The sequence below is a fragment of the Calonectris borealis genome, chromosome 1 (assembly GCF_964195595.1).
Source record: "Calonectris borealis chromosome 1, bCalBor7.hap1.2, whole genome shotgun sequence".
Lineage (NCBI taxonomy): Eukaryota > Metazoa > Chordata > Aves > Procellariiformes > Procellariidae > Calonectris > Calonectris borealis.
This window is the reverse complement of record NC_134312.1, coordinates 887,492-1,160,245: the sequence shown is the minus strand read 5'-3', so window position 1 is coordinate 1,160,245 and position 272,754 is coordinate 887,492. Positions and strand designations below refer to the sequence as shown.

General features: G+C 64.5%; 4 protein-coding genes across 8 annotated transcripts; 2 read left to right on the top strand and 2 right to left on the bottom strand.

Moving 5' to 3' along the window:
• The first annotated feature begins 76,427 nt into the window (after positions 1 to 76,427).
• Positions 76,428 to 84,099, top strand: RBM28 (RNA binding motif protein 28). Of its 5 annotated transcripts, none has more exons than XM_075141304.1 (19): positions 76,428 to 76,610; positions 77,615 to 77,797; positions 77,904 to 78,001; positions 78,141 to 78,216; positions 78,334 to 78,426; positions 78,567 to 78,638; positions 78,805 to 79,030; positions 79,246 to 79,370; positions 79,518 to 79,599; positions 79,750 to 79,859; positions 79,948 to 80,021; positions 80,270 to 80,405; positions 80,491 to 80,555; positions 80,657 to 80,815; positions 81,668 to 81,802; positions 82,558 to 82,663; positions 82,752 to 83,050; positions 83,262 to 83,358; positions 83,591 to 84,099. In XM_075141304.1, the coding sequence occupies exons 1-19, from the start codon at positions 76,463 to 76,465 to the stop codon at positions 84,031 to 84,033; spliced, it is 2,727 nt and encodes a 908-aa protein (XP_074997405.1). In that variant the 5' UTR covers positions 76,428 to 76,462; the 3' UTR covers positions 84,034 to 84,099. The 5 variants fall into 5 exon arrangements, with proteins under 5 accessions (XP_074997405.1, XP_074997396.1, XP_074997422.1 ...); XM_075141295.1 differs by having other exon boundaries at positions 79,512 to 79,599; XM_075141321.1 differs by having other exon boundaries at positions 82,589 to 82,663; positions 83,591 to 84,072.
• A 1,528-nt stretch (positions 84,100 to 85,627) lies between these two features.
• Positions 85,628 to 88,845, bottom strand: LEP (leptin). Its single transcript, XM_075147077.1, has 4 exons — positions 88,777 to 88,845; positions 87,509 to 87,534; positions 86,607 to 86,761; positions 85,628 to 85,993 (listed from the first exon to the last, which is right to left on the bottom strand). Exons 3-4 carry the CDS (start codon positions 86,748 to 86,750, stop codon positions 85,628 to 85,630), a joined length of 510 nt encoding a protein of 169 aa, XP_075003178.1. The 5' UTR covers positions 86,751 to 86,761; positions 87,509 to 87,534; positions 88,777 to 88,845.
• Positions 88,846 to 111,365: 22,520 nt separating this feature from the next.
• On the bottom strand, positions 111,366 to 249,382 carry SND1 (staphylococcal nuclease and tudor domain containing 1). The gene is made up of 24 exons (XM_075141220.1): positions 249,243 to 249,382; positions 244,574 to 244,723; positions 243,123 to 243,243; positions 239,853 to 239,931; positions 236,885 to 237,045; positions 236,571 to 236,662; positions 235,802 to 235,960; positions 235,252 to 235,358; positions 234,919 to 235,009; positions 228,801 to 228,914; positions 200,749 to 200,838; positions 185,247 to 185,347; positions 173,954 to 174,064; positions 168,389 to 168,461; positions 160,822 to 160,963; positions 145,645 to 145,754; positions 115,683 to 115,871; positions 115,173 to 115,314; positions 114,570 to 114,693; positions 114,386 to 114,455; positions 113,608 to 113,721; positions 113,319 to 113,522; positions 112,799 to 112,843; positions 111,366 to 111,715 (listed from the first exon to the last, which is right to left on the bottom strand). Exons 1-24 carry the CDS (start codon positions 249,315 to 249,317, stop codon positions 111,650 to 111,652), a joined length of 2,730 nt encoding a protein of 909 aa, XP_074997321.1. The 5' UTR covers positions 249,318 to 249,382; the 3' UTR covers positions 111,366 to 111,649.
• LRRC4 (leucine rich repeat containing 4) lies at positions 123,120 to 128,567 on the top strand. Its single transcript, XM_075141253.1, has one exon. It carries the CDS (start codon positions 125,559 to 125,561, stop codon positions 127,521 to 127,523), a length of 1,965 nt encoding a protein of 654 aa, XP_074997354.1. The 5' UTR covers positions 123,120 to 125,558; the 3' UTR covers positions 127,524 to 128,567.
• Positions 249,383 to 272,754: the final 23,372 nt, after the last annotated feature.

Here is a 272,754-nt window from a genome sequence, read left to right as displayed (position 1 = left end):
AGTGCGTGCAGTGTAGAGCAGTGCGTGCAGTGTGTAGTGTGAACAGTGTGTGCAGTGTGTATAATGTGCGCAGTGTGCGCAGCGTGAGCAGTGTGCAGTGTGTGCAGGGTAAGCAGTGCGTGCAGTGTTTGCAGTGTGTTCAGTGTAAGCAGTGCGTGCAGTGTGTTCAGTGCGTTGTGTGTACAGTGCGCGCAGTGTGAGCCCTGTTTAGTGTGCCCAGTGCGTGCAGTGTGAGCAGTGCGTGCAGTGTGTGCAGTGTGCATTGTGAGCAGTGTGTGCAGTGCGTACAGTGTGTGAAATGTGCGCAGTGTGCAGTGTGAGCAGTGTAAGCAGTGCGTGCAGTGTTTGCAGTGTGTTGGGTGTGAGCAGTGCATGCAGTGTGAGCAGTGCGTGCAGTGTGAGCAGTATGAGCAGTACCTGCTGTGCGTGCAGTGTGCGCAGTGTGCAGTGCGTACAGTGCGTGCAGTGCTTTCAATGTGTGCAGTGTGTGCAGTGATTGTACTGCATGCAGTGTCTGCAGTGCTTTCAGTCTGGGCAGTATTCTCAGTGTGCAGTGCGTGCAGTGTGAGCAGTGAGAGCAGTGTGAGCAGTGTCTGCTGTGTATGCAGTGTGCGCAGTGTGCAGTGCGTGCAGTGTGAGCAGTGTGAGCAGTGTCTGCTGTGTGTGCAGTGTGCGCAGTGTGCAGTGCGTGCACTGTGAGCAGTGTGAGCAGTGTCTGCTGTGGGTGCAGTGTGCGCGGTGTGAAGTGCGTGCAGTGTGACCAGTGCGTGCAGTTTGTGCAGTGCGAGCAGTGCGTGCAGTGTAGAGCAGTGCGTGCAGTGTGTAGTGTGAACAGTGTGTGCAGTGTGTATGTGCGCAGTGTGCGCAGCGTGAGCAGTGTGCAGTGTGTGCAGTGTAAGCAGTGCGTGCAGTGTTTGCAGTGTGTTGGGTGTGAGCAGTGCTTGCAGTGTGAGCAGTGCGTGCAGTGTGAGCAGTGTGAGCAGTGTCTGCTGTGGGTGCAGTGTGCGCAGTGTGCAGTGCGTGCAGTGCGAGCAATGCGTGCAGTGTGAGCAGTGTGCAGTGTGTGCAGTGAGAGGTGTGAGCAGTGTCTACTGTGTGTGCAGTGTTCGCAGTGTGCAGTCCGTGCAGTGCATGCAGTGCAAGCAGCGCGTGCAGAGTGTGCAGTGTGCAGTGCGTCCAGTGTGAGCAGTGTCTACTGTGTGTGCAGTGTGCGCAGTGTGCAGTGCATGCAGTGCATGCAGTGCGAGCAGCGCGTGCAGTGTGAGCAGTGTGCAGTGTGTGCAATGTGTGCACTACGCTCAGCGTGAGCAGCGTGAGCAGTGTGCAGTGCGCGCAGTGCGTGCAGTGCGTGCAGTGCTTTCAATGTGTGCAGTGTGTACAATGATTGTACTGCATGCAGTGTCTGCAGTGCTTTCAGTCTGGGCAGTGTTCGCAGTGTGCAGTGCGTGCAGTGTGAGCAGTGCATTCAGTGCAAGCAGCGCGTGCAGTGTGAGCAGTGTCAGCACTACACGCAGTGTTTGCAGTGTCTTGGGTGTGTGCAGTGCGTAGTGTGTGCAGTGCATGCAGTGCATGCAGTGTGAGCAGCGCGTGCAGTGTGCGCAGTGTGTTGAGTGCGTGCAGTGTGAGCAGTGTGAGCAGTGTCTGCTGTGGGTACAGTGTGGGCAGTGTGCACTGCGTGCACTGTGAGCAGTGTGAGCAGTGTCTGCTGTGGGTGCAGTGTGCGCGGTGTGCAGTGCATGCAGTGTGACCAGTGCGTGCAGTTTATGCAGTGCGAGCAGTGCGTGCAGTGTGAGCAGTGCGTGCAGTGTGTAGTGTGAACAGTGTGTGCAGTGTGTATAATGTGCGCAGTGTGCGCAGCGTGAGCAGTGTGCAGTGTGTGCAGTGTAAGCAGTGCGTGCAGTGTTTGCAGTGTGTTCAGTGTAAGCAGTGCATGCAGTGTGAGCAGTGCGTGCAGTGTGTTCAGTGCGTTGTGTGTACAGTTCGCGCAGTGTGAGCCCTGTTTAGTGTGCCCAGTGTGTGCAGTGTGAGCAGTGTGCAGTGTGACCAGCGTGCAGTGTAAGCAGTGCGGGCAGTGTTTGCAGTGTGTTGTGTGTGTGCAGTGCGCAGTGTGTGCAGTGCATGTAGTGCGTGCAGTGTGTGCAGTGCGTGCAGTGTGAGCAGTGCGCAGTGCGTGTAGTCTGTGCAGTGAGTGCAGTGCGTGCAGTGTGCTCAGTGCGCAGTGTGTGCAGTGTGTGCAGTGTGAGCAGCGTGTGCAGTGTGAGCAGTGTAAGCAGTGCGTTGGGTGTGAGCAGTGCCTGCAGTGTGAGCAGTGTGCAGTGTGCCCAGTGCGTGCAGTGTGTGCAGTGTAAGCAGTGCGTGCAGTGTGGTCCGTGTGCAGTGAGCCCAGTGAGTGCAGTGTGAGCAGTGCGTGCAGTGTGAGCAGTGCGTGGTGTGTGCAGTGTGCATTGTGAGCAGTGTGTGCAGTGCGTACAGTGTGTTAAATGTGCGCAGTGTGCAGTGTGAGCAGTGTAAGCAGTGCGTGCAGTGTTTGCAGTGTGTTGGGTGTGAGCAGTGCATGCAGTGTGAGCAGTGCGTGCAGTGTGAGCAGTGTGAGCAGTACCTGCTGTGCGTGCAGTGTGCGCAGTGTGCAGTGCGTACAGTGCGTGCAGTACTTTCAATGTGTGCAGTGTGTGTAGTGATTGTACTGCATGCAGTGTCTGCAGTGCTTTCAGTCTGGGCAGTGTTCTCAGTGTGCAGTGCGTGCAGTGTGAGCAGTGAGAGCAGTGTGAGCAGTGTCTGCTGTGTGTGCAGTGTGCGCAGTGTGCAGTGTGACCAGTGTGCAGTGTAAGCAGTGCGTGCAGTGTTTGCAGTGTGTTGGGTGTGAGCAGTGCATGCAGTGTGAGCAGTGCGTGCAGTGTGAGCAGTGTGAGCAGTGTCTGCTGTGGGTGCAGTGTGCGCAGTGTGCAGTGCGTGCAGTGCGAGCAATGCGTGCAGTGTGAGCAGTGTGCAGTGTGTGCAGTGAGAGGTGTGTGCAGTGTCTACTGTGTGTGCAGTGTTCGCAGTGTGCAGTCCGTGCAGTGCATGCAGTGCAAGCAGCGCGTGCAGAGTGTGCAGTGTGCAGTGCGTCCAGTGTGAGCAGTGTCTACTGTGTGTGCAGTGTGCGCAGTGTGCAGTGCATGCAGTGCATGCAGTGCGAGCAGCGCGTGCAGTGTGAGCAGTGTGCAGTGTGTGCAATGTGTGCACTACGCTCAGCGTGAGCAGCGTGAGCAGTGTGCAGTGCGCGCAGTGCGTGCAGTGCGTGCAGTGCTTTCAATGTGTGCAGTGTGTACAATGATTGTACTGCATGCAGTGTCTGCAGTGCTTTCAGTCTGGGCAGTGTTCGCAGTGTGCAGTGCGTGCAGTGTGAGCAGTGAGAGCAGTGCGTGCAGTGTGCAGTGTGAGCAGTGCATTCAGTGCAAGCAGCGCGTGCAGTGTGAGCAGTGTCAGCACTACACGCAGTGTTTGCAGTGTCTTGGGTGTGTGCAGTGCGTAGTGTGTGCAGTGCATGCAGTGCATGCAGTGTGAGCAGCGCGTGCAGTGTGCGCAGTGTGTTGAGTGCGTGCAGTGTGAGCAGTGTGAGCAGTGTCTGCTGTGGGTGCAGTGTGCGCAGTGTGCAGTGCGTGCAGTGCGAGCAATGCGTGCAGTGTGAGCAGTGTGAGCAGTGTCTGCTGTGGGTGCAGTGTGCGCAGTGTGCAGTGCGTGCAGTGTGAGCAGTGCGTGCAGTGTGAGCAGTGTGAGCAGTGTCTGCTGTGGGTGCAGTGTGCGCAGTGTGCAGTGCGTGCAGTGCGAGCAATGCGTGCAGTGTGAGCAGTGTGCAGTGTGTGCAGTGAGAGGTGTGTGCAGTGTCTACTGTGTGTGCAGTGTTCGCAGTGTGCAGTCCGTGCAGTGCATGCAGTGCAAGCAGCGCGTGCAGTGTGAGCAGTGCGTGCAGTGTGAGCAGTGTGCAGTCTGTGCAGTGAGAGGTGTGAGCAGTGTCTACTGTGTGTGCAGTGTTCGCAGTGTGCAGTGCATGCAGTGCATGCAGTGCGAGCAGCGCGTGCAGTGTGAGCAGTGTGCAGTCTGTGCAGTGAGAGGTGTGAGCAGTGTCTACTGTGTGTGCAGTGTTCGCAGTGTGCAGTCCGTGCAGTGCATGTAGTGCAAGCAGCGCGTGCAGAGTGTGCAGTGTGCAGTGCGTCCAGTGTGAGCAGTGTCTACTGTGTGTGCAGTGTGCGCAGTGTGCAGTGCATGCAGTGCATGCAGTGCGAGCAGCGCGTGCAGTGTGAGCAGTGTGCAGTGTGTGCAATGTGTGCACTACGCTCAGCGTGAGCAGCGTGAGCAGTGTGCAGTGCGCGCAGTGCGTGCAGTGCGTGCAGTGCTTTCAATGTGTGCAGTGTGTACAATGATTGTACTGCATGCAGTGTCTGCAGTGCTTTCAGTCTGGGCAGTGTTCACAGTGTGCAGTGCGTGCAGTGTGAGCAGTGAGAGCAGTGCGTGCAGTGTGAGCAGTGCATTCAGTGCAAGCAGCGCGTGCAGTGTGAGCAGTGTCAGCACTACACGCAGTGTTTGCAGTGTCTTGGGTGTGTGCAGTGCGTAGTGTGTGCAGTGCATGCAGTGCATGCAGTGTGAGCAGCGCGTGCAGTGTGCGCAGTGTGTTGAGTGCGTGCAGTGTGAGCAGTGTGAGCAGTGTCTGCTGTGGGTACAGTGTGGGCAGTGTGCACTGCGTGCACTGTGAGCAGTGTGAGCAGTGTCTGCTGTGGGTGCAGTGTGCGCGGTGTGAAGTGCGTGCAGTGTGACCAGTGCGTGCAGTTTGTGCAGTGCGAGCAGTGCGTGCAGTGTGAGCAGTGCGTGCAGTGTGTAGTGTGAACAGTGTGTGCAGTGTGTATACTGTGCGCAGTGTGCACAGCGTCAGCAGTGTGCAGTGTGTGCAGTGTAAGCAGTGCGTGCAGTGTTTGCAGTGTGTTCAGTGTAAGCAGTGCATGCAGTGTGAGCAGTGCGTGCAGTGTGTTCAGTGCGTTGTGTGTGCAGTGCGCGCAGTGAGAGCCCTGTTTAGTGTGCCCAGTGTGTGCAGTGTGAGCAGTGTGCAGTGTGACCAGCGTGCACTGTAAGCAGTGCGGGCAGTGTTTGCATTGTGTTGTGTGTGTGCAGTGCGCAGTGTGTGCAGTGCATGTAGTGCGTGCAGTGTGTGCAGTGCGTGCAGTGTGAGCAGTGCGCAGTGCGTGTAGTCTGTGCAGTGAGTGCAGTGCGTGCAGTGTGCTCAGTGCGCAGTGCGTGCAGTGTGTGCAGTGTGAGCAGCGTGTGCAGTGTGAGCAGTGTAAGCAGTGCGTGCAGTGTTTACAGTGTGTTGGGTGTGAGCAGTGCCTGCAGTGTGAGCAGTGTGCAGTGTGCCCAGTGCGTGCAGTGTGTGCAGTGTAAGCAGTGCGTGCAGTGTGGTTCCGTGTGCAGTGAGCCCAGTGAGTGCAGTGTGAGCAGTGCGTGCAGTGTGAGCAGTGAGAGCAGTGTGAGCAGTGTCTGCTGTGTGTGCAGTGTGCGCAGTGTGCAGTGTGACCAGTGTGCAGTGTAAGCAGTGTGGGCAGTGTTTGCAGTGTGGTGTGTGTGCTCAGTGCGCAGTGTGTGCAGTGTGTGCAGTGTGAGCAGCGTGTGCAGTGTGAGCAGTTTAAGCAGTGCGTGCAGTGTTTACAGTGTGTTGGGTGTGAGCAGTGCCTGCAGTGTGAGCAGTGTGCAGTGTGCCCAGTGCGTGCAGTGTGTGCAGTGTAAGCAGTGCGTGCAGTGTGGTCCGTGTGCAGTGAGCCCAGTGAGTGCAGTGTGAGCAGTGCGTGCAGTGTGAGCAGTGCGTGGTGTGTGCAGTGTGCATTGTGAGCAGTGTGTGCAGTGCGTACAGTGTGTTAAATGTGCGCAGTGTGCAGTGTGAGCAGTGTAAGCAGTGCGTGCAGTGTTTGCAGTGTGTTGGGTGTGAGCAGTGCATGCAGTGTGAGCAGTGCGTGCAGTGTGAGCAGTGTGAGCAGTACCTGCTGTGCGTGCAGTGTGCGCAGTGTGCAGTGCGTACAGTGCGTGCAGTACTTTCAATGTGTGCAGTGTGTGTAGTGATTGTACTGCATGCAGTGTCTGCAGTGCTTTCAGTCTGGGCAGTGTTCTCAGTGTGCAGTGCGTGCAGTGTGAGCAGTGAGAGCAGTGTGAGCAGTGTCTGCTGTGTGTGCAGTGTGCGCAGTGTGCAGTGTGACCAGTGTGCAGTGTAAGCAGTGCGTGCAGTGTTTGCAGTGTGTTGGGTGTGAGCAGTGCATGCAGTGTGAGCAGTGCGTGCAGTGTGAGCAGTGTGAGCAGTGTCTGCTGTGGGTGCAGTGTGCGCAGTGTGCAGTGCGTGCAGTGCGAGCAATGCGTGCAGTGTGAGCAGTGTGCAGTGTGTGCAGTGAGAGGTGTGTGCAGTGTCTACTGTGTGTGCAGTGTTCGCAGTGTGCAGTCCGTGCAGTGCATGCAGTGCAAGCAGCGCGTGCCGAGTGTGCAGTGTGCAGTGCGTCCAGTGTGAGCAGTGTCTACTGTGTGTGCAGTGTGCGCAGTGTGCAGTGCATGCAGTGCATGCAGTGCGAGCAGCGCGTGCAGTGTGAGCAGTGTGCAGTGTGTGCAATGTGTGCACTACGCTCAGCGTGAGCAGCGTGAGCAGTGTGCAGTGCGCGCAGTGCGTGCAGTGCGTGCAGTGCTTTCAATGTGTGCAGTGTGTACAATGATTGTACTGCATGCAGTGTCTGCAGTGCTTTCAGTCTGGGCAGTGTTCGCAGTGTGCAGTGCGTGCAGTGTGAGCAGTGAGAGCAGTGCGTGCAGTGTGCAGTGTGAGCAGTGCATTCAGTGCAAGCAGCGCGTGCAGTGTGAGCAGTGTCAGCACTACACGCAGTGTTTGCAGTGTCTTGGGTGTGTGCAGTGCGTAGTGTGTGCAGTGCATGCAGTGCATGCAGTGTGAGCAGCGCGTGCAGTGTGCGCAGTGTGTTGAGTGCGTGCAGTGTGAGCAGTGTGAGCAGTGTCTGCTGTGGGTGCAGTGTGCGCAGTGTGCAGTGCGTGCAGTGCGAGCAATGCGTGCAGTGTGAGCAGTGTGAGCAGTGTCTGCTGTGGGTGCAGTGTGCGCAGTGTGCAGTGCGTGCAGTGTGAGCAGTGCGTGCAGTGTGAGCAGTGTGAGCAGTGTCTGCTGTGGGTGCAGTGTGCGCAGTGTGCAGTGCGTGCAGTGCGAGCAATGCGTGCAGTGTGAGCAGTGTGCAGTGTGTGCAGTGAGAGGTGTGTGCAGTGTCTACTGTGTGTGCAGTGTTCGCAGTGTGCAGTCCGTGCAGTGCATGCAGTGCAAGCAGCGCGTGCAGAGTGTGCAGTGTGCAGTGCGTCCAGTGTGAGCAGTGTCTACTGTGTGTGCAGTGTGCGCAGTGTGCAGTGCATGCAGTGCATGCAGTGCGAGCAGCGCGTGCAGTGTGAGCAGTGTGCAGTGTGTGCAATGTGTGCACTACGCTCAGCGTGAGCAGCGTGAGCAGTGTGCAGTGCGCGCAGTGCGTGCAGTGCGTGCAGTGCTTTCAATGTGTGCAGTGTGTACAATGATTGTACTGCATGCAGTGTCTGCAGTGCTTTCAGTCTGGGCAGTGTTCGCAGTGTGCAGTGCGTGCAGTGTGAGCAGTGAGAGCAGTGCGTGCAGTGTGCAGTGTGAGCAGTGCATTCAGTGCAAGCAGCGCGTGCAGTGTGAGCAGTGTCAGCACTACACGCAGTGTTTGCAGTGTCTTGGGTGTGTGCAGTGCGTAGTGTGTGCAGTGCATGCAGTGCATGCAGTGTGAGCAGCGCGTGCAGTGTGCGCAGTGTGTTGAGTGCATGCAGTGTGAGCAGTGTGAGCAGTGTCTGCTGTGGGTACAGTGTGGGCAGTGTGCACTGCGTGCACTGTGAGCAGTGTGAGCAGTGTCTGCTGTGGGTGCAGTGTGCGCGGTGTGCAGTGCGTGCAGTGTGAGCAGTGCGTGCAGTTTGTGCAGTGTGAACAGTGTGTGCAGTGTGTATAATGTGCGCAGTGTGCGCAGCGTCAGCAGTGTGCAGTGTGTGCAGTGTAAGCAGTGCGTGCAGTGTTTGCAGTGTGTTCAGTGTAAGCAGTGCATGCAGTGTGAGCAGTGCGTGCAGTGTGAGCAGTGCGTGCAGTGTGTTCAGTGCGTTGTGTGTACAGTGCGCGCAGTGAGAGCCCTGTTTAGTGTGCCCAGTGTGTGCAGTGTGAGCAGTGTGCAGTGTGACCAGCGTACAGTGTAAGCAGTGCGGGCAGTGTTTGCAGTGTGTTGTGTGTGTGCAGTGCGCAGTGTGTGCAGTGCATGTAGTGCGTGCAGTGTGTGCAGTGCGTGCAGTGTGAGCAGTGCGCAGTGCGTGTAGTCTGTGCAGTGAGTGCAGTGCGTGCAGTGTGCTCAGTGCGCAGTGTGTGCAGTGTGTGCAGTGTGAGCAGCGTGTGCAGTGTGAGCAGTGTAAGCAGTGCGTGCAGTGTTTACAGTGTGTTGGGTGTGAGCAGTGCCTGCAGTGTGAGCAGTGTGCAGTGTGCCCAGTGCGTGCAGTGTGTGCAGTGTAAGCAGTGCGTGCAGTGTGGTCCGTGTGCAGTGCGCCCAGTGCGTGCAGTGTGAGCAGTACGTGCCGTGTGTGCAGTGTGCATTGTGAGCAGTGTGTGCAGTGCGTACAGTGTGTTAAATGTGCGCAGTGTGCAGTGTGTGCAGTGTAAGCAGTGCGTGCAGTGTTTGCAGTGTGTTGGGTGTGAGCAGTGCATGCAGTGTGAGCAGTGCGTGCAGTGTGAGCAGTGTGAGCAGTGTCTGCTGTGGGTGCAGTGTGCGCAGTGTGCAGTGCGTGCAGTGCGAGCAATGCGTGCAGTGTGAGCAGTGTGCAGTCTGTGCAGTGAGAGGTGTGAGCAGTGTCTACTGTGTGTGCAGTGTTCGCAGTGTGCAGTCCGTGCAGTGCATGCAGTGCAAGCAGCGCGTGCCGAGTGTGCAGTGTGCAGTGCGTCCAGTGTGAGCAGTGTCTACTGTGTGTGCAGTGTGCGCAGTGTGCAGTGCATGCAGTGCATGCAGTGCGAGCAGCGCGTGCAGTGTGAGCAGTGTGCAGTGTGTGCAATGTGTGCACTACGCTCAGCGTGAGCAGCGTGAGCAGTGTGCAGTGCGCGCAGTGCGTGCAGTGCGTGCAGTGCTTTCAATGTGTGCAGTGTGTGCAATGATTGTACTGCATTCAGTGTCTGCAGTGCTTTCAGTCTGGGCAGTGTTCGCAGTGTGCAGTGTGAGCAGTGAGAGCAGTGCGTGCAGTGTGAGCAGTGTGAGCAGTGAGAGCAGTGCGTGCAGTGTGAGCAGTGCATTCAGTGCAAGCAGCGCGTGCAGTGTTAGCAGTGTCAGCACTACACGCAGTGTTTGCAGTGTCTTGGGTGTGTGCAGTGCGTAGTGTGTGCAGTGCATGCAGTGCATGCAGTGTGAGCAGCGCGTGCAGTGTGCGCAGTGTGTTGAGTGCGTGCAGTGTGAGCAGTGTGAGCAGTGTGTGCTGTGGGTACAGTGTGGGCAGTGTGCACTGCGTGCACTGTGAGCAGTGTGAGCAGTGTCTGCTGTGGGTGCAGTGTGCGCAGTGTGCAGTGCGTGCAGTGCGAGCAATGCGTGCAGTGTGAGCAGTGTCTACTGTGTGTGCAGTGTTCGCAGTGTGCAGTCCGTGCAGTGCATGCAGTGCAAGCAGCGCGTGCAGAGTGTGCAGTGTGCAGTGCGTCCAGTGTGAGCAGTGTCTACTGTGTGTGCAGTGTGCGCGGTGTGAAGTGCGTGCAGTGTGACCAGTGCGTGCAGTTTGTGCAGAGCGAGCAGTGCGTGCAGTGTGAGCAGTGCGTGCAGTGTGTAGTGTGAACAGAGTGTGCAGTGTGTATAATGTGCGCAGTGTGCGCAGCGTGAGCAGTGTGCAGTGTGTGCAGGGTAAGCAGTGCGTGCAGTGTTTGCAGTGTGTTCAGTGTAAGCAGTGCGTGCAGTGTGTTCAGTGCGTTGTGTGTACAGTGCGCGCAGTGTGAGCCCTGTTTAGTGTGCCCAGTGTGTGCAGTGTGAGCAGTGTGCAGTGTGACCAGCGTGCAGTGTAAGCAGTGTGGGCAGTGTTTGCAGTGTGTTGTGTGTGTGCAGTGCGCAGTGTGTGCAGTGCATGTAGTGCGTGCAGTGTGTGCAGTGCGTGCAGTGTGAGCAGTGCGCAGTGCGTGTAGTCTGTGCAGTGAGTGCAGTGCGTGCAGTGTGCTCAGTGCGCAGTGTGTGCAGTGCGTGCAGTGTGAGCAGTGTGAGCATTACCTGCTGTGCGCGCAGTGTGCGCAGTGTGCAGTGCGTACAGTGCGTGCAGTACTTTCAATGTGTGCAATGTGTGCAGTGATTGTACTGCATGCAGTGTCTGCAGTGCTTTCAGTCTGGGCAGTGTTCTCAGTGTGCAGTGCGTGCAGTGTGAGCAGTGAGAGCAGTGTGAGCAGTGTCTGCTGTGTGTGCAGTGTGCGCAGTGTGCAGTGTGACCAGTGTGCAGTGTAAGCAGTGTGGGCAGTGTTTGCAGTGTGGTGTGTGTGCTCAGTGCGCAGTGTGTGCAGTGTGTGCAGCGTGTGCAGCGTGAGCAGTGTGAGCAGTGTAAGCAGTGCGTGCAGTGTTTACAGTGTGTTGGGTGTGAGCAGTGCCTGCAGTGTGAGCAGTGTGCAGTGTGCCCAGTGCGTGCAGTGTGTGCAGTGTAAGCAGTGCGTGCAGTGTGGTCCGTGTGCAGTGCGCCCAGTGCGTGCAGTGTGAGCAGTGCGTGCAGTGTGAGCAGTACGTGCCGTGTGTGCAGTGTGCATTGTGAGCAGTGTGTGCAGTGCGTACAGTGTGTTAAATGTGCGCAGTGTGCAGTGTGTGCAGTGTAAGCAGTGCGTGCAGTGTTTGCAGTGTGTTGGGTGTGAGCAGTGCATGCAGTGTGAGCAGTGCGTGCAGTGTGAGCAGTGTGAGCAGTGTCTGCTGTGGGTGCAGTGTGCGCAGTGTGCAGTGCGTGCAGTGCGAGCAATGCGTGCAGTGTGAGCAGTGTGCAGTGTGTGCAGTGAGAGGTGTGTGCAGTGTCTACTGTGTATGCAGTGTTCGCAGTGTGCAGTCCGTGCAGTGCATGCAGTGCAAGCAGCGCGTGCAGAGTGTGCAGTGTGCAGTGCGTCCAGTGTGAGCAGTGTCTACTGTGTGTGCAGTGTGCGCAGTGTGCAGTGCATGCAGTGCATGCAGTGCGAGCAGCGCGTGCAGTGTGAGCAGTGTGCAGTGTGTGCAATGTGTGCACTACGCTCAGCGTGAGCAGCGTGAGCAGTGTGCAGTGCGCGCAGTGTGAGCAGTGAGAGCAGTGCGTGCAGTGTGCAGTGTGAGCAGTGCATTCAGTGCAAGCAGCGCGTGCAGTGTGAGCAGTGTCAGCACTACACGCAGTGTTTGCAGTGTCTTGGGTGTGTGCAGTGCGTAGTGTGTGCAGTGCATGCAGTGCATGCAGTGTGAGCAGCGCGTGCAGTGTGCGCAGTGTGTTGAGTGCGTGCAGTGTGAGCAGTGTGAGCAGTGTCTGCTGTGGGTGCAGTGTGCGCAGTGTGCAGTGCGTGTACTGTGAGCAGTGTGAGCAGTGTCTGCTGTGGGTGCAGTGTGCGCGGTGTGCAGTGCGTGCAGTATGACCAGTGCGTGCAGTTTGTGCAGTGCGAGCAGTGCGTGCAGTGTGAGCAGTGCGTGCAGTGTGTAGTGTGAACAGTGTGTGCAGTGTGTATAATGTGCGCAGTGTGGCAGCGTCAGCAGTGTGCAGTGTGTGCAGTGTAAGCAGTGCGTGCAGTGTTTGCAGTGTGTTCAGTATGCGCAGTGCATGCAGTGTGAGCAGTGCGTGCAGTGTGCTCAGTGCGCAGTGTGTGCAGTGTGTGCACTGTGAGCAGCGTGTGCAGTGTGAGCAGTGTAAGCAGTGCGTGCAGTGTTTACAGTGTGTTGGGTGAGAGCAGTGCCTGCAGTGTGAGCAGTGTGCAGTGTGCCCAGTGCGTGCAGTGTGTGCAGTGTAAGCAGTGCGTGCAGTGTGGTCCGCGTGCAGTTAGCCCAGTGAGTGCAGTGTGAGCAGTGCGTGCAGAGTGAGCAGTACGTGCAGTGTGTGCAGTGTGCATTGTGAGCAGTGTGTGCAGTGCGTACAGTGTGTGAAATGTGCGCAGTGTGCAGTGTGAGCAGTGTAAGCAGTGCGTGCAGTGTTTGCAGTGTGTTGGGTGTGAGCAGTGCGTGCAGCGTGAGCAGTGCGTGCAGTGTGAGCAGTGTCTACTGTGTGTGCAGTGTTCGCAGTGTGCAGTCCGTGCAGTGCATGCAGTGCAAGCAGCGCGTGCAGAGTGTGCAGTGTGCAGTGCGTGCACTGTGAGCAGTGTCTACTGTGGGTGCAGTGTGCGCGGTGTGAAGTGCATGCAGTGTGACCAGTGCGTGCAGTTTGTGCAGTGCGAGCAGTGCGTGCAGTGTAGAGCAGTGCGTGCAGTGTGTAGTGTGAACAGTGTGTGCAGTGTGTATAATGTGCGCAGTGTGCGCAGCGTGAGCAGTGTGCAGTGTGTGCAGGGTAAGCAGTGCGTGCAGTGTTTGCAGTGTGTTCAGTGTAAGCAGTGCGTGCAGTGTGTTCAGTGCGTTGTGTGTACAGTGCGCGCAGTGTGAGCCCTGTTTAGTGTGCCCAGTGTGTGCAGTGTGAGCAGTGTGCAGTGTGACCAGCGTGCAGTGTAAGCAGTGCGGGCAGTGTTTGCAGTGTGTTGTGTGTGTGCAGTGCGCAGTGTGTGCAGTGCATGTAGTGCGTGCAGTGTGTGCAGTGCGTGCAGTGTGAGCAGTGCGCAGTGCGTGTAGTCTGTGCAGTGAGTGCAGTGCGTGCAGTGTGCTCAGTGCGCAGTGTGTGCAGTGTGAGCAGCGTGTGCAGTGTGAGCAGTGTAAGCAGTGCGTGCAGTGTTTACAGTGTGTTGGGTGTGAGCAGTGCCTGCAGTGTGAGCAGTGTGCAGTGTGCCCAGTGCGTGCAGTGTGTGCAGTGTAAGCAGTGCGTGCAGTGTGGTCCGTGTGCAGTGAGCCCAGTGAGTGCAGTGTGAGCAGTGCGTGCAGTGTGAGCAGTGCGTGCAGTGTGTGCAGTGTGCATTGTGAGCAGTGTGTGCAGTGCGTACAGTGTGTGAAATGTGCGCAGTGTGCAGTGTGAGCAGTGTAAGCAGTGCGTGCAGTGTTTGCAGTGTGTTGGGTGTGAGCAGTGCATGCAGTGTGAGCAGTGCGTGCAGTGTGAGCAGTATGAGCAGTACCTGCTGTGCGTGCAGTGTGCGCAGTGTGCAGTGCGTACAGTGCGTGCAGTGCTTTCAATGTGTGCAGTGTGTGCAGTGATTGTACTGCATGCAGTGTCTGCAGTGCTTTCAGTCTGGGCAGTATTCTCAGTGTGCAGTGCGTGCAGTGTGAGCAGTGAGAGCAGTGTGAGCAGTGTCTGCTGTGTATGCAGTGTGCGCAGTGTGCAGTGCGTGCAGTGTGAGCAGTGTGAGCAGTGTCTGCTGTGTGTGCAGTGTGCGCAGTGTGCAGTGCGTGCACTGTGAGCAGTGTGAGCAGTGTCTGCTGTGGGTGCAGTGTGCGCGGTGTGAAGTGCGTGCAGTGTGACCAGTGCGTGCAGTTTGTGCAGTGCGAGCAGTGCGTGCAGTGTAGAGCAGTGCGTGCAGTGTGTAGTGTGAACAGTGTGTGCAGTGTGTATGTGCGCAGTGTGCGCAGCGTGAGCAGTGTGCAGTGTGTGCAGTGTAAGCAGTGCGTGCAGTGTTTGCAGTGTGTTGGGTGTGAGCAGTGCATGCAGTGTGAGCAGTGCGTGCAGTGTGAGCAGTGTGAGCAGTGTCTGCTGTGGGTGCAGTGTGTGCAGTGTGCAGTGCGTGCAGTGCGAGCAATGCGTGCAGTGTGAGCAGTGTGCAGTGTGTGCAGTGAGAGGTGTGAGCAGTGTCTACTGTGTGTGCAGTGTTCGCAGTGTGCAGTCCGTGCAGTGCATGCAGTGCAAGCAGCGCGTGCAGAGTGTGCAGTGTGCAGTGCGTCCAGTGTGAGCAGTGTCTACTGTGTGTGCAGTGTGCGCAGTGTGCAGTGCATGCAGTGCATGCAGTGCGAGCAGCGCGTGCAGTGTGAGCAGTGTGCAGTGTGTGCAATGTGTGCACTACGCTCAGCGTGAGCAGCGTGAGCAGTGTGCAGTGCGCGCAGTGCGTGCAGTGCGTGCAGTGCTTTCAATGTGTGCAGTGTGTACAATGATTGTACTGCATGCAGTGTCTGCAGTGCTTTCAGTCTGGGCAGTGTTCGCAGTGTGCAGTGCGTGCAGTGTGAGCAGTGCATTCAGTGCAAGCAGCGCGTGCAGTGTGAGCAGTGTCAGCACTACACGCAGTGTTTGCAGTGTCTTGGGTGTGTGCAGTGCGTAGTGTGTGCAGTGCATGCAGTGCATGCAGTGTGAGCAGCGCGTGCAGTGTGCGCAGTGTGTTGAGTGCGTGCAGTGTGAGCAGTGTGAGCAGTGTCTGCTGTGGGTACAGTGTGGGCAGTGTGCACTGCGTGCACTGTGAGCAGTGTGAGCAGTGTCTGCTGTGGGTGCAGTGTGCGCGGTGTGCAGTGCATGCAGTGTGACCAGTGCGTGCAGTTTGTGCAGTGCGAGCAGTGCGTGCAGTGTGAGCAGTGCGTGCAGTGTGTAGTGTGAACAGTGTGTGCAGTGTGTATAATGTGCGCAGTGTGCGCAGCGTGAGCAGTGTGCAGTGTGTGCAGTGTAAGCAGTGCGTGCAGTGTTTGCAGTGTGTTCAGTGTAAGCAGTGCATGCAGTGTGAGCAGTGCGTGCAGTGTGTTCAGTGCGTTGTGTGTACAGTTCGCGCAGTGTGAGCCCTGTTTAGTGTGCCCAGTGTGTGCAGTGTGAGCAGTGTGCAGTGTGACCAGCGTGCAGTGTAAGCAGTGCGGGCAGTGTTTGCAGTGTGTTGTGTGTGTGCAGTGCGCAGTGTGTGCAGTGCATGTAGTGCGTGCAGTGTGTGCAGTGCGTGCAGTGTGAGCAGTGCGCAGTGCGTGTAGTCTGTGCAGTGAGTGCAGTGCGTGCAGTGTGCTCAGTGCGCAGTGTGTGCAGTGTGTGCAGTGTGAGCAGCGTGTGCAGTGTGAGCAGTGTAAGCAGTGCGTTGGGTGTGAGCAGTGCCTGCAGTGTGAGCAGTGTGCAGTGTGCCCAGTGCGTGCAGTGTGTGCAGTGTAAGCAGTGCGTGCAGTGTGGTCCGTGTGCAGTGAGCCCAGTGAGTGCAGTGTGAGCAGTGCGTGCAGTGTGAGCAGTGCGTGGTGTGTGCAGTGTGCATTGTGAGCAGTGTGTGCAGTGCGTACAGTGTGTTAAATGTGCGCAGTGTGCAGTGTGAGCAGTGTAAGCAGTGCGTGCAGTGTTTGCAGTGTGTTGGGTGTGAGCAGTGCATGCAGTGTGAGCAGTGCGTGCAGTGTGAGCAGTGTGAGCAGTACCTGCTGTGCGTGCAGTGTGCGCAGTGTGCAGTGCGTACAGTGCGTGCAGTACTTTCAATGTGTGCAGTGTGTGTAGTGATTGTACTGCATGCAGTGTCTGCAGTGCTTTCAGTCTGGGCAGTGTTCTCAGTGTGCAGTGCGTGCAGTGTGAGCAGTGAGAGCAGTGTGAGCAGTGTCTGCTGTGTGTGCAGTGTGCGCAGTGTGCAGTGTGACCAGTGTGCAGTGTAAGCAGTGCGTGCAGTGTTTGCAGTGTGTTGGGTGTGAGCAGTGCATGCAGTGTGAGCAGTGCGTGCAGTGTGAGCAGTGTGAGCAGTGTCTGCTGTGGGTGCAGTGTGCGCAGTGTGCAGTGCGTGCAGTGCGAGCAATGCGTGCAGTGTGAGCAGTGTGCAGTGTGTGCAGTGAGAGGTGTGTGCAGTGTCTACTGTGTGTGCAGTGTTCGCAGTGTGCAGTCCGTGCAGTGCATGCAGTGCAAGCAGCGCGTGCAGAGTGTGCAGTGTGCAGTGCGTCCAGTGTGAGCAGTGTCTACTGTGTGTGCAGTGTGCGCAGTGTGCAGTGCATGCAGTGCATGCAGTGCGAGCAGCGCGTGCAGTGTGAGCAGTGTGCAGTGTGTGCAATGTGTGCACTACGCTCAGCGTGAGCAGCGTGAGCAGTGTGCAGTGCGCGCAGTGCGTGCAGTGCGTGCAGTGCTTTCAATGTGTGCAGTGTGTACAATGATTGTACTGCATGCAGTGTCTGCAGTGCTTTCAGTCTGGGCAGTGTTCGCAGTGTGCAGTGCGTGCAGTGTGAGCAGTGAGAGCAGTGCGTGCAGTGTGCAGTGTGAGCAGTGCATTCAGTGCAAGCAGCGCGTGCAGTGTGAGCAGTGTCAGCACTACACGCAGTGTTTGCAGTGTCTTGGGTGTGTGCAGTGCGTAGTGTGTGCAGTGCATGCAGTGCATGCAGTGTGAGCAGCGCGTGCAGTGTGCGCAGTGTGTTGAGTGCGTGCAGTGTGAGCAGTGTGAGCAGTGTCTGCTGTGGGTGCAGTGTGCGCAGTGTGCAGTGCGTGCAGTGCGAGCAATGCGTGCAGTGTGAGCAGTGTGAGCAGTGTCTGCTGTGGGTGCAGTGTGCGCAGTGTGCAGTGCGTGCAGTGCGAGCAATGCGTGCAGTGTGAGCAGTGTGCAGTGTGTGCAGTGAGAGGTGTGAGCAGTGTCTACTGTGTGTGCAGTGTTCGCAGTGTGCAGTCCGTGCAGTGCATGCAGTGCAAGCAGCGCGTGCCGAGTGTGCAGTGTGCAGTGCGTCCAGTGTGAGCAGTGTCTACTGTGTGTGCAGTGTGCGCAGTGTGCAGTGCATGCAGTGCATGCAGTGCGAGCAGCGCGTGCAGTGTGAGCAGTGTGCAGTGTGTGCAATGTGTGCACTACGCTCAGCGTGAGCAGCGTGAGCAGTGTGCAGTGCGCGCAGTGCGTGCAGTGCGTGCAGTGCTTTCAATGTGTGCAGTGTGTGCAATGATTGTACTGCATTCAGTGTCTGCAGTGCTTTCAGTCTGGGCAGTGTTCGCAGTGTGCAGTGCGTGCAGTGTGAGCAGTGAGAGCAGTGCAAGCAGCGCGTGCAGTGTTAGCAGTGTCAGCACTACACGCAGTGTTTGCAGTGTCTTGGGTGTGTGCAGTGCGTAGTGTGTGCAGTGCATGCAGTGCATGCAGTGTGAGCAGCGCGTGCAGTGTGCGCAGTGTGTTGAGTGCGTGCAGTGTGAGCAGTGTGAGCAGTGTGTGCTGTGGGTACAGTGTGCGCAGTGTGCAGTGCGTGCACTGTGAGCAGTGTGAGCAGTGTCTGCTGTGGGTGCAGTGTGCGCGGTGTGCAGTGCGTGCAGTGTGACCAGTGCGTGCAGTTTGTGCAGTGCGAGCAGTGCGTGCAGTGTGAGCAGTGCGTGCAGTGTGTAGTGTGAACAGTGTGTGCAGTGTGTATACTGTGCGCAGTGTGCGCAGCGTCAGCAGTGTGCAGTGTGTGCAGTGTAAGCAGTGCGTGCAGTGTTTGCAGTGTGTTCAGTGTAAGCAGTGCATGCAGTGTGAGCAGTGCGTGCAGTGTGTTCAGTGCGTTGTGTGTGCAGTGCGCGCAGTGAGAGCCCTGTTTAGTGTGCCCAGTGTGTGCAGTGTGAGCAGTGTGCAGTGTGACCAGTGTGCAGTGTAAGCAGTGCGGGCAGTGTTTGCAGTGTGTTGTGTGTGTGCAGTGCGCAGTGTGTGCAGTGCATGTAGTGCGTGCAGTGTGTGCAGTGCGTGCAGTGTGAGCAGTGCGCAGTGCGTGTAGTCTGTGCAGTGAGTGCAGTGCGTGCAGTGTGCTCAGTGCGCAGTGCGTGCAGTGTGTGCAGTGTGAGCAGCGTGTGCAGTGTGAGCAGTGTAAGCAGTGCGTGCAGTGTTTACAGTGTGTTGGGTGTGAGCAGTGCCTGCAGTGTGAGCAGTGTGCAGTGTGCCCAGTGCGTGCAGTGTGTGCAGTGTAAGCAGTGCGTGCAGTGTGGTCCGTGTGCAGTGAGCCCAGTGAGTGCAGTGTGAGCAGTGCGTGCAGTGTGAGCAGTGAGAGCAGTGTGAGCAGTGTCTGCTGTGTGTGCAGTGTGCGCAGTGTGCAGTGTGACCAGTGTGCAGTGTAAGCAGTGTGGGCAGTGTTTGCAGTGTGGTGTGTGTGCTCAGTGCGCAGTGTGTGCAGTGTGAGCAGCGTGTGCAGTGTGAGCAGTGTAAGCAGTGCGTGCAGTGTTTACAGTGTGTTGGGTGTGAGCAGTGCCTGCAGTGTGAGCAGTGTGCAGTGTGCCCAGTGCGTGCAGTGTGTGCAGTGTAAGCAGTGCGTGCAGTGTGGTCCGTGTGCAGTGCGCCCAGTGCGTGCAGTGTGAGCAGTGCGTGCAGTGTGCGCAGTACGTGCCGTGTGTGCAGTGTGCATTGTGAGCACTGTGTGCAGTGCGTACAGTGTGTTAAATGTGCGCAGTGTGCTGTGTGTGCAGTGTAAGCAGTGCGTGCAGTGTTTGCAGCGTGTTGGGTGTGAGCAGTGCATGCAGTGTGAGCAGTGCGTGCAGTGTGAGCAGTGTGAGCAGTGTCTGCTGTGGGTGCAGTGTGCGCAGTGTGCAGTGCGTGCAGTGCGAGCAATGCGTGCAGTGTGAGCAGTGTGCAGTGTGTGCAGTGAGAGGTGTGTGCAGTGTCTACTGTGTGTGCAGTGTTCGCAGTGTGCAGTCCGTGCAGTGCATGCAGTGCAAGCAGCGCGTGCAGTGTGAGCAGTGCGTGCAGTGTGAGCAGTGTGCAGTCTGTGCAGTGAGAGGTGTGAGCAGTGTCTACTGTGTGTGCAGTGTTCGCAGTGTGCAGTGCATGCAGTGCATGCAGTGCGAGCAGCGCGTGCAGTGTGAGCAGTGTGCAGTCTGTGCAGTGAGAGGTGTGAGCAGTGTCTACTGTGTGTGCAGTGTTCGCAGTGTGCAGTCCGTGCAGTGCATGTAGTGCAAGCAGCGCGTGCAGAGTGTGCAGTGTGCAGTGCGTCCAGTGTGAGCAGTGTCTACTGTGTGTGCAGTGTGCGCAGTGTGCAGTGCATGCAGTGCATGCAGTGCGAGCAGCGCGTGCAGTGTGAGCAGTGTGCAGTGTGTGCAATGTGTGCACTACGCTCAGCGTGAGCAGCGTGAGCAGTGTGCAGTGCGCGCAGTGCGTGCAGTGCGTGCAGTGCTTTCAATGTGTGCAGTGTGTACAATGATTGTACTGCATGCAGTGTCTGCAGTGCTTTCAGTCTGGGCAGTGTTCGCAGTGTGCAGTGCGTGCAGTGTGAGCAGTGAGAGCAGTGCGTGCAGTGTGAGCAGTGCATTCAGTGCAAGCAGCGCGTGCAGTGTGAGCAGTGTCAGCACTACACGCAGTGTTTGCAGTGTCTTGGGTGTGTGCAGTGCGTAGTGTGTGCAGTGCATGCAGTGCATGCAGTGTGAGCAGCGCGTGCAGTGTGCGCAGTGTGTTGAGTGCGTGCAGTGTGAGCAGTGTGAGCAGTGTCTGCTGTGGGTACAGTGTGGGCAGTGTGCACTGCGTGCAGTGTGAGCAGTGTGAGCAGTGTCTGCTGTGGGTGCAGTGTGCGCGGTGTGCAGTGCGTGCAGTGTGACCAGTGCGTGCAGTTTGTGCAGTGCGAGCAGTGCGTGCAGTGTGAGCAGTGCGTGCAGTGTGTAGTGTGAACAGTGTGTGCAGTGTGTATACTGTGCGCAGTGTGCGCAGCGTCAGCAGTGTGCAGTGTGTGCAGTGTAAGCAGTGCGTGCAGTGTTTGCAGTGTGTTCAGTGTAAGCAGTGCATGCAGTGTGAGCAGTGCGTGCAGTGTGTTCAGTGCGTTGTGTGTGCAGTGCGCGCAGTGAGAGCCCTGTTTAGTGTGCCCAGTGTGTGCAGTGTGAGCAGTGTGCAGTGTGACCAGTGTGCACTGTAAGCAGTGCGGGCAGTGTTTGCAGTGTGTTGTGTGTGTGCAGTGCGCAGTGTGTGCAGTGCATGTAGTGCGTGCAGTGTGTGCAGTGCGTGCAGTGTGAGCAGTGCGCAGTGCGTGTAGTCTGTGCAGTGAGTGCAGTGCGTGCAGTGTGCTCAGTGCGCAGTGCGTGCAGTGTGTGCAGTGTGAGCAGCGTGTGCAGTGTGAGCAGTGTAAGCAGTGCGTGCAGTGTTTACAGTGTGTTGGGTGTGAGCAGTGCCTGCAGTGTGAGCAGTGTGCAGTGTGCCCAGTGCGTGCAGTGTGTGCAGTGTAAGCAGTGCGTGCAGTGTGGTTCCGTGTGCAGTGAGCCCAGTGAGTGCAGTGTGAGCAGTGCGTGCAGTGTGAGCAGTGAGAGCAGTGTGAGCAGTGTCTGCTGTGTGTGCAGTGTGCGCAGTGTGCAGTGTGACCAGTGTGCAGTGTAAGCAGTGTGGGCAGTGTTTGCAGTGTGGTGTGTGTGCTCAGTGCGCAGTGTGTGCAGTGTGTGCAGTGTGAGCAGCGTGTGCAGTGTGAGCAGTTTAAGCAGTGCGTGCAGTGTTTACAGTGTGTTGGGTGTGAGCAGTGCCTGCAGTGTGAGCAGTGTGCAGTGTGCCCAGTGCGTGCAGTGTGTGCAGTGTAAGCAGTGCGTGCAGTGTGGTCCGTGTGCAGTGCGCCCAGTGCGTGCAGTGTGAGCAGTGCGTGCAGTGTGCGCAGTACGTGCCGTGTGTGCAGTGTGCATTGTGAGCAGTGTGTGCAGTGCGTACAGTGTGTTAAATGTGCGCAGTGTGCTGTGTGTGCAGTGTAAGCAGTGCGTGCAGTGTTTGCAGTGTGTTGGGTGTGAGCAGTGCATGCAGTGTGAGCAGTGCGTGCAGTGTGAGCAGTGTGAGCAGTGTCTGCTGTGGGTGCAGTGTTCGCAGTGTGCAGTGCGTGCAGTGCGAGCAATGCGTGCAGTGTGAGCAGTGTGCAGTCTGTGCAGTGAGAGGTGTGAGCAGTGTCTACTGTGTGTGCAGTGTTCGCAGTGTGCAGTCCGTGCAGTGCATGCAGTGCAAGCAGCGCGTGCAGAGTGTGCAGTGTGCAGTGCGTCCAGTGTGAGCAGTGTCTACTGTGTGTGCAGTGTGCGCAGTGTGCAGTGCATGCAGTGCATGCAGTGCGAGCAGCGCGTGCAGTGTGAGCAGTGTGCAGTGTGTGCAATGTGTGCACTACGCTCAGCGTGAGCAGCGTGAGCAGTGTGCAGTGCGCGCAGTGCGTGCAGTGCGTGCAGTGCTTTCAATGTGTGCAGTGTGTACAATGATTGTACTGCATGCAGTGTCTGCAGTGCTTTCAGTCTGGGCAGTGTTCGCAGTGTGCAGTGCGTGCAGTGTGAGCAGTGAGAGCAGTGCGTGCAGTGTGCAGTGTGAGCAGTGCATTCAGTGCAAGCAGCGCGTGCAGTGTGAGCAGTGTCAGCACTACACGCAGTGTTTGCAGTGTCTTGGGTGTGTGCAGTGCGTAGTGTGTGCAGTGCATGCAGTGCATGCAGTGTGAGCAGCGCGTGCAGTGTGCGCAGTGTGTTGAGTGCGTGCAGTGTGAGCAGTGTGAGCAGTGTCTGCTGTGGGTACAGTGTGGGCAGTGTGCACTGCGTGCACTGTGAGCAGTGTGAGCAGTGTCTGCTGTGGGTGCAGTGTGCGCGGTGTGCAGTGCGTGCAGTGTGACCAGTGCGTGCAGTTTGTGCAGTGCGAGCAGTGCGTGCAGTGTGAGCAGTGCGTGCAGTGTGTAGTGTGAACAGTGTGTGCAGTGTATATAATGTGCGCAGTTTGCGCAGCGTCAGCAGTGTGCAGTGTGTGCAGTGTAAGCAGTGCGTGCAGTGTTTGCAGTGTGTTCAGTGTAAGCAGTGCATGCAGTGTGAGCAGTGCGTGCAGTGTGTTCAGTGCGTTGTGTGTGCAGTGCGCGCAGTGAGAGCCCTGTTTAGTGTGCCCAGTGTGTGCAGTGTGAGCAGTGTGCAGTGTGACCAGCGTGCAGTGTAAGCAGTGCGGGCAGTGTTTGCAGTGTGTTGTGTGTGTGCAGTGCGCAGTGTGTGCAGTGCATGTAGTGCGTGCAGTGTGTGCAGTGCATGCAGTGTGAGCAGTGCGCAGTGCGTGTAGTCTGTGCAGTGAGTGCAGTGCGTGCAGTGTGCTCAGTGCGCAGTGTGTGCAGTGTGTGCAGTGTGAGCAGCGTGTGCAGTGTGAGCAGTGTAAGCAGTGCGTGCAGTGTTTACAGTGTGTTGGGTGTGAGCAGTGCCTGCAGTGTGAGCAGTGTGCAGTGTGCCCAGTGCGTGCAGTGTGTGCAGTGTAAGCAGTGCGTGCAGTGTGGTCCGTGTGCAGTGAGCCCAGTGAGTGCAGTGTGAGCAGTGCGTGCAGTGTTTGCAGTGTGTTGGGTGTGAGCAGTGTCTGCTGTGTGTGCAGTGTGCGCAGTGTGCAGTGTGACCAGTGTGCAGTGTAAGCAGTGTGGGCAGTGTTTGCAGTGTGGTGTGTGTGCTCAGTGCGCAGTGTGTGCAGTGTGTGCAGTGTGAGCAGCGTGTGCAGTGTGAGCAGTGTAAGCAGTGCGTGCAGTGTTTACAGTGTGTTGGGTGTGAGCAGTGCCTGCAGTGTGAGCAGTGTGCAGTGTGCCCAGTGCGTGCAGTGTGTGCAGTGTAAGCAGTGCGTGCAGTGTGGTCCGTGTGCAGTGCGCCCAGTGCGTGCAGTGTGAGCAGTGCGTGCAGTGTGCGCAGTACGTGCCGTGTGTGCAGTGTGCATTGTGAGCAGTGTGTGCAGTGCGTACAGTGTGTTAAATGTGCGCAGTGTGCTGTGTGTGCAGTGTAAGCAGTGCGTGCAGTGTTTGCAGTGTGTTGGGTGTGAGCAGTGCATGCAGTGTGAGCAGTGCGTGCAGTGTGAGCAGTGTGCAGTGTGTGCAGTGAGAGGTGTGTGCAGTGTCTACTGTGTGTGCAGTGTTCGCAGTGTGCAGTCCGTGCAGTGCATGCAGTGCAAGCAGCGCGTGCAGAGTGTGCAGTGTGCAGTGCGTCCAGTGTGAGCAGTGTCTACTGTGTGTGCAGTGTGCGCAGTGTGCAGTGCATGCAGTGCATGCAGTGCGAGCAGCGCGTGCAGTGTGAGCAGTGTGCAGTGTGTGCAATGTGTGCACTACGCTCAGCGTGAGCAGCGTGAGCAGTGTGCAGTGCGCGCAGTGCGTGCAGTGCGTGCAGTGCTTTCAATGTGTGCAGTGTGTACAATGATTGTACTGCATGCAGTGTCTGCAGTGCTTTCAGTCTGGGCAGTGTTCGCAGTGTGCAGTGCGTGCAGTGTGAGCAGTGAGAGCAGTGCGTGCAGTGTGCAGTGTGAGCAGTGCATTCAGTGCAAGCAGCGCGTGCAGTGTGAGCAGTGTCAGCACTACACGCAGTGTTTGCAGTGTCTTGGGTGTGTGCAGTGCGTAGTGTGTGCAGTGCATGCAGTGCATGCAGTGTGAGCAGCGCGTGCAGTGTGCGCAGTGTGTTGAGTGCATGCAGTGTGAGCAGTGTGAGCAGTGTCTGCTGTGGGTACAGTGTGGGCAGTGTGCACTGCGTGCACTGTGAGCAGTGTGAGCAGTGTCTGCTGTGGGTGCAGTGTGCGCGGTGTGCAGTGCGTGCAGTGTGAGCAGTGCGTGCAGTTTGTGCAGTGTGAACAGTGTGTGCAGTGTGTATAATGTGCGCAGTGTGCGCAGCGTCAGCAGTGTGCAGTGTGTGCAGTGTAAGCAGTGCGTGCAGTGTTTGCAGTGTGTTCAGTGTAAGCAGTGCATGCAGTGTGAGCAGTGCGTGCAGTGTGAGCAGTGCTTGCAGTGTGTTCAGTGCGTTGTGTGTACAGTGCGCGCAGTGAGAGCCCTGTTTAGTGTGCCCAGTGTGTGCAGTGTGAGCAGTGTGCAGTGTGACCAGCGTGCAGTGTAAGCAGTGTGGGCAGTGTTTGCAGTGTGTTGGGTGTGAGCAGTGCCTGCAGTGTGAGCAGTGTGCAGTGTGCCCAGTGCGTGCAGTGTGTGCAGTGTAAGCAGTGCGTGCAGTGTGGTCCGTGTGCAGTGCGCCCAGTGCGTGCAGTGTGAGCAGTACGTGCCGTGTGTGCAGTGTGCATTGTGAGCAGTGTGTGCAGTGCGTACAGTGTGTTAAATGTGCGCAGTGTGCAGTGTGTGCAGTGTAAGCAGTGCGTGCAGTGTTTGCAGTGTGTTGGGTGTGAGCAGTGCATGCAGTGTGAGCAGTGCGTGCAGTGTGAGCAGTGTGAGCAGTGTCTGCTGTGGGTGCAGTGTGCGCAGTGTGCAGTGCGTGCAGTGCGAGCAATGCGTGCAGTGTGAGCAGTGTGCAGTGTGTGCAGTGAGAGGTGTGAGCAGTGTCTACTGTGTGTGCAGTGTTCGCAGTGTGCAGTCCGTGCAGTGCATGCAGTGCAAGCAGCGCGTGCCGAGTGTGCAGTGTGCAGTGCGTCCAGTGTGAGCAGTGTCTACTGTGTGTGCAGTGTGCGCAGTGTGCAGTGCATGCAGTGCATGCAGTGCGAGCAGCGCGTGCAGTGTGAGCAGTGTGCAGTGTGTGCAATGTGTGCACTACGCTCAGCGTGAGCAGCGTGAGCAGTGTGCAGTGCGCGCAGTGCGTGCAGTGCGTGCAGTGCTTTCAATGTGTGCAGTGTGTGCAATGATTGTACTGCATTCAGTGTCTGCAGTGCTTTCAGTCTGGGCAGTGTTCGCAGTGTGCAGTGCGTGCAGTGTGAGCAGTGAGAGCAGTGCGTGCAGTGTGAGCAGTGAGAGCAGTGCGTGCAGTGTGAGCAGTGCATTCAGTGCAAGCAGCGCGTGCAGTGTTAGCAGTGTCAGCACTACACGCAGTGTTTGCAGTGTCTTGGGTGTGTGCAGTGCGTAGTGTGTGCAGTGCATGCAGTGCATGCAGTGTGAGCAGCGCGTGCAGTGTGCGCAGTGTGTTGAGTGCGTGCAGTGTGAGCAGTGTGAGCAGTGTGTGCTGTGGGTACAGTGTGGGCAGTGTGCACTGCGTGCACTGTGAGCAGTGTGAGCAGTGTCTGCTGTGGGTGCAGTGTGCGCAGTGTGCAGTGCGTGCAGTGCGAGCAATGCGTGCAGTGTGAGCAGTGTCTACTGTGTGTGCAGTGTTCGCAGTGTGCAGTCCGTGCAGTGCATGCAGTGCAAGCAGCGCGTGCAGAGTGTGCAGTGTGCAGTGCGTCCAGTGTGAGCAGTGTCTACTGTGTGTGCAGTGTGCGCGGTGTGAAGTGCGTGCAGTGTGACCAGTGCGTGCAGTTTGTGCAGAGCGAGCAGTGCGTGCAGTGTGAGCAGTGCGTGCAGTGTGTAGTGTGAACAGAGTGTGCAGTGTGTATAATGTGCGCAGTGTGCGCAGCGTGAGCAGTGTGCAGTGTGTGCAGGGTAAGCAGTGCGTGCAGTGTTTGCAGTGTGTTCAGTGTGAGCAGTGCGTGCAGTGTGTTCAGTGCGTTGTGTGTACAGTGCGCGCAGTGAGAGCCCTGTTTAGTGTGCCCAGTGTGTGCAGTGTGAGCAGTGTGCAGTGTGACCAGCGTGCAGTGTAAGCAGTGTGGGCAGTGTTTGCAGTGTGTTGTGTGTGTGCAGTGCGCAGTGTGTGCAGTGCATGTAGTGCGTGCAGTGTGTGCAGTGCGTGCAGTGTGAGCAGTGCGCAGTGCGTGTAGTCTGTGCAGTGAGTGCAGTGCGTGCAGTGTGCTCAGTGCGCAGTGTGTGCAGTGCGTGCAGTGTGAGCAGTGTGAGCAGTACCTGCTGTGCGCGCAGTGTGCGCAGTGTGCAGTGCGTACAGTGCGTGCAGTACTTTCAATGTGTGCAATGTGTGCAGTGATTGTACTGCATGCAGTGTCTGCAGTGCTTTCAGTCTGGGCAGTGTTCTCAGTGTGCAGTGCGTGCAGTGTGAGCAGTGAGAGCAGTGTGAGCAGTGTCTGCTGTGTGTGCAGTGTGCGCAGTGTGCAGTGTGACCAGTGTGCAGTGTAAGCAGTGTGGGCAGTGTTTGCAGTGTGGTGTGTGTGCTCAGTGCGCAGTGTGTGCAGTGTGTGCAGCGTGTGCAGCGTGAGCAGTGTGAGCAGTGTAAGCAGTGCGTGCAGTGTTTACAGTGTGTTGGGTGTGAGCAGTGCCTGCAGTGTGAGCAGTGTGCAGTGTGCCCAGTGCGTGCAGTGTGTGCAGTGTAAGCAGTGCGTGCAGTGTGGTCCGTGTGCAGTGCGCCCAGTGCGTGCAGTGTGAGCAGTGCGTGCAGTGTGAGCAGTACGTGCCGTGTGTGCAGTGTGCATTGTGAGCAGTGTGTGCAGTGCGTACAGTGTGTTAAATGTGCGCAGTGTGCAGTGTGTGCAGTGTAAGCAGTGCGTGCAGTGTTTGCAGTGTGTTGGGTGTGAGCAGTGCATGCAGTGTGAGCAGTGCGTGCAGTGTGAGCAGTGTGAGCAGTGTCTGCTGTGGGTGCAGTGTGCGCAGTGTGCAGTCCGTGCAGTGCATGCAGTGCAAGCAGCGCGTGCCGAGTGTGCAGTGTGCAGTGCGTCCAGTGTGAGCAGTGTCTACTGTGTGTGCAGTGTGACCAGTGTGCAGTGTAAGCAGTGTGGGCAGTGTTTGCAGTGTGGTGTGTGTGCTCAGTGCGCAGTGCGTGCAGTGTGTGCACTGTGAGCAGCGTGTGCAGTGTGAGCAGTGTAAGCAGTGCGTGCAGTGTTTACAGTGTGTTGGGTGTGAGCAGTGCCTGCAGTGTGAGCAGTGTGCAGTGTGCCCAGTGCGTGCAGTGTGTGCAGTGTAAGCAGTGCGTGCAGTGTGGTCCGTGTGCAGTGCGCCCAGTGCGTGCAGTGTGAGCAGTACGTGCCGTGTGTGCAGTGTGCATTGTGAGCAGTGTGTGCAGTGCGTACAGTGTGTTAAATGTGCGCAGTGTGCAGTGTGTGCAGTGTAAGCAGTGCGTGCAGTGTTTGCAGTGTGTTGGGTGTGAGCAGTGCATGCAGTGTGAGCAGTGCGTGCAGTGTGAGCAGTGTGAGCAGTGTCTGCTGTGGGTGCAGTGTGCGCAGTGTGCAGTGCGTGCAGTGCGAGCAATGCGTGCAGTGTGAGCAGTGTGCAGTGTGTGCAGTGAGAGGTGTGAGCAGTGTCTACTGTGTGTGCAGTGTTCGCAGTGTGCAGTCCGTGCAGTGCATGCAGTGCAAGCAGCGCGTGCCGAGTGTGCAGTGTGCAGTGCGTCCAGTGTGAGCAGTGTCTACTGTGTGTGCAGTGTGCGCAGTGTGCAGTGCATGCAGTGCATGCAGTGCGAGCAGCGCGTGCAGTGTGAGCAGTGTGCAGTGTGTGCAATGTGTGCACTACGCTCAGCGTGAGCAGCGTGAGCAGTGTGCAGTGCGCGCAGTGCGTGCAGTGCGTGCAGTGCTTTCAATGTGTGCAGTGTGTGCAATGATTGTACTGCATTCAGTGTCTGCAGTGCTTTCAGTCTGGGCAGTGTTCGCAGTGTGCAGTGCGTGCAGTGTGAGCAGTGAGAGCAGTGCGTGCAGTGTGAGCAGTGAGAGCAGTGCGTGCAGTGTGAGCAGTGCATTCAGTGCAAGCAGCGCGTGCAGTGTTAGCAGTGTCAGCACTACACGCAGTGTTTGCAGTGTCTTGGGTGTGTGCAGTGCGTAGTGTGTGCAGTGCATGCAGTGCATGCAGTGTGAGCAGCGCGTGCAGTGTGCGCAGTGTGTTGAGTGCGTGCAGTGTGAGCAGTGTGAGCAGTGTGTGCTGTGGGTACAGTGTGGGCAGTGTGCACTGCGTGCACTGTGAGCAGTGTGAGCAGTGTCTGCTGTGGGTGCAGTGTGCGCAGTGTGCAGTGCGTGCAGTGCGAGCAATGCGTGCAGTGTGAGCAGTGTCTACTGTGTGTGCAGTGTTCGCAGTGTGCAGTCCGTGCAGTGCATGCAGTGCAAGCAGCGCGTGCAGAGTGTGCAGTGTGCAGTGCGTCCAGTGTGAGCAGTGTCTACTGTGTGTGCAGTGTGCGCGGTGTGAAGTGCGTGCAGTGTGACCAGTGCGTGCAGTTTGTGCAGAGCGAGCAGTGCGTGCAGTGTGAGCAGTGCGTGCAGTGTGTAGTGTGAACAGAGTGTGCAGTGTGTATAATGTGCGCAGTGTGCGCAGCGTGAGCAGTGTGCAGTGTGTGCAGGGTAAGCAGTGCGTGCAGTGTTTGCAGTGTGTTCAGTGTGAGCAGTGCGTGCAGTGTGTTCAGTGCGTTGTGTGTACAGTGCGCGCAGTGAGAGCCCTGTTTAGTGTGCCCAGTGTGTGCAGTGTGAGCAGTGTGCAGTGTGACCAGCGTGCAGTGTAAGCAGTGTGGGCAGTGTTTGCAGTGTGTTGTGTGTGTGCAGTGCGCAGTGTGTGCAGTGCATGTAGTGCGTGCAGTGTGTGCAGTGCGTGCAGTGTGAGCAGTGCGCAGTGCGTGTAGTCTGTGCAGTGAGTGCAGTGCGTGCAGTGTGCTCAGTGCGCAGTGTGTGCAGTGCGTGCAGTGTGAGCAGTGTGAGCAGTACCTGCTGTGCGCGCAGTGTGCGCAGTGTGCAGTGCGTACAGTGCGTGCAGTACTTTCAATGTGTGCAATGTGTGCAGTGATTGTACTGCATGCAGTGTCTGCAGTGCTTTCAGTCTGGGCAGTGTTCTCAGTGTGCAGTGCGTGCAGTGTGAGCAGTGAGAGCAGTGTGAGCAGTGTCTGCTGTGTGTGCAGTGTGCGCAGTGTGCAGTGTGACCAGTGTGCAGTGTAAGCAGTGTGGGCAGTGTTTGCAGTGTGGTGTGTGTGCTCAGTGCGCAGTGTGTGCAGTGTGTGCAGCGTGTGCAGCGTGAGCAGTGTGAGCAGTGTAAGCAGTGCGTGCAGTGTTTACAGTGTGTTGGGTGTGAGCAGTGCCTGCAGTGTGAGCAGTGTGCAGTGTGCCCAGTGCGTGCAGTGTGTGCAGTGTAAGCAGTGCGTGCAGTGTGGTCCGTGTGCAGTGCGCCCAGTGCGTGCAGTGTGAGCAGTGCGTGCAGTGTGAGCAGTACGTGCCGTGTGTGCAGTGTGCATTGTGAGCAGTGTGTGCAGTGCGTACAGTGTGTTAAATGTGCGCAGTGTGCAGTGTGTGCAGTGTAAGCAGTGCGTGCAGTGTTTGCAGTGTGTTGGGTGTGAGCAGTGCATGCAGTGTGAGCAGTGCGTGCAGTGTGAGCAGTGTGAGCAGTGTCTGCTGTGGGTGCAGTGTGCGCAGTGTGCAGTGCGTGCAGTGCGAGCAATGCGTGCAGTGTGAGCAGTGTGCAGTGTGTGCAGTGAGAGGTGTGTGCAGTGTCTACTGTGTGTGCAGTGTTCGCAGTGTGCAGTCCGTGCAGTGCATGCAGTGCAAGCAGCGCGTGCAGAGTGTGCAGTGTGCAGTGCGTCCAGTGTGAGCAGTGTCTACTGTGTGTGCAGTGTGCGCAGTGTGCAGTGCATGCAGTGCATGCAGTGCGAGCAGCGCGTGCAGTGTGAGCAGTGTGCAGTGTGTGCAATGTGTGCACTACGCTCAGCGTGAGCAGCGTGAGCAGTGTGCAGTGCGCGCAGTGTGAGCAGTGAGAGCAGTGCGTGCAGTGTGCAGTGTGAGCAGTGCATTCAGTGCAAGCAGCGCGTGCAGTGTGAGCAGTGTCAGCACTACACGCAGTGTTTGCAGTGTCTTGGGTGTGTGCAGTGCGTAGTGTGTGCAGTGCATGCAGTGCATGCAGTGTGAGCAGCGCGTGCAGTGTGCGCAGTGTGTTGAGTGCGTGCAGTGTGAGCAGTGTGAGCAGTGTCTGCTGTGGGTGCAGTGTGCGCAGTGTGCAGTGCGTGTACTGTGAGCAGTGTGAGCAGTGTCTGCTGTGGGTGCAGTGTGCGCGGTGTGCAGTGCGTGCAGTATGACCAGTGCGTGCAGTTTGTGCAGTGCGAGCAGTGCGTGCAGTGTGAGCAGTGCGTGCAGTGTGTAGTGTGAACAGTGTGTGCAGTGTGTATAATGTGCGCAGTGTGGCAGCGTCAGCAGTGTGCAGTGTGTGCAGTGTAAGCAGTGCGTGCAGTGTTTGCAGTGTGTTCAGTATGCGCAGTGCATGCAGTGTGAGCAGTGCGTGCAGTGTGCTCAGTGCGCAGTGTGTGCAGTGTGTGCACTGTGAGCAGCGTGTGCAGTGTGAGCAGTGTAAGCAGTGCGTGCAGTGTTTACAGTGTGTTGGGTGTGAGCAGTGCCTGCAGTGTGAGCAGTGTGCAGTGTGCCCAGTGCGTGCAGTGTGTGCAGTGTAAGCAGTGCGTGCAGTGTGGTCCGCGTGCAGTTAGCCCAGTGAGTGCAGTGTGAGCAGTGCGTGCAGAGTGAGCAGTACGTGCAGTGTGTGCAGTGTGCATTGTGAGCAGTGTGTGCAGTGCGTACAGTGTGTTAAATGTGCGCAGTGTGCAGTGTGAGCAGTGTAAGCAGTGCGTGCAGTGTTTGCAGTGTGTTGGGTGTGAGCAGTGCGTGCAGCGTGAGCAGTGCGTGCAGTGTGAGCAGTGTCTACTGTGTGTGCAGTGTTCGCAGTGTGCAGTCCGTGCAGTGCATGCAGTGCAAGCAGCGCGTGCAGAGTGTGCAGTGTGCAGTGCGTGCACTGTGAGCAGTGTCTACTGTGGGTGCAGTGTGCGCGGTGTGAAGTGCATGCAGTGTGACCAGTGCGTGCAGTTTGTGCAGTGCGAGCAGTGCGTGCAGTGTAGAGCAGTGCGTGCAGTGTGTAGTGTGAACAGTGTGTGCAGTGTGTATAATGTGCGCAGTGTGCGCAGCGTGAGCAGTGTGCAGTGTGTGCAGGGTAAGCAGTGCGTGCAGTGTTTGCAGTGTGTTCAGTGTAAGCAGTGCGTGCAGTGTGTTCAGTGCGTTGTGTGTACAGTGCGCGCAGTGTGAGCCCTGTTTAGTGTGCCCAGTGTGTGCAGTGTGAGCAGTGTGCAGTGTGACCAGCGTGCAGTGTAAGCAGTGCGGGCAGTGTTTGCAGTGTGTTGTGTGTGTGCAGTGCGCAGTGTGTGCAGTGCATGTAGTGCGTGCAGTGTGTGCAGTGCGTGCAGTGTGAGCAGTGCGCAGTGCGTGTAGTCTGTGCAGTGAGTGCAGTGCGTGCAGTGTGCTCAGTGCGCAGTGTGTGCAGTGTGAGCAGCGTGTGCAGTGTGAGCAGTGTAAGCAGTGCGTGCAGTGTTTACAGTGTGTTGGGTGTGAGCAGTGCCTGCAGTGTGAGCAGTGTGCAGTGTGCCCAGTGCGTGCAGTGTGTGCAGTGTAAGCAGTGCGTGCAGTGTGGTCCGTGTGCAGTGAGCCCAGTGAGTGCAGTGTGAGCAGTGCGTGCAGTGTGAGCAGTGCGTGCAGTGTGTGCAGTGTGCATTGTGAGCAGTGTGTGCAGTGCGTACAGTGTGTGAAATGTGCGCAGTGTGCAGTGTGAGCAGTGTAAGCAGTGCGTGCAGTGTTTGCAGTGTGTTGGGTGTGAGCAGTGCATGCAGTGTGAGCAGTGCGTGCAGTGTGAGCAGTATGAGCAGTACCTGCTGTGCGTGCAGTGTGCGCAGTGTGCAGTGCGTACAGTGCGTGCAGTGCTTTCAATGTGTGCAGTGTGTGCAGTGATTGTACTGCATGCAGTGTCTGCAGTGCTTTCAGTCTGGGCAGTATTCTCAGTGTGCAGTGCGTGCAGTGTGAGCAGTGAGAGCAGTGTGAGCAGTGTCTGCTGTGTATGCAGTGTGCGCAGTGTGCAGTGCGTGCAGTGTGAGCAGTGTGAGCAGTGTCTGCTGTGTGTGCAGTGTGCGCAGTGTGCAGTGCGTGCACTGTGAGCAGTGTGAGCAGTGTCTGCTGTGGGTGCAGTGTGCGCGGTGTGAAGTGCGTGCAGTGTGACCAGTGCGTGCAGTTTGTGCAGTGCGAGCAGTGCGTGCAGTGTAGAGCAGTGCGTGCAGTGTGTAGTGTGAACAGTGTGTGCAGTGTGTATGTGCGCAGTGTGCGCAGCGTGAGCAGTGTGCAGTGTGTGCAGTGTAAGCAGTGCGTGCAGTGTTTGCAGTGTGTTGGGTGTGAGCAGTGCATGCAGTGTGAGCAGTGCGTGCAGTGTGAGCAGTGTGAGCAGTGTCTGCTGTGGGTGCAGTGTGCGCAGTGTGCAGTGCGTGCAGTGCGAGCAATGCGTGCAGTGTGAGCAGTGTGCAGTGTGTGCAGTGAGAGGTGTGAGCAGTGTCTACTGTGTGTGCAGTGTTCGCAGTGTGCAGTCCGTGCAGTGCATGCAGTGCAAGCAGCGCGTGCAGAGTGTGCAGTGTGCAGTGCGTCCAGTGTGAGCAGTGTCTACTGTGTGTGCAGTGTGCGCAGTGTGCAGTGCATGCAGTGCATGCAGTGCGAGCAGCGCGTGCAGTGTGAGCAGTGTGCAGTGTGTGCAATGTGTGCACTACGCTCAGCGTGAGCAGCGTGAGCAGTGTGCAGTGCGCGCAGTGCGTGCAGTGCGTGCAGTGCTTTCAATGTGTGCAGTGTGTACAATGATTGTACTGCATGCAGTGTCTGCAGTGCTTTCAGTCTGGGCAGTGTTCGCAGTGTGCAGTGCGTGCAGTGTGAGCAGTGCATTCAGTGCAAGCAGCGCGTGCAGTGTGAGCAGTGTCAGCACTACACGCAGTGTTTGCAGTGTCTTGGGTGTGTGCAGTGCGTAGTGTGTGCAGTGCATGCAGTGCATGCAGTGTGAGCAGCGCGTGCAGTGTGCGCAGTGTGTTGAGTGCGTGCAGTGTGAGCAGTGTGAGCAGTGTCTGCTGTGGGTACAGTGTGGGCAGTGTGCACTGCGTGCACTGTGAGCAGTGTGAGCAGTGTCTGCTGTGGGTGCAGTGTGCGCGGTGTGCAGTGCATGCAGTGTGACCAGTGCGTGCAGTTTGTGCAGTGCGAGCAGTGCGTGCAGTGTGAGCAGTGCGTGCAGTGTGTAGTGTGAACAGTGTGTGCAGTGTGTATAATGTGCGCAGTGTGCGCAGCGTGAGCAGTGTGCAGTGTGTGCAGTGTAAGCAGTGCGTGCAGTGTTTGCAGTGTGTTCAGTGTAAGCAGTGCATGCAGTGTGAGCAGTGCGTGCAGTGTGTTCAGTGCGTTGTGTGTACAGTTCGCGCAGTGTGAGCCCTGTTTAGTGTGCCCAGTGTGTGCAGTGTGAGCAGTGTGCAGTGTGACCAGCGTGCAGTGTAAGCAGTGCGGGCAGTGTTTGCAGTGTGTTGTGTGTGTGCAGTGCGCAGTGTGTGCAGTGCATGTAGTGCGTGCAGTGTGTGCAGTGCGTGCAGTGTGAGCAGTGCGCAGTGCGTGTAGTCTGTGCAGTGAGTGCAGTGCGTGCAGTGTGCTCAGTGCGCAGTGTGTGCAGTGTGTGCAGTGTGAGCAGCGTGTGCAGTGTGAGCAGTGTAAGCAGTGCGTTGGGTGTGAGCAGTGCCTGCAGTGTGAGCAGTGTGCAGTGTGCCCAGTGCGTGCAGTGTGTGCAGTGTAAGCAGTGCGTGCAGTGTGGTCCGTGTGCAGTGAGCCCAGTGAGTGCAGTGTGAGCAGTGCGTGCAGTGTGAGCAGTGCGTGGTGTGTGCAGTGTGCATTGTGAGCAGTGTGTGCAGTGCGTACAGTGTGTTAAATGTGCGCAGTGTGCAGTGTGAGCAGTGTAAGCAGTGCGTGCAGTGTTTGCAGTGTGTTGGGTGTGAGCAGTGCATGCAGTGTGAGCAGTGCGTGCAGTGTGAGCAGTGTGAGCAGTACCTGCTGTGCGTGCAGTGTGCGCAGTGTGCAGTGCGTACAGTGCGTGCAGTACTTTCAATGTGTGCAGTGTGTGTAGTGATTGTACTGCATGCAGTGTCTGCAGTGCTTTCAGTCTGGGCAGTGTTCTCAGTGTGCAGTGCGTGCAGTGTGAGCAGTGAGAGCAGTGTGAGCAGTGTCTGCTGTGTGTGCAGTGTGCGCAGTGTGCAGTGTGACCAGTGTGCAGTGTAAGCAGTGCGTGCAGTGTTTGCAGTGTGTTGGGTGTGAGCAGTGCATGCAGTGTGAGCAGTGCGTGCAGTGTGAGCAGTGTGAGCAGTGTCTGCTGTGGGTGCAGTGTGCGCAGTGTGCAGTGCGTGCAGTGCGAGCAATGCGTGCAGTGTGAGCAGTGTGCAGTGTGTGCAGTGAGAGGTGTGTGCAGTGTCTACTGTGTGTGCAGTGTTCGCAGTGTGCAGTCCGTGCAGTGCATGCAGTGCAAGCAGCGCGTGCAGAGTGTGCAGTGTGCAGTGCGTCCAGTGTGAGCAGTGTCTACTGTGTGTGCAGTGTGCGCAGTGTGCAGTGCATGCAGTGCATGCAGTGCGAGCAGCGCGTGCAGTGTGAGCAGTGTGCAGTGTGTGCAATGTGTGCACTACGCTCAGCGTGAGCAGCGTGAGCAGTGTGCAGTGCGCGCAGTGCGTGCAGTGCGTGCAGTGCTTTCAATGTGTGCAGTGTGTACAATGATTGTACTGCATGCAGTGTCTGCAGTGCTTTCAGTCTGGGCAGTGTTCGCAGTGTGCAGTGCGTGCAGTGTGAGCAGTGAGAGCAGTGCGTGCAGTGTGCAGTGTGAGCAGTGCATTCAGTGCAAGCAGCGCGTGCAGTGTGAGCAGTGTCAGCACTACACGCAGTGTTTGCAGTGTCTTGGGTGTGTGCAGTGCGTAGTGTGTGCAGTGCATGCAGTGCATGCAGTGTGAGCAGCGCGTGCAGTGTGCGCAGTGTGTTGAGTGCGTGCAGTGTGAGCAGTGTGAGCAGTGTCTGCTGTGGGTGCAGTGTGCGCAGTGTGCAGTGCGTGCAGTGCGAGCAATGCGTGCAGTGTGAGCAGTGTGAGCAGTGTCTGCTGTGGGTGCAGTGTGCGCAGTGTGCAGTGCGTGCAGTGTGAGCAGTGCGTGCAGTGTGAGCAGTGTGAGCAGTGTCTGCTGTGGGTGCAGTGTGCGCAGTGTGCAGTGCGTGCAGTGCGAGCAATGCGTGCAGTGTGAGCAGTGTGCAGTGTGTGCAGTGAGAGGTGTGTGCAGTGTCTACTGTGTGTGCAGTGTTCGCAGTGTGCAGTCCGTGCAGTGCATGCAGTGCAAGCAGCGCGTGCAGTGTGAGCAGTGCGTGCAGTGTGAGCAGTGTGCAGTCTGTGCAGTGAGAGGTGTGAGCAGTGTCTACTGTGTGTGCAGTGTTCGCAGTGTGCAGTGCATGCAGTGCATGCAGTGCGAGCAGCGCGTGCAGTGTGAGCAGTGTGCAGTCTGTGCAGTGAGAGGTGTGAGCAGTGTCTACTGTGTGTGCAGTGTTCGCAGTGTGCAGTCCGTGCAGTGCATGCAGTGCAAGCAGCGCGTGCAGAGTGTGCAGTGTGCAGTGCGTCCAGTGTGAGCAGTGTCTACTGTGTGTGCAGTGTGCGCAGTGTGCAGTGCATGCAGTGCATGCAGTGCGAGCAGCGCGTGCAGTGTGAGCAGTGTGCAGTGTGTGCAATGTGTGCACTACGCTCAGCGTGAGCAGCGTGAGCAGTGTGCAGTGCGCGCAGTGCGTGCAGTGCGTGCAGTGCTTTCAATGTGTGCAGTGTGTACAATGATTGTACTGCATTCAGTGTCTGCAGTGCTTTCAGTCTGGGCAGTGTTCGCAGTGTGCAGTGCGTGCAGTGTGACCAGTGCGTGCAGTTTGTGCAGTGCGAGCAGTGCGTGCAGTGTGAGCAGTGCGTGCAGTGTGTAGTGTGAACAGTGTGTGCAGTGTGTATACTGTGCGCAGTGTGCGCAGCGTCAGCAGTGTGCAGTGTGTGCAGTGTAAGCAGTGCGTGCAGTGTTTGCAGTGTGTTCAGTGTAAGCAGTGCATGCAGTGTGAGCAGTGCGTGCAGTGTGTTCAGTGCGTTGTGTGTGCAGTGCGCGCAGTGAGAGCCCTGTTTAGTGTGCCCAGTGTGTGCAGTGTGAGCAGTGTGCAGTGTGACCAGTGTGCACTGTAAGCAGTGCGGGCAGTGTTTGCAGTGTGTTGTGTGTGTGCAGTGCGCAGTGTGTGCAGTGCATGTAGTGCGTGCAGTGTGTGCAGTGCGTGCAGTGTGAGCAGTGCGCAGTGCGTGTAGTCTGTGCAGTGAGTGCAGTGCGTGCAGTGTGCTCAGTGCGCAGTGCGTGCAGTGTGTGCAGTGTGAGCAGCGTGTGCAGTGTGAGCAGTGTAAGCAGTGCGTGCAGTGTTTACAGTGTGTTGGGTGTGAGCAGTGCCTGCAGTGTGAGCAGTGTGCAGTGTGCCCAGTGCGTGCAGTGTGTGCAGTGTAAGCAGTGCGTGCAGTGTGGTTCCGTGTGCAGTGAGCCCAGTGAGTGCAGTGTGAGCAGTGCGTGCAGTGTGAGCAGTGAGAGCAGTGTGAGCAGTGTCTGCTGTGTGTGCAGTGTGCGCAGTGTGCAGTGTGACCAGTGTGCAGTGTAAGCAGTGTGGGCAGTGTTTGCAGTGTGGTGTGTGTGCTCAGTGCGCAGTGTGTGCAGTGTGTGCAGTGTGAGCAGCGTGTGCAGTGTGAGCAGTTTAAGCAGTGCGTGCAGTGTTTACAGTGTGTTGGTTGTGAGCAGTGCCTGCAGTGTGAGCAGTGTGCAGTGTGCCCAGTGCGTGCAGTGTGTGCAGTGTAAGCAGTGCGTGCAGTGTGGTCCGTGTGCAGTGCGCCCAGTGCGTGCAGTGTGAGCAGTGCGTGCAGTGTGCGCAGTACGTGCCGTGTGTGCAGTGTGCATTGTGAGCAGTGTGTGCAGTGCGTACAGTGTGTTAAATGTGCGCAGTGTGCTGTGTGTGCAGTGTAAGCAGTGCGTGCAGTGTTTGCAGTGTGTTGGGTGTGAGCAGTGCATGCAGTGTGAGCAGTGCGTGCAGTGTGAGCAGTGTGAGCAGTGTCTGCTGTGGGTGCAGTGTGCGCAGTGTGCAGTGCGTGCAGTGCGAGCAATGCGTGCAGTGTGAGCAGTGTGCAGTCTGTGCAGTGAGAGGTGTGAGCAGTGTCTACTGTGTGTGCAGTGTTCGCAGTGTGCAGTCCGTGCAGTGCATGCAGTGCAAGCAGCGCGTGCAGAGTGTGCAGTGTGCAGTGCGTCCAGTGTGAGCAGTGTCTACTGTGTGTGCAGTGTGCGCAGTGTGCAGTGCATGCAGTGCATGCAGTGCGAGCAGCGCGTGCAGTGTGAGCAGTGTGCAGTGTGTGCAATGTGTGCACTACGCTCAGCGTGAGCAGCGTGAGCAGTGTGCAGTGCGCGCAGTGCGTGCAGTGCGTGCAGTGCTTTCAATGTGTGCAGTGTGTACAATGATTGTACTGCATGCAGTGTCTGCAGTGCTTTCAGTCTGGGCAGTGTTCGCAGTGTGCAGTGCGTGCAGTGTGAGCAGTGAGAGCAGTGCGTGCAGTGTGCAGTGTGAGCAGTGCATTCAGTGCAAGCAGCGCGTGCAGTGTGAGCAGTGTCAGCACTACACGCAGTGTTTGCAGTGTCTTGGGTGTGTGCAGTGCGTAGTGTGTGCAGTGCATGCAGTGCATGCAGTGTGAGCAGCGCGTGCAGTGTGCGCAGTGTGTTGAGTGCGTGCAGTGTGAGCAGTGTGAGCAGTGTCTGCTGTGGGTGCAGTGTGCGCAGTGTGCAGTGCGTGCAGTGCGAGCAATGCGTGCAGTGTGAGCAGTGTGAGCAGTGTCTGCTGTGGGTGCAGTGTGCGCAGTGTGCAGTGCGTGCAGTGTGAGCAGTGCGTGCAGTGTGAGCAGTGTGAGCAGTGTCTGCTGTGGGTGCAGTGTGCGCAGTGTGCAGTGCGTGCAGTGCGAGCAATGCGTGCAGTGTGAGCAGTGTGCAGTGTGTGCAGTGAGAGGTGTGTGCAGTGTCTACTGTGTGTGCAGTGTTCGCAGTGTGCAGTCCGTGCAGTGCATGCAGTGCAAGCAGCGCGTGCAGTGTGAGCAGTGCGTGCAGTGTGAGCAGTGTGCAGTCTGTGCAGTGAGAGGTGTGAGCAGTGTCTACTGTGTGTGCAGTGTTCGCAGTGTGCAGTGCATGCAGTGCATGCAGTGCGAGCAGCGCGTGCAGTGTGAGCAGTGTGCAGTCTGTGCAGTGAGAGGTGTGAGCAGTGTCTACTGTGTGTGCAGTGTTCGCAGTGTGCAGTCCGTGCAGTGCATGCAGTGCAAGCAGCGCGTGCAGAGTGTGCAGTGTGCAGTGCGTCCAGTGTGAGCAGTGTCTACTGTGTGTGCAGTGTGCGCAGTGTGCAGTGCATGCAGTGCATGCAGTGCGAGCAGCGCGTGCAGTGTGAGCAGTGTGCAGTGTGTGCAATGTGTGCACTACGCTCAGCGTGAGCAGCGTGAGCAGTGTGCAGTGCGCGCAGTGCGTGCAGTGCGTGCAGTGCTTTCAATGTGTGCAGTGTGTACAATGATTGTACTGCATGCAGTGTCTGCAGTGCTTTCAGTCTGGGCAGTGTTCGCAGTGTGCAGTGCGTGCAGTGTGAGCAGTGAGAGCAGTGCGTGCAGTGTGAGCAGTGCATTCAGTGCAAGCAGCGCGTGCAGTGTGAGCAGTGTCAGCACTACACGCAGTGTTTGCAGTGTCTTGGGTGTGTGCAGTGCGTAGTGTGTGCAGTGCATGCAGTGCATGCAGTGTGAGCAGCGCGTGCAGTGTGCGCAGTGTGTTGAGTGCGTGCAGTGTGAGCAGTGTGAGCAGTGTCTGCTGTGGGTACAGTGTGGGCAGTGTGCACTGCGTGCACTGTGAGCAGTGTGAGCAGTGTCTGCTGTGGGTGCAGTGTGCGCGGTGTGCAGTGCGTGCAGTGTGACCAGTGCGTGCAGTTTGTGCAGTGCGAGCAGTGCGTGCAGTGTGAGCAGTGCGTGCAGTGTGTAGTGTGAACAGTGTGTGCAGTGTGTATACTGTGCGCAGTGTGCGCAGCGTCAGCAGTGTGCAGTGTGTGCAGTGTAAGCAGTGCGTGCAGTGTTTGCAGTGTGTTCAGTGTAAGCAGTGCATGCAGTGTGAGCAGTGCGTGCAGTGTGTTCAGTGCGTTGTGTGTGCAGTGCGCGCAGTGAGAGCCCTGTTTAGTGTGCCCAGTGTGTGCAGTGTGAGCAGTGTGCAGTGTGACCAGTGTGCACTGTAAGCAGTGCGGGCAGTGTTTGCAGTGTGTTGTGTGTGTGCAGTGCGCAGTGTGTGCAGTGCATGTAGTGCGTGCAGTGTGTGCAGTGCGTGCAGTGTGAGCAGTGCGCAGTGCGTGTAGTCTGTGCAGTGAGTGCAGTGCGTGCAGTGTGCTCAGTGCGCAGTGCGTGCAGTGTGTGCAGTGTGAGCAGCGTGTGCAGTGTGAGCAGTGTAAGCAGTGCGTGCAGTGTTTACAGTGTGTTGGGTGTGAGCAGTGCCTGCAGTGTGAGCAGTGTGCAGTGTGCCCAGTGCGTGCAGTGTGTGCAGTGTAAGCAGTGCGTGCAGTGTGGTTCCGTGTGCAGTGAGCCCAGTGAGTGCAGTGTGAGCAGTGCGTGCAGTGTGAGCAGTGAGAGCAGTGTGAGCAGTGTCTGCTGTGTGTGCAGTGTGCGCAGTGTGCAGTGTGACCAGTGTGCAGTGTAAGCAGTGTGGGCAGTGTTTGCAGTGTGGTGTGTGTGCTCAGTGCGCAGTGTGTGCAGTGTGTGCAGTGTGAGCAGCGTGTGCAGTGTGAGCAGTTTAAGCAGTGCGTGCAGTGTTTACAGTGTGTTGGGTGTGAGCAGTGCCTGCAGTGTGAGCAGTGTGCAGTGTGCCCAGTGCGTGCAGTGTGTGCAGTGTAAGCAGTGCGTGCAGTGTGGTCCGTGTGCAGTGCGCCCAGTGCGTGCAGTGTGAGCAGTGCGTGCAGTGTGCGCAGTACGTGCCGTGTGTGCAGTGTGCATTGTGAGCAGTGTGTGCAGTGCGTACAGTGTGTTAAATGTGCGCAGTGTGCTGTGTGTGCAGTGTAAGCAGTGCGTGCAGTGTTTGCAGTGTGTTGGGTGTGAGCAGTGCATGCAGTGTGAGCAGTGCGTGCAGTGTGAGCAGTGTGAGCAGTGTCTGCTGTGGGTGCAGTGTGCGCAGTGTGCAGTGCGTGCAGTGCGAGCAATGCGTGCAGTGTGAGCAGTGTGCAGTCTGTGCAGTGAGAGGTGTGAGCAGTGTCTACTGTGTGTGCAGTGTTCGCAGTGTGCAGTCCGTGCAGTGCATGCAGTGCAAGCAGCGCGTGCAGAGTGTGCAGTGTGCAGTGCGTCCAGTGTGAGCAGTGTCTACTGTGTGTGCAGTGTGCGCAGTGTGCAGTGCATGCAGTGCATGCAGTGCGAGCAGCGCGTGCAGTGTGAGCAGTGTGCAGTGTGTGCAATGTGTGCACTACGCTCAGCGTGAGCAGCGTGAGCAGTGTGCAGTGCGCGCAGTGCGTGCAGTGCGTGCAGTGCTTTCAATGTGTGCAGTGTGTACAATGATTGTACTGCATGCAGTGTCTGCAGTGCTTTCAGTCTGGGCAGTGTTCGCAGTGTGCAGTGCGTGCAGTGTGAGCAGTGAGAGCAGTGCGTGCAGTGTGCAGTGTGAGCAGTGCATTCAGTGCAAGCAGCGCGTGCAGTGTGAGCAGTGTCAGCACTACACGCAGTGTTTGCAGTGTCTTGGGTGTGTGCAGTGCGTAGTGTGTGCAGTGCATGCAGTGCATGCAGTGTGAGCAGCGCGTGCAGTGTGCGCAGTGTGTTGAGTGCGTGCAGTGTGAGCAGTGTGAGCAGTGTCTGCTGTGGGTACAGTGTGGGCAGTGTGCACTGCGTGCACTGTGAGCAGTGTGAGCAGTGTCTGCTGTGGGTGCAGTGTGCGCGGTGTGCAGTGCATGCAGTGTGACCAGTGCGTGCAGTTTGTGCAGTGCGAGCAGTGCGTGCAGTGTGAGCAGTGCGTGCAGTGTGTAGTGTGAACAGTGTGTGCAGTGTATATAATGTGCGCAGTTTGCGCAGCGTCAGCAGTGTGCAGTGTGTGCAGTGTAAGCAGTGCGTGCAGTGTTTGCAGTGTGTTCAGTGTAAGCAGTGCATGCAGTGTGAGCAGTGCGTGCAGTGTGTTCAGTGCGTTGTGTGTGCAGTGCGCGCAGTGAGAGCCCTGTTTAGTGTGCCCAGTGTGTGCAGTGTGAGCAGTGTGCAGTGTGACCAGCGTGCAGTGTAAGCAGTGCGGGCAGTGTTTGCAGTGTGTTGTGTGTGTGCAGTGCGCAGTGTGTGCAGTGCATGTAGTGCGTGCAGTGTGTGCAGTGCATGCAGTGTGAGCAGTGCGCAGTGCGTGTAGTCTGTGCAGTGAGTGCAGTGCGTGCAGTGTGCTCAGTGCGCAGTGTGTGCAGTGTGTGCAGTGTGAGCAGCGTGTGCAGTGTGAGCAGTGTAAGCAGTGCGTGCAGTGTTTACAGTGTGTTGGGTGTGAGCAGTGCCTGCAGTGTGAGCAGTGTGCAGTGTGCCCAGTGCGTGCAGTGTGTGCAGTGTAAGCAGTGCGTGCAGTGTGGTCCGTGTGCAGTGAGCCCAGTGAGTGCAGTGTGAGCAGTGCGTGCAGTGTTTGCAGTGTGTTGGGTGTGAGCAGTGTCTGCTGTGTGTGCAGTGTGCGCAGTGTGCAGTGTGACCAGTGTGCAGTGTAAGCAGTGTGGGCAGTGTTTGCAGTGTGGTGTGTGTGCTCAGTGCGCAGTGTGTGCAGTGTGTGCAGTGTGAGCAGCGTGTGCAGTGTGAGCAGTGTAAGCAGTGCGTGCAGTGTTTACAGTGTGTTGGGTGTGAGCAGTGCCTGCAGTGTGAGCAGTGTGCAGTGTGCCCAGTGCGTGCAGTGTGTGCAGTGTAAGCAGTGCGTGCAGTGTGGTCCGTGTGCAGTGCGCCCAGTGCGTGCAGTGTGAGCAGTGCGTGCAGTGTGCGCAGTACGTGCCGTGTGTGCAGTGTGCATTGTGAGCAGTGTGTGCAGTGCGTACAGTGTGTTAAATGTGCGCAGTGTGCTGTGTGTGCAGTGTAAGCAGTGCGTGCAGTGTTTGCAGTGTGTTGGGTGTGAGCAGTGCATGCAGTGTGAGCAGTGCGTGCAGTGTGAGCAGTGTGCAGTGTGTGCAGTGAGAGGTGTGTGCAGTGTCTACTGTGTGTGCAGTGTTCGCAGTGTGCAGTCCGTGCAGTGCATGCAGTGCAAGCAGCGCGTGCAGAGTGTGCAGTGTGCAGTGCGTCCAGTGTGAGCAGTGTCTACTGTGTGTGCAGTGTGCGCAGTGTGCAGTGCATGCAGTGCATGCAGTGCGAGCAGCGCGTGCAGTGTGAGCAGTGTGCAGTGTGTGCAATGTGTGCACTACGCTCAGCGTGAGCAGCGTGAGCAGTGTGCAGTGCGCGCAGTGCGTGCAGTGCGTGCAGTGCTTTCAATGTGTGCAGTGTGTACAATGATTGTACTGCATGCAGTGTCTGCAGTGCTTTCAGTCTGGGCAGTGTTCGCAGTGTGCAGTGCGTGCAGTGTGAGCAGTGAGAGCAGTGCGTGCAGTGTGCAGTGTGAGCAGTGCATTCAGTGCAAGCAGCGCGTGCAGTGTGAGCAGTGTCAGCACTACACGCAGTGTTTGCAGTGTCTTGGGTGTGTGCAGTGCGTAGTGTGTGCAGTGCATGCAGTGCATGCAGTGTGAGCAGCGCGTGCAGTGTGCGCAGTGTGTTGAGTGCATGCAGTGTGAGCAGTGTGAGCAGTGTCTGCTGTGGGTACAGTGTGGGCAGTGTGCACTGCGTGCACTGTGAGCAGTGTGAGCAGTGTCTGCTGTGGGTGCAGTGTGCGCGGTGTGCAGTGCGTGCAGTGTGAGCAGTGCGTGCAGTTTGTGCAGTGTGAACAGTGTGTGCAGTGTGTATAATGTGCGCAGTGTGCGCAGCGTCAGCAGTGTGCAGTGTGTGCAGTGTAAGCAGTGCGTGCAGTGTTTGCAGTGTGTTCAGTGTAAGCAGTGCATGCAGTGTGAGCAGTGCGTGCAGTGTGAGCAGTGCTTGCAGTGTGTTCAGTGCGTTGTGTGTACAGTGCGCGCAGTGAGAGCCCTGTTTAGTGTGCCCAGTGTGTGCAGTGTGAGCAGTGTGCAGTGTGACCAGCGTGCAGTGTAAGCAGTGTGGGCAGTGTTTGCAGTGTGTTGGGTGTGAGCAGTGCCTGCAGTGTGAGCAGTGTGCAGTGTGCCCAGTGCGTGCAGTGTGTGCAGTGTAAGCAGTGCGTGCAGTGTGGTCCGTGTGCAGTGCGCCCAGTGCGTGCAGTGTGAGCAGTACGTGCCGTGTGTGCAGTGTGCATTGTGAGCAGTGTGTGCAGTGCGTACAGTGTGTTAAATGTGCGCAGTGTGCAGTGTGTGCAGTGTAAGCAGTGCGTGCAGTGTTTGCAGTGTGTTGGGTGTGAGCAGTGCATGCAGTGTGAGCAGTGCGTGCAGTGTGAGCAGTGTGAGCAGTGTCTGCTGTGGGTGCAGTGTGCGCAGTGTGCAGTGCGTGCAGTGCGAGCAATGCGTGCAGTGTGAGCAGTGTGCAGTGTGTGCAGTGAGAGGTGTGAGCAGTGTCTACTGTGTGTGCAGTGTTCGCAGTGTGCAGTCCGTGCAGTGCATGCAGTGCAAGCAGCGCGTGCCGAGTGTGCAGTGTGCAGTGCGTCCAGTGTGAGCAGTGTCTACTGTGTGTGCAGTGTGCGCAGTGTGCAGTGCATGCAGTGCATGCAGTGCGAGCAGCGCGTGCAGTGTGAGCAGTGTGCAGTGTGTGCAATGTGTGCACTACGCTCAGCGTGAGCAGCGTGAGCAGTGTGCAGTGCGCGCAGTGCGTGCAGTGCGTGCAGTGCTTTCAATGTGTGCAGTGTGTGCAATGATTGTACTGCATTCAGTGTCTGCAGTGCTTTCAGTCTGGGCAGTGTTCGCAGTGTGCAGTGCGTGCAGTGTGAGCAGTGAGAGCAGTGCGTGCAGTGTGAGCAGTGAGAGCAGTGCGTGCAGTGTGAGCAGTGCATTCAGTGCAAGCAGCGCGTGCAGTGTTAGCAGTGTCAGCACTACACGCAGTGTTTGCAGTGTCTTGGGTGTGTGCAGTGCGTAGTGTGTGCAGTGCATGCAGTGCATGCAGTGTGAGCAGCGCGTGCAGTGTGCGCAGTGTGTTGAGTGCGTGCAGTGTGAGCAGTGTGAGCAGTGTGTGCTGTGGGTACAGTGTGGGCAGTGTGCACTGCGTGCACTGTGAGCAGTGTGAGCAGTGTCTGCTGTGGGTGCAGTGTGCGCAGTGTGCAGTGCGTGCAGTGCGAGCAATGCGTGCAGTGTGAGCAGTGTCTACTGTGTGTGCAGTGTTCGCAGTGTGCAGTCCGTGCAGTGCATGCAGTGCAAGCAGCGCGTGCAGAGTGTGCAGTGTGCAGTGCGTCCAGTGTGAGCAGTGTCTACTGTGTGTGCAGTGTGCGCGGTGTGAAGTGCGTGCAGTGTGACCAGTGCGTGCAGTTTGTGCAGAGCGAGCAGTGCGTGCAGTGTGAGCAGTGCGTGCAGTGTGTAGTGTGAACAGAGTGTGCAGTGTGTATAATGTGCGCAGTGTGCGCAGCGTGAGCAGTGTGCAGTGTGTGCAGGGTAAGCAGTGCGTGCAGTGTTTGCAGTGTGTTCAGTGTGAGCAGTGCGTGCAGTGTGTTCAGTGCGTTGTGTGTACAGTGCGCGCAGTGAGAGCCCTGTTTAGTGTGCCCAGTGTGTGCAGTGTGAGCAGTGTGCAGTGTGACCAGCGTGCAGTGTAAGCAGTGTGGGCAGTGTTTGCAGTGTGTTGTGTGTGTGCAGTGCGCAGTGTGTGCAGTGCATGTAGTGCGTGCAGTGTGTGCAGTGCGTGCAGTGTGAGCAGTGCGCAGTGCGTGTAGTCTGTGCAGTGAGTGCAGTGCGTGCAGTGTGCTCAGTGCGCAGTGTGTGCAGTGCGTGCAGTGTGAGCAGTGTGAGCAGTACCTGCTGTGCGCGCAGTGTGCGCAGTGTGCAGTGCGTACAGTGCGTGCAGTACTTTCAATGTGTGCAGTGTGTGCAGTGATTGTACTGCATGCAGTGTCTGCAGTGCTTTCAGTCTGGGCAGTGTTCTCAGTGTGCAGTGCGTGCAGTGTGAGCAGTGAGAGCAGTGTGAGCAGTGTCTGCTGTGTGTGCAGTGTGCGCAGTGTGCAGTGTGACCAGTGTGCAGTGTAAGCAGTGTGGGCAGTGTTTGCAGTGTGGTGTGTGTGCTCAGTGCGCAGTGTGTGCAGTGTGTGCAGCGTGTGCAGCGTGAGCAGTGTGAGCAGTGTAAGCAGTGCGTGCAGTGTTTACAGTGTGTTGGGTGTGAGCAGTGCCTGCAGTGTGAGCAGTGTGCAGTGTGCCCAGTGCGTGCAGTGTGTGCAGTGTAAGCAGTGCGTGCAGTGTGGTCCGTGTGCAGTGCGCCCAGTGCGTGCAGTGTGAGCAGTGCGTGCAGTGTGAGCAGTACGTGCCGTGTGTGCAGTGTGCATTGTGAGCAGTGTGTGCAGTGCGTACAGTGTGTTAAATGTGCGCAGTGTGCAGTGTGTGCAGTGTAAGCAGTGCGTGCAGTGTTTGCAGTGTGTTGGGTGTGAGCAGTGCATGCAGTGTGAGCAGTGCGTGCAGTGTGAGCAGTGTGAGCAGTGTCTGCTGTGGGTGCAGTGTGCGCAGTGTGCAGTGCGTGCAGTGCGAGCAATGCGTGCAGTGTGAGCAGTGTGCAGTGTGTGCAGTGAGAGGTGTGTGCAGTGTCTACTGTGTGTGCAGTGTTCGCAGTGTGCAGTCCGTGCAGTGCATGCAGTGCAAGCAGCGCGTGCAGAGTGTGCAGTGTGCAGTGCGTCCAGTGTGAGCAGTGTCTACTGTGTGTGCAGTGTGCGCAGTGTGCAGTGCATGCAGTGCATGCAGTGCGAGCAGCGCGTGCAGTGTGAGCAGTGTGCAGTGTGTGCAATGTGTGCACTACGCTCAGCGTGAGCAGCGTGAGCAGTGTGCAGTGCGCGCAGTGTGAGCAGTGAGAGCAGTGCGTGCAGTGTGCAGTGTGAGCAGTGCATTCAGTGCAAGCAGCGCGTGCAGTGTGAGCAGTGTCAGCACTACACGCAGTGTTTGCAGTGTCTTGGGTGTGTGCAGTGCGTAGTGTGTGCAGTGCATGCAGTGCATGCAGTGTGAGCAGCGCGTGCAGTGTGCGCAGTGTGTTGAGTGCGTGCAGTGTGAGCAGTGTGAGCAGTGTCTGCTGTGGGTGCAGTGTGCGCAGTGTGCAGTGCGTGTACTGTGAGCAGTGTGAGCAGTGTCTGCTGTGGGTGCAGTGTGCGCGGTGTGCAGTGCGTGCAGTATGACCAGTGCGTGCAGTTTGTGCAGTGCGAGCAGTGCGTGCAGTGTGAGCAGTGCGTGCAGTGTGTAGTGTGAACAGTGTGTGCAGTGTGTATAATGTGCGCAGTGTGGCAGCGTCAGCAGTGTGCAGTGTGTGCAGTGTAAGCAGTGCGTGCAGTGTTTGCAGTGTGTTCAGTATGCGCAGTGCATGCAGTGTGAGCAGTGCGTGCAGTGTGCTCAGTGCGCAGTGTGTGCAGTGTGTGCACTGTGAGCAGCGTGTGCAGTGTGAGCAGTGTAAGCAGTGCGTGCAGTGTTTACAGTGTGTTGGGTGTGAGCAGTGCCTGCAGTGTGAGCAGTGTGCAGTGTGCCCAGTGCGTGCAGTGTGTGCAGTGTAAGCAGTGCGTGCAGTGTGGTCCGCGTGCAGTTAGCCCAGTGAGTGCAGTGTGAGCAGTGCGTGCAGAGTGAGCAGTACGTGCAGTGTGTGCAGTGTGCATTGTGAGCAGTGTGTGCAGTGCGTACAGTGTGTTAAATGTGCGCAGTGTGCAGTGTGAGCAGTGTAAGCAGTGCGTGCAGTGTTTGCAGTGTGTTGGGTGTGAGCAGTGCGTGCAGCGTGAGCAGTGCGTGCAGTGTGAGCAGTGTCTACTGTGTGTGCAGTGTTCGCAGTGTGCAGTCCGTGCAGTGCATGCAGTGCAAGCAGCGCGTGCAGAGTGTGCAGTGTGCAGTGCGTGCACTGTGAGCAGTGTCTACTGTGGGTGCAGTGTGCGCGGTGTGAAGTGCATGCAGTGTGACCAGTGCGTGCAGTTTGTGCAGTGCGAGCAGTGCGTGCAGTGTAGAGCAGTGCGTGCAGTGTGTAGTGTGAACAGTGTGTGCAGTGTGTATAATGTGCGCAGTGTGCGCAGCGTGAGCAGCGTGCAGTGTGTGCAGGGTAAGCAGTGCGTGCAGTGTTTGCAGTGTGTTCAGTGTAAGCAGTGCGTGCAGTGTGTTCAGTGCGTTGTGTGTACAGTGCGCGCAGTGTGAGCCCTGTTTAGTGTGCCCAGTGTGTGCAGTGTGAGCAGTGTGCAGTGTGACCAGCGTGCAGTGTAAGCAGTGCGGGCAGTGTTTGCAGTGTGTTGTGTGTGTGCAGTGCGCAGTGTGTGCAGTGCATGTAGTGCGTGCAGTGTGTGCAGTGCGTGCAGTGTGAGCAGTGCGCAGTGCGTGTAGTCTGTGCAGTGAGTGCAGTGCGTGCAGTGTGCTCAGTGCGCAGTGTGTGCAGTGTGAGCAGCGTGTGCAGTGTGAGCAGTGTAAGCAGTGCGTGCAGTGTTTACAGTGTGTTGGGTGTGAGCAGTGCCTGCAGTGTGAGCAGTGTGCAGTGTGCCCAGTGCGTGCAGTGTGTGCAGTGTAAGCAGTGCGTGCAGTGTGGTCCGTGTGCAGTGAGCCCAGTGAGTGCAGTGTAAGCAGTGCGTGCAGTGTGAGCAGTGCGTGCAGTGTGTGCAGTGTGCATTGTGAGCAGTGTGTGCAGTGCGTACAGTGTGTGAAATGTGCGCAGTGTGCAGTGTGAGCAGTGTAAGCAGTGCGTGCAGTGTTTGCAGTGTGCATTGTGAGCAGTGTGTGCAGTGCGTACAGTGTGTTAAATGTGCGCAGTGTGCAGTGTGAGCAGTGTAAGCAGTGCGTGCAGTGTTTGCAGTGTGTTGGGTGTGAGCAGTGCATGCAGTGTGAGCAGTATGAGCAGTACCTGCTGTGCGTGCAGTGTGCGCAGTGTGCAGTGCGTACAGTGCGTGCAGTGCTTTCAATGTGTGCAGTGTGTGCAGTGATTGTACTGCATGCAGTGTCTGCAGTGCTTTCAGTCTGGGCAGTATTCTCAGTGTGCAGTGCGTGCAGTGTGAGCAGTGAGAGCAGTGTGAGCAGTGTCTGCTGTGTATGCAGTGTGCGCAGTGTGCAGTGCGTGCAGTGTGAGCAGTGTGAGCAGTGTCTGCTGTGTGTGCAGTGTGCGCAGTGTGCAGTGCGTGCACTGTGAGCAGTGTGAGCAGTGTCTGCTGTGGGTGCAGTGTGCGCGGTGTGAAGTGCGTGCAGTGTGACCAGTGCGTGCAGTTTGTGCAGTGCGAGCAGTGCGTGCAGTGTAGAGCAGTGCGTGCAGTGTGTAGTGTGAACAGTGTGTGCAGTGTGTATGTGCGCAGTGTGCGCAGCGTGAGCAGTGTGCAGTGTGTGCAGTGTAAGCAGTGCGTGCAGTGTTTGCAGTGTGTTGGGTGTGAGCAGTGCATGCAGTGTGAGCAGTGCGTGCAGTGTGAGCAGTGTGAGCAGTGTCTGCTGTGGGTGCAGTGTGCGCAGTGTGCAGTGCGTGCAGTGCGAGCAATGCGTGCAGTGTGAGCAGTGTGCAGTGTGTGCAGTGAGAGGTGTGAGCAGTGTCTACTGTGTGTGCAGTGTTCGCAGTGTGCAGTCCGTGCAGTGCATGCAGTGCAAGCAGCGCGTGCAGAGTGTGCAGTGTGCAGTGCGTCCAGTGTGAGCAGTGTCTACTGTGTGTGCAGTGTGCGCAGTGTGCAGTGCATGCAGTGCATGCAGTGCGAGCAGCGCGTGCAGTGTGAGCAGTGTGCAGTGTGTGCAATGTGTGCACTACGCTCAGCGTGAGCAGCGTGAGCAGTGTGCAGTGCGCGCAGTGCGTGCAGTGCGTGCAGTGCTTTCAATGTGTGCAGTGTGTACAATGATTGTACTGCATGCAGTGTCTGCAGTGCTTTCAGTCTGGGCAGTGTTCGCAGTGTGCAGTGCGTGCAGTGTGAGCAGTGCATTCAGTGCAAGCAGCGCGTGCAGTGTGAGCAGTGTCAGCACTACACGCAGTGTTTGCAGTGTCTTGGGTGTGTGCAGTGCGTAGTGTGTGCAGTGCATGCAGTGCATGCAGTGTGAGCAGCGCGTGCAGTGTGCGCAGTGTGTTGAGTGCGTGCAGTGTGAGCAGTGTGAGCAGTGTCTGCTGTGGGTACAGTGTGGGCAGTGTGCACTGCGTGCACTGTGAGCAGTGTGAGCAGTGTCTGCTGTGGGTGCAGTGTGCGCGGTGTGCAGTGCATGCAGTGTGACCAGTGCGTGCAGTTTGTGCAGTGCGAGCAGTGCGTGCAGTGTGAGCAGTGCGTGCAGTGTGTAGTGTGAACAGTGTGTGCAGTGTGTATAATGTGCGCAGTGTGCGCAGCGTGAGCAGTGTGCAGTGTGTGCAGTGTAAGCAGTGCGTGCAGTGTTTGCAGTGTGTTCAGTGTAAGCAGTGCATGCAGTGTGAGCAGTGCGTGCAGTGTGTTCAGTGCGTTGTGTGTACAGTTCGCGCAGTGTGAGCCCTGTTTAGTGTGCCCAGTGTGTGCAGTGTGAGCAGTGTGCAGTGTGACCAGCGTGCAGTGTAAGCAGTGCGGGCAGTGTTTGCAGTGTGTTGTGTGTGTGCAGTGCGCAGTGTGTGCAGTGCATGTAGTGCGTGCAGTGTGTGCAGTGCGTGCAGTGTGAGCAGTGCGCAGTGCGTGTAGTCTGTGCAGTGAGTGCAGTGCGTGCAGTGTGCTCAGTGCGCAGTGTGTGCAGTGTGTGCAGTGTGAGCAGCGTGTGCAGTGTGAGCAGTGTAAGCAGTGCGTTGGGTGTGAGCAGTGCCTGCAGTGTGAGCAGTGTGCAGTGTGCCCAGTGCGTGCAGTGTGTGCAGTGTAAGCAGTGCGTGCAGTGTGGTCCGTGTGCAGTGAGCCCAGTGAGTGCAGTGTGAGCAGTGCGTGCAGTGTGAGCAGTGCGTGGTGTGTGCAGTGTGCATTGTGAGCAGTGTGTGCAGTGCGTACAGTGTGTTAAATGTGCGCAGTGTGCAGTGTGAGCAGTGTAAGCAGTGCGTGCAGTGTTTGCAGTGTGTTGGGTGTGAGCAGTGCATGCAGTGTGAGCAGTGCGTGCAGTGTGAGCAGTGTGAGCAGTACCTGCTGTGCGTGCAGTGTGCGCAGTGTGCAGTGCGTACAGTGCGTGCAGTACTTTCAATGTGTGCAGTGTGTGTAGTGATTGTACTGCATGCAGTGTCTGCAGTGCTTTCAGTCTGGGCAGTGTTCTCAGTGTGCAGTGCGTGCAGTGTGAGCAGTGAGAGCAGTGTGAGCAGTGTCTGCTGTGTGTGCAGTGTGCGCAGTGTGCAGTGTGACCAGTGTGCAGTGTAAGCAGTGCGTGCAGTGTTTGCAGTGTGTTGGGTGTGAGCAGTGCATGCAGTGTGAGCAGTGCGTGCAGTGTGAGCAGTGTGAGCAGTGTCTGCTGTGGGTGCAGTGTGCGCAGTGTGCAGTGCGTGCAGTGCGAGCAATGCGTGCAGTGTGAGCAGTGTGCAGTGTGTGCAGTGAGAGGTGTGTGCAGTGTCTACTGTGTGTGCAGTGTTCGCAGTGTGCAGTCCGTGCAGTGCATGCAGTGCAAGCAGCGCGTGCAGAGTGTGCAGTGTGCAGTGCGTCCAGTGTGAGCAGTGTCTACTGTGTGTGCAGTGTGCGCAGTGTGCAGTGCATGCAGTGCATGCAGTGCGAGCAGCGCGTGCAGTGTGAGCAGTGTGCAGTGTGTGCAATGTGTGCACTACGCTCAGCGTGAGCAGCGTGAGCAGTGTGCAGTGCGCGCAGTGCGTGCAGTGCGTGCAGTGCTTTCAATGTGTGCAGTGTGTACAATGATTGTACTGCATGCAGTGTCTGCAGTGCTTTCAGTCTGGGCAGTGTTCGCAGTGTGCAGTGCGTGCAGTGTGAGCAGTGAGAGCAGTGCGTGCAGTGTGCAGTGTGAGCAGTGCATTCAGTGCAAGCAGCGCGTGCAGTGTGAGCAGTGTCAGCACTACACGCAGTGTTTGCAGTGTCTTGGGTGTGTGCAGTGCGTAGTGTGTGCAGTGCATGCAGTGCATGCAGTGTGAGCAGCGCGTGCAGTGTGCGCAGTGTGTTGAGTGCGTGCAGTGTGAGCAGTGTGAGCAGTGTCTGCTGTGGGTGCAGTGTGCGCAGTGTGCAGTGCGTGCAGTGCGAGCAATGCGTGCAGTGTGAGCAGTGTGAGCAGTGTCTGCTGTGGGTGCAGTGTGCGCAGTGTGCAGTGCGTGCAGTGTGAGCAGTGCGTGCAGTGTGAGCAGTGTGAGCAGTGTCTGCTGTGGGTGCAGTGTGCGCAGTGTGCAGTGCGTGCAGTGCGAGCAATGCGTGCAGTGTGAGCAGTGTGCAGTGTGTGCAGTGAGAGGTGTGTGCAGTGTCTACTGTGTGTGCAGTGTTCGCAGTGTGCAGTCCGTGCAGTGCATGCAGTGCAAGCAGCGCGTGCAGTGTGAGCAGTGCGTGCAGTGTGAGCAGTGTGCAGTCTGTGCAGTGAGAGGTGTGAGCAGTGTCTACTGTGTGTGCAGTGTTCGCAGTGTGCAGTGCATGCAGTGCATGCAGTGCGAGCAGCGCGTGCAGTGTGAGCAGTGTGCAGTCTGTGCAGTGAGAGGTGTGAGCAGTGTCTACTGTGTGTGCAGTGTTCGCAGTGTGCAGTCCGTGCAGTGCATGCAGTGCAAGCAGCGCGTGCAGAGTGTGCAGTGTGCAGTGCGTCCAGTGTGAGCAGTGTCTACTGTGTTTGCAGTGTGCGCAGTGTGCAGTGCATGCAGTGCATGCAGTGCGAGCAGCGCGTGCAGTGTGAGCAGTGTGCAGTGTGTGCAATGTGTGCACTACGCTCAGCGTGAGCAGCGTGAGCAGTGTGCAGTGCGCGCAGTGCGTGCAGTGCGTGCAGTGCTTTCAATGTGTGCAGTGTGTACAATGATTGTACTGCATGCAGTGTCTGCAGTGCTTTCAGTCTGGGCAGTGTTCGCAGTGTGCAGTGCGTGCAGTGTGAGCAGTGAGAGCAGTGCGTGCAGTGTGAGCAGTGCATTCAGTGCAAGCAGCGCGTGCAGTGTGAGCAGTGTCAGCACTACACGCAGTGTTTGCAGTGTCTTGGGTGTGTGCAGTGCGTAGTGTGTGCAGTGCATGCAGTGCATGCAGTGTGAGCAGCGCGTGCAGTGTGCGCAGTGTGTTGAGTGCGTGCAGTGTGAGCAGTGTGAGCAGTGTCTGCTGTGGGTACAGTGTGGGCAGTGTGCACTGCGTGCAGTGTGAGCAGTGTGAGCAGTGTCTGCTGTGGGTGCAGTGTGCGCAGTGTGCAGTGCGTGCAGTGTGACCAGTGCGTGCAGTTTGTGCAGTGCGAGCAGTGCGTGCAGTGTGAGCAGTGCGTGCAGTGTGTAGTGTGAACAGTGTGTGCAGTGTGTATACTGTGCGCAGTGTGCGCAGCGTCAGCAGTGTGCAGTGTGTGCAGTGTAAGCAGTGCGTGCAGTGTTTGCAGTGTGTTCAGTGTAAGCAGTGCATGCAGTGTGAGCAGTGCGTGCAGTGTGTTCAGTGCGTTGTGTGTGCAGTGCGCGCAGTGAGAGCCCTGTTTAGTGTGCCCAGTGTGTGCAGTGTGAGCAGTGTGCAGTGTGACCAGTGTGCACTGTAAGCAGTGCGGGCAGTGTTTGCAGTGTGTTGTGTGTGTGCAGTGCGCAGTGTGTGCAGTGCATGTAGTGCGTGCAGTGTGTGCAGTGCGTGCAGTGTGAGCAGTGCGCAGTGCGTGTAGTCTGTGCAGTGAGTGCAGTGCGTGCAGTGTGCTCAGTGCGCAGTGCGTGCAGTGTGTGCAGTGTGAGCAGCGTGTGCAGTGTGAGCAGTGTAAGCAGTGCGTGCAGTGTTTACAGTGTGTTGGGTGTGAGCAGTGCCTGCAGTGTGAGCAGTGTGCAGTGTGCCCAGTGCGTGCAGTGTGTGCAGTGTAAGCAGTGCGTGCAGTGTGGTTCCGTGTGCAGTGAGCCCAGTGAGTGCAGTGTGAGCAGTGCGTGCAGTGTGAGCAGTGAGAGCAGTGTGAGCAGTGTCTGCTGTGTGTGCAGTGTGCGCAGTGTGCAGTGTGACCAGTGTGCAGTGTAAGCAGTGTGGGCAGTGTTTGCAGTGTGGTGTGTGTGCTCAGTGCGCAGTGTGTGCAGTGTGTGCAGTGTGAGCAGCGTGTGCAGTGTGAGCAGTTTAAGCAGTGCGTGCAGTGTTTACAGTGTGTTGGGTGTGAGCAGTGCCTGCAGTGTGAGCAGTGTGCAGTGTGCCCAGTGCGTGCAGTGTGTGCAGTGTAAGCAGTGCGTGCAGTGTGGTCCGTGTGCAGTGCGCCCAGTGCGTGCAGTGTGAGCAGTGCGTGCAGTGTGCGCAGTACGTGCCGTGTGTGCAGTGTGCATTGTGAGCAGTGTGTGCAGTGCGTACAGTGTGTTAAATGTGCGCAGTGTGCTGTGTGTGCAGTGTAAGCAGTGCGTGCAGTGTTTGCAGTGTGTTGGGTGTGAGCAGTGCATGCAGTGTGAGCAGTGCGTGCAGTGTGAGCAGTGTGAGCAGTGTCTGCTGTGGGTGCAGTGTGCGCAGTGTGCAGTGCGTGCAGTGCGAGCAATGCGTGCAGTGTGAGCAGTGTGCAGTCTGTGCAGTGAGAGGTGTGAGCAGTGTCTACTGTGTGTGCAGTGTTCGCAGTGTGCAGTCCGTGCAGTGCATGCAGTGCAAGCAGCGCGTGCAGAGTGTGCAGTGTGCAGTGCGTCCAGTGTGAGCAGTGTCTACTGTGTGTGCAGTGTGCGCAGTGTGCAGTGCATGCAGTGCATGCAGTGCGAGCAGCGCGTGCAGTGTGAGCAGTGTGCAGTGTGTGCAATGTGTGCACTACGCTCAGCGTGAGCAGCGTGAGCAGTGTGCAGTGCGCGCAGTGCGTGCAGTGCGTGCAGTGCTTTCAATGTGTGCAGTGTGTACAATGATTGTACTGCATGCAGTGTCTGCAGTGCTTTCAGTCTGGGCAGTGTTCGCAGTGTGCAGTGCGTGCAGTGTGAGCAGTGAGAGCAGTGCGTGCAGTGTGCAGTGTGAGCAGTGCATTCAGTGCAAGCAGCGCGTGCAGTGTGAGCAGTGTCAGCACTACACGCAGTGTTTGCAGTGTCTTGGGTGTGTGCAGTGCGTAGTGTGTGCAGTGCATGCAGTGCATGCAGTGTGAGCAGCGCGTGCAGTGTGCGCAGTGTGTTGAGTGCGTGCAGTGTGAGCAGTGTGAGCAGTGTCTGCTGTGGGTACAGTGTGGGCAGTGTGCACTGCGTGCACTGTGAGCAGTGTGAGCAGTGTCTGCTGTGGGTGCAGTGTGCGCGGTGTGCAGTGCGTGCAGTGTGACCAGTGCGTGCAGTTTGTGCAGTGCGAGCAGTGCGTGCAGTGTGAGCAGTGCGTGCAGTGTGTAGTGTGAACAGTGTGTGCAGTGTATATAATGTGCGCAGTTTGCGCAGCGTCAGCAGTGTGCAGTGTGTGCAGTGTAAGCAGTGCGTGCAGTGTTTGCAGTGTGTTCAGTGTAAGCAGTGCATGCAGTGTGAGCAGTGCGTGCAGTGTGTTCAGTGCGTTGTGTGTGCAGTGCGCGCAGTGAGAGCCCTGTTTAGTGTGCCCAGTGTGTGCAGTGTGAGCAGTGTGCAGTGTGACCAGCGTGCAGTGTAAGCAGTGCGGGCAGTGTTTGCAGTGTGTTGTGTGTGTGCAGTGCGCAGTGTGTGCAGTGCATGTAGTGCGTGCAGTGTGTGCAGTGCGTGCAGTGTGAGCAGTGCGCAGTGCGTGTAGTCTGTGCAGTGAGTGCAGTGCGTGCAGTGTGCTCAGTGCGCAGTGTGTGCAGTGTGTGCAGTGTGAGCAGCGTGTGCAGTGTGAGCAGTGTAAGCAGTGCGTGCAGTGTTTACAGTGTGTTGGGTGTGAGCAGTGCCTGCAGTGTGAGCAGTGTGCAGTGTGCCCAGTGCGTGCAGTGTGTGCAGTGTAAGCAGTGCGTGCAGTGTGGTCCGTGTGCAGTGAGCCCAGTGAGTGCAGTGTGAGCAGTGCGTGCAGTGTGAGCAGTGCGTGCAGTGTGTGCAGTGTGCATTGTGAGCAGTGTGTGCAGTGCGTACAGTGTGTTAAATGTGCTCAGTGTGCAGTGTGAGCAGTGTAAGCAGTGCGTGCAGTGTTTGCAGTGTGTTGGGTGTGAGCAGTGCATGCAGTGTGAGCAGTGCGTGCAGTGTGAGCAGTGTGAGCAGTACCTGCTGTGCGCGCAGTGTGCGCAGTGTGCAGTGCGTACAGTGCGTGCAGTACTTTCAATGTGTACAGTGTGTGCAGTGATTGTACTGCATGCAGTGTCTGCAGTGCTTTCAGTCTGGGCAGTGTTCTCAGTGTGCAGTGCGTGCAGTGTGAGCAGTGAGAGCAGTGTGAGCAGTGTCTGCTGTGTGTGCAGTGTGCGCAGTGTGCAGTGTGACCAGTGTGCAGTGTAAGCAGTGTGGGCAGTGTTTGCAGTGTGGTGTGTGTGCTCAGTGCGCAGTGTGTGCAGTGTGTGCAGCGTGTGCAGCGTGAGCAGTGTGAGCAGTGTAAGCAGTGCGTGCAGTGTTTACAGTGTGTTGGGTGTGAGCAGTGCCTGCAGTGTGAGCAGTGTGCAGTGTGCCCAGTGCGTGCAGTGTGTGCAGTGTAAGCAGTGCGTGCAGTGTGGTCCGTGTGCAGTGCGCCCAGTGCGTGCAGTGTGAGCAGTGCGTGCAGTGTGAGCAGTACGTGCCGTGTGTGCAGTGTGCATTGTGAGCAGTGTGTGCAGTGCGTACAGTGTGTTAAATGTGCGCAGTGTGCAGTGTGTGCAGTGTAAGCAGTGCGTGCAGTGTTTGCAGTGTGTTGGGTGTGAGCAGTGCATGCAGTGTGAGCAGTGCGTGCCGTGTGAGCAGTGTGAGCAGTGTCTGCTGTGGGTGCAGTGTGCGCAGTGTGCAGTGCGTGCAGTGCGAGCAATGCGTGCAGTGTGAGCAGTGTGCAGTGTGTGCAGTGAGAGGTGTGAGCAGTGTCTACTGTGTGTGCAGTGTTCGCAGTGTGCAGTCCGTGCAGTGCATGCAGTGCAAGCAGCGCGTGCAGAGTGTGCAGTGTGCAGTGCGTCCAGTGTGAGCAGTGTCTACTGTGTGTGCAGTGTGCGCAGTGTGCAGTGCATGCAGTGCATGCAGTGCGAGCAGCGCGTGCAGTGTGAGCAGTGTGCAGTGTGTGCAATGTGTGCACTACGCTCAGCGTGAGCAGCGTGAGCAGTGTGCAGTGCGCGCAGTGCGTGCAGTGCGTGCAGTGCTTTCAATGTGTGCAGTGTGTGCAATGATTGTACTGCATGCAGTGTCTGCAGTGCTTTCAGTCTGGGCAGTGTTCGCAGTGTGCAGTGCGTGCAGTGTGAGCAGTGAGAGCAGTGCGTGCAGTGTGCAGTGTGAGCAGTGCATTCAGTGCAAGCAGCGCGTGCAGTGTGAGCAGTGTCAGCACTACACGCAGTGTTTGCAGTGTCTTGGGTGTGTGCAGTGCGTAGTGTGTGCAGTGCATGCAGTGCATGCAGTGTGAGCAGCGCGTGCAGTGTGCGCAGTGTGTTGAGTGCGTGCAGTGTGAGCAGTGTCTGCTGTGGGTACAGTGTGCGCAGTGTGCAGTGCGTGCACTGTGAGCAGTGTGAGCAGTGTCTGCTGTGGGTGCAGTGTGCGCGGTGTGCAGTGCGTGCAGTGTGACCAGTGCGTGCAGTTTGTGCAGTGCGAGCAGTGCGTGCAGTGTGAGCAGTGCGTGCAGTGTGTAGTGTGAACAGTGTGTGCAGTGTGTATAATGTGCGCAGTGTGGCAGCGTCAGCAGTGTGCAGTGTGTGCAGGGTAAGCAGTGCGTGCAGTGTTTGCAGTGTGTTCAGTGTGAGCAGTGCATGCAGTGTGAGCAGTGCGTGCAGTGTGTTCAGTGCGTTGTGTGTACAGTGCGCGCAGTGTGAGCCCTGTGTAGTGTGCCCAGTGTGTGCAGTGTGAGCAGTGTGCAGTGTGACCAGCGTGCAGTGTAAGCAGTGCGGGCAGTGTTTGCAGTGTGTTGTGTGTGTGCAGTGCGCAGTGTGTGCAGTGCATGTAGTGCGTGCAGTGTGTGCAGTGCGTGCAGTGTGAGCAGTGCGCAGTGCGTGTAGTCTGTGCAGTGAGTGCAGTGCGTGCAGTGTGCTCAGTGCGCAGTGTGTGCAGTGTGTGCAGTGTGAGCAGCGTGTGCAGTGTGAGCAGTGTAAGCAGTGCGTGCAGTGTTTACAGTGTGTTGGGTGTGAGCAGTGCCTGCAGTGTGAGCAGTGTGCAGTGTGCCCAGTGCGTGCAGTGTGTGCAGTGTAAGCAGAGCGTGCAGTGTGGTCCGTGTGCAGTGAGCCCAGTGAGTGCAGTGTGAGCAGTGCGTGCAGTGTGAGCAGTTTAAGCAGTGCGTGCAGTGTGCATTGTGAGCAGTGTGTGCAGTGCGTACAGTGTGTTAAATGTGCGCAGTGTGCAGTGTGTGCAGTGTAAGCAGTGCGTGCAGTGTTTGCAGTGTGTTGGGTGTGAGCAGTGCATGCAGTGTGAGCAGTGCGTGCAGTGTGAGCAGTGTGAGCAGTGTCTGTTGTGGGTGCAGTGTGCGCAGTGTGCAGTGCTTGCAGTGCGAGCAATGCGTGCAGTGTGCGCAGTGTGCAGTACGCGCAGTGCGAGCAGCGCGTGCAGTGTGCCCAGCGTGCAGTGTGTGCAGTGTGAGCAGTGTGAACACTCTCTGCTGTGTGAGGAGTATGCGCTGTGAGTAGTGCGTGCCGTATTCTCAGTGTTGAGTGTGTGCAGTGTGAGCAGTGTGAGCAGTGTGTGCAGTGTGAGCAGTGTGAGCAGTATCTGCTGTGCGTGCAGTGTGCGAAGTGTGCAGTGCGTACAGTGTGTGCAGTGAGAGCAGCATGTGCATTGTGCGCAGTGCGTGCAGTTTGTGCAGTGCATGCAGTGTGAGCAGTGTGACCAGTGTCTGCTGTGTGTGCAGTGTGCGCAGCGTGCAGTGCGTGCAGTGTGAGCAGTGTGAGCAGTGTCTGCTGTGGGTGCAGTGTGCGCAGTGTGAGCAGTGCGTGCAGTGAGAGCAGTGTGAGCAGTGTCTGCTGTGGGTGCAGTGTGCGCAGTGTGCAGTGCGTGCCGTGTTAGCAATGTGAGCAGTGTCTGCTCTGTGTGCAGTGTGCGCGGTTCCCTGTGCGGGCAATGCATGCAGTGTGAGCAGTGCGTGCAGTGTGAGCAGTGTCTACTGTGTGTGCAGTGTGCGCATTGTGCAATGTGTGCAGTGTGTGCAGTCTGAGCAGCGCGTGCAGTGTGTGCAGTGTGCAGTGTGTGCAGTGTGAGCAGTGTGACCAGTGTCTACTGTGTGTGCAGTCTGCGCAGTGTTCAGTGCGTGCAATTTGAGCAGTGTGAACAGTGTCTGCTCTGTGTGCAGTGTGCGGGGTGCCCAGTGCGTGCAGTTTGTGCAGTGCGAGCAGTGCGTGCAGTGTGCCCAGTGTGTGCAGTGTGAGCAGTGAGCAGTATCTGCTGTGTGTGCAGTGTGCGCAGTGTGCAGTACGTACAGTGAGTGCAGTGAGAGCAGCATGTGCAGTGTGTGCAGTGTGCAGTGTGTGCACTGTGAGCAGTGTGAGCAGTGTCTGCTCTGTGTGCAGTGTGCGCGGTGCCCAGTGCGTGCAATGCGTGCAGTGTGAGTAGTGCGTGCAGTGTGAGCAGTGTCTCTTCTGTGTGCAGTGTGCGCAGTGCGCAGTGCGTGCAGTTTGCGTAGTGTGATTAGTTCGTGCAGTGTGAGCAGTGTGCAGCGTGTGCAGTGTGAGCAGTGTGAGTAGTGTGTGCAGTGTCTACTCTGTGTACAGTGTGCGTAGTGTTCAGTGCGTGCAGTACGCACAGTGCGAGCAGCGCGTGCAGTGTGAGCAGTGTGCTGTGTGTGCAGTGTGAGCAGTGTGAACACTGTCTGCTGTGTGAGGAGTGTGCGATGTGAGCAGTGCGTGCAGTGTTCTCAGTGTTGAGCGTGTGCAGTGTGAGCATTGTGAGCAGTGTCTACTGTGTGCACAGTGTGCGCAGTGTGCAGTGCGTGCAGTACGCGCAGTGCGAGCAGCGCGTGCAGTGTGAGCAGCGTGCAGTGTGTGCAGTGTGAGCAGTGTGAACACTGCTGTGTGAGGAGTGTGCGATGTGAGCAGTGCGTGCAGTGTTCTCAGTGTTGAGCGTGTGCAGTGTGAGCATTGTGAGCAGTGTGTGCAGTGTGAGCAGTGTGAGCAGTGTGAGCAGTATCTGCTGTGTGAGCAGTGTGCGCAGTGTGCAGTGCGTACAGTGTGTGCAGTGGGAGCAGCATGTGCAGTGTGCACAGTGCGTGCAGTTTGTGCAGTGCGTGCAGTGTGAGCAGTGTCTGCTGTGTGTGCAGTGTGCGCAGTGTGTTGATTGTGTGCAGTGCATGCAGTGTAAGCAGTGCGTATAGTGTTCACAGTGTGTTGAGTGTGTGCAGTGTGAGCAGTGGGTGTAGTGTGTGCAGTGTGCGCAGTGTACCGTGCGTGCAGTGTGAGCGGTGTGACCAAAATCTGCTGTGTGTGCAGTGTGCACAGTGTACAGTGCGTGCAGTGTGAGCAGTGCGTGCAGTGTCTACTCTGTGTGCAGTGTGCGCACTGCCCAGTGCGTGCAGATTGTGCAGTGCGAGCAGTGCGTGCAGTGTCAGTAGTGCGTGCAGTGTGAGCATTGTGCAGTGTGTGCAGTGTAAGCAGTGTGAGCAGTGTCTCCTGTGTGTGCAGTGTGCGCACTGCGCAGTGCGTGCAGTTTGTGCAGTGTGAGCAGTGCGTACAGTGTGAGCTGTGTGCAGTGTGTGCAGTGTGAGCAGTGTGAACACTGTTTGCTGTGTGAGGAGTGTGCGATGTGAGCAGTGCGTGCAGTGTTCTCAGTGTTGAGTGTGTGCAGTGTGAGCATTGTGAGCAGTGTGTGCAGTATGAGCAGTGTCAGCAGTGTGAGCAGTATCTGCTGTGTGAGCAGTGTGCGCAGTGTGCAGTGCACACAGTGTGTGCAGTGGGAGCAGCATGTGCAGTGTGCACAGTGCATGCAGTTTGTGCAGTGCGTGCAGTGTGAGCAGTGTCTGCTGTGTGTGCAGTGTGCGCAGTGTGCAGTGCGTGCAGTGCGGGCAGTGTGAGCAGTGTCTGCTGTGTGTGCAGTGTGCGCAGTGTGCAGTGCGTGCAGTGTGACCAGTGCGTGCAGTTTGTGCAGTGCGAGCAGTGCGTGCAGTGTGAGCAGTGCGTGCAGTGTGTAGTGTGAACAGTGTGTGCAGTGTGTATAATGTGCGCAGTGTGCGCAGCGTGAGCAGTGTGCAGTGTGTGCAGGGTAAGCAGTGCGTGCAGTGTTTGCAGTGTGTTCAGTGTGCGCAGTGCATGCAGTGTGAGCAGTGCGTGCAGTGTGTTCAGTGCGTTGTGTGTGCAGTGCGCGCAGTGTGAGCACTGTGTAGTGTGCCCAGTGTGTGCAGTGTGAGCAGTGTGCAGTGTGACCAGCGTGCAGTGTAAGCAGTGCGGGCAGTGTTTGCAGTGTGTTGTGTGTGTGCAGTGCGCAGTGTGTGCAGTGCATGTAGTGCGTGCAGTGTGTGCAGTGCGTGCAGTGTGAGCAGTGCGCAGTGCGTGTAGTCTGTGCAGTGAGTGCAGTGCGTGCAGTGTGCTCAGTGCGCAGTGTGTGCAGTGTGTGCAGTGTGAGCAGCGTGTGCAGTGTTTACAGTGTGTTGGGTGTGAGCAGTGCCTGCAGTGTGAGCAGTGTGCAGTGTGCCCAGTGCGTGCAGTGTGTGCAGTGTAAGCAGTGCGTGCAGTGTGGTCCGTGTGCAGTGCGCCCAGTGCATGCAGTGTGAGCAGGGCGTGCAGTGTGAGCAGTGCGTGCAGTGTGTGCAGTGTGCATTGTGAGCAGTGTGTGCAGTGCGTACAGTGTGTTAAATGTGCGCAGTGTGCAGTGTGAGCAGTGTAAGCAGTGCGTGCAGTGTTTACAGTGTGTTGGGTGTGAGCAGTGCCTGCAGTGTGAGCAGTGTGCAGTGTGCCCAGTGCGTGCAGTGTGTGCAGTGTGCCCAGTGCGTGCAGTGTGGTCCGTGTGCAGTGCGCCCAGTGCGTGCAGTGTGAGCAGTGCGTGCAGTGTGAGCAGTGCGTGCAGTGTTTACAGTGTGTTGGGTGTGAGCAGTGCCTGCAGTGTGAGCAGTGTGCAGTGTGCCCAGTGCGTGCAGTGTGTGCAGTGTGCCCAGTGCGTGCAGTGTGGTCCGTGTGCAGTGCGCCCAGTGCGTGCAGTGTGAGCAGTGCGTGCAGTGTGAGCAGTGCGTGCAGTGTTTACAGTGTGTTGGGTGTGAGCAGTGCCTGCAGTGTGAGCAGTGTGCAGTGTGCCCAGTGCGTGCAGTGTGTGCAGTGTGCCCAGTGCGTGCAGTGTGGTCCGTGTGCAGTGCGCCCAGTGCGTGCAGTGTGAGCAGTGCGTGCAGTGTGAGCAGTGCGTGCAGTGTGAGCAAGGCGTGCAGTGAAGGCAGTGCTTGCAATGTGTTGGGTCTGAGCAGTGAGTGCAGTGTGCGCAGTGCTTGCAGCGTATGCAGTGCTTGCAATGTGTGCAGTGTGTGCAGTGCTTGAAGTCTGGGCAGTGTGAGCAGTGTGGAGTGCGTGCAGTGTTAGAAGCACGTGCAGTGTGTGCAGTGTGCAGTGTGAGCAGTGCGTGCAGGGCGTGCACTGTGTAAAATGTGTGCAGCGTGCAGTGTGTGCAGTGTGTGCAGTGTGTGCAATCTGGGCGGCGTGAGCAGTGTGCAGTGCGTGCAGTGATTGCAGTGTGTGCGTTGCATGCAGTGCGTGCAGTGTGTGCAGTGTGAGCAGTGTGCAGTGTGTGCAGTGAGCAGTGTGAGCAGCGTGCAGCATGTTGTCTGTGAGCAGTGCGTGCAGTGTTGAAAATGTGCGCAGTGTGCGCAGTGTGTACAGTGTGAGCAATGTGCAGTGTGTGCAGTGGAAGCAGTGCGTGCAGTATTTGCAGTGTGTTCAGTGTGAGCAGTGCATGCAGTGTGAGCAGTGCGTGCAGTGTGTGCAGTGCGTTGTCTGCAGTATGCGCAGTGTGAGCACTGTGTAGTGTGTCCAGTGTGTGCAGTGTGAGCAGTGTACAGTGTGTGCAGTGCACGCAGAGTGTGCAGTGCGTGCAGAGTGTGCAGTGTAAGCAGTGCGTGCAGTCTGATCTGTGTGCAGTGTGCCCAGTGTGTGCAGTGTGAGCAACGTGCAGTGTGACCAGTCTGCAGTGTAAGCAGTGCGGGCGATGTTTGCAGTGTGTTGGGTGTGTGCAGCGCGCAGCGTGTGCAGTGCATGTAGTGAGTGCAGCGTGTGCAGTGCGTGCAATGTGAGCAGTGCGCAGTGCATGTAGCGTATGCAGTGAGTGCAGTGCGTGCAGTGTGCTCAGTGCGCAGTGCAGGTAGTGTGTGCAGTGTGAGCAGCGTGTGCAGTGTGAGCAGTATGCAGTGCGCACAGTTTGTGCAGTGTGAGCAGTGTGAGTAGTGTGTGCTGTGTGTGTGTAGTGTGCTCAGTGTGCCGTGCATGCAGTGCGTGCAGTGTGTGCAGTGTCAGCATTGCGTGCAGTATTGCAGTGTCTTGGGTGTGTGCAGTGCACAGTGCGTACAGTGCGTGCAGCGCGTTCAGTGCGTGCAGTGTGAGTAGTGTGAGTAGTGTGTACAGTGTGTGTAGTGCACGCAGTGTGCAGTGTGTGCAGTGTGAGCAGTGCGTGCAGTGTGTGCAATGTGTGCAGTGCGCGCACTGTGGGCAATGTCTGCAGTCTCTGCTGTTTTCATGGTTTAACCTGGCCGGCAGCCAAACACCACGCAGGCTCTCGCTCACTTCTCCCCCCCCCCCCCGGGTTGCATGCAACCCCCCCCCCCCGGGTTGCATGATGTGTAGAGGGGACCCTCCCTTTGAACATCCAGCCCAGCACCGGCAGTCGGGGTGCCAGGAGGAGCTGTGCTTCAGTCCCAACCACTTCCGAAGCAGCTCGAACCCCTTCATATGCTGCCAATATCTCCTTCTCGGTTGGAGTGTAGCGGGCCTCGGATCCTCTGTATCCCCGACTCCAGAACCCTAAGGGTCGACCTCGAGTCTCCCCTGGTGCTTTCTGCCAGAGGCTCCAGGTAGGGCCATTCTCCCCGGCTGCGGTGTAGAGCACATTCTTCACATCTTGTCCTGCCCGGACTGGCCCAAGGGCTACTGCATGAACTATCTCCTGTTTAATTTGTTCAAAGGCTTGTCGTTGCTCAGGGCCCCATCTGAAGTCGTTCTTCTTCCTGGTCACTTGATAGAGAGGGCTTACGATCTGACTGTAATTTAGAATATGCATTCTCCAAAAGCCCACAACGCCTAAGAAAGCTTGTGTTTCCTTTTTGTTAGTTGGTGGGGACATGGCTGTTATTTTATTGATCACATCTGTTGGGATCTGACGACGTCCATCTTGCCATTTTATTCCTAAAAACTGGATCTCCTGTGCAGATCCCTTGACCTTACTTCGTTTTATTGCAAAGCCGGCCTTCAGAAGGATTTGGACTATTCTCTCCCCTTTCTTGAAAACTTCCCCTGCTGTGTTGCCCCACACGATGATGTCGTCAATGTATTGCAGGTGTTCTGGAGCCTCACCCTGTTCCAGTGCGGTGTGGATCAGTCCATGGCAAATGGTAGGGCTGTGTTTCCACCCCTGGGACAGTCGGTTCCAGCTGTACTGGACACCCCTCCAAGTGAAAGCAAACTGTGGCCTGCACTCTGCTGCCAAAGGGATGGAGAAGAAGGCATTAGCGATGTCAATGGTGGCGTACCACTTGGCTGCCTTTGACTCCAGTTCGTATTGAAGTTCCAGCATGTCTGGCACGGCAGCACTCAGTGGCGGCGTGACTTCGTTCAGGCCACGGTAGTCTACTGTTAGTCTCCACTCTCCATTGGACTTTCGCACTGGCCATATGGGACTGTTGAAGGGTGAGCGAGTCTTGCTGATCACTCCTTGGCTCTCCAGTCGACGAATCAGCTCATGGATGGGGATCAGGGAGTCTCGGTTGGTGCGATATTGCTGCCGGTGCACTGTTGTGGTAGCGATTGGTACCTGCTGTTCTTCAACCCTCAGCAGCCCCACAACAGAAGCGTCCTCTGAGAGACCGGGCAAGGTGGACAGCTGTTTAATTTCCTCCGTCTCCAGGGCAGCTATACCAAAAGCCCACCGGTACCCTTTTGGGTCCTTGAAATACCCTCTCCTGAGGTAGTCTATGCCAAGGATGCACGGAGCCTCTGGGCCAGTCACAATGGGGTGCTTCTGCCACTCGTTCCCGGTTAGGCTCACTTCAGCCTCCAACACAGTTAACTCTTGGGATCCCCCTGTCACTCCAGAAATACAGATGGGTTCTGCCCCTTTATAGCTTGATGGCATCAGGGTACACTGTGCACCAGTGTCTACGAGAGCCTTATACTCCTGTGGCTCTGATGTGCCAGGCCATCGAATCCACACAGTCCAGTAAACCCAGTTGTCCCTTTCCGTCACCTGGCCGGAGGCAGGGCCCCTCTAGTCCTGGTCATCATATCTGTTTCTCACTTCTTGCAAACGCGAGTCAAGAAATTCTTCATTACAATCCAAAGTAAGATCAGCCCTTCCGCTCTGTCTGGGGAACTGTTCACTGGAAACTGGACCGTCGTGAGACAGGTTTTTCCTGAAAACTGGAGCAGCATTTTTCCTGAGAGAACCCCCTTGTGTGATTGTTTTTCCTTGCAACTCACGTACACGTGCCTCTAGGGTCAAGGTAGGTTTTTCATCCCACTGCCTCATGTCCTCTCCGTGGTCACGCAGGTAAAACCACAGGGTGCCCCGAGGTGTGTACCTTCTACATCCTCTCTCTTGAGCAGAAGAATGCTGACTCCTAATGGCTGAGATACTGGTCCGTACAGGTGGAGAATAGGACATATCCTCTTTGAGTTGCTGGACCTCCCAGGACAGTTTGTCCACAGCCGAGACAAGGGAAGAGGAGACAGTTTCTTCGTATTCCCGGAGTCTGACAACCACGCCATCCACCGTTGGTGCTTCTTCCTCTTTCCAGCCCAGTACTGCCAACGAACTGGCATGCGACGCTGGTGCGCTACTGTCCTGGCTCCGGCTGGGACAGAGTTAACTTTCTTCTTGGGGGGTGTGCTGTCTTTGGGTTTGGTGTGAGAGGAGCGCTGATGGCCCCTTGATGCTTTGGCTGTTGCTGGGTGGTGCCTGCACCGGGGAGACTTTTGATTTCTCTTTTCGGCCTCCCATGTCCTGCCACGTGCAGGGGAAGGTCTCGGGGGCGGGGAGAGCACAGCCGGGGTGGTTGACCGAGCTGGCCAATGGGCTATTCTATAGCATGTTCATGCTCAGTATAAAAACGAGGGGGGTGGGGGGGCTCACCCCCCATTTGTGACACGCGGTCGGTGAGCAGTTGCATTGTGCATTGCCTGCTTTGTGTATTCTGTTATTGTTGTTGTTCTCATTGTTATTATTACTGTTCTACTTCGTTTTATTTCAATTATTAGACTGTTTTTATCTCAACCCGTGAGTTTTCCTACTTGTGCCCTCCCGATTCTCTCCCCCATCCCACCCGGGGTGTGTGTGTGTGTGTGTGTGAGCGAGCGGCTGCGTGGGGTTTATTTGCTGGCTGGGGTTAAACCACGACAGCTCCCTACCAACTTCTGCCACATGGGTCGCGTGCACTGGACGTCATCTGGATCTTTGGGCGTTTGGTCGTTGTCCAGGTCACTATAAACCACCTCCAGCACGCCTGGTTCTCTCAGGTACTGGACACCTCTCCACAGTGGTCCATTTGCCTGGGCGATATATAACATCTTCCTTGAAGGGATACCTTTCCTTCACGCCTGACAGCAGTCACCTCCAGAGGCTGAGGACCTGTGTCCCTCTTCCAATGGCTTTGTCAATGCCCCCTTCCCTAGCAAGGGATCCCAGCTATTTGGCTTCTTTCCCCTCTAATTCCAGGCTACTGGCCCATTATCCCAGCATCGGAGCAGCCAGGTAACAATATGCTCGCCTGGACGACGGCTGAAATCTTTCCGCATATCTCGCAACTCACTCCATCATCCCTTTCTAAACGACTTGACTTCCACTTACAAGATTTCCTCTTCTGTACAGGGGTGACGGATACCAGCAAGGGTCGGTCCCCTGGTTCAGCCGCAGTGCCCGTCGCGGGGGTTGGAGTGGCCGCAGTGCCCGTCGAGGGGGTTGGAGTGGCCGCAGTGCCCGTCGAGGGGGTTGGAGTGGCCACAGTGCCCGTCATTTTGTCATCGGATCCGGAGACCTTCTCTCCCCCTTGAGGGTTCTGAATAGCGTTGAAGAGGGCTCGGTAGGCATGGGCCAGGCCCCAGCACGTTGCAGTGATCTGGGTCTCCCTGGAATGGCCAGGGTGACAGCACGCTTTCTCCAAATATTTTACTAGTTTTTCAGGATTCTGCACTTGTTCAGGGGTGAAGCTCCAAAACATTGGAGGTGCCCACTGTCCTAGGCACTTGCCCATGCTATCCCACACACCCTGCCACTCGTAACTATCCAGCCTCGGGGCAGATCTCTGGGTGGTGTTCTTAAATAGTTGTTTAACCTTAAACAAGGCCTGAAACACATTCAGGAGACATAGCAATAGGAACGTGCTGGTTTGAACATCCCAAGGATATTCAAAATCCCCAAGAGCTGTTGTAATCAGCCTGGAGGAGAAGGGGAAGGTGAAGGAAGCTGTCTCCTCCGTAAATTGGCTCTCCGAGGAGAAGGGGTAAAAAGTGTAATTATTAATAGTTTGCAAGAGATAGCTCCCGAAGACGGCAGTGCTGAGTACAGGCTCCTGATCAATAATTTTATCATATCATAACAATACCATTTTATCATAACATAAGCCAGTGTCACACAGTATAGCAAAGCGATGACCTTAATCCATTTCCCAGAGGTGACAAACCCCACACAAATACTGATAATCAGCAGTACAGACAGCCAGTAAGGTGCTACAGACCAAAACTCCAAGAACAGATCCAACAACTCTGAGAGCAAATAAACCCACATTGTGAACAGCGAGTACTAAACTGATATAATGAATGCTTAAAACCAATTTGTTTTAACCCGTTCGGGTCAGATGTGTTGTTATCTCAACCCTTTGTGACCCATGATGGGCACCAAAAAGGACTGTCGAGGTTTAACCCAGCAGGCAGCCAAACACCACGCAGCCGCTCACTCATTCCCCCCTCCCTCAGCGGGACGGGGAGAGAATCGGAAGGGTGAGAGTGAGAAAAACTCTTGGGTTGAGATAAAGACGGTTTAATAGAACAGAAAAGGAAAAATAATAATAATAATAACAGTAATAATGATAATGATAAAATATACAAAATGAGTGATGGACTATGCAATTGCTCACCACCCGCGCTGACTGATAACCATGTAGCAATCGCTACTTGCTGGAACACGCCTACCATTCATATACTGAGCATGACGTCACATGGTATGGAATACCCCGCTGGCCAGCTGGGCTGGCTGTCCCGGCTATGCTCCCTCCCCATGCTTGTTTTGTTTTGTTTTGTTTTGTTTTGTTTTAAGCTGAATGTCCTTGGACTAGGAGGGCACTTAGCAACAACTGAAAACATCAGTGCGTTATCAACATTCTGCTCATACTAAATCCAAAACACAGCACTAGGAAGAAATTTAACTCTGTCCCAGCCGAAACCAGGAAAGCAGTGTGCGCAGTGTGTGCAGTGTGAGCAGTGTGCACAGTGTGAGCAGTGTGTGCAATATGTGCAGTGTGAACAGCGTGCGCAGTGTGAGCAGTGTGTGCAGTGTGAGCAGTCTGAGCAGTGTGCACAGTGTGTGCAGTGTGAGCAGTCTGAGCAGTGTGCACAGTGTGAGCAGTGTGTGCAGTGTGTGCAGCATGAGCAGTGTGCGCAGGGTGAGCAGCGTGTGCAGGGTGTGCAGCGTGGGCAGCGTGAGCAGCGTGAGCAGCGTGTGCAGCGTGGGCAGTGTGAGCAGCGTGAGCAGCGTGGGCAGTGTGTGCAATGTGAGCAGTGTGAGCAGCGTGAGCAGTGTGCGCAGTGTGTGCAGTGTGAGCAGCGTGAGCAGCGTGAGCAGTGTGTGCAGTGTGCGCAGTGTGAGCAGTGTGAGCAGTGTGAGCAGTGTGAGCAGTGTGCGCAGTGTGAGCAGCGTGTGCAGTGTGAGCAGTGTGAGCAGCGTGAGCAGCGTGCGCAGTGTGTGCAGTGTGTGCAGTGTTAGCAGCGTGAGCAGCGTGAGCAGTGTGTGCAGTGTGCGCAGTGTGAGCAGTGTGAGCAGCGTGCGCAGTGTGTGCAGTGTGAGCAGTGTCAGCAGCGTGTGCAGTGTGAGCAGTGTGAGCAGCGTGAGCAGCGTGAGCAGCGTGCGCAGTGTGTGCAGTGTGAGCAGTGTGAGCAGCGTGAGCAGTGTGCGCAGTGTGAGCAGTGTGTGCAGTGTGCGCAGTGTCTCCATGCAGTACGTGCAGTGCATCCATGCCATGTGCAGTGAGAGCTGTCTCCGTGTGCCAGTGGGAGCGAGCCGAGCCGAGCCCAGCCCAGCCCAGGCGAGCCGAGCCGAGCCGAGCCGAGCCGAGCCGAGCCGAACCCAGCCCAGCCCAGGCGAGCCGAGCCGAGCCGAGCCGAGCCGAGCCGAGCCGAGCCGGGTCGAGCCGAGCCGAGCCCAGCCCAGCCCAGCCCAGCCCAGCTAATCCGAGCCGAGCTCCGGCGGCTGCTGGTGCCCGCGGCCATCGCGGCGGGGCCGGGGGCGGAGGAGGAGGAGGAGGAGGAGGAGGAGGAGGAGGAGGAGGAGGAGGAGGAGGAGGAGGAGGAGGAGGAGGAGAGGGGGGCCGGCAGCCCGCCCCGCCCCGCCCGCCGCTGCTCTGCCGGTGCCGGTGCCGGTGCTGCCGCGGAGCGGGGCCGGGGCCGGGGCCGGGGCCGGGGCTGGAGCCGCCGCGGAGGCCGGTGGGTGCGGGCGAGCCCGGGGGGGGCTCGGGGATCCCGGGGGGCTCGGGGCGTGCTGAGCGCCTCTGTCCCGCACACCTGTGAGCGGGGGGCTTGCGGGGTGCCCGGGGTGCGGGGTGCCCGGGGTGCAGGATGCTGGGGTGCGGGGTGCCGGGGTGAGGGGTGCGGGGTGCCGGCGTGAGGGGTGCGGGGTGCCCGGGGTGCGGAGTGCCCAGGGTGCGGGGTGCTGGGGTGAAGGTGCGGGGTGCCCGGCGTGCGGGGTGCCCAGGGTGCAGGGTGCGGGGTGCTGGGGTGCAGGATGCTGGGGTGCAGGGTGCAGGGTGCCCGGGGTGCAGGATGCTGGGGTGCAGGGTGCGGGGTGCTGGGGTGCAGGGTGCCCGGGGTGCTGGGTGCCCGGGGTGCAGAGTGCTGGGGTGCAGGGTACTGGGGTGCCCATGGTGCAGAGAGCTGCAGTGCCTGAGGTGCAGGGTGCTGGGGTGCTGGGGTTCCCAGGGTGGAGGGGTGCTGGGGTACCAGGGGTGGAGGGGTGCAGGGGTGCTGGGGTACCTGGGAGGCAGGGACACAGGGATGCTGAGGTGCTTGGCATGCAGGGTGCTGGGGTGCCCAGTGTGCTGGGGTACTGGGGTACCGGGGCATTGGCTGCCCAAGGTGCTGGGGTACTGGGGATGCAGGGGTACAGGGGTGCTGGTGAGCAGGGGGTTGGGGGTGCTGGGGCGCTCTGGGGTGCTGGGGCGGCGGGACTGTGTGGGACCTGCGTGTGCATGTGGGTGTAGCAGAGCTGGGGGGAGTGTGAGGGTGGGGATGGGGGTTGGGGTGCATCCCATACTGAAAAGCCGGGGCTTCAAGCTGAGCTGAGCAACACGCACCCGCAGAGCACCGTCACACCCCCACGCAGGCTGGCTCACGCACACGTGCTCACACGCGATGGCACGCACACCCCCCCACGCACACCCACGTCTGCACACGCACGCGTTCGCTGCGCTGGGCGGGGGGGGGAGCGGGTGGCAGGAGCAGGTGGGGGTGTGCGTGGGGTGTGCATGGTCAGGGGTGCGCACGGAGGGGGTGTGCGTGGGGTGTGCGTGGTCAGGGGTGTGCACGGAGGGGGTGTGCGTGGTCAGGGGTGTGCATGGAGGGGGTGTGCGTGGGGTGTGCATGGTCAGGGGTGTGCATGGAGGGGGTGTGCATGGGGTGTGCGTGGTCAGGGGTGTGCAGGGAAGGGGTGTGCGTGGGGGGTGTGCGTGGTCAGGGGTGTGCAGGGAGGGGGTGTGCGTGGTCAGGGGTCTGCATGGGGTGTGCGTGATCAGGGGTGTGCAGGGAGGGGGTGTGCGTGGGGGGCGTGCGCAGTCTGGGCTCCGTGGGTGTGCACGGGTGTGCGCGACCAGGCTGGCTTGGGGGCTTTGCGATGCCACGTGCCGGGGAGGTGTGATTCCCCTGTCACACGCGTGTGCACACCTGAGGGACGTGTGTCACCCATGGGTGCTGTGCCAGGGTGTGCGTGAGTGTGACCCGGCGTGCAACACCCAGGAGACCAGCGCCGACAAGGACAGCAGGGTGGTGGGTGCCGGAGGGGGAACCTGGCGCGGGGACCCGGCAGCACCCGCGCCGGCAGTGCCTGGGCACGTTGGCAGCGGTGGGTGCCGGGAGTGACAGGTCCCCGTGTGCCCCATGAGCCCCCGTCACATCGCATCCGTCCCCACCGCGCCGCCACCGCCCTGACGTGCTCCGATGTGACACCGCGGAGACAGGCCTTGTCACAAAGATTAGGGACCTGGCACCGGGCGCGGGGGGGGCACCCCGCTCCCTCAGGTGGCGCCGGGTTAGGGGACCCCCCACCCTCAGCAGCCCGCGGGAGGGGGTCTGCCCCACGCGCTGCCCCATCCCCATGTGCCACTGCATGCCCCAGGGGTGGCAGGAGCGTGGCAGGACGAGCGTGCTCCTGTCCCCCCCAGGGATGCTCCTGTCCCCAGGGATGCTGCTGTCCCCCCCCCCCGGGATGCTCCTGTCCCCCAGGATGCTCTTGTGCCCCTCCGGGATGCTCCTGTCCCCAGGGATGCTCCTGCCCCCCCAGGGATGCTCCTGTCCCCCCCGCCGAGCCACCCCAGCTGCCATCAGCATGGGCATGTCACCGTCCCGCCGGGGACACTGGGGCTAGGATGATGCCATGGGGCCGGATCAGTGCCGTGGGGCTGGATCGGTGCCGTGGGGCTGTAGGTGGGGCTGTGATGATGCCATGGGGCTGGATCGGTGCCGTGGGGCTGGCTGGGTGTCCTGGGGCTGGCCACGTGCCGTGGGGTGGGCCACGTGCCGTGGGGCCGGCTGTGCACCACATGCTGGGGTACGGTGCTGGTACCGGTGTAACCGTCCCCTCTGCCCCTCTCCGCAGCGCTGCTCCCGCCGTGCCACCGTCCCCGATGTCCCCGACGTCCCCCGTGGGGCTGGGGGCAGCCCCCCGCCTGCTGCTGGCCCTGCTGTGCCTGGCCCCCCCCGCCGCCGCCCCGCCGCCGGCCCCCACCGGCCTGCCGGGACCCCCGGGGACGGCGCCGGGACCGCCGGTGTCTCGCAGCGAAGCCCCCGTCCTCTCCCTCAACCTCGGCCTCAACTTCAAGATCAAGGTGCGAAGCCACGGCAACCCCCGCCCCGCCACCCCCACCGCCCCCCCGGGGCCCCCCCACCCATCGCCGCTGACCCCTGGCACCACCGGGACCCCCACCCTGCCAGCGCCATCAGGTTCAGGCTGGCCTGACCCCGGGGATGAGCCGGGCTCCGGGACCCCCCCAGAAGAAACAGGGGGCTTTGGGAGCCCCCCTGGCCGTGCCGTCGTGACCCCCCCGGCATCCCCGGCCGGGGAGCAGGACAAGGAGCTGGAGCTGGACATCGCCATCGACCTGACGGCGGGGCTGGACCCCAAAGCGGGGCCGGGGGGGGCCGTGCCCCCCACCAGCCTCCTGCAGGCCCCCCCTGGCCCCCGCCGCCCCATCCCGCTCATCCCCGGCATCTCGGAGCTGGCCAGCAAACTCGGCGCCATCGGTGAGTTCCCCACGGCCGAGGCAGGTTGGGGTCCCCTGGCGTGGCCGCCCTCATGCTGAGGGACCCCCGCCACGTGTGTGTGCCCCCCCCCAGGGTTTCTGGTGCCCACGGTGCCCCCCAGGGTTGGCCACGAGGTGCCGGGGGGCAACGGGTCCCAGGAGCAGGATCAGGCTGGCAGCGGCGCTGAGCCAGGTGAGGGGGGGGGTCTGGGGGAGGGGGGTCCTGACAGCCCCACAATGGCCGGTGTGACCCCCGGGGTGGGGGGGGATGTGGGGGGTGGGGGGTGCATGGGGAGCTGCTGGGTACGGGTGATATGGAGGGGCATGGGGGGGAATAGGGGTGCAGGGGAGTGCGCGGTGTCTGTGGGGCACGAGGGATGTGGGGTGCACGCGGCAGGGTTCGGGGTGCACGCTGGGATGTGGGGTGCGCGCCGCTCCCCCCACCCTGACCCCTCTCCTCGCCCGCAGCCCACCCCCCCGGCCGCCAGCCCTCCCGGGGCGCCGCGCCCCCCCCCGCCGCCGCCTCCGCCTGCACCCCGGACTCTGCCTGCGGTTCGGGGGGACCGGACCCCCGGGGTCTCCCCACCGCCCCCCTCTCCTGGCCCCCCCACTTCATGGCCCTGCAGACCAGCTGGTCGGCGGCCGCTGCCGCCTGGGGCCCGGCCTGGGATGCTCACGTCTACGGGGTCGGATGCCTTTTCGCCCTACTGGGACTACTGGGAATACTGGTGCTACTGGGAGCCCCCCGCGGTCGCCCACCCGCCGCCCGGCTGCTGGGGGGGCTCTTAGCGGTGGCGGGGGTCGCCCGCGCCTTCCCCCTCTTCTTCGACGCCTACGAGCGGCATGGCCGCCTGCCCCCCGCCGCCGCTCGCCTCCTCTTCGAGCTGCCCTTCCCCTGCCTGGGCTGGGGGCTGGCGCTGGCCCCGCGCCTGCTGGGCCCCCCCCCGCCTCGCTGCCGGCCCCCCGCCATGGCGGCGCTGGGGGTGCTGCACGCGGGGGGAGCGCTGGGGGCCGTGGTGGCGGTGGCGGCGCTGGGCCGGCTGCCGGGGCTGCTGCTGCTGCCGCGGGGGCTCTTCGCCGGGCTGGCGGCCGCCCTGGCCCTGTGGGTGCTGCCCCGTTGCGGGGGGGGACCCCGGGGGGGTCCCCAGGGAAAGGGGGGAACGGTGCCGGCCGGGGGGGCCGTGGCGGTGGGGGTGGCGGCGGTGGGGGCGGTGCTGAGCGCGGGGCTGCAGGTTTTCGGGGCGCTGCAGGCGCTGGGCTGGGGGGGGCCGCCCCCCCCGGGCCCCTGGGCGTGGTGGGGGCTGCAGCTGGGCTGTCGCCTGGCCGAGGCCGCCATGGGGCTGCCCCTCGCCGTGCTGGCGTTGGCGGCGGCACCTCCGCTCCGGCAGCCCCCTGCCGAGCCCCCCAACGGCTGCGCCCCTCGGTCGCGGGGGGAGGCCGAGGCGCTGCCCCTCTGCGGGGGCCCCCCTGAGCCCCCCGAGACCGATGGGGACCCCACCGCCGGCTACCGGCCCCCCTCGCCCATCGACCTGCGCCGCAGCATCGACGAGGCGCTGGGAGTGCGGCCCGGCATCTTCCGCCACAGCACCGGCACCGGCACCGCGGCAGGGATCAGCGTCATCGGCACACCGGGGATCGGCACACGGGGGATCAGCGCCAGCGGCACGGCAGGGAGCGGCAGCACCAGCACGCCTGGGAACGGTACAACCGGCTTGCCGGGGATCGGCACAACCAGCACAGCAGGGCTCGGCACCGCCAGCACGACAGGGATTAGCACAACCATGACACCAGGTCTTGGCACAGCCGGCACAGGAGGGCTCGGCACAACCAGCACACCGGGGCTCACCACAACCAGCATAACAGGGCTCGGCACCACTGGCACACCGGAGCTCGGCCCGGCTGGCACAGCAGGGATTAGCACGACCAGCGCATCAGGGCTCGGCACAACCACTACACCGGGGCTCGGCACAACCGGCACAGCAGGGTTTAGCACAACTGGCACATCTGCGCTTGGCACAACCAGTACACCGGGTCTCGGCACAACTGGCACAGCAGATCTTGGCACAACCAGCACGCTCAGGCCCGGCACAACCACTGCATCAGGGCTCGGCATCACCAACACACCAGGTCTAAGCACAACTGCCGCACCAGGGCTCGGCAAAACCTCTACACCAGATCTTGGCACAACCGGTACACAGGGTCTCAGCACCACCGGCACGGCAAGTCTTGGCACAAGCAGCACACCCGGGCTATGCAAAACCTCTACACCAGATCGCGGCACAACCAGCACACCGGGGCTCGGCACAACCACTACACCGGGGCTCGGCACAACCGGCACACCAGGGCTCGGCACAGCCGATACACAGGGTCTCAGCACCACCGGCATGGCAAGTCTTGGCACAACCGCCACGCCGGGCCTCAGCACAACCTCTACACCAGATCGCGGCACAACCAGCACACCGGGGCTCGGCACAAACACTACAGCGGGGCTCGGCACAGCCGATACAGCTGATACACGGGGCCTCAACACCAACGGCACACCAACCCTTGGCACAACCACCACACCGGGGCTCGGCATAACCTCTACACCAGATCTCGGCACAGCCAGCGCACCAGGTCTCAGCACAACCACTACACCGGGGCTCGGCACAACCTCTACACCAGATCTTGGCACAGCCGGTACACAGGGTCTCAGCACCACCGGCACGGCAAGTCTTGTCACAACCAGCACACCGGGGCCCGGCACAACCACTACACCGGGGCTTGGCACAACCACTACGCCGGGGCTCGGCACCGCCGGCATACCGGGGTCCGGCACAACAACTACGCCGAGTCTCGGCACAACCGGCACACCGGGGCCCGGCACAACCACTACGCCGGGCCTCGGCACAACCGGCACACCGGGGCCCGGCACAACCACTACGCCGGGGCTCGGCACCGCCGGCACACCAGAGCCCGGCACCGCCGGCACACCGGGGCTCACCCCCGTGGCACCCCCCCTGCCCCCGGCACCGCCGGCCCTGCAGCGTGCCGCCTCCTGCGGGGGGGGCTCCGCGGTGTCCCCAGGGGGGCGGCGTGGTGGCAACGGCAGCCCCTCTCCCCAGGGACTGTCCCGGGGGGAGCCGGCGGCGGTGCCGGACCCCAGCCCCCTGCCGCGGGGTCCCCCCCAGGCAGCCCCCACATTGCGGCCCTCCCGGAGCTGGGTGGGGGGCAGCCCTCAGCCCCCGCCAGCCCCCCGACCCCAGGGGGGACAGCCCGGGGGGGGGGTCCCTGCTGCCGGGGGGGTCCCCGAGTCCCCTGGAGACCCTGGCGCCGACTGCCGCAGCCTGGGCAGTGACACCATAGACTTGTAGGGTGCGGGGTGCCCCCCGCCCCCCCCAGCCCCCCGTGGTTGCCGTGGGGCCCAGTGGGGCCAGCACTGTCCTGGGGGGGCAACAGGGAGACCCTGGCCCCCCATGGCACGCTGCCTCTGAGACCCCTGGCCCCCACCTGGCCGGAGGACCCCCACAAACGGTGATGCCCAGGAGACCCCCAGATCCCTGCTGTACTCTGGAGACCCCCCTCGCCATCCCCAGAGACCCCCGGCTGCCCCCCAGGTCCCCGAGAACCCCAAGTATGGGTGACAACCTGGGGACCCTCCCTGGTCCCTGAGACCCCCACATACGGGTGACAACCTGGAGACCCCCCAGGTCCCTGAGCCCCCCAGGTCCTTCAGAACCCCAAGTGCTGCTGACAACCTGGGGACCCCCCCCAGCCACCCCCAGATCCCTGAGACCCCCAAATACGGGTGACAATCTGTGCCCCCCCAGGTCCCTGAGACCCCCAAATACTGGTGACAACTTGGGGACCCCCCCTGAGCTGACCCCAGGTCCCTGAGACCCCCAAGTACGGACAACAACGTGGGGACCCCCCCAGCTACCCCCAGGTCCTTGAGCTCCCCCGGTCTCCCCCTGCCCTGAAGCCCCCCAGCCCCATACCAGACCCCAGAAGTGCCCCCCAGCCCCTACCATGCCCCCCAGATCCCCCAGCCCCCCCTCGGCCCCACACCACATCACTGACCCCCCCCCCCACATGCCACGTGCCAGAGACCCCCAAGCCCCCCCCATCATGCCCCAGGGACCCCCCACTGCCAAGGCCCCTGCATCCCCAGCGCTGAGGGGCATTAGGGGCTGGCCCCCCCCGGACCCCCGTGTACCCAATAAAGTGCCACTTGCGAAAGATGTGAGTGTGACCCTGCGGGACCCCCGCGACCCCCCCCCACCCCGCCCCGGCCCCACTGTGCCCCACACCTGGGGCACCCCATAGCGAGGAGACCCCCCTGCCCCACAGCCACCAGGATGTACCCCTGTACCCCACTGCTGCCCTATAGCCCCTGGGATGGGACCCCCAAACCCCCCAACCCCACAGCTGGGATTGACCCCCAAGCTCCCCCTGTCCCCACATCCCATGGGATGGGACCTCCGAGCCCCCCTGACCTCACATGGCCCCTTTGCCGTGGGACCCCTGAGCCCCCCCAACCCCACAGCCCCTGGGACAGGACCCCTGAGCCCCCCTGACCCCCCACAGCCCCTGGCATGGGACCCCCAAGCCCCTCTGTCCCCCACAGCCCTGTGATGGGACCCCCCAACCCCATGGTCCCTGAGCTGGGACCCCCAGCCCCCTGACCCCCCCACAGCCCATAGGACAGGACCCCCAAGGCCTCCTGTCCCCACGGCCCCTTTGCTGGGACCCCTGGGCCCCCCCAACCCCACAGTCCCCGGGATGGGACCCTGAGCCCCCCTGACCCCCCATGGCCCCTGAACTGGGACCCCCGGACCCCCCCAACCCCACAGCCCCTGGGACGGGACCCCCAAACCCCTCTGTCCCCCACAGCCTTGTGGTGGGACCTCCCAACCCCACGGTCCCTGAGCTGGGACCCCCAGACCCCCCCAACCCCTCCCGCCCCTCCCGACCCCGCAGTTCCCCGCCGCGCCGCCAGGGGGCGCGCTCCCCCACCAGGGCCCCGCCCCTCCGCCGCGCTTCCCGGCAGCCCCCGCGCGGCGCGTGCCCCAAGATGGCGGCGGCCGGCGGCGGCTCCGGTCCCTCCTCGGGCCGCACCGTGCTGGTGCGGGGCCTGCCCGCCGCCGCCACCGCCGCCGACCTCGAGAGCCTCTTCGGCCGCCTCGGGCCCCTCCGCCGCTGCTTCGTTGTCACCGAGAAGGGTCGGGGGGGGGCCGGGGGGGGTAAGGGGGGGAGGGGCTGGGACCGGCGTCTGGCGGGGGCTGGAGCCGGGGTCTGGGGGTGTCTGGGAGGGGGCTGAGGGGGCCTGGGAGCGGGGTCTGGGAGCGGGGTCTGGGGGGGGCTGAGGTGTGGGGGTGCCTGGGACTGGGGTCTGGGGGGGCCTGAGTGGGCCTGGGACCGGGGTCTGGGGGGGCCTGAGGGGGCCTGGGACCAGGGTTTGGGGGGGGCGAGGCCTGGGGGGCGTGGGACTGGGGACTGGGGGGGGGCTGTGGGGGCCTGAGAGGGCCTGGGGGGGGGTGAGTGGGCCTAGGACTGGGGGCTGGGGGGGGCTGAAGGGATGTGGGACCAGGGTCTGTGGGGGCCCTGAGGGGGTCTGGAGGGTCCTGAGTGGGCCCGGGACCGGGGCTTGGAGGAGAGGCTTGAGGGGGGGCCTGGGGCTGGGGTCTGGTGGGGGGGGGGAGCATCTGGGGGTCACGGGGGCACCTAGGGTCATGGGCTGGGAGGATTTGGGGGGGCATGGGAGGGTGGGAATTGGGGGAGGTGGGCAGGGATGTGTGTGCTGGGAGCAGACCTGTTTGGGAGCAGGAATTTGGGGGTGGGTCAGGACCGAGCAGGGGGCTGGGCTGGGGGGGGGTCAGGAGCGGGGCATTGGGGTGCAGGATGCGGGGGGGGTGTCAGTTATTTGGATGTTGGGGATGGTGAGGGGAGACTGGGAGGGAGTAGAGGTGGGTTTGGGGGGGTCGGGCTGTGCCAGGTGGGAGGGCTGCGGTGGGGGTTGTGAGGGCTGGGGAAGGTGCAGGGGCTCGGGTGGGACTGGTGGGTGCTGGCGGGGGGCACAGCCAGATTGGGGGGGTCAGGAGGAGCCCTAGGAGCAGTTGGGGAGTGAGCGTGGTCCCAGGGATGGGGTTGGTCTGACCGTCGCAGCTGGGGAGGGGGTGCAGGGGGGCGTGTGAGGCCTCACTGTCCCCCTCCCCACCACCCCCAGGCACCAAGACCTGTCGCGGCTTCGGCTACGTTACCTTCTCCCTGGCCGAGGATGCCCAGCGAGCTCTGCAGGAGGCCACCACCCTCGCTGGCCACCGCCTCGGCGTGACGCTGGCCCGGCAGAGAGCCAGGGAGGGGAGGAAGAAGCTGCAGCGGGAGGAGGAAGAGGAGGCAGCGGCGGCAAGTGAGTTGGGGGTCTTGTCCCTTGCCTGCGCTCTCGGGGACCGGCAGCTGCCCTGGGTCTGTCCCCGGGCTGTGCTGTCCCCAAATCCCCCCTGGTTCCGCCTCAGGTGCCCCCGTGGCCGCCGGCGCGGCCCCCCCGAGACCGAAGAAGCCCAGAGCCGCCTCCAGGAAGGCCCGGCTGATCGTCCGCAACCTCAGCTTCAAGGTACGGGGGTCTGGCCCCAGACCCCTGCCCCCCGGCCAGAGCTGGCGTGACCCCGGGGGCGCAGGCAGGGACCCCCACGTCCCTGCCTGCCCCGGGGCCCCCCCCGGCCCCTTCCCTCACCCGGCCGGTCCCTCCCCAGTGCTCCGAGGACGACCTGAGGTCTCTTTTCTCGCCCTTCGGCACCGTGCTGGAGGTGAACGTTCCCAGGAAGGCGGGTGAGCCCCCCACGGGGACTGTTTTTGGGGTGGTGGCACCCCGGTGCCGGTGACCTGGCCCTGCCGGGGGCGGGGGGGCGGGGGGCGGGCGCGGAGCAGCTCTCCCGGCTCTTGCAGACGGGAAGATGCGGGGATTCGCCTTCGTGCAGTTGAGGAACGTGCCAGAAGCGGCCAAGGCGCTCCGGGGGATGAACATGAAGGAGATCAAAGGTCCGGCCGTGCCTCTCCCTGCCCCCGCCACCCTTCCCCTGCCCCAGGGGGGCTCTGCAGAGCGGCCCCCCACCCCATTCCCTGCCTCGGGGAAGGGGGGGACACTGACAGCGTCCCCCCATGTCCCTTTGCCTCCCCAGGGCGGCCGGTGGCGGTGGACTGGGCCGTGGCCAAGGACAAGTACCGGGCGACGCAGGGCGGCCAGCCCGACGGTGAGGGTCCCGGCCCCCCCACCCAGCGCGGCTCTGGGCCTGGCTGCGTGCCCCCCGCTGCGGTGGGGGGGGGCAGGCGCCCCCACTGCTGGCCTCGCAGGGGGGACGGGGTCACCAGGAGCGAATGTCCCCTCTTGTCCCTGTTTGTCATCGCGCCACCCTGCAGAGAGCAAGGAGGAACCTGGGGAGGCCCGAGAGCGGAGACGGGGTGATGGTGGAGAGAAGGAGGAGGAGGAGGAAGCAGAGGAAGAAGAGGAGGAGGAAGAAGAGGAGGAGGAAGGAGAGGAAGAGGAGGAAGAAGAGGAAGAGGAGGAAGAGGAGGAAGAGGAAGATAAAAAAGCAGCTGGAAAGATGAAGAAAATCAAGCTCTCCTCGTCCCAGGCGCGAGGCCGGTGAGCGAGGGAAGGGGTTGTGCCGGCCGGGGAGGGATGGGGCTGATCCTGAGGGGCCTTGGCCTTGCTGCGGGGTGCGGACCCCCCCCCCGCGGGGCTCTGGGACGGAGCCCTGGCCTTGTCCCCCTGTGGGACCCCAGGATGGAGCCCTGTCCCCCACCTCCCCGGATTGGGGCTGCTGCGGGGCCGGGCCAGCTCTGCCCTGGGTGCTGCAGGCTTGGGAAGGGGACGGCAGCCGCGGACAGCAGCGAGGAGGAGGAGGAGGAAGATGAAGAGGAAGCAGCCAGCGAAGATGATAGCGAGCAAGAAGAGGACTCGGATGAGGAAGAGGAGGAGGAAGGTTGGTTCTGCCCTGGGTGGAGGAGGCTGGCAGGGTGGGCTGCGGCAGGCAGGATGGGTGGGGGGCCTTCCCTGGGGTCGGGGGGGCCTTCCCTGGGGTCAGGGGGCCGCTGCCAGGCACCAATTGCGGGATCCTCTGCTGTTTCAGGGGGGGTCGCGCCCAAGAAGCAGCCGAGGAGGGGGCGGCAGCCCCCCTCGGACGTGGGCGAGGGCAGGACCGTCTTCATCCGGTGAGTGCCGGGATGGGGGCTGGTCTCTTGGGGGGCAGAGTGGGGGCCCCCCCTCTGCTGCGCTGGTGGATCCGGGCCCGGGAGGACGCCGGGGCGGGGGGGCTGTTTGCTGCAGCCACCCCCAACGCTGTGACCCCCACCAAATCGCAGGAATCTCTCCTTCGATACGGAGGAGGAGGCGCTGGGGGAGCTGCTGCAGCAATTCGGGGACCTCAAGTACGTCCGTGTCGTCCTGCACCCCGACACGGAGCACTCTAAAGGTAACCGCCCGCGGTGGGGGCACATCCTGGGTGGGGGGGACACCCCCTCCTCTCCCTGTCCCCTCGCCGAGCCCCTCTCCGTCCCCAGGCTGTGCCTTTGCCCAGTTCCTGACCCAAGAAGCCGCCCAAAAATGCCTTCAGGCTGCCCAGGAGGAGAACGAGGTGAGTGGGGCGACGAGGGACCCCCCCCAGGGGAGACGAGGGGCCCCCCTGAGGGCAACAAGGGACCCCCGGGGGCTTGGGGACAGCGCCAGCCCTCCCGCCTCGGGTTTGGGGGATCCCGTTGGGGTCATCCCCCTCTCTCGGGTTGTCCCAGCCCCTGGGGACCCCCTGCCCGGGCCTGTGCGGGGTCCCAGCAGCCCCCCACCCCTAGCTCTGCCGCCCATGTCCCCGCCTGTGCCCCCTCGCAGGGTGGGGGGCTGCGGCTGGACGGGCGGCTGCTGCGCATCGACCTGGCCGTGAGCCGAGAGGAGGCTCGGAAACTCCGCGGGCAGAAGGCGAAAAAGCCGACGGGCACCCGAAATCTCTACCTGGCCCGTGAAGGCTGTGAGTACCGGCCCCGGGGGGGTCCCAGGCACCCCCCACACCCCCTTCTTGCCCCCCCAAAACCCCCCATCTCGCCCCCCCGCAGTGATCCGGGCCGGGACGAAGGCTGCAGAGGGCGTCAGCGATGCCGACATGGCCAAGCGAGCGCGGGTGAGTGTGCGCGGAACTCCAGGGGCTGTGACAGCTTGGGGACAGCGCCTGTCCCCCCCCACCCCGGGGAAGCCCCCCCTCCATGGCCCCATTTCTCCCAGTTTGAGGAGCTGAAGTACCAGAAGCTGCGGGACCAGAACATCTTCGTGTCCCGCACCCGGCTTTGCGTCCACAACCTGCCCAAGGCCGTGGACAGCGCCCGGCTCCGGCGCCTGCTGCTGCAGGTGGCTGGCAGGGGCAAGGCCCTGCGCATCAAGGAGGTGGGTGTCCCCCTTTGTGTCCCCCTGTGTCCCCTCTGGGGAGGGTCGTGGGGGTGACTAGGGGTGCAGAGAAGGTGGGTGTCCCCCTCTGTGTTCTCCAGTGCTCTGTGTCCTCTTTGGGGTGGGTTTTGGGGTGGCTGGGGGTGCAGAGGAGATGGGTGTCCCTGTCTGCGTCCCCCTAGAGTCCCCCTGTGCCTCCTCTGGGGAGGGTTTAGGGGTGACTAGGGGTGTAGAGGAGGTGGGTGTCCCCCCCGCTGTCCCCCTCTGCTCTGTGTCGCCTCTGGGGTGGGTTTGGGGGTGACTGAGGGGTGCAGAGGAGGTTGGTGTCCTGCTCTGTGTACCTCTCATGTCCCCCCATGTCCCCCTGTGCCCCCTCTGCGGTGGGTTTTGAGGTAGCTGGGGGTGCAGAGGAGGTGAGTGTCCCCCTTTGTGTCCCCCTTTGTGTCCCCCTTTGTGTCCCCCTTTGTGTCCCCCTTTGTGTCCCCCTTTGTGTCCCCCTTTGTGTCCCCCTGGTGACACTCCCAGTGTCCCCCGCGGTGTCCCCTGTGCTCTGTGCCCCCTTTGGGGAGGGTTTGGGGGTGACCAGGGGTGTAGAGGAGGTGGGTGTCCCCCCCTGTGTCCCCTCTGGGGTGGGTTTGGGGGTGCAGAGGAGGTGGGATTCCCCCCCCGTGTCCCCCCATGTGACCTCTGGGGCAGGTTTGGGGGTGCAGAGGTGGGTGTCCTCCTCTGTGTCCCCCTGTGTCCCCTCTGGGGGTGCAGAGGAGGTGGGTGTCCCGCTGTGAGGTGGGTCCCGGGCCCGTTTTGGGGGGGGTGGGTGTCCCGGCGCAGGCGGGTGAGCCGGTGCCCCCCCAGTGCCGGGTGATGCGGGAGCTGCGGGGGAAGGGGCAGTCCCTGGGCTACGCCTTCGTGGAGTTCGGGGAGCACGAGCAGGCGCTGGCCGCCCTGCGCAGCGTCAACAACAACCCCCACCTCTTCGGGGCCCAGAAGGTGGGTGCATCCCGCGGCACGGGGGCGTCTCTGGGGGCTGGACCCCCCCAAGGTGGTGCAGGGGAGCTACCGTGTCCCCCTCGTTCCTTGTCTTCCCTGTCACCCCACGACCCTGGTGTGTGGAATCCTGTGGGGTCTCCCCCGCCCCCCCAAAACCCTACTGGCCCTCACAGGGTCTTCCCTGTCACCCCACCCAACACCCTTGGCCCCCCCCGATGCGCCCCCAGCACCAGGGTCTCCCCGTCCCCTCCCTCTCTGCCCCCCAGGGCCCCATGGGGTGCCCCCCGTCCCATCCAGCACCCTATAGCCCTGTGGGGTCTCCCCCGTCACCCCACTTGCCCCCTGGGGGCCACCAGCAGGGAGATTCCGGGGACCTGCGGTGCTCTTGGTGTTATTGGGGGGCTCTCCCCCCCAGGGCTGCTCCTGGTGTTATTGGGGAGCTGCCCCCTCCCAGGGCTGCTGCTGGTGTTATTGGGGGGCTGTCGTCCCCCCCAGGGCTGCTGCTGGTGTTATTGGGGGGCTGCCTTCCCCCCAGGGCTGCTGCTGGTGTTATTGGGGGGCAGCCTCCCCCCCAGGGCTGCTGCTGGTGTTATTGGGGGGCTGCCTCCCCCCCAGGGCTGCTGCTGGTGTTATTGGGGAGCTGCCTACCCCCCAGGGTTGCTCCCAGTGTTACTGGGGGGCTGCCCCCCTAGCCAGGGCTGCTCCCCCTCCTCCCCAGGCTGCTCCCAGTGTTATTGGGGGCTGCCCCCCCCCAGGGCTGCCCCCCACCCCCTGCTCTGCCCGCAGCGGCCCATCGTGGAGTTCTCGCTGGAGGATCGGCGGAAGCTGAAGCTGAAGGAGCAGCGCGCCCAGCGCAGCCTGGTAGGAGGCGGCCTGCCCCCCCAGATTGCCCCCCGCCCCCCGAGGGTCCCCGGCGCTGACCCCGGTGTCGCCCGCGGTGTTGGCACAGCTCAAGCTGAAACCGAAGCCGGCGGCGAAGGAGCCGGTTACTGCCGGGGCAGCCGAGCCAGCGGGACCCCCGAAGAGACGTCAGGGAAGGAAGAAACCTCCCTCCAAGGGGTCCGAGGGCTCCCGCCGCCCCAGGGGAGCACCGGGGGGGGGGCAGGAGGCCCCCCCGGGACCCCCGGTCCCCACCCTGTCCTGGTCCGGCTTCCGCACGGAAGCGCAGGTGGAGCGGGTGGAACTGCCGGACGGCACCACCAGGAAGAAGGTGCTGGCGCTGCCCTCGCACCGCGGGCCCAAGATCAGGTATGGGGTGCGGGGGGGGCAACCCCTTCCCCCCCCGCCCCCCCAGCGTCCCCCCGGGGCCTCTCCCCCTTGGCGTGGGCGTCTCTGGCTTCTCCCCTCCCTCCCCAGGGGCCCCCGTCCCCTCTGGGTGCTGTGCGGCACCCGTGGGTGCATCGGGCACCTGTGGGCATACCTGGCACCCATGGGTGCTCCTCTGCTCTCCCCCACCCAGGAAGCGCGACAAGGGGAAGGCGAAGCCCCTCCCCACCAAGCAGCCCAAGGCCAAAGCCCAGCGGCGGAAGGAGAAGCGCAAGGTGCCCCCCACCCAGGTAGGGGCAGATCCCCCTAATTAGGGGGTGCTGGGGGGTGCTGTGGGGTCCCTGGGTTCCCCTGTTCCTCTCGCAGCCCCCCCACGGTGCCCCTGGGCTCTGGCTCTGCCCGGCTTGGGGGTGTGGGGGGGTCTGGGGACCCCCGTCCTCCCTCCTGGGCTCTGGCTCTGCCCGGCTCGGGGGTGTGAGGGGTCTGGGGACCCCCGTCCTCCCCCCTGGGCTCTGCCCGCAGGCGCGGCGGCGGGAGGGCGGGGGGGCCGAGGCCCGGTTCAGCGAGCTGGTGGAGCGGTACAAGAGGAAGATCCTGGGCAGCGACTGCCCCGCGCCCAAGAGGAGCAAGTGGTTCGAGAGCTGAGACCCGCCCCCCAGCACCCTGACCCCCACCCATGGGTGCTGGTCTGTGGGGGGCAGGAATTGGCCTCAAATCCTATCGGGGGGTTGGGGTGCTGCCCCACGGGGAGACCCCAGAGTCTCTGCTGGGTGGGGGGGGAAGAACCCAGTCCTGCATCTCCCCTTGTTCCCCCCCCGAGCTTTGGGGGTGCCCCCATCCCTCCTCCTCCTCCGGGGGTCTTCCCTGGTTTGGGACCCTCTGGGGCAGGGCTGGAGGGGGGGGGGCAGGTACCCCCCCTACCCGCAGCAGCACCCCTCCGCCTTGTCAGCGACAGGGTGTTGTAAAAACATAGGAATATATTTTAATAAAAAGGTTTTTGGAGGAAGAATCCTCTGGGCATCACCCCCAGCCCCCCTGAACCCCCACCCGAGCCCCCCCCACCCTGGGCCAGGCTGGGCGGCTCAGGGCGCTGTGGGGCGGGATGGGGTTGGGGGGGGCACAAGGGAGGGTGGAGGGTGGGGGCACAAGGGAGGGGGTGCCCCCGGGGCAGGGGGGGGTCGGAGCCGTGTTTGGGGTGCCTCATTGCTTAAGACTGGGGGGGACACGGAAAGTGAAGGGAGTGGAGGGGAGTGAGAAGGTCCCTGTAGCCTTGGGGGGGTCCCACCGGGGGGGGGGGGGGATCAGTGCCCCAGTTGCCTGTGGGAGGATGGGGGGGCAGGAGTTGGGGACCTGTGGGTCGGCCCCACGCCTGGTGCCCGCGGGCTCGGGGTCCCGTGGGTCAGCCCCACGCCGGGTGCCCGCGGGGTCGGGGTCCCGTGGGTCAGCCCCATGCCATGGGGTCGGGGTCCCGTGGGTCAGCGCCAGGGCGGGTGCCCGTGCCGCTCAGCACACGGTTTGGCGGGGGGCCAGCGGGGTCCCGGCTGAGTCAGCGGCCGCCGCGGCCGTGCCGGGGCTCGGGGCCAGGCCGGCCTCACCTGGCCGGCAGCACCGCGGCGTGAGCGACGTGCGCCCGGGCCACGGGGACCCAGCGCTGCCCCAGCCCCGGGACCCCTGACCCCGGGTCCGGCAGGGTGGGTGCCCCCCACCCCATGGGACTGGGGGACTCCGAGCCCACCTCCCCGGCACGTGTGTCCCCACGTCTCCCCGGCAGCCGGAGGGTGCTGGGGTCACACCGGGCCGGGGGGGCCGAGCCGCGAAGCCGCCATCCGGCTCGTAAACCATGGCGGAGCCGCCGGGGCCTGAGTCAGCCGGTGCCACGTCCTCGCGCGCTCCCGTGTCCCCAAGGTCCCTTGTCCCCAGCCGCTGGGCTCATAGCGGGGGGACACCCTCCTCCTTTGGGGGTCCCTGCTCCAGCCTGGGGCATCGCTGTGGTTTGCAGGGGGGTCCCCCCATCCCCTGGGCCCCGCGGCTGCGCTGTGGCTGGAGCTGAGCCACCCACCGGTGAAGCCACAGGGTCCTGGGGGGGTTGGGGCAGCTCAGCTCACCCCACGGGTGATATTTGGGGTTTGATTTGTCCCTCCCTGCCCCGCACGTCCCTGGGGACACCCTTTGCCTCCCCCCCCGAGCCCCGGCTCCTTGGGGAGCCTGGCCATGGTGACACCGGCACCCAGCCTGCCCGCGGGGGCTGGCGGCTCGCACCCACCCCAGAGCCGAGCGGGGTCGTTGGAGACGTGACAGAGGGCTGCTGCAAAACTGGCTTTATTTTAAATTAACGTGGGAGAAATAAATACAAATACTAAATAATAATAATAATAATAATAATAATAATAGTAGTAGTAGTAATAATAGCAGTAGTAGAAAAAGAGGAAATCGCGAGCCTGGAGTTCTCTGGTGCCGGTTGTGCCGGGCTGGCCGTGCTGGTGCGCGGGGACAGGGCGGCCCTGGGATGGGGGCTCAGCCCAGTGTCCCCCCCCCGGGGCCAGGGTCCCCAGGGTGTCCCTAGCAGGCGGGGAGGCCGTCGAGGCGGGCGGCGATGCCATCCAGGCAGACGCGGAGCTGCGCCAGGGCCAGCCCGGCCGCGGTGTGGGGGGCCTCGGCCAGCAGGTCGGGCAGGCCGGGGGGTGCCGGGGGTCCTGGGGGGTGGCGGGGCGGGGGGCAGCCCAGGTGGGCGGCCAGGGCGGCCAGGAGGCTGCGGAGGTTCTCCATGTCGTTGGCGATCTGGGCCAGCGGCAGGCTGCCCGTGGCCAGGCCGCCCAGCAGGCGCTGGAAGAGCTGGAGGCGGTGGGCCATGGCCCCCAGCCCCTCCGGAGCCCCCTCCCCCGGGATCGCCTCCAGCCCGCTGATCTTCAGGGTCAGGGGGAAGAGCTGGGGGGGGAAGGGGGGAGGTCAGGGCACGGCGCCCGCTGCCCGCTCGGGCAGGGGTCCTGCCCCGCCTGCTGTGGGTGACCCTCCCTGGGGACCCCCCATCCCTTGGGGCACGGAGCCCCCCACCCAGCATCCCTCCCTGGGGACCCCCCATCCCTTGGGGCACGGAGCCCCCCACCCAGCATCCCTCCCTGGGGACCCCCCATCTGGGGCACAGAGCCCCCCAACCTCACCCAGCCATGGGCGACCCTCCCTGGGGACGCCTCCCTCCATCTGGGGCACAGGGTCCCCACCCAGCCCTGGGCAACTCTCCCTGAGGACCCCCAATCTGGGGCACAGAGCCCCCCCATCCCACCCAGCCGTGGGTGTCCCTCCTTTGGGGACCCCCAATCTGGGGCACAGAGCCCCCCCCACCCAGCCATGGGGACCCCCCATGTGGGTCCCAACCTGTGCTGGGTGTCCCTCCCCAGGGACCACCCCGGGGCGCAGGGTCCCCCCACCTCACACCCCAGCCCCCCTCCCTCGGGTGACACAGGACATGGCTGCAGTGCCCTGCCAGGTGTGGGGTGTCCCTGGGGGGGACCCCCCTGAGCCCCCCCGGGTTGGGCCTGACCTGCAGCTGCTGGATGCGGGTGCTGAGGGTGCGGGTGAGGTTCCTGGTGTCCGCCTGGACCTTCTCCAGCCGGACGGGGCGGCCACCGGCCAGCGGGAGCCACAGCCAGAGGAGACCCCAGAGGGACACGCCGGGCCACCGCATCCTGCCGGGCTCTGCACAGGGAGGGGGGGTCAGGTGCCACGGGCACCCCAAAACTACCCCCCTGAGAGGGGACGTGCAGGATGCTCTTGACCCCTCTCTGGGGACACGTGCCATCCCCATCCCTCATCCCAGGGGACATGGGGAGCGTCCTCCCTCGGTGGGGTGTCACAGGGAGGGGACACCCTGCTAAGGTGGGGGTCCCCAAGCCTTGTGTCCCCCCCCCAAGAGATGGGAGCAGGCAGAGGGGTGCAGTGACATGCCCAGGGACACGGGGGAAGCGGTGTCAGTGGCATGTGGATGACCATGTCCCCGCTGTCAGCCAGCCCTGGGACGGGTCCTCGTCACCGTGCCACCGTGCCCCTGCCGGCGTGCCGGCACGTGCCAGCGCGGCCGTGCCCCGTCGCCTTCCCGGAGCTGCCCTTTCGCAAGCGCCGCCCCGGCCACCCACGGCCCAAGGTCCCCGGCTGTGCCCAGCCGTGACCGTGACCGTGCAGGGCTGCCACCGGAGCCTTGGTGACAATGTGGCCGGGGGACACTGCTCTGAGGGGGGGTCTGGGAGGGCCAGGGGTGGGTGCTGGCTCCCCAGGGCTGTGTCTGCTCCCCGGAGACCCCCGTCCTCTGAGGGCAGGATGAGGCCGAGGGAGGAGCGTGGGCAGTGGAGGGACCCCGGAGTGTCCCTGTCACCCACTGCCTGGGGATGGGGACAGGGGGGACATGGGGACAGGGGGGAGTGGAGCAGCTCCCACCCCGGTACTCACCGGAGAGTCGCACCCGCTCGCTGAGCCTGGAACGAGAGAGCCAGTGATGGGGGGACACGGGGACCTCTGCCAGGACCCCCCGGTGTCACCACTCCGCCGGCCTGGGCAGGGGGGGCCGGCGAGGCTGGGGGGGCATGCGGCCCCTTGGGGAGCACGGGATGCTCGGGCATCCCCCTGGCATCCCCCCGGTGCTGGGGGCACTAACGGTGGCTGGTGGCACTAACGGTGGCCCGGCCGCCGCCGGCTACCCAGAGCGCGGGGCTGGCGCGTGTCCCGGGGGACAGGGTGCAGAGCGGGGGGGGACAGGGACGTCCCGTCCCCGAGGTGCTGAGCCGAGCGGAGGCGGCTGGTGCTGGGCCAGGCCGGGACTGTGCCAGGGCTGTGCCTGGGCATCGGGCCGGTGAGGCCGGTTCAACCCGCTGCCCACCTGCCCCGGGGTAACGGGGGCCCAGACCCCTCTGGGGGGCTGTGGTCCCCGGCCAGGCCCGGGACAGTGTCCCTGCACGGGGGGGACTGGGGTCCCCTGGCTCTGCACCCCACGGGGCTTGGGGGGTCCCTTGGGACGGTGCAGCCCTGGCCCCCCTGGGCAGCAGCCTGGGGTGGGGATGTCCCACCAGGGGGGTGTCCCAGGAGAAGGGGTGTCCCTGGGGTGGGGGTGTCCCTGCGGTGGGGGTGTCCCTGCGGAAGCTGGGTCCTGGGCAAGGGGTCTCCCGTGGCAGGGGGGTCTCGGGGCAGGGGTGTCCTGGGAGAATGGGGGTTCCTGGTACAGGGTGTTCCTGGGGAATGGGGGTTCCCATGGTGTGGGGGTTCCTGGTACAGGGTGTTCCTGGGGAATGGGGGTTCCCATGGTGTGGGTGTTCCTGGGGAAGGAGTTCCCCAGGAGAAGGGGGGTCCTGGGCAAGGGGTGTCCCAGGAGAAGGAGTGTCCTGGGGGAATGGCTGTCCCAGGAGAATGGGGGTCCCTGGGGCAGGGTGTCCCAGTGCATGAGTGTCCCAGGAGAATGGGTGTCTCAGGACAGGGGTGTCCCATGGTGGGGGTGTCCCTGGGGAAGGGGTGTCCCGGGAGAATGGGAGTTCCCCAGGAGAAGGGGTGTCCCTGGGGAAGGGGGATCCTTGGTGAGGGGTTTCCCAGGAGAAGCAGTGTCCTGGGGATGGGGGGTCCTGGGAAATGGGGGTCCCATGGTGGGGGTGTCCCAGGAGAATGGGGGTCCCTGGGGAAGGGGGTCCCATGGTGGGGGTGTCCCGGTGCGGGGGGGGTGTCCTGCTTACCTGGGCCGCCCCGTGGGTCCCGTCGCGGCGGTGGCTCCATGCCCCGCGGCCCCCCCCTATATAGCGGAGCGGGGCCGTTGCACAACGGCGCTCCCCGCCCCCGCCCGCCGCTCCCCGCCCGCCCCCGGCCCGACGGCGGTCCGGCGGTCCGGCTGTCTGCCCGGCCGGCCTGGCTCCCGCCCGGCTGCAGCCCCCGCCGCCGCACCGGGGCTGCACCGAGCACGGGGGGGCCGGGGATGCGCCGTGCGGGGGAGGGGGGGGGGTCCCAGGGCACAGCGGGCGCGGGAGGAGCACGGGGCACACTGAGCACGGGTGGGGGGCCCGGGGACACACGAAGCGCGGGAGTGGTCCGGGGGATGCACCCTGCAGGGGGGGTCCCGGGGCAGAAGAAGCACGGGGGGGGGGTCGGGGATGCACCGAGCACGGGCGGGGGGCACGGGGCACAACGAGCACGGGGAGGGCCAGGAGGTGCACCGAGCATGGGGGTCCCGGGGCACGGGGAGCACGGGGGGTCCCGGGGATGCACCGAGCGGGGGGGGAATCCCGGGGCACAGGGGCCGGGGGGGTTGCGGGACACGCGGGGCACAGCGAGGGGGTCCCGGAGCGCACAGAGCAGGGGGGGTCGGGGATGCACCGAGCACGGGGGGGTCCCGGGATGCGGGGGGTGCCCCGAGGGGACGAGCTGCATCGGGAGGGGGGAGCACAGCCGGGGCCGGGACCGGAGAGTCTGGGGCACCCACACACCAACACGTCCGTGCAGAGGTACCCTGCCCCACGGCCTGCCCCGCGGCCTGCCCCACAGCCCACCCCACAGCCTGCCCCACAGCGTGACCCTCAGCCCACCCCAGAGCCCATCCCACAGCCTGCCCCACGGCCTGCCCCTCAGCCCACCCCACAGCGTGACCCACGGCCAGCCCCACGGCCAGCCCCACAGCCGAGCAGAGGTCCCCTGCGTGCATACGTGCCCAGGTGGAGCAGCAGCCCCCGCCCGTGTGCGGGGTGACACATCCACACGCACCAGCGCCGTGCACACCCGCACATGCACCCGCCGGGCCGGGTGCTCCCCAGGGAGAGGGCGGGTGCCCCCCCCATCCCTCCTGAACTGCCCCTTTTTCAACCTAATCTGCCCGAGATTGCCCAAACTGGGGCGGGAGGGGGCACACGATGGGGAGGGGGAGGCGGGGGACCCCCCACACCAGGCTGGGGACAGCCGCCAGCCTCAGCACCGGGGGAGGGGGATAGGACCCCTGCAAGCCCCCCCCCCCCTGCGCTGGCACCCTGCAGGCTGGGCTGGCAGGCCCACGCAGGGCTCGGCGGGTTGCACCCCCCCACTGCGGGGGTGCCCGGGCCCAGGCTGCAGGTACAGGCAGGCGCACCCGCGTGCACACGCAGGCAGGGCGTCGGGCAGGCGTGCGTGCGGCCGGGCACACACACACCCCCACCCCCCCCAGGGCTGCACGCGTGGCCCTGGTGCTGCACGGGGGGGGGCGTGGGTAAGGGCTGGGTGCTGCGCCCACAGCAGGCACACGCACCCCGGGAGTGGTCACGGGGGTCCCACTGAGGAGGTGGCACCGTCGGAGCGGGTGGGGGGCGCACACCCGGGGCGGCACACGCACACCCTGAGTGTGCGCACACACACCCCTGAGCACACGCATCTGGGTGCACACACATCTGGATGCCTGCACACATCTGGGCACCCACATGCACATCTGGGCACCCATGCGCACACCTGGGCACGTGCCCATCTGGCACCAACCAACACACCCAGACAGAGGCACATCTGGGCACACGCAGGTGTGTCCCTGTGCACATCTGGGCACACACGCACATCTGCACGCACACATACCCACGCACACCCCTGGGCACATATGCACATCTGGGCACAAATGCACATCTGGGTGCACATACAGACACCTGAGCACACACACACCTGGGTGTGCACACACATCTGGGTGCGCGTGCGCACACACACATCTGGGCATGGACACAGACACACGGGCACGTACGCACCCCTGGGCACATGCACATCTGGATACATGCACACCCGGGCAGGCACATCTGGGCACACACTCTTCTGTGCACGTGCGCACATCTGGGCGCACACGCACGCACACACGGAGCCACGGGCACTCGTGCGAGCAGCCCCTGGCACACGCACCCGGGGGTCTCGGTCCCCGGGGACCTGCTGCAGCTCGGGGGGGTGACAGGGCCACCAGGGCCGGGGCAGGCGGTCCCCTGCCCGCAGCGGGCACTGTGCCCCATGGCAGTGCTGCTGGCCCGGGGGCTGCTGGTGGGTCACCGAGTTCTGGCCGCGGCCACCACCTCCCTGAGCCTCAGTGGCCACACCAGGGGATGGAGATGGTGACAAAGTGCCCAGGGCCAGGGTTGTCACCCCCGAGCCTGGCTGCCACCATGATGTGGGGTCGGGCACCCCCCAGAGCTGCGGCTCCCGCTGCCAGGGGGTCCCATGGTGCCAGGACCGTCCCCCCTCCCCGTGCCAGCCACCCCCCCAGCATGGGACACCCCATGTACCCAAAGGCTTGGGGACCCCAGCAAGCTGCTGGGCACCCCAGGGCAGGGTGCTCAGCACCCCCCCACTGCCATCCTGCCCCCCAGCTGGGTACCACTGGCCCCGGGCTGGGGGGTCCCCCTCGCCATCGCTCCACACTGTGGGACATCGTGTGTCCCGTGACGGTGGGGACGCTAACGGGACCCCGTGGGCGTGCGAGGGCAGGGGGTCCCCCTCCAGCGCCGAGGCCTTGCCAGGGCCATGCCAGCTCACGGCGGCTGCAGCGGGTCTGATCCTGCTCCGCAGCCGGCCCAGCCTCGGAAAATGCCCGCGGGGCCGCGGTGGTTGGAGTCATCGGCACCGGGAGGGGACAGTCCTCTGGGTGTGCCCCCCATGTGCCCCAGCCCGGCACCCAGCCCGGCACCGAGCCCGCCGGCCGGGCTTGCCCGTGCCCTCGCCGGTGACTCACGGCCTGACGCAGGCGGTGCCGGCGCTGCCCGGGCAGGACGCGGCACGAGGAGCCCGGCGCTGCCAAGCCCTGGCCTTCGCCCCCTCCCCAGCCAAGGGGAAACTGAGGCACGGCGGAGGACGTGCCTGAGGCCACGCAGCCGCACCGCGGAGCGGCAGCCCCAGCTCTGCACCGAAATGGCAGCAAGCCCCGGCGCAGGGGTGGGGTCCGGGCACCCCAGCACAGCCCAGCCCTGTGGGGGGCTCCGGCCCCCCGGCAGCGCGGAGCAGGGGGTGCCCCAGGCTGGCCCCTGGCATGGGCACTGCGGGGGCCGGGGGGCACAGGGCCAGACCGCGGGCAGGACACCCCGAGGGACCCCCCGAGTGCAGGGCCGACCCGGGGTGGGGAGGGGAATGGGGACGGGGACGGGGACGGGGACGGGGATGGGGATGGGATGGGAATGGGATGGGATGGGGATGGGATGGGATGGGATGAGATGGGCATGGAATGGGATGGGATGGGATGGCAATGGGATGGGATGGGGATGAGATGGGCATGGGATGGGATGGGATGGGATGGGATAGCGATGGGATGCGATGGGATGGGATGGGATGGGATGGGATGGGATGGGATGGGATGGGGATGGGGATGGGGATGGAACGGGATGGGATGGGGATGGGATGGGATGGGATGGGATGAGGATGGGATGGGGATGGGATGGGGATGGGGATGGGACAGGATGGGATGAGGATGGGGATGGGATGGGATGGGATGGGATGGGGATGGGATGGGATGGGATGGGATGGGATGGGGATGGGGATGGGGATGGGACGGGATGGGATGGGATGGGGATGGGATGGGATGGGATGGGGATGGGGATGGGGATGGAACGGGATGGGATGGGGATGGGATGGGATGGGATGGGATGGGATGGGATGGGGATGGGATGGGGATGGGATGGGGATGGGACAGGATGGGATGAGGATGGGGATGGGACGGGATGGGATGGGGATGGGGATGGAATGGGATGGGATGGGATGGGATGGGATGGGATGAGATGGGATGAGGATGGGGATGGGGATGGGACGGGATGGGATGGGATGGGGATGGGGAGGGGATGGGGCAGGGCTGGGGATGGGGCTGGGATGGGGACTAGGAGGGGACAGGGCTGGGGATGAGGAGGGGTTTGGGGATGGGATAGGATGGGATGGGATGGGGATGGGACAGGGCTGGGGCTGGGGCTGGGATGGGGACTAGGAGGGGACAGGGCTGGGGATGAGGAGGGGTTTGGGGATGGGATAGGATGGGATGGGATGGGATGGGGCTGGGGCGGGGCTGGGGCTGGGACTGGGATGGGGACTAGGAGGGGACAGGCTGGGGATGAGGAGGGGTTTGGGGAGGGGATAGAGATAGGATGGGGATGGGAGAGGGACGGGGATGGGGACGGGCCCCCACAGCCCTGAGCCCCCCATGTCCCCGTCCCCTGGGGCTGCTGTGGCCACGCACCCCAGGACCTGCAGCAAGGGGGGGTCCCCCAGAGCCTGGTCCCCTCCAGGGCCAGGACCAGGGCCCGATTCATCCCCAGGCAGGGGCTCTTGGGGCCCGGGGCAGCGTGCCGGGAGCCGGCAAGCCCCATCCCTGGGGATGCTCCCGGGTGCTCCCGCTGTGTCCCCCCCCCGGTTATTTCTGGTGCAGAGAAGCCCCGGCTGATTCATGGCTTTTACGGGACGGCCGGAGCCGGCGGCAGCGCCGGCAGCCTGCGGAGCCTGGCGGTCCTCGGGGAGCCTGCGGCTGGCCCGGATTAGCGCCCGCATTCCTGCGGTCGGGGCTGCCGGGCTCACCCCGCCTGACACCGGCCCCGTTGCGGGGTCCCCAATGGGCAGGGGGACACGGGGACACAGGGACAAGGGGGTTCCCTATTGCAAAGCCAGGAATGGTGACAAGGGACAGAGCCCACCCGGGGGACTTCAAACCCTGGCCAAGGGGGTCACGGGGGGGTCCCCTAAGGGTGTCTCTGCACCCTGGGTGGGTGCTGGGTGCAGCCGGCTGGAGGCTGGCCGGTGTTCCCAGGTGTCCCTGGTGTCCCCAGGGATGCTGGAGTCCCCAGACCCACAGGGTCCCGTCCCTGGGTCCACACATGGGGTCAGGCCGGGACACAGCCGGGGTGGCACGGGGGGAGCGGGGCTTTGCGGGGGGGCGGGGAGCATCCCCACGGCATCGGCTGCGTGGGAAGGATCCGGCTTGGGGACACGAGCAGAGGACGGCCAATGTCCCCATCGCGTGTCCCTGTCACCCTTCCTGGCTGAGCTGCATGGGCGCGGGTGTCCGAGGAGTGCGGTATGCACCGCAGCACCCCGATGCACCGCAGCACCCCGATGCGCCACAGCACCCCGATGCACCGCAGCACCCCAATGCGCCGTAGCACCCCAAAACTGAGGGTGTGGCCCCGTGGGTGTCCTCAGCCCCCCAGGGTGCCCAGGAAGGGGGCAGGCTGCCCAGCAGGGTGCCACAGGCTCCGGTCCCTGCGGTGGGGCCGTCACTGTGCCAGCCAGGAAGGTGCCGGTGGCCGCAGCGCGAGTTGCCCAAGCCGGCCGGACTCCGCAAACATTGACACAGCCCTGCCAGGAAAGGGCGGCGGCGTCACCGGCTGCCGGGCAGCTGCTGGCAGGGCCCCGAGCGGCCGCCCCGGGGACACCGATGCCAAACGGGGTCCCCCGCAGCGAGCACGGCTGCCTGGTCGCTGTCACCATGCCCCGTCCCTCCCTGCAGCCAGCATCTCTCCTGCTCATGTCCCCATCCCTGTCCCCAAGCCCTGTCCCCTCGCAGCCAGCACCACTCGTGTCCCCAGGCCCTGTCCCTGCCAGCCAGCATCACTCATGTCCCCAGTCCTTGTCCCCCTGCAGCCAGCATCCCTCATGTCCTCAGTCCCTGTCCCCTCCCCAGCCAGCATCACTCGTGTCCCCAAGCCCTGTCCCCTTGCAGCCAGCACCACTCGTGTCCTCAAGCCCTGTCCCCTCACAGCCAGTGTCCCCAAGCCCTGTCCCCTCACAGCCAGCACCACTCGTGTCCTCAAGCCCTGTCCCCTCACAGCCAGTGTCCCCAAGCCCTGTCCCCTCACAGCCAGCACCACTCGTGTCCCCAAGCCCTGTCCCTCTGCAGCAGCATCACTCACATCCTCAGTCTCTGTCCCCCTGCAGCCAGCATTGCTCCCACTCGTGTCCCCAAGCCCTGTCCCCCTGCAGCCAGCATCACTCATGTCCCCAGTCCTTGTCCCCTCGCAGCCAGCATCCCTCATGTCCTTAGTATCTGTCCCCTCCCCAGTCAGCATCACTCCCACTCATGTCCCCAAGCCCTGTCCCCTCACAGCCAGCATCATTCACGTCCCCAAGCCCTGTCCCCTTACAGCCAGTGTCCCCAAGCCCTGTCCTCCCCCAACCAGCATCACTCATGTCCCCAGTCTCTGTCCCCCCGCAACCAGCATCGCTCCCGCTTTTGTCCCCATCCCTGTCCCCAAGTCCTGTCCCCCTGCAGCCACCATCGCTCACGTCCCCGATCCCTGTCCCTGTGCCCCCACAGCCAGCATTGACCCCGCTCACGTCCCCAGTCCCCATCAGGTCCCCAGCCAGGCCACCCATCCCGGCCCTTGGGTGCCACAGGGGGGGACGGGGCCGCAGGGAGGGGGTGCAATGCTCTCGGCCCCCCACCCAGCACCCGGTTGCACCCAGAGCTGGGCGCCTTTGCTCTGCTCGGGGAGGTCCCACCCCAGAGCTGGGCTTTGCGGGGGGGGACGTGTCCCCTGTGCCACCCTCTGCCACCAGCCCGGCTCAGCATTGCGTGTACATGTGCGTGTGTGTATGCGTATGTATGTGTGCATGCGTGTGTGTGTGCATGCGTGTGTGCATGCGTGTATGTGTGTGTGTGCGTGTGTGTGCATGCGTGTGTGTGCGTGTGCGCGCGTGCGTGTGTGCGCGTGCGTGTGTGTGCATGCGTGTGTGTGTGCGTGTGCATGCGTGTGCGTGTGCATGCGTGTGTGCATGCATGTGTGTGTGCGTGTGCATGCGTGCGTGTGCGTGCGTGTGTGCATGCGTGTGTGTGTGTGCATGCGTGTGTGCAAGCGCCACATGAAACCCTAACGAGCAGGTTACAGACGGGCCTGTGCTGGTAACCGGGGATGTGATGGGCACCCAAACTGGGAGCACTGGGAACTTGCTGTGCCCCCCTGGGTGCTGGGCACCCTCCCCTGCTCTCTGCCCGCTGCTGGGGGCTCTGCCAGACCCCGGGCCAGGGCCGGACAATGCATATTGCAGTTAGTGGGTGTCACTGGGGCGAGTCCCACCCCCGGGCAGGGGACAGGGCGATCGGTGCCGGTGACATCTCCGCCTTAACCGCGAAGCAGCGATCTCTGTGCAGCACCTCCATCCCGTAATTTGGTAATTAAGCTGTCATTAGCCCTGCAGCGGGGCCTGAAGGTCACGGCCGATGCTGCTGTGGGGTGGGGAGAGTCCGGCTCTGCCTGGGGACGTGGATGTGAATGGCAGGAGGTGCCCCAGGGCCACGCGCTGGCTGGGGACGGGGGGACAAGGGACTTGGTGGCACTGCGGGTCTGCTCCCAGCACGGCCCCTGGGGATGTGCTGCAGCGGGCTGTGCACCCCACGTGCACCCAGCGGGGTTGTGCACCCCTGGGTACGGGCAGGGCGTCGTGGACCTCCCTGTGCACCCAGTGGGGCTGTGCACTGTGTGCACACCCTGGGGTTGTGCATCCCCGCGCACCCCTGGGGTTGTGCATCCCCGTGCACGCCTGGGGTTGTGCATCCCCGTGCACGCCTGGGGTTGTGCATCCCTGTGCACGCCTGGGGTTGTGCATCCCCGTGCACCCCTGGGGTTGTGCATCCCCGTGCACCCCTGGGGTTGTGCATCCCTGCGTACCCCTGGCGTTGTGCATCCCCTTGCACGCCCTGGGGTTGTGCATCCCCGCGCTCGCCTGGGGTTGTGCATCCCTGTGCACCCCTGGGGTTGTGCATCCCCTTGCACGCCCTGGGGTTATGCATCCCCGCGCACACCTGGGGTTGTGCATCCCCGTGCACCCCTGGCGTTGTGCATCCCCGCGCACAACTGGGGTTGTGCATCCCCGCGCACACCTGGGGTTGTGCATCCCCGTGCACGCCCTGGGGTTGCACACCCCCGCGCATGCTCGCTGTGCTGGTTATGGCTGGGATAGAGTTAATTTTCTCCATAGTAGCTGGTATGGGGCTGGTTTGGATTTGTGCTGGAATCAGTGTTGATAACCCAGGGATGTTTTCGCTGTTGCTGAGCAGTGCTTACACACAGTCAAGGCCTTTTCTGCTCCTCACCCCACCCCACCCCACCAGCGAGCAGGCTGGGGGGGCACAAGGAGTTGGGAGGGGACACAGCCGGGACAGCTGACCCCAACGGACCAAAGGGATATTCCATACCATATGACGTCATGCTCAGCGTATAGGGCTGGGGGGAGAAGAAGGAAGGGGGGACATTCGGAGCGATGGCTTTTGTCTTCCCAAGTCACCGTTACACGTGATGGAGCCCTGCTGTCCTGGAGATGGCTGAACACCTGCCTGCCGGTGGGAAGTGGTGAACGAATTCCTCGTTTTGCTTTGTTTGTGTGCGCGGCTTTTGCTTTGCCTGTTAAACTGTCTTTATCTCAGCCCAAGATTTTCCTCACTTTTACCCCTCCGATTCCCCCATCCCACCGGGGGGGAGTGAGCGAGCAGCTGGGTGGGGCTCAGTTGCCCTCTGGGGTTAAACCATGACAGTGCTCTTTGGTGCCCAACGTGGGGCTCAAAGGGTTCGAGATAACAACAGGTTTGATTGGGATGTGCCAGATCAAATTTATAGCCATTATTGCTGTTTAGCTATTAATCGGCAGGCTCCTGTGCTTGCCATGGGGCTTGCTTGCCTCGCTGGACATCGGAGCCTGGTGCTCGTTAGTGGCTGCTTTTTGCTTTCGCTGCTCGCTGCTCGCTGCGCTGCTGCACTGCTGATCGTCTTACTGTGCCGTGCCTGGGAACGTTCTGATAGCAGCGGTGGGGATGCGCCTGGGCTGGAGATGGCCAGGGCATCGCTGCTGGTTCTGTGCTGCTGTACTGGACAGGCTGGAACTCCAGTGGGAACTTGAGTCGAAGGGATTGTGACCTGTGGATGAGTCCACGGGGGAGCAGGACACCCCGAAGCGTCTGTGGCCGTGGATAAGTCCACGCCAGAGCAGGTACATCTCGAAGGGTCTGTGGCCGTGGTTATGTCTGTGCTGCAGCAGCTGTACCTCTGAAGGAATTGTGGCCCAAGGACAAGTCCATGCTGGAGAACGTACACCTCGAAGCATCTGTGGCTGTGGATAAGTCCTTGCTGCAGCAGGTACATCTTGACGCATCAGTGGCTGTGCATGAGGCCATGCTGGAGCACCTCAAAGCGCGTGGCCGTGGATAAGCCCACGACAGAGCAGGTACACCCCTGGAGGGACTGCAGCCATGGGCAAGGCCATGCTGGAGCAGGTTTACTTCTGAAGAGACCAGGCTCATAGATAAGGCTCCACTTGGGGCAGGTACACCCCGAAGGGACTGCAGTCTGTGGGTAAGTCCCAGCCGGAGCAGGGGCAGGGGGAGGAGTTCATTGCAATGTTAAACCCAAGGGTCTGGTCCAAAGGGACCAGGGGTGGAGATTGTAACGGAAATACCTTTAAATTGTTGTTGCATGTTACGGGAATTACTAGAGCAGGAACCCCTTTGTTGCTAGCCAGGCTGGGAGCAAGGGGAGGAGTTCATTGCAATGTTCAACCCTAGAACCTGGCCCCAAGGGACCAGGGGTGGAGGCTAATGGAAACACCTTTAAATGGTTGTAACCCACGACCTGAGTTGCATGTTATAGGAATTCCTAGAGCAGGAACCACCCGACCCAGTAAAGGGCAAGTCTTACAAGAAGCAGTGCAAGTGATCCGACCTGAGCTGGCTTTGGTGCCCAGCAACTCCACGCAAGACTCCACCTCTCCTGTCCTGAGTGACCACCATAACAGATGGAGCCCAAAGTCATGGACTAAATGAACGCAGTGGACATTTGTGGGCAATTGTGGCCATTTACGGACATTTCACAGGGGTGGTCCACAGACTGAGGGAACGAGATCTGTATTGTATCAAAGGATGGGAAAGGGGAGTGGTCAATGAGGATGTTAATGAGGGACCTGCGCCTGCCGGGAATGCTATGGAGTAAGGGGTGAGAATGGACTGGTTTGGGCTGGGGTGGTGCTCAGCTGCCGGCCGGGATTAAACCCCGACGCTCACACGCGTGCACGGGAAGCCCCGGGAAGCAGAAGTGCCCCGGGAGGTGGCCATGCCCGTGAGCACACGGTGGCCGCAGTCCCTCCCGGTGGCAGTGAGTCCCGGAGGGTGCCAGGTCCTGCCCACGGGTCCGTGCCATGCAGTGCGGCCGGGGCACAGACCCCTCGGATGCCAGGGTCCCCGCACCCCCCAACCTGCCAGCATGACTGGGGCCTGGGGTCTCCTCTGGAAAGGGGGCAGGAGGAAGGGTCCCCCCACCATCGGTAGCTCCGAGCTGGTTGTCCCCATCCAGATGGGAGCTGTCACCCCACGGTGATGTGCAGCCACTGTGCCAGAGTGAGCGGGGTGCCCTAAGGGTGCTGTGACCCCCAAGTCTCCCCCACCCCCCCAGCTGCCCCGGGACCCCCTTCCCCAGCCAAGTCCCCTCCCTGGGAGGGAAATGGCTCCTCACCCACGTGGCACCAGCTCAGTGTCCCCTGCGCAGCCCCGGTGCCATCACCCCTCGCCCCAGCAATGACCGGGGGGCCCGGCCGTGCCGGGGAATGGGGTGGCTTTGTGCACCCCCCATTTTTGTGCCTGCCCCCTCTGTCCCCAGGCTGCCCCTGGGGACCCCAGGGCTAGGGGGGGGTTGTTGGGGTCCCCCCGGCCCCTCAGACCCCCCAACACCCCTCACACTTACCTGGGCTGCAGGTTCCCCCAGGCCTCCCCGCTGACTGGATCCCTCGCAGATACTTTTTGGGGTAAGGGCTTCCTGACTGCTGGCGGGAGGAACAGCAAGCCCAGACCGCAAAAAGATCCGAGAGAGACAGGGACGGCCGCGGTGGCACCCGCGACGGCGGGAGGTGACAAGAAGGGATGACGGGGACACGGGGTCCGGGATACCCGATGCTGCGCAGAGCCCCCAGGGATGGGTCCTGCAGTGGAACACGGCCCCCGCACCTCAAGGTCCCCACCAGCCCCAGGCGGGGTGCACGGGGGGTGACAGTAGCCGGTGTCACCCATGTGCCCAGTGCAGGGCACGCTGCCACCCCCCGTGGGCACGGGGACGTGTGTGCCCGCACACGCGTGAACCTCATGTGTGCACCGCTGCGGCGCAGGCACCCGTGGGAGATGGGGGGGGCCCTCACTGCGGGTCCCTGGAGCACCCTGGCCCCCAGCACCCTGCCCAGGCTGGGGCTCCCGGTGCTCCCCGGTCCCTCGGGGTCCCTCATGCTGGGAGCTGTGACGCCTGGGTCCTGGGGTGACGTTGGTACCGCTGGAGCTGCGGAGACCAAGGGGACACGGCCGTGGCCGAGGGGGCATCTGGCACAGAGGGATGGGGACACGGCACAGCCTGCTGGGGACGTGGCACAGACCGATGGGGACACACACGACCCAGCCCAATGTGGCCGTGGCACAGACGGGACGAGCCAGCCCGGCTGAACCCCTGCCTGCGCGGGGTCCGCAGGATCCCCTCGTCTGCGGGCAGGGAAGCGCAGGATCCCACTGGCTGTGGGCAGGGAAGGGCAGGATCCCATCGGCTGCAGGCAGGGAAGCGCAGGATCCCCTCGGCTGTGGGCAGGGAAGCACAGGATCATGTCGGCTGCGGGCAGAGAAGCGCAGGATCCCCTCGGCTACGGGCAGGGAAGCGCAGGATCCCCTCGGCTGCAGGCAGGGAAGTGCAGGATCATGTCAGCTGCAGGCAGGGAAGTGCAGGATCCCATCAGTTGCAGGCAGGGAAGTGCAGGATCCTGTTGGCTGCGGGCAGGGAAGCGCAGGATCCTGTCGGTTGCAGGCAAGGAAGCGCAGGATCATACCGGTTGCAGGCAGAGAAGTGCAGGGTCACGTCGGCTGTGGACAGGGAAGCGCAAGATCGTATCAGCTGCAGGCAGGGAAGTGCAGGTTCCCATCGGTTGCAGGCAGGGAAGCGCAGGATCCGATCGGTTGCAGGCAGGAAAGCACAGGATCCCATTGGCTGCGGGCAGGGAAGCGCAGGTTCCCATCGGTTGCAGGCAGGGAAGCACAGGATCCCATCAGCTCCGGGCAGGGAAGCACAGGATCCCATCGGCTGCGGGCAGGGAAGCACAGGATCCCATCAGCTCCGGGCAGGGAAGCACAGGATCCCATCGGCTGCAGGCAGGGAAGCGCAGGATCACGTCTTGGACGGGGTTTTGCTGGCGGAAGATGCTCGCTGTGCGAGCCCAGCACAAGCCGTGATCCGCAGCGACCCGCACCGCCGCTTCCCATCGGCAGCGAGCAGGCTGCTCCCCAAATCCCTGCTGTCGCCCCACCAGCCGCACCGGGCACTGCCGACGCCGCTGGCAACCCCCAACTCCTTTTCCTCAGCTCCTGGAAAACCCAGCCGGGCCCAGGGAGAACCGCAGGAGCCAGCAGGAACAGGCGGTGCTCGGCGTTACCGCAGGCTGCCAGGTTTAGCCATCCTCCAGCTCCGTAAGGCTGCTGACGAATGATCCCATCCTCGGTGGCAGCAGCGGGGCGAGGGCTGGCAAGGGCTCCCCAAATTTCTGTGCCTCCGAGCTGTATCCTGGCAGGATGAGGCTGTGGCTCCGTGGCCGGGCGGTGTCCGTGTCTCCGGGCTCGGCTCAGCTCTCAGGAGAGACGTCAGAGGTTTTGAGGGTACCGGCGGCTTCTGTTGGTCCCGGCGGAGGGGAGCACTCGGCGGTGGCACGGCAGGAACCCCGCCTGCTCGGGAGACCCCCGTGGCAGCACCACCACTGCCACCCACTGCCACCCACGACACGGGGCTGCTGCAGAGGTGCAAACCCTGGGGGACAGCCGGGGAAAACGGCTCCCGAGCCACAGCAAGGCAGCCCGGCTCCTCACCGGGTGTCACGCTGAACCTGAGCTAAGATGTCACCATCCCCTGCCGGCAGCGCACGCGCCCCTTCTCCATCCCACGGTCATCTCCATCCCATGGGCTGTCTCCATCCTGCAGCTGCATCCCCATCCCACCGTCATCCCCATCCCACCGTCATCCCCATCCCACCACCGTCCCCATCCCACGGCCCCATCCCCATCCCACCACCGTCCCCATCCCACGGCCCCATCCCCATCCCGCAGCCCCGACAAGCAGGGTGACGGGGAAGGTGACATTTTGCAGGGAAGGTGACACTGTGCAGGCTGCAACGCCCTGTCCCCGCGTCCCCCTGCGCGGTGGGGCCGGGGCGGGCGATGCAGCTGAGCCGTGGCGTCGCCCGATCCCTGATTTACCGCACGATTCCAGACCGGAGGAGGCTGGGGGGATGGTGCCCGTCACGCAGCAGGAGGTGGAGAAGCCCCCGCTCCCCGGTCACCCCCCGCTCCTGGCTCTCCCCCGCCACCGCCAGCAGCAGCAGCTCCCGCGGGGAGACGCTTCCCACCCCGGTTTGGGGGGACAGAGGGGACGGAGGGGATGGAGGGGACGTCACTCTCTGCGGCGGTGGCAAGTCGTGCCCGGCACCACGCCTGCTCCGGGGCCGTGCCGAGCCCGTGCACCCCCCTGCAGCACCCATGGGCACCCTGGGGCTCGGTGGGGACATGAGGGTGTCATTGCTGGGTGCCAGCGGCCACGCAGGGATGCAGCCTCGGCTCACCCGGCAAACCCTGGGAGCAGGGGCTGGATCTTGCCCCGCTGCCCACCCGGCCCAAGCAGCCCTGCGGGGACCCCCAGGCCCCTCCTTCTCCCTGCCGGACCCCCAGAGCCGGGGACCTGGGGATGGGTGCGGGCGTGCGAGGGCGCGTGCCAGCCGGTGTGCGAGCGTGCCCGTGCCTGCGCCCATGGCGTGCGCGGCACAGACCTTTCTAGATCGCCGCAAGGTTCCCAGGCCGGTTTTGGGGCCCGTTGGCTCCTCCGGCACGTCACCAGCGCAGGGAGGGGGCTGCCACCCCACCGACACCCCCCCACATCCCCACCGCAGTGCTGGACAGAGCCCAGCGTGGGGACCCCCGCAGCCCAGCCGGTCGGCATGGCCCCCCGGGACAGCTGCGCGGAGCTGGGGGAGCCCCCCGGGATGGCGGGGGCCTGGGTGGGGGGCACCGCATGCAGTGGGGTGCAGGGATGCAGGGGACCGGGGTGCAGGCAGGCTGGGGGGGCTGTGGGGCAGGGGGGGTCACCCCGGGGACATTGCAGGGTGGACCCCAGGCAGGGTGGAAGGGGAACATGGGTGGCCTCACTGTGGGGGGGGTGCAGGGGGGGTTGCGCAGGATTCAGGGTGCTGCAGGGGGGGTGCACGGGTGAGCAGTGCATAGGGGGGGCCGTGGGGGGGTGACACCCGGCACACAGCGGGAAGGGGACACGGGTGGCCCTGATGTGCATGGCACGGGGGGGGCCAGGGCGCAGCGGGGTGCGGTTCACAGGGTCATAGGGTGCTGCGGGGGGCGGGGGGCCTGGGGGCACGGGGGTCCCGGGGCGCTGCAGACGGGTGCCCGGGGACCCCAGGATGCGGTGCGTGGGGTCCCGGGGCGCTGCGGGGGGGGGATCCCGGGCCGTGTGGGGTGCATGGGATCTCTGGCGGGGGGCTCCCCATGTGCGGTGCATGGGGCCCGCCGGGCAGGGGGGGGTCCCGGGGGGCTCTGGGCAGGGTGCGGGGTGCGGGGTGGTGCGGGGGGAGCGCGGGTATCCCCGAGCGCTGCGGGGTGTCGCGGGGTGGGGGGGAGCCCCGGGGGCGGAGCGGGAGGTGGGGGGGACGGGGGGATCCCGGAGCCCCCCCCATCGCCCCGCGGTCCTACCTGCCGCTGCCCGCGCTGCGCCGGGTGCGGGGGGTGCGGGGGGGTTGCGGGGGGGTGCGGGGGGGCCCCGGCGCGCGGCGGCGCGAGCCCTGGCGGCGGCGATTGACCCGCATTGACGTCACTGCGTCATCAGGGTTCCCCTGGAAACACGCGAGAGCTAAAAATAGCCGCTGCGGGGGGGGGGGGGGCGTGCGGGGGGGTGCGGGAAGTGGGGGGGGAGCGGCCCCCCCCGCCCCCGCCGTCTGCCGCTATTCTGGGGACAAAGGGATAAATATAGCCACGCGCCGCCCCCGCCACGGGGGACACCGCCACCCCCACGGGGGACACCGCCACGGGGGGGGCACCCACCCGGGAGGCACCGCCACCCCCACGGGGGACACCGCCACCCCCATGGGTGACACCGCCACGGGGGGGCACCCACCCGGGAGGCACCGCCACCCCCACGGGGGACACCGCCACGGGGGACACCGCCACCGGACAGCCCCGCCTTGGGCACCCGCGTCCTCCGGGAGGGGGGCGGTCGACACCCGCCCCGGGCTGTGCAGGGGGACAGCGGGACATGGGGACACCCGGGACATGGGGACAACGGGACATGGGGACAACGGGACATGGGGACACTGGGACATTGGGACATGTGGACACCGGGGACACAGGGACATGGGGACAGTGGGACATGGGGACACCGGGACATTGGGACATGGGGACACCGGGACATTGGGACACGGGGACAGCGGGGCATGGGGACACCGGGACATGGGGACACCGGAACATTGGGACATGGGGACACTGGGACATGGGGACACCGGGACATGGCGACACCGGGGACCGGGGCTGGCCCTGCACCGGCACCGCGCCCAGGAGCAGGACGTGCCCCGGGACCAGGAGCGACCCGGCCCCGCCCCGGCCCCGCCCCGGACCGGCCCCGCCCCCGGACCGGCCCCGCCCCGCGCCGGCCCGGGATGCTCGGGCGGGAGGACGGGCGAGGGGAGAGGGGACGGGGGCGAGGGGAGAGGGGACGGGGGCGAGGGGAGAGGGGACGGGGGCGAGGGGAGGGAAGCACACACGGGACAGACACACGGAGGGACGGACAGAGGGACGGGCGGCGGGGACACACACGGGGATACGGGGACACACACGGGGACACGCTCACGGCAGGACTGGGGGTGCTTGTGTGCACACACCTGCACCCCCCGCACATCGTGCACACCCCCACCACATGCACACACTCCTCCAGGACCCGCGCGTGTGCATGGGCACACCCACGCGTGGCGTATTGTGCACAAACACACACACACTGCACACACACGCACACCCTGCCCCGGGCGTGTGCACACACTGCGCACACCCACATGCTCCACGCTGCTGGCACGCACACACGCTGCATGTGCACACACATGCACACGCACGCACACACACACTCTGCGTGTGCACACGCACACACACACAGCCCCCATGCACCCTGCCGCAGACGCGCACACACACGTGCACACACACACACTCTGCGTTGCACACCCACCCAGCCCCTCCAGGATCCAGGTGTGCTCACGCGCACACCCACCCCTGTCATACTTTGCACACACCCCCCATATTGCATGCACACGCACTCCCCCCACTGCACACACGCACCCCCTGCCCCAGATGTGCACGCATACCTGCACACACAGAGCACACTGCACAGAGCATGCTGCACAGCCCCCATTGCACACACGCATGTGCACACACACTCTGCATATGCACACACACGCGCACACATACATGCACATGCACACACGCACACCGCATTGCACACCCACCCAGCCCCTCCAGGACCTGGGTGTGCGCGTATGCACACCCACCCACGTCGTATTTTGCACACAACTACACTCTGTGTGCACACACCCACACATGCACCCTGCCCCAGATGTGCACACACACGTGCACACACACGTGCACACAGACGCTGCATTGCACACCCACCCAGCCCCTCCAGGACCAGAGCGTGTGCATGTGCACACCCACCCGCACCAGTGGGCTCCGTGGGTGGCCCCAGGGCTGTGCCGCAGGCTGCACCCGCAGCGTCCCTCCCTCCCTCCGTCCCCGCGCCGCATCCCCTGGGTCTGGGGTCCCCCCATTCCTTGTCCCCACCACAGCACCCTGTCCCCCCCCGCCCCGGGCTGCACCCCCCAAATGCTGCCGCACAGCCGTGTCCCCAGGGTGGTGGGACATGCTGCCACACGCAGCCATGCGCAGCCCCACTCATGCATCCCGGCCTTGTGCTGTAATTAACCACCTTGCCACTTCCAATTAATGGTGACAGCTAATTACTGAGCCCAGAGCTGAGCTCCCCGCAGCCCCACAGTGCCCACCCAGCCATGGGCACATCTTGGGGGGGCAGCGGGCACCCAGCTGCACTGAGATGCACGAGCACCCTCCTGCCCTGGGAGCGGGGTCCTGCACGCCATGAGGGGTGCTGCACCCACTCCACGTGCACCCCGAGGTCTGGGAGGGGGTCTGCGGGCAGGGAGGAGACAGGTTGGTGCGTGTCTGGGGAGAGGGATGGGTGGCAGTGGGGGGGACACACGTGGGCACGGCCATGGGGACGAGGCGGCTGGCCTGCTCCTCGCCGGGGGTTGCACGAGCACCTACCTGCGTCGGGCCACGCGGCAGCCTGGCTAACAGCGTGGTAATGCCGTTAGCCAGGCTGCCGCGTGGCCCGACGCATGCATCCGCGAGCGGTCATTAATGAGACGTGTTAATTACCCGCCCGCCCCTCGCGGGGACGTGGCGGTTTGGCCCAGAGGAGCTGCCGGGCAGCTGCAGCCCAGTTTGGTTCACCCCTGAGTGATTTCCGACCCAGCCCAACTCTTCTCCATTTGCTCCTTGGGTCCAGCCCGGGGTCAGGGGTGGTGGCACTGGGGACTTCGCCGGTGGCACTGAGGGACAGGACGTGCTGCAGGACACCGGACCCTGGGCATGGCTGTGCTGGGACAGGGCTGTACTGGGACAGGGATGTACTGGGACAGGGATGTACTGGGATGGGGCTGTACTGGGACGGGGCTGTGCTGGCATGGGGCTGCGCTGGCATGGGGCTGCACTGGGACGGGGCTGTACTGGGACGGGGCTGTGCTGGCATGGGGCTGCACTGGCATGGGACTGCACTGGCATGGGTCTGTACTGGGACGGGGCTGTGCTGGCAAGGGGCTGCACTGGCCTGGGGCTGCACTGGGTTGGGGCTGTACTGGGAGGGGGCTGTACTGGGATGGGGCTGTACTGAGACGGGGCTGTACTGGGAGGGGGCTGTGCTGGCATGGGGCTGTACTGGCACGGGGCTGTACTGGCACGGGGCTGTGCTGGCATGGGGCTGTATTGGGACGTGGCTGTACTGGAACGGGGCTGTGCTGGCATTGGACTGTACTGGGATGGGGCTATACTAGGATGGGGCTATACTAGGATGGGGCTGTACTGGGACGGGGCTGTACCGAGACGGGGCTGTACTGGCACGGGGCTATGCTGGGACGGGGCTGTACCGGGACAGGGCTGTGCCGGGACGGGGCTGTACTGGGACGGGGCTGTACTGGCACGGGGCTGTACTGGGACGGGGCTGTGCTGGCATTGGACTGTACTGGGATGGGGCTATACTAGGATGGGGCTATACTAGGATGGGGCTGTACTGGGACGGGGCTGTACCAAGATGGGGCTGTACCGGCATGGGGCTGTGCTGGGACGGGGCTGTACCGGGACAGGGCTGTGCCGGGACGGGGCTGTACTGGCACGGGGCTGTACTGGGACGGGGCTGTACTGGGACGGGGCTGTACCGGCGTGGTTACACCGGGCTCCGCACCGTCGGGCTGTGCCGGTACCGGCGGGCGGTGCCGTTTCTCTCTCCCGTCCCGGCGCTCAGGCTGCCAGAGGCGGCCCTGTGCACCGCCCAGTACAGCCCAGCACAGCCCAGTACAGCTCAGCACCGCCCAGTACAGGCAAGTAGAGCCCAGTACAGCGCAGCACCGCCCAGTACAGCCAAGTAGAGCCCAGTACAGCTCAGCACCGCCCAGTACAGCCCAGTACTGCCCAGTACAGCGCAGCACCACCCAGTACAGCCCCGTACAGGGCAGCACCGCCCAGTACAGCCCAGTACAGCTCAGCACCGCCCAGTACAGCCCAGTACAGCACAGCACCGCCCAGTACAGCCCAGTACGGCTCAGCACCGCCCAGTACAGCCCAGTACCGCCCAGTACAGCGCAGCACCGCCCAGTACAGCCAAGTACAGGGCAGCACCGCCCAGTACAGCCCAGTACAGCGCAGCACCGCCCAGCACCGCCCAGTGCACCCCAGTCCCACCCAGTACCGCCCAGCATGGCCGGTACAGCCCCGTCCCAGTACATCTCTGTCCCAGTACAGCACAGCCCCAAGCAGTATCCCGCTCCCCAGAGGCAGCACCCCTCCTCTGAGCTCCCAGTTCACTCTGGTGCCCACCGGGCAGCAACTGGGGGCTCCCCCCGCCCCCGTGCCAGAGCCCTGGGGACTGCGGGGGGGACAGGACGGCGTCCGTCTGTCCCCTCCCGCCCAGGCCCTGCTGCCGCTGAGCCCGACGTCCCGGTGCTTCGGGGCAGGGGCTGGGTCACTCGTTCCCTGATGCCATCGAGGATGCGGGGCTGGGGACAGGGGGGGTGACAGGAGGAACCCCAAGAGCCCCCACCCACTACCCCGGGGGTGGCTGGGGCAGAGAGATGGGGGTGGGCAGGGAGGGGACACAGGCAGTGACAGCACAGGGACCACCAGTGGGAACGGGCCTTCTGCCGTGGGGGGCTCTCATGTCCCCTGGCTGGTGGCACTGGGGACATTGGGGACACATGGCCCCCTGCCATGGAGGGCTCTGGTGTCCCCTGGCTGGTGACACTGGGGACACATGGCCCCCTGCCATGGAGGGCTCTGGTGTCCCCTGGCTGGTGACACTGTGCACATTGCCACCGTCCAAGGGGTGCTCCCTTCTTAGCCAGGAGCTTGGGGACATGGAGGGACCCAAGGGAAGGTCCTGGTCCCCTGGCTGGGCCACGCTGGGGGTCCCACCACCTCCTGGTTGAGCAGCGCCCACCCCCCGTGTGATGGGAAGGGGCCAAGAACCAGGTCCCTGCCACTCCCTGTGACACCTCCAGGGTCACTTGTGGTGGCCGCAGCCCCCATCGTGACCGGGGCATTAATTAGCAGCTGAGGTGACAAGCCCGGGCTCGTTCCTGGCTCCAATGATGGTTTCAAGCGCTGGAGAGAAAACAGGGAAGAGCGAGGAAAAGCCACCAGACAGTGGCCATGCCGGGCTTGTGGGGGGCTGCTGCCTGCCTGCCTGCCGCCTGCCTGCCCAGGCGCTGCCTGCACCCAGCGGGCCCTGCCGAGCCCGGTCTGCAGGGACCAGGCGGGGACGTCCCCATGGGGAGGAGGACTCTGAGCCAGTCCCTTCGTGGTCCCGTGGCCACCCAGGCTGGGTGGGAGCTCAGCGCAGCCCCAGGGACCCTCAGGGACCCCCCTCCAGGCATCTCCCAGAGACCCCCAGCGTTACCCCTGGGATGACCTTAGAGACCCTCAAGGACCCCCAAGAGATGCTTAGGACCTCCAGTTACACCCCAGAGACCTGCAAGGACCCTCAAAGACCCCCAGGACAGCCCCAAAACAGACAGAGACCTCCAGGGACCCACCAAAGACCCCCAGGACTTCCCCAGAGATAGCCAGAGACCTCCAAGGAGCCCCAAAGACCCCCAGCGCACCCAGAGATAGCCAGAGACATCCAAGGACCAGCAAAGACCCTCCAGGACCCCCCAGAGATAGCCAGAGGACCAGTAAAGACCCCCCAGTACCCCCCCCAGAGACAGAGACCTCCAGGGACCCTCAAAGACCCCCAGAACCCCCCAGAGATAGCCAGAGACCTCCAAGGACCCTCAAAGACCCCCAGGACCCCCCCAAGATAGCCAGAGACCTCCAAGGACCCTCAAAGACCTTGCTGGGGCAGGTACGGGTGGCCAGGCTGGGGACAGGGGACAGGACAGCGGGTGATGCTCCGTCCCTGCAGCTCCAGAGGGATGGAGGACATTTGGGGGGGTCCTAACCCAGGGTGTCCCTGGGGGAGGAGCTGGGGAGGGCCGAGAGCAGCGGGGGACAGCCAGGGCTGGGACAGGGCTGTCCCCAGGGACCCTCGACCCGGGGGTGGGCTGCCGAGTGCCTCGATGCCACGGTGATGGACGCTGGAGGCGGGGAGCAGCCACCCATGTCCCAGGACCCCCTCCCCATTCCGCAGCCGTCTCGGCGGCACCCCCACCAGCTCTTCCTTTAATTACGATCGTTTGCTGGTGTTAATTATCGAAACTCACCACAGAGTGCACTCCGCTGTAATTGTGTTCCAATTCAATTAGCGCAACCCTGTAATTAGCTCCCCAGGAACAAGGCGACCAGCGGGGACGGGGTCCCTGCCAGCGGGCCTCGCCGACGCCGACCCCCCCGTCACGGTCATCGACCAACAGCGCCGCGGCGCCGGGGTCAACGGTCCCGCCGAGCAGACGCCTGTGGGTGGCGAGGGGACCGGGGACAAGCATGGGAGCCAGGGGCACCCCGGGGTGCAGGCGGCAGTGGGACTTTTCTGGGGGTGCTGCTGCCCCCCCCCCCCTCACCTGGCTCAGGTCGGGGGGCTGGGGGGGGAGGGTTGGGGTGAGGGTTGAAGTCAGAGCTGGGGTCCAGGATGGGCACCCAGGGTCGAGGTTCAGGGTTGGGGTCCAGGGTTGGGACCTGGGGTTGGGGTCCAGGGCTGGAGATCTGCGGTTGGGGTCCATGGTGGGACTCAGGGTTAGGGTCCATGGTTGGGGATCTGGGGTTGGGGTCCAGGTTTGGGACTGGGGGTTGGGGTCCATGGTGGGACTTGGGGTTGGGGTCCATGGTTGGGACCTAGGGTTGGGGTCCATGGTTGGGACTCAGGGTTAGGGTCCATGGTTGGGACCTGGGGTTGGGGTCCATGGTTGGGACTCAGGGTTGGGGTCCATGGTTGGGACCTGGGGTTGGGGTCCATGGTTGGGACTTGGGGTTGGGGTCCATGGTTGGGACCTGGGGTTGGGGTCCAGGGTTGGGACCCGGGGTTGGGATCCCTGGCTGAGACTTGGGATTGGGGTCCATGATTGGGACCTGGGGTTGGGGTCCAGGGTTGGGACTGGGGGTTGTGGTCCATGGTTGGGACTCAGGGTTGGGGTCCAGGGTTGGGACTGGGGGTTGTGGTCCATGGTTGGGACTCAGGGTTGGGGTCCAGGGTTGGGACCTGGGGTTGTGGTCCATGGTTGGGACTCAGGGTTGGGGTCCATGGTGGGACCTGGGGTTAGGGTCCAGGGTTGGGACTCCGGATTGGGGTCCAGGGTTAATGACCACATTTGGGACCCAGGGTGGGGGTCCTGGCTTGGGACCTGGGGCTGCAGGAGGGGCTTGGACCAGACTCTGCACCGTTGCTGCTGTCCTAGGGGCAGCCCCCCCATCTCCCCCCACCCACCCTCCATCAGGCACCTCATCCACCCCCCGGCCGGCGCTCAGGGCTCACCGGGGCAGGACGAGCCCTCCCCGGGACGGGGTCGGGTTGGGGTGGGGGGTGACACCAGCATGGAGGGGAGGCCACGGCGCGACGCTTGACTACTTTTATTGGGCCTCCGAAGCTTTAAATACAGGCCGGGGGGGCGGCGCTGGCTGCGGGCAGGACAGAGGGGGGCAAGTTCAGCTGTCAGTCGGACCAAGGCAGGGGGCCGGGGGGCCAGGGCCGCCCCCCACCCCGGCATCCCCGGGGCACAGAGCTGCGGCCCCCCCCCCCCCTTGGCTGCCCCGGCCCCCGGGGGACGGGATGGGACAAGGGACGGGGGGGGGACGTTGGTGTGGTGGCGGCGGTGGGGACGCGGGCCCCGAAGCATCCCTTAGCGGCTGTAGCCGAACTCGTCTGCGTCGTCCGCGCGGAAATCCCCGTAGCGCCAGAGGTTCAGCTGCAAGAGAGGGCGCAGGATGGGGCCGCATCCAGCGTCAGCCCGGAGATGGGGGGCTGCACCCAGCACCGCCCCAGAGGTGGGGGGGCTGCACCCAGCATCACCCCAGAGATGGGGGGTACCACATCCAGCACCACCCCAGAGATGGGGGGTACCACATCCAGCGTCACCCCAGAGATGGGGGGGGCTGCACCCAGCACCACCCCAGAGATGGGGGGTACCACATCCAGCGTCACCCCAGAGATGGGGGGGGCTGCACCCAGCACCACCCCAGAGATGGGGGGTACCACATCCAGCACCACCCCAGAGATGGGGGGTACCACATCCAGCATCACCCCAGAGATGGGGGGGCTGCACCCAGCACCACCCCAGAGATGGGGGGTACCACATCCAGCATCACCCCAGAGATGGGGGGGGCTGCACCCAGCACCACCCCAGAGATGGGGGGTACCACATCCAGCATCACCCCAGAGATGGGGGGGCTGCACCCAGCATCACCCCAGAGATGGGGGGTACCACATCCAGCGTCACCCCAAGAGAAGGGGGCTGCATCCGGCATCTTCCCCAGAGATGTGGGGGGCTGCACCCAGCACCACCCCAGAGATGGGGGGTACCACATCCAGCATCACCCCAGAGATGGGGGGGCTGCACCCAGCATCACCCCAGAGATGGGGGGTACCACATCCAGCGTCACCCCAAGACAAGGGGGCTGCATCCGGCATCTTCCCCAGAGATGTGGGGGGCTGCATCCAGCATCACCCCAGAGATGGGGAGCACCACACCCAGCATCACCCCAGAGATGTGGGGGGCTGCAACCAGCACCACACCAGAGATGGGGGGGTACCACATCCTGCACCTCCCCCAGAGATGGGGGGGCTGCATCCAGGGTCACCCCAGAGATGGAGGGGCCGCAGCCAGCATCACCCTTTGCAGATGAGGGGGGCTGCATCCAGCATCACCCCAGCGATGGGGGGGTACCACACCCAGCACCCCCCCGAGACAAGGAGCTGCATCCGGCACCCCGGCAGACGAGGGGGCTGCGCTCCCCCCCCCATCTCCCACCCGCCCGCCCCCCGCACTCACCCGGGCGCTCTTGGCCGTCTCCTGGGCGTTCAGGTACTCGGTGATCTGAGGGGACAGAGGCCTGGGGTGAACCCGCGCCCCCCACCCTGCACCCCCTGGGGGAGTTTGGGGGGGCACGGGGCTGTGCACCCCCGGGGACCCCCAGCAGGGTCTGCCTGGCCACGGCAGGGGTGGGAACCCCACCCTGTCCCTCCGTGGCACCCCAACCTGCACCTCAGGGTGATGGAGGGGGGTCCCCATCGAGGGCAGGGAGGTGGGACCCCCCCTGCAGCACGGCCCCAAGAGACAACCCAGGCATCCGGGTGGGGGTGGCCAGCACTTGGGGTCACCCCCCCGTCCTTGAGCCCCCAGGCAGTCACCACTGCCACCGAGCCGGGATCGATGTGGCATCAGATGAGCCGGGCATTGATCACCGCTCGGCTGCCCGTGGGGCAGAGCCCACCCCGCTGCACCCCACCGAGAGCAGGGCAGGGACCCCCCCATCACCCCCCCCATCACCCCCCTACCCAGCAGCACCTACCACTTTCTGGAACTGCTTCTCCTTGCGCACCTCCACCATGACCAGCCCCTCCTTGACCAGCCCCAGCCCCACGTCGCTCTTGGAGTCGGCGAACTGGAGGGTGACGTGGGGACAGCCCGGTCCCAGGTGCTCCACGTTGAGCAGGCACTGGGTGTTCTGGATATCCCGCACCACGCTGTCCACCGCGTCCGCCCGCGCGTCGTCCTACGGCACCGCACGGCATCGGACCCCACGGTCCCACCGGGGACCTGGAGCCCCCCCCCAACTTCCCTGGACACCCCAAACTTACGTCCTGGGGCACCTGGATGAAGGCGAACTTGTACTCGGTGGCTTGCGCCGGCAGGACGCGGGTGCTGAAGGTGGGGGGCAGAGCGGCCAGGCGCGTGGCGGGCAGCGTCTCCTTCTGCGGGGGCAGAGAGGGTGCTGGGGTTGGGAGGGCACCCAAGGGTGCCGGGCACCCCGTGATGGGCTCCCAAGCACTAGGGTTGGGAGGGCACCCCGTGATGGGCTCCCAGGCGTTGGGGTTGAGTGCCAGGTACCCCATCATGGGCTCCCAAGCACTGGGGTTGGGAGGGCACCCAAGGGTGCTGGGCACCCCACGATGGGCTCCCGGGTGTTGGGGTTGGGTGCCAGGCACCCCATCATGGGCTCCCAAGCACTGGGGTCGGGAGGGCACCCAAGGGTGCTGTGCACCCCATGATGGGCTCCTCAGTGCTGGGGTTGGGAGGGCACCCAAGGGTGCCAGGCACCCCATAATGGGCTCCCGAGGACTGGGGTTGGGAGGGCACCCAAGGGTGCTGGGCACCCCATGACGGGCTCCCTGGTGCTGGCTGGAGGGATGAAAATGTCAGCGCCCAGCCGCAGGGACGGACGGACGGATGGACGGACAGATATACAGCTCTGCACCCCGAGACCCCCTCGTCCCAGGGGCACGATCCTGCTCCTGCCTGATGCTCAGCAGCTGGGGGACACAGCCCCCCTCGCACAGCACGGCTGGAGCTGGGGGGCTGCAGTTGGCACCCCAGGGTGCCCCCCACCCATGCCCCCCCGGCACGGTGAGCACTCACGTTGCCGTAGTCAATGTAGAAGATATGGACTTTGGCGGCCGACTCCACCTTCTCCACCCGGGCCCGGTACCTGGAGGGCGGGATGGGGGGGGTGGTCACCCCAAAACCACACCTCAGCGTGGGGCAGCACCGCCCCACGGCCCTACGTGGAGGGGGGGAGGGGAGCGGGACCCCCCCGCCTCACCATTCTCCGTCGACGAATTTGGCGATGCAGAAGTCTCCGCGGCGCGGGGCGTAGGAGCCCTCCACGGGCGGGTGGCTGCCCACCTCGGCGCGCATGTTCTCCATCAGCTTCTCCAGCTGGGCGCCTGCGGAGGGGCCGCATCCAGCACCCCGCTCGCCCCGGGGCTGCTCTCGTTTCACCCAAAACCCAGCATCCTCATCCCAGCGAAATAAAGCCCCCCCGCCCCCGGGCGGCCGAACACCCGTGGGTGCTGGGGGTGCTGGAGCTGCGGCGCCATCAGTATTGCGGAGGGGTGTTAATAATTCGATGGGTGCCGCTTGCGTTACGGCTTCAGCTGGCACCCGCCGCTGCAGCCCCGTGGTGCTCGGGGACGGGGAGGGGGTCCCCGGGGAGCTGCCCGCCCCCCGGGTGGGGACCCACGCAGGGACCGCGATGGCATGGGCGTGGCCGGGAGGTGGGGGGGGATTCGGAGCCGCCGTGCCAGGCTGGGGGTCCAGGGGTGAGCCCCCCCATCCGTGTCCCTTGAAGCAGCCAAATGATATTGTGGGGGCATGGGGGGGTGAGACCCGCAGGGTGAGGGGGACCCCAGCCGCGTCCCCTCACCCGTCTCCACGTCCTGCACGTAGAAGTGGAGATCGTCCGTGATCTCCGTCACGAAGACGGGTTTGTAGTTGGCCGTGCGCTCCTTCTCCTCCAGCACCGGCACCACCTCCTCCACCGGCGTCTCCTCGTAGTGGGACCACACCTGGCATTGAGGGGGGACACATTGGCCAGGGGGACCCCACGGCCACGCTTGATGCCACCGGCCAGCAGCCAGGACCGGAGCAGGGATGACGGCTGTGCCAGCACCCAGCAGCCAGAGCATCCCTGGTCCCCAGCACCCTGGATGCCATGTGCCTTGGGGTGGGGACATCCCTCGGGGTGGGGACATCTCTTGGCATGGGGACATCCCTTGGGGTGGGGACATCCCTTGGCATAGGGACATCTCTTGGCATGGGGACATCTCTTGGCATGGGGACATCCCTCAGGGTGAGGACATCCCTTGGGGTGGGGACATCTCTTGGCATGGGGACATCCCTTGGGGTGGGGACATCCCTCCAGGATGGTCCTCACCTTCTCCTTCTTCTGCTTGGCGGCCTCCTCGGCGGCCAGCAGCGCCTTGTAGTAGGGGCTGCGCTCGGCGGTGAAGTGGACCTTGGAGAGGGCGTGTTCCACCAGGGCCACCGACAGGTTGAGGCCCTCGATGTGCAGCCAGCCGATGAAGTTCCCCGCCTTGTCCATGCTCTCCACCTCCACCTCCACCTGCGGGCACCCGGCGGGGAGGGATGTCAGCCCTCTGCACCCTCAGCGGTGGGCAGGATCCGGCCACGCACCCGTCCCCACCCCACACCTCCCCGCCCAGCCGCCGCCCTCACCCCCAAACGCTCTTCTTCATCTCGGCTGCTCCAAGCTTCGCCAAGCAATAAAACGAACGTCTGGATACGTCCGAGTCTGACTGGGTGGGTGGACGTGTGCCAGGCACGTGCCCGGCAAAAGCCACCCCAGCACGGGGGCTAGCAGGCAGGGTCCCTCCTGCTATCTCCCCTGGCACCCAACTCTGCTCCATGGGCACCCAGCTCTGATCCATGGGCACTCAGCTCTGTACCATGGCACCCAGCTCTGATCCATGGGCACCCAGCTCTGTACCATGGCACCCAGCTCTGCTCCATGGGCACCCAGCTCTGCTCCACAGCACCCAGCTCTGCTCCATGGGCACCCAGCTCTGTACCATGGCACCCAACTCTGCTCCATGGGCACCCAGCTCTGCTCCACAGCACCCAGCTCTGCTCCCTGGGCACGCAGCTCTGCTCCATGGGCACCCAGCTCTGCTCCACAGCACCCAGCTCTGCTCCATGGGCACCCAGCTCTGCTCCACAGCACCCAGCTCTGCTCCATGGCACCCAGCTCTGCTCCACAGCACCCAGCTCTGTACCACGGGCACCCAGCTCTGCTCCATGGCACCCAACTCTGCTCCCTGGGCACCCAGCTCTGCTCCATGGGCACCCAGCTCTGCTCCATGGCACCCACCTCCGCTGGGAAGGGAACCAGCAAGGGACAAGGGCAGGATGGTGCAGGGATGAGGGCAGGAGCACGCCACCCTCTGCGCCTCGAGCTCCCTGCCCGCTCCCTGCCTGCACCGGGAGCAGCCGGGAGCACAGGCAGAGCCCGGAGCCGCGCGGGGCCCGGTCGGGGACCGAAACGGGGCTGCCGGGGCGGGAGGCGGCGAGCCCAGCTCCGAGGGAGCTGCACCTCCTGCCCCGCGTCCCTTGTGCCGGCAGCTCCTGCCTGCTGCATGCACGGCTGGCAAACGTGGCCCCGGCGCTCCCTGCACGGGACCAGCACCCGGCTGGGGGGCAGGAGCAACCCCGGGCGGGTGCCAGGAGCCCCGTACCCCCAGCCCGGCTCTGCCGGAGCACCCGCCAGCCCGGCGGGGAGGCAGCTCTGCCTGCGCCGTGGCTCTGCCTGCGCCCCGTCCTGCGGCGTCTGCCTGCCAAGGGAAGGGCCCGGCGCCCACACGGCACCGGGAGCAAACCCGAGTGTGCAAACGGGGGTGTGCAAACCAGCGAGAGCAAACTGGGGTGTGCAAACCAGCGAGAGCAAACTGGGGGGTGCAAACCAGCGAGCAAACTGGGGTGTGCAAACCAGCGAGAGCAAACTGGGGTGTGCAAACCAGCGAGCAAACTGGGGTGTGCAAACCAGCGAGAGCAAACTGGGGTGTGCAAACCAGAGAGCAAACTGGGGTGTGCAAACCAGCGAGAGCAAACTGGGGGGTGCAAACCAGCGAGCAAACTGGGGTGTGCAAACCAGCGAGAGCAAACTGGGGTGTGCAAACCAGAGAGCAAACTGGGGTGTGCAAACGAGCGAGCAAACTGGGGTGTGCAAACCAGAGAGCAAACTGGGGTGTGCAGACCAGAGAGAGCAAACTGGGGGGTGCAAACCAGCGAGCAAACTGGGGGGTGCAAACCAGCGAGCAAACTGGGGTGTGCAGACCAGAGAGAGCAAACTGGGGGGTGCAAACGAGCGAGAGCAAACTGGGGTGTGCAAACCAGCGAGAGCAAACTGGGGGGTGCAAACCAGCGAGCAAACTGGGGTGTGCAAACCAGCGAGAGCAAACTGGGGTGTGCAAACCAGCGAGCAAACTGGGGTGTGCAAACCAGCGAGAGCAAACTGGGGTGTGCAAACCAGAGAGCAAACTGGGGTGTGCAAACCAGCGAGAGCAAACTGGGGGGTGCAAACCAGCGAGCAAACTGGGGTGTGCAAACCAGCGAGAGCAAACTGGGGTGTGCAAACCAGAGAGCAAACTGGGGTGTGCAAACGAGCGAGCAAACTGGGGTGTGCAAACCAGAGAGCAAACTGGGGTGTGCAGACCAGAGAGAGCAAACTGGGGGGTGCAAACCAGCGAGCAAACTGGGGGGTGCAAACCAGCGAGCAAACTGGGGTGTGCAGACCAGAGAGAGCAAACTGGGGGGTGCAAACGAGCGAGCAAACTGGGGTGTGCAAACCAGAGAGCAAACTGGGGTGTGCAGACCAGAGAGAGCAAACTGGGGGGTGCAAACCAGCGAGCAAACTGGGGGGTGCAAACCAGCGAGCAAACTGGGGTGTGCAGACCAGAGAGAGCAAACTGGGGGGTGCAAACCAGCGAGCAAACCGGGGTGTGCAAACCAGAGAGCAAACTGGAGTGTGCAAACCAGCGAGAGCAAACTGGGGTGTGCAAGCCAGAGAGCAAACTGGGGTGTGCAGACCAGAGAGAGCAAACTGGGGTGTGCAAACCAGCGAGCAAACTGGAGTGTGCAAACCAGCGAGAGCAAACTGGGGTGTGCAAACCAGCGAGCAAACGGGGGTGTGCAAACCAGCGAGAGCAAACTGGAGTGTGCAAACCAGAGATCAAACTGGGGCGTGCAAGCCAGCCACCGCCAGCAGCCTGCAGCCCTGCCCCGGCACAGAGCTGCCTGCCTGGCACCCTCGCAGTCCTGCCGCCCTGCCAGGCCGTTGGCAGCCCCAGGAGACGTTCCACCGGGACCTCTGAGGCCACGGGATTATTTCCCGGGCAGGAGGAGCTGGGCACGGCACGGAAACCCTCTGACCCTCCCCTGAGCAGCCGGGGTGCTGCTGGGGGTGCTGCCAGCCACGCACTGCACCCACCCAGCTGGGGTGCCAGGTGGGAGCAGGGGAAGAGCACCTCTGCTCCCTCCCAGCTGCATGGAGATTTATCGTGATGCTCCGCGGGCAGGGAGCATCCCCTGTGCACCCTGCACACCCCATGTACCCCTTGCACCCTGCACAACCCATGCACCCTGCACACCCGTCTGCATCCCGGGCACCTGTGCACCCCCGTGCACCCTGCACACCCCATGTACCCCTTGCACCCTGCACACCCCGTGCACCCTGCACACCTCATGTACCCCCTGCACACCCCTGTGCACCCCAGGCACCCTGTGCAACCCATGCACCCTGCACACCTCGTGCACCCTGCACACCCCATGTACCCCTTGCACCCTGCACAACCCATGCACCCTGCGCACCCCATGTACCCCTTGCACCCCCCCGTGCACCCCATATATCCTGTGCACCCCGCGCACCCGTGTGTGCATCACCCCGCAGCACACTGCCACAGCCCCCACAACCTCTGGGGTCCCTCCTCTGCCTCCTCGTTACCTGGGTCAGTGTCTGTCCCCAAATCCAGTGACAACGCCCAGGACCTCTGCAGACTGTCCTGCCCAGAGCTGGGGATGGGTGAGGACCCCCAGAGACCCCCCATGTCTCCCTTCCCGGCAGCTCCGGAGATGCTGAGCCGGGGCCGGCTCCAGAGCACCGCGGCGGCACGGGGGGTGTCCCCACCACCCCGTGACAAACCCACCGGCACCCCTTTCCCAGCAGCAGCTCTGCTGGGGCCGGTAACCTCCGTTAATCCCGTAATGGGAGTTAAAGCCCCAAAACAAGTGGATTTGCAGAACACCACTCCTTGCAGGGCGCACGGCATCAGCTGCCGTCTCACACGGCGCAGGGCGTGTGGGTAACGGGGGGCTGCACAGGGAGGAGGGCACGGACACTGCCGAGCCCCCCATCGCCGTCCCCGGGCAGCGGTCCCACCCCCTGACGCAAAACCCGGGTGCCAGCAGCTGGCACAGCTGGAGACTGCTGGGGACATGTGTCACCCCTGCTGGGGACAAGCTTGGTGTCCCCCGGAGCTCCCTCCAGTCCCCAACCTGGGGGCTTGCAGCCCCATGGCACCTTGGGGGTGGGCAGGCGGGAAATGCCACGCAGGCAGGAGATGTCGGGCAGGCAGGAGACGTCGGGCAGGCAGGAGATGCCATGCAGGCAGGAGATGCCACGCAGGCTGTAAGACACCGTGCGGGCAGGAGATGCCGGGCAGGCAGTGAGATGCCCTGCAGGCAGGAGACGCTGTGCAGGCAGGAGATGCCATGCAGGCAGGAGATGCCCTGCAGGCAGGAGACGCCACGCAGTCAGGAGATGCCCTGCAGGCAGGAGATGCCATGCAGGCAGGAGATGCCGTGCAGGCAGGAGATGCCCTGCAGGCAGGAGATGCCACGCAGTCAGGAGATGCCGGGCAGGCAGGAGATGCCGGGCAGGCAGGAGATGCCACGCAGGCAGGAGGTGTTGCAGATGGAGCCCAGTCGTGCCCAGCACCCCAGGGCAGCATCCGAACCCTGCCCAGGGTGGGGTCTGCCTGCCTCCCACCCCAGGCCCATCCATCCCGAGGAGCACCCCCACAAGGGTCGCCCCCGGCGGGTACCAGCCACGGGGTGGGGGGCCGGGGGCTGGCCAAGCCCCGGAGCTTCTGCGCACATAAAGCCCCTTTGAGAGCATCCGCGGGGCGGCAGCGAGCCAAGGCTCCCCGCACGCGCCCGGCATGCTGATCGCCTCTCTGCTGCCGCCGAGGAAGAGGAGGGAGCCCGGAGCCCCCGGAGCATCCTCCCTCTGGGAGGGCCGGGCCCCTCCGGCTGTGCCACGCTGTGCCTGAGGGGCTCGACGCCCCCCCACGGCGGGTCCCGCCTGGGCCCCCGGGCGAGCGGGGCTGTTTCCAGCAGCCTGGAAATTCGTTTGCCTGGTACCACGGGCTGGGGATGGGTCCCGCCCCGGGCACGGCATCCCACCCCGGGCAGAGGAACCCACCCCGGGCAGGGTAAGTGCCGTGCCCCCCCAGGCTGCGGCGTGCCCGGGGCCGTAGCGCCCGCTCCGTAACGCCCGGAGCAAGGCTCTGTCGCGGCCCCTGGCACGAAGCTGCATTTCCATCTAGCGGCGGCCGGACCGAACGGCAGCGGGACGCGGCGCAGCCAGTGCGGCACCGCACGCCTCGGCCCCGGCCAAACTCGACCCCTGGGCAGCCCCTTCCCAAACCTCCCCTGTGCCAGGCCAGCGTGGCCCTAAGTGCAGCTGCCCGCGGTGCACCGGGTGCTGGCGGAGCCGGGGCACCCGTGGGTGCGTGCAGCGCGTGCCCCAGCTCCCACACACAGGTTTCCTCCTGCCTGCACCCCCCTGCCAGCCCGGCCGGGAGCAGGGGGTGCTCCCTCCTGCCTGCCCCGCTGCCCGCTCCGGCGAGCACCGACCCCCAGTACGGCGGCGCCGCGAGGCCTGCCGGCACTGCATCGACCTCCGCTCCATCACCCGGAGCAGCGGCGCTTCGCCGGCCGCATCCCTCCGCCATCAATCCCTCGTCAGGGGCCGGTTGCTAATTGCATCCGCCTGGCTGGCAGCCGCGCGCCCGGAGCTGCAGCGGGGCCGGCGGCCAGCTGGTGAGTGGCGGTGGGTGCGCGGCTCGGCACCGCGGCGCTGCCGGGGACGGGCAGAGGGTCGTCGCCTTCCCGCAGCCCCTTCCAGTCGCCGGAGCTGCAGCCCAGGACGGGGTTTGGCTCGTGGCCGCTGCGGCCACCGGGACGGCACACGCCGGCGCCGGGTGCGTGGCAGAGGCACCGGCCATGCTGCTGCGTGCCGGGGACGGCGGAGGGAGAGGCGAGGTTTGGGCCGAGCAGGAGATGGATGGGCCCTTGCGCTGCTTTACAGGTGCCACATTGCGATAATTTAATTACCCCGCCGCAGCCTTCCGCGTGGTTAATTGTGTTTGGCTCCGCCGGCGCTGCCGGACACGGAGCTGTTTTCCCATCCCGAAGCTCATCAATCCTGTCCTAACCTTTCCTCGTTGCTTAAAAAAGCCTCGCAGCATCCCTCTTCCCTTCCACCGTGCGGGCTGCCGGCATGGCGCCTGCCACGGCACGTGCGCGGCACGGCCCGGGGCTGCTGGCACGCCGCGGGGCAGGATGAGGCCCCGGGTCGCCCGCTGGCCCCAGGGATGCTGGTGCTGCCTCCGGCCGGGCTGGTCCCCAGGGAGCAGCACCCCATGCACGCGTGGTGATGCTCTGGTGGCAAAGGCGTCCCTGTCCCCTGTGCCACCCCCCAGGGTCACTGGCGGGGGGACGAGCAGGACATTAATGGAGTCGCAATAAGATCTTTGCTTTGGCAGGGACGGGACACAACCGCTGCTCTCTGCCGCGGGGGACGGGGGAGGTGGGGGACCCACCCGTGGGGTAGAGGAGGCCATCAGGTCCTGCAGCACCCAGGGGACATGGCTGCCACGCCTGGCAGTGGGGAGCACTGGGGGGGGCTGCCGAGCGGCCCCCCGGGGATCTGCCACCAACATGGGGACAGTGACCCCAGCCAGGCCTGGCACCCTGCAGTCCTGGGGTGCCACGGGGTGCTGTCATGCAGGGTGTCCCCAAGGGGCCACCCCTGAGCACCCGCCAGCCCCACAGAGGTGCCCAGCTGGCTGCGGGCACCCACCGGCCCTCGGGTGACGGCTTCACGTGCCACCGGTGGGCACAGCCCCGCACAGCGGGGGAGCAGGGGGCCGGGGAGGGGGGGTGATCAGCTGATGAGGGGGCTGTGCGGGGACCCGAATCCCTGCGCCTCGTCCCAAAGCCGAGCTTCCCACCGGAGCCACTTCCACGACTCCTCGCCCCCGGCGGGGTGCCGGGACGGGACGAGGTCCCTGCCAGGCTGTGCCGGCCCTGCTCCCCGTCCTCACCCCGCACAGCCCCCAGTTTGGGTGCATGGCCCCGCTCCCGGGGGGCCCAGCCCCGCTCCCTTCCACAGCGGGTGCTGTTGGCACGTCCTCATCCCACCCCGCTCCATCCCGACACGGGGGTGGGGGCCCCACAGACACCGAAATCCTGCACGGGGTCCCCAAGGATGCCCACCCGGCAGGGACAGCGGGGTGCAGGCGTGGCTTCGATCAGGCACCAGCGAACCCACCTAAGACTGGGGTGGCTTTTAATGCCCCCCCCAAGGAAAGACGCTCCCAGGTTCCCCCCCATCACCTCACTCTGCACCCCCTGGTGCAGCGTGCCCACCCCCAGCACCTCCTCGCTGCCAGCCTGGGGGGCCGGGGCACCCCCCACCCAGGACCCCGGGGACCCCCATCTTAGGGCTGGTGGCCCCACGGTCCCCGCATCCTGCAGGGACGCATCCTGTTGGGTGCGGCAGCCCATGGGGGAGAGCCGAGCTGGGCGCTGCACCGGGGGGCCCCCCAGCCCCCCGCCCGCGTCCTCGTTTTCTTGCATTAATTAAAACTCAGCCGAGGCTCCTCCGGAGCTGCCACCCGGGGCCCCGCGACCGCTCGGGATGCTTCGGCGCTGCCGGCAAAACCCTCGGCCACCAGCAGCTCAACAGGGGCGTAAAAGAGCATGGGGGGGGCAGGCTCCACGGTGGGGGGCACAGCCCCCCGGCAGCTCCCCCAGGTCCTGCTCCGTGTCCCCCCGCCCACATCCCAGTGATGATGCACACCAGGGTGCCACTCACCTCGCAGCATCGTGGCAGGGGCCACCCCGGTGCTGGCACCCATGGGACCTTGGGGTGCTGGCATTTGCCCCCCACAATCCCAGGGGTTCATTACTAATTATCTGTCCGGCACTAATTATCCACCTGCACTGGGCCATCCCGCAGCTGCCAGGGGAAGCCAAGGTGGTGGCGGAGGCAGGACACCCAGGAGCACCCCCCAAAAAGCAGGCAGCACCCGTGTGCCCATCACCCCGGCACCGCACCCATCACCTCGGCACCGCGCCCACTCCCCAGCCCACGGCAGAGCCGGACCCGTGCCCCGCACCCTCCCCCACCGCTGCAGAGCCGGGCTCATCCTCTCCATCAATGTCCCAGCTTGTGTCAGGTCTCAGCCCTGAGCCCGGGGGTGGGGGGGGGGCTGCACCCGGGGGTCCACGCACCCCTGCTCAGCTGGGCACCGGATCCTGCGCTGCATGGGGGGGGGTGGGGGTGGGGTGGGGGCCACCAGCCACGGACGGAGCCAAGTCCCCCCCATCACCTTAAAGCTGCCGAGCTGCTCCGTTAGCACTGCGCCGCCTCCGTCCGTCCATCCGTCCGTCCGTCCGTCCTCCCCCCGCGGTGCTCCCCTCCTCCGGGGGCGGGGGGGTCAAGGCTGAGACCACCCCCCCCCCCATATCGCCAGCGCGGTCCCCCGGAGCGGGGCTGCGGGCGGGGAGGAGGAGGAGGAGGAGGAGGGAGGAGGAAGAGGGAGGAGGAAACCCATCCCGCATCTTCCTCCCAGAGCAACGAGACCGAAAATAGCTCCCGTCCGCCGCACCGGCGAACCGGGGCCGGTGGGGCCCCTCCGGAGCGCGGTGGGGGGGTGGGGGGGGGAAGGCGGCGGCGGGAGGGGGGGGTGCGGAGGGGGGGTGGGGGGTGCGGAGCGCTGGCGAGGCCGGCGGTGCTGAGCATCCCCCGCTGCTGCCGGGCTCCCAACGCGATGCGTCAGCAATCCATCCGCGCTCCCACTGAAGGACAAAAGGATGAGAGAGCCGCCTGCGCGGCTGCCGCCCGCACCGCCCGCACCGCCCGCGCCGCCCGCGCCGCCCGCGCCCGCGCCCGCACCCGCGCCCGCACCGCCCGCCGCCGCGCCGGGGCTCCGCGGGGCCCGCACGCCCGCTAGCACCGGAGGATGCCCGCCGGCCCCGGGGCCACCGCCACCGCACTGCGAGGGCGGCCGAGCCGCTGAAGGCGACAACCGGCCCACGCGGGAACGCGGGACGGAGACGCGGGAGGGCGGACGGGAACCACGACCGGACCCGCCGAACGCCGCCCGCCGCGCCGGGGCTCTGCCCCCGCCGCCAGCCCCCCCCGCCGCGGCCCTTCCCCTGCTCTGAGGGGCTTTTCCCCGCTGCTCCGGGGGCTGCAGCTAGCTAGGCGTTTATTTTTATACCGGTTTTTTTTTATCTTTTTATTTTTATTTTTAATTTTTATTTTCTTTTTTATTTTCATTTTTATTTCCATTTTTTATTTTCATTTTTTATTTTTATTTTCTTTAATTTTTAAATTTTTTTTTTTTAATTTTTTTTTAGATTTTTTTTATTCATCCCCCCGCCGCCCTCTCCCCGCGGGCGGGGGCCGCCATGCCGGGGTGGCCGGGGCTGCCGGCCCGGCCCCACGGGCGGAGGTGCGAGGCGCGGGCACCCACGGCGGCGGGGCTCGCCGCGGCGGGGGGCTGCCGGGCCCCCGCTTAGCCGGGCCGCCCCCCCCCGCACCGCAGCCTCCAGGAGCCATTTTGTCTTTTTTTTTTTTTCCCCTCCCGGAGCCGGCCCCCCCCGCCCGGCCCCGCTCCCCCCTCGCTCGGCGCCGAGCCCCCCCGGAGCGGCCCCCCCGCCCCTTCCCCAGGTAGGTACGGCTGGAGAGCGGGGCTCGGCCGGGAGGGAGGGCGCCTCTTCCCCCCCCCCCCCCGGCACCTATTGTCGCTTTTTTTGGGGGCTAAATTTTCATTTTTCCTTAACCCCCTCCTTTCCGCGGACCCCCCCCCTCCGGCACCGCGACCCCCCCCTCCGGCCAGCCGGGCCCAGCTTGTCGGAGCCGGGAGAGGGGGGGGGCCCTGAGCCAGTTCTCCTTTTCACGCCGACATCCCCAGACGATGGTGAATGATGAACGTGCCACATCATGAAGCTCTTGTGGCAGGTAACTGTGCACCACCACCGCCGCCGCCGCGCCTGGAGAGCTGCCCTGGTCTCCTACTTGACGGTACACGCGTGGATCCTATACGTTGCCGCCGCCTCCCCCGGACCCCAGAGCTGCCCCTCCGTTTGCTCCTGCAGTAACCAGTTCAGCAAGGTGGTCTGCACCCGTCGCGGCCTCGCCGAGGTCCCCCCCGGGATCCCCTCCAACACCCGGTATCTCAACCTCATGGAGAACAACATCCAGATGATCCAGGCGGACACTTTCCGCCACCTGCATCACCTGGAGGTCCTGCAGTTGGGCAGGAACGCCATCCGGCAGATCGAGGTGGGGGCTTTCAACGGGCTGGCCAGCCTCAACACCCTGGAGCTCTTTGACAACTGGTTGACCGTCATCCCCAGCGGGGCCTTCGAGTACCTCTCCAAGCTGCGGGAGCTGTGGTTGAGGAACAACCCCATTGAGAGCATCCCCTCGTACGCCTTCAACCGGGTGCCCTCCCTCATGCGCCTGGACCTGGGCGAGCTGAAGAAGCTGGAGTACATCTCCGAGGGGGCTTTCGAGGGCTTGTACAACCTCAAGTACCTGAACTTGGGGATGTGCAACATTAAGGACATGCCCAACCTGACGCCCTTGGTGGGGCTGGAGGAGCTGGAGATGTCGGGCAATAACTTCCCCGAGATCAAACCGGGCTCCTTCCACGGGCTCAAGTCCCTCAAAAAGCTCTGGATTATGAACTCGCAGATCAACCTGATCGAGCGGAACGCCTTCGACGACCTGACGGCGCTGGTGGAGCTCAACTTGGCCCACAACAACCTCTCCTCTCTGCCCCACGACCTCTTTGCCCCGCTGCGGTACCTAGTGGAGCTCCACCTGCACCACAACCCCTGGGACTGCGACTGCGACATCCTCTGGCTGTCGTGGTGGTTGCGGGAGTACATCCCCACCAACTCCACCTGCTGCGGGCGCTGCCATGCCCCCCTGCACATGCGGGGCAGGTTCCTGGTGGAGGTGGACCAGACCTCCTTCCAGTGCTCGGCGCCCTTCATCATGGACGCCCCCATGGACCTCAACATCTCTGAGGGGCGGGTGGCCGAGCTCAAGTGTCGAACTCCTTCCATGTCCTCCGTTAGGTGGTTGCTGCCTAACGGGACGGTCCTGAGCCACGCGTCCAGCCACCCGCGCATCTCTGTCCTCAACGACGGCACCTTGAACTTCTCCCACGTCTTGTTGACGGACACCGGGGTTTACACCTGCATGGTGACCAACGTGGCGGGGAACTCCAACGCCTCGGCCTACCTCAACGTGAGCACGGCTGAGCTCAACACCTCCAACTACAGCTTCTTCACCACTGTCACGGTGGAGACCACCGAGATCTCCCCGGAGGACATCTCCCCCAAGTTCACCAAGCCCGTGCCCACCACGTCGACGGGCTACCAGCCGGCGTACACCACCACCACCACCGTCCTGGTCCAGACCACGCGGACGCCCAAGCAGGTGGCGGTACCCACCGCCGACTCCAGCGACAAGATGCAGACCAGCTTGGACGAGGTGATGAAGACCACCAAGATCATCATCGGTTGCTTCGTGGCGGTGACGCTCCTGGCCGCGGCCATGCTCATCGTCTTCTACAAACTCCGCAAGCGGCACCAGCAACGCAGCACCGTGACGGCCGCCCGGACGGTCGAGATCATCCAGGTGGACGAGGACATCCCGCCGGCGGCGACGGCGGCGACGACGGCGGCGGCTCCCGCCGGCGTATCAGGTGAGGGGGCAGTGGTGCTGCCCGCCATTCATGACCACATTAACTACAACACCTACAAACCGGCACACGGGGCCCACTGGACAGAGAACAGCTTGGGGAACTCTCTGCACCCCCCCGGGACCACCCTCTCTGAACCCTATATAATTCAGACCCACACCAAGGAGAAAGTACAGGAAACCCAGATATGACTTTTTTGGGGGGCTTTTTTCTTCCCCGCCCCCACCCCCCCCCGAAATTACAAATGCAATAGAATGCACAAAAACAGGAAAAAAACAAACAAACAAAAAAAAAAAAACAAAAAAAAGGAAAAAACAAAAAACTAGACAGCAACTTTTGTACAGAGCGGGGGAGAGACTTTTTTTTCTTGTACATGCTTATATATTAAATCTATGGGCTGATAAGAGAAGCAGATTATATTAAAATTTAACAACAAAAAAAAAAAACAACCACAAAGAAACTATTTTCTAACTCGCAAGTTCTATTTAAAAAGAGGGAGAGAAAAAAAAATCAAATTTGCAGAAACCGGAGCAGCGGCGGCGGCAGCGGCAGCGGCGGCGGCAGGGCCCCGTGCGCGATGCAGCGCGGTGCAGCGCGGCGCAGCGCGGCGCGGGGGAGACGCCGTAGCGGGGAGCGCAGAGAGAAGCCCGGCAGGGTGGGGGTGGGGGGGGCAGAATGCGGCCGGACCCCCGTCCCACGCCGCTGTCCTGGCCGTGTGCCGCCTTCACCGGCCGCGCCGGCTTCAAACCGGAGCAGGGAGCGGGACGGCGGTCCGAGCCGCCGCGCTGTGCCAAAATCTTCCAAATGCAATAAAGAAATTAATTTTTGGGGGTTTATTTTTTGGGGGGGAGTGGGGGGGTGCAGCCTGTGGGCCGGGGATGGGCGCCTGCAATGTACTAAAGCAAAAAATGAACAAAAAACCCAAGAAAAGGGGGGGGAAAAAACACCCCAACCCCAGGCGGGTGGGTGCTGGGTGTGCGGGGGGGGCCAGCGGCGGGGGGGGCGAGAAGTGGGTGCCCCCCGCGCTGCTCCGCGCCCCCTTTCCCACTGCACCACATCTTGCAGGCCCCGGCGTGCGCCGCTGCACCGGGCTCCGGCACCGGCACCGGCGTGTGCCGCCGGCACAGGGCTAAGGCTCCTGGGGGGCTGGGGGGGCCCCGCCGGGAGACCTGACGTATGATTGTAGACCCCCTTCAGCAACACGCTGCGATTTTTAGTCCTTTTTTTTTGGGGGGGGGGGTATTTTTTCCCCCACCCCCCCCTTCCCTTCCCCGGGTGGGGGCGAGGATGCCCCCCCCCCCCCCAAGCCCACCCCGAGGGCTGCTTGTGGAATGGGGGGGACCAGGAGAAATTAAGGGCTCGGGGGGCTCAGCCCGGCGACGGGAGGGGGCCGGGGGGGCCACCAGCATCCGAGGTGGCTGCCGGGGGGGGTCCCGGCGGGGACGGCAAGTGCCTCGTGGGGGGTCCCGAGGGGCTGGGGGGGGTCCGTGGGGGGGCACGGGCAGGGTCGGGCAGCGGGGGGGGGTCCTCCCCAGCCGCTCGGGCACTGGAACTACTTTAATTTCTTATTTTAGCTTTAAAAAAATTACCGGAGGGTGTTGAATCTGAACTAAAAGTCGGGGGGCGGGGGGGGCGCGGGGGGGGAAGGCGGGAAGGAGACGCAGAAGTTATATCTATATCTATATCTCTCTATATAAACGCCAGAACGATCTGACTGTACTCTGAGAAACAAACAAAAAAAAAAAAGAAAAAAACAAGTGTATTTTTGTATTTTAATAAATATTGTTCAAAATTTGTAATGCCATGTCCCTGAGCGGTTAAGCCGGCGGGTTGCGGGGGGGCTGCTGCCGTGTCCCCCCCGGCAGCCGCGGCCTGAAAGGGTTTCTGTTGCTGCTTTTTTTGTCTTCCCAGCAGTAAAAAGCCTCCAAAAAATCAGGGAGGGGGAGGGGGGAGGAAAATAGAGGGAGGAGGCGCAGGGCGACGCGTGGGGGGCTGCCCTGAATTGGGGGGGCAAAACATGCTGGGGAGGGGGGGGGCATCGCCGGCTTTGTGCCCCGGAGCTTGAGCGTCCAGCTGGGCACCCAAGCGTGTGCACGCCGGGACCCCCGGCATCACCGGCTTTCGGGCACCACCGCGGTGGGCAGCCGGTGCCGTCGCCCAGCGTGGGACCCCCCGGCCGGGGCGTGCGGGACGGCCCCCCCCCGTCCTCCCCAGGGGCTGCCTGGGGGGGGCCGGGGCCGCTCCCCCTCGGATTTATGGGTTCCCCGGCTGGAAAATCTTAATTCGCCATTAAAGGCGGGAGCGGGCGCAGACGAGAGGGAGGATAAAGCCGGGAATGAATCACCCGGCAGCGGGTCCCGGCTGCCCGCGCTCCAAGATGGTCGGGCAGGGGAAGGGGGATGGACGCCGTCCCCGGCACCGCGGTGGGGACACCGGGACCCCCGACTCTGCGGGGGCACCGGGACCCCTGGCTGTGCAGGGACACGGTGACCCCCAAGGGTGTGGGGACACCGGGACCCCTGGCTGTGCGGGGACGCAGGGACCCCGGGTGCCGGCGGCAGGGACATGGGGTGCCCTGGGTGCTGGTGGTGGGGACACAGGGACCCCAGGGGCAGCGGGGTCCCCGAGGTGCCACCCCCGTCCCAGCCCTTGCGGCAGTGCGGGGTGACGGTGCCCGCCGGCAGCCCCGGGGCCACCCTTGTGCCGTCCCCGCGTCCCTGCGGCCGTGGGCTGCCTCCGGCAGCGGGGATGGAGTAGGGGACCCCCGGGGACCCCATCGCCCAGCCCGGGGATGCCGAGTGGAGGAGACCCCCGGCACCCGGCTTCACCGGCTCCCGTGCCGGGACCAAGCCATCACACAGCACCCAGCCGCTGCGGAGCCGTCGTGGTTATCGCGTTGGGAGCTTAACTTCGGGATTTTAGGGGGATTTTTTAGGCTTTTTTGCTTTTTTTGGTGAAAGCCGGGAAGGTTTCTATCAAAACATATGTCTGGGTTTCTCTTTATTGCCAGCTTTTACCACTCCGGCTGATCTGCTAAGGCAAACACCGCTCCCCTTCTTCCTCCTGCCGGATTGAGCTCCCCCACCCCGCCTTTGCTGCGGGGCCTTCCTCCCCGCCGGCACCTCCGCACTCCTCCTCCCCGCGCCAGCCTCCGCCGGGCCCGGCCGGGCAAGCGTCCCATTCAAACCTTTAATCTGGCGGCCAGGCGGGAGGGGATGGGGCTGAAGTGACATATCGATTTTATTTAAGCACTTAGCTTTAATTTTAGCCTTAAATTAGAGCACCCGCGTAAATCATCCTCCCGCCGCTATAAAAAAGGGCTGGAAGGGAGCGTGGGGGGGCTCTGCGGTGGGCACGGAGGGGCTGCGGGCGGCCAGGGCACGCACCGGCCCTGCGGGGACAGCGTGGGTGGGGTGGGGGCTGCGGTGCCACCGGAGCGAGGGGCTGCGGTGTGATGGGGGGGCTGCGGTGTGATGGGGGGCTGCGGTGTCATCACTGCAAGGGGCTGCAGCGTGATCAGAGGGGTTGCAGTGTGATGCGATGGAGGGGCTGCAGTGTGATCAGGGGCTGGAGAGCGGCCGGGGGGGTTGCAGAGTGGTCGGGGGGCTGGAGAGCGATCAGGGGCTGCAGTGTGATCAGGGGTGTTGCAGTGTGATCAGTGCGAGGGGCTGCAGCGTGATGCGACGGAGGGTTGCAGTGTGATCAGCATGAGGGGGCTGCAGTGCGAGCAGAGGGGTTGCGGTGGGCTCAGGGGGGCTGCAGAGCGACCGGGGGCCGCAGCGCAAGGGGTTGCAATGCGATGGGATGGAGGGCTGCAGCATGATCAGCACAAGGGGCTGCTGTGTGAGCAAGTTGAGGGGTTGCAGTGATTGCAGCGTGAGCGGGGGCTGCAGCGTGAGCAGAGGGGTTGCGATGTGATCAGCGTGAGGGGTTGCAATGCAATCAGGGGGCTGCAGCATGCTTGGGGGGCTGCAGCGTGCTCGGGGGGCTGCAGTGTGATGGGGTAGAGGGGCTGCAGCGTGCTCGGGGGGCTGCAGCGTGGTCAGGGGGCTGCAGCATGCTCAGGGGAGGCCAGGGCACTGCTGGCAGTGCCACAGCACCGGAGCTGGCCGGTCCCTGCTCCCAGGGCTCGAAAACTTTCCTGCCTGAATCTCCCACCGTATCTGCAGGCAGGGGGCTGGCAGTGCAGGCAGGGGGCTGGCAGTGCAGGCAGGGGGCTGGGGCTGCAGGCAGGGGGCTGGCAGTGCAGGCAGGGGGGCTGGCAGTGCAGGCAGGGGGCTGGCAGTGCAGGCAGGGGGGCTGGCAGTGCAGGCAGGGGGCTGGGGCTGCAGGCAGGGCACTGGGGCTGCGGGCAGGGTCTGGGAGCAGGGGAGCAGGGCTGCAGGGACCGAGCGGCACGGGGGGGAAGCTGGCACTGCCGGCGAGGGACAGACGGACGTCCAGCCGTACGGACGAGGGCGGGTGGGTATTTGCAGGCAGCCCCGTGCGAGCGCCTTCGTCACCGGCTTCGCGGAGCCATGCGAAAACCAGAGCGACGGGAATATAAAAACCTTTCATTGGCGGCCCCGGCGGCGATGCCAGGCACGGGCCCCCCCCCGCACACACGCCATCCGCCCGCCGCCCACCCCCCGCGCTTTTTTTTGGGGGGGGACGGGAGATTTCAGCTGCCAGAGATGCTTTGCCGCTCGCCGCCGATAGCCAGCCCGGCCGGCAAGGGCACGCCGGCCCCGGCACGGGCGGCAGCGGGCAGGGCTGGGGGGGGGCTGGCAGGTGCCCCACACCAAACCCTGCCGGTGCCCGGCTACCCCCTGCAAACCGCCCCACGGCTGCCCCACAGCTGCCCCACGGCGGGTTCCCCCTCCCGGCAGGTTTAATGAGGAAAACACCCCGGAGCGGAGCGGGGGCCGCGCGGCAGCTGCAGCATCCCGTGATGAAAACCTATGGGCTTGTTAAGGATAATTTCTATGGCAACCTCCCTGGCGGGGACCGGCCGCTACGCCGGCACGTGCCAGCGGGTGCCGGTGGCTTTGCCAGTGCCCCGAGAGCCGGATGGGGCCCCCCATGGCGCACCCCTGGCATCGCTGCGGCCGGGGGTCCCTGCCGGCTCCCCACTCCCCCAGCCGGGGTGGGCGCAGGTTGGGGTGCTCGGCTGGTGTGGGGAGGCTGTGCCCCGGTGCCGGGGCCGTTTCTTTCCCCGCCTGCACACGGCGGCAACGGGTTTCGGCAAGAGCAGCTCGGTAATTAGCCGCCGTGCTTGGGAAAAGTCAAATATTTACTAAATAAGAATATGCACTTTCAGGAAAAAAGCAAATGTCACAGCAGCCGCCGAGAAACCCCCGCAGCGGCGGGACTGGGGGGGCTGCTCCCCGCGCCCGCCCCCGTGCCCGCGGCTGTGGGGGCGGTGGGATGCGGTGGGACACGATGGGACACGGTGGGACGCGGCAGGAGGGTCGGCAGAGGCTCCCGCCGGCACTGAGCACGGGGCACCCAGCCCCTTGCCATTGCACGGGGCTCCGCGGTGGCACCTCCCGGGGGTCCCCTTGCCCCAGTGTCACCGGGGTGGCCGTCCCGGGGCCATGCCCACCGTGGCAGGCAGCCGTTACGGCAGCCGTTACGGTGGCGTGGGCTCCCAGCCGCTCGGCACACAACCCGACGTGGGGCTCCCGTTAATTATTCTTATTGCTGCGGATATTTTTGGCTCCGGTGCTGCAGATGGGTTTTTTTTTTTTTTTGCAGCTCGGCGGGTTTGCGGCGGCAGCGTGCCGTAACGCGCCCTGGGACCGGCGCTGCCGGTTGGGCCCGGCGGGGTTTGGATGCTCTCAGAGGAGGGAGGCAGGAGCGGGGCGATACGCTGGCACGCAGGAGATTTAACGACCGGTAATTTAAGGCTCGATTCGTCACAGCAGGACAAAAAGCGCGTTGGATTTCGGGCCTGAGAAATTCTGCAGACGGGGCAATTTTCTGGTAGTCCCAGAGGTCCAGGCAGCTCCTGCCGGGACCGGCGCGGCGGCTGCCACAGCAGAGCATTGCCGGGGTGCCGAGAGGCGCACAGGGGGGTGACAGCCCCCCCATCGCCCGCCTGGGCTGGGGCGGGCACCTTGGCACCGCGATCGCAGCGGGGGTCCCCGCGGGGGCGGCTGCGGCACGCGCGGCTACTGGTGCCGGCACGCCGCCTGCACGCGCCCGAGCGCAGGGCCGCGAGCCGTCGGTCCTCCCGGAGCATCGCCGGCACCACCGCGGCCGCTGCCAGCCCCGACCTCCTCCTGCCCAAAATGAGCCGGGGCAGGTTCGTCACCGGCCGCTGGCTTCACCTGGCCGGTGAGTCAGCAGCAGCCGGAGCCGCCGGGTTAAAAATATACCCGCAGCCTCCCGGCAGGCGAGAGGGTGGGGAGGAACGTGGCTGCTCCCCCCGCCAGCGCGAGCCTCCTCCGCCCTGGGGCACGCACGTGTCCCCGGGCCACCCGTGGGAGCCTCGGGGACCACCGCCGGGACCCCCACCCCGGCCTTTTGCTGTGGAGGGCTTTGCCAAGCCCGGTGCCGGGGGGAGCGGCGCTCGCAGCGTGCCCCCCAGTGTCACCCGAGTCCCCGGGGACGTGCCCAGCAGAGGATCCCCCTCCCCAGAGCGGGGCCTGGGGACCCCTGCCCTGCCCGGGCTGCCTTCCCCGTGCTCTGCCCTCCGGCTGCTCGGCACGAGGGGTCCTGCCTGCGCGTGGCTTCGGGGCCCTCCACCAAATTCCTAGTTATTACTTTTATTTCTGTAACACCCCGTCCTTCTCCCGGCTCGCGAGGAAGAGGAGCCCCCAGCCCCGCAGCTCCGTGGGGTCCCTGGGGGCACCCACCCTCCCCGTGGGGCAGACGGCAGCAGGACGAGGCGGTGGCTCCCGGGGAACCTCCACGCTCCTCCCAGCTCCGTCCCCTGCAGCGGGAAGCCAAATTTGCAGAGGGATGGCGGTGCCCGGCAGCTTGTCCCTGTCCCCGTCCCCGTCCGCGCCCGGTGCGACCCCGGGGACATCGCTGCGGCAGCTCCCTGCACGGCAAAGCCCCCACAAGATCCCGGCTCCGGGGGTGACGGGGACGCGGTGCCCCGGCACGGGCTCCCCACAGCCAGCACGGAGACCCCACGCGCGGCACGGGGAGCTCGGCCGCGAGGAGGAGGAGGAGGATGAACAACGGCGGTGGAGGAAAGCGGGTGGGTGAGTTGGCCAAGGGCTGCACCGGCAGCACGGCAGCCCTGGGTGGGCGGGCGGACGGACAGACGGACGTCCTTGTCAAGATTAAAAATACCCAGAAGCAAGAAGCTGAGTGACGCCCGAGCGGCAGCCATCAGCCCTCCGACACACCGCCGCTCCCCGCCGGCTGCGCGCCACACGCCGGCCACGCACAGCACCGTCCCCGCTCCAGGCTCCACCGGGCCGGGTGGGGAAACTGAGGCACAGCGAGCCCTGCTGCAGCCGCCATGCTGTACCCCAGCTCCCACTGCAGCAGCATCGGCAGTGAGGGGTGGCTGAGCACCATCCTGCCTCTCCCCTCCCCTCCCCTCCCCGGCCCCCCGGCAGCACCGCGGGGCTGTGCCGGCACTGGCCGAGCTGCCGCCACGTGCCAGGCCGCTTTCCCGGTTGGACTTTTTTTCCCCAAGCCTGAACTGCAGACTGCGGCAAGCGCTTCTTTTTAAGGGGGAGAGGATTTTATTTGCTCTTCCCCCCCCCAAGTAATTAGGATTGCAGCACGGGTGGCTGCCGGGCCCATTTGCATAAACAGTTTAGCAATTGCCGGAGCTGCTTTGCATAACGCGCCGTTGCGGGTTGGAACCTCCGAAATTGGGTTAATGCTGAAGCGGGTCAGGAGGATGGCGCGGTGCCGCTGGCAGCGGCGGTGGGACCCCCCATCCCATGCCGAGTACCCCTGGGAAAACCCATCGGCTCCGGGACGGAGCGCGGGGCGGCCGGCGGGGTTCGGGGTGCCAGCGCGGTGTGACTGCGGCTCTCCAAAGCTCCGCCGCGACGTCCCCGGGCAGCGTCCCGGCTTCCGCGTGGCCTCCTCGCCGCGGCCACGTGCCGGCTGCCGCGGCCCGGCTCCCGGAGGTGGAGCGCATCAGTGCCGGGCCAGTGGCCCCCGCGTCGCGCCGGTAAAGCCCGGCGGGACCCCGCGGACGGCTGGCGCCGTGTAGACGCAAAATAGTCTGCACTTTGGGGAAAGCCGGCAGCCTGGCCGACGTAATTAAATCAGGCACCTTGTCAAAATCAGGCTGCTCATTTGCACAACACGAGCACGAGGGGGGAAGGGGTGGGACGGGGCTCCGGCAACCTTCCCGGCGCTGCCTTGGCGCAGGCGACGGCAGCCGCTGAGCTCTCCCGTCCAACGCCCGGCACCCCGGAGCATCCCGGTCCTGTCCCGCGCCACGCTCCGTGCACCCTCTGTCCCCAACCCCAGGAGGTGCCAGAAATGGCACGGCCACCCCTTGGGCCATGGCAACCCACCGGCGCCCGGCCGGGCTGTGCCGGGACGTGGCATTCAAAGGCTCCGGCATCACCAAGGGGGTTTTTGACCGGCTTCTGCCGCCGAGAATGACTCCTTCCTATTCCGGCAGCAGGGATGCCTTCGAGGGGGGAGCACCACGCCTTGGCAAAGTCAGTTTTTGCCCGCGATTCCATAACCGGTCCCGCCCGCGGGATGCCGACCCCGGGGAGCGTGGCAGCAGGCGGGGGTGCGCGGGGGATGCTCCCGGGGATGGTCTCCCGCTTCTCGAAGGCTCCGGCAAGGAGTGGGGGCTAAGACCTGCTGGCAAGAGCTCATTTAGTTTTTAACGAGCCCTGCCAGCGCTCGGGCCAGAGCTGCTTCTCCCGGAGGACTCCGGCTCCCTGCATCCCTGGGAGAGGCTCGGCAGCGCCCAAGGCGGGCAGGGACCGTCGCCGGCTCCGTGGCACGCAGCCGGCAGCGCCGAGGGGCTCCGCAGAGCAGCGTCTGCCCCTTCCCAGCTCGGCGCAGAGCCGCGGCCTCCTGGGCTCCCGCAAACTGCTGACGCAGCAGCTGGAGCCTCTAATTAAAACCATAACGATAAAGGAAAAATGTGGGTTACAAGGAATCAACAAGGGACCAAACGCCCCCTCCTGCAGGGGCTCGGACCCCCGCTCCCGGGGGATTTACAAAGCCGGTACGGAGCTGCTCGCAGCGGGATTAGCAATTCCCCGCGGGGCGAAGCCGGGTCCAGCCCCACACGTTGGGGGGGGACAGGGAGGGCACAACCAGCATCACAGGGAGGGTTTTGTGATAGATGCCCACCGGTTTTCTCTCCACCGGCGAGGGGAGGGGTGAAGTGCCAGCCGGGACCCCCAGGCTGCTGCTGGAGCCCCACAGTGGGGGTGGAAATGGGGGCTCCTCGCCCCGGGCAGGGATGCGGAGGAGAAGGGCTGGGGGGGGGCAGCAGGCTGGTGGGTGCCAGCACCCGCGGGCGGGGGGGAGCCGGCGTGCGTGGGAGGGGACCCCCATCCCAGGATGTTGGGGGGGGGCTGCTGCATCCCTGCGGGATGGGTGTCCTGCCCCGGGGGGTGCCGGGTACCAGTAATGGGGAGGGACCAACCGACCCCCCGACAGGCAGCCGCCCACCCCAAGCCACCAGCAGCCGTTAAGCCCCATCATCACCTGCTAGTAACGAAGCGGGCTGCCTGCGGTGTTGGTGGCTGCGCGCCCAACATGCCCCCGGGTGCCGTAAAGGAATAAATCCGCTATTCCACGTAATGGATTGTATATAATGACTTGGAGAGGCCAGCGAAGGGAGCAGTATCCTTAACAGCACGGAATAATTTCCCTCCTCTTATCAGCCAGGTCCTCCGAGCTGGCCCCAGGAAGTCCTGGTCGAACGGCGTGCCGTGCCGGAGCAGCGCCAGCCCATCCGGCAGCACCGTCCCGGATGCTTTGCTGGCAGACCCGAGCTTTGCACCCCAGGGTTTTCACGGGCATTGGTGCTTGGGGCATCTCCAGCGTGCCTGCAAAGCACTGGCACTGCGGATGGCACGGCACGGTATGGCACGGTTCTGTGCCGGCACGGTGCGGCTCTGTGCCAGCATGCCTCTCCAGCTCACTGCTGCTGCTCCGCTCGGGTGAGCGGGGATGGAGGCGGCTGGTACCGCGCCATCACGCCGTTCCGGCTTGGGGAGTCCACGGAAACAGGCCAGCGGTGACCGAGCGCCGTGCCGGCACCGGCCTCGGGGGTGCCACATCGCCTGCACCCCCGCCACGCCTTTGGGGACAGGGTGTGAACACGCACACGTGGGCAGAGCCGGGTGCCGTCGCCCCCCAGCCTCCGGGGCCACACCGAGGAGCAGACCCCCTCCTTGGAGCTCGTCCCCTGCCAGGTCCGGGATGTCACCTCCTGTCCCTGTCCCCTGCTTCTTGCATTAAAACCTCGTGTTTGAAGTGCACAAGTGAAAGAGGTGAGGAAAAAAAAAGGGGAATCAAAAATAAAAGGCTCCTTTCTGCTCAGTTCCTGCAGGACTCGAGCATTTAGCCGAGGAGTTTAAAAGCCCGCTGACCCGGCACGCGCCGGCAGCCGGGATTACGGAGAGAAAACCTTCAAAGGGCCCGAGGGGCTGGGGGACGCGGGCAGGGGCCGCGGGCAGGGGCTGCGCCGGCGGCTGCTGGCAGATGAGGTCCTGCCGCCCCGGCCGGTGCTGCCCGGGCTGCGCGCAGGGAGGGCGAGCCGCACGCCAGCCCCGCTCTAAAAATATAGGCCTGACCCTGTTCTAAAATTACCGCTCGGCACCCGCCGCTGGCAGGGAAATCGGCCCCGAGCTGCGGATCCGTCAGCGGGAACGGCTCCCGCTGCACCTCCCGGCTGGAAACTGCTGCATTGCAAGAAGAGCCGGGGGCTGGGGGGGTGGCACAGGGTGGGGGGGTGGCAGGGGCTGGGGGGGCTTGGGGGGGAAGGCAGGGGCTGGCGGGGGGTGGCGGGGGGTGGCAGGGGCTGGGCTGGCTGGTGGAGAGTGGCAGGGGCTGGCAGGAGCTTGGGGGGGTTGGGGGGGCTGGCAGGGGGTGCAGGGGCTGGCAGGAGCTGGCGGGGGGTGGCAGGGGCTGGTGGGGGGGTACGGGGGCTGGCAGGGGCTGGTGCAGGCAGTGGAGCACCCCCAATGTCCTGGGGCACAGGGGATATTTTGGACCCATTTCGCATGATTACGGCACCAGGGGCGGTTTGCAGGGAGCGTGATGGGGGTGCTGGAGCCGTGACCCCCCCCACAGCTCCCCACCGGGCAGCCCCGTCCACTGTCCACGCCGTTGGGCCCCACAGCGGTGATGCAGCCAGCGATGGATGGACAGACGATGGGGGATCCCCATCATCTGGTTGCCATGGAAACTGAAGGGAATCACCCTCCAAAGAGCCTCCCCGCAAAACCGGGGACCCCCCCACGCTCAGGAAAGCAGCAGGGATGCAGGCAAGGGTAGCACCCACCCTGCACCCCGGGAGGGGGCTGCCACCCCACTGCACCCCAGGAGGGAGCTGCCACCCTGTCCCCTTGCACCCCGGGAGGGAGCTGCCACCCTGTCCCCATGCACCCCGGGAGGGAGCTGCCACCCTGTCCCCGTGCACCCCAGGAGGGAGCTGCCACCCTGTCCCCATGCACCCCGGGAGGGAGCTGCCACCCTGTCCCCATGCACCCCAGGAGGGAGCTGCCACCCTGTCCCCATGCACCCCAGGAGGGAGCTGCCATGGTTTAAGAGCCCCATCGTGCCTGGGGACAACTGGGTGCGTGGGTGGGCACCAAACGCCAAAGCCAAGCCGGGGTGGCAGCACCGAGCGGGGCGAGGGGACACCGTGGCAGGAGTCACCCAAGCGAATCCGAAGGGAAGGTGCCCGTCACCCTCTCTCCTCCCCGGCAGCTCCCTGGGATGGCAGCACCTTAATCCTCCTCGGGGGATTTTTTATTTATTCAAGCCACCCTCTGCAGCCGCCGTCCCCAGAGCAGGGACTCAGCCGCTGCAGTCTCGGGGCGCTTGGCTGCTGTGCCCTGCGGGGACCGTGGAATTTGGGGGTTCCTCCAGCCAACGGCCCCGGGGCAGAGGGGTACAGGCAGACCCCTGCCCCGCTGCCACCCGGGCACCGTGCGCACCTCGCCCTGGCTCAGAGAGAAGGGTCCGGGGAATGTCCCCGAGGGCCATTTGGGTCCTGACCCCCTGCAGAGGCTCCCCCAAGACGCCCCAGGTCCCACCCCGGCTGCACCCCAAAATGCGGAGCCGGCAGCGCAGGGCTCGTCCAGCCCTTGCCCCAGCTGCGGGAGGGCAGCGCCGGCGCCTGCTGCCTCTCGGCCGTGCCGTGCCGGCTTTGCGAGCCGCTGATTAAGGCGGGAGCCAAACCAGACCCCGCTGTCCCCCGGGAGCCCCGCAGCGCCTGCCCAGCCCGGTGAGAAGCAGCAGCGGGGCAGCGGGCGACCCACAGCCCTGCCCACCGCGCCGGGCAGGATCAACCGCCCCGGTGCTGCCGGCATCGCCCTCCTCCTGGGCTGGTGACGCCCGGCACGGTGCCATCGGCTGTGCCGGGAGCAGGATAAGACCCGCAGCAGCCACCACGATGTGCCACATCCATCCCAGGCTGGGGGTCAAAGCCGGCCCCCTTCTCGCGGCACCACGGGAGGGGACTGTCCCAACGCTGCCACCCCACCATGGGGCTGGGGGCTGCCCGCCTCGGGGGGACACAGGAGGCGGCCGGAGCATGGTCCCCCCCACCCCCATGCCTGCCAGCGCCGAGACCCCGCTCGGCTCAGCCCCGGCAGCGGCGAGCCAGCAGCTGCGGCTTTGTTAGAGCCCCGATCGAAATTCCACGTGCATCGAGGCCAGATGGGGTGAAACACTGAAGGGGTCGACGCAGGAAGGAGAAACGCAGCCGGGGAGGCAGCGGAGCCGAGGGCGGGGGGCAGGCGCCCGCGCTGTGCCCTCCCGGCTGCCCACAGCACCCCACGGCCGGCTCAGGACCCCAAGGCAGCCGCCTTCCCCCGGGGGGCTGCCACAGCCACGATGGCAGTTGCCCCCCGCCGACGGGCAGAGGTGGGCAGGACCCCCGAGAGCGGGCAGGAGGCGGGCAGGCGGGCGAGCAAGCGTAATGGGATGTGACAGGCCCTGGCTGGTGCGGGGCGGCGAGCGGCGGCGGAGCCGGAGCCTCCTGGATGTGCTAAGGAAGCAGAGCGATGCCCCTGGGACGCGGGTCAGCAGTTTACAGCAGCCGACCGCACGCCGCAAGGTGCCGAGGAGGGACGGAGACGCCTGCCGCGTCCCCGCGTCCCCGCGCCCGCCAACCTGCGGCGTTTCAGGTGGGCGCAGGCTCTCGCCGCTGCCGACCTCCACAGCCGCCTGCATTGCCCTGCAGCTGCAGCCACATCTGCATCCGCACCCACAACTGCATCCGCAGCCAGGTCCCCACCCAGGATGGCCTCAGTTCCCGTCCCGCCGGCACCCCGTCCCCTGCCCGGTGCCACGGGGCAGCCGCAGCCTGCAAGGTGCCGGGATGCAGCCGCGTCTCCCTCCTCCTGCCCCAGCCCCCTCATTCCTGCCCCAGCCCCCCTATCCCTGCCCCAGCCCCCCAATTCCTGCCCCAGCCCCCTCATTCCTGCCCCAGCCCCTATTCCTACCCCAGCCCCCCCATTCCTACCCCAGCCCCTATTCCTACACCAGCCCCCCCATTCCTACCCCAGCCCCTATTCCTACCCCAGCCCCCCCATTCCTGCCCCAGCCTCCTCATTCCTGCCCCAGCCCCTATTCCTACACCAGCCCCCCCATTCCTACCCCAGCCCCCCCATTCCTACCCCAGCCCCTATTCCTACACCAGCCCCCCCATTCCTACCCCAGCCCCTATTCCTACCCCAGCCCCCCCATTCCTGCCCCAGCCTCCTCATTCCTGCCCCAGCCCCTATTCCTACACCAGCCCCCCCATTCCTACCCCAGCCCCTATTCCTACCCCAGCCCCCCCATTCCTGCCCCAACCCCCCTATCCCTGCCCTAGCCCCACCATTCCTGCCCCAACTCCCCTATCCCTGCCCCAGCCCCCCCATTCCTGCCCCAGCCCCTATCCCTGCCCCAGCCCCCCCATTCCTGCCCCAGCCCCTATTCCTGCCCCAGCCCCCCCATTCGTGCATTCCTGCCCCAGCCCCCCCATTCCTGCCCCAGCCCCCCTATCCCTGCCCCAGCCCCTCAATTCCTGCCCCAGCCCCCCCCAGTTCCTGCCCCAGCCCCCCAGTTCCTGCCCCAGCTCCCTGGGACGGGGCAAGAGGAAGGTGCTGCCTCCCCACGTGCAACCCCGCGCCGGCACCGCAGGGGGTCCGTGCCCTGCCCAGGAGCCCCCCGCTTGCCCGGGGGGGCTCATTTAGTCACGCTGGGATTTAAGTGGCAGCACTTAAACCCCCCGAAAGCGAAGGGCACCCCCGCACCCGGGCGGCAGCTGTGTTTCCGCATGAACCAGTGGAGGAACCCCTGTGCCGAGCAGCCGCCGGCACCGGCGCAGCGGCACCCGCTCACCGCGCCAGGACGAATGCCGCCATCCGCCGCCGCAAACGGCTGCAGCTCAACCGGGCAAGGGTCTGTGCGGTCGAGGGGGGCCGAGCTCCCGCACCCCTCGGCCACGGCGGGGAGGAGGCGAAGCCGCGCCTGGTAACGACGGCTAATTTAAAGGGAGCGAGGAATTACCGACAGCACCGACGCCAGGGTGTAAATATAGCCGGCGAAGGGAAGGGTGAGAGCGGGGAAGAGCAAAGTCATCTGTGCATAAATTGCAGAGTTTTATCTTGACAGTCACTCGGGGAGATGGCTAAGGGCTGCGGAGGGCATTTTTTATCCTATATTGAAATTATGAATCACGGCGTAATTACACAAAATGGATCTCGCGCTCTGGTGACACAGAAGTTTCAATCAGAGATGTTGCCTGAGTTAGTGAATTTTAATATCAAGAGACCTTAATGAGAGCACATTAAAACCAGGGGGGAGGCAGAGACAGGAGGCAGGTTGGCGGCGAATCCCTGCGCGCGCTCGGCAGCCCGGATCCGGCATCGTCCCCCCTGGACCCAGCCTCGCCTGCAGGACGCGGCCGCGGCGCTCGCCTTCCCCCGGCAGAATCGGCAGGAAAAGCAGAAAGCGGCACCCAAACCTGCCGCCCTGCAGAGCAGCCGGGAGCTGCCCGTCCCTCCTGCCGGGAACGCCGGCCGGGGTGCCCGGCACGCAGCTCGCGGGCGCCTGGATACTTTCTCCTTCAGAAGATCAAAAGAAAGTAATTTACAGTTTTTCAGCTGAGAAGATAAAGCCGCTCCCCTGCCGGGCAATTTCTGTAATTAGTATTAGCCGGGGCCATGCAAGGTCGTCCGCCGCTCCCTGCGAGGAGGGCCCTGCCGGCGCTGCCGGGAAGGTGCTGCATCGGCCCTGCTGCCCACGGCAGCTCCGGCACATGCCACGCGTCTGCCATGCGCTCGCCGTGCATCCAACACGCATCCGCCGTGCAGCCACCACGCATCTGCCACGTCCCCACTGCGCATCCGCCGCGCGTCCCCTCCGCAGCTGCAGCATCCACCAGGCATCTGCCGGGCGGCCGCTGTGCATCCACCTCACATCTACCACGCGTCCGCTGTGCTGCTGCTGTGCAACCCCACGCATCTGCTGTGCCTCCGCCATGCATCTGCTGTGCATCCACCACGCATCCACCATGCATCTGCCATGCATCCACCGTGCAACCGCCACGCATCTGCTGTGCATTCGCCATGCATCCACCATGCATCTGCCACACATCCGCTGTGCATCCTCCATGCATCCGCCATGCATCTGCCATGCATTCGCTGTGCAATTGCCATGCATCCGCTGTGCATCCACCATGCATCCGCTGTGCATCCACCATGCATCTGCTGTGCATCCGCCATGCATCCACTGTGCATTCACCCTGCATCCACTGTGCATCCGCCATGCATCTGCCACGCATCCGCCATGCATCCTCTGTGCATCAGCTGTGCTTCTGCTGTGCAACCACGACACATCCACTGTGCATCCGCCCTGCATCCTTTGTGCATCCACCATGCATCTGCCGTGCACCCATTCTGCAGCCACTGTGCACCTGCTGAGCATCCACCACGCAACTACCATGCATCCACCGTGCATCCGCCGCGTACCTGCCTTGCATCCGCTGTGCATCCACTGTGCTTCTGCTGTGCATCTGCCCTGCATCCATGCATCCACCACACATCCGTTGTGCATCCACCCTGCATCTGCTGAGCATCTACCATGCATCCACTGTGCATGCGCCGTGCATCTACCACACATCCACCTTGCATCCACCCTGCATCCACTGTGCATCCATCATGCACCCACCCTGCACCTGCCGTGCGTCCGCCATGCATCACAGCTCCGCGGAGAGCAAGGCAAAGCACTGCAGAGGACCTGGCTCTGCTGCAACCCCCCCTCGGTGCACCCCCCCTGCTCGGAGGGGTCCCGACACGGCTCTACCCCAGCTCACCCCCTTCGCATGGGGGGCACGGGGAGAAGCACCCCGAAGCGGAGAGGCAGCGTGGGGGACAGGCAGCGTGGGGGACAGGCAGCGTGGGGGACAGGCAGCGTGCCGCTCGGCCGCTGCTCCCGGGGTGGCCGCGGAGGAGGAGGCGCCGCCGGCCGAGCTGAGGCTCCGGCAGAGCCCCGCAGCCGCCGCAGCCCGCTCCTGGCACCCCCCTGCAGGCACCAGGGCCGAACTCTGCCCCTCCCCGCGGGGCTGCACCGGCGCAGGCAGGTGCTGAGCAGAGCTCTCCGGCCGGGCCCAGCGCTGGCTGCGGCTGCCGCAGGGGATGGGTAAAACCCGTGGGGGGGGATTGGGCAGCCCTTGCCGTAAGGGGTTCCTCACCCAGTTTAACTGGGAACGGGCATAAAGCAACGGAGCCGCCCGTGGTCCTCAGCCGCATGGCGGGGATCCCTGCGCGGGGCGGCTGTGGGACCCGGCACCCCGGGCTGCCCCTTCCCGCCGGAGCCATCCCCCGCTCCGGGCTGTCCCAGAGACGGACGAGCCCTCGCCAAGGTGGCTGCTGGGGGGGTTGCCCCATTTGCACCCCAACCCACCTCAAGGCAGCAGCAACCCCCACTCCGTGCCGGACGCCCCCGGCGCGGCCACACGCTGCGTCCTGCTTCCTCGGCGCTTTCCTTTTCTGCAAGCATCATCTCTCTGCTCGCCGGGCTTCTGCAGGCGTCATTCGCCAGGTGCTTTTTGGGGTCACCGCTTTTGCAGCCTTACTGGGACACGTGCAGCAGCCTTGCCCAGCACCCAGCAGGATGCGGCCCCCTCGGCCAAGCCAGAGCCCCCCCGCTGTGCCGCTCCATCCCTGCGCCGGCAGGACCGCTCCAGGAGGATGCGGCTGCAGGAGCAGGGAGAGCAGGAGATGTCCAGCCCGGGCTGGCTCCCACCGTGGAGGAGGGGGTTTGGGGGCTGGAGCTGGGTCCCCAGTCCTCCCCAGTCCTCCCCAGTCCTCCCCAGTCCTCCCCAGTCCTCCTTGGTGTGGGACTGGCAGCGTGGAGGAGTGCGAAGGCAGGGCCACGCCAGCCGAACGCAGAGCACCGGAGCCGCAGCCACTATCATGTTCAGAGCAGAGACCATGATCCAATATTGATTTCCACCAAAAATAATAAAATGAAGTAAAATAAAATAAAATAAAATAAAATAAAATAAAATAAAATAAAATAAAATAAAAGGGGAGAGCTGTCCCCACCTGTCCTGGAGAAGCCGCCGATCTCCTTTCCCATTGCTGCCTTCAGCGAGAGGAGATTTAGGGGCAGCGCAAGCACAACGCCTCGGCGATTTATGGACCCGCTGCAAACGCCCGGGGACGCTCCCGGTGTCACCCGGTGTGTAACGGCCGGTGGCACACGGCTCCCACACGCCATGGGAACAGCGCAGCCCCCGAGCAGGGGACGGGGGTCCCACGGGCACCGCTCTGCCCTGGCAGCCCCCGGGCATAGCGAGCTGCACGGCCCTGGCATTGCCAGGGTCCAGCCCCGGCACCACGGCGAAACCACGACGCACCAACACGAGAGCCTCGGAGAGGAGAACGGGGCCGAATCCGGCCTCAGCACCACGGGAGGCTTTGCCAGCGCCGTGAGCCGGGTCCGCGCGGCTCTTCCCGGAGCACCAAAGCACTTGCAGAGACCGGGGACGAGGCGGCTGCGGCTCAGCAGCGCGGTGCAGCCGGAGCAGGGCAGCTCCCCCTGCCCCCTGCCTTTGCTTGCAGCCCTTCGGCGAGATCCCCAGCCCCTCCCGCGCCAGCACCCAGCCGGCGTGCCGCAGCCCCCGGCCCCCCGCCGCCGAGCGTCCCCTACCTCTCGCTGCAGCACCAGCTCCTTGGTGAAGTGCGTGGCCTCCTCGCTGAAGGGCTCACCCTCCTGGACCAGCCCGGGCAGGTTCCTGGCTCCCCGGGGACACTCGATGCCTGCGGGAGGAAGAGGAGGAAGAGGAGAGTGAGGCGCTCGGAGGAGGTCAGTGGGTGACCACGCGCCATTGCTGGGGACGTCACCTGAAAGAAATGTTTCGGGGAGGAAAGGGGCCACCGGAGCCCAGGTGGGATGGGACCAGCTCCTGGGACACAGGAGGGTCCCCGCGCTGGCACTTCCCTGGCACCAGGGCAGGGAGAGCCTGGGACAGCCCCGGGGCCAGCAGGGACGGGGACATGGGGACGAGCAGGGGAAGAGCCAGCAAGGATGGGGACACGGGGACGAGCAGGGGAAGAGCCAGCAGGGATGGGGACACGGGGACGAGCAGGGGAAGAGCCAGCAGGGACGGGGACACGGGGACGAGCAGGGGAAGAGCCAGCAGGGACGGGGACACGGGGACGAGCAGGGGAAGAGCCAGCAGGGATGGGGACACGGGGACGAGCAGGGGAAGAGCCAGCAGGGATGGGGACACGGGGACGAGCAGGGGAAGAGCCAGCAGGGATGGGGACACGGGGACGAGCAAGGCAAGAGCCAGCAGGGATGGGGACACGGGGACGAGCAAGGCAAGAGCCAGCAGGGATGGGGACACGGGGACGAGCTCCCTGGGGAGGACTCCCCGCTCCATCCCAGGCTGGGGACAAGGAGGAGCCCCTGTCCCTGTCCCCAGACCACCCACCCTGCCAGAGGAGTTGCCTCGCCTGGGTCTCTCCCTGCTGCAGCCGGCCTTGCCAGGGGGTTTCGGGGACCCCAGGGTGCAGCTGGGGTGCAGCACCTCACCCACGCCATACCATGGGGAGCCCCAGGCTCCCCCGACCACGCAGAGACCATCAACTCCCCTGTGGCACAGACCCTGTAACACCAGCTGTGCAAGATCCACCTGCGCAAGGTCCCGTGCAAGGTCCCGTGCAAGGTCCCCCCGTGCAAGGTCCCGTGCAAGGTCCTGTGCAAGGTCCCCCCGTGCAAGGTCCTGTGCAAGGTTCTGTGCAAGGTCCCCCCATGCAAGGTCCTGTGCAAGGTCCTGTGCAAGGTCCTGTGCAAGGTCCCCCCGTGCAAGGTCCTGTGCAAGGTCCCCCGCAAGGTCCTGTGCAAGGTCCCCCTGTGCAAAGTCCCGTGCAAGGTCCTGTGCAAGGTCCCCGCAAGGTCCTGTGCAAGGTCCCGTGCAAGGTCCCTGCAGCGCAGCACCCCACCGCACCATGGGCAGGGGCCGTGGGGGAGCGGCAGGACCCCGTCCGTGGTTCTGGCTGGCGCGGTTCTGCCCCGTCGCAGCCGCCGGCGCCGGTAACTCCGCCGAGAGCCCCCGACAGGCGGGTGGTCATTCCGCCCTCTCGTTACAGCCACGGGGGCAGGTGGAGCCCCAGCCCCGCAAGCCATCATTAAAAATTAAAATACTTAAAAAAACAGGAGGGAAGGAGGCCGAGCGCTGTGGCGGTCACACCGGACCACGTCCGGACCCCCTCACTCTCTGACTCAGTTTCCCCACCTGCAAACCCAGGTAACCACCCCGGGCTCCCCTCGGGCAAAGTGCTGCCAGCGCCGGCGGTGGCACAGATTATTAAACTGGGAAGTCCTGCATTATTAATTTTATTTTACATAATTCGTTATTAATGAAGTGCCGGGAATTACACTTAGCGGCTGTCGGAGCGCTCGGCCTGTGACGGAGCAGCAGTTCTCACGTCTCGGCGAGGGGGGTGGGAGGGAAAACGCACCGCGAGGCTCAGCCCGGCGCTCGCGGCACAGCTGATGGCAAAGGGAACCGGGGACCGCGCCGGCCCTGCGCCCCGCCGGCCTCACGCCGATGAGGACGAGGGAAGGAAAAGGGAAAGCGGGCCGGCTGATTAATGACACCCCCGCCTCGCTTGCCACGTCCCCAGAGCGCCGCAGTAAACCACGCCGGCCCGGCCAGCCCTGCGGTGACAAGGTGCTGCGTCCCCAGGGCGCTGGGTCGGCTGCAAGCACCGGCTGCAGCGATGCCGCTGTCACCCCGGGGCGCAGGGGACGTGATCCCACCCCCGGGAGCCGCTGGCGAGTGCCAGGAGCCCACCCTGCAGTAGCAAGGTCCCTGTGTCACCGCGTCCCCGTGTCACTGGTGACGGCAGCCCTGACCTTGCCAGCAAGCCCAAGGGGACGGTGGCTGCCGAGCACTTTGGGGGTGACTCCAGCGCACCCGCCACCGGCGGCGGAGGGGCTTCCGAGGTCTGGCAGCGGGCAGACCCCCGGCTGCGCCAGGGACCGGGCGGCTGCTTTGGGCACCGGGTGGTTGGCACGGTGGCACTCACCGGCTTGCCTTGCACAGCTCGGTGCCCGCCGGCTCGGCACCCGCAGAGGTGACAGGGATAAAATGCTGCCCTGCTCCAGCCGGGAACACCCAGAGTCACTCCGGGAAAGCTTGCGGTGGTGTCTGCACCGCCGGCACCGCACCGCCAGCATCGCACCGGCAGCATCGCATGGGCTGCACCACCAAACCTGGGAAGGGAGACGGGCTCTCGCGTAAGCAGTTAATTAATAATTTCCGAAGTGCTGGTTTCACACATGACTGAAGTGCCGAGTCGTCCTCCAGCAGCGCCCGACGCAGGCGGAGGGAACCCCGCGCCCCCCCACCCCGACCCCCCCGAGAATCGGGGCAGGCTCGCCGCACGGCGCGGCGCAGGCACGGAGGATGAGAAGCACCCGGTGAAATCAAGGCTCCCTGCTCGACGATTTAGCTCACGATTAAAACGGGTGATTTGCATCACTTGAAATTAAACCCCTGCACTGGGGGCAATGGCGGGGGGGGGGCTATCGGGGAGGGAGGCTGCGGGATCCCCGGCTCCCCCCAGGGCTCTCCCCACTGCTCCTGGGAGAGGCACGGCCACCCCAGCTGGGACTGGTGGGGTCCCCAGCCCTGCTGCAGGGACTGGAGGGGTCCCCGGCTACTCAGGGGCCCTGCAGCAGCGGGGGGGGGGTACCCCCACCTCAGCACCACAGAGCACCCGGTGAAGGGGCCTGCATCCCAGTCCCCATCCCTGTCCCTGTCCCTGTTGTATCCCCATCCCCACGCCCATCCCCATCCCATCCCCATTCCCACCCCCATCCCATCCCCATCCCATCCCATCCCCATCCCATCCTCATCCCATCCTCATCCCCATCCCATCCCATCCCCATCCCATCCTCATCCCATCCCCATCTCATCCCATCCCATCCCATTCCCATTCCCATTCCCATTCCCATTCCCATCCCCACCCCATCCCAATCCACATCCCCATCCCCATCCCATCCCCATCCCATCCCATCCCATCCCAATCTGCATCCCCATCCCCATCCCATCCCCATCCCATCCCATCCCATCCCATCCCATCCCCATCCCATCCCCATCCCAATCCCCATCCCCATCCCTGTCCCAATCCCTGTGCCGTCCCATCCCCCCCACCCAACCCCCCCACCTCCCGCCATCGCCACCACCGCGCCATCAGAGCCCGGTGCCGGTGTCAGGCAAAACCCCCCTTTTCCCCCCCTTTCCCACCCCCCTCCTCTGCGCTGTCTCCGAGGGAAGCAAAACGCATCCAAGGAATCTGGCAGGAGTTTTGCGGCCGTGCCGGGGCAGGCAGCTGCCAGCTCCAGCCCTGCCCACCCCCCACCCGGCCGGGCCCCCCCGGGTGAGGGGACCCCCCGTCCCTGCCCCTCCACCCCAAGGAAATGGGGTGAGAAAGGAAGATTTTTGGAAACGTAGCAAAATGTGGGGTGGGGGAGGGTGGGCAATCCCGTGTTCTTCGTTACCGAGCTGGAAACCGGCAGCCTGGTAACGAAGCGCACCGGCGGCTGGAGGGCTGGGAGGCTCCCCCCACCCGGGAGCACCCCGGGAGCGCCCAGACCCTCCCGCGGGGGGACCCCAGGCAGGTCCCTGGGGAGAGGGGACCCCCCTCCCGCCCGGGGGCTGCAGGCAGGGGGGCAGGGGAGGGGGGGACGGACTTTCAGTGGCAGCCCCCTGGCTCCCGGACCCCGAACCGGCCCGGCACCGGCTGCACCGTGCACGGAGCCGACAGACACCCCGGTTGCGAGCGGGAGGAAGGAGCGGAGACGCATCTCCTCCTCCTCCCAGCACGCTGGCACCGGGCGGCGGCAGGCGGGCACGGCTCCGGCACGGCCCCGGCACGGCACCACCAGCGCTGCGGCGAGGCCATGGCACGCATCCCGTGCAAACGCGCTGCCAGTGTCTCCAGCGAGGAGCATCCTCCAGCACCGCGCTGGGAGGGGGAAATGAGGAGCCAGCGCTGCCAAGAGCGTGTCTTCCCTTCCTCCTCCTCCTCCTCCTCCGCGGAGCGAGCAGGGGCTGGGGGAAGGGAGCCGCCGCGAGGGCTTACGCACCACGACGGCAATTTTTTTCTCAAGAAAATAATTTGAAGAAATAGCTGAGGAAGTGTCTGAGTCCTTAAATAAAATAAAAAAGCAAAGCGCAGCGTTTTTGCAGCGCGGCAAAGGGCTGCCGGCCCCGCGGCGCCGGGGGATCCCGGCACATGGACCCGCTCCGACCCCAGGCAGACTGCGCAGCAGCTCGGGATGCCACCTCGGATCCTCTCGCTGCCTGTGACGCCTCCTAAACCCACACGAGCGGAGCCTGCTTTTGGAAAAGGAAAACCTAAAAAGGATGGGATGAGCGCGCTCAGCCCCCGAAACGCGCCATGGCGAGGGCAGTGGGCTGCCCGGCACTCGCCGGGGGCTAAGCAAGCCCGGCAAAGTTACCCAGCACTTTAAAAAAAATAATTAAACCCAAAGCCGCGGCTCTGCTGCTCTTCCCGGGAAGCCGTAATGTATTTATCTGCGCAGATGAGGGATGCGGTTTAAAATGCTGCAGCGGGCAGCTGCCACCGCTCTCCCCTGGAGTCTCAAAAGAACTCCGCTACAAATCACTTTTGCTAAACGTTTTTGCCAGGCAGCAAGCGCCGGCGGCGCGGTGCGGCGGGGATGGAGGAGGCGGCTGCTGGGGCTGCGGAGGATGCTCCGACCCTGGCTCCATCCCCGCTCCAGCATGTGGGGACGGATGGGGACAAGCACCCACAGCATCCCGCAGCATCCCGGGGCATCCTGGGGCATCCCGCAGCATCCCGGGGTATGCCGCAGCGTCCTGAGGCATCCTGCAGCATCCCAGGGCATCCTGTGGCATCCCGGGGCATCCCACAGCATCCCAGGGTACCCCACAGCACCCCGGGACATCCCGCAGCATCCTGGGGGAATCTGCAGCATCCCAGGGCATCCCAGGATACCCCACTGCACCCCGGAACATCCCGCAGCATCCCGGGGCATCCTGCAGCATCCCGGGGCATCCCAGGGCATCCCGCAGCATCCCAGGGTACCCCACAGCATCCCGGGGTACCCCCAGCCAGGGACCCCCCCCATAAGGCAGGTCGCTGGCAGCCCGGGGTTCGGTTCAACCTCGGGCCGTCCCAAGCCGTCCCGGCACCTTTATGTTTATGGGATGTATTTATACGGCTCTGCCCCCGTAACGCCAGCGCTCGGGCACCGCGGGGGGCGCGGGGAACCGTGCCGAGGCTTTTATAACGGGTAATAAAAGGGGTCTGGCGCTCCCCGCCGTGCAGGGTCCGGCAGAGGGGCTGATCCTGCACCGCCGGGGAGCGGAGCCGGGGTGGGAGCCAGGAAGGGCCCCCGGGGCGGCTGCGCCCGGGGCAGATCCCGCTCAGCTCCGCGGCTTCTCGTGGGAGAGGAGCGGCAGGAGCTCCCCACCCACCCTGCCCACCGGCTCCGGCACACCGGCCGGCACCGGGGATTGCCTTGCAATACCAAGGCAAACATGTACTATATAATATGGAATATGCAATATGGAATATAGAAGATATATACTTAACTATATGTACACATTATTTTCTATATGTATAACCACACACATACGCAGACACGAGAGCAGCGACTGTCCATGGGCACAGCGCCGGGGGGGGCGGGGGGCCAGGGCTCCCTGGCCCAGCCACGAAGCCGCTCATCAACGTCTGATCTCGCCGGCTCGTGGCCACACGGGAGCCGGGGGCAATCACCGCGTGTGGCACGACACAGCGCCGGCATCACCCGCCTCCCCTCTCCCTCCGGGAGCTCGTGAAAAAACTCCCTCAAATTTCTCCGAGGAAAATCTCTCGGATTCACCATTGACCTCCCACCACGCCTGGAGCGGTGGCTTTTCCAGCCCTGATTGCTGGGCTCTAAACAGCTTTTTTCCCCCCTTGCTGTGCCATAACCGTGACCGGCGCGGTGAGCGGGGGAGCAGGGACGGCACCGCAGGCGGTTCGCCTGTCTGGGAGCGCTTGTGCTGGTGCTGAGATTGATCTCCGGGAGGATTTATGGACTTTGGGGGAGAGAGAGGAGCGAGCAGAGGGAGGAGAGGAGCCGCGCGGCAGCACCAGTCACCGGAACGAAGCCACCCGATAACTGCGGGCAGCACGCCGGAGCGAGACCCGAACGCTGAGGACCCGCGCCAGATCCCAGCGGCTGCACCGCGGCCGGCAGCGGGCAGGATGCGAGTCGCTGCCGCGGCACTGGACCCCTGGCAGGCTGCCCAAAGGCTTCGGGTCGCATCCTGCCCTTGCAACCGGCAGCACCGGGCAGGACGATGCTGGGGGGGAGCCGAGGGGCTGGCGGTGATGCCGGGAGGCTGCCGTTCCGTCCCCTGCTTCCCCGGCACCGGCAGGCGCACGGCCGGCCTCCGAGTCGTGATGGCAACTTGGCTGCTGCCGCAGAGCCCGTGTAGGAGCGCGGCGTATTTTTAACACGAGTCCCTACCAAAATAGAGGCTGTCGGGAACAGGGAAACAGACGGCAGCGGGGAGGCGGGAGGTGGCCGGGCGCTGCCGAACTGCACCGGCTCCTGCTAACGCAGCCCGGAGCCGGGGGCTGCCCGGGGACCCCCAGCCCGGCACCGCGCTGCCGGGACGGGCCCTGCCCGGGACGCCGGCGGAGGGGCGCAGCAGCCGGCGGCGATGCTCGGCTCATGGCAGCCCCGTGCACCCAGGGCCCAGGACGGACTTAGGGACACGCCAGCCTGGCTCAGCCCGTGGGGAGCTGCTCTCTGCTGCACCCCGACACTGCAGGGCCACAGCTTTTGGGGTCACCGTGTCCCAACACCGTGCATCTGCAGCATCTGGTGCCACCACATCTCAGCATTTGGGGTCACCACGTCCGGACACCGTATCTGCAGTATTTAGGGTGAACATGTCCCAACACTGTGAATCTGCGTCCCCACATCCCAAATGCTACAGCCTTTGGGGTCACCGTGTCCCAACACCGTGCATCCGCAGCCTTTGGGGTCCCCACATCCCAACACCGTGCATCCGCAGCCTTTGGGGTCCCCACATCCCAAATGCTACAGCCTTTGGGGTCCCCGTGTCCCAACACCATGCATCCGCAGCCTTTGGGGTCCCCGCATCCCAACACTGTGCATCCACCAGCATTTGGGGTCCCCGCATCCCAACACTGTGCATCCACAGCCTTTGGGGTCCCCACTTCCCAACACTGCGCATCCGCATCCCCCGCCGGCGGGGATGCTCTGCCCCACAGCCAAGCAGCAGCGCCCGGAGACCCGAGCAGACCCCCGCATTCCCGGGATGTGCCCCCACGGGGAGAAGGGGCTCCCCGATGGTGCCGCCCCGGTGCCTCCTGCAGCGGGACAAGCCAGGCTGCTGTGACGCTGTCCCCGCTCAGCTCAGCCGTGACGGCGGGGACCCGGGCTGGGGACCGAGAGGCCTCGCTGCCTGCGCAGCATCCTCTCTGCCACGAGCAGCACCCCCGGCACAGCCGGCTGCTCCCGTGGGGACTGACCCCAGCTCCGGTGGGGCTGCAACCCCCTCTGCCAGAAGCTGCCTGGGGTGAAAAAATGAGGCAAAACAAAAAAAAAGACCTTAAAAATACCTCTGCTCCCAAAAGCCGAGGCATCATAGGATAACGGGCTGGAAAGGGCTTTGGGAGGTCGCTCGTCCAACACGGGGTGGGCTGGGGGCACGGACTGGAGCGGGCACAACTTCGGGGGGCTGCAGCCGTGCCCTGCGACTCGGGCAGAACCTCCTTTTCCCCTCCTTTTTCCCCAAAAGCAGACTATGCTCCCACTTGGCACCTGGGGCTGCACGGCTCCTCGCGGCACCCCCTCCCCGCGGGCTGCCGGACACAGGCAGCCCCTTCCCGCGGCGGCGGCCGGTCTCGCCTCCTCGCCCCCCGCTGCCGAGGCGGCGGTGAGTTACGGCCGCTCCCGGGGAGACACTCGCAGCCCATATACGCCGATATACATCAGCCTCCTCGCAGGCGCACGCAGATAAATGCCGTATCTCCAGCCCCACCTCATAAATACGCAGCTCCGCTGACTCCTCTGCGAGATTTAGGGGCACCCAACCCCCGGGGCCAGGCGGCCCCCCCCAGCAGTGCCGGGGGTGCAGCACGGCCCCCCTCGCCCCTCGGGGCACGCTCTCCCCCGGGGCCGGATCCTGCTAACGCTGCCACCGGCCCCCGCACCGAGAAGGCGTCAGGCTGCAGAGTCTCACCGGGAAAGAGGAACCCGGGATTAAATCAGCGCCTCTCTATTTGCACATATTTATAGCACTCAAACGTATATATTTTAGCTGGAAAGACAGGATGAGGCTCCCTTGAGAGCATCCCTGAAGTCACATTTACAAGGGACTGTCTTCTCTTTATGATGCTCATTTGCATTTGATATATAAAAAAAAGGAAGGCATTGATAAAATGCAGATATTTATCATATTTCTGGCTCTAAGCGATGGGTGACGGCACCGCGCGGAGCGGGCAGAGGAGGGGCCGGGGAGCACCGACCAAGCACCGCGCCGGCCGCCGCAGTGCTGCTCCGCTCGGGAGCACCGAGAGCGGCTCCCGGGAACGGCATCAGCTGGAAGACCAAGAAAAAGTAGGAAAAATAAAAGAGTGCGTGTGAGCCCAGGGGGTAAAACCCCTCCCAGCCCTGAAGCCCACGCCGGGCTCGCTGCCACCAGCCACCTCTGCCCCGCAGCTCGCCGCGCCGTGGCCCCACCGCTGCCTCCCAGCATCCGCCCGCGTTATTTTATACGACACAATTACTTCGGTGATTAAACAATTAGCCGAGGAGCAAGCTCCCGGTGGGGCGCAGCACAGGAGCCCCCCCGGCAGGTCCCCGCCCGCCAAGCGAGCCAAGGGAGCGCGGGAGGATGCGCGCGGGGAGGACGAAGCGCTGGGGGGGGGGACAAAGCGAGCTGCCGTGGGGGGAGGAAGGTGCCTTCCCTCCCCTGCAAGGGCTTCCCCCACACTGAGATCCCCCACGCTGGGACCCCCCTCCACTGGGCCCCCCCGCTCTGTCGGGGGTCTGCACCAGCGCTTGCAGTGGGTGCCCCAGGGTGGGCACTGAGCCGGGGGGGCTGGGAGGGGTGGGAGCCCTCTGCTCCCTGGGACACCAGCGCTGCGGCAGAGCTAATGCTGGATGGGGAGCAGGGGGGAGCCAAGAGGCCACCCCAAAATCCAGCTGCTGGGAGTGGGCAGAGGCTGGGAGGAGGGCTGGAGGCTGGGGGGTGCTCCGGAAGCCCCGTGGGGGATGATGGCCCTGGAGTGCCACAGAGCAGGACCACGGAGCAGGGACCCCACGGAGCAGGACCAGGGAGCAGGGACCCCACGGAGCAGGGACCCCACGGAGCAGGACCATGGAGCAGGGACCCCTCGGAGCAGGACCACAGAGCAGGAACCCCATGGAGCAGGACCATGGAACCATACCATGGATCAGGGACGCCCACGAAGCAGGACCAGGGAGCAGGGACCCCTCGGAGCAGGACCACAGAGCAGGAACCCCACGGAGCAGGACCATGGAACCATACCATGGATCAGGGACCCCCACGAAGCAGGACCAGGGAGCAGGGACCCCCCAGAGCAGGACCAGGGAGCAGGGACTCCACGGAGCAGGACCAGGGAGCAGGACTCAGCCAGACGCAGGCTCCACTGTCGTGGGGCTGGGGACCCCCTGGAGTGCCGATGCTTGGAGGTGGGGGACAACCCAGCTGCCCTGCCCATAAGCTCAGCTTGGTGCACGCGGGGTCCCCCCAGCAGGACCCCCTCTCCTCCCCTCTCCTCTCACCCCCGTTTCGCCCTCCTGGTGCAGCCGGCAGCTCACCGCAGCGACCCCCCACCGAAACCCGAGGTCTGGGAAGCCACGGAGCCCCCCAGCCGCCTGACCTTTCATTAGCTCCTTCACTGAATAATTGATCAGGGCTGCGCGGGGCTCATTAGAGGGAGAGCTGCTTCAATAACCAAGTTTGCCTTACTCAGGGTAAAAGTTTAATTTTCCAGCGCCGCGAGCTGGGAGAGGTGCCAGCCCCCCCGCCCCGCTCCCCGGCAGCTCCCGCGGGCTCGGCACACCGGTGCGTGCCGGCAGCTCCCCCGCAGCTTTCCCGAGAGCCGCGGGGGCGGCCGGGGATGCGGGTGGGATCCCAAAACCGCCCGTCTCTGCCGTCCACCGGGCTGGTGTGCCGCGGCGGTGCACGGCGTGCCGGCCCTGCCGCCGAGGGGCTTCACCCAACCGGGCACCCACCGTCCCTGCAGCGGCGGGCACGGCCGTCTGCCCGCACCACCCTGGCACGGTGTGCCCGGGCAGCCGGGAAAGGTTGCAGGAGGGGCTGAGAGGCTGGGAAGTTATTCAAATTACCAGCATGATCAACGCTCCGATTAACAGATGAAAGGGAAAACAACAGCAGGCAGGGCGATAGCATCAGGTGCTGGCCCCCAGCGAGGAGAGCCGGGGAATCCAGCGCCATTCCCACCCCATCCCTCCCCTCGCCGGCTCCCACCCTGCCGCTGCCGCCAGGTTTCCACTCCGGCGACGGCTCCAGCCCTGCCCTGCCTGCCCGGCCCTGCCTGCGCGGCCCTGCCTGCCCTGCCTGCACACCCCTGCCTGCACGGCCCTGCCTGCTCTGCCTGCACAGCCCTGCCTCCACAGCCCTGCGTGCCCTGTCTGCACACCCCTGCCTGCGCAGCCCTGCCTGCGCAGCCCTGCCTGCACAGCCCTGCCTGCACAGCCCTGCCTGCCCTGTCTGCACAGCCCTGCCTGCACGGCCCTGCCTGCATAGTCCTGCCTGCACAGTCCTGCCCTGCCTGCACAGCCCTGCCTGCGCAGCCCTGCCCTGCCTGCACAGCCCTCCTGCACTCAGGGCCACCCCGAAACCTCCATCCCCGGTGCCCGCAGGCCCCAGGGGAAGGGGCCACCCCGACCGCCCCGGGGCTGCACCCGCAGGACGCCGGGCTCTTGCTTCAGGGTTTGCCACCGGCCGGAGCAACTGGGAGCGAATCACCCCCGGTGCCAGGCTGAGGAGGGATGGGGCTGATGCACCGAACTTGCCGGCGTCGGCCGCGCCAGCTCCCGGCTCTGCCGTCAGGATGAAGGGAGGAATCCAGCCGAGGCCCAGGAATACCCACGCTGGCAGATGTGGGGGGTCTGCGGCGAGGGAAGACAGAAGGGGCATCTTCCATGCTAATTGGCACGTTACCTGCCTTTTTAGCCTGTAATTAATGCATACAGCTTGATTAGAGACCTCAGCTGGGGAAGGTCTCCCCCAGAAGAGCCGGGGAGGGAGAGCAGGAGCTGCGTGCTCCCCAGTGCTAAGGGAAGGGAGCGGGACGGGTGGCCCCAGCACCCAAGAAGCATCTCCAGCAGCACCGATAGCCCAGCTTGGCACGCCGCGGCTCTGGGACATGCCACATGGGACAATCCTGTGCAATGCAGGATGGTCCTGTGCAATGCAGGACGCTCCTGTGCAACTCAGGACGCTCCTGTGCAACGCAGGATGATTTAGTGCAACGCAGGACGGTCCTGTGCAACGCAGGATGCTCCTGTGCAATGCAGGATGATTTAGGGCAATGCAGGATGCTCCTGTGCAACATGGGACGCTCCTGTGCAATGCAGGATGATTTAGTGCAATGCAGGATGCTCCTGTGCAATGCAGGATGCTCCTGTGCAACATGGGACACTCCTGTGCAATGCAGGATGCTCCTGTGCAATGCAGAATGATTTAGTGCAATGCAGGATGCTCCTGTGCAACATGGGACGCTCCTGTGCAACTCAGGACGGTCCTGTGCAACTCAGGACAGTCCTGTGCAACTCAGGATGCTCCTGTGCAATGCAGGATGATTTAGTGCAATGCAGGATGCTCCTGTGCAATGCAGGATGCTCCTGTGCAACATGGGACACTCCTGTGCAATGCAGGATGCTCCTGTGCAATGCAGAATGATTTAGTGCAATGCAGGATGCTCCTGTGCAACATGGGATGCTCCTGTGCAATGCAGGATGGTCCTGTGCAACTCAGGACAGTCCTGTGCAACTCAGGATGCTCCTGTGCAATGCAGGATGATTTAGTGCAATGCAGGATGGTCCTGTGCAACGCAGGATGCTCCTGTGCAACTCAGGATGGTCCTGTGCAGTGCAGGATGCTCCTGTGCGATGCAGGACACCCCAGGAGATGCAGAGGCTGCTGCGAAGGGGTGCAGCCGCCTCCCCCGGAGGGCCGCAGCTGCCCCCGGGCACACCGGCCCCATGGCCCCAGACACCCCAAAACCTTCGTTCCAGGGCGGGGCCCCGGCGCCGCGCCGCAGGAGGCGTTGAGTCGCCCGCTCGTTATTCCCAGCCCTCTAATTGAGCTGCCTGGCGAAGGGCAGCGCCGAGGTGGCGAAGGAGGTGGCCGGGGTGACTCAGGCCATGGGCGCCCGCTGCACCCTGGCCGCAGCGGGACCCCAATTGCTCCGGGGACCCCCGACGGCTCCGGGGACCCCCGGGGCCACCCCAGGCAGCCGGGGTGGGGGGTTATTCATGACTTGGGGAACTTTTTGGAGCAACATCAGCCCCGGGGAGCGGGCGACAGCCAGTCGGTCTCCACAGCAACGGGGATTAAATATAACTTGCAGCGAGCGCGCTCCCCCCGGAGCCATCCATTTCCAGGCCGCCCCAGCGCCCTCCCCGCCCTCTCCCCTTTAATTTAAAAATTACCCGACTAAGCGGAAAGGCCGAGCCGGAGCCTCCCCAACTCCCCGCGAGTGGCCGGGAACCGCCGCCACCGCAGGGACGGGGGATTTCACTGCCGGTCCCGGGGAGGGGCAGCGGGAGCCCGTTCATCCCGCCCCGGGAAGGGGATTAATCGCTGCCGGTCCGGGGAGGTCCGGTGGGACCCGGGGTGCACGTCCCCAGCCCGAGCACCGGCCGCGGGCATCCCGCCGGCGAGGAGGAGGATGGGGCACGTCGGGCCGCTGCTGCCAACGCCGGGAACCACGACTGCTCCTTCCCCGCTCCCACGAAATGGCCACTCAACCACTGGGAGCGAAGCAAATCCCACCCGAAACCAGGGACAGCATCTCCGAGCACGCCAGCGGGACCCGGGGACGATGCCGGATCCGCCGGGATGCTGCTCTGCCAGCAGCTCCTCTCGCAGGGAGCGCTCGGAGGAGCCGGCAGGATTCCGTGTATGAAACACGGCCGAACCCAGCAGCAGCCTTTTAAACCAGAAATATTTAAATATATCTAAATTCCTCCTCCCAAGCACGTGGGAGTTTTATCGCTTCTTAAAATTTTAATGTCTCAGTCGCAGGCAAGGGGGAGTCTCGTTTCCCCGTCTTTTGCAGCTGACTTTAAGAATGGTTAATTATAAATAAGACTCTGTGACTATTTATACGCACAAGCACGCGGAGAAGGACAGGTTTAGGACACGCTTCCCACACGGCAGGAGCCAGCCTGGAGCAGGGCTGGGGACGCTCGCGCTCCGGCCGGCCACGGGGACAGGCTGTCCCCAGGCGAGAGCGTCACTCCGGGGAGGTTTGGTCACTGGAGGGTGGTGGTGACCGTCACCGGTGGGACTGGGGGGTCCTCGGCCAGGCTGGCCGTGTCCTACAGACCACGAGGAGCAGGCAGCTGGCGCGAGCGGTCTGCCGGCACCCGGAGCTCAGGCAGCCGGGGACAGGCAGGGATCTGCACCTTTGGGTGCAACGGGGAAGGGTGCGAAGGGGTGCGAAGGGTTTGCTCACCAGAGCGAGCGTGTGACCACGGCATCATTCCTGGTCCGTGCTCCGGGAGCATCACCGGGACCAGGCACGGTCCTTCCCGCTTCCCAAGCCCTCGGCGCTCCCCAGCCCGGGTGCTGGTGGCCTTGGGGGACGGCGGAGGGCAGGTCCGAGGCGAGCGGGCGCTGGCACGTGGGCAGGTAGCCACTCCTGCGCCGCACGCTGGCCTTGCGAGCTTATCCGCTGTTCCCCGGCTCCGGGAACAAAGGGGTGGACAAAGACTTCCCGACTCCATCCCGGCCCCCGCACTCCCCCCCAGGATAAATATTCCTTCGGTGGGAGCAGCAAGAGCTGTTGCTTACGGAAACCTCGGTGGTTTTATCCCCATATAAGATCTATTTATATGCTTATTGAATTTTTCATAACCAAGTTGTGAACGATCGGTGTTCAGGGTCATCCTTTATACACGGTTATTGCCATAGAAACGGGAGCGAGAGAGGAGCCACCCCACATCCTCTCCCATCGAGGGATCCACCAGCGCCGGCAACGCTCTCACCGGCGACGGGCTTCCCCGTCCCGGCACGCTGCCGGGTGACACCCTGGCGCAGGTCACCATCTGCCCGTCCCGCGGCCAGCCTAGAAGGTGGCACCTTCAAACGCCCGGGGTTTGCGATGCTCCTGCCACGCGCTGCTCCGAGGCGAAGCCTTGGCTGAAATACGCACCGCGAGCAGGACGGCTTTAGCGGTGGAACTCTTCAGTTTTTGTAGGACCTACCATAACAACCGCCGTGTGCACGCAGGGACGTGCACCCTCATCCCGCTGCACGCGCAAGTCCCTGGCGCAATGCACCCCGAGCGCCCGCTGGCACCTCCATCAGCGCCGGGTGCAAGAGCCGCTCGCGCTCGGTCCCCACGTGTCCCCAGCTCCAATTAGCGCTCCCCAGCCCAATTAACAGCCCCAGGTCGACCCGTTGGCAGCACCGGCATTCACCTCCCCCGCAGCCCCGTGGGGTGAGGGAGGACCGTGCACCCCAGCGGGGCGAGAACCCCCCATCAAGCCAGGCACCGGCGGGGGCCGGATCCTGCTCACCTGCGAGCAGGAAGGTGATGAGGCAGGTTTCCTTTGGCATGAAGAGCTTCAGCCGGGAGCCGCTGAAGACGTACTCCACCACCGCCTCCGAGCGGCCGGCGCGCTGCAGGAAGGGCAGGAACTGCTTCGCCTTCTGGGTGTCCTGGAGGGGGGAAACGGGGGGTCAGGGTGGGGGTGCGGCGTGCCAGGGGCACCGACTGCTCCCCTCGGTGTGTGGGGACCCGCCAGCACCCCAACGTCCCTCACGGTGGGGACAGCGGCCGCTCCTCGCCGCGGGCTCGGTGCCCGGATCGGCCTCGCCTGCCCCGTGCCAGCCGGGGAGGGGTGCGGGGTGGGGGCAGGGGTCCGGCTTCTCCCGGGGGATGGACCGCGCACCCCTCGCCCGCACCCACGTCCCGGGGACGCGGGCCCCGACGCTCCCCCCGACTGGAGATGGCTACCTGGGTGCAGGCAGGAGCAGGCAGGAGCAGGTAGGAGCAGGCAGGAGCAGGCAGGCTGGGTCCTGCCCCATCCCTCCCTCCCATAACGGAGCAGCCCGTGACTCCCGGGAAACCCCCCCTCCGCGCGCCACCTGCTCCCGTCCCAGCAGCAAGCCTCTGCGTATAAATTCAGGCACGTTCATTAATAAAAACTTAATGAGCTGCCAAGCAGCTCAGGAGGCCAGGGCTGGCGGGGGGGTGTCGGGGTCCCCCGGCGCAGAGCACTGCGAGCATCCCCGGGTGCCAGCGGCACCACCGCGAGCATTGCCGTCGCTGCAAGGGGCCAGCGCAGCACCCATGCGCCTACAGACCCGACGCCAAGCGCCAGCCTGGTGCTGGCTGAAACCCCGCCGCACGGCACGGCCGCAGCCGGGGAACCGCAGACCTGCCGAGCTTCGGCGCGGCAGCTTTGGCCGGCACCTCCGCGTGCCCGTCCCGGGGACGAGAGGCTCCGCATCGCAAGCTCCCAACTTATTTACCCAAGGAAGAAAGGCAAAAAAAAAAAAAGCAGCTCCCCAAATAAAAGGCAGCCAGGTGGCTCTTTATCTCGCTCCGGCCTTAATTTAGAAAAACGGGCTGCGGAGGAGAGAAGGGAGCGCGCCACAGCCGAAACCCGGCGCCTCCGGGTAGGACCGGGAGCCGGCTCTCCCCGGCAGGGACGGAGGCAGGAGCTGCTCCACGGCCGGGGCGGTGGGGCCGGAGCGGGGCTTCGTGACTTTTATTAAGCTGAATGCCAGCCGCCGGCGTCGGAAAGGCAGAGGCGTGGGGAGGGAAGGGGCTCGGCCGGGGAAGGCAGGCGAGCGGAGGCGGCTGAAAATCTCCGGAGCAGAGGCTGGGAGCCAGGGCGGAAGGGGGAAGGCGCTGGCATCTGCTGGCAGAGGAGACGGAGCTGCTTCCAGAGCAGGCTCTAAGATGGCAGCGGCGGAAGAGGCAAATCTCCGTGCCCCGACGGGGACGGGGGAGCCGCGGCACGAGGACCGGGAGCCGAAGGAGCAGGAGCCGCGTGGCTCTGCCCGCAGCTCTGCCCGTGGCTCTGCCCGTGGCTCTGCCCGCGGCTCCGGCAGGTATCGGTGCTGGCAGCACGAGCAGCTCGCAGATCGGCAGGAGCAAGGGGGCCGGTGTTTGTGTGCATCTCCATTTTAATCCGCTCCGGTGCAGCGGGCGGCTGCTTGCTTCCTCACGCGTGCGGCCCGAAGCCACCGGCTGCGTGGAGCCGGTCCGTGCCGCGGCGGTGGTCCCGGGTGCTGCCGGTCTGCAACCTGGAGCCGCTCCGTGCATCGAGCGGGCGCAGATCTCAGCGGTCCCCACGTGCCAGAGCTGCCGTCCTCCAGCTTCGGCACAGGAAAGGACACCGTCATCTGCCAGGCCGGTGCTTCAGCCGCCTTCCTCCCACGGCCCCGGCCACGCGCCGACGCTCGAGCAGCACCTTCGCGCTGAGTCCCAGCTCCCTTCGCTGCCGGCACCCGCCCTGTCCAGCCGCGAGGGGCTCCCAGGGAAACCCACCCCCCAGCAGCCCGGCCGGGCAGGGCTGGCAGATGAAGACCCCCGAAATCCCGCTGCATCGCTGCCCGCCGCGCTCGGTACCGGATCGCTCGCCGCCACGTGCGCTCCGTGCACAAAACACGCCCGGGGAGGTTTTTTTAGCAGATGTGCAGTCAAGAAGTTAATACAACACATGTAAGTGCAATCTGCACGCAAAGCAAAACCACATTACCCGACGTTAACCACTCAGGTCTAACATATGCAAATCTAAAATGGGAGCCACTAATGAAGGCTACTAATTAGCAGTAATCATTATACAGTCACGATTTGATTAGCTTAAGGAAAAAAAAGAGCTGCACGAGGAGCCCACCATGGGGTGGGCTTTCCTGCTCTGGCCCAAAAGCGGGTGATCGGGGAACCCCCAACTCCCCGGCCGCCCCGAGCGGGTGGTGGAGGCAGCGAGGAAGAGCTCGGTGCCGAAGACCAGCCCCGTGAGCCGGCTGCCGTCAGCATCGAAAGGAGGCGGCGGCGTTCGAACGTGCTGGAGAATGACCTTAAAAATCCACTGGGATTTGCACAACACAAAGCAGCTCTTCCGCAAGAGGGGCAGAGACGTGCCAGCGCCCGTCGGTGCCGTGGAATAATAAGTGGAGAGGGGCAATTCCTGCACGGCGAGGCAGCCCGGCACGGGGGGGACAGACTGCCACGCGGTCCCCGACGTCCCTGTTAGGGCAGGTTTATCTGGGGCTTTGGGCATTAAGGCGGAGGGGAGCTGCTGGGAGGGTGCTCCGGGTTGCTTCGTGCCTTTCTTGCCCCCTTGCCTGCCAAAGCGTCCTTGCTCCCCGGCACGGATGATGCCGCCCCGGCCACGCAGGTGGGGGCACAGGTCTCCTGCTCGCCATGGGCACCAGGAAAAGCTGGACATGATGTAGGGGCTGGGGGTTTGACCCCTTGGTCCCCTTGGACCCTCCCCAAAATGGGGCTGCGCCGGCCTCCGCCCGACGGCTCCCCCCGGCACGGCCTCGCAGCCACCACCGGGGCTGACCCAGACCCCACCAAGGGTGTTCGGCGGCCGCCCCGCGGTGCACGGCAAGGGGACGGTGCCCACCGAAACAGAGACCGCGGGAGCAGGGAGAGGTCGGGCTCAGACCCTGGGCTGCAGCGTTTAACGCTGGGGATATGGGATCCCCAAGTGCATCCTTCACCCCCACCGAGGCGCTTCCCCTCCTGCCGTCCCCGCCGACCGGAGCAGTGGGACGCACGGCAGCACCGACGCTCACCGCGTGCATCCCACGCCTGCCGCCATGGGGCCGGTCCCGTCCCTGTCCCCGTCCCCATGCAGGACCTCGTGGCTGCTTCGCGGCAGCGGAAACTCCTGCATCTCCTCCCAGCAGCAGCGAGCGCCGCGCTGCAGCCGCATCCCCAGCCCTGCCGGTTGGGCTCCCCTGCGATGGCACATGCCCGGCATCGGGCCAGGGGCTGCGGTGCTGAGCAGCCGGCGGGACGGGGAAGGAGCAGGGTGAGCAGATGCTGGCAGAGGCTGTGCCAACACCGGGAGTGAATTTTGGGAGCGCTCGGGGCGGCTCTGGCTCCCCGGCACAGGTCTGAGCTGCCGTGCCAGCCCGGCACACGGGTGCGTGACGACACGGCGGGTGGCCTTAGGGACGGGTGGCAGCTGGTGCAGAGAGCGCGCAGCCGCCCCGGTAAGCCGGCGCTGCCGCCGCATCCAGCCTTTGGCTTTGTGCTGCAGGACACGCGCAGACGTCCTTCACCGCCGGGGCCGGCTCCTGCTCCAGGGCTCTGCGGTGGGAGGAACGAGCCGAGCATCCCGCGCTGCCATCCCCAGCTCCGGCAGGGACCCAGCGGGTGCCTTGGCGACAGCCGGACACGGGAGCTGCGGTTCGGAGGGGACAGAGACGAGGAGCTCTCCAGGGCCGGCGACCCCACGCTCCTCCTGCTCGGCACGGGACAGTGAAGCCCCAACCACCTGGGAGCCCCTGCGACGGGCAAACAGCCCCAGCCCGCACCGATCCTGTGCAGGAGCCGGCCCGGCAGCCCCCGGAGGGGCCAGGGCACCGGGAGCGCGGCAGAGCACCGGCTCTGCGGTGGGTGCGTGCAGGAGCGGGTCCCGGGTGGGGATGCTCCCAGCCCGCCCGGTGCATCCCGTCAAGGGGACGTCGTCGGACGTGCCTGCACAGGGACACGGTGACAGGGGCTCCCGGACCTGCCGGACGCGGGGGAGCGCAGGCCGGCGGCTGGGGGGCATCACCGGATAAATTCAGACGGGGAAGGGAAGCGGGGGATCTCCGCCGTGCTGGCATCTCCCATTCCCCATCCCGGCTGCGCTCGGCTCCCACCTTCAGCGCTGCCCAGGGCCGGGCAGGATTTGTCCCTGCCGCCGCGCTGGCAGCTCAGGCTCCTTTCACTGTCCCTGGGGAGAAGGAGGCACTTCCAGGGCACGGCCCACCCGCCCCACTTTGTGCATCCACCTCGGGGGTGCAAACCCCCGGCACCCCCATCCCACGCCTTTTTGGGGCTCCCTCCTTTGCCACAGACTGGGGCGTCCCTCCGGGGCGCTGCCAGCTCTGCCTGCTCCACTCCCTGCCCGCACCTCCCGCCCAGGTGGTATCACCCCCATTACTATTATTTTAACATTTCCAGCATTTAATTAGCTGGGAATTGAAGGAAAATTATGCATAAATACAGCGAGGAAAAAAACATCGTCCTAACTCCACTTTTATGTGAAGCTCTGCCAATTATGCAAAATTATTCAAGGACTTTTCACAAGGACAGGAGCTTTCCGGCGGCCGGGCTGCCGCGCGCTTGCCTGCGCTCTTGTGCCGGAGCGCACGCTAATGGGAGAAGCGAGCTAGCGTGGATTTGTATTGCTGCTGCTCTTTGCTTTTTCTCTATTTTGGGGGGGGGATTTTTCTTGCCTGCAGCGTCGCGGGTCCAGAGGAGGGATGCTGCAGGCAGGCAGGGAATGCCTGCCTGCGGGCAGAGCGGGGACGGGACCGGGGAGGACTTGGGGTGTTGGAGAGGAGCAGGATGCTCCTGGGACACCAGGGCAGCCACCGTCGGATGGCTTGAACCTGGGAAGGGACATTTCCCAGCACGAGCCGGGGTGGGAGGACAGGAGGCTGCGCTGGAGCTGGGAAAACTGGGCTGAATCCCATGTTTGAGCTAATTCCTCAGCTTTTGCGTCCTGGCCGCCGAGCCTGCCGGGATGCTCAGGGATGGGGAGGCAGGGTAAGGCAGAGCTGGGCACCGGCAGCTCGACTGGGTGGGGACAGAGATGACGACCCAGGGACAAGGACACAGTGATGGTGCCATGCCGGTGGACAGCCCAGGTTGACATCCATGGGCGAGGGATGCGCTGAAGCCACCCCACGGGATGCACCGGCATGGGTCAGGGTCAGGTGGCACCAAGGGTCCTGTGCCCGCCCTGTCACCATGACCTGAAAGGCGAAACAGCCCAAAAGCCCGTGTTTTCCCAACACCATTTCCCCACGGAGTCCCGTGGCAAGGGGAGATGCCGCGCCGGGGAAGGGCAGTGGGCACGGCCGGGCAGAACCGCAGGAGCATCGGTGTGGAAGAGCCTGGGGACAGGGACATCTCCAGCGGCCGAGGGACCCAGAGCAATGCCATGGAGCCACTCCGCCACTAGCGCCGTGCCTGCACCGGTGCCCCTGTGCCCCAGCGAAACAGCTCAGCAGCAATGCCGCCTGCTCTCTGCCGAGCAAACCGGCGCCGCGGCTGGGAGCGCGCAGGGGGACCGAGCCCTCCCCCTCGGATGCTGCCCGGGTGCGGAGCGGGAGAGCCGCCATTCCTCCTCCTGCCGTTCCTCGGCCCCAGCCGAAACTGCTGCAGGGGTCGCATGCAACGGCGCAGCACCGGTCCTGGACACCCCGCCGTGGCAGCCGGGGCCGCCGCGCCTCGACAAGCACCCACGTCCCTGGGGGCCGGGGCTGAGCGCTGCTGCTGCACGCATTGCACCACGCGGGTTTGGCAGCGGCACGGGGGCTGCGGGGCCACGGCTGGGACGGAACGGCTGGTGACTGCCATGCCGCGCACAGCCACCTCTGCCCCACGGCTCACTGTCCCTGCATGGCCGGCAGCTCCTGCCATCGGGGTCACCAGCACCCCAACACATCGCCTTCCCCCCCGAGCCCTGCCTGGCTCGTGCCTCCCATCCCGGCGCAGCACCGGAGAGGCTCCAGTTTGGTGCCGGGGAGCTGGGACCGACGGCCGGGAGGGAGAGCAGCGCCCGGGGAATCGCGATGCACACCCTCCCACCGCCCCGAGCCCCGCGGGGCCCCGGGCACGGGTGCTCGCCGAGCCCGGCGCGTGCCCGGGCAGCGGGAGGAGCGCGCCGACGCTAATTCACGCTGAATTATATTGGCAGTGGTAAAGCACCCGCTGTCAGTTCGGCGCGCGCCCGCATCCATCACGCCGCACAACTGCTGACACGCCGCTAACTAAGGCCGGGATCAATTTACAGAAAACTATTAAAGATTAAAAAAGATTAACAAATCTTCATAAAAGCCGTGATGTATTAGCCTAATTTTGTTTGCAGGGGCCCTCCCCCTCCCATCCAGCTCCAACCCTTTTGCTTGCTGCCCTGATTGAGTTACGGGGGCTCCTAACGATCCCGGCAGCAGCACGGCCCCGGCGCGGGAACCCTGCCGGGCCAGGGGCCGGGGGGCTCGGAGCAGGGACGTCCCCGCATCCCACCACCGCCGGCTTGTCTCACTCTTTGCGGGCAATCGCAGCAGCGTGTGTTTTTTAGAAGCCTAAAAGGCAGCCGAGCCCCGGGGAGCCGGCAGCTCTGCCGCGGGGGTGTCCCCAGCCCCCTTCATCGTGCCCTGTCCGGCAGGGACCCCCCAAGGGTTTGCCTGGGGAGGATGAGACGTCTCCATCTCACGAGCAGCAGACACCGCTGCAGACCCCCACAATTAAAAGCAGGGTGGGAAGCTTGTGCGGGCAGGAATTGGGGTGCCCAGGACAGCGCTCCGTCCCCCGAGGACACGAAAGACCTTCTCGAGAGCCGGGGCATCAAACCCCGGATGGACGCACGGACGCAGCTCCTGTCTGCTGGTTTATGAACGTATCCGGCACGGCCGCGGGAGCCCCGCGCTGCAAAACCCTGCGGCACCGCAGGGTCACCTTTGTCACCGGAGCTCGGGGCGATGCCAGCACGAGGCACGCGGTGAGACCTCCCCCGCCCCCCGGAGAAGAGAAACCCCAGGAGGAATCTCATTTCACCCTTTCGGGGTGCGCCGGGGGTGACAAACAGCTTCTGCAGTGGCTCTTGGGGGGCCACCAGCCCCGGCGGAGGAGGAGGATGGGCTGCGTGCTCCCTCACGCCATCCCCAGCTGGGTGTCCTGGCTGCTCCGGCAGACCCCGGCAAAGCCGGCGGGCAGGCGCTGTGCCTGCAGAATTCCCACGCGTCCCACATGCAACGAGCGGGACCACGGGCCGTGCAGGAACGCCGGCACCCGGCACCTCTCCAGCTCTGCTCCACGCACCCCATCCCGGCAAACAACCCCACACGTGGCACAGCCGGCGCAGCCGCTCCCCGCGCCGCACGCCGGAAGGTCCTTACCCCGGAGATGTCGGCCACCCGGTGAATCGGCACCTCCTTCTTGCTGTGCAGCCCTTTGCCGTTCTTGATAGCCCTGCAAAAGAGAGGGGGCACGAGCCGTCAGCGCCCGCCGCGGCGGCTGGAAGGGCTGGCATTGCCCCCCGCACCCACCCGGGGAGAGACCGGCCGGCTCGTTAGCCTGCTAATCCCAATTACCGGCCTTCGGCAGCTCACCTGAGCTCAGCACATACCTGATCAGAGGGACCACCCGTCCCCGTCACCAAATTAAATTGCTTTGCTCCCCACACAAAGGGAGGGATCAACAGGAAGGCGAGGGCCCCGGCAAGACGCAAAATTAATACCTGTTTCTTTCAGCGCTTCATCACATGAAGCATTTTAAATGCAAAATACGCGGTGAACGCTCCAATTCTAATGGAAATAAGTTCCTCCCAGGTTAAAATAATAGAGACGATAAGGAGCCTGAATGAAGCAATACCACTTCACGGCTGAAAAATGTGCCGGTGCCCCAGACCTGATGCCGGACCTGGTTCTGCAGCACAGCGCCGAGCCACCTCGGATGCCGGCTGCCGTGCCGGCTCTGCCTGGGGAGGAGGGTGCAGCACCGGGTCGGGATCAACCTCCGGACCCGGCCATGGACGGGATTAGGGACACCGCTCTCCAGCAGAGCCGCGGCCGTCGGCTTGGGACCGAGCACCACGGCCCCAGAGCAGAGCCCGGGACCGCGGCGCTGCCGGTCCTCACCCCCCGGCTCCCGGGGAGCACCCGCAGCCGAGCGGCACGGGCAGAGTCGGGGTGCGCGCTGCCCCGGCGCCGGGCTTGTCGCCTCGGTGGTGGACGGCGAGGGCAGCTGCACCGGCGACCCAGCAGCAGATTGATTTGGTTTTCATGCAGTTCACGGCCGGGCTGGCTTCTTGCCGGGCGCGGGAGGGAGCGGAGGCAGCGCTGCCCTCGGCCGAGCTGCCTGCGGGTGAAAGGGCAGCAGACATTCATTAGAGCTCCTTCCCTTGACAGGTTTGTCCTTTCCAGCTTCCAAAGGCCAAACTTATTTGCCAGGTGTTACCGGCGCAGAGCAGAAGCGAGCGGGGAGCTGCTGCCCGCTGCCGCCCTGCCCGCGCCGCGCCGAGGGTGAGCACGCTTGGCACAGCCGGGGCGAGCTCCCGAGGCTGCTCGTGAGCCCCCTGCTCGGCGTCTTTTGGGCTGGGGCTGTTTTTTAGTCCACCAGCAGCAGGGTGGCGAATCCAGCAGCCCAAGCGGGGCTGGAAACCAGGTCCCTGCCCCACATCTCCCAGAGGATGCTGCGGCCCCGGCCCGGGCTTGCCAGCGCCCGCAGCCGGGCCAGGTGGAGACTTCGGCTCATCCCAAAGGATGCCCGGAGCCGGGGACTTCGCCAGCAAAGCCAGCCCTGCTTTATCAGCGCTGGTCCCCTGTCCCCCAGTGCTGCAGGACGTCCCTCTGCAACGGGAGGGCAGGCGGCAGGAGTTCAACCTCCTTTCACCACCTTTCGTCCCCACGCTACAAGACGCTCCTGTAATTCAAGCGACAAGCTGCTGCGCCCCGCGGTCCCCCCGATTCACCCCTTCCCCACGGGCACAGCCCGGGCTGCCGGTCCTCGGGCTCCTGCAGCAGGCTGGAAATGAAAGCTCCTCATTTTTCAAGCCTACCTAATAGCTGCTCCCAGGCAGGAGACACGAATTTGTTCAGAGTGGACCGTGATAATAATAAAAATACAAGGGGAAAAATTCAAAGCCCCTGCCGAGGCTTTGTACAGCAATCAATTTGCTGAGCTGGATCATTGGAGGAGCTGTCTGGAAGAAGCCAACCTGTTAAATCAGCAAAAGGATTTCTCCTTTCTCCCTCGCCCTCCTTTGAGACGCCCCTCCCCGCTCAGCGCTGCACCCAGGGATAAGTGGCTTGGCAAGAAATAGCTTTTTTTTCAGGAAAGCAGCTCTTCCCCCAGGTTAAGAAGAAAGACAAAGTTAAACAAGTGCCATAACACCCGGCAGGCTGGAAACCAGAGCAAGGGCAGCCAGGGATGCACGTCCTTGCGCCGCGTCGGCGCAGGGATGCGGGCGGTGTGACGGTCCCCGCCGGGACGAGGTCACTCCATGCATGAGCTCCGTGTCCCCGCAGCCACCCCGCCAGCTCCAGAGCCTCTCCTCCCTGCCGCAGGTTTGCCAGGGCGGCAGGGAAGGGCAGCTTGCCCTGCCGGGCTGGGGCAGGCAGGGACGCTGGCAGAGCCCAGGGCTGAAGCAGGCAGCCCTGCCCGCAGCGCGGCGTCGGCGCGTGGTCCGGGAGCAGAAAGCAAGGCTGGTGGGATGGGAAAACCGATCCCCTCCTTGCTAAATACCCCGCGGAGGGGCCAAGCAGGCAACGGCAGCTCAGTCCGAGCAGATCCGACTCCGGCCTTTGCTGAAGAGCTGGGAAGGTTAAAGGATTTTGCAAACCCAAGCAGCGACCATCCAAACTGCTCAAAGCCCACCTCCCCGGGGAGCTCCGGGCCCTGCACCCCGGTCTCACCCCGAACCTCCCGTTCCCCTGGGGAGCTTGCTTCTGCCCCCGGCATCGCCCCGGAGCCGCCAGCTCCTCTGCCCGGTGGGAGGCAGCCACCGAACCGGTGGCCACGGCTAATGGCATGGCTGAGCCGCCTCCGCCACCGGCACGACCCCCTCCACCGCGGGCAAGGGCAGCAGCGCGCGGGGCCGAACCGCAGCCCCTTCCCTGGGAGTGAGCGGGACATCCGAGCGTCCCCATGTTCGGGACATCCGAGCATCCCGATATTTGGCACATCCGAGCTCGGATCTGCCCCGCACCCAGAGCGTGGCTGCAGGCTCCATCCGCCACATCCAACCCCGGGTATCCCAGTGCCCAGCTGGAGGATCGCCCGCGCCGGAGCGCTCTGAGATGCTGATTTAATGCCAGGCACATCCGCTTTCTAAAAGGCACATCTAAAAGGCACATCTAAAAGGCACATCTAAAAGGCACATCTAAAAGGCACATCGCTCGGCAATGAGGCCCCAAGCAATCTGCCGGCCGCCGATCCCACGCCGCACGGGGTAGAGGGGGGAAAGGGAGTGCGAGAGCCCATTTATCAACCTTCCCCCTCAAAAGCGAGAGCCTTGCAGTAAAACTGAGCACAGTCTTGCACAGCGGGCTGGCAGAAACCACGCCGCAACCCCCTCAAAGCTGCTCTCCCCTGCTGTCGGCACAGCGCCGTCAGCTGCTGCCAAACTTGCTGCCGAGGAGGAGCTGAAATCCCACCGCCCCGCTGGGCCCAGCCGTGCCACCGCCCCCGGAGCAGCCGGAGCCGCGCCAGCGCCCGCGGGGGCACGGGAGCAGCGCCGGGGGGGGACCGCAGGGTGGGTGACAGCTCAGCCGGAGGGGAGCAGCACCAGGAGAGGAAAGGGGTGCCCTTGCTCATCCCCATGCGACCCTTGGGTAGGACGGGATGCGGACAGATGGGGTGCAGCCCGCTCCGGGCTTCTCCGCGCGGAGCAGCAAGGCTTGGGCACAGCTCTCTGTGCGGGGACGGGGGCAGGGACACAGCCCTGGTGCGGGGGGCACTGGGCTGCAAGGGGGGTTGAACAATGTGGTCACCTCCTGCAGGGAGCTGGACCGAGCACAGCTGGACCGTGCACGCCTGCATCACATGTGCCTGGGCCATGCACGCCTGGACTGTGCACACCTGGACTGTGCACAGCTGGACCATGCACACCTGCACTGTGCACACCTGGACCATGCACATCTGCACTGTGCACGCCTGGACCGTGCACACCTGCACTGTGCACGCTTGGACCGTGCACACCTGCACTGTGCACACCTGGACCATGCACATCTGCACTGTGCACACCTGGACCGTGCACACCTGCACTGTGCACGCTTGGACCGTGCACACCTGCACTGTGCACACCTGGACCGTGCACATCTGCACTGTGCACGCCTGGACCATGCACACCTGCACTGTGCACAGCTGGACTGTGCACACCTGCACCGTGCACAGCTGGACCGTGCATGCCTGGACCATGCATGCCTGGACCGTGCACGCCTGGACCATGCACACCTGGACCGTGCACAGCTGGACCATGCACACCTGCACTGTGCACACCTGGACCATGCACATCTGCACTGTGCACGCCTGGACCGTGCACAGCTGGACTGTGCACGCCTGGACCGTGCATGCCTGGACCGTGCACAGCTGGATGACACGTGCCTGGGCCATGCACCCTGGGCCACGAACGCCTGGACCGTGCATGCCTGGACCACGCACAGCTGGATCACACACACCTGGACTGTGCAACCTTGACCATGCACAGCTGGACCATGCACAGCTGGACTGCGCGCAGCTGGATCACACACACCTGGACTGTGCAACCTTGACCATGCAACCTCGACCATGCACAGCTGGACTGCGCATAGCTGGATCACGCGTGCCTGAGCCATGCACCCTGGACCGTGCACAGCTGGACCACGCAAAGCTGGATCAGACCCGCCTGGCCCGTGGAACCCCAAAGCGCACATCTGGAGCACGCACGCCTGGGCCGTGCACCCCAGGACAGCGACTCGGGAAGACGGGCGCTGCCCGAGGGAGGCAACGCTTCGCGCTTCCCTCCCACCCCAGCGACGCACAAGCACCGGCCGGCTGCGGGCACCGACGCAACCTGCTCGGGTGCGTCCCTGCCCGCACGTGAGGTGCAGGCAGGCAGCAGAGCTGGCAGGGCTGCCCGGTCAGGCAGAAAACGCAGCCCTTTCCACTCCTCCCAGCTGGCAGAGAAGGCGGGCAGCGCGCCCCTGCCTGCATCAGCGTTTCTGCCGCCTCTGCCGAGGCCGCGGCGCGGGGAAGCATCCACACGGATTTTTCTCACCACGATAACCTCAACCTAATTACAAGAGGCCAGAATGTGTCTCAAGTCCTTCGGATCGGCTCGGACGTCACAGGGTCTAAATGCAATTACTTCCCCGGCAGACAGGCCGGGGCAGGAAGGCTGCGGCAGCGCTCTGCCGGGCTCGCCGCCCCGAGGAGCGGAGCGGGGCCCTTTGAACCACGGCGTGATGCACGCAATGGGCCGTGAGACTCCAAACAACCTCCCAGGCATTTTGCAAATGTTATCTGCCTTCAGCTGCCTACAGGCAGCTCCGGCATTAACATGGAGAACCCGCCACGCAGCGCGATGTTTCCCACTGACTCACGGCGCGCCTGGCCCTCCGCCAGCGCCGAGCCCGTCTGCGGCACCAGCGCCGCGCCGGCAGCACGGAGGAGGTCGGGGAGGAGAGGGGGGCACACGCAGCTGTGTGGGAGGATTTTGGCTGCCGAGGAGTCGGGGGGCCTGGAGCCGGGGCGAGCGGAGACCTTGCGGAGCCTACGGAGGGGAAAGGATGCTCGCCCCGGCCAGGAGGGATGCGGGGCAGGGAGGCCACCCCCAGCAGCGGGGACAGACGGATGGACGGGGACACCGCGGGGATGGACGGGGGGGATGCGGTGCAGCTCTGCACCTCCCTGTGAGACACCCCGAGAGGCAGCACGGGCACCCCATGGCGGGGGGAGCACCACCACCCCGGCACGGCACTCACCGAGCCTCCGCGGCCAAGAGCTCGTCGTAGTGCGAGGATCTTTGGTCGTCGTCTTGCCGGTAGCGGATGACGGTGGCCAGGCCCTTGCTCACCAGCGCTTCGGCGATGTTGCTGCAAGAGAGGAAAGCGGGCGCTCAGCGCCGGTGGCGGGGCGCAGGGGCCCATCTCCCCCAGCACCCACCAGAGCCGGACCCCGTGCATCGCGCCGGTCCCTGACACCGGCGGGGTCAGACTGCCAGGGTGGGGAAGGGAGACCCCCCACCCCGTTTCACGCCGCTGGCCAAGGGAAGGTGCTTGGAGCAACGTCTCACAATTAACGGGGACTTTTGGGCACGGCCGAGGGGTCCCCACGTGAGCATGCAGGAGCCGGACCTCTGCGGTGGGGGATCTCCCGGCAGCACCCCAAAACCCCCGCATGACTCCCCAAAACAAGAGGGGTCAGCACCCCCGGGCCGTGGGAACCTTCTCCTTGATTCCCATTGCTTTTTTATCCCTGCCATGCCCTCATCGGAGAGGGGAGGTCGGCGCTGGCCGGGCTCGGGGGCCGGCTGCCAACGGGCGCCACGTGCCGAGGCGGCGCGGTAAATTGGCTGCCATTACACACTGCTGCTTTAAACAAATTCATAAATTCTACTTCGCTGAGCGCATCTGTAATTCTCCTCCAATTACACAGGCAGGGCATGGAGCACTAATTCACTACTTTAAAAAAAAAGCACATATAGATATGTATGCATGGGGGGCCCGATCCATTCGCGAGCGCCGGGGGCACCCCCTGCCCTGGGGAGGGGGAAGGGCAGAGCCATCACCAGGAGCTGAAAATAGGTCTCGCCTCGGAGCAGGGGGAAAAAAAAAAAGATTTGTAAACGAGGAAATAAGCTGCAGCAGGAGGCAGCTGCAGAGGTAGCGCTCGAAATGCCAAGCAACCAGGAATAAGCACCTACAGCTATTTTGGGCACGAACAGGAGGCTGTGCCGGGGGGAGGCGAGCGCAGCGCTGGTGGCACCCGCGGCGTCCCAGCGGCCCCTCGACACCGCGGTCTGCCCCGACGGGCGATGTCAAGGTTTGGGCAGAGCTGGGTGCCAGGCTCCGTCCCCGGGTCCCCAGCGCCTTGGGAGCAGCGGGGCACAGCCTGATGGCAACGGGCAAGAGGTGACCCCGTTAGGGACGAGCTGCGGGGACGCCCGCCCGGGTCCCCATCCGTGGGTTCCCCCCAGCAGAGCTGCAGAGCCATGGGGCGATCCGGAGGTGAGAGGCAGCAGCACCCCGAAGACACACAAATCTGCACGAGGTGCCCGGTGGGCTCCTGCCCGCCGATGGGTGCTGGTAGGTCCAGACCTCCCCAGCAGCTCGGTGCCAGCCCGGTCCCCTGCGCCGGGGCGAGCAGCCGAGGTTGCTGCTGGAGGGAGCCCCCCAGCCGTCTGCAGCTGAGCCGATGCGGCGAGGAGTTGCAGGACGCGGGGGGCAGCCGCAGCCCGTCTCAACCATGCTTGCCGCTCGCCGTCGTGCCTCTGCGCCGTCCCACGGCCCCGCGCATCACTCGGTGCGTGAGCGGGGACACGCGTCACCAGGAGATTTTTGCCCAACACACACCGGGGGAGACGCCCAAGCGAACGTGAGGCCAGAGGCTCTGGTGATGGGCACGCTGGGGAGCTGCCCACCCAGCCCCTGCTGCAGCAGCGCCCTGCTTGGTGGGTGCTGCACCCAGAAATGCTGCCTCCCTCCCACCCCCGTGTCGGGGAGCTGCAGCTGCACCCCCGAAGCAGCATTATCTGCAGCACGTCCTCAACCTGACCCCCCACGGGGACAAGCCCCAGACGGCGATCACCACCAGCCCCGGGCAGGACGGCTCCTTCCCCAAGCAGGAACCCCTGGGGCACCCCTTCGTGTCCCATGTCCCCGCCCCAGGGCTCGGGAGCAGGCACCTCTCCAGCCCTGACGGGACTTCCGTGCTCGTGCAAAGCCCGGCTGGATCTGGGCTGGGGGTCCCCATCAGCCCCCCGGTTTGCAGCCTCCAGAGGAGATGCCCAGCCCTGCACCCCGCACCCTGCACCCTGCACCCTGCACCCTGCACCGGCCGGGCCGCTCCATCCCCACCCATCTCCCGAGCCCCGTTCTGGGGAAGGGAGCAAGGGGGGCGGCGGGGCAGGATCTGGGAAGAGCAAAGGAGATTAAAACCCAACATGGAAAGCATCAGGAAACAACTGTGCTAGCAAGCGCCCCGTCTGCTCGCTGAACGGACAATTTTATTCTGCCCCCAGCACTCGTGAAGTGTTGTAATCTTGTTGCCACCTCTGTTTGATGGCTTCATTTATTCAGCAATATCATGGTTATGGCTTTTTATAAGACAAGCAAAATTGCCAGCGTTTGCTCCCACCGCGCTGCTGGGTCCTAAAGGAGCCGGGACGGGCTGGGGCTGCGCACGGGGAGGGCGGCCGCGCTCCCCCCGCCTTTTCGGTCCCCAACGGGCTCTGCAAGAGGAGACGGAGGCACCCGGCGCAACCACTGATCTGGACCAAAAGGTGCCGGTCCCGGCTGCTGCCACCCCCAAGCATCAGCCGCGGTGCAGGAGGCGCCCGGCCGGGGGGGCCCCTCCTCGGCGCCAGCATCGCCTCCCCCGGGGGCTGCGCGCCCAGCACGGGGCCACCGAGCCTCCGCTCCCGCTCTGCCGCAGCCCGGCCCCAATTAAAGTTTCAGAGATGACGGGACCGAGAGCAAATGGGAGGCGTTGGGCGGCCGCAGGGCTTGCGGGGATGCCGCAGCGCCCGGCTGCCTCAGTTTCCCTGCCCCCAGCAGCCGTGCTGGGACCCTGCGCAGCTCCAGCACTGGGCACCAGCCGTTCCCCCAGCAAACGCTTCTGCTCCACTGCAGAGCCCTGTGCCATCTGCGAAGGAGAATTAGCCGAAGGAGGGCTAACCCCCCCGGCTCCCCTGCCTGCCCCGTGTCCCGCAGCCCGGGACCAGCTCTCGCCTGGGTTCGTGCTCCTCCAGCGGAAGAAAAAGCGCCTCCACCCCAGGAACGCCCGCCCTGGAGCGAGCACGTCGGCTCCCCGGCGCGACGCAGCACTTGCAGCGGGTCCCGGGCGGGCACAGCCCGCAGCCGGCCGGGCTGGAACCCAGTCAGGGCATGGGGGATGCCACGGAGACCCCTGGTTCCTGCCTCCACCCTCGTTAACCTGAGAGCCCAAACGGGTCTGGCAGGGTGGGAGGTACCCGGGAACTCTGCCTTGTGGGGTGACGGGGAGGAGAGAAGCCACCCGCACCCCACCACGGGGCGAGGGCACCCCTCCTGCACCCTGCTGCGCTGTGCAGGGCTCAGGCTCTCCCGGTCACCTGCCGGAGAGGAGGATGGGGAGGACAGAGCCCACGGGGTCTGTCCCCCAGGGGCCACCAGCCCCCTCCCCAACGCACCCACCCAGCCCGGAGCCCTGCATCCCCCTCCCCATCCCAGCTGCATTCCACTCCCCATCCCAGCCGCATCCCGCTCCCCATCCCAGCAGCACCCGCTCTCCATCCCAGCCGCATCCCGCTGCCCATCCCAGCCGCATCCCGCTCCCCCTCCCAGCTGCATCCCGCTCCCCCTCCCAGCTGCATTCCACTCCCCATCCCAGCCGCATCCCACTCCCCCTCCCAGCTGCATCCCGCTCCCCATCCCAGCCGCATCCCACTCCCCCTCCCAGCCGCATCCCGCTCCCCATCCCAGCCGTCCATGCCCACCCCTGCCCCATCCCCCAGCGCTTTAATCCCCTCCGCTCCGAGCGGATAAGCAGCTATTCCCGCACTAGACTCCAGAAGTATCCAATATGCATGAAATCAAAGTTTTCATCATTTCCACCGGTCAAAGGGCAGCAAGCATTAAATCCCAGAATACCGGGATTAATGGAGGGATCATTAAAACCCTCATCTTAAACCACCTCTGCAGCCAGCGCCGGTGACCCTGCCGTATATCACAGCCGGGTCAGAAGGAAACAAATCCCAATTCCAGAGCGGGTTTGCCGAGCCTCCGAACGGGGAGAGCCGCGCACGCCGTGGGGAGGGCGGCGGAGGCACCGGGCCCTGCGCCTTCATCCACCCCTCATCCCCCTCGCCGGGGCGGATGGGACCGTATCGGGATGATGCCGATGGGACTTCGTTTGGGAAGCCTGCAACAGCCACCGGTGCTCTGGGGCGAGGGGACAGCCCGAGGAGGACGGGGAGCTCCCCAGGGCCCTTCCCACCTGGCAGCGCTTCGGACGCGTCCACCCAGGCCGTGCCGCCCTCAGCAGCTCCTGCAGCAACAGAGCCGCGGGACGGTGCTTTGCCAGCGCTGACACGGCGGCCTTCAACCCCCCGGTGCAACCAAGGACCCGGAGACCCAGCTCCGGCGCTGGTTCCTGCCATTCAGCACCGGTGCCCGCAGAAGGCACTTCACTCCCGAGGGACCCCCAGCGTGACCGAGAGCAAACCCCGCCGCGCACCGCAGCGTCCGGCCGCCTCCTGCACCATCCTGCCCGCAGGAACGACAGAAATCTCCTCCCCAGGACTGACCGCATTGCACTGAAGCCGGGGGCTCGGGGACGGCAGCACACGGTTGCCCCATTAACTCCAAGCTCCCGAGCTCGCAGCCACCCTGCTCCCCACCCAGCCAGGTCCCTGCCAGCGCCCTGCCAGCACCCAGCCTGGTCCCTGCCAGCGCCAGGCCAGGTGCCGAGCTCTGCCAGCCCTCGGCCAGCCGCCGGCAGCCGCGCAAAGCTCATCCTGACGGCCGAGCTCCCGGGGACGAGGCTGGCGGCAGACACCTCCTCCCCGTAGGAGGGAGCAGCTTGCAAAGCAGCAGCGAAATCTGGTCCCTTTCCCGAGGCTCGGGCTGCAAAAACCTCCTCGGCTCCTGGGCGCGAGCCCAGCTTTACCCTGGCACCGCGGCCCACGCAGGTAGCTCACTGCGCACATGGCTCCGCTGCGCACAGCGAGGCGCTGGCAGCCGGACCCCGCTCCAGCCCCGCGGGACCCCGGGGGGGTAAATACCCTGCGCCGCGCCGCCGGCACCTCTGGTGATGAAGCCGCCCCGGGCTCGCAGCTGCCCCTCGCCCCCGAAAGCCGGGCTTGGGTTTCCTCGTGGAGGGGGAAGCACGCGTCGGGGGCGGCGTGGAGCTGGCAGCGTGGCCACCAGCACCGCGGGGCTCCGGCGGTCCCCGGCCTCCCGCTGACCCCTCTGCGTTGCAAAGGGCATTTATTTCCCCGACACCCGCACAACAGCCCCTGGCTGGGCCCTCTCCCCATCGCTCGCCGCGTCCTTTCCCGAGCTCTGCGCCGGTGCACGGGGGCATTTTGCACAAGCCAGGATCATCACCCGGCTTTTTGGGTGAGGAGGGAGACGTTGGGGAGGAAGAGCAGCCCCGTGCCCACCCCCACGGCTGCAACCATCCCTCCATCCTGCCTCTTCTTCCCGGTGCTCACGCGACCCTGATCCTGCACGGGCAAGGAACGCCGCAGCCCTCCAGCACGCAGCCTTGCGCCGCACGTCCCCGGCCAGGAGAAGGGCAGAGTCCGGCCCTGCAGAGACGCATCCGAGTGCTGTTAGGGGGCTCGGGGAGACAGCAGTGAGTATGGAAATGCACCTCTCGGAAACGTTCAGGCACCCAAACCGCAGCGCCCTGGGCTTCGGTGAGCTGAGCACCATCCACTGCACGGCAAAAAGCCCTGGGACTGCACCAGGCAGGGAAACGTCTACAGCCCCCAGTGCCGCCCGGCTCGGAGCATCGCCTCCGCGCCCGGCTCCGGCTCAAAATGCTCCCAGGGGCTCAGGTCGCGCTCCTTGGGCGGCAGCTGGAGCCCCTCCTGCACCCTGCAACGGGTGCCTGTCCTGCACCCTGCAGCGGGAGCCCCTCCTGCACCCTGCAACGGGTGCCTGTCCTGCACCCTGCAGCGGGAGCCCCTCCTGCACCCTGCAACGGGTGCCTGTCCTGCACCCTGCAGCGGGAGCCCCTCCTGCACCCTGCAGCGGGTGCCTGTCCTGCACCCTGCAACGGGTGCCTGTCCTGCACCCTGCAGCGGGAGCCCCTCCTGCACCCTGCAGCGGGTGCCTGTCCTGCACCCTGCAGCGGGAGCCCCTCCTGCACCCTGCAGCGGGTGCCTGTCCTGCACCCTGCAGCGGGTGGCTGTCCCCGGGCACCCTCATGTAAGCAGCTCCCCGCCTTCCCCTGCCAGCACCGAGACCTCCCACCCATGGTCGGGGACCTGCGTGGCCGCGATGCTGCAAAGCCTCCGAGCGCCGGGACGGCAGAGCAGCTGGAGCGGGTCGCAGGACCTCGCCCAGCACCCCATTCCCAGCAGTGGCACGGAGCAGGACCAGCCCACGCCGCTGGCCACCTTGGGCAGGCGCCTCCAGCCCCCAGCAGCCCCTGAAGCCCAGTACACAGCCAGGGGAAGCGGTGCCACGGATTGCATTAAAAAACCCCAAACCCACCCCCCTTTGCTTTGATCCCAACTCTGAGCAGCTTCCTTGGATGCTCTGACTTCATCCCTGGAAAGGGGAGTGAAAAAGTGTCCCCTTGTCACCCTCCCTGGGCCACTGGAAAGGCTGGATGCCCTGAGGGCAGCTGCTGGAGCTTGCAGAGCCGTGCCAGCGTCCCAGCGTCACCAACAACCCTGGCCATGAAATCCGGAGCCGTGCCAGCATCCCAGTGTCACCAACAACCCCGGCCATGAAATCCTGAGCCGTGCCAGCATCCCAGTGTCACCAACAACCCCGGCCATGAAATCCGGAGCCGTGCCAGCATCCCAGTGTCACCAATAACCCCGGCCATGAAATCCTGAGCCGTGCCAGCATCCCAGTGTCACCAACAACCCTGGACATGAAATCCGGAGCCGTGCCAGCATCCCAGTGTCACCAACAACCCCGGCCATGAAATCCTGAGCCGTGCCAGCATCCCAGTGTCACCAACAACCCCGGCCATGAAATCCTGAGCCGTGCCAGCATCCCAGCATCGCTAACATCCCCGGCCATGAAATCCTGCTGCATGAGTGCAAAAAAAAACCCCCCAGGGCTGCAAATCCTGAGGGAATCCCAAATTCTTTCCAGGTTTAGAGCTGGAAGTCCCACGGGGGCTGATCCTGGCACTCGGCTGGGTGCTGGGCACCCAGGGAAGCACGACGGGAGCACCATGATGGATGCGCTGCAGTGGGTGCATTGAGGAGGGGTGAGAGGTTTGGCTGCAATGCACCCGTTGCAGTGCACCCGCTGCAGGGCACCCGCTGCAGCGCATGCGCTGCAGCGGGTGCCCTGCAGCGGGTGCACTGCACCTGCAACGATCCCCCCCCCGCTGCTAGAAAGCGGACAAGGAAGAGGGGAGCAGGGATAACACCTTACAGAAGAACTTTCCTGACCGTGAATTAAACGCCAGGCTCCAGCCCTGCTCCCCGCTCCTCTCCCGCCCTGCTCGGGGAGCGGGGTGCAACCGCAGCCCCCCCCCGCTTCAAATAAAAGCATCTGGGGAGAAGCGCTGGAGCTGCGGCGCAGAGGGAAGACGCATCCCCCAGTTAAGCCCAGATTAAAGAATGGGAATATGAAAACGCAGATGAAAAGCTCTTTGCTGTGGAAAAAATCTTATTAGGCCGTGAAATATAGTTTTTGCCACTTAAAGAACGGCGGAGTGAAAAATGGCCGTTTGCAGGCCCCCCCCACCCACACCAAAACTCATTTCACAGTTTCCCCCCCGAAAATCCCAAAAGGAAGTTTTTCAGCAGCGTTTTCACCCACCGAAACCTCTCCGGCTCTCGCCGCCTGGCACAGATTGGCACAGATTGCCAAAACCAGCCCCCCATGAGCCCCTCCCGCCGTGCCCAGAGGTGGCATCACCAAAACTCGCCATTTGTGCCAAATCAGCCCCAAAACGCAGCAGCCCGGCCCCGCTGCCTGCAGGGAACGTACCACCCCCGGCCGGGGCTCAGGGCTTTCCTTAAATTTGTTCTTCCTGATTTTCAGCAGCCTTTGCTCCCAAGCGTTTGCGCAGCCTCCGAGTCCCCCCGGGGAAGGGCTGCGGGGACGCGCCCCCGGAGCCAGACCCCTCGGGGGGTCGGGCGGATCCAGCCCCCCCGAACCCCGAACAGGAGGGCTGGCGGCAAGGGACCCCTCGCCGCTGGCCGCAGCCAGGCTCTGCCTGCGAACCGGCCGAAAATCCAGGCAAAGGGGTCCGGGGCCACCCCGAGGGATGTCCCAGAGGAGAGCCGGCGCTTCCCGAGGATCGGATCTAGCAGCCGCCTGTCACGCGAGGGGACGGGAGGACAGGACGCGCTGACGACGGCAGCACGGCCCAGGGCTGCCAGGAGCCGGGTGCTGTGGGATGTGACGGGATGCTGCTGGATACTGTGGGATGCTGCTGGATGTGATGGGATGCTGTGGGATGTGATGGGATGCTGCTGGATGTCATGGGATGCTGTGGGATGTGATGGGATGGTGTGGGATGTGATGGGATGCTGCTGGATACTGTGGGATGCTGCTGGATGTGATGGGATGCTGTGGGATGTGACGGGATGCTGCTGGATGTGATGGGATGCTGCTGGATACTGTGGGATGCTGCTGAATGTGATGGGATGCTGTGGGATGTGATGGGATGCTGTGAGATGTGATGGGATGCTGCTGGATGTCATGGGATGATGTGGAATGCTGCTGGATGCCGTGGGGCATTGCAGGATGCTGTGGGATGTCATGGGATGCTGCAGGATGCTGTGGTTTGCTGCCAGCCACTGTGGGATACTGTGAGATGTTGCGGAATGCCATGGGATGCTGTGGGATGTCATGGGATACTGTGGGGATGCTGCAGGATGCAATGGCATGCTGTGGAATGTCATGGAAGGCTGCAAGATGCCGTGGGATGCTATGGGATGCTGTGGGATGTCATAGGAAGCTGTGGAATGCCACAGGATATTGTAGGGATGCTGCAGGATGCTATGGGATGCTGTGGGATGTCATGGAAGGCTGCAGGATGCCGTGGGATGCTGTGGGATGTCATGAGAAGCTGTGGGATGCCGTGGGATGCTGCAGGATGCTATGGGATGCTGTGGGATGCCACGAGCTTCCCAAAGAGCAAAGGCTGGTGTGAACCCAGAGCCCGCACACGCATCCTCTCCCGCTGGTCGCAGCAGACCTGCCCCATCGTCCCCGGGTCCCTCTGCCACCACTTTGCGGGTGCCTCCACATTAATCGTGCCCGGGGCGCACGGGCACCCTCCCAACAGCACCCGCGGTGGGATGAGCCGTCCCTGTGAGCCCAGACCGGCACAGGAGGTGCCCGCGGGGCTCCCGACGTCCCGGCAGCGGCGGCCCCTTCTCCCTGTTTTCCGTGCCAGCGCGGCTTTGCTGTGACAGCCGAGCACAAACCTCTGACCTCTCCTGTGCTCAGCAGGGAGCAGCAGCGCCGGCAGCGGCGTAAACGCTGACAAGGCGCTCGGCACACCGGGCGCCGGCGGCGTGGGACGGGGAGGGCTGCGGCACGCGGGCACTGGGCAGGGCCATGCCAGGCAGCGGCATTCCCCAGCCAGGGATCAAGCTGGAAACGCTGGGGAGCTGGAAGGGAGAAGCGCGACGGACGCAGCGAGGGCAGCAGCCAGGCAGGCGCCAGGGAGCTGAAGGCCCCAGGATCAGGCAGGGGTTAGCGCCCTGCCCGGGCTGCCCGCCCCGGCGAGTGCCGGCGTGCTCAGCCTGCCAAGCAGGCTCAGCCCAGCCCGGATGCCAGGCGGACAAGCCAGGCTTTCTTCCCCGCTCCGTCCCCAGCGCGGCGCGGGCCGCACGGCACAGACCCTGCTCTGTTACGCCCACACCTTCGCTGGGACCGCAGCAGCCAAAGGACCCTGCGCCCAGCACCGTCCTCCACCGCCGCGGCGTGGCCGCGGGCAGCCGGGAGCAAAGGGGCTGCCCCACGCCGTGCCCCCGAGGCTTGCACGCCGCAGAGACGCTCCGGCGCCAGCTCCCAGCGCTCGCTCGGCTGACGCCTGATTACGGCGATGAAGTCAACGCGAGCAGCGGCCCTGCAAATTCACATCAGGTTTCCTCCCGAAACAGGGATGCGACTTGGGAGCTATCTGAAAGCAATTTGCAGCTGGAGACGCTAAGAGCGGGCGGCAGCGCTCGGCAAGATGCTCCCAAGATGGGAAATCCTGCCCCTCCACCGCGCCCGGCGTGGCACAAGCGCTGCCGGGAGCCTCCCGGGGCCGGCAGCACCGCAGCCGCCGGGCACGGGGAGAGGCCGGTGGGTTTTGCACCGCACGCTCCACTCCTTGAGGACCCAAGACCTCATCTTCCTACAAACAGCCCCAAAAATGCAGTGGCCGGGTTGTCCCTCCCGAAAACCCGGCGAGACACGCTCGGCTGGAGAATTAGCTCCCCGGGGACGCGGTTAAAGCACCACTGAATAAACCGGGTGGGTTTAAAGCTGGTGCGGGCAGCGCAGGAGAGCAGGGCTGCTCCGCTGGGCTCTGCCACGCCCGGCATCTCCGTCCGGCAAAGCCCTTTAGGCTCCTGCTGCCGCAGTTTCATCCCGGGAGCAGCATCCCAGTACGGCCCAGCAGCGAGCACGGAGCAGCCCCAGCTCCGGCACGGGTAGGGCTGGATCTCCTTTGCCACCGGAGTGGAAATTTAACCCACTCGTGAGATAAGCATCACCGAAGGTCACTCCACGAGTGCTTTAATTAGACCGGAGCGGGGTGACAGGGAGCTTTCCGGCTTCCCAGGCAGCACGGAGCCATGTCTCCCCGAGCAGCGAGATGCTCCGCAGCTTTCCCAGACCTTGGATTAAGGGGAAGAAAAGCGCAGCGCTGCAGCACTTTGGTTGCTTTCCAAAATAGCTGCTACAGGGGAAAAAAAAAAAAAGCAGCAGCAAGCAAACGGCCTGTGACAAATCACCCCTACGCAGCTCCTGGAGCTGCTGCCATCCGGATGCGCGCCTTGCCGGCACAACCTCTCCGTAGGGCCGCACCGGAGGAGCCCGGCACCCCCGTGTCCCGGGGGAAAGCCACCGAACCTGCCCGCGGCACAGAAACTGGGGGCAGGACTGGCGAGGGGGGGCTGCTCCGGCAGAACCCGCGCCGCTGCACCGCGTCACGGGGAGCAAACTGCCGGAGCTGGGGGTGGCAAGCGCAGGGGGTGCGGGTCTGCGGGGCCCCGGGCAGAGCGGGACAGCCGCCGGCACCGCACAGCCCCGCAGCGAGGACGAGCCACCCTCCTCCATCCCCGGTGCCCCCACAGCGTGCGGCAGAGCCCCGCGAAGCCGCGGCGAGCACCAGGCTGGAACGCTGTGCCCGGTTCCCCAGGGCCGCACTTACATTCCTCCGATGGAGACGGTGGCACACGTGCGCTCGGAGAAGGCGGGCACGGTCTCGGTGGCGCTGCTGGCCGGTCGGATGTAGTCCACCGTCACGTTCACCTGGGCGAGACAGACGGACACAGGGTGAGTCCAGCCCGGGGGCTCCCTGCACACCCCGTCCTCCCCCTGCCCCAAACCCCGCTGTCGGCCGGCCAGGCCCTGCACCTCCCCGTGCCCAGGTACAGGAGCCCTTTGCCAGCCGGCTGCTGGCACCGACGGTACCGGCAGCGAAGCAACATCTGACACGCGGCGCGTGAGCCAGGGCCGGGCACTTAAACCAGGAGCTCCCATGGCAGACAAGCTGCCGCCCCGGGCTCCTGGTACAGGCACTCGCGCTGCCAGGGGTACCCCGGTGCCTGCCAGGCACGCTGGCGAGCTCCCCGCGTGCCGGAGAGCCGCGGCAGGGATCCCGAGCGTGCAGCCAGCCCCGATGCCTCCTGGTTTACGGGTAATCGCATTGTGGCCTCTGGCAGGAGAGCTCGCCCGTACCTGCAGGTAGACGGAAGCCCAGCTCCCTGCTAAGCCGTAGCTGTCAGCTGGCATCAGCGTCGCCGACTCCGCGCCGAGTGGGACACGGAGGCCGGTTTGCAAAACGCTTTGGTGAGGCAGGGAGCAGCCCCGGGCACCCCGGAAACCCGACCGTGCACCAGCGCAGAGCTGCACCGTCCCCGGGTGCACTGCGCCCATGCCACCGCCACCCGCCTGCCCCGCACCACCCGCCTGGCTCTCAGCCGTGCCGGGGACAGGCACCGCCATCGCTCCCGTCCTCCCACAGAGAGGGGCAGCCGCGGCATTCGGGCACATCGGCTAGCTGGGGGGGCAACTTCTGCTGGATAACTGCACCTCCCGCCGCCCCGGGGCTCGGGACAAGCTGGCGGGTGCAGAGATGCTCACGGGTGCGATGGTGGCTCAGGTTCCCGGCACCGCAGCCCCCGGGCATCACCCTCCCAGCAGCTCTTGGCCGTCACCCCCCAGCAGCTGCCAGGCATCACTCCCAGCGCCCACTACAAGCAACCAGCATTTCCATCCTGTACCCGGCCTTCATGGTCCAGCCGGAGCCCCAGACCAGACCAGGAGCTGTGCTGCCATATCCGCCCCCTCCCCAGCTCTCTCGTCCCCTTGAGCAAGTCCCAGTCCTCGGCACCGCTCTCTTCCCGGCCGCGCTGCCCGCCCTCCTCCCCGCTCCCAGGATTCTGGGACCCCAGCTCTGGTGCATGTCCTGCAACGCTGCCTGAACCACTGGCTGCTCTCGCAGCTTCGCCCCCGGGTCGGGATACGCACGGCTGCGGGGCAGGGAGCACCGGGGCTGGAAGCATCGGAAGCACCGGCAGCACTGGCACTCGCCTGCACGGCAACATGGAGCTGCAATTCCCGGCCACGGCCGCGCAACAAACGGCGGGGAAAAAGGTACTGGAGTTAAAGGCCGAGTGCTCGAACGCTTCACGCAATCCCACATCCGTACGTGCCATTTCTACGCAAACCCAACCCAATCCCACCGCCTTCCCAGAAAAGCACCTCCCTCACCGCTTTACCGGCACTTCAGCCGGAGGAGGCTGAGGCTGCCCTGGGCTGGGGGACATGGGGGGACACGGGGGTGACACAGGGCTCCCCAGGGAAGCCCTGGTGCTGCCTCCCGCCGCCCCGGCCCAGCCGTGGGGCTGTATTTAGGCACTACAGCCTTCTTCCAGGTGTGCCGCCACACGGCACCGCGCCTGCCCCGCGCCGCCGGCTCTCAGCGCCGGCAGCTTGAGTCAAAGGGAGACAGAGAGGCTTCCAGCTCGGCGGTGCGAGGGAGCACCCGTAAACCCTTTCAAACCGTCGGCTCTTCCCAAGCCTTGCTTTTCAAATGAGCATAAAAATGCAAAAAAAGGTACGATTGCCTGACAAACCCCCGCCGTCAGCTCGCTCCCGCGTACAGCCGAGCTAATCAAGGTTTGCAGCAGCAAAAGAGGGGCCCTGGCAGGAAAGAGCCAATTAAGGGGAGAGGTTAAAGCAATTCCTCCCAGCGAAACTATTGTCATAACAACTGTAGGGGAAAAAAAGACAACGATTACTCCGAGAGGCAGGTTAGGAAATTCAAGCTACTACAGGGCTTTTTAAATGTCATCTGGCTCAACAGCGAGGCACGGCTCGCTTGGGAAACACCTCGCTTGGAATTAGGCGAAGAGTCTGGCGAAAGGCCGGCGGGAGGCCGGTGTCGGCTGGCGGGGAGCTCGCCCGCAGCCGGGGGGGACGGGGCATGCGCGACCCCACAGCTCGGGCTCGGATCCTGCAGCACCACGGGAAAGTGAGGGGGGATCGGGCTGGGTGTCACACCTCAGCCTGCAGCGGGGAAGCGACGCGTTGTGTCGCATTGCATTGCAAAGCATCACGCTGTGCTGCATCATATTGCGTTGCATTGTGGCGCGTTGCATTGCATTGCAAAGTGTTGCTTTGTGGCGTGTTGCATTGCTCTCCCCGGGGTGCTGAGCTCCGGCCGCAGCATTTACCCACCTCCCAGGGTGCTCCCGAGATGAAAGGTGCCGTGAAAGCACCCATGGCACTGTGACCAAGCCCCTGGGTATCGAAGGACCGAAACAGGGCTCCAGGAGCCGCCGTCAGCAGCACGACAGCAGTGGGAGCTGGCTGCAACCCAGGAATTAAAACCTTCCCATAATGAGCATTTTGGTCCCTCTCCTGCTAACGCCCCGCAGCCCCCGGGGCAGAGCTGCCCCCTAAGTGTCCCCTCCACGGCTGCCGGCTCGGAGCAAAGGCAGCAAACAGGCAGGAAAGCACGCCCGAAGTGCGCGTTTTGCTTCCTGCTTCCCTGCTCCTCGTGCACCCCCGTTCTCCCGTGCTTGCTCTCGGAGGCGTAACGCTCACCTTGGGCATGTGGTTTCACCAGTGGAAAATCAGCTCCCGAGAGAATCCGCAGCCCCGGCTCGGGCACCTCCTGCACCCCCAGTTCGGGCACCTCCCACATCTCCAGCCCTTGTTTGGGCACCTCCTGCATCCCCAGCCCCGGCTCGGGAACCTCCTGCACCCCCAGCCCTGGTTTGGGCACCTCCCGCACTCCCAGCCCCAGTTGGGGCACCTCCCACACTCCCAGCCCCAGCTCGGGCACCTCCCACACCCCCAGCCCTTGTTTGGGCACCTCCTGCACCCCCAGCCCCGGCTCAGGCACCTCCTGCACCCCCAGCCCTGGTTTGGGCACCTCCTGCACCGCCAGCTGTGACTCGGGCACCTCCTGCACCCCCAGCCCTGATTTGGGCACCTCCCGCACTCCCAGCCCTGGTTTGGGCACTTCCCGCACCCCCAGCCCCGGCTTGGGCACCTCCTGCACCCCCAGCCGTGACTCGGGCACCTCCTGCACCCCCAGCCCCAGCTCGGGCACCTCCCGCACCCCCAGCCCTCACTTGGGCACCTCCTGCACCTCCAGCCCCGACTCGGGCACCTCCCGCACCCCCAGTCCTCACTTGGGCACCTCCCGCACCCCCAGCCCCGGCTTGGGCACCTCCTGCACCCCCAGCCCTCACTTGGGCACCTCCTGCACCCCCAGCCCCAGCTCGGGCACCTCCCGCACCTCCAGCCCTCACTTGGGCACCTCCCGCACCTCCAGCCCTGGCTCGGGCACCTCCCGCACCCCCAGCCCTCACTTGGGCACCTCCCGCACCTCCAGCCCCGACTCGGGCACCTCCCGCACCCCCAGCCCTCACTTGGGCACCTCCCGCACCTCCAGCCCCGACTCGGGCACCTCCTGCACCCCCAGCCGTGACTCGGGCACCTCCCGCACCCCCAGCCCGGCTCGGGCACCTCCCGCAGCCATACACCCAGGCTCGGGGAGCTGCCGGTCCCAGCCCAGCCCCACCTGACCGCTTTTAGCTGTGACGGACCCAGACCCCCAGCCCAGGAGCACCAGGGGACACGGCGAGGAGCAGCACCCAGCTCTGGGGCTCCGCTCCGGGCCCCCGCAGCCGCCCCGCAGAGCTGTGCTGTGCCCGCGCCGAGCCCGGCTTCACCCATCGGCACCCGCAGGGACCCGAAGCTGCAGGGAAAGCGCCCCAGGGCACCCGACCGCAGAGCCACCACGGTCCCACACGGGTGGCCGTGAGCCGGGTCTGTCCGACACCGGGCACGCACATAAGTGACGGTCGCTGCCACCCCGCAGGCCCGCAGCTTCACGGGGGTGTAAAAAGCAAAGCGCTTCCCGGGCGCAGAGCGCGACGAGCAGAGCTCCCCGTGGCTGCCGGCGCCGCGGAGGGGCCCGGAGGGCAGGGGGTGGCTGGCACCGGGGTGGGATGCGGGGTGCCCGGCCGATCGTGCAGGGTCCCTGCCTGGTTCCCCCCATCCCTCCCGCACCCATGGGACCCGCAGCGGGCTCTCGCTCCCTCCCAACGCCAGCCAGCGTCGATGGCGGCCGTCTATCGGCGGGTTTCCAAGGTCAGCTGCAGTCAGTGTGAATTAAATCACTCCGCCAGCTCTCCTCCCTGGAGGAGATCCAGCCCCGAGAAGAATGGCACTACAGAGACTCACATGCCTTTGTGCAGCCAACGCGTTCAATGTCACCCACCCCGGCTCCCCGGCCACCAGCCGGGGCTGCGCCGGACCTGCCAGCCCCTGCCCACGCTCGCCCACCACGGAGGTGCCCGGCACCCTGCTGCGGGGTGAGCGGAAAGGGTGGCTGAGCCAGCGCTGGTGAGCCGTGTCCCTGTCCCCGTCCCCACGCGCCCTATGCCTTGCCACCGGCTGTCGTGCCAGGGTGGGCAGGGAGGACACGGCCCCTGGGAATCGCGGGGCCGTCGGTGCCAAAAACTCATGGCAGGAGGAGGAACGGTGCCCAGGGTGCTGAGCACCGCGTCCCCGGCACGTGTGACTGGTACACGGTCCCCAGCGTGTGGTCACTGGCACGTGGTCCTTGTGATGTGGCCCTCAGCGTGTGGTCCCTGGCATGCTGTCCCCAACACGTGGTCCCCCGGATGGGGCCCCCAGCACGTGGCCCCTGGCACATCGTCCCCAGCATCGTGGTCCCAACGATGCGGTCCCCAGCTCGTGGTCTCTGGCACACTGTCCCCAGCATCATGGTCCCAGTGATGCGGTCCCCAGCACATGGTCACTGCCACGCTGTCCCCAGCATGTGGTCCCCAGCACCATGGTCCCAACGACGTGGTCCCCAGCACGTGGTCCCCGGCTCGCTGGCCAGGCTGGCGCTCGCAGGCAGGTCTTTGGGAGCACCCTCCCGCCCTCAGAGGCAGGAGGGGGGCGGCCAGCTCCCCTTCTTGGCCCTGACACGCGGCACGAGCTCGCAGGGGAGGTAAAAATAGTCCCTGCGAGTTTGTGACGAAGAAAGGCCGGGAGATCCGCAGGCGTTTCAGACAGTAATTATAGCAGAGCAGGTCTGGTCTGCCACCCACCCCTGCCATATGCACCCACCCTGCGCCCACCCGCCGCAGCCTGGCCCCCTCCTCCCTGCTGCGCCCCGTGTCCCCGCAGCAGGGGACGGTCCCCTCTGAGCCCCCCGGGCCAGGCTGGAGCGCGGGGAGCAGGGAGGGACGTCACCGGCACGGCAGGGAGCCTGCCCCTGCGTCCCTCCAACCTGCAGGCACCAAGATGCAGGTGCTGCCCACGCAGCCCTGCACCCGTCCTGGCCCCCACCTCTGCCCCCGAGGGATGAGCCCCCCGCCTCTGCGGGGCAAAGAGCACCGCCAGGCAGGAGCTGCAGCTCCAGCTTGGGGAGGGCACCCATGGGTGCGGGCGGACACCCCGCCGGGGGATGTTCCGCCGTGGTCGGTGCCCAGCCGCACCGTAACACGCCCCTGCCCCCGGCACCAGCAAGGGCTGCTTGGGGGGGCCGGGGCAGCCCCACAGCCCTGAGCTTGGCCTATTTTATTTCTCCTCTCCCCTCCCCGGGGACAGGACCGGGGGCAGCGGGGATGTGGCTGATGCCACCCAGGAACTAAACCCCTCTACTCCATTTGCACCCTGACCTCCTCCAGCCTGGCTGCTGCGGGGGGAGCACGGGCACGGGGGCTCGCTGCCAAGCCCTGGCGCCGGAGCTGCACCGCTGTCCCCAGGGCTGCCGTCCCAGGCCAGCCAGGCTGTGCCATGCCGTGCCGTGCCGTGCCGTGCCGTGCCGTGCCATGCTGGGGAGGCACACCCACCGCCCGCCATCCCCCGTCAGATGGGAAAGCGTCGCCGGCACTGAGCCGTGGCCCGCTGTGCCCTGCCCGGCGGGTGCGCACGTGGGGTCCCGAGGCTCGAGCAAAGCTCCACGGGAGGGGATGCGCCCGGGATGCCGCATCCTGCTCACCCCAGCCCGGCACGGGGACCAGCCTCGGGGTGCTGCCCCGGGGAAGACGCCGTTAGGGTAAAGCTCTGCAGCCGCGGTGCAGGACAGCGCGGGGAGGCACCGGCGGACTCTAGATGTGCCACGCTCCGGCACGCAGGGTCCAGGCGCAGCGTGGTGATGGCATCAGCTGCGAGTGCAGTAAGAGATAAACCCAAGCGGCGAGGGAGGACGGGGCCGGGCAGCAGGTCCTGCATGCCTGGACGCTCTGCAACCCTCCTCCAGCTCTTCCACCCCAGCAGGCACGAGCTGGGGCCGATCACTCACTTGCAGCCCGACCCTTCCTCGCCGACACCGCTCAGCAGGTCCTGAACGATACCGGAGCAGCCGGCTGCAGCCGGCCGGCCACGGCTCGCCCCATCCCTACGGGAGCCCAGCGGCACCAACGCTTCCTCCGTGACTTGGCAGGACACTAAACAGATGCCACGTTGTGGTCTCTATTAGCAAGAGCTGCCGCCGTGCCCAGCGGAGCTGTGAACCCCGGCGGGGTGGGGGGACGCAGGAGGCACTGTGGGGCAGCAGGACCCCCGGGGGAAAGCTCCAGCGTCACGTTTTCTCTCCGGAGAGGCAGATTCCTTCCCGAGGGCTGTGGGTGCCGGCTCAGCCCAGCCTCACCACCCGCCCCACTGCAGGAAGGGTGCTTTGCTGGGAACGGCAAGCAGGAGCCAGCTCCGTTTGCCTTTGGCTTCACCCAGCTCCTTGTTAAGCCCCTCCACCGCTCCTCACCGGACCCTCCCGTCACGGTCCCTCCGAGGAGGGCGGGTGAAGAGCCGGGGATGCGGTACGGGGGATGCTCCAAGCCACCACGCTGCAAAGCAGCCCCCGCGGAGCCTGCAGTGCCTCAACCGTTGCCGAAAGCGGAGCCTGCAGCAGCCGCGGGGCTCTGCGCTCCCTCCTCCCCACCGGCTCCGGCAGCGGCGGGGCTACCGAGCCCCCCCGGGTTGCAGCCCCGGGCGGCCGAGCCCAGCCCGGCCAAGCTGAGCCCAGCCGAGCCGAACGAGCAGCCCCGGGGTAGGACTGACCTTGCTGGGGCAGGCTCTGCCGGAGCCGCGAATAACTCGGGGCTGCAGCCTGGCAATGGAAGTGCCCGGCAGAGCCATGTGAGGAAGCATCAGAAAGAGCAAAAGAGATGCACGGAGAGGAAATGGCCCCGAATTTCTGGTCATTACACCAGGAACAACCACAGTTGCTCTCTTCACCCTCCCCTGCTGTCAGGGAGCCATTTCAGGCCACTGCAGCGCCCGGAGCTGAGCGCGCCGGCAGAGTTCTCCCCTCCTGCTCATCTGCATCTGCATGCACTGTTTATTCCGAGCAGAACAGTCGGGAGAAGATCTCTCCCAAGTTCGGCACTGGGGAGCAGCCAGCTCTCCAGAAGGCTTTGAACAGCAAAATCCTCCCCGACTTCACACGCCGGCAAGCAGCGGCGATGACGCAGCGCGTTCCCGTGAAGCCCGGGAGCCGGCACCCTGCAAAGCCTCGCCGGCACCGGCACGCTCTCGGCACAGCATCCCGGCTCCGGCACACGGCCAGCAAGACCGGGTGCGTGCAGTCGCCGCTTCCCCAGGGCCGGGTGCGGTTGTTTGCGGTGCGGGTGGCGGCGCCTGCATCCCCCCGCGGGCACTGGCAGCGGCTGGGGAGCAGCGGCCGCCCCTCGCCGCGCACCCTCCCCATCCCTCCCGGCCGCGCCGCTCTGCAGCAAGTGGGACTTCCAAAAAACCCCCAGCTGTGCCCCGACCATCGCCGCGTTAGGTGGCTGCTGCCGTGCCGTGCTGCCAGCTCTCCCCAAGTTTGCAGGCTGCCAGCAACACGCGGCGAAAATTGCCCATCAGTGCAAAAATCTGCAAAAGTCTGCAAAAGCCTGCAAAAGCCTTCCCTCCTCCAGGGAGAGGGATGATGTTCCAGGGGGAAACGTTTTTCCCAGTCAAACCCCGTCCCCTGTTTTTCCAGGTCTGCCGGCGGTGCTGGCACTGGGAATGCTGCTTTGGGTAACCCCAAAAGGAGCATCCCGGGAAGCACCCCCGTCCTCTGCGCCACGCTGACCAGACACAGGCGGACACACTGGAAAACTGCAGGGAAAGCCCCCGCGGCGGCTTCCCAGGTACGCTGGGGGCTCGGGTTCGTGCTCGCAGGCTCGCGCAGAGGAGAGGTGTTACCAGTTCGCTGTCAGCCTCCCCTCTGATGAGCCTCCGTCCCTGCACTGCATCGCTAACAAATCCCCAGGCATTAAAAATAAGCTGCAGCTTTGCAGATAAATCGGCGCAGGCGTCGGGATGGAGGGCGAGGGCCGGCCACCCGCGCACCCCACGGCCGCGGTTCAGACACGCTGCTCCTCCCGTCCCTCGGCAGCAGCCACGCGCAGCCCCGCCAGCCTCCAATTATCGACCTCCCCATCGATCCGGGGACGACCGCGCACGGCACGGTTGCTCTCCCCGCCAATCCAGGGACTGGCTACGGCACACACCGCTGAGGCCGCGTGCCGCCGGCCCTTGTGCCGCGGGAGCGCCAGGGCCCTCAGCGCCAGCCTGGACCCGCGAGCCCCTTTGCCGCGGCAGGAGCAGGGTGCTCGCGCCCGCGGTGCCAGGCTTCGGGGCACCGGGCAGCGCGGCCGGGTCCGCACGTCTCAGCGGGGCTGGCTGAACGGGTGGAATGATCCCCAGGGCCAGAGGCATAAAATAAAGCCCCAGGAGCACGTCGCGGCTTTGGGGGTTCGCCCTGGCCCCGCACAAGCCTCCGCTCGTAGCTGCGCGGTTGACGGGGTGCAGGGGGGTGAGAAACGGGCACCCCCTCGCCAGGCTGGCAGCGGGGGGGCTGCTGCCTGCCTCTGCCTGCCGAAGCCGCCCCCCTGCCCGGTGCCCACTGCAGGGCAGGTCACGGGGTTCACCCCACTGTCACCGCCTCTCGGCATCCCCGGGACCTTACCAGGTCCCCACCAAACTCACAGTCCCCCAACACCAGCACCCTGCGGAGGGGATGGATGCGGCGCTGCCAGGGATGCGAGGACCCCGGTGCACCGCAGAGCCCCATATCCTTACGTCGGGCACCCGTGGGTGCTCGGGCACCCCAGGGAGAGCCGCCCCTCTGCCCGCCGCCCCCCCGCCAGCTGCAGCGCAGCCCTTAAGGAAGGGATTGAATCGCTTCCGTGCACAGGGGATATTTTTCCCTGAGTTATCTCGTGCCATCTCCCTCCATCCGAATGATTAATCCCCCCCAGCTAATTAGAGGAAAGGGCCAAGAGCACCCATTTAGGCTCAATTCAATTGCCTGCACGATGGCATAATTAAAAAAAGCTGCTTAACGGCGGTGCATGCCCAGCGCTGAAATCGATGGGCAGTGTCTGTACAGAGGGAGCCGTCCCCGCCCCGACGTGCACCAGAGATTTATTCCACCGCGGGAGACAAATCCATACCGGGGCACGGCAGCCGAATGCCGGCGGGCGCTGCGGCGGGGCCAGGGCCGCGGCAGCCGGTTCATCCCGTGCCACTGGGCAAATTCCACCGCGCTGGGTCACTCCCGCGGCTGCCGGGAGGGTGCAGCTCCCTTGCAGGGGCCACGGCAGCTCTTGCACCGGGCGCGTGCCGCGGCGGTGCAGGGAGCCGGCATCGGCACAGCGAAAGCCGGCAGAAGAGTCAAGAAAAACAAATCAGGTCTGTTAAAGGGAGAAGCGACGGGCCGTAAAAATCCTAGCTTTAGAAACTTCACGCTGCTTTGATGAAAGGGCAAGAGAGAAAATATATTATATTGCATCTATCTCGGGGGCCCTGGGAATTCAGATGTGATTCCCCACAGCCCGGCTCCTCTCCTAACGTGATCAGTGCTGCACGAAGGGGCCGCCGCGGCCGTGGGGATATTTCTTCCTCTTCTCCCTTCGGTGCTTTCTCCAGAGGGAGGGGGACAGAGGGAATTATTTCTGGAAGCAGTCGCAGCGGTTTATTTTTACTGCAGGGGCCCGGGGGAAGCTATCGCGCTGCGTTTCTGCAGGACAGGCAGCCGGCGGGCAGCGCGGGCAGCTCCGTGCCGCGGCACGGGGAGCGGCGCAGCGGCGGGGGACGCGGCGTTCCTGCCGCAGGGCTGGAGGGCAGGGAGCGGGGGGCGAGCGGCCAGGGAAGAAAAGGCGGTGGAAAACGGGCGGCGAGAGCAAAGCCCTCTGCCCGCTGTGCCAGCCCAGCGCAGCGCAGGCAGCCCCTGCCCCCGGGCCGGGTTCCAGGCTCTCCCGGCCACGAACTGGGGCTCGGGCTGGAAGCAGCCGGAGCTGGAAAGCCCTTAGGGCCGGCGGGACAGACGGACGGGTGGTGGGACAGGCAGCGGGGTGCCTGGGAGCGCCAGGAGGGCTGGCTGCTCGCCCGCCCCAGCAAACCTGCGTCCCTCAAGGCTGCTGCCCGGGGCCAGCACACACGGGCATCGGCGACCGCAGCGCCGGAGACCCGGGCTGCTGCCTGCCTGCCTGCCTGCCTGCTCACCGCAGCCCTTCCCCCGGCCACGGCCGCGCTCAGCGTCCGGCACCGCACCCCCCCCGCGGTCCCCGAGCCCCCGCTCCCCTCCAATGCCCACAGACACCCACAAAAGCAGCCGTGGCAAAGCCCGCCCCATGCTCCAGCTGCCCACCCAGGGCCAGGCCCGGGCACGGCACCACGCGCCGGTGAGGGCTTCCCTGCCGGGCCCGGCAACGAGAGGACGTCCCACGGGAGCTGCCGGGCAGCCAGGAGCGTGATAGACTGGGGGAGCAGTACACAGCAGCAAGATTCATTAATCTCCAATTAATTTCATCTGCCTGGAGCTGGTAGGGGTGCGATGACCCCCAAACCGGAGAGGAGAGGGGATCACGGGATCTCATGGGATCCCATCGTGCCAAGATGGTGCTTTCGAGGTGCCTGACCCCAAACACCCCTGCTGCCTTCACAGCACTCCTGCCCACACCGGACGGCACACTGCCCGCACCGGACGGCACGCTGCCCGCACCGGACGGCACGCTGCCAGCACCGGACGGCACACTGCCCGCACCGGACGGCACGCTGCCCGCACCGGACGGCACGCTGCCAGCACGGGACGGCACGCTGCCCGCACCGGACGGCACGCTGCCAGCACGGGACGGCGCGCTGCCCGCACCGGACGGCACGCTGCCCGCACCGGACGGCACGCTGCCAGCACCGGACGGCACGCTGCCCGCACCGGACGGCACGCTGCCAGCACCGGACGGCACACTGCCCGCACCGGACGGCACGCTGCCCGCACCGGACGGCACGCTGCCTGCACCGGACGGCACGCTGCCCGCACCGGACGGCACGCTGCCGGCGGCAGAGCCGGAGCACACGCAGCGGGAGGTGTCAGGAGGGCAGCTGAGGACAGACGGCTCGCTGCGGCCAGAGGACTTTTGTCCTTGCTGGTGAAACAGGTCCCCCCCATTCTGGGGTTGCTGGGGCTGGGCAGGGGCTGGGCAGGGGCTGGGCAGGGGCTGCCCTCCTGCGGCACCGGGCACGGGCGGGCAACAGCCCCGGGGACCCTGGCCGCCCAGCCCAGGGGAGTCGGGGTTGCCGATACCTGGGGAGCCCGTGCACCAGCAGCTCCCAGCTCACACTTAGCGTCTTACACACGCGCGTGCAAAGCCCAGCAGGTCCCTGCCCGAGCGCACGCTGCCCAGGGGCGAGGGATGGCTTGTTCCGACCCCGCTCCGTGTCCATGTACTGAAGCAAACCTGCCCCGGGATGGCAAAGGGACAGCGCTGCCCCGCAGGGGACAGCTATGGGGGTGGGAGCGGCCACCCTGGCAGGGGGTGGCCAGGCTGCTGGGAGCAGGTCCCACTCCCTGGAGTGGGTGCCACTTGCTTTGGGATGGGGTGGGATGGGGTGGGGTGGATGGGATAGGGCGGGGCGGGGTGGGATGGGGGGTACACCCAGCTCCACAATTCCTAAAGTGCAGCTCCCTCTAGTGTCACACCAGCCCTCCGGAGCTGCCACCGTGCACCCACGAGGCAAGGTCACCACTGTGCAAGGACATCACCCACAAAGAGGGTCCCCATAGCACAGGACAGCACCCACGAGGAGGGTCCCCACCATGCAGGGACAGCACCCACGAGGAGGGTCCCCATAGCACAGGACAGCACCCACGAGGAGGGTCCCCACCATGCAGGGACAGCACCCACGAGGAGGGTCCCCATAGCACAGGACAGCACCCACGAGGAGGGTCCCCACCATGCAGGGACAGCACCCACGAGGAGGGTCCCCATAGCACAGGACAGCACCCACGAGGAGGGTCCCCCCAGCACAGGGACAGCACTCACAAGGAGGGTCCCCACCATGCAGGGACAGCACCCACGAGGAGGGTCCCCCCAGCACAGGGACAGCACCCACGAGGAGGGTCCCCATGGCACAGGGACAGCACCCATGAGACAAGCCCTACGGCACGTCCCGGCAGGCAGCCCCGGGGTGCAGGCAGCGGGCATGGCACGGCTAAGCCCGACAGACACGCGGTGCTTGCGGCCGAGGAGGCGGCTGACGAAGCACCGGCAGCGAGACCAAAAACTCATCCTGGCCTAATTATTCCTAATATTTAATTCATCAATCTTGAAGGGGATGATCGCGCTCTGCCGGGGCGGCTGCCAGCAGCGATCCCTCCCGGGGCTTGTCACGCCGTCAAGCCGTGCCAGCTCTTCCCAGGCAAACAAAAGGCAGGAGGTGGCTCCGAGCCGGGCCGGGGGAGCCCCGGCCCCGGGGACAGGCTGGGACGGGCACTGGGGGTGCACAGGACAGACCCCAAACCTCAAGTCCCCTGCGACGGGGAGTGTCCCCACATCCACCGCTCCTCGGGGACACGTCAGCACAGCCGCTCGGCACCCATCACCCATCACCCCATGCAGGAGAGGGCAGAAGAAGGGGGGCCAGAAGGTGCTCGGCGGTGGGGCAGCAGCTCAAGGGGCCACCGCAGCTCATGGGGACTCGCAGCCGGGGATGCCAAGAGCGAGGCCGGAGCCATCAGCACCGGTCTGACTGCCGGACCTGCCCGAGGAGCCGGGAGAACCAGATCTCCCAAGGATCCAGGAGAACCAGATCTCCCAAGGATCCAGGAGATCAGCCGACCCCGGGGCTCTGCAGGAAGGGACACCCTTCGGAGGGTGGCAGGGTTCCCCGGAACGGGCAGGGGTCCCCGGGGCAGGCAGGGCTCCCCGGAATGGGCAGGGGTCCCCGGGGCAGGCAGGGCTCCCCCAGGGCACCCCTGAAAAGACGCAAGGAGCTGGAGCCGTGCCGACGCCGCGGGCAGCGCTGCACGTCGGTGCCAGCCCACCCCGTTTGATCTCCCCGCAAGAAGACAGCTCTGAGAAGTCGCGCGCTCCCCGCCGGGGTGGGCTTTAAAAGTATATTAAAAAAGGGGGTGGGAAAAGAGGGATTTTGCGGCAAAGATTGATGCTGACAGCGAGCTGCGAGAAGGCAAGGGCGAGCCACCCCGTGCAAGGCTGTCATTTCAAATCAGAACGCGCCGCCAACCTCGAGGGACTGTTCTGATCATTAACGGAAAGGATTTTTTCATCGCTTTCCTCAATCAAATTAATCTGAAGTGAAAAACGTGGAGCTGACAAAGGAAATATTTATAAAGCAAACGAGGCAACATCAAAGGCAAGCGGGCGCCCGGCTCCCAAGGCTACCGCAACGGCGAAGGCAGGAGCGCGGCGCAGCCCCAGCAGCGCGCTGCAAGGTTATGGGGAGCTCTAAACATGGCGGCTGGCGGCACTCGCAGCCAAACGGCTTTTTGCTTCTATTTCTGGGGGTCACTGGCTCCTGACCAGACACTTTGGGCACGGGGACAGCGGCAGCTGGCTGCTGTCCCGCTTCCCTGCTCCTGCTGCTGACAGCGATCCAACGGCAGCCGAGCAGCGAGGGTGCGCCGCTGCCTGCCCCTGCCTGCCCCTGCCTGCCCCTGCCTGCCCCTCCGGGTGGGGTGATCCTGCTGCCCACCCCTCCGGGTGCAGTGAGCGGGATGCCTCACGCCACAGCACCCTGCTGGGGGTCCCGGGAGGAAGGCAGGACCCTCACCCTCCTCCCCGGCACGGCAGCCCGCGCCGCCCGGACGCGGTGGTGGGGATAGGGGGGACGCAGAGAGCAGCTGCCAGCCTCGGGGACGGCCGGGGACCGGGGCTGCCCCGCATGGGGACGGCTCCCCCAGCACCTCGGGGGACACAGGAGCGGCGCAGGCAGCACCACGAGCACCCAGGGCTCTGGCAGGGCTGGCCCCAGCCCCAGCCGCGGTGGGGACCCGGTGACCGGAGCCGGGGGCTTCGGCCTCGGCTCCCGCCTGCGAGCGTGCAAGGGGGAACGCAAACAGGTTTGGGGAGAAAAAGGCTGGTTTTGAGCAACAGCCACGCGTGGCGGGGTGGGACAGAGCAAACCCCGCTCCGCCGCACCACAGAGCCGCAGCTGGAGGAAAACCGGCGCCGGTAACCCCCGGGGTGGCCGGCAGCGCTCAGCCCGGGACCCTGCCGAGGTGCAGCCCAGCACGGGGCCAGGACCTTCCCAGAAATGCCTGCGTTTCCATTTCAGAGACCGGAGCTCACTTCACAAGTCCCCGCAACATCCTGGCAGCCACTTTTGACTACGGCAGGTGACAGACTTCCCTTTAGAAAAGTCTCGCAGGCTGCTTTTTTTTTCCTTTTCCTTTTTTTTTTTTTTAATACATAACAGGGCTCTGAAATGGAAAGATGCAATTAGGCATGGAAATAGCCCTCAATGAGCAGCAGCGAGCAGCCTCGCTATGAAGGAAATTGATTTTATTTGACCATTTTATGAGCATTTGAAAATTGCATCCTGAGCATGTGCTTCAGTAGTTAAGTGCACATTATCCCCTGAATTGCTCTAAACCAGCCTAGAAAAATATACCGGGGAAACAAAGGGAAATACAAAGCGACGCAGGTATGCAGCGCCCCGGGGAAACGGGTGCAGCTGAAAGCGAGACCACAACCCCTCGGAGGGGCCAGCTCAAAGGGTGCTCCAGCTTTGGGGGCACCCCGCCATTCCCCGCGGAGAGCCTCCGGGTCACCCATGAGGACTCAGGCGGCACCACCGGCACCGGCAGCGACGGCTCCCGGCCCCTCGTTAGCACCCGCCTGCGCCGGGGACGAGCGAGGACCTCGGCACCGGCCCCATCCCCTCCGTACCTTCTTCCCGATGAGCTTCTTGCGCAGGAACTCCCGGGCCTCGAACATGTAGGGAATGTCGTAGAGGGGCCTCAGCTTCCTGTTCTTGTCCTGCAGCGGGGGCAGAGAGGGGCACAGGTCAGGGGAGCCCCCAAAACCTCCGGTGATGAGCACCCCTGTGGGGAGGCAGCCCGCTCCCTGCTCCAAAGCAGACACCCCGAAGTTGGGGCACCCAGCACCCCCCGCCCGCTCCTGTGGGTGCCCTCCCGCTCCTGCACCCCAGGGTGGGCTCCCCGAGCGCTGCCGCGCCCCGGCTGCGCCGAAACCCCGAGGGGAGCCCCTGGCCGACACCAGCATCCTGCCACGAGGATGTGCCAGCAGCCACCTCGCAGCGCCAGGCCGAGCATCTCCTCCCAGCTCTATAAGGGGGCGGGATGGAGGGGAATTTGGGGGGGGTGGAGATGGCCGGGGTCCCTCCAACGAGCCGACCACCCCCACGAGCACCCCGGCCCCTCTCGCCAGTCCCCCGGTCCCGCTCACCCCGTGCCAGGCTGCTCAGCTGGGATCCCCTCACAGAGGGAAGCATCAAAGGTCTCGTCTCCCCAAAACGCCACGCACAGCACCCTTCCCCGCGCCCAGCACCCCCTCCCTGCACCCAGCACCCCCTCCCCGCACCCACCGCCTGCCTGCCCACCCTGCCCGCGGGAGGGGAAAATAAAGCTCAAAGAGCTCTTTAATTAAGAGATCTGTGCAAGCCGGGTACACAACCTCTGCTCACGCAAGCCCCTGGACAAAAGTTGCTCGTTAGACAAGCTCGTTATCAGCCAGTGATTAACAACATTTGTGGGATGAGATGCCCAGGAAAGGGAATCAGAGGGCATCTGGCCGCTCGCTGCCCATCAGCTGCTCGGGGCCCCTCGCAGCAATAAAATCCCTTCAAAGGCTGAGGAACAAGGGGAGTTTTCCAGCGGAAACGGCAGTGGGGATTTGGGAACGATGCAGGGATGGGAAGGGGCCGGGAAGGGCTGGAGCCGCACTGCACGGCTGCACCCGCATGTGACAGGTCTCATGGAGCAGGATCGGCAGCAGCGAGCCCGGTGAGCCGTATAAGATAATATATAAGATGTACAAGACAACCCATATAGGACACAGGGCGCTGCTCGCCCGTCCCAGGCCACCCCTTGCCCCCCGGAGCCCCCAGCGCCCCGCAGCACCCCGACAGGCTCCGTGGCACTGCTCGGCAGCGCATCGCCCGATGGCACGGGCCAGGGCTCGCACCCCAGCACGGAGAGAGCCGGGGTGGGGACGGAGCTGCCACCGAGGCTGGCAGTGCCCCCCCGCGAGTGCCAGCGGCAGGGACAGCGTCCCCCAACCCTGGCTTTGCTTAGGGGCTCCGGGCAGGGGCTGGGCAGGGGCCAGGCAGGGCTCCCTCCTGCCCTGTCACCGTCCCCGCGAGCGGCCGAAGCAGCTGCCCTGCAAGAGCCCGGGGCAGGCGCGCAGCAGCGTCCCTGGTCGCCCTCCCTGCGACGAGGCTTTGGGGACTGAGCAATCCCCGGCCAGAGATGGTGTCTTCGGAGCCACCACCCCCAAGGGGCTCGTCCCCCACGAACCGTGCCGCCACCACCCCTGGACACAGCGCGCGGTGTGACGGCACAACGGACCTGGCTTTGAAAGCAACGCCAAGGGGCTGCCGCTGCTCAGCACCATCCCCGGAGGGAACGACGCAGCTTTCCCCGGCAGATCCCGCTCCCTCGCGGATGGCGTGCTGGACTTCGGACACGCTTTGCGGTTGGCTGCACCGGCACCGTTACGGTTGCGGCGCCTTCGGGCCCTGCCAGCCTACGAGGGGAGGAAGGAGGGAGAAGCCAAGCCAAGCCAAGCCAAGCCAACCCAACCCAACCCAACCCAACCCTGGAGCTCCCCAGCCCACGCCGGTGAAGATGGCCCTTGGCACACGGCTCTGCTCGCCGGCGCGGTGCTGTGGGGAATGGCCCCTCACGCACCCCACCAAGCCGGGGAGGGGAGGAATGCACTGAAAAGAGGGAGATAAGGCAAAAGCAGCAGGAAATGAAGGAGAGGAATCAGATGAGAGAGGGAGCGAGCGGACAAAGACACGCCGGCACTCGCGCCCCGCGTTCCTCCGTAATGAATGAGGCTTTGATAGAGTTTATTATGTCCTCGACGCTGTTCCCAGGCTGCTCCTTAGAGCCGTTCCCTCCTCCACCCGCATCGCCGCTCGCCCAGTGCCGCAGCCGCTGCCAGCGCCGGTGATGGAGAGGGGCCGGATCCTGCGAGGGCATCCCCACCCGCGGCAGCGAGCCGGGGCTGCGCCCCGCGCCAAACCCGACCCCGGGGGAGGCACCTGCAGCGGCTGGAAGCCCCCTTGCAGGCAGGGCGAGGGCAGGTCCCGAGCCTGGCAGGGTGCGGGATCAGCAGAGATGGGATTTTTTCTGGAATGGAGCTTTTACGCTCACCAGGGATCAGCCCGATATCACTCATGGCACAGAAAAGCTCCCTGGCACCTAATGAGATGGGCTTGACGAGGCTGGCAGGGAGCTATGGACACCGTGCCAGCTAGCCGGCCCCGAAGCCAGTTTGCCGGCAGGGCGAGAGCTTTCTCCTCGCCCCAGATAAAATAAAGCCGCAGCTGAGTGCATGGGGGCTGCGCAGCTGGTGGGTGGCCCGAGGGGAGCCCGGCACGGGGGCTCGGGGAGCGTGCTGCTGCCGAAGGAAGCGCCGGCGCTGCTGCCGGCCCTGCCTCAGCCCCGCGGTCGGGCCGGCTCCCCGGCTGTGCCTCGGCGCGCCACAGGACGATGCATTATTCACGCCGCTCCCCTCCCCGGCGAGGCGCACGGGGACGGAGGCGTCTCCATTATTTAGCTGGTGCCAGAAAAATTCCCGGCCCCACGTCAGAGCTGGAGTCGAGCCGTGTGATAAACCCTGCGGCGCCGGGAGCGGGGTCCGAGCGGGGCTGCCCGCTCCTCCTGGGGCATCCCCCCGGGCACCAACCTGTCCCGTCCCCTCGCGGCAGGGCCCCGGCCGCGCGGAGCGGGGACGCCTAACTCCTCATTTCACAGTCCAGTGCTGCAAAGCGGTGCCGTACAGCCACGGCCGTTGCTTCGCTGAAAAATCACCGCGTGGGGATGGAGAAATAAGCCGAGGGGCTGAGACACGGGGCGGGCTCAGCCCTCCGACACGGCACGTGCGGATGCTCCCCGCCTTGCCACCTCCTGCCCCCCTGCCTGCACCCCAAAGCAGAGACCAGGCTCTGCTCCAGCCCCCGGAGCAGGCAGGGGCTCGGCTGGCCCGGCAGCGGTGAGGGGCAGCGTGCCGGCACGGCTGCCAGCCGTATGCCGGCAGAGACGAGCTGCCGCCAGCCATGCCACCCACCGGCCTCCCCCTCCACCCCTTCCCAAACACAGCCGAGGCAACGGGGAGCGCAACGCCCGCCTCCCTTTCCTGACTGCCTGCTCCCTGCGGGGCCAGGAGAGCCCCCGAAAGCCCAGGAGAGCCCCCAAAATCAACGCCTGCACTCAAGCACTGCCTTTCCCCTGCAGCCGAACCCGGGACTGCTGCTCCCCGGCCCCGTCCGAGCAGCTCTGCGACGCAAGGACGCCCGCGTCGGGGTCACACAGCAGGCTGCTGCCTGCACTCGCCTGCCTGCTCTGCCTGCCGGGCTCCCGGAGCACCCCCTGTCCCCGAGCCCTCGGGCGGCTCCCACCCCCGGACCCGCGCTGGGCTTCCCCCCGCTCGCCTTCGCAGCGCAGCCCCGGCGGGCCCTGACGGGACCCGGGTGACGGGTCTCTCCCAACCTCGACAAGGGCAGGGCGAAGCGTCAAGATAAATAACGCTGCTCGGGCTCCCGCCTGCTGCTCTGCTCAGGAAAAGCCCTGTGCAAACACTAATTAATCCTCACTAACGAACTCAAAATTTATTGCTTATTTAAGTGTCTATCTGGCACAGGCTGTTAAGTCCCTAATCCCGACCCGCGCAGCGCTGGAGCAGAGGAAGGGGGATGCTGGGAGCGAGCGGCACAGCCCTGGGTGGCCCCGGCATCACCCGGCCCACGGTGCAGTGCCGGGGGCGCGGGTGCCGGCACCGATCACATCAGCGGAGTGACCTGAGAGCGGCTCGGCAGCCTCTGCACGAGGAGGGTACGGGAGCTGCTCACAGAGATGCCCCGGCTTTGCTTTCAGAGCTCCCACGGGATGCACCCTCCATCCCACCCGGCACAGGGCTGTGGGTCCTGGCACAGCGTGGCGTGGCGCGGCCGCAGGTCCCGGCACGGCGCTGGCGTGGGGCTGATGCTCTGGACGATCTCCTCTGCTGCCACTTAGCCAGGGATTTCACCGGCTCGTGTAAAACCCTGCAGCTGCATTAATGAGACGAGGGGAAATGCCGGCCCTGGAAGCAGCGCTCAAGTGCTTAAAAGCCTCTTTTCGGAGCGCGGCGGCGGCAGCAGCTCTCCCCGGCATCGCACAAAAGCAAATGTTTGCCTTAAAAAAAAACCCAGCAACCTCAGAGCATCTCATGGGTCTGCCGCCACGTGGGACCTCCCCAAAAAGGGGACCACTGGCACAGGCGCTCCAGCAACGGCGCTGTCCCCACCGCCAGAGCAGCCGCCCTCCCTGTGCCGTGCCGTGCCGTGCCGGGAGCCATGGCCGCGCCACGCTGGTCCCGGTGGAGCCGGAGAGGCAGGGGCTGAGTCCTCACTGAGGCCTCGTCGTCGTGATGCTGATGAAAAATGCAAACCCTTCTGCAATTCCCAGCACACGTAAAATGCAACGGGGTATGCCAGGAGTCGGATAATAGAAACGTTTAAGCGTCCAGGACATAATGCCCTTAACCGCGGCCCTGTCAGCCACCATTAAATACCATTTTGCTGGCCTGTAAAAATGATATTTCATATCGGAGGGGAAGTGGCCCAGCAGATCGGTCTGGGAAACTGTTCAAGAACTTGGACACACATTTGAGGTTTTGCAAATAAACATAAAAATCAATATAACAGCAAGGATGTTAACTGAATTCTGTGACCGTCAAGCACCCAGCAATTACAGACACATAGAAAGATACTGCTTTTTTTGAACTACTTTTCAAGCCAAGAGCTCGAACTGCAGCAGCATCCTTCTAAGCCGCCTTCCCGGACGTGGCATTTCATGGTGCTCGGGGAAGCGACGTCCTCGGCCGCATCCTGCCGCGGGAGCGGGATGGGCGAGAGGGATGGCATAGCTCCGCGGGGAGCTGCGGACACCGAAACGCCGGCCCCGGCTTTCCCCGGCTGCCAGGGAGAGTCATCAGCCATTCAAAAGATAATTAAAAAACCAAAGCAGCATATTAGCCTCATTCAATTAAAGGTGTGCGACGAGGAAGTCGTTTTATTAGCAAGAAAGTCAATGTGTGGAGCTTCATCTTCGGAGAGTCGCTGGAGGAGGGGAGGGGTAAACCGCTCGGCCTCCCTCCCGGGACGCGGAGACAGGGATTTCAACCCAGAAATCGATGGGAATGTGCTGCTTCCTCGCAGGCTGCCCGCAGATACGTGCCGGGGAGCCCGGGGAAAGAAGCAGGAGAATGAAACACGGAGCATCTCGGAAGCGGGTCCTGCCCCCGGGGCCGGCGCTGGCTGCGCTCCCCGGCGAGGGGCGGTGAGCGCCGGGTGCCGGCAGCCCCCCCAACCTCTCTCCTCCTTAAATAACCCCCGTGTGGCTTTAAGTACCTAACAGGGCGAGTGAGTTACGGTTCTCCTGTCAAATTAACATCACGACACTGTACAGTAGCCCACTAAAGTCTCTTCAGGAAAGCAGCAGCCCGCGTCTGCCGCGAAGGATTGCACCCTGCCACGGGGGATTAAACACCGAGTGCCCCCGGCTCCCTGCTGCCGGGGGTCCCGCTCCCAGCCTCCGTCCCCCTTCCCAGGGGCAGAAGATGGGGATGACGATGGATGCGGGCACATTTGGAGCAGCTGCAAACGCTCCGAGACCCTGGCCAGTGAAATGCAGCCCGGCGTGCCGGCGGCACGTCCCGACACCCCGCCGGTCCTGGGGCGCTCGCCGGCTCACGGAGCAGGGGAGGACAGCCCGACCCCTGGGGACAAGCCAGGGCTCCTGGCTCCCCATGCGCAGGATTTGGGGGTTTCTTCCAAGAATCCTGGCATGGGACGCTGTGGGTGTCAGTGCTCACAGGGCGACCCCAGACAAGCCGAGGGGCCGGGACCCGCAGCCCAGTGGTGCCGCAGCACCGCAGGTGGGGAGAGCTCTCCCCTTCCCCCCCAGTGCAATTAGGGAAGCTTATTATTTGTAAAGCAATTAGCATAGCAAATCAACTCGAAGCGACACGCAAGAATAAGCCGAGGTGGAGATTACCAGCTGCCACCGAAAGCGGCTGGGAGCAGCGCGGCAGCGTGCCTGGCGTCCCTGGGGCCCCAAAGGGACCCCAGGGTAGGGGACACCTGCCCCCTTCAGAGGCCGCCCGGCTAGTGCCAGGGCAAAGCCGGGCACCGGGAGAAGGATCTGATCCGGAGCAAGCAGGGATCCCTCCTGCAGGCAGAGGAATCCTCGGGGCGGCAGCGGGGGGGACCCGGGCCGCGCAGTCAACGCCTGGAGTCAGCTCCTGCTCCCCCCTGCACGGGGAGCGCGAAGGCGAAGGAGGGAAGGGGGGACGGTTCGTTAGCAGTGTCACGTCTGCAGTTCCCAGCCCCCCCGCCCCGGCGCATCCTCGGCTGAACTCGGCACGCTCGGCTCGCCAGGGGACGTGCCGAGTGGGAAATCCATCACGGAGCCCGGTGAGGCGGTGACAGCAAACACGGCGCCGTGCTCCGTGCTGGTGTAAGGAGCGCACCCGGCGCGGGGCTCCAAGAGGAGCCTGCAGCTGGCGAGCAGAAGCGCGCTGCTGCCGAGCGTTTGGGGACAGGCTTTTCCATATCAAAGCCTCTGTAGCGCGTCGCAGCTCTGCTCTGCAAAGATGGCAAAGCACGCATCTGGTTTAACGGCACGCACGTGGGCGACGCTCTCACATTGGCATCAGCTCGTTCACGGGTCCGTCCCAGGAGCCGGGCAGCACTTCTGCAAGGAAGGGGATGACACCAGGAGCAGAAACAGCTACAGGAAAGCAACAGCCCTGAGGATCGCAGGCACGTGCTGCAGCGAGCAAACAAGGATGAGGGGCTCCCACCGCACCAGAGAAACAAGCAGCGCCTCTGCTTGGGCGGCCCCAGCTCACACAAGCAGGTGCCCATTCCGGGATGCGCAGCGTGAAGTGCTGTACTCAGCTTCTCCAGCGCTCTGCCTGCCCTGCCGCCTGCCTGCTCTCCTGCAGAGTGCTCTCCGCTCCCCACCTGCCTGCAGAGCACCTCCCTGGCAGCGGGCACTTGGTACCGAGGCACCACGTGCCCCTGAACCACTTGAGTGATAAACGCCGGGTGGCCACGGCAGAGCCGGAGAGGGATTTTAATGGCAATAAGAGAGAGGGTGCATGCCCAGAGACCCCGCCGGAGTGACCGAGGGCTGGCTGAGAGAGCGGAGGGCAGCGCTGCAGCCAGTCCTGCCCCGCCTTGCCCTGCCCTGCCCTGCCTTGCCCTGCCCTGCCCTGCCTTGCCTTGTCCTGCCCTGCCCTGCCCAGCCCTGCCTGCCCTGCCCTGCCCTGCCCTGCCTTGTCCTGCCCTGCCCTGCCCTGCCTTGCCCTGCCCTGCCTTGCCCTGCCTGCCCTGCTTTGCCCTGCCTTGCCCTGCCCTGCCTTGCCCTGCCTTGCCCTGCCTTGCCCTGCCCTGCCTTGCCCTGCCCTGCCTTGCCCTGCCTTGCCCTGCCCTGCTTTGCCCTGCCTTGCCTTGCCCTGCCCTGCCCTGCCTGTCCTGCTTTGCCCTGCCTTGCCCTGCCCTGCCTTGCCCTGCCCTGCCCTGCCTGCCCTGCTTTGCCCTGCCTTGCCCTGCCCTGCCCTGCCCTGCCTGCCCTGCTTTGCCCTGCCTTGCCCTGCCCTGCCCTGTCCTGCTTTGCCCTGCCTTGCCCTGCCCTGCCTTGCCCTGCCCTGCCCTGCCTGCCCTGCTTTGCCCTGCCTTGCCCTGCCCTGCCTTGCCCTGCCCTGCCCTGCCTGCCCTGCTTTGCCCTGCCTTGCCCTGCCCTGCCTTGCCCTGCCCTGCCCTGCCTGCCCTGCTTTGCCCTGCCTTGCCCTGCCCTGCCTTGCCCTGCCCTGCCCTGCCTGCCCTGCTTTGCCCTGCCTTGCCCTGCCCTGCCTTGCCCTGCCCTGCCCTGCCTGCCCTGCTTTGCCCTGCCTTGCCCTGCCTTGCCCTGCCCTGCTTTGCCCTGCCTTGCCCTGCCCTGCCCTGCCCTGCCTGCCCTGCTTTGCCCTGCCTTGCCCTGCCCTGCCTTGCCCTGCCCTGCCTGCCCTGCCTTGCCCTGCCTTGCCCTGCCCTGCCCTGCCCTGCCTGCCCTGCTTTGCCCTGCCTTGCCCTGCCCTGCCTTGCCCTGCCCAGCCCTGCTTGCCCTGCCTGCCCTGCCCTGCCCAGCCCTGCCTGCCTTGTCCTGCCCTGCCTGCCCTGCCCTGCCCTGCCCTGCCCTGCCCTGCCTGCCCTGCCCTGCCCTGCCCTGCCTTGCCTGCCCTGCCCTGCCTTGCCCCGCCCCGCCTTGCCTTGCCCCGCCCCGCCCCGCCCCACCCTGCCCGCCCTGCTGCCAGCGAGCCCCCGGTCAGCCCCGGGGGGTGCACGGGCCGCCAGCCCCACCTGGTTGCATCCTCCGCCGCAGCGATGCCCGCGGTGACACCACCACAGCCCGGCCCGGCCCAGGGATCGGCCGCAGCCCCGCCACAGCCGGTCTCGGGCGGGGACCGCGCGGCGCGGAGGCGTTTGCGGCAGCGGCCGAGCCCTAAGGAGTGCGGGGGGCGCCGGCAGATCCGGCAGCCCCCGCCAGCTGGAGAGCAGCCCTTTGCCAGGGGCTCTCCGGGCGGGCGCAGGGCAGACCGGAGCCCCCAGCAGCCACCCCAGCTAGCAGGGCACAGCCCCGACAGCAGCAGCGCCCGCACCGCTCTGGGAGCTCTCCGGCGCTCCCGCAAAGGGAGGACTCTGGACTACGGGGGTCGGGGAGAAGCTTCCCCTGGAAGCCCGTTATCCTGCGGCTGCTGCTCCAGGACGGCTCCCACCTCCTTCTAAATCACCTGCCCGCGGCGAGAGGGCAGGCAGCTTCAAAAGCCCCGGCCGGTCGCTCCCAACATCCGAGCTCTGCGATACGGGTGCTCCAGCGAGCAGAGCCGGGTGCCCACCCCGGTGCCAGCCCAGATCACCTTGCACCCATCCGAGCCATCCTTTTGGGCCAGCTTGGCCCAAACCAGCACTGCCTGGGGGTGCCACGGCACGGGGAGCCACCGGCGGTGAGGTGGCACCACGGCGCAGAGCCCTGCCGGGAGGGTGCAGCTTCCCCCAGCCGCTGCCAGGGAGCCGCTCTCCTCTCCCGCGACGGGCACCCACGGGGACGTTAACGCACACCGTCGGTGGAAAGCACGGTGAGGCAGGAGGGCAGCAGTGCCGGCGTGGTGCTCCCGGCACCAACCGTGCCGGAGCTGGGGGACGATGCCCCAGGGAACGAGCACCGCGGCTGAACTGCCCCCGTCCTGGCACCCTGGGGGTAGAGGTTTTTCCCCAAAGCCCTGCGCAGCCCCCGGGTGGTATCAGAGCATCTCAGGCCCAGGAATTACTCAAACATCGTTAAGAGAGTCCAATTAAAGACAGAAAAACAAACAACTTCTGAGCTGAGCATCCATACCCAAACAAGAAAGAGGCCCCCATTTTAATCACTTTCATTATCAGAACAGGCTCCCCGCTGGGGCCTGGTAATTGGAAGCCAACCATTTTAACGCAATCTGCATTTTACCAAAGCGTATGGAGAGGGCTCCCAGGAGCGCTCCCCCCTCGGCCCCCGGCCCAGCACCACGACCCCGCACTGAAGGCTTTTCTCCGCCATCATCCCCAACACGGAGCCGGGTCTGCAGCCAGGCGCGAGGCCAGGCTGAACGTGTACAGCACGGAGCAAGTTTTCCGCATCCTCCAGCCCCCTTCCCAAAACCAGACCGGGGCACGAGAGCAACCCAGCCTGCAGAGCGAGCTGCCGGGCAGGGGAAAGGCTGCTCCATCCCAGCCGCTGTCTTTTCCTGTCTTATCCCGCATCCATCCTCCGCCTCCCCCATAAAACCCATCACAGCCCAACCCCGGTATTGATGGTGTTGCTGGTGCACGCCGCTCCGGTGTCCTCCCCAGGGCGTCGGGGCTGCGCTCACCGCGCGCCTGGGCTCACTCCTGCAGCCTCGCCAGCAACCATCAATCTCCATCACGCCCGAAGGCACCTATTAATCACGTTAGAGAGAGGCTCTAATTTAAACCTTCTGCCTGCTGCCATGCGCTGCCCGCTCGCCTCCCTCTGCCAGCTCGTTTCAACGGTGAAGAGCGGGAGGACCCGCAGCCCGTGGTGATGGGGAGCATCCTGCAATGGGCCCGGGGTGTTCGTGCCACTCCCGGCGATGCGGCGGTGAGGAACGGCACGGAGCAGTGGCAGCACCAGGAAGGTGGGGGCGAGAAGAGGTCTCCCCCAAAGCGGGGTCCTGCCGAGCCACGGGCATCCCCGGAGGGACCCTTACCCCAGGGTAAGGGGATCCCAAAGGAGGAAAGGTTTTCCTCCCCTCTGGATGCACCAGCAGCTGTTTGGGCTGGGAGCCCCGTGCATGCAGCAGAAATGGGCAGCAGGCTGGATTTCACCCCAAAACTTCCAGGCCTCCCTCCAGGAACCCGCCGCCTGCTGCGGCAAGAGGCACCCGAGGCTGCCACAGGGGAGATGCCGGCGGGGGCGGCCCGGGGTGGAGCGGGGCTTACGGGGCCGCACGACGCGGGTGCTTCTCGGGATGCGGGCAGCACCGCGGGGCGGCTTTCGGCAGCAGAGATGCTCACCCGCCGCAGCGCTCGGAGCACGGCACAGCCCGTCTCAGGTGCGCACAGGACAAGCATGGTGCCGTAACCGGTCACCTTGGGGCTCCTCTCGCCTGATGGAGCAGCAGATGAAGCAGGACACAGCATTTTCCGCAAGAATTTCCATCGCTGCAGTTAGCGCCTTCCACCCGGCACGTGCTGGCCCGGACCTGCAGCGGGTCCCCAGCGGTCCCCAGCCCTGTTCCTCCATCTTTCTGCATCCCAGAGAGATGCAGCCGGGGCGTGTGCCGACACGAGAAGTGCACGTCCCACCGCGTGCTCAGCAGCCAGCGCTGCAGCATCCCCGGGGCAAACGGCGCATGTGGTGCCAGCAACTCCCGCCTGCGCCGGGAAACCATCCCCGCTCCCTCTTTGGGCTCAAAACCCAGCCCAGGCACAGCCAAGACCAAAGCCGCCGTAGTTCCAACTGCTTTGCGAGAGCAGAGCCCCTGTCGCCGGTCGCCGCCGTGCTCAGCACCTCTAACTCCTCAAAAGCGAGTACAAAAGCACATTTTGTTTGCGTAATTCTCTGAAGGCTCCGCACCGGGGCTTTGCTCCTCACCCGCAAGAACACGGTTTTACGAAGAGGAACCAAACCCGCCGTACCCGATGGCTCCCTTGTCAGGGCGGCCACAGCCGCTCCGGGCGGAGGATGCTCCGTGCCCCCGCAACCCTCCTTTGCACGGCTGCTTGCAGTTGCGTTGGCAGTGGGCTTAAATTAACAAAGTTATTTGTCTTGTCAGCACGTCCTACACGTTGAACAAGCACCCTCTCGCGAGCCACGCTCCTGCGGCGCAGGGATAAGCCAGATCCTGCCCAGGACGAGCCGTAAGGGGCCCCGGGCTCCTGCCTCCTGACCACCCTCCTCGTCCCCGGGGAGGGAGCTCGGTGTCTTCAGCATTACGCACCTGCAGCCCCCCGCTGGGACACCCCAATGGGGGGCACGCTCCGCCCGAGGCACCCCAGAGCGGTTCGCCCTCGGTTCAGCGAGGGGCCGGTGCTCTCACGGTGGGTGCTGGCTCCCTGCTCGCTCCCCACTCGCTCCAAGAGAGCATTGACCGGCCATCAGCGCGGCCGGTGAAGGAGGCCGGGCAGCGTGGAGGACGGGGACGAGGGCAGCAGAAGGCTTGCGGCGCGCAGGACGGCGAAGCCTCCGCTGCTCCGGTCCGCGGGGAAATAAAACAGCCCCAGCAGAAAAGCCACAGGACAAATGGAAACCGCGCGATCGATAGGATCGTCATCTCTCTCCCGGCATGAAAATAAAAGGCGAAGCTGCAGACACTGTTTCGGCACAAAGCATGAGCAGATGAGCACCGGCTCACAGGGCTCGGGGGTGAAAGAGGCATTTTCGGGAAGGGCACTGGTAGAGGTGTGGCCCTGCAGGCTGGGGACGCCAGCGGTGCTCTGGACACCCCAGAGCACCCAGAGCAGCATCCCCTTGCAATCCCCCAAATCTGAGCGGGTGCCGCGGCCGAAGCGCGGCGGTGACGGCAACGCAGACGGTTGCCGCGCAGCCCTGCTCCCGACACCAGACCGCGCGCCCCACGGAGCCCCCTCCTTCCCCGAATGCCCCCCAAACCACCGGCACCCTTGGAGGTAGCGCTGATGGCGGATGCTGAAATCAGCTAATGAAAGTTATTTATGAGGCGATTACCAAGTTGGCTGTGCCAGCGCTGAATTAAGATAATTTGTAATTACGTGCAATGCTTTTAGAATACAGCACGCTTATGTTTTGAGTCACTTGTTTTATTAAATTAAACGCTCCGGCTAATTACAGGCATCCTTTGGATATCTCCCTCTCAACTCTCGACCCGCGGGAGCCTGTCACCAGCAGATAGCGCGTTCGCTGCTCCAGCCTGTTTGCTCACACAGGACCGTTCGGGGCTGTAATCAGCAACTATAAATTACCTCGTTAAAAACGGGATTACCCTTTGCAAGGAAAGCCTCTGCTTAAGCCCATCAAGATTCTTGCAAAAACTAATTTCTAAGCAATTGAAGTTTTTGTTTCGCCGGCATTAGAGAGGAGTATTTCTGGCTGAGGAGTATTTGGGGAGTAACTCCTGAATTCAGGCTTTGGCGCTGGAGCGAGAGCATCTGAAGGGGCGTTTCACGGCTCCACTGTAACCTCTGCCCGGCTACAAGCATCTTTAGGCAGCGGCAGGGAAGGCAGTGCCCTTTCCTGGGAACTAATCGGGGAAATCACCCGAGCGCGACGTTACCTGTCAACGGGGAATTCGTTAACAGGCGGCACACAAAGAGCCACCTCTCCGCGGACGAGGAGATAATGTCGCCGCTAATGAGGAAATTAAGATGTATAAAAATACTCGGTAATTTCAAAAGGGTTTTTTTTTTTTTTTTAATTTTACAACACCGCAATGTTTGAATTCTATTTTAAATGAACCTGACCTCCCCCGATGCCCTCGCCGAGCCAAGGGAGCATCAGTAAAACAGCCCAATGCGAGATGCTCTGAACGTCTCACAGCCAAGATCCCTGGAAAAGCTGACCTAGCACGTTACCGGGTTGCACCGTTACATGCTGGAGATGCACCAGCGGCACCGGTGACCACAGGGAGCCGACAGCCCCGAGCACGGTCAAGGGCGGCCAGGAGCATCCCGCCCAGAGCACGCCGGACCAGCCCAGGTTTCCCTGAAAGGGGTGGTTAAACGGGAGACAAGGCGTTGGCTTTCACAGCATTCTTCCTCTCAACACCAGATTTAGTCCACCCACAGCTCGTGTCCTCCGCAGGTATGCCTTTGGCCAAAAAAAATGGAGAAATCATGCTATTTAGCTTGGGTTTATGCTGAATACCCATCTGCTTGCTGTAACACAGACCCTCGTAGGGCTTACGGAACATTTTAAGAAGTATTTTCCTCTGTGGTTTCAACCTCTCATCTTTGCCTTAAAGCTCAGCAGCCCCACGAACAGGCAGAGAGGACGCGCAGCCCCCGCGGGGGTCTCCTCGGCCCACCCACACTCGTGTCTCCAACGCGCTGCAGCCACCACCGGAGGGGACAGAATTCATCCCCTGCCGAGCTGCCACCGCAGGGCAAATCCCGCGGCAGGGCAAATCCCGCACGCCCCCCGAGTCACCCCTCCTGCAGCACGGGGGAGCTGATCCGTTCCCGGGTCCCTGCCCCGCTCGGCTCCCGCGGTGGGACGCAGCGGCACGGCAGCGGAGACCCCGGCCCGCCCCGTGCAGGATCGCAGCAGATAACCGGGCTGCTCCGAGCATCGCCCCGCAGCCCCGGGGCTCCGCTGGGCCAGCCGAGGACCAGCCCCCCGCCCAGCAGCGTGCTGGTACCATTGGGGCTGCTCCCCCCCATCCAAGGAGCCCCCAGGGCCAGACCCCAGGGGGTCCGCACTCTCAGCAATGCCAACGTCAAATCCCGCCATGACCCCCCAGCAGCGATGCTCGGAGCACCAGGCTGCAGGAGGGAGCCAACACGGGAGGAGACAGTGCAGACGCAGCGGCACGGCACGGCACGGCACGGCTCCTGCCCCGGCAAAGGCGGCCAGCCCTGCCCCGGGCTGCCTGCAAACTGGCAGCAAGGCTCAGTCAGGGCAGACAAGGCAACGTCCCCGTCCCCGCTGCCTGCTGGAGGAAACCTTTGGGATGGAGCGCCCTGCCAGACCATGCCGACTCCGCTCCTTCCCACGATGCTCTCCAAGCCAGAGGGAATCAAAGGAAGGGAGCTTGCGGCGCTGGAGGAGGACCCTCGCCAGCCTGACTGGCGTCAGCACTCCCTGGGGGTTTGCCGGGGAGGACGACGGCAGCAGCACCCTGCGCCGCGTTGCTGGCCCCCGCCGCAGGGGTCCGAGCCGGCTGCAGGGTCCCCTCCGCAGGACAGAGCACGAGAGAACAGCGGCTGCAAAAATCACCCAAACACGGCGCTTTTGTGGAAAGGGACCCACGTCTCGGTGTGCCATAGAGCACCCCGCTTACCCCGGGCACCCCCGACACCGCGCCGGGCAGCGGAGCCCGGAGCAGCCTCTTGCAAAGCCGCCCCGCGCCGGTGGGCTCTGCGGGACCAACGCAGCTCCCTCCTCGCTGCAGCAGTTGTCTGCGTTGTGGGTCGCGCAGGGGGACCCCGGGGGTCCCTTCTGCCACCCCTCTGTCCCCAAAGCGCTGAAGGGAGGTGGCTGGCACGGGCACAAAGCCCCAGCACCCATCCCACCCAGCCGCTCCCACCCAGCTGATCCCAAACGCGTTAACAAGCCCAGAACCCCGGCGGAGCAGCAGCCCCGGCTCCACAAATGCCTGCATCTGCACATAATGGAGCTTTTATATTATTTTTGACCAAAAAGTAATTTATCGTCCAAAATCTCACAGGAAAGTGATTCAATATGCTAATCGTCCCAACCGGTACAAGCGCCGGCGGCGGCTAGCTCTGCCGGAGGAGGGATTCTTCCCTGCAGGAAGGGGAAGGAGAGTGAAGGACAGACACCCCCAGCCTGGATAACGCTTGCACCCCCGACCGCTGGTGCTGCAGACCCCACGCTGGGACATCCCCGCGCTGCCTCTCCCCCGACACCCCAGCCAAAGCCCGGGTTACCCCCGAGCATCGAGCCGACCACAGGCAGGGCTGGGGACCGAGCGGAGTTTGACAGATAACGGGCAAAAACCGTGCTGGTTAAGAGATGGTAGTTTTGAGCTACCCCCGCCGAAGCCGGGCAGCCCCGCCGGGCACCCGGGGTCCCCTGCGCTGCCCACGCATCCCCGAGCAAACCGGTGCTCCCAGCCAGACCCGCCTCGCCTCCAGCTCCGCTGTCGCGGCAGCTCCCCGAGGCTCGGCGCTGGCGTTTCACACCGTCCCCGGCATTTTGGGTGCAGCGGTGTGATGCCATGCCAGCAGCCGGGGACAGAACAGCCGGCAGCGGGTGTGGGAGGCTCAGCAGCTTGAAATCCAGCCACACGTGCGTTGGGATGGGGCACCGCTGCGGGCACCGACACCGTGGGGCACCGAGCAAGGGCTCGTTAGGGCTCGCGCAGCATTTTGGCTGATCTGCTCACAAGGAGCGTGAAAACAGGGTCACTGGTCTCAGAACGGGGCTGATTCAGACCCAAAGCCTGGCTGCAGGAGTCTGCAAAGCCGGGAGATGCTTCTGCTTCCTTTCAGCCCGGCCCTAAAACCATCCCCGAGGGGACGGGGATGGGCTCTGCTCAGAGCGAAAGCGCCAGCAGCTGCTGGCAGGCTCCCCGTCTCGGGCAGCGGCAGCCATTTCAGGACTTAAGGAAAAACCTCCACCCTTTCGACACCGTTAACCCAAATTTCAGACGGTAACTGCAAACCCCGAGGGATGCGTACGGGGCTGTTGCTCGATGGACCTCGCCACCCTGGCTTCGGGGTCGCGCGCCCTTTCAGAGCACGGGAGGGGACACACGTGCATCCCCTTTTGACCGCGTCCCTGCTCCCGGGGAATTTAATTTCTGCTAATCCTCCAGGCTACGAGGCGCAGCCCCACGACGCACCAGCAGCCCCAGTGCCAGGTCGAGGGAGGTGTTTGAAGTCGTGGGAGCCGCTCAGAGCCCAGCTCGGAGCTGCCCGCAGAAGCCAGCAGAAGATGAAGCTGTATCCGAGCGCACCGTGCCGAACCCGCACGTGACGGAGGGGAAGAACAGCAGCCAGCGAAAACTAGGACAGCAGCGGCCGGACCGGGAGGGAGACAAAACGCTGCGGAGCTGAGGCTGGCGCCGGCAGAGACGTCCGTCCAGCCCCACCGCTGCCCTTCATCCAGCACACCAAGCGCGACCTGGCAGCCCCCGGCCCGGCAGCCGGAGCCTCCATAAAATTTAGCCGGTTCACCCTGCCGCAGACCCCGAGAGGCGGCTGTTGGCAGCAAACCAGGGGCATGCACGCAGCGTGCAAACCGCGCACGGTCCACGTCCCGTGTCGCTGCCAGCGTGCCCACGGGTGACAAGCCCTTCCCTGGCACCCAGCCCTGCAGGTCCAGGGCAGCTCCTCCACGGGAAGCTTGTTTCCAAGGGGCCCAAGGGCTTTGCCCCTTGCACCAGGGATTTCAGGAGGTGCCAAGCTGCTCACGTACAACGCGTCAGGGCGGTGACAACCACCCGAGCGCTCCTGCCCCAGCCGGGCACCAGCAAAGCCCGCCCGCACGCTGGTGCCCAGAGGCGAGAGCGGGCTTGGGGCTGCACCAAAAGGAGCTCAGTGCAGGGCCAAAGCTTTGTCCCCTCTGCCCCGGGGCGTGGGAAGAGGAGTGCAGTGTCCCTTGCAGTCCCCACGGATGACCGCTGCCAGCAAAGGTCCACCAACGCATGCTGGAGCATCCCCTCCCTGCAGCCCGCCCGCAGGCGACGGAGCTGGGTGGGCTGCGGGTGCCAGCGGGGGACACGCACCATCCCTTGCAGCACATCTTCAAACGTCTAGCGACTAAAGAGAGATCTCCCGCAGCCGGTGCCAAATGCAGGGGGAATATTCATGATTACCCTGAGCCGGGAGAGCGTCGCACGGCGCTGGGAGAGGTGCGTGGAGGGAGGCGTTAACACAGCTGAAACGCCCGAGTGATGCAAGGGGGGCTGGGGGAGGCACCGAGCTCTCTGCTCCAGCAATCCTCCCCCTCTGCGGAGAGCGATGCCTTTGTCATGCTCCCGGCTGGAGGTACAAAAGCTGAGCCCCGACCCGCAGGCAGAAAGCAGGCGGCAGCGTGCTTTGCTGTAACCAGCTCTGAACCAAGGCGAGCGCAGGAGGAGGAGCGAGGCGGCGGGGCGAGGATGCAAGCCTGGGTCGGCACGGGAGATTCTCCCTCCTGCCTCCAGCCCAACACCGCAGCGGGTCGGTGCGGTGATGGACCTGCTGGTAACCCTTCACCGCCCCGGGGAGCTGGGGGGGTACCCCATCAGCCAGCGGAGCAGGCCAGCAAGGCGATGCCAGCTCCATGGCAGTGCCCTCGGGCAAACCCGCGCCCCAGCCGTGCTCTCCAGCATCCCCTCGGTCACCCCGAGGCACCAAGGGGCGATCCCACTGGTCACAGGGCAGGATCCGAGGTGACGCCGGGGTGATGCTGGGTGCAGAGGCAGAGCCCCGCTGCAGCCTTGCAGGACGCCGCGGCTCCCCGCAGAGCAGAGCGCTGCCGGCAGGGACGGCTCTGGCTGCCTCCCCGACGGAGCAGAGAGGTCCTAAAGCCATACGCTGCTGGGGAAAAGAAAAATCAAGCCTTCGCAGAGGCAGGTTCATCACATACCTAAAATCACAGGCTTAAGTTTGCTGAGGCACAAGGGTGCTGTTGCTAGGCAGGACGTTAATTGCACAGTTCAGCAATGTGGCAGAATTGCACAGCTCCTCTCTAATTTAGTGCAATTTACCCATCAATAGAGGATTCACAGTAGCTTCCTGATGAGATCAAAAGGTCAAAGCTTCATTCTCCCATCAGCGTTTTCAGGCTCGCCCAGCAGACCGAGAAACATTTGCCACAGCCTTAGCACGGCGTCAGACCCAGCCGCCCCGAGAAGCCGGGCGGCCGCACGCAGAGGCGGCCAGGTCTGCCCGTTGCTGCTTTAACGCTTCTGGACTGCAGGCGCTGGAGATGATTAAGCCTCTCCGAGCAGAGCAGCTCCCAGAGAGCACGAAGCAAAGCCCGGCTGGAGCGTCGTCCTCCTAAATGCGAGCTGGCAGGTGCCTGGATCCTCCTCAAAGCATCCGTGTCAAAACACCAGGCACTTCTGCTGGGTCAGAAGAATTACAACGCTTAAGTGTAAGTTGTTTGGGAAGTATTTTAGCACAGCCCAATCTCTGGGGCTTATTACTTACACAGCATCAATGAGACCAAGCACTTAAGCGCTGCTGCTATTCGCAGACCATATGGTCTGGAGCTGCATCTTCCTCCTGGCTGCATCTTCCTCCCGGCAACACGGGCCCTGGAGCCGCGCGGTGCGAGTTAGCTATCGCCTGCGGTCACGGAGCCGTTGCCTCGTAGAAAAGCTGCTCCGTAATTGCCAGCAAGCTCCTGCCCATCTGCCCGAACCGGCGTCAGCCACGGCTGCAGGGCTGCCCGGCTGCCCGCAGCCCGACACCAGCCCGGCCTCTGCTCCTCCACGCTGCCGCTGCCCGCTCTACTGCTTTGGGGCTTTTTCTTTTCTTTTTTTGCTGCTAAGCTTTTGCTCTCGAAGCCATGAGAAATTTCCCGGGATGCCAGAGGCTGTAATCCATACAGGAACCCAGCCGTGCCAGCTCACAAATTAATCCAACCCGGATCAGGCCTCGTACGTGGCCCTGACGGATCCCCCGGGAGCCAGGCTCTGGCTGTGCCATCGCCTGTTTGGACGTTTGCTTTCAGCCCGGGGGAGCAAAACCCTCCCGCAATAAAGCAGCGGGATTTTTCCAGGGGTCTGGATCAGCCCCAAGCCCCCCAGAAGCCCCCACCCCAGAATTTAGCACCCTGCACTGCCGGGAGCTGTATCTCAGCAATCCGGAGTCCCGGATCAAACGCCAAACAATCGCTTTCCCACCGTGGGAAGACTCAGGGAGAAGGGAGAGAGGAACGGCGGAGAGAGATGCAAGCTAATCATTTTTACACCAGAAAAGGCGTGCTACCCAGAAGGCAGAAAACAGGTTGCAAGAACACGCTGACTTCATGCGTCTTCTCCCTGGAAGCTATTGCAGCCCCTATTAAATATTGATCGGGGAACTCCAGTGCCCCACTTGCGGCTCCCGCCTCTCCTCAGACGCACCTCTCCTCTGCCAATATTTAGAATACATTAAGGCCATATGCCCGAGCACTTAGCACTTTACGCCGCGCTGCTCCGCCGGCGCGGCGGGGCTCACCGCGCGCCCATCCGCGCCGCAATCAGTTCTGTTACACAATACGTGGATGAGCTATGATCATCCTTGTAACTGTAATTTAGCGGAGATGAGACACTGATGAGTTCATGGGTTTGTTTCTCATTAATCTTTTATGCTTGTTGAGTGCAGCGCGCTTTTTGTAGTACAAACCCTGCTCAACAAATAGAGAAACAAGATCCTCTCTCCACGCGGGCCCTGCCGCCCTCGCAGGCGGTCTGTCTGCCGCCGCGGAGCCGTACGGCATCCCTCACCAGGCAGGGCTCACCTCGGCTGCCGCAGCCTTGAATTCAACTCCGGCAGAGATCCCGGCCAGCCGGGCTTTGAGCTGCTGCGGACAGGGACCATCCTCACTGCGCCAAGGGGGACGACGACCACAAGCAGGACGTCCCGGGGGAGCCTGGCTGAGCTGGGGGACCCCTGGGTTCCTTGAGCCGGTTGCCTTGAGCCACCCCCTACCAGAAGGGTGAAGGTACCAAGAACAGCCCAAAGCAATGGGAGAAGCCAGCAGACGGGCGTTAAGCCAAGGAAATGAGGGATCCTCCTGGGGAAGGGATGGAAACCCCTGCCGAGTTTGGGAGCAGCCTGGGTGCCTCCCTGGGATGGACAACAGGAGATGAGGTTGGTACCGGAGACTTTAAAAACAACAGAGAAAGGACGTCCGATAGCGTCAGCCCGGACACATTGCTGCTGCCCTAAAATTGCCCAAAAGGGCAAGTCGAGGGCGCACATCCCGTGTAATTGGTGCCCTCGGGGGGTCCCAGCGCGGCTCCCCTTCCCCGTGCTGCCGCCTCGGCCCCTGGCTCTGGCTACCGGGGGGATTTCCAGGGAGCCGACCAACGAGCCTCCTGCCAGGCTGGCAGATCCAGGAGCTCATCCTTCCTTCCCAGCCACCAAAGCGTCTTCAAAGACCGCGCTGGCGGCCTGGGCAGGCTGCGGCAAAGGAACCGCTGCACCGGAGACACCGGCGAGAGCTGCCACCGCTGCGCCGAGGGGCTCACGGGCAGGGGAGGGAAGGAGGGAGGCACGAAACAACCCTGCGGGAAAGGTGCTGGAGAAGCCCAGGGGGACCCCAAGTCGTGTCCGAGGGTTTCAGCAGCGATGGGGAACTCCCGAGCAGGCAGAGCCCTCCAGACCGCCGGCTCGCCGCTGCCCGTGGCAGAGGATGTGCAGGCAGGGCCGGGCAGGAGCTGCCCCGCGGAGCCCGGCTCCCAGCAGCTGCCTGCGAGGGGTGCGCGCTGGCAGGCACGGTGGGAACCACGGAGGAAAACCACCCCTGCACCCCAGCTCCGCTGCTGCCCCGGGAAAGCCGGAGATTGGTGGCGGAGCTGCTGCCAGTACCGAACCGGAGAGGGGCCGGAGGCGACAAGCCGGGGGAGCGAGCAGCTCCCTTGTTTTCGGCACTGAAGAAGCCTGGGCTGCCACATCATCGGCATCGTGACCACCGTCATTTGTGCCGTCACCCAAACAGCTCCGGGGGCCTTTGCAAAGCAAACCGAGCATTTCGCTTGCCGGCCAGCATTTCGCTCCAAGTGGCCTCTGCCAAACTCCCAACCGCCCCGGCAGCGCGGCGGGGACGCAGCCAGCCGCGCCGCGCCGCAACGCCGCCTCTCCTGGCAGGGGCCACGGTCCCCAGCCCGCGCTCCCAGAGCCTGCCGAGCCGAGGATGCCAGAAGAGCCTCTGCAGGGACAGGAGGAACCGATCCGCGTTCACAGCTAACGTTCAAACTTCTGCCAAGCCGAGCGCAGCCGCCCTCTCTCCAAAATCCGGCTCGCTGCAGAAAAGCACCAGGCGGACACCTGCAAACCATCTGTCGAGCAGCCCGCGCCTCGCCGAGCGCCTCACCCACCGCGGGCGGCTCCCACCGGGAGGGGCCGAGCACCCACAGGCGCCCGAGGCTCTGCCAGCGAGACCCGCGCGCCTTCGGGTACCCCGAAGCTGGAAGAAAAAGCTCCTTTCCAGGGATAAAGCAGCTGCGATTGCTGAAACCAGGTGTGACGGGATCCCTCCTGAACAGCTCGCTTCCCAAATCTCAAACAGGGTTATAAATCCATCTCAAGCAGGGTCAAAACCAGCAGCTCAGGGGGCCGGGCTGCCCTCCACCCTGAGGTCCATCCCCTGCCCTTCCCAAGCCGGGCAGCCCCCGGCAGCTCCTGCGGTGCCGGCAGCAAGCTGGGCAGGTCGATTTTACAAAGGGCTTCCAGTTTCACATAAATATCCTGGCAATCAGCGAGTGTCAGGGAAAGGAGCAGAGAGAAAGTACTGCCGTTTGATGGGGTTTGGGTAAAATATGGCTCTTTCGAAAATCTGCTGGAGCGTGGCGGAGGGCCTGTGGGCAGAATGATGAGGAGGGGAGCAGCGGGGCTGCCGGGGGCCGCCGTCCATCACCCGCCCTCGCGCCGCGCGGCCGATGCTCTGCCTTCATCCGGGCATTGCTCGTCATTGCCCGGCGGCGAGGGGGTGATGAAGGTCACCGGGCGGCGCTGCTGGAAGGCAGATCGGACACGAGATTCAAGGCAGAGAAAAATCCGTGTCAGGACTTAAATACCAGCACCTCTGGGAGCCGGCGGTTTGCAGGCAAACACCACGTGAGGAGCACCAACCTTCCGGCGTCATTGCTCTCTGCGGCAGGACACGTCGTGCCCGGCTGGGCGGACAGACGGACAGGGCCACGTGCGTTTTGCCCAGCATCTCCCGCCCATGAGACCAGAGGGGAAGCGGTACTGCCCTGCCCCATGGGACCCTGCACCCCCCGAGCAGAGATGCTGAGACCACCCAGCGGGTCAAGCCCGATGGCTGCGGGCTCGCCCTCCCTGCCCGGCGCCAGTGCCGGGCTGATCCCTGGCTGCGAGGGTCCCCTCCGGCCGGGAACGAGGACCCCTCACGGGTGCCAGCTCCCGCTCTCCGGAGGCTGGCGGGCGCGGGGGCCGGCTAATCCCTCATCTGCTCGCAGCCCAACGGGAGCCAGCAGCTTCTTGCCTTTGAAAACGTTTCAGAAAGCCAAGGAACCCGCGCACAAGCCCATTTGAGAGGGGGAAAAAAAAATCCAAGCCCAAACCCATCTGTTTTTTCTTTCTCCGAAGCCATTTCCAGCTTCCTTACGTTCCCAGCTTTTCACTGCTTTCCGTTTGCGGCAGCGCCTGCTCCCCTAACTTTGCCCGGTGCGGTGACAGCCCTGACGCTCGTGTCAGCTTTGCAATTAGCTGCCACCGTGCCAAACGTGCTCCCAGCAGACGCGAGGTTTGCCATCGCTCCGGCAGCCGGCGAGCCCTGGCAGCTGGAGCGGGCACAGCTCCTTTGGAGACCCACCACCCTGCACCCCGGCTGGAGGCACCCAAAGGTCCCCAGCACCCAACGCTGGCGTCGGGGCGGGCAGACAGGTGTGAGCCAGGATAAACAATTAAAACCAGACAGCCTTGGCTTTGTGTCCACAGAAAACACGGCTGGAAGGTGCCCCAGGGCCATCCCGACGATCCTTGAAGAAATCCCCCACTGCCAATGTCACCCTTATCTCCGCCGCGCAGGCAGGAGCAGGGACCGTCGAGTCCCGGAGCAGCGGCACAGCCAGGAAAGGAGCCGGGACATCTCTGCTCCAGATTCCCTTTCCACCTCCTCCCTCCGGCTCCCAGGGCCAAGGAGGGACCCCCAGCGCTGCCAAAACCCCGAGCCCCCCAGCAGCAACCGCAGCCCTCCCCGCAGCCCCGCTCTGGCCAGGGAGACCCTGCCCCACTTTCAGACTTCAAAAAAACCCAAGCCACCCCCAGCAGGACGGTTTTTTCCCTGTTTTTTCTCTTTGAATCAGGGTCCATGTGTCTGACTCCTCCACTCCAAGAGTATTACCAATTAAGATATCAATTTAGATAAATTGGGGGATTGGAGCAGATTTGTACTGCCGTCGCACCAATTGGGCAAATATAGCTTGCTAGAGCACAGAGCCGCTAACGAGATTGTGTAATTTAGCTGTCCGAGGGAGTGAATTTCTGATTAAAAAAGCAAAGCTGAAACTTCCCGAATGCCGGGAACGGTGGTGACACCGAGACCCAGGAAAGCCCCAGTCCCCGAGCCAGAATCAGCCCCGCGCCAGCAGATCGGGCCGCGGGAGCCCCTCGCAGCCACCGCTCCCCGGGGCTTTGCTCTTCCTCCGTCCCACGGAAACACAGGCGCAGGGCTCTGCTCCCGCGCCCAGCCCGCCGCGCTCGGGCTGCTTTGCCCTCGGCCGGATCCGAAGCACCGGCAATCTGCTTCGGCGGGGCCAGCTCCATCACCACGACGGGTGGACCACAAAGCCCACCGCGGGGCACGGTGCGGGATGCCGGCGCGACAGGCATCAGCTGCAGCGATGGGGAAGGGCTTCCCCGCGCCCGGCGACACCTCGCTCACCCCGAAGGTTGGAGCAGCCCCTGTTTTGAGCCCCAGATGTGGACCACAGCTGTGAAATGAGGTCCTGCTGCAAAACGAGCTCCTGCCTTACGGCTGCGGGCTGAAACGCAGCAGAAACCAGCCCTGGCTCCCGCCAGCCAGACACGGATCAGGCGGTTTCGCCGGAGGCGAGCGCAGCACCAGCTGCGGCGAGAGCGGCGGTACGGCTCAGCCGCCAGCCCGGTGAGCCGCTGCCCACGGTGGTGGCAGGACACGGCCTGGGGAGGATTGCGACGAACGCCCCTGCTCCAGAGACGCTGCCACGGACCGCGGGGGCCGGCCCGGCGAGGGGCTGCAGCCGGCACCGGCGCTGCACCTGTAGACCAGCACCTGGGCAGCGGCGGGAGATGTATCTTCATCTGAATACGTTATGCTCCTCGACGGAGACAAGTGACGGAGATATTAAATGCTATCAGCTCCCGCTCTCAGGATTCATTTCGTGCTGGGTGATGAAGGCGGGAGATGAAAGGCTGTAGGATTTTATTACGCTGAATTTTCAGTTTGTCATTTCCCATCTACTCCATCAGGTGCCTTGGGACCAATTTGCAGGATGGAGATGGATCTCCCCGGCGGAACCGCACTAAGTACGTGCTACCTGTTACGGTGGGTACGCGTCTAGCCCCGACCGCAGGCAGAGCAGCTCGCAGCCAACGCCGCCGACCCCAGCGCTCTGCTACGGAGCTGCCAGACCCACACGCAGCACCTCACGGGTAAAGCCTTCCAGAACAGTCCAAAATCCACCCTATATGTATACACACATCTATATATGTTTGTGTGCATGCCTCGAGCTCAGACTGCACCTTCGCAAGGGCAGCTGGGATCAGGGTCTCCCACACTGAGCCCCCCAGTGCAGAAAGCTTGGGATCATAGGAGCCAGAGCAGGGATTAATAGGGAGCAGCAGCAGCAGCACCCCAAGATCCCCCTGCAAGCAGCAAAGCACCGAGTCAGGGGTGGGGGAGAGGGCCACGCAGCAGAGCAAGGTGCCCAGTTTATCTGGATGGGGCTTTTTTGTTTGGTTGTTGGGTTTTTTTTGATGTTTTTTCTTTTTTTTTAAACTAATGATCTGGAAGGGGAGGGGAGTAAACATTTCATTAATTGCATTCACAGGTAATTAAGCAACTGCATAAGCGGAGCCAGAGATGAAAATGCAGAAGGACCTAAAGAAGGATAAAACCCAGAAAGAAATGCATGAGGTTTAACTGGGGCATCCACAAGCCAGGGTGGCCGAACTCGCTCCCGCACGGGGCAAGGGCACCCGCAAGCAGCGCTGGGGAGACCACGAAGGGCAAGAGAGCTCGCACCAGCACCTGAAACCCGCCTGGTTTGGGGATGCCCGAGCAGGAGGCCGGCATGGCAGCAGCAAGCCCAGCACCCAGATGGGTATTTTCTGAACTCCACCACGGCCGCACAGGCTCCCCCCGAGACCGGGGCAGGACGGGCTCCGGAGCACCGGCAGCCCCGGCTCGTGCAGGAGGAGGAAGGAGAGGAGGAAGAGGGTGCTGCATGACCGGGGGCCGCGCTGCCCAGGCCGCGCTCGTGAGGATGGGTAACTTCACGCCACCCACCAGGACCCGGCACCTGCAAACCCTGCACGCAATGCAAAGGCGCGGGTGATTCCAAACACCGCAGCGAGCTCCCCAAACGAGAAGCCAGACGCAGACCAGCCACTTGGCTGCGATCCGGCGACTTCGGGATGCTGGGGCATCCGTAGCGCGCTTGCGAGCGTGGCCCCGACGCGCTTCCCTGCGCCACCGCATTAAACGCGCCCAAGCACGGGGGAAGAGGCGAGTAAACACTGCGAGGGGCCGCAGCGAGACCCCAGACTCAGTGCGGGGAGGAGCCCACGTTCAGGGCATCCTCCGGGCAGCTTCGTGCGTGGCGGCGGGGCCGGCAGCGAGCCTGGCAGCCCCCAGCAGGCGGGGAGAAGGCAACCGCCCGCACGCGGGGCCGCAGCGCCGAAGCAAGCACGGGATTTTGCCAGGGGAGCCGGCAGCGCGGTGGGGGGCAGCCGCCTTCCTGCAGTCTCCTTGGAGACCACGACCGCTCCGCAAAGAAACCGCGCTCCTCCCGGCAGCGCCGGGGGGCACGAGGGAGCAGGTCCCCCCCGCCGGCACCGGCAGCCGCTTTGCAGCCGCCCTGCGCCCTCCCCGCCGTGCAAGCATGCCGCTTGGCTCACGGTGGCTGCCGTCCACCCGGCGCTGACGCCAGAGAAACAGCGGGAAGAAGAGGCTAATCTGGGAAGTTATTCATAATTCAGTGCGTACAAAACAAGGCGGCATCCTCGGAGGGAGGAATTTCCAAATTACCATTCCCACAGCAACCCGGGCTCTGCCCCTGCGCGCACCAACAGCTCGGGGAGCCGCGGCACGCGGTGCCGTCGCCCACCAGCGCGGCGAGGCCAGCCCGAGCTGGCGCTCAGCACATCGGTGCCGTTCGGGGAAAAAAAACGGCCCTGGAAAAGGCGGCTTTCACGTAATCCTGGGTGAAGGCTGGCTTTCTGCTCCCGGCTGGAAAGCCCCCCTCCGGCTCGCCGGCGGGAGCACCCCTCGCCATCCCGAGGGGGGCTGGATGGGGAGGTTTCTGCTAGGAACAGTGTGGGTGCTCGGCAGGCGTCTCAACAACTCTTGGGTGCATCAACCGTTAGGGGGGAAAAAAATAAAAGAAAAAAGCAGCAAGCAGATCAATCGCTGCCCTAAGGAGCTTTTGGGTGGTTTCAGATCAGTTGCCGCCAGAAGCCGGGCAGTGCCTGGCTCCTGTGCCCACGCCGCAGGTCACAGCCCTGCCGGCAGGTACCGGCTGCCCCCGCCACCACCCGCTCCGTGCCGAGAGAGGGGCACGGGGATCAAACGGGCGTCCCGGCTCCCGGCCCAGCAGAGGTGCTTTGAGGGGAAGTGAAGGGGACTCAGCGTGCGACCTGCGGCCACACGGCAGAGCTTATTTTGGGCGCTTTCATGTCACTGCCGAGCGCAGTGCCGAGGTCCAGTGCACGCCGGCTTGCAAGATGCTCAAACCAAGCACAGCGGAGACCAAACTGTGCACGAACAATGCGGCGTTTTCTAAAGACTTCAGTCTCTGGAATTTCTCCATTAGATCCTGACGCTGAAGGTCTCCGAGAGTCAGACCCCAGCATCCCTTCGAGCCGGAGGACAGAGGAGACAGGGAGGAAGGGGGAAGCGCTCCCCGTCCCCAGCCAGCCCCGCGGCGGAGGGGAGAGATGCTCGGGGCAGCACGGCCGAGCACCTCGCTGAACGGCACAGCGGGGAGGAAAAGGGAAACCAAAGGGCCTTGCACACTTCGCACCATCTCCAGCAGCCCTGCAGCCGCCTGCTTCTCCCCCCAGCGAAGGGCAAGATCAGGCCGCAGGGGAAGGGGAGGGCAGGGCTGCCGCTGCGAGCAAAGGAACAGCCCCAGTCCAAAGCCCGCGGCTGGCAAAGGACCCAAGGATGCCGAGCAGCAGCTCCCCCGCTGCTCGTGTGCCCGTCCAGCAAGGGGCACCAGGCGCAGGGACGGGTCACCCATCCGCCAGCACGTCCCCGAGCAGCAGCATCCACGGCCCCACGCCCTGGAAACGGGGCTCCCCCAGCTCCCCAGAGCAGAGAGCCGCAACGGCACCCGCAAACAGAGGGGGAAACTGAGGCAGGGGATGAGGGAGGCATTGGTCTCCCTGCAGCCATCAGGGTGCACGCTCAAACCCTCCCCAAGGCCTCCTGCATCCTGTGAGATGGGGCTCCCTCAGGAACGAAAAGGGGGTACTTGGCAGGGGGGGTCAGGCCAGATAGAAGAGGAGCCTCACGGGGAGGGGGCTCCATCCAGGGATGGTCACAGACACCCGCGACTGCTGCCCAGCAGAGATGCTGCACCGCTGGGGAGCGGAGCAGAGCACCCGCGGCCACCTCCCCACCACACGTCCCCACGGTTACCTGCGTGCTGTCCCCCTCCAGCCGGGGGGGTCGGATGCTGGACAGGTGAATGGTTTTGTGGTCCCCAGAGTTCAGCTTCACCACGATGGCGTCCGCGTTCAGCACCTGCATCACCTGGGGAGGGAGAGAGGCCGAGGTGAACACCGTGCCCGCAGGCAGCACGAGCCCCGCAGCCGGGCACCACCGCGACACTGCCCAGGCTCTGGCACGCACCCCCGGCTTCGGCCCCTGGCAGACGGCACAGGATGAGCGGCTCCAACCCCATCCCGGGTGCCCGCTGGGTCACTGGAGCGAACGCGGCTGCCAGCGCGTCCACGGTCCTGCTGTCCGAGCCCGGGGAGCTCAGCGCTGGTCAGAGCCCTGCAAGGTCCCCGGACGGTGATGCCGCAGCACACCAGCACATCACCAGCCGCGTGCTGTCCCGTGCTGGGGCTCAGCCCCGCGGGGTTTCACTCCAGAAACAAAACCAGAGAGGGGACTGGACCACAGGCATCGATACCGGACAACGGACGTAGAGGAGGGAGCAAGCACAGCCCGCGGCGGAGACTCTTCCACCTCACCATCGTGCAACAGCATATCCTGGCCGGTGGCTCTCCACGCACCCGGGGAGCAAATTCATTAGAATAACTGGTGGCAAAGGCAGGCGGGGCTGCGCAGGCAGGCGGAGGACAGCGGGGCTCAGAGCACGCTGTTTTAATCTTCTCGGTTTTCATTAAACGCCGCTCTCCAGCCCGGACAGAGCGGCAGCAGGCAGAGCAGGACAAGGCACCCGGGTATTCCCACTGGCAGGGCACGGACCTTCCCCTGCCCGCTCCCAGCACAAACCCAGTCCCCCCAGTCACACCAGGGCAAAAGGTTCCCGTTGTTGCTCATCCATGACGAGCCCGGGGAGCCCAGCCAGAGCTCGGGGAGAAGCGGAGGGAGGAGGGCACAGACTTGCCCCCCTTGCAGCACTTTTTGCCCCAGCAGGCACATCAGTCCCTCAAAACGTGCTTAGCCAAAGGGATAACAGGATTATAGGAATTAAAATTGAAGCAGACACCCAGGACTGCCAGGGCTCCTCTCGGCACAGCAAAGCCCCCCAGGGGACGTCCCTACCCCCGGATTCGGCCTCTCCTGGGACCCAGATCCTTTGTTTTTCGTAGGCAGAACCGAGCCCAACGCAGTTCACATGCTAAATGGAGTAATCAAATCTCATGCTTCAGGGCATCCTCAGCGCTGGAGGGGTCAGGACGGGACCCCAGCAGCGCGCTGGGCATCCATCCCTTCCCTCTCGCAGAAGGCTTAGAAAAAGCAAGACGTGAAGCTACTGCAGCCAGGGGAGCTGCAGGTCAGATCCGGGGGCAAATCCTGCGCTACGTTACACATCCATCAGGCGCGCTCCGCACTCCCGCCTCGGGGCTGCAGGAGCGGCCGTCAGGTCTCATTTGCTCGCTGGCAGGAGGTGGCGGCGGGGCAGGCTCGGGCCGGCAGGCAGCCGCGAGCTCCCGGCACCCCGGCCTCCGGCACAGCCCGGGTTACGTGCAGGGGCCAACAACTGGCACCGGGGACTCGCCAAGCCCCTCCGGCCCCGAGCATCCCCTTCCCGGCAGGAATTAACTTGCAGGGCCCTTCGCCAGGCTGACCCGGCTGCGACAGGTCTCTGCGGGGGCATGGGATGCTGCAGGACGTGGTCCCTGGGGCCGGGACACCCAGGGGCTGCAAGTCCCAGGTGGGACAGGGCAGGGCGACAGCAGGAGCCGAGGGTGATCCCTGGGTGCCCACCCCTCCTCGGGCACCCACTCCCCTCCTCCAGGCAGGAGCCGCAGCCCCAGCTCGGCAGCATCGCCCCATGCAGGGAAGCGGCAGAAGGCGCTTTGCAGCCCCCTCCCCAGGGACCCCGCGGGCGGGAGGGGGGCACGGTGACAGAGGTGACAGCGGCAGCAAAACTGGAGACAGCACGGCCTCAGAGGCTGTGCCATTTTTCTTGCTAACAATTTCTCAGCTTGCTATGGCCAGCGTCCTTTATCCAATATTTATTGTGGCTTCACCTGCCTCAGAAAGGCACTTTGATAAACGGATTGAAACGATTTTTTTTTTAAACCTCCGCAGCTGCTTCTTGCAGAGCCTGCGTGCTCTGGTGCCGCTTCCCCAAAACCCCCCCGGGACACAGCCTTCACCCCACGCCCAGGCTCCTCCAGCCGGGGCGCACGGAGGGGGTGATGTCCCTGCGGGCAGGTGGGCTCCAGCGACCCAGCGCCGAGCTTGCCACCCTCGCCCCCATCACCGCTCCCCTGGGGCAAGAAGTTCAGAGCGGTGCCTTGTCGATATTTTTCATGCGAGAAGTTTTTCTCACCGAGAGCGCCGATCCCAGCAAGGTTTCCAATTTTCCACCCCAGGGCTTTGCTCACCCTGCGCGTCTGCCCCTGCCACCGGCTTCGCCCCAGCAGCTCCCCTGGGTGCTCACGGGGCCGGGGACCCCCGTGCCTGGGGACCCAGGGGCCATTCCCCCAGCTCCCCGCAGCTCCCCGGGGCAGCCTGCTCCTGCCTGCTGCGCTCCCTGCCCGGCACTAACGAGGGCAGCTCGTTAGATCTGCCGGGAGACAGGGAGAGGCTGCTGCCCAGGGAGCATCCCCGAAGCCGGGAGCAACCTCCTGCACCCTGACTTTGCAAGACAGGGACGTTGGCACTTTGGGAGCTGGTGCCCAGCACTGAGAGAGGGGCCAGTGCTGCCCCCCAAAGAGAAAACTGATTTTTGAGGGGTTTTGGCAGGGCCTGGCACTCAGCTCAGCAGGAGAGCAGCTCCCGGGCTGGCTCTGGCAGGTCCCACTGAGATGATTTGGCCACAACGAAGGCTCCAAGCATTTTGCAAAGGGGAAAAAAAAAAAAGAAAGACACGGGCACAGCTCATCCCCAACCGCCTCCTCCAGCCTGCAAAGTGCTGGAGTCGGTGCCTGGCAGGAGGCGACGCACAGCCCGGCCAGCGAGCCTGGACGCGGCCGAGGGGCTGCCCACGGAGCCCAGCGCGCCCCGGGCGAGCTGCTGCTCTCACCCACCCCCCCGAGCCCGAGGGGGCTGATCCTGCCCCGCAGCAGGGAGATGGGACGCCCCAACCTCGCGCAGCCTCCGCGCCCCACGTACAAAGCTGTAGTATAAACAGCTTTTGGCAGGGGATAGCTTTCAGCGTAATGTATTCAGCTCTAAGCAGCACCGTCCCAAATTCCTGGGTGCTCTAAGACGAGCTGACGTAGGGAATTCAGGAGAAAGCCTCCAGCCTCTTCACATTTTTATTCCACCACTTTTCTTCTTGCCACTCACAGGCACCAAATCCACAACTGAGGCCAAGCCTTAATTTCTCCCCAAACCAATCCCTCTGCTCAAAGCACCGGCAGCTGACCGCGACGGCAGCAGGATCCAAAATTAGCCGGAGCCGATTTGCCGCGGTTGCTCAACAGTGCAAGGACAGGTTGGGATCTTCTTCCTCCTCCTCCTCCTCCTCCCCCCGCCACCCCCCGGCAGCTCCTACGTCAGCTCTGCCGCTGCAAACGAGCACCTCGGCGTTCTGCCGAGCACGGAGGCGGCTTCAGTGCTGGAGCAATCGCTGCCTGCCCGCTGCCTGCCTGCCCGCTGCCTGCCTGCCTGCTGCCTGCGGGTGCTCAGACCCCTCTGCAGGGCGCTGGGAGGATGGATGGGGGCCGGGCACGTGCCCAGCTCTGGGTTCAGCTCTGGCACTCCGAAGCGTGCAGGCATTTGTCCTGATTTTCCCTGTCACTTGCAATTCCCGAGAAGGCAAGAAGACCAAAAATTGACACTGCAAAACCGACAGCGCCTGGGGGGGCTTCAGCTGACAGCTCCCTAAATGCCGATTCGCACGGGCCTGCATAAAGAGCAGGTTTTAACCGAAGGCGGAGAAATTCTGCGTCTCCTCCCCAAGAAGCAGGACGGCATCGTGGTGTTCACTGCGTTTGGGGGCTCCTGCTGCAGAGCCAGGGCAGCCAAGCCACGCCGCAGCGGACCCCAGGCTGCAGCCAGCCGGGGGGCCGAGTGCCCCCGGACTGGGGGGGACCCCGGCAGAGCAAGGGGCTGTGCCCAGAACCGGGGGGCCATCCTGCACGCTCTGCCCCGGGACCCTACGTGGGATACAGCCTGCACATTGGGGTCCCGTCCACGGCACGGGGGTGGATTCCCACCGCTCCCGGGGGGACGGCTGCCCCGTGGCAACGCCCGGCACAAGGGCCGGAGATGCCGCTGAGCCCCAAACCCGCCGCAGACACCTCTGCTGCCTTGCCGGGGGGCTCGGGACGAGAGACCTGCCTGCCGCAGCTCTCCGCCAGCCTCCCAGCCCGCACACGAGCTACTCAACAAAATAACGGGCATCTTGGAAATGCCAGGAGCATCCACCCGCCCCCTCCACCAGCCCTCCGCAAGCTGCTGAGCAAAGCATGACTAACGGCCCCCGTGCCGGCTCCTGGCGCGGGCTCCGGCGGCAGCCTCTGCCAGCGGCAGGATGGCGCTTCCGAGCGCGCCAGCGCCTTCGCTCGGCCATCCCCGTGCCCGCAGAGGCGTTCGCCCAGGTGTTATTTCTCACCGCGACAGCAGCACCTTGGGTAGGGACCAAACACGGTCCTTGTCCCCAGGGACGGGCTCTCACCTCCGGCCTCCTCGGAGACCCCTGGGCTTGGCATTTGGGCCACGTTCATACGCCACTCGAAGAGGAAAAGCCCAGCCAACCCTTCACCGCCCGCGGAAGCTGGTGGGGAAGTTTTTGGGGACCTCCACTACTGTATCTGAGCTGACAAAGGGGCAGTTGCTGAGAAGGGCGTAATCCCAGAGTTAACGCACGAGCCAGCACCTCCCCAGCCTCATCCCCCAGGACGGGAGCCGCCGCACAGATCCCAGTGACAGCGCCGCACGGATGAGCTAATTAAACCGGCTGCACCGTGCGGCTGAGACGGGACCAGCCGCAAGAGCTCCTGGCTTTGCCCTGCCCGGCAGCTCCAGAGCTCCCCCAGCCAGCGCCCGGCCCCGCGTGCTCTGCCCCAAGCCCTGCTGCCGCCGCCCCGGTTCCCCCCGCAGCCGGCAGCGCCGGGGCAGCCAGCAGGGAAGGAGCAGCCCCCCAGGAGCAGCCCGGCTCACGCCCGTGCCTGCAGGACAGGGGTGTCGGGGCACGACCCTGGCAGGGATGGAGCCGCTGGAAGGATGCTCCGGGGCAGGATCCGACCCGGGCGCGGGCGGAGCGCAGGGGTTAAGCTGACTTTCCAAGAAATCCGGCTGCTGCACATTTCCCAGGGTTTCCACCGGCACCGAAGCCCCCGGCTGCTGCGCTGGGCGCGCCGGCAGCACCATCTAGCGGGGCCGCTCCCCCGAGCGGTGCCCGGACCCCCGCGCCCTGCCGCAGCCCACCGCCGCGCTGCCAGCCGGCCCAGCCCGGGCGAGACGCTCCTCCGCAGGGATGCCCACCTGGGGCCGGGGCAGCGCCAGGTCAGCCCCACGCAGCTTCCCCCGCGTCCTCCCTTTTGCATCGGCTACGCTCTCCGAACCGTGCCAGGGCAGGGGGAGCCACGGTTTCCGTGCGGCAGGAACGCGGGCACCGCTGCAGTGGGGCATCCCGGGAGCTGCTCTCCCACACGTGGGGCTAGCGAGGCCCTGGAGCTGGGCCAGCCGCTGCAGGGAGGTGCCGGCCAGGGGCCCTGCCCCACGGAACCCCACGGCTCCACAGCAGCGATCCCCGGGATTGGGGCAGGGGCTGCGCCTGACACCGCGCTGGAAGCGCAGGCAGGAGAGGGAAGGAAAACTCTGCCCAAACAGCCCTCTGCAGGCAGGGGAGCGGCGGGCAGGCTGAGAGCATCCCTGCGGCACCCGGCCAGCTGCAGCGAGGCCCCAGGGCACCCACCAGCCCCTCCCCACGCACCGTGGGCCCTTCCCCTCCCCTCCGCTTTGTTTCACCTCGTCCCACCCCAGGCCTGCCCGAGATCCCAGCGCGCGCCCGGGCGGCCGTGCACCGTGGTCCGTGGTGGGGACGCAGCAGAGACGAAACCCTCGGGGGTTCGTCCGAGCACACGCAGAGGCGGGCAAGGGCAGCCGGGCACCCTGCCCTGCGCCTTCCACATCGCCTTCCTTCGCTCTGCCAGCCACTCACCTTGGCTACGAACTGCTTGTCCTTCTGATCCAGGTTTGCCGTGGGGGCCACGTAGTCCCTCCAGATCCTCAGCTTGCGCTCCTTGGCGAACCTGGCGGGGGGGGACAGGCGTGACGCCGGGGCAGGCATCCCCAGCAGGGACGGCCATTAAATCGTCCAGCAAAGCCCTGGCAGAGGCAGCGGGGCTGGTGCAAGGAGAGAGCGCATCTACCTCCCGCCCGGGAGAGCACGGGGGTACCCCACACGTGGATGGGGAGAGGGGGCTGGAGTCACCCCATGGGTGCGGCTCGGAGCGCGCCCACCCCAGCACCCAGCCCTGCGGCTCGGACTCACCTTTCGGCCGCGCGCAGCTTGTCTGCGCCGCGGGTGTAGACGGCGATGGACCAGTCCACGCAGCGGGCAAAGCCCTCCTTCAGCAAGAGCTCGGTGATGTTCCCGTTCTACGGAGAAGGGGAGGGGGTGCGCACTCAGCTGCGGGGGACGCGGCATCGACATCTACCCCGGGCCCCCGAGGAGAGCCTCGACATCTACCCCGACCTGTCCCTGCCCCGCTGCGAGGGGGGAGCTCACTCGCCCTGCTCAGCCCCTTAGATGTCACAGGTCCCCAGAGAGCCCCGCAAGGCCTGGCCACAGCGCCCAGTGCCCCCGGAGCTATTGGAGGCCATCCCAGTGATACCCACGGGGCTCTGCTCTCCTCGTGTGCTGCTCAGATGGACCACGGTCTCCCACATCCACCAGTAAAGAGCCCACGACTCCCCGCTGCCCTGAGCCCCCACCGGAGGCACCTGGACCTTGCAACCACCTTCAGCATCTCCAGCAAGTGATGACCAACAGTCCGACAGCCCGCCGGGACCCTCTCCCACCCCTGGCCAGCCCCACTTGCCGGGTGCAGGATGGTGCCCAGGATGTTCTGGTTGTGGCAGCTCTCCAGGACGATCTGCACGTCCCTCTGCAGCAGCCGTGACTCCGTGAAGAACTTCGCTTCGGCCGCAAACGGCTCGGGGACTTCGGGGGCGTCCGCCTCCCGCTTGAACGTGGGGCACTGTGGCAGAGGGGGGACGGTCAGGGCCCAGGCTGGCCCCTAAAACCTTGGCAAGGGGGTGGGAAAGCTCCCTGGGGAGGAAGGCTGCACGCAGCCCCCGTGCTCCGGCTGTAGCTTCTGGGAGAGACAGGCTGGGGGGCTGCACGCACCGATGCTTTCACGCCATTTTGCGGCGCAGGGACGACCACTCACCAGGAGCAGGGGACCCCTGCAGGGTGTCTGACAGCCCAGAGCTCGGGCTGCTGCCAGGCCTGGCAGCGCGGAGCTGGTACCCACCTAACCCAAACCTGTGCCCACCCCCGCAGGGACGCCCCGCACCGGCACGCACGCAACCACGGGCTGCAACCAGCCCGTTACTGGAAGGTGCACGCAGGATGACACAGCGGGCAACAAGGCAGCTGCGCCCCTGCCTCCGCCCCTCCCTGCCCTGGTCCCGCAAGTCCGGCAAGCGGGCAGGTATGGGTGCAAGCCCTGCACACTTGCAGCAGTGCCGAAAGGCGCCGGGGAGGATGCACGACGAGTGACAGTGCAAATTCAAGAGGGAACTCGCTGCAAAGAGGGCTGCTGAGCGCGCCAGCCTGCGGGGACAGGGCCAGCAGCCGAGCCTCACCTTGATCCCCGAGAGCATGACGGTGACCAGGTAGTAATCGGGGAGGAGGAGGGCTCTCACCACGCTGCCGTCCCGGACGTGCTCTATGATGGCTGCGGAGCGAAAGCAGAGAGGTTGGTCCTGCTGCGGAGGGGCTCGGCGGGAGGTGCGGAGCCGGAGCCAGCTCTCTGCGGTGAGAGGGCGCTGGGAGCAGCACCCAAGCAGCACGGCGCGGGCAGCCGGCCCCGAGGCCGCGGGCAGGCAGGCAGCAGAGGATGGAGGACAGGGGTGACCCCAGCGCCCAGCAGCGAGGGCCAGAGTTGGTGCCAGCTTACCATTGACTGGCTTCTGGTGCATGGAGTCCACGAAGTGCCGGGGGTTTTCGATCGTGTACTTGAGATCCCGGATGGTGTGGGAGCCCGTCCCCTCACTCCACATCCCCTTCTTGGCACTCTTGGCCTGCTCCTCCAGCTCCGCCAGCCTGCTCTGCTCCGGGCTGCAAGGACAGGACGAGACGGAGTGAGGCCAGGTCTGGGGCAGGCAGGACGCTGCCGGTTCCTGCATGTTTTATCACCGGGAACATCCATCTTCCAGGCCCTTCTCTGGATGCTTTAGCGATTTGACCGCTCACGTCTAGAAAAGGCACCGCCTGGGTGAGCTGGCGAGCGATGCTTCGTGCTGCTGACAGCCACGCACAGTAAATCAAAGTAAGTTTCTCCGGCACCACGGCACAGAGGCTGCGCCATCCATGTCCGAATACCCGCCGCTGGGAGCCCCACCTCTGACAGCCGGGGGAGGTTTCGGCCACGCAACCCCTTCAGAGGCTGCTCTGGGCACCGCGATGGACAGGCAGCCCCGGCGAGACGGGGCAGCGGCAGCCCCAACTCCCGGCGTGGCAGAGCTTTGGGAGAGGAGGGACGGCAAGCCCGGGCACGCGGCTCACGTGCCGCACCAAACCACAGACCGTCCCCGGTCCTGCGCACGCAGAGCACAGAGCGGAGCAGCAGCCCCCTCCCAAGGCCGATGGCCAGCCCTGCCACGTGCTGTCATAACTCATTAAACAAAGTTGGTGATATTTGTGGTCTAGCGTTCTTCAGCTCAGGGCAAAGCTGCAACCTGATGAATCCCAAATTACCGCAGAAGTGTCCAACCCGAGCAGCTGACAAGTGAGTGGCTGAGAACCACCTCACGCAGCCATTAATTAACGCAGCCTTTGAATTAGGAGAGCAAACATGGAGCAGCAACGCGCTCCAGGCGATATTTAATTACAGGAAGCTCAGTCCCGTGCTAACTGCGCTGCACCAGCCCCGTCGCGCTGGTGACGGAGCTCGTGGCAGCGGCATCACGCAGCCTGGGGGGCTGCATGTCCTGCTCCCGCACCGTCATCGCGCGGGACAGGGTGACCGGCTTCCCCAGGCGCGCTGCCCACCGGGTGCACTTGCAGGAGGAGGTTGAAGGAGCGGAGCAGCAGACCCCCGTGAGCCTGAAGCCATCAGAAGGTCCCCGTGGGGCTGCCCAGGTCCCACAAGCAGCGGACAACAGCACCCAGCCTGCACCCTGTTTTCCTTCCCTCCGGCACAACAGGCCGGTCCAAAAGCGCCTGAGAAGTCCCAGGCAGCAAATGCACGGGGGACCTCGGTCACCTCTCCAGCTACAGCAGGCGTGGAGCTGCTCTGCCCTCCTTAGCTGAGCCACCACACAACCGTCCTCCGATGGGATCAGCGGCACGGCGGCAGCCGAGGTGCTCCTGCGGTAGAGCCAGGGGAAGGGGCTACACGGCCGGGCGAGGGGGCTTCGGCGGGGAAGGCTGGCTGGAAAGCGGGGACGAGCGCAGAGGAACCAAGCCAGAGCTGAGGTCCTGCCTGGCCCATCACCCTGACTTCCAGGCGCCGAGGGGAGCACCAGCCCCAGCACCAGCCGTCCCTACACCGTGCCAGCACGGCTTCCCGTGGGTGTCACACGGCCACCAGCCACGAGCGGTGGCAGCCAACATGGCCCGGCTGCTTGCAGCCAACTCTGCGTGGGCTCACGGTGGGCACAAGCCTCCGCAGGGCCCCCAGGGGACATTTCCAACGGGAAGCAGGAGAAAGTCAAAAACCCCAGGGGACGGGCAGGCAGAGGCTTTCCTCCTTCACCCACGTCCGCCGCTCCAGAACGATGCAGGAGGGGCAGAACCAGGACAGGGGGCAAGAGCCGACTCGGGCTGAACGCCATCGGTCCTCGCCAGGCTCCACCGCCGGTGCTGCACCCGCTCTCCCGGCAGCTCCTCGCCCTGGCCCCGCAGGCTGGCGGCTTCTGCAGCCCCTCCAGCGCAGGCGCAGCGGCTTTCGTGCCTCTCCCAGGCACCACTGCCCTGGGGTGGTCCCCGACCGTGCCAAAGCAGAGCCACTGAACAATGCCAATGGCACCCAGAGCCCACCAGCACCAGGCAAGGAGCACGTTGCCCGAGGGCTTGGGACAGGGACCGCGTCCCCAGGCAGGCAGCAAGCAGGACCCGCCGGCACTCGAGGCTTCAGCACTGGCAAGCCTGGGCATGAAATAACCCATCCCCGCCCTTGGCAATGCACGCTCCATTTACTCAACGTACCTGTTTACAGGCTGCGCTACCGAAAACACTGGGTGGAAAGCATCCAAGTGTGCCAGGAACAGTTTTAGGAAGCGACATGGGCAAGCTTCCAGCCCAGCAGGCGCTGGGATGGAAATAGCGTCCGACCGGTATTTATAGCAGCACCATAGAAACAACTCGCACCCCTGGAACAGGATAGCCGGCGCCCGGGGCCGTGCACGGGGATGCGGGCATGCTGCAGCCGAGGCCAGGCTTCTCCCTTGCTCCAGGACACGATGGGGCCAGGGCAAAGCGTCGGCATCAGCTCCAGTGGCATTGGCACAGGCACCGCCCCGACGCAGGGCGAGGGGCAGGAACATCACAACATCACCTCTAGCATGAATTAAAGCACCTCTGCCACGCCAGGCGTTATCTTCCAGCAACCAAGAGCTTCAGAAGATTTTCTGCTCTGCAGCCCAGGGCCACAGCTCTGGTGCTTCAGCATCCAGGGCAAGGAGACGCCCGGCTCCCCCTCCACAACCCTCAGCACCCCAACCCTAAAGACAAGGGGTCACCGTGCTGGGATACCGATGCCTGTGGAACCCGGGCACCGCAGAGAGCCCTGGAGCAGGGGCGGGTGCCCGGCCGAAGCCGAGGAACACAACGGCTCCGCGCCCGGGTAAATAACCGCAGAGGATCGGTGCGGCCGCGCAGCGCGGGCTCACCGGGGCGGCGCAGGAACGCAGCCGCGTACGTACTTGTTGGCTCGGATCCCTTCCCGGCGGGAGGCCAGCCCTTCGGCCACGAGGGACTCAGCAATGTTCTCGCCGCTCGTGTCTGCGGAGAGAGGAGGAGAGGAGTCAGTGAGACGAGCCGCCAGCGCGCGGGGCGGCCCGGAGGCACGCAGACCTCGGTCCTGGAAGGCGCTCCCAAGACGACTCCAGCTAACAAGTTGCGGAGCAACCCGGGAGCAAAAGGCTCCCGTCAGCCGCCCGGTGTCCCAGCAGCACGTGGCCTTCACGATGCATCGCGCGGAGCAGCCCAGGGCTCTCCTGGGGACAGCGTTTCCCCCAGACCAGGGCTAGGCAAGTGGGAAGGTGGCACGTTGCTCCGACGCACGCCGGGCTGCAAGGCGTGCTGTCACCCAGGACAGTCCCCGTGGGAAGGGGATGTCCTCAGAGGCAGGCGATGCCCGCCCAGCACCAAAGGGGCTCTCTGGATTTCCAGAAGGCTGCGGTGGCAGCTCGACCTGCAACGGCCACCTCTGCACAAGGTATCCTGCCTCTGCAGAAACATGGGAGCCAGAGCCCCCGGGAAGGCGGGGGGCAAACGCCACGGTCCGGGGGGATCCCGGGCCAGGGAGAACGGACAAACAGGAGGATTCGGGCAGAATCCCCTGGGAGAGACCCCCGGCTGCCACGCACAGGATTGCACGGCCCCAAGCAGCAGTGAGGGTGGCTGGGGGGGGTGGGGGGGGTGTAGGGCACTCCCCACCCTTCCCCCAGCACCTCTGCTTCAGCTCAGCCGCCACCAGCACGTGACAGCAAGCCCCCACCCCTCCAAAGCCCCCACCCCTCCAAATCGAAGCCGAAAGCCTGGAGCCGCAGACAGCTGCTGCGTCGCTGCCAGGGAAGCTGTCGCAGCGTTTCCATATTAATAGTATCTAAACCTTGACAAACTTCATCAGGAAACATTTTATGCTTCATTTCTCACCTCCGCGGTGTGACAGGCTGGGATTTAACAATAAGGACGACACCTACGCGGGAGGCACAGCAGAAGAGTCCTTAACGTGGCAGACGACAAAGCTGCAGATGACGGGGAGGGAGCACTTTACTGACCGCGGTGTCACCAAACAACAAAACCCCTTTCAAGGTTTATTTGTTGCAGACAAAGCCATCGGGACCTGCCGGGCTTCCTGCCGAAGGATGGCCCGCGGGGCGGGAAAGCAGAGAGCAGCAGCTCTCCAAAACTATGATCCCCCCCTCCGCAGCCCACCCCAAAGGGCTTCCCAGTCCCCCAGCCCACGAGCTAACTGGAAGCTCAGGAACGAGCATGGAGGCAACTTCGACATCCAGTTATTCGTCTGTCTCGGGGGACAGGCGCAGGCTGGCAGCACGTAGGGCCCTGCTCCCTTTCTCGCAGCCTGGGGACTGAGGGGGTCTCACATTCCCGTGCTGGCGGGGGACCCCAACAAGGACACGGGAGATGCTGGCTGGAGCACGCCGGGATGCAGCGGCGATGGGAAGCCAGCCCTGGGTCACCCTCGCAGCAGCTACAAGGTGCTGGTGGAAAGGAGGTCCAGGCGGGGCTATTGCCCACCATGGGCTGTGCTGGCCCTGGCCATGTCCAGCTGAGCCTGAAAACCTCCGAGGACAGAGCTCCAGCCTCCTGCACGGCTGTGAACCCACCCGCTGATCCTCTGCGGCGGGAGCAGCAGCGATGCTGGGCTTTCTGGCCATGCAGAGAGCTGACGGCTGGCAATCCTCGTCCTGCCCAGCCACAGGCAGCGGCAGCTCCTGCCGCAGACCCAGAGGCAGCCTCTCCCCCAAATCGCGGGCCACCTCCTTTCTCCCTGGGCCTCCATGCAAACCCCACTTGCTCCATTTGTGCCGTGCTGCCTCGGGACAAACACCGGTGAGCAATTCCCAGCCGTTTGCTGCTCAAGCCAACCTCCCGCTTCCACCGCAGGAAAGGCCCCGAGCACCACAGCGACGCCGGGATGTGCATCCGGAGACAAGGATCCCTCACAGCACCCACTCACCCTCTCCAGTCGGACCCTGCACGGCCGAGCCACAAGCAGCAGAGTCTGCAGGGACATGGGGCCGTGGGCACCGGACCCCCCCAGGGGACGCAGACCCAAAACTCAGCAGCCCCCGAGCTCCTTTACAGCCCCTGGCACGCGCTGGTCCTTCCCTCCTTCCCCCAACCGCAGCGAGTTACCCCGCTGAGCCTCCCACGGGAGAGGAGGCTGCCAGGGAGCCTGGCAGAGCCCGACCTACACCCTGGTCGTATCCCAAACATCCCAGTTGTGGGGCTGTCCCGGCTCCGCACTGACTCTCCGGTGAGCACAGAGGTGCACGGTTCGCTCCGCGCATCTCCTGCCCCGAGCCAAGCCGGTGCATCCATCTGCCCCAGTAACGCCGAGCCGGGCAGCACTGGAGGACAAGCTGGGTCCCGGTGAGCACCCACTTCCCAGGAGCCCACCCGCATCGAGTGGGTCTCGTCCCCCTTCTTGAAACCCGAGGGCACGGCAAGTCTAACCAGGAGCTAAGCCCAGCAGAGCGGCGCAGCCCAGAAGCCGGCAGCAGGACGCGGTCACCTCTGAGCCACTTTCTGTTCCCGTTACTCTCACCAGACCAGGCAACGGCTGAGGGCTAACCGTGGGGAGCGAGAGCCCAAACCCTCATCCACCAGCGTGGCTGGAACCAAAATCACCCGGCAGAGCGCAGTCCGGCGTCGTGCTCGCCACGAGAGGGGACCTACCCGGAGCCAAAACCCACCTGCGCCAGCACCAAAAAGGCCACCCCGCCCCAGGCTGCTCCGAGCCGGGGAGAGTGCTGCCTGCCGGCATCGCGCAGCCTTTGGGCTGAGCGGCTTCGCTCCCGGCACTCCGCCACGTCCTCGGGGGCCACAGGCAAGCTGGTTCCTTTTGGGAGATTTCAATCAGCCAGAGATGAGCAAGAGATTTATAACGACGAAAAGGATGGCAAGGGGAAACCTGTGGGAATTCACCTAACGCCGCAGACTGCATCCGTGTGCCGCCGTGCGTCAACCAGCGGCTGCAGCTCCAGAGAGCGCGGCCGTGCTCCGGCTCTGCGCAGCCCCGCAGTCAGCCGGGACTGTCGCCGGGGCATCGCTCCCCTCCAAAAGCTGGTGCTCCACCAGAAAGTGGCCATGCATCCTTCCGCTGCCGACACTGCATCCCAACCCACCCTCTCGGACAGCAGCTCTGGCTGTGAGCACCGCACGCTCCCGCCGCGCGCTCCCCACCAGCCCTTTCGGTGCCCGACAGACCCCTCTGCGCTCACCTTTCCCCAAGTACACCATCCCGTACTCCCGGCCTTGCGGGGTCTTGTACTCCACCGTAAAGCAGACCTCCTTCCCGATCAGCTTCTTCCGCAGGAACTCGCGAGCCGGGAACCCCCAGGGCTGGAGGGAAAGAAGTCGACGTGAGCCGATGGGTCAAACGCAGCCGGGGAAGCCCGGAGCCTCCCCGCACCGGGGGACTCGCGCGCTCCTCCACGTGCGCTGCATTAGTCCAGGACCGCGCTGGAGTCTGCTTGCAGCCCACGAGCTTGCAGAGGAACCGACCCTGTTACTCCGCAGGAGGAACACCCCCTCTCTCCCCCTCCATCCCTCCAAAAGGGGTCACGGTTGGTTTTCCAGCCGGCCTCGTGCTCCCCGAGCACAGCCGGACCCGGTCGGCCGAGCCCGGGAAGGCTCCTGGGGCAGAGGGAGCCGGGCTGGAGCTGCGGCGACACGGGGGGCTGGACCAGCCCCAGCGCCCAGGGACACGGCGGGGCTCCGCCGCCTCCTGCCCAGGGCTCCCTGGTGAAGGAGCGGAGCGGGACCAGCGCAGCAGCCGTGCCTGGCCGGGAGAAGGGGGCTCTCGTGTGCCCCCCCGGCACCTCCCTGCACCGCGGCACGAACGCAGCGGAGCCCCGGCGAGCTCAGCCCCGCTCCACCGCAGGAGGTGGGTGGGGAACGCGGTCCGGAGGAGAGAACATGACGTGCTCATAAACAATTAGCAAACCTGACAGGCATAATTTTTTAAAAGAGTGACATTTAAAGGCTGAAGCAGTGTTTAGAAGACAAACTCCCCAGGGAGAGCAATTAGCTGCCAGCGCTCCGCACCACCCCCGGGGCTGGGAGGATGGGTGGCCGGGGCCGGGCTCCCTCCGACACAAACCCGCCGCTCCCAACCACTGCGCCCCGCTGCCGGTACAGGCAGCCCTGCCTGCACCCAACCTGCCAAAGCAACACCCCCGTTGCCTCCCGTGCCCCAGCGCCGGGGCAGGCAAAGCCCCGCAGAGGAAGCGTGGAGGCACCACCGGCTTCCCCTGGTCCTGCAGACCCTGCCCAGCCGCGCCTCGTCCTCGCTAGCAGACGATGCCTGCCCTGTCCTGAGTACGTGTGCGACCATCGCAGGGCGAGGAAGGAGAAATCTGCCCCAAAATCCACACTGGGGGGCTGGAGCAGGGAAAGGATCTCTGAAAGGATGACTGAAGGCACTGCTTCACCCTGCAGCCGCAGCACCCCGCACGTCCCCGAGCCGGGCAGGGGGACAGCGCTGGCGAGGAGGGAGCTGCCTGCGCCCCACGGGACAGGTCTGGGAACGGGCAATGCCTCTTGCGATGGCCGAGCCGAGGGTGCTGCGGTCTGCAGGGCTGGGCCAGCAGCCTGCAGGCACCCCGTCCAGCTCAGCCCGTGACCCTCGGGGCAGGGGGGCTGCACGGCACCGCTCACGGTAAGCACCCACCTCGTCCGGGGTGTCCTTGGCATCCGGCTGGCCCGCGGCGGCACGGCGGGCGAGGTTGCCGGCCCGGATGTTGCTGAGGTTGATCTGGCGCTCGGGGGGCGGCCCGCCTCGGGGCTGCCCACGGACGATGATGGCGCAGCCCGACAGCACCTGCGGGGAGGCAGAGGGGTTACAGGGGGTCCCCCGGCCCCCGCAAAGGGGAGCAGCCGGGAGGCTGGGGAGGAAGAGGTGACAGAGCTGAGCACGCAGGCAGGTGATGCTGCGTGGACAGACAGACTTCCAGGGATGGATCCTGCCCCAGGCAGGGCATGGGAGACTTGGCACCCCCGGGCACAACTTCTCATGGGCAGAGTCAGGAGTTGCCCCAGGTTTTCTGCTCGGAGATGCAGGATGGAGCCACGCTCCGCACCCCGCACCTCCACAGCGGTACCTGTCAAACGTCCCATCCCTGCCACAGCGCAGCACGACGGCATGCGAGGGGATCTCAGCGTGGCGGATCACGCAAAGGACTTGGCGGATCGGGATTTTACTCCCAGCGCTGACCCATCAGATGAGCCCAGCCGGGCCACTGCCGCTGCTGCAGGCTGGGAGCCAGGAGCACGGCTACGCTGGGCAGTGCCGTCCCATCCCATCCCATCCCATCCCATCCCACCCCACCCCACCCACCTCCCAGGGCTCCGGCAGCCCCACCGCTCCCCGCCGCCGCAGGGGGACCCCCGTGTTCGGGAGGGCACGTGCCCGCAGCACCCCGAGGGGCTCGGCACGGCACAGGAGGACGCAGGCAGGGAAAAGCCGGCACCGGCGCTGCCCCAGGGCAGCCCCCTGGGACAGGGCACGCAGAGGGGGAACGTGCCCGCAGCCGGCACAGAAGGACGCTGCTCTGGGCACGAGGGTTTTAACTGCCCGGGCTGCGCCACACGGCCTCGGCGAGCTTACAGGGGCGTTAGCGAGGAGCACGCTCAGAGCAGAGCCTTCTACCTTCCGTGGTGTTAAGAGCTTTACCGGGGGATCTGACCCGCCGGGAGCGACGGGGCGGCAGGCACCGGCGATGGGCTGGCCGCACCCTGCGCCCATGGCCGGTGACCTCAGCCAAGTGACCGTGTCGAGGCAGCCAAATAAACCCGTACGGGGTAAACTGCTGGGAGAATCCCCAAAAACCACAGAGACCCACACTGGACCTCTCCTCCTTGCACCCAAGTCGTTACAGTAACCGGCATCATCCTGCCCTGCAAAAACCCCAAGGTTTCTCAACGGCTCCGTCCCCGTGCAAGACCCCAGGCCACCCACCCGCCAGCCACGGCATCAGCAGGGCCAGCTCCAGCCACCGAGCTGGGCCCCCGGCCAGGCAGAGCAAGCGTGCCGGGGATCACCCTGTTCCCGTTTAAATCAGCACTGGCCCCCTGCACGTGGGATTGATGCTGCTGAAGCGCTCGCAAAAAACCTCCAGGTCGGATTTCAGCACGTGCCCTGGCTTGCTGCCCTCCCGAAATCCCCACGGATGCTCACAGCGCATCCCAAAGCCAGAGGACTCGTACCCTGTCACAGGAGCCGGCCCAGCGCCAGGGACACCGGCTCGCACCGAGCCTTGCCGAAACAAGCCCTGCCGCGCCGACCCCAAGGGTCCGGTCACACCGCAGCACCAGGCTCGCTGCCCCACGCCGCCTCTTGCGCGCCGGGACCCACGGCAGAGACAGACGCGCTGCGCCAGCTACTGGGAACCAAGCTTCAAATTAAGCCCGAGCCGCACACAGAGCGATCCCCCGGCAAAGGCTCAGTGCTCGATACTTAAGGACTTAGAGGTTTCATCACTGTAATTAACCTTAATCTTTAATTTATAGGGCATGAGGAAACAAGTCTGATGCTGTAACTGTTTTATCCAATTACCAGTACGAACCCTGGATCCCGGGAAGGGGACGGGTTCGTTAGCGGAGCAGCTCTGTGCTCCGTGGGTGCACGCAGTGCTTCGGGGTGGGCACGCAGCCACCCTCCCCGCGCCCCCCGTCCCTGCCTGCGGAGCGGCCACACCGCCTGCCCACCGCTCCCCGGTCGGGGAACCACAGGCACCGTTATGGGCAGCGGCTTCTGGCCCGGCTCGGGCAGCGATGGGACCGGGAGTGTCCCAGCATCCGAGCTTCACCCTCCCAAAGGCAGCCCCGGCCCCGCCGGCCAGCCCAAGCCGTGCTCTCCTGCCTGCACAGCAAAAGTCAGCCCAGGCACCCCGTCAGCCCGGCCTCGTGCTCCGGCCAGAGCCACCCGGGCTTAAACCGGGCTGCAAAAGCTGTACGGGCGACGCGAGGAGCGAGCGCAGGCTCAGAGCCGACAGCGCGATGTGCCGTGCCCCGGCCTTGCCGCGTCCAGGGACGCGGGTGGGACGGAGCCGGCTCCTGCTGCAGGAGGGGAGGGCACCGGGGTCCTGCCGGCAGAGCCGTCGGCCAGACCGTCACGTCCAGAGCTGCGGGGCGCAACCGTTAACAACTGTCGCAGGAATGGGAAGGAAGGGGATGAAAAGCGAAGGCGGGGTCCCAAGGCGCTGGCAAGGAGAAGGGCAGCCGGGCGCTCTCTGCTTCCCTGGGGACTCACCAACGTGGGGTGCCAGCTCAGCTCCAAGCCGGGGGTCCCCGTGCTGCCGGCCAGGGCCGTGCCACGCTGCGCTCCTACCTGCCCAGCCCCCAACACCCCAGAGAAGAGCTGGGCCCCGACATGCCCGGCTGCCCTGAGCCCAGCCATACCTCCCCCAGGACCCCGCGTGCTCCCCCAGCTCCTCAAGCCCCCCAAAAAGGAAGAAGCCTGTTGCTGCCCCATCCCACCCCGCAGGGCAGAGCCCCAGCCCGGCTCCTGCTGCCTCTTCCAGCCGGGGGGCACCCGGCAGCTGCAGGGCCCCAACCCCCATCGCCTCCCTGCTCCTGCCCCCCCATCCTGCTCCGCTGCGCTAGGACGAGCCCCCTCCCCGCTCCCAAACTTTGGAGGTGCCAAAAAATTCCCCCAAACTTTCAAGTTCAAAAAGTTGTGATGAGAACCACAGCGAAGGACGCGGCCAGCACCACTCCGGCTGGCCCCGCGGCACCACCACGAAGCAGAGCAGTGACCGCCGAGAGCCAGGGACCCCCACCTTCCCGGGGTGCCCCCTGGGCAGGGATTTTGGGCTGGCTGCCCCGGAAAGGGAAGGGGGACCATGGGGCACACGCCGGGGGGGACGCCCTGGCCAGCAGCTGGGGTGCCTGGCCAGCAATCCCGCAAGCATGGGGCAGTGTGTGGCCCCCGGGAGCCGGTGCCCGCCGGGCACGGCTGCCTCTCAGCCAGCAGACACCAACCGTCCTGCCCAAAATCACGCCGTGGATCCGCATCCCCTCGGATGGAGCCAGGCACGAGCGGCCAGGTGAGGGTTTTCCCTGAGCATCCCAAGACCTGCTCGTCGGGCACGAGATGGCAGGAGGCGGCGGGAAGGGCTCCCCACCGCCGGTGAGCTAAAGCACGGGGCAGGCAGCGTCCCCAGCCTCCGGCAGCACCAGCCCTGTCCCCTGCGAAGTGACGCCCCGAGCGAAGGTCTCGTTCTGAAGGCAGCGTTCTGCAGACCAGGGGAGGGGGAGGGTCACCTGCAACCTCGAGAAAAAAACGTATTTGGGCACAAGAAAAACCCGTGTTTGGGCAACGGGACGACGACGCAGGCGCTGGGCGCTGCAAGGCGCCGTTAGTGGCCAACGGGCTCGAAGACGGGAGCTGGGACCGTGCTGGCGCAGCACGGCCAGCGAGGGCAGCCGCGGGGGCCGGGGAGCAGCAGCCTGCGTACGAATCCTCACCGGGGCGGGGGGACATGGCAGGTAACGGGGAGGGGCAGAAAAAGCACCTGGAGGGCACGGGGAGGGGGGGGGGGGGTGGACGCGGTGCCAGGGCCCGATCCCAGCGGCAGCGGCCGGACCCCGACCTTCGCCCTCCAGGTGCTGGCAGATGTGGAGACCCGACGCGGAGGGGCCCGGGGACCCCGTCCCACCGCTCCCTCCCATGGGGACACCACGGGCACGGGAAGAAGAGGAGGGAGAGGAGCAGGTAGGGCACCCCGAGACACGTCCCAGCCCGCCGTGTCCCCACCGCACGTCCCCGGCTCACGGCACCGGGGGATCCCGAGCTTCCCCTGGGCTGTGGAGGCTTCAGGGTCGGCAGCAGAGCGGGGCCACCGGCCCCCCGGGAGAGCGCTGCCCGGCCAGCCCCGGCACGTCCCGGGTGCCCGAAAGCTTTTGCTGCCCCGTCCCAGCAGCCGGGATGGGGGGGCCCTGCAGTCCCCCGGGCCGGCCTTGCCCCCGGCCGGGCTGAGGAGCCCCGGGCACAGCCCCCTCCAGCACCCCCCGCCTCGGGGGGGATTCCCGAGGTGCAGCGAGGGGTCCCCGGGCTGCCGGGGGGGGACACCAGCACCGGGGCCGCGGGGCGGGTGGAAGCCCGGGCACGGCACGGGGCCCCGCGCACGGGGAAGGGGCCCGGGTGCGCCGGAAGGCCGGGGCCCGGGGCGGCGGGGCAGAGCGCGAGGCTCCGGGAGGGGAGGCGGGGACGGGAGGGGGGGCCGGGCACCGGCGGGGGCCCCGGCAGGCGGGGGGGGGGCCGGGCCCCGGGCCGGTCCGGCGGGCGCACGCGGCGGCGGGCGGAGCGGAGCGCGCGGAGGCCCGCGGGGAGCCCTTACCATCTTGACGATGCCGCGCTGGACGGCGAGGGGCGGCGCGGAGCCGCCCTGCCCGGGGGCGGCCGCGGAGGCCATGGCGGGGCGGGGGCGGCGGACGGGGCGAGCGCGGACGGAGCGGACGGGGCCCGGCGCGAGCGCGGAAGGGAGCCGCGGGGCGGGGCGGAGGGGGGCGGGGCCGCGGCCGGGGGGGAGGCGGGGCCTTCCCGCCGCCCCGCCCCGCCGCCCGGCTAACGGCCAACGGGAGGCCGCTCCCGCGGCCCGCTCCGCCCCGCCCCGCCGCGCCCCGGCCAATGGCGGCGCGCGGCGCCGCAGCACCGGCCCGAGAGGCCGCTGCGGGGTGACGTCAGGGGCGGCCCCGCCCCGCGGAGGGGAGGCGGGACTTCCGGGGCACGCGGCGCCAGGGACACGTCGGCAAAGGGCCGCCCGGGCTCCCACGTGGCCTCCCGCCGCGCCGTGCCGTGCCGGGGGCGGGGCCGGGCGGGGCCACGCCCCCTTGACGTCACCACCCACCCCGCGTGCGTGCAGCGCCGAGCACCGGTGGCACCAGCGGGGGGGGGTTAGGGGAGGGGGATCCCCCAGCACAGCCCCACGGGGGGGTCAGGGGAGGGGGATCCCCCAGCACAGCCCCACGGGGGGGGTCGGGGGAGGAGGATCCCCCAGCACAGCCCCTCGGGGGGGTCAGGGGAGGGGGATCCCGCAGCACAGCCCTACGGGGGGGGTCAGGGGAGGGGAGTCCCCCAGCACAGCCCCTCGGGGGGGTCAGGGGAGGGGGATCCCGCAGCACAGCCCCACGGGGGGGGTCAGGGGAGGGGAGTCCCCCAGCACAGCCCCTCGGGGGGGTCAGGGGAGGGGGATCCCCCAGCACAGCCCTACGGGGGGGGTCAGGGGAGGGGGATCCCCCAGCACAGTCCCACGGGGGGGTCAGGGGAGGGGGATCCCCCAGCACAGCCCCACGGGGGGGTCAGGGGAGGGGGATCCCCCAGCACAGCCCCACGGGGGGGTCAGGGGAGGGGGATCCCCCAGCACAGTCCCACGGGGGGGTCAGGGGAGGGGGATCCCCCAGCACAGCCCCACGGGGGGGGTCAGGGGAGGGGGATCCCCCAGCACAGCCCCTCGGGGGGGTCAGGGGAGGGGAGTCCCCCAGCACAGCCCCTCGGGGGGGTCAGGGGAGGGGGATCCCGCAGCACAGCCCCACGGGGGGGGTCGGGGGAGGGGAGTCCCCCAGCACAGCCCCACGGGGGGGGTCAGGGGAGGGGGATCCCCCAGCACAGCACGGGGGGGTCGGGGGAGGGGAGTCCCCCAGCACAGCCCCACGGGGGGGTCAGGGGAGGGGGATCCCCGAGCACAGCACGGGGGGGTCGGGGGAGGGGAGTCTCCCAGCACATCCCCACGGGGGGGGTCGGGGGAGGGGAGTCCCCCAGCACAGCCCCACGGGGGGGTCAGGGGAGGGGATCCCACAGCACAGCCCCACGGGGGTGTCAGGGGAGGGGGATCCCCCAGCACAGCCCCACGGGGGGGTCAGGGGAGGGGGATCCCCCAGCACAGCCCCACGGGGGGGTCAGGGGAGGGTGATCCCGCAGCACAGCCCCACGGGGGGGTCAGGGGAGGAGGATCCCCCAGCACAGTCCCACGGGGGGGTCAGGGGAGGGGGATCCCCCAGCACAGTCCCACGGGGGGGTCAGGGGAGGGGGATCCCCCAGCACAGTCCCACGGGGGGGTCAGGGGAGGGGGATCCCCCAGCACAGCCCCTCGGAGGGGTCAGGGGAGGGGAGTCCCCCAGCACAGCCCCACGGGGGGGGTCGGGGGAGGGGAGTCCCCCAGCACAGCCCCACGGGGGGGTCGGGGGAGGGGGATCCCGCAGCACAGCCCCACGGGGGGGTCGGGGGAGGGTGATCCCGCAGCACAGCCCCACGGGGGGGGGCAGGGGAGGGTGATCCCGCAGCACAGCCCCACGGGGGGGTCAGGGGAGGGGGATCCCCCAGCACAGCCCCACGGGGGGGGTCGGGGGAGGGGGATCCCCCAGCACAGCCCCACGGGGGGGATCAGGGGAGGGGGATCCCCCAGCACAGCCCCTCGGGGGGGTCAGGGGAGGGGGATTCCCCAGCACAGCCCCTCGGGGGGGTCAGTGGAGGGGAGTCCCCCAGCACAGCCCCACGGGGGTCAGGGGAGGAGGATCCCCCAGCACAGCCCCTCGGGGGGGTCAGGAGAGGGGGATCTCCCAGCAAAGCCCCACGGGGGGGCTTAGGGGTGGGGGTTCCCCTTCCTGGCTCCCTCTTCACTCTCCCCATCAGCAGCCCTGGCCCCCCGGGGGTTCCCCATCCCGTCTCCCCCTGCCCCCCCCCGGCACCACCAGCCACACTCGGGTGGGCCCCCCGGTGCCTCCCCCCCCGTGCCGAGGCAGAGCCACGGGGCTGCTGGAGGCTCCTGGCACCGCACACGGCCCGGCAGCTCCTGCCGTCTCCCGAGCAGCAGTTTTGGGGTGAAAGCGGAGGAGAAGGGCGACCCCACCTGCCCCCCGGCTCAGCCACCCCTGCAGGGGGGCTTTTGGCCAGTTTCGGGGTGGCAGCGGCAGGGCCCAGGGCTGGCCGTCATGGCTCGCACCCGTCCTGCGCCCCCCCCAAGGCCACCCTCCACCCCCCTGCCCCGCTGCCCACGGACACCCGCGCCCTACCCGGAGGCTGCAGCGCCTGCGGCCAGCGGCGACCACGTCCTGCGAGGCGACCGGGGGGCACCGGCACCGCAAGGCGAGGTCCGTCAGCCCCGTGGCTTTGGCCATCCGAGGTCACCCATCGTCATCGTGTCCTGGCTCCGGGCTGTCCTCCCACTGGGGACACCGGCACGGTGCGGCCGCCCTTCTCTCCGATGGGGCTGTGGGTACAGACCTCACATCTTTGGGTGACCCCAAAACCCCCCGTCCGGAGCAGAAGGGCCCGGGGAGCGAGCGCGGGGCTGGGACCTGGGGTCACTCCGGCTCTGCCCCAGCACCCCACGTTGCTGCGGGCACGGCACCCAAGCCGGCGGCTCCGGCAAGCAAGCGCCCAGCTGGTGGTTCACGCACGGACAAGCGCTCTGTCCCCTTGGGGGGTGACTCAGAGATGCCCCCAGTGCTTACCGGGCCGGAGACGCCGTCCGTGGCCGTTCCCCAGCAGCAGCTCTGCCCCCAGCACGCCCGTTGCAGGGTCCAGCGGCAGCCCTGCGGCGTGCCCCTCACCGAGGTGCCGGGGCACGTGGGGCGCAGCGCGGGGCAGGGCTGGCTCCTCGCACCCTGCCGCAGCCGCCGCGCAGTTCAGCGCTCGCCTCTGCCAGCTCGGAAACTGCCAGCCCGGTGCTGAGTCGTGTCATTTGTGGGTGGTGGAGAATTATTACCCTCTTTTTGCGTGGTCCAGGCAATTGCATCTCTCTGCAATCCCCGCTCCGGGGAACGGGGACGGAGCGGCACCGGCTCCCCTCATCGGGCTGGCGGGAGCGGCTGCTGCTGTGACAGTGGCCCCGTGTCCCACCGGGCAGCCGGACCCCGTTGCACCGGGTGCCGAAGCCCCCCGAGCGTGGGAGGGAGCCCACCCGCGGCGCCTGGCCGGGCTGTCCGAGCTGCTCTTTGGAAGCGTCTCCCTCCCGGCCCCGGGGAGCGGGCCCCGGCCCCTGGTACCTCGGGGGCCACGTCGGTGCTGCGGGGAAGCCCCCCAGCAGAGGTGCGAGCTCATCCCTCCGTCCAGGCTCTGCCTCCAGCTGCGAGCTCCCGGCTTCGGCAGCGCTGCGGCACCCCGGCGCTCCTGCCTCGGGAGCCGGGATGTGCCGGGCAGGCGATGCCGGATGGCACGGACACCACGGCTTGTGTGCCCTGGCCGGGCTCGGCTGCCGCGGGGGGGGAGGCAGCAGGGTCTGCAGGTCCCGGCATCGCCCCCCCACAGCCTGCGGGGAAGCGGGTGCACCGAATGCATCGGGGCTCTGCGGGGGAGGCTGGCCCCTGCCTGCGTGTCAGGGCCGTCCCGCCGGGGACCAGGGCTGTGCCACCTTGCTGGCATCTTCTGCCTGTTCAGGGCACATTTTGCCACCCCGTGTTAATGATGTTCCTACACGCGAAGCCCGGCAGCAGCGCAGCCTTCGGCCCCTCTGCCGGGGCGTCCCGGGGCCCCGCTCCTGGGGTTTCACCCCGGCACCGCGCTGCCCTTGCCGAAGTCTCCCACCCCCGGCTGGGCTGGGTGGGCGGAATCCTCCTCCTGGCTCGCTCCCACCTGCCGCAGCCCTCCACCGCTTTTAATTTTCTTGCTCCAGCTCATTTTATGATAATTTATTTCTTTGTTTGTTTTCTCCCCCGTTTTCTTTTTAATGTTTTGCGCCGTGATTCATGGGCACCGGGGTGAGAGCTCGCACGCGAAGGGCAGGAAATCATTTCCTCTGCCCAAAAACCTGGCCAAGCTGCTCCGTTACCCTGATTTACGGCATTTCTGGGCCCGCTCCTCGCCGTGCCGCTGTCCCGGCTTGCGGTTGCATCCCGCTGGGCTGTGCCGGGGAGGCGAAGGAGCACGGTGTGTGCTACAGCACCGGGTCCGGCTCTCGTGAAGGCATCTTCAAGCCCTGAGATTGCCTCTTTTAGCCAGAATATTTTAATAATCATCTTTCTGATAGAAAGAAAAGTTAAAATGTAGGTGGAAACGCATAGATAAAGTAGGTTTTCTTGGTTGGCTGACTCATCTGGGCTTTTAACTTTCATGTGTGCTTTCTGGAGCAGAAAAGAAAGGATTTTTTCCAGGCATCCCCGGTGCTCAGTGAGGAACAGGGTCATCTGCTGCAGAGAGAAAGCCCAGCAAGACACAAAACAGCCTCGGACACGTAGAAAGGAGCTATGGAGAGGAGGGGAAAGCTTCTCTCCGGCCAGGGGGATCGCTCTGGGGTAACTGAGCCGACCCCGACCTGCTCCCAGCTTCGGTCCCGCCGTGGGATGTGAGGTCCCCTCCACCGCTGCAGGGCTCTGCACCACCTCGCGGAGCTGCCACCACGGTCGGATGAGACCCAGGACCCGCTCTCGCCAGCACTCAGCCTGGGTGGAAATTCGGGTCCCTGGGGAGGGACCTGCCCTCGTCACTCCTGCCCGGCCATCCCAACGCTGCTGCAGCACCGCTCCGATGCCCCGGCCCTGCTCTGCGCCCCAGGGCTTCCCGGTGCTGTCACCGTGTCCTCCGCGTGCCGGGGGAGCGCCCGGGCTCTATTTCAACGCAGAGCCCATAAATATTTCGTGTCAAGCGCTGACATTTTAATAGAACGTGGAGTGATGCATTTCGCAAGTAATTGGGGTGGAGGCGGCGCGGCTGAGAGGCACCGAGCCCCGGGGCGGCGGTGCGGGCCGGCTGCCGGCAGAGCAGGTCGGCACGGCGGGTGCCGGGGCAGGGCTGGCCGGTGTGCGGGGGCACCAGGCTGCGGGAAGGCGCCGGTCGCTGCCCCCGGGCCCCTGCATGCAAACCCCGGCTGAGCTCCCGGGGAGCCCCAGCAGTGCAGGGGCTGGGCGCATCGCCGCGACACCGGGTGCCAGAAGGGACCTGGCTGGGGACTGGGTGGCTGTGCAGGGGTGGGCACGGGGCGTCAGCTCCCTGAGGAGCCCCAGGGGTTTCCAGCCTCCTGGGCAAGCATCTTGGTGGTCTGAAATGCATCCCCTGCGATGCAGGATGAGGCTTGTGGGCACGTCCCCAGCTCTAGTAGGAACCGTGCAGGCAAAGGCTGCTCTGCTGCTGGTTAAATGGGGGCTCGCCCTGCGCCCAGCAGTGCCAGGGGCCCTGTGCTGACCCCCGGGATGACCCTGCGGTACACCAGTTCCCCAGCCAATGCAGCAGCCGTTGGCAGGGCTGGGCGCGAGGCTTGTCCTCTCCTCCCTTCTTTCCCGGGGCCACTTCTCCCATTAGAGCTTTCCAGTCCACCTTCATCTCCTCCTGGAAATGTCTGGTGCCTTAAGGTCCCCCACGGACCTGCCATCCCCCTGCCAGGTCCCCCACAGCCCAGCCACCCCGGGGGCTGCACTTCACCCTCCTCCCCCTCTGCCCCTGCCCCGTCTCGGAGCATCCCGGTGCTTTGCACAGGACCCCGCTGGTGCCACCACCCTCGTTGGCCGGGGAGCACCCACCGTGGTGGGTGACGCTCAGCCCCTCCCGGCCGTGTCCCCCCGGGAGCAGCATGGAGGTGGCTCTCAGCTGGGGTGAGGAGGGGCAAAACCAGCAACGGGGTGTCGGAGCACCTCAACGACGTGCTCTCCTCTTGACAGGGGTGGTAAGTAATTCTCAAGCGCACCCCCAAGCCTGTTATCTCGAGCGTCCGTGCCCCGAGCGCAGCCTCGCGCAGCACTGGTGACCTCCTGGTGCTTCGTTCGTTCAAACGGGCGGCAGATGGTCCCCGCAGGACGGGGGCTCTGCCCTCCGGCTCCCTCCCCTGCCAGGGATGCCGGGGGAATGGAGCCGCTTGCTGAATGCTGGCCAAAACCCCAGGCAGGAGCAACGGCCATTCGGGAGCGAGTGAACGTCTTGCTGCTAAAACTCTCATGTAATAATGGCATTCCCAATTCCGTTCCGTGTCCCAATTCCGCTCCCTCCGTGTCCCTGTTCCCATGCGGTGCCAATGGCTCTGCTCCTCCGTCCTCCCAGCTCCTCGTCCCTTGTCCCTGCGGGGTGCCGTTTACTTTCCCGCGTCCTTCCCAGCTCCGAGACCCCAGACCCCAGCAGGTTCCCGTTTCCTCGCTGCGAGCCCAGGTACCTGACGCCAGTGCGGACCCCCCAGTGCGGGGTCCAAGGGGCCATTGCTCCCCACTCTGGCTCGTTAGCGCTGACGAGCATCACCCATGCTCCCGGGCAGGGAAGCTGCTCATCACCCACTCCCTGGACCGAGGCCATCTCCAGCCCGCTGCCAGCTCCCAAGGGAGGAAAAACCTTCCGGACATCTCCAGTGGGATCAAGGATGGGATCTGGGAGGGGAACTGGCCCCTAAGCCTCTGTTCAGCCCCGGACCCACCGTGCAGAGCTGCTCTGCCCCGAGCGCAGCCGTGCCGGGCAGGGCGGTCTGCCCCCGTTCCTCCCGCCGGCACAGCACGGGGGACATGGGGAGAGGAGGGCCCCGAAAGCAGGTCCTCAGGGCCCCGCTGCCGCCCACGTGGCTCTCGGGCTCCCCGGGGAGCTCCCCAAGCCCCGGGGCAGGGCAGGACCGGGCTGCCTTGGGTTGAACTCCCCAAAGGGGGCTGGGAATCGCTTTCGGTCGGGAGAGCTCAGCAACACCCAGCCACCTGCAATTAAGTTTGATTGCAATTATGGTTTAATGAAGGCTCGTCAGAGCTCTCATCTGCCCGGAGAGCTCGGGTTTTGGGGTGACCCTCGGGGCTCTGCTTTCCTGGCTGTCCCCTGACCCGTGGCGGTCACCAACAGCCCTGGTCCCAGGGGCACCCCCCTGTCCTCCTCCCCTTTGCTGCAAGGGTCACCGGTGTCACCTGGAAATGCCACCGCTCAGAAAATCCGATGCCGGTGGCTGTGGCCGGTCCCCCAGGGCCACTGTGCTGCGGGCTGGCTCCCCACGAACAGCATTTCCCGTTAATCGGGAGCCAGCTTCTCATCTGCCTAACATGCGCTCGCTTAATTTCACGTAACGAGAGGGTTTTAATCAAACCGTCATGCTGTACTAAGCCAAATGTCTTGCAGAAATCCAATTACCCTCTATCACCATGGGTGTCTTTATCAGCCAGACCTGAAATCTTCTTATAAAAGGAGATGGAGATGGAGACGAAGACAACAGACCCGGCTGGACCCCATCCCGTGCAAACACCCCGACACACCAGCGGCCGTGGTAGACAGCACCTCGCTGCTGAGCTGGGGCCAGACCAGCACCTCAGCGTTGCCCCATGTCCAGCAGCGTCCCAGCACGGACCCGGAGCTGCTTGTCCACCTCAGGGCCCTGGGGGGAAGCGGGGAGCTGTGGGGAGACCCGTGGTCTGGTCCGGGGTGCAGCAGCTTGCAGGGATGGGGCATGGCCGCCAGAAAGCAGAAATTACCCCTCCTCTGCCCCAGACCATGGCTGCTGGAGCTGCCTCGTAGCGCCAGAGCTGGGGAAGCTGGAAAAAGCCGGGGGCACGGGGAGGGCTGCGGCAGCGCAGGCTCCCTGCCCACTGGTCCCTGCAAGGACACAGGGGAAAGGAGGCAACTTCTGGAGAGCCCCACGGCAGGGCGGCGATGCCCCGGGGCGCCCGGCTGCACCCCAGCATAGCCCCCATGTCCCTTCCCTCGCCCCAGCCCGGAGGGACAGACGCTGCCCCAGCGGCAGCCGGCTCCAGACGCGCTCTCCTGCCGGCGGCCACCCCTCCTGGGCGGCCGACCTGCCAGCCATCATCTCAGGGCATCTTCAGAAACCGCACCAGGAGCCTCCTGCACCAAAACCCCTGCTCTGGGCAAATGGTCCGGGCAGAAAATTGGGGAGGTGGGAAACAACCTATCCCTGGTAAAGGAATGCTTTTCCTGGGCCAGGTACTTAATTTTCTAATTTTTCATGTGTTTGACTTTATTCCTCCACCGCAGAGTAGGGACCTTCCTCAGCGCCGCTGTGCCCCCGGCCGCCCCGCCGCACGGCGGGAGGCTGGGGAGGGCGTCCCGGGGCCGGCTGCAGGGAAGGACCGAGGCGCCAGGGGCTCCACGGGGATTTTGGAGGCGTGGGCAGCTGCTGCTCTTCCACGCGCCCTTGCCCGAGTGTCTGAGCACAGGGGAGAGCCCAGAAGAATATTGTGCCGCTGCTTACACGGTGTGAAAATGCCCAACAACGTCCTCTCTCCTGGGTTTCCAATGTCCTCCTGCCTGCCTGCCTGCCTGCCTGCCTGCCTGCCTGCCTTCCACCTTTTGCCTTGCCTTCCCTTCCCTTCTCTCCCCTTCCCTCTCCCTCCCTCTCCCCCTGCACTAAGCAGCACCTTGGGCACAGCTCCCCCTAAATACCCGCAGTACTTGCCTGCGAGTGCAGAGTGCTCCCGGGGCACGGGGGGAGCCTCACCACGCTCACGCCACGCTCATGCCACGCTCATGGCTGTGTTCATGCCACGCTCACGCCATGCTCATGCCACGTTCATGGCATGCTCATGGCCATGCTCATGCCACACTCATGCCACACTCATGGCCACGCTCATGCCATGCTCATGCCACGCTCATGCCACGCTCATGGCCACATTCATGCCATGCTCATGCCGTGCTCATGGCCACACTCATGGCCACGCTCATGCCATGCTCATGGCCATGCTCATGGCCATGCTCATGCCATGCTCATGCCACGCTCATGCCAAGCTCAGACATGGTGAGAAGCAGCTGTGAATCCCAACGCCTGTTCCCCCTCTCCCCCCACCCACCCACCCGTCACAGCCCCGCCAGATGCTGGCCAGCCCCTGCACGCCCTCACTGCTGCGCCTGGTCCCGGTCCTGCACCCACCCCATGTCCATCCACCCTGCCAGTGGGACCCAAAGCGAAGGTGGGGAAGGGGGTGCCATGCGCCTGGCCAGGGCTGCCCTGGCTGCTGCACCCTGCCCTGGGACTCCTGGATCCCAGGGAGGGAGCTCTCCTGGCAGCTGGGGTGATCAGGAGCTGATGAGAGGGGACACTTTGGTGCCCACCAGCCACCACGGTATATGATGGCACAAACACTCAGGAGGTGATCAGCCAGCAAGCTCCCCAGGCCACTGGGCCAGTACCACCAGCTGCTGAAAACCCAGGCAGCCCAGCATCCCCATCCTGTCCCCAGGAAGCACAGCATCCCCGTTCTGCCCCTGGGATGCTCAGCATCTCCATCCTCCCCTTGGGTTGCTCAGCATCCCCGTTCTGCCCCTGAGTTGCTCAGCATCCCCATCCTTCCCCTGGGAAGCACAGCATCCCCATCCTGCCTCTGGGATGCTCAGCATCCCCGTCCTGGCCCTGGGATGCTCAGCATCCCCATTCTGCCCCTGGGATGCTCAGCATCCCTGTCCTGCCTCTGAGTTGCTCAGCATCCCCATCCTTCCCCTGGGAAGCACAGCATCTCCATCCTACCTCTGGGTGCTCAGCATCCCCATCCTGCTCCTGGGATGCTCAGCATCCCCATCCTTCCCCTGGGAACCACAACATCCCCATCCTGCTCCTGGGAAGCACAGCATCCCCATCCTGCTCCTGGGATGCTCAGCATCCCCATCCTTCCCCTGGGAAGCACAGCATCCCCATCCTGCTCCTGGGATGCTCAGCATCCCCATCCTTCCCCTGGGAAGCACAGCATCCCCATCCTGCTCCTGGGAAGCACAGCATCCCCATCCTGCTCCTGGGATGCTCAGCATCCCTGTCCCACCCCAGAACAGCACTGGATTCCTCTCCTGCCTGAGGGCAGCACAGCATCCCCGTCCTTCCCCAGGACACCCCCGCATTCCCCCCCTTTCCCCAGGTAGCACTCATCCTCCAGCCCCTCCCCAGGCATTCGCATTTGCGCTCCCCGTGGTGTGAAGGTGCTGCCCCAAGGCTGCTGGTGCTGGCTGCAGCGAGGGCACTGCCCGAGTCCCGGCGGCCAGCGGCAGAGCCCCAGCTGGAGGCACGGCCACTGCAGCGCATGTCTGGGCGAGTGGGAGCCCGGCTCGGTGGCACACAGGATCTGCAGCCAGGCTACCACCACATCTTCCACTTGCTCTTCACCAGGCTGGAGGCACCGCGTGGTCCTTCAGGCAGGGGAGGGCGGGCAGGGAGGGAGCTGCCCTCCGTGCTGCCGAACCCCCCGCACTGGCAGAGGTGTATCCACTGAGCACCCACCAGCAGCACCCTTAAACCCTCTCCCTCCCCAGGTGCTCCCTGCCCTGCCCCTGCGTAGGGGCAAACCTGTGAAGTCGGATCCAAAGCAAAGCCGAGGTCCTGGGATCAGTGTTGGGGTCCCAGAGCAGGGGACATGGAGAGCCTGACCCAGGGCCCCCGCGCACCGTCAGGTCCTGGCACAGGAGGTGCCTGCCCAGGCCCAGGGCAAGGCAGGAAAGGAGGGACTGGCATCCCCCCCCCAGCTCCTGCCCGTCCCCATCCCTCCACGTCCCACCCCTGTCCCCAGACCGCCCCGTTGTGCTGCACACCGGCGCTGGCTGCACTTCCCACCGCAAAAGAAATATCTGCAAAAAGCTCTTCCCTGAGGTGTGGAGGAAGGTGGATGGGAGGAGACACGAAGTGCAGATGACATGGTGGGACCCAGAGCATCTCTCCACCTCTCCGTATCTGTTTCCACCTCTCCATCTCTCCATGTCTCCATGTCTCCACCTCTCCATCTCTTTGTCTCTCCATTTCGCCATCTCTCCATCTCTGTCTTTCCACCTCTCCACCTCTCCATCTCCATGTCTCCATCTCTCCATCACTCCATATCTCAATGTCTCCATCTTTCCACTTCTCCACCTCCCCACCTCTCCATCTCTCCATCTCTCCATGTCTCCATCACTCCACATCTCCATGTCTCCACCTCCCCATCTCTCCATCTCACCATCTCCCCACCTCGCCACCTCCCCATCTCTCCATCTCTCCATGTCTCCATCTCTCCATCACTCCACATCTCCTTGTTTCCATCTTTCCACTTCTCCACCTCCCCACCTCCCCATCTCTTCACCTCTCCATGTCTCCATCTCTCCATCTCTCCACCTCTCCATGTCTCCAACTTTCCACTTTTCCACCTCCCCACTCTCCACCTCTCCCTCTCTCCACCTCTCCATGTCTCCATCACTCCACATCTCCAGCTCTCCATGTCTCCACCTCCCCACCTCCCCACCTCCCCACCTCCCCACCTCCCCTCCCCTCGCCTCCCCCGACTCTCCCCCCCCTACCCGCCCCGGCCCTTCCCCGCTGCCCGCTGGCGCTCCGGCAGCTCCCGAGCCGCGCCGCGGACGCACCGCCCGGGGCCCGCCGCTCCCTCTCTCCCCGGGCCCGCAGGGCCCCGCCGGCCGCCCGGGGCTCCGGGCGGCTCCGGGGGCCCGTCCCGCCGCCGGGCAGCGGCGGGGCCCGCTCCCCCCAGCTGCGCCGGCCCGTGCGCCGCGCCGCTCCCCCGCCCGCCGCCGGCGCGCCCGGCCCCGGTGCGCACAGCCCCGGGGGGGCCGCGCTCGCCGCTCCCGGGCCCGCCCGGCCACCCCCGTCCCGCCCACCGCCCGCCTCGGCCCGGCCCGGGGGAGGGGGAGCAGCGGGGCCGGCCCGCCGCCGCCGGGCCCCCCCCAGCAGCGGGCTGAGCCCCGCGCTCCGCGCCCCGCTCCCCGGCGCCGCGTTACGCACGGGGCTCGCCCGGCCCGGGGGCTCCGCCGGGGCTCCCCGGCGGCCGGGGCGGAGCGGGGGGCCCGGCCCCGGCTGCCAGCGCTCCCCGCGCCGCCGGGAGCCCGGGCGGGGTGACGCCGGGAGCCCCGGGGGGGGACGGCGGGAGCGCCCCGGGGGTGGCGGCGGGGAGGCGCGGCGGCTCCCCGGGGGCCGGGGCCGGGCCCGGGCCCCGCAGGGCTGTGGTTAATGTGTAATTCGGAGCATATGGTATTTTCCAAAGGCGGGCGGTTGTGCGCGGAGCGCGGGGGCCGGGAGCGGGGTGCTAATAACGCTCAATTACTCGCGGGGCCGGGCGCGGAGGGCCGCGGTGCAGGGCTCCTCGCTGGCTAATATTTGCTCTTCAAATATTTTATTTGAAAGGTTTACAACGTGTTTTTTATCTCCGAAGAAGGGGGCCATCTGTGCCGGCCCTCCGGTTGCAGAGCGGAGCAGTCCCCGCAGCGCCCATCCACCCCGGGCCGCCTTCTATTTGTTCAATACCAAAAAAAAAAAAAAAAATTCAATAAATGTAATAAAACCGAATCTGGATTTATGATTGAATCCCAAGCGCTTTACCATATGGCAGCTGTGTCTGACCCTGTTTGTTTTGCGGGAGACGCGGGAGCGAAGCCCCCCGGGGAGGCTCCGTCGGGGGTTACCGGGGATGCTCGGGGCGGCGGGATGCGGCGGGGCGTGTGCTGTCCACCGGGCTAGTGCTGAAATACCGGAGGCAACGCCGGTACCGACTCACTGCCCGGCCCGGGGGGCTCCGCTGGGGCTCGGGGCCGGCTCGGGGTCGGTGGCCCCGAGCCGGCCCCGAGCCGGCCCCGAGCCCCGACGGAGCCCCCGGGGCCGGGCGTGTGCTGGGCGCGGCCGCTCGTTCCCCATCGGGCCACCCCTTCCTCCCCATCCTCCTCTTCCTCCTGCCCCGTGACATCACGGCCCCGCTCCCTCATCAGCCGCCCCACACGACACCGCACGGCAGCAGTTGGTCGGCTCCGAGGACTATCCGGTTCAGCTCCTCCGAGGTTCCACAGGTACCCCCTTGCTCCCCTCCGGGCATCCCCGCTCTCAGTCATATGCATACATACATGCATGCACACATATGTGCACATATATGTGCACACGGCAGCGTGGGTGCGTGCAAAAGCACACGCACACATGTGTGCAGCTGGGCATGCGGAGAAGGGAGCATGTGCACGCATAAGCGCGCATCCATACACATGGATGCACTTGGACGCGTGTGCATGCGTGGATGTGTGCGCACAGACGTCCACTCACGCTTGCACGCACATGGGGTGTAGCACGGGGCAAGCTCGGGCGCGGGAGGGCTGCTCTGGGGCAGGGGGGGTTGTGATTTCTTGTCCTGTGCAGCCGCGGGAAGCAATTCCCAGTAGCAATTGGGCAGTGAAGGCGCACTGGGAAGGTTTTGGGCTTCCCCCAGGAATGATCTGCTCTGGTCTAACCTAGTCGAGTCCCGTCTCACTTACTCCTCTCCTTGCCCTGCGTGCTGCACAAAGACCAAGCTCATCACCCCTCTGAGATCCCTCAGCAGGACCCAAAAGGGACTGTGGTCTCACTTGGCTTTCCCAGTGCACCCGTTTCTCTGTGGGGAAAGAAATCCCTGTCGCCTCCCGGCACAGCACGGGCCAAGCCCTTGGCTGGGGCAAAACCAGGGAACGCCGGTGGGCTCTGTGCTGGCCCTCGAGGGGACACATGTCCTGCCAGTACCGCTTGTTCCCTCCTTCCCGGAGCAGCCTCATGTGCTTTGCTCCAGGGCGATCCATCCCTTTCCTAACGAGAGGGAGATTGGGTGCACCCACATGTGCTTTTCACCTGCGGGAATCTGCCGAGTCGTCCCCATCGTTTGATTTATTTTGCTTTTCTTGAATCTCATGAGCAGGGTCAGCGTCTCCAAACAACATTCTCAAGCTGTGCAGGGAAGCAGTGCCAAGGCTGCAGTGGGATTCGGGGACTGTAGCAGGGAAAGCCCCACGCTGGGGGTGTCCAGGAGTTTTCAGGGTGTTTCAGGCGAAATCCCAGCTTAACCAGGGGTGCTAGCCAGGCGGCCCGGGCTTTGGCAAGGCGGTAATGGCAGCAGCAGCCATCAGTCTGTGTGGCACTTTTGTGCTGCTCATTAATTACCCCGAGCGTTTCTGCCTGAGCAGACAGCAAGGGGAGCAGGGTTTTCCTTGACAGAAGGGCTGGCACCAGCATCCCTGTGGAAATGTCCCCTCTCCCCCGTTTCACGGGGCAGGGTGCTGCCCTGGACCCTGCAGCACCCCTTGCTGATGCCCGGCGCGCAGAGCCGCGCTGCCTTTCCTCCCACTTCCACGGGGCTGAAACCTCCCGTGCCTCTGGTGACACCAGGGACGAGCCGGTGGTGACCGGCCCCTCCTGCCCGGGTTCCCGCCGGGGCCATCTCCTCCAGGAGGAATGGCTGCTCTCACCCCGTCGTGGGCCCAGGTGGTCGCAGAGGCACCACCGGGACTTGGCAAAGTGTCTCCCTGCAGGTGTCCTGCGGGACCTGCTGCCACTGCCTTCCTGGCTGCCGGTAAATCCCCGGGCTGGGAGGAGGTGGCATTCACGCTGCAGAGCCCGGGGGGGCCGCGGGAGAGCTGTGGGGCAGGACGGGCAGGGTGTGGGGCAGCACTTGCTCCAGGGGTGTTGGGGGTGGTGATGTCCCACAGCTGAGCCATCGGTCTCTAAATCCGTGGGGCTGCCTTGGGTCAGGATCTGGCGCGAGGGAAGGTGCGTGGGGGGCAGGGAGAAGTGCTGGGGATGGGGAAAAGCGCAGGGGCTCTGGGAGTGTGTGTGCACCCACGCGGGGAAACCCAGCCTTGGCCTTCTGAGCTGGCAGAGGAGGTGGCAGAGCAGTGGAGCGTCTCCCACCAAGGGAGGGGAGGCTCCTGGTAACCTGGTTATCGCTTGCCGGTCTCTCCTCGGCTGGGTTAGGCTCTCGGTGCTGCAAACCCAACCCCACGCCATCGGCTGCAGCTGAGCCGCTCTGGATTTATAGCGGGGCAACGGGAGCGCGGGGCCAGACCTTCCTCTGAAATAAATAAATACATTGAGAGACAGCAACGCTGCCGGCGAGGGCACGAGGGGGGAGCGGTGATCCCACGCAGAGGCGCCTGTGCCTGGAGCCACTGGAGAGGCAGCAGGGGAGGTTACAGCGGGCGATAAACGGCCCATGAACCAGCACCGAAGCTGTTGCACAGAAACCCAGAGCTCCTGACCCCGTCGCCTTCTCGGCTCCTGCCACCTCCTGCCCCCCGTCCCCCCGACACCCGGCAGGACCGGGCGCTCAGCCGCAACGGGGTGGGTGGGGAACCCTCCGTCCCCCGTGGCTTGTCCAAGGGAGCGCATGCAGGCGCTGGGACACGGCTCAGCCAAGCCAGCTCCATTGCGTGCCGGTGGCTGCTAGGTACGGGCAGCACAGGCAGCATTCCTGGCGTCTCCCCAGCCATTTCAGAGCCCGAGAGCCTCTTGCAGCCGTGCAAGCACTTTAAAGCCCAGGTTCCTTTGATCCGCTGTGCCTGGAGTGCAAGGATTTCCCAAGCACTCAGATGCCCTCCGACGTTTCCATCCTCTGCTCGGTATTTCTGCCCTTGCTCCCCCTTCTTCTCGCAGGAGGGCGGGCAGGGGACGTGGCTGAGCCCTGGACACCGTCACTGATTTATCCAGCCTCACGACAGCGACCGTCTGCTCTTGGCAACTCCCAGGCACCGAAAGCCCCGTGAAGCCTCACCATGCAACACCAAGGTGAGCGATGCTGCTGCACCGGGGCGGCTCAGGGAGCGCGGTCCAGGCGTCCGCGGCCCCGGGGGAATCGGGGAGGTGCCGTGTTGGCCCCTGCTCCATCACAAATGAGGCTGCTTTTCCCCTGCGAAGCCTGCACTGGGTGCTGGTAGCTGATACACCTGTGGCTCTGCAGAGTCCTCCTGGCCCCCCGACCATGTCCAGTGCTTCCCTGCCCACCCCAGCCTGTCACCCCACTTTGCAGCTGCCTTTCCCCACTGCCTCTGCCTGGAGGAACCTCCTTCTCCCCGTGCTCCTCCATGGGGTATTTTTTCTGCCAGCATCACCTGAGCTGGTCCTCCGGTTCCCTGCCTGCTTCTGCCGCGCGCTGCCTGCACCCACACCCCAGCAAAGGAGCCTCACGTGGCTCCAAGCTCCAAGTCCTCCTGCCCAGCCCCCTCCAATGCCCAGGGGTCCCGATGTCACCCTGCAAAGCCTCAGCCCGGTGCTCTCCCGGAGAGCCGGGGAGGGAAGGGCAGGGAGCGTCCCCCCTCGCACCAAGCCCTGTCCCCCATCACCGGCTGCCTGTCCTGTCCCCAGGGCCCAGCGGCGTGAACCAGCTGGGGGGTCTCTTTGTGAATGGCCGCCCCCTCCCCGCCTGCAAGAGGAAGAGGATCATCGAGCTGGCGGCGTGCGGCGTCCGGACCTCGGACATCTCCCGCAGCCTCAAGGTGCGCCTGGGTCGGGGGTTCTCCTCCAAATCCTTTTCCCACCGAGCCTCTGCCCCAGCCCCCCGTCCGCAGGTGTCCAACGGCTGCGTCAGCAAGATCCTGGGCCACTACTACCGGACGGGGGCCGTGGAGCCCAGGGCCATCGGGGGCAGCAAGCCCCGCATGGCCACCCCCGAGGTGGTGGCCAGGATCGCCCAGCTGAAGCTGGAGCAGCCCTCCCTCTTCGCCTGGGAGATCCGCCGGCAGCTGCACGCCGAGGGCATCTGCGCCAGCAACAGGACCCCCAGCGTGAGTCCCCGCCGGGGAGAGCCGTGGGGGGCTGCGGGGACACCGGGGCCAGGCACTGCGCGGGGGTTCGACCCCACGGCCGGGGTGCTGCGGGGTGGGGGTCCCTCGCTGGGGTGGGCGGGGGGCAATGGGAAGGATGCACAGGGAAGGGCTCGGTGCTTGGCGAGATGGTGGAGGGAGAAGCAGGCAGGGAGGGGAAGGCAAATCATAGAATCATAGAATCATTAAGGTTGGAAAAGACCTCTAAGATCATCGAGACCATCAACTCAACACCACCAGATCACTCCCTCCCAGCTAAAGCAGGGCCCCGCCGGCCCCAACAAGCCTGGCTGTCGTCTCGGGCATTGGGACACTCGTGGTGGGTCTGTAACGAGGGCCACTGCTCGGCAGAGACAATGAAATGCAATCTGCAGCGTCAGCGCGGAGAGCTGTACTTCCTAATGACAGACCCACCCCTATAAATCTCACAGTCTCCAGCCCCGAGGTGCAGATTGCCTCACATTAAATATTGTTAGTCCACCGAAATTAAAGGGTTGCCTGTATCAACAAGCAGCGGAGCAGATGGGCATGGCCCCGGCGCGGAGAATCCCTGGCACGTGCTCAGGCGCGGCTGCAGGAGAGCGTCTCGGAGATGAGCTTTGGGGCATCAGCCTCGATTCCTCCCCACCCCGGTGCTGCCTTGAGCACATCTCCGGCTCCTGCAGGGAGCGGAGGGATGCCCACCGCAGGCGGGGGCTTTGCCCAGACCCCCCTGCTCCCACCCTCGCGGGGCCCTGCACCCCCTGCCCGTGGCGCAGCCCCGTCTCTCCCTGCCCAGGTCTCCTCCATCAACCGGGTGCTGAGGAACCTGCCCAGCGACCTGCGGCTGGCGGCTGAGCGGGGTTTTGCGAGGGACCCACTGCCACAGGGTGAGCCTTGCTGGGGGAGACGCCCCGGGGAGCAGAGGTGGGTGCACCCCATGGGAGAGACCTGCTCCGAGCGGGCAGGGAGCTCCTGCCACCACCAGCCTCCCGGCTGCACACACATCCACGTGTGCATGCACACACACACATGCATTGCCACACACACACACGCATGCACACACACACGCACGCATGCACACACACACATGTGCATGCACACGGCTCCTCCGCACACTCCCGCACTAACACGGTGCCCCCAAAGCAAAGGGGCTCATCGACCCTCCCTGACCCTTGCCAGCCCTGCCCGGGGAGCGCCCAGGGCCGGGCCCCCCCATCTTCTGCCTTTCTGTCCCTGCAGTGTCCCCTCTCACTGCCCCCTCCACCCCACATCCCCCGGGCTGCCGCTCGCCTGCCGAAGCCGGTGCCGCCATCTCCCCGGGGACCCAGCACCCTCCCCAGGGCTCCGCGGCCGGCCGGCGGCTCCTGCTGAGCACCCAGCACAGGAACAGGACGATCTTCTCCAGCCAGCAGTCGGAAGCCCTGGAGAAAGGTGCGGCTCTCACGGGACGCTGGCCAAGGCCGGGGCATTCGGCGTGGCTGCCCCGAGCTGCGGCAGGGTGCCGGGATGGAGCAGACCCATTCCCAGCAGAGGCCGTTGCCACTTTCTGGATGGGCTCCTGCCCCTTTGAATGGCACGGCCATCGCTGCGGTGCCCCAAACCGCTCCGAACTGCGGGCACCGGCAGCAATGGACCGGCTACAGCCACGCATCCTGGCATCGCCCACCAAGGCGCCGGGGGTGGCTGCACCGGACGGGCTGATCTCACCCCAATCCCCCTTGCAGAGTTTCAGAGGGGACAGTACCCGGACACTGTCACCCGGGAGAGACTGGCCGCGGCCACCCAGCTGCCCGACGCAACCATCAGGGTAAGAGGAGACCCGCCACGCTGCCGCTCTCCAGCCGGGAGCACGCCTGGCCTCATCCTGTCGGCCAGAGCATCCCAGCCGGGGCGCTGGGCTCGGGGCTGCCAGCACCGGTGGGACAGGGCTCCCTCCTGGCGTGCAGGGACATCTCCAAACCGTGACACTGCTGCTGGCGGTGGTGGCAGAGGTGGGAACGGGCTCAGGCGGACAAGGGGGGTGACCCCCGAGAGCGGGTTTCGTCCCCAGCTCGGGGTCTCTCCCCTCTGATGGCTGGGCGCAGGCAGGAGCGGGGCAGGGCTGGCTCCGTCAGGACGTGCCAGTCTCTCACGCTCCCTCCTGTCTGCTGGGGCAAGGCGGGGGCCGGGGGAGCAGGACCCTCAGGCTGCTCCTCAGCAGCAGCCCCCGTGCCTGGCACGTCTGTCGGAAGCAATGCACGCCTGCGCTGCACAGCCACGAGCGGCTGCGTGCCCCGTCCCAGCACGGCCACCGCTCCAGCCCTGCTCCCGGCCGCTGCCCTCCCCGGCTCTGCCCCGCCGTGGGGCCAGCGCAGGGCTGGGAGGTTGTGGGGACACTGCTGGACCCTGGGATGGTGCCACAGGACAGGGGTGCTGGGGAGGACAGCACAGCGCTGCAGAGCCGTGGCATGCTGCATGGCACGCTGCATGGCATGCTGCATGGCACGCTCCATGGCACGCTCCATGGCACACTGCATGGCACACTCTATGGCATGCACCATGGTAGACTTCATGGCATTCTCCCTGGCACATTCCGTGGCATGCACCATGGCACGCTCCCTGGCACGCACCCCTCAAACACCCACCCAGGCACACTCGGTAGCTCCAGGCAGACATCCCCGTGCTGCTGGCAAACCTTCACAGGCTCATGGCAGCCCCTGCCCCTCCCAGCCACAGACCACTGCCGGCCGTCTGGGTGCCCCAGGTAGTGACAGCAGCGAGTCCCCCCTCTGCCGGGGCAGGGCTGCCCGTGCACGCGGTCACCCCACGCCGTGGCAATGCACACGCATGCACACACGTGTCTCCCATGCCCTGTGCTGGAGAAGCACCCCGGAGCCCGGCATGTGCTTGCAGCCCGACGAGGTGGAGAAGACGCAGGATCGTGCCCATGCCCCGGTGTGAAGTGCCCGTGTCCCCAGGGGAGGAGCGGTGCCAAGGAGCCGGAGCGCTGGCCGGGGCGCGGATGCCGCGAGGCGGGGGCCGGCAGCCTCAGCCCCTTCCCTCCTCCCCAGGTCTGGTTCTCAAACCGACGAGCGAAATGCAGACGCGAGGCCAAGCAGAAGCTGGAGGCTGGCGCTGCAGGTGACAGCCCAGGGGTGGAGGGGACAGGACGGGGTCCAGGGGCTGGGAGGGAGCGTGGCTGAAATTTAGCACTGAGCACTGGGACACCTGGGTTCAATTCCCCAAAATCAAGGCTGGGGACCAGCGTGGTCCTGAGCCGGCGCGCTGCCCTCCCCACCTCTCCCCACGCAGGCTCCTGGTGCGACTGGATGCTGCCCCGCGCAGCGGCCGTGGCTGCTTTCCTCCCCGACTCCGCGGCGGCCGCTGGCTCCGCACAGGTAGGAGATGGCCGGGGGTGATGGGGACGCCTCGCCGGCACCCCAGCAGGCTCCGGGCACCCTCTGCAGTCCCATTGCCCGGCTGCTCTGAGCCCTCCGGGCGCTGCCCTCCCTGGGAGCTGTTTCTGGAGCCGCCCCAGAGGGTGACACTTTGCAGGTCCACTTCGGGGTGGTCTGCCCCCGATGCACCCCCACGGATGCCCCGTGACATCCTGCTCTCTGTTCCCCGCACAGCACCTCCCGGCCGCCCCCGCCGGCTCGCCGCAGCCCCTCCGCGGTCATGGTCATGGTCACAGCCACGGCCTCACCGCCTACCCCGGCACCCCGGCCCCACTGCACCTCTGCACCTCCGGCCCCTGCGCCTGGGACGACGCTTGCTGCGGTAAAAAAGCCGGGAGGGGGGCTGGGACCCCGGGGCATGGCCAGGGTGGGAGCCAGCAGCAGGGTGCGGGACCCCATGGGGTGCTGGAGGGTGTGGGGAGCTGGTCCCCCTCCCCGCCTGGCCCCGGCCCCGCAGCGATGGGGTTGCTGTGGGGTGGGTGTCCCCTGCCCCACGGCAGAGCGGGGCTGGGGGCGAGAGCGATGCTTCCCAGCCCCTTGCGCTGCCTGAGTCCCGTTTCCATCCCGCAGGCCTGGCCCCCGGCGGCAGCCCCCCTCCGGCTCCCTGGCAGCCCCTGGAGGGCCCCCCCTTCGCCCTGCTGCCCCCCCGGGCTCACCTGCACCCCGCTGCCAGCCTGCTGCCTGGACCCCCGCTGAGCCCCCCGGTGCCGCCGCTCCACACCAGCTCACCAGAGCCCCTCGCTCGCCTCCACGCACCGGGGTGCCCCTGGCTCTGAGGGTCCCCGGCACGGCGGGGGGCTCCAACACACCCCCGGTGCAGTGAGTGGAGGATGTCCATGTGACAGCCGGGCCACCGTCACCTCACCGTCTGCCCCCTCCAAACCGGGACTCCCATCGCCCTCCTGGGAGCCCAGCCCCGCAGGGTCCAGCGCGGCAGCGGGGGTGGGTGCTCGGGGGAAAGTGTCCTGCTGCGCCGGCCGGGCTCGGGTTATCGGGGCTCAAACGCTTGCGGGCACACGGGGGGATGAGTGTGCCCCTTCCCGGCTGGGCGAGGGGTTTATCCCGGTGCTACCGGCTGTGGCACAGCCCTGCCAGCCCGCAGAGCCGTAACTCATCCTGCAAGGCTCTGCGTGGGACGATGCCTTGCAGCTCACCCAGGAGCTGCTGGACAGCCAGCGCCCTGCTGCCTGCACTGCAGGGTCCCCATGCGCTCATCATCCAGCCGGCTGCTTCCCCTGGGCCATGGCACCCCCCAACCCATCCCGCAGACCCTGCAGCCCCCCTCCCCTCTCCCCCACCCCAGACCCTCTCTGATCCCAGCCGGTGCTTTCAGCCCGGCTCCGGTTGGGGCACAGCCTGGCCAGGACAGCCCCCGGCAGCTCCCCAAAGCGCCGCCCCCGCAGCGGGGTGATGCCCACCTGCATCCGTCCCAGCGGGAGTTTTGCCACCCCAAGGCAGGAAAACTTCATGCCTGGCTTTGCCCAGCCACCGGCCTCTTCCTCAGCTGCCTTGGGTGGCTTGTGGGGACCAGGACCACAGCCAGGTCCCTGGGGCTGTGGTTGGGGTCAGGCAGTGGGAGCCACGCGCCTCAGGGAGCCCCTCGTCACGCTGGGGCATTTGTCACCATCCCCAGTGCTGTGTCCCTGTCCCAGCCCCCGGGACGCAGCAGAAGGGCAGGCAGCAGCACTGCCCCACTTCGCTGCTGCATCCCCTCGTTAGCATCCCTCCGTCCACTTCAAGCTTCCCCCCGTCCTATTTACAATACCGTTAAATTATCCTGGGAGAAGTTAATTAACTGCGTGTGGGGAGGGATAGTCAATGCCCCCGCTCCCATCCACCCTGCCGCGAGCGCCGATGCACCACGCCATGGCAGCAGGCACCGGTGCAGGTGCTGGGCGCTTCTGCAGAGCCCCCCGTTCCCCGCTGCCGACGCGCGGTGCGTCACCGCTGCGAGCGCCGCTGCGCCGGGTGCCGGGGGCTGCTCGGCGGGGGATGCGTGGGAGGATGCGGAGCAGCGGGGCCAGGGACCCCTTCTCCCGCCTGCCAGGCGCACGCTGCATCCCTGCCGCAGCGCCGTGTGTCACCGGCCCCCTGGAAACAGGGGACACCCCGCTGTTAAATGGGGACTCTTCCTGGCACCTCCGGAGAAATCTCTAGCCCGGAGGGAGCTCCCCTAACCAGAAAGCTGGGGAGTCTCCGGAGACGGGGAACAGGGGCTACGCAGGATGGGCAAGCAGGTAAAAAACTCGCTGTGGCTATTGTGCCCCCCCGGCGATTGCCCGTAGCTGCCGGCGAGCCCCCGAGCCGCGGTATCGCTTCAGCACACCCCGCTACGGAGACGGGAGGTCGGCGGGCAGGACTGTGCGGCACAGCCAGGACCAGCTCCCGCCGTCCCGGATCCCACACTGGTCCCTCCACCGTGACCTTGCAGAGCCGACAGGCCCTGGCCACGTGGCAGGTCCTTGACCTAAATAAAGAGTTTTGGGTTTCTGTTTGTTTAGAAATGGAATTTAACGCTGGAGCCAGGGTAAAGGCGCCCATCGCTGGCGCGGAGCACCGCTGCGGGCTGAAGGAACGGCTTTACTTGAAGGAAAATGATTGTTTCCTTCAGCCAAAGGAAACCAGCTGCGGGGGCTCAGCCCGAGGTGAGGGCTTTCCCCGTTTGCAGGGCCGGGGCAGGGACGCTGCGCGGCGGTCACCGTCCCCACGCGCCCACGGCCCCTCAGCAGACCGCTCTGAGGGCAGCCTGGGCAGCCCCGGGGGCCCCTCTCTCCCCCAGGACAACGTCAGGCTCCAGCTTAGTTTGTGTCTCTTTAAGCAAGAAAAAATAATTTCTGTAAAAGAAGTGTTCCACGGGTTTTTCTAAGTGAAAAAAACCATCCCAGGAGCTGGCAGCCATTATCCCGGTTGCTCAGTCCTGGGGGATGCTGACAGCGTCTCTGAGGACGCACTGAAGGCTTTTTCTCGCCTGCAGCCACGGCGCAGCGGCTGCACCGGCCCCAGCCCCGTCTTGGCCGTCTGTCTGTCCTG

Bases quoted from the DNA above. Each gene is read 5' to 3' on its own strand.
- LRRC4 (XM_075141253.1), top strand. From the start codon at position 125,559: ATGAAGCTCTTGTGGCAGGTAACTGTGCACCACCACCGCCGCCGCCGC.
- LEP (XM_075147077.1), bottom strand. From the start codon at position 86,750: ATGCGGTGGCCCGGCGTGTCCCTCTGGGGTCTCCTCTGGCTGTGGCTC. The intron at 85,994-86,606 runs GTCAGGCCCAAC...TTCCCCCCCCAG, and splicing joins CCCGCATCCAGCAGCTGCAG to CTCTTCCCCCTGACCCTGAA.
- RBM28 (XM_075141295.1), top strand. From the start codon at position 76,463: ATGGCGGCGGCCGGCGGCGGCTCCGGTCCCTCCTCGGGCCGCACCGTG. The intron at 78,002-78,140 runs GTACGGGGGTCT...GTCCCTCCCCAG, and splicing joins TCCGCAACCTCAGCTTCAAG to TGCTCCGAGGACGACCTGAG. The intron at 79,031-79,245 runs GTGAGCGAGGGA...TGGGTGCTGCAG, and splicing joins TCGTCCCAGGCGCGAGGCCG to GCTTGGGAAGGGGACGGCAG.
- SND1 (XM_075141220.1), bottom strand. From the start codon at position 249,317: ATGGCCTCCGCGGCCGCCCCCGGGCAGGGCGGCTCCGCGCCGCCCCTC. The intron at 236,663-236,884 runs GTAAGCTGGCAC...TTCGCTCCGCAG, and splicing joins GCACCAGAAGCCAGTCAATG to CCATCATAGAGCACGTCCGG. The intron at 114,456-114,569 runs GTGAGGCGGGGG...CCCGCCCTCCAG, and splicing joins AAATTCGTCGACGGAGAATG to GTACCGGGCCCGGGTGGAGA.